We start from the raw sequence: 229,402 nt of genomic DNA on the forward strand, positions 1-229,402 counted from the left end.
AAACCAAATGTGATTCCACTTGTTAACCTGGCAAGGGAACATATTATCAATCTTCTTGGGACATTTTGACCACCAATACAAATGAATAATAAATGACAATGCATTTTCATTACAACTGGTCAGAGGCTCTGCATCACTCTCAATGACGTACAACAAAACATAACTATGCAATTTACATGGCAGAATATCCAAATTACACCCATTGGTTATTCCAAACAAACCATTGAAAAATTTCTTCAACAGGTCTCTCAGTGCTCACTTTTAAAATATTCATAAATATCTGTGGTAAATTTCTCTTCGTCAAAACAGGTTCAGCAATTTCAAAGGTATCTGCCAACACACAACACAAATGTTCCTTACGACTAATTCTATGAGCATCTGCTGTAAATAGGTAGCTTGCACCTGCCTTTTTATACTGTCCTTGCCTTTGCAACCAGTCTAATTACATGCAGGTCATCCACTGTCACAATTCTGGAGCTTGCTGTTATACTAATGGTGGATATAGGTGTCACTAGGTCACCACAAAACCAACAATGCTGTTTTCTGCCATTGGGGGCACCCCATATTGCTATGTGGTGTAGCTCAGCACTGTGTTTTCACAGCTCAATACATGAAGGGAAACTGCCTCCTGTGACAACATACCGCCAGCTCAGGTGCCAAAATTATACTTCGGCACCCTGTATTCTACTGATGCTGTCATCAGTTGAAAGCACTGCTAGTCCACACTGGCCCTCAGCAAGAGCTCTACAAGCTGGAGCTACAAGCCAGATTGACAGTTCTGGCCTTCGAAAAGGAGCCACTGGGCGAGGCCGCTTGGTGGCTGCCATTGTCTGACATGCCAGGCAGCATCCGAGGGTCCTGAGGTCAACTCTTGGTACCTGCCTATTTCTGCCAGCCACCACAGGCTGCAGGTGTCATACACCAAATCCTGTCTTATCATAGCAGAGTAGACACACTATGTGGTCAGCAAGGATGTGAAGAAGCCAACTGCTGCCTCAGCACTCCACTGTATGGATGTCACACAGTTCCTGTTGGAGACTGGTCACACCATGGTGGTGAGTACTGTACTGATGGTTGGAGTCAAAGTACAAACTGTTCTTGCATTCCTAACTCCATATTCATCACAGCACTTGAGGATCCACCCCACAGGTTGCACTATATGCAACAGTGCCTAGCACGTATCATTGGGGTCACAAGTGCCAATACCATTGAGGGACATTGTGGAGCAAAATTCTCCAGCATCATCTCAGTGTTGTGAGTGAAGATTAACTGTTTTCCATACGATAGGGTTGGGCACACACAGTTTAACTGCCCAGAGCTTACACCACAGGATGGAGGTTTATGCCCGGTTAAGTGTACTCAGAGCTAACCAAGAGTGGCACTAAATAGTAAGTGTTTCAGATGTGATCAGTGGCAGGAAACATGACTTGTATTGGTAATTGGTTCCTTCATTGTTAAATTTTCTCTTTTCCCTAAACATAGGCTTTGCAGCATATGAATTGGAGGTTAAGAAGGGTAACACCATACAGGTGATTCAGACCTTATTGAATCAGAAGATGCAAATGCAGGCAGACCCTACAGAGCAAAACAAGCGATTGGATGGATTAAAGGAAGATAGGAGGGAAAAATCCTTATATAGTATGTTCATACCTCTCCAAGACTCTAGAAAAAACAATACTGGTCTCTCCTTTTTCAGGTAATGCAGGAAGGGGCATGATGGCATACATAAACAATCTGTTAACAGCCAAAGAGCTAGGGTATTGGTCAGAAGAGCGAATATTATACACAGACAAGTTACATTTAGTGGGAGACAATAAAGTGTATCACAAATTTAGGAATGTGCAGACATTTGATACAGTGCTACAGGAGGAAAAATAGTTCTACATATTACATAGAGCAATTGAACAATGTGCTGCAAAAATAAGTTCACTGATAACTTTGCAGACAGAATTAGGAAGCTAAACATCAGCACATATCAGTTTATGGACAACAATAATATCAACAGGGTCTTCTTACAAGAGGCAGCACAGAAGGCACCAGCTGCATTTTTAAGAGAGCTGCCACCTGATGTTTCAAGAATGATACAGACAGAGTTCCCTAAGAAGTTAGTGAAAGCCATAGGCACTGTGATACCATTAGAGACAGATGCTGTAACATGATTTCAGGATAGGAAAGGACCTCTCACTGTACTGATATTTGGAACAATTGGTCAATAAATGAAGTACAAATCACCCTTGCACTTCTAACTCTGTGTCTGCCACAGTAATGGAGTAACTATCCCATACGCAGCGCTAGAGGCAACAGTGGGCACCATGCATCACCCTTGGCATTAGATTCATTTCTAATTTTTCACTGCTGTCAACAATGATCAAAACCTACTTGAGGAAAAGACCCACACTTCAACTCAAGTAGAAAACAAATCAGTTGCTACAATAAACACTTTATTTATATACAGTGGCACACAAAATATGTTTATACAAATCTGTTTACAAATGACAATATGAAAATTGTGTAGTGTTTTCACCCCAGAAGTTTTTCAAGTATCTTCTCTGGTGGAATGGACATTAAAGCATCTGGATTTTGGTACTCATTAGCTGGATTATGAACAGCTTCATATAATTGGCGATAAATAGCAGCTATTACTTCATATGCTCGTCTTTGTACAGCTGTTCGATGACTGCTGCTAAGAAGCATGTTGACCTGTGGTAAAACAAACACATCTGGCAGGTTGACAAAGTTCTCCAGCTTGCTCTGCAAGGAAAAAAAAGAAAGGTTTTACATGAAATGTGGAATAATAATTTTAAAAATTACATCAATATATAACTATACTAAGAGAGTGTAAATCTGACATAATTAACACTTTTTTTAAAATATAAAAAGGATGAATGGTGGTGCACACTATATTTGTCAAGTAAGTACTGAAATGAGTAAAAAAATAAATAAGGATAAATGTACAGTGAGTTATATTCTTCAACACAGAAACCTTCTGCATCAACACACTGTTGCAAGCACTTTTTCCTGTCTTCATATACCCCCTGGAATGCAAAGGCTATTGAAGCAGCATGTAAAAGTCACTTATCACCTGAACTGACCTGAAACAGTGTCCTCATAGGTATCTTTTGATCCGAGGGAACAAGATGAAGCTGTGGGAAGCTAAATATGGACAGTAGGATTGTTGATTCCGGATCATAAAAATACATAAGCTCTGGATTGTAAAAGTATCCAGGTGTCTCGGAGTGAACCTAAGCAATGTTGTTTGGACATGGAGGAGATACAGAGAGACTGATTGTAAAAACATAAGCTCTAGATAGCAAAACAACAATCTACCTATACTCAAGAGAGATTGGAAGGCAATGGCATGTGCAAAACAATATTACGTCAACCTTATTCAACAGGTTTATGCTCTCTCACACCTGAAGCTGTTTGCAGTTGAAAAACATTTTGAGTCCAATGAAGAAGTTATGGTAGTTAAACAAGGGCTGTTACCAGACATTCCAGAACTGCACTTCAGAGATGGAATTTACTCACTAGAAAATGGTGGACAAAGGGCACTGAACAGAATTGTGGCTAAATCAATGAATAGCTGCATTCTCTCTCTCTCTCTCTCTCTCTCTCTCTCTCTCTCTCTCTCTCTCTCTCTGTGTGTGTGTGTGTGTGTGTGTGTGTGTGTGTGTGTGTGTGTGTGTGTGTGTGTGTGTGTGTGTGTGTGTGTGTTTATTTTCGGGCAAGTTACATATAGCTGAACGCAAATGTAATAGCTGTCAGAGACTGGTTGAAAGTTTTGATGTTCAGCTGATTTGAGGTTTGGTTTAAATGTTTTGTGGAGGGTTTCAAGGGACAAGTGAGTAGAAAGTTTTTGGGTGGTATTATTGTGATAATAATCCTCTGTTGGAGTTTTACTCCATTATTTTATCTGTTACTATAAACAGTGAGTTGTTTGTCATATGTACTTCATCATTCAAGCAGGTATTTTTTTCTGCTTTGATTTTTTGTAGTGGTAATTTTCTTGTATAGTTAGAAGGTGTTTTTTTTATTGTTGATTCTAATTATTTACATGTCGTCTTCTCTAGGGGATGGGTTGTGATTGTGTTCTGCAAATGTGGAGTGGTTTGTCCCATACTTGCTGGCTCTCATAGTCATATACCAGAAAGGAGTTGTATATTAATTACAGTGTAATACTTGTGATGGCAGATACACAGGACAAACAGGCAAAATGTTTCATGTCAGATACAAAGAACATATAAGAGCCTGAAAGTATGGACCAAACCAATCTACGAGGGCCGTTCAGAAAGTAACCTCCGGTTGATTTAAAAAAATACACCAAGTTAAATAAAAAGATTTTAATATATACATCTTACAACTACATCTTTGCACTATTTTTCTACATAGTCTCCGTAGCGATTGAGGCACTTATCGTATCTCTTCACAAGCTTTGAAATTCCTTCTGCATAAAAATCACCCGCTTGTGCCTGGAGCCAGCCTGTGACCGCATCTTTGAGCTCTTCGTCGTCATCAAACCGCTGTGACCCGAGCCATTTCTTCAAATGCATGAAGAGGTGATAATCACTTGGCGCCAGGTCTGGGCTGTAAGGTGGATGGTTGATAACGTCCCACTTGAAGGACTCAAGAAGGGCCGTTGTTCTGCGAGCAGAGTGAGGACGGGCGTTATCGTGCAAAAAAACGATACCGGAAGTCAGCATACCACGGCGTTTGTTCTGTATAGCCCGTCGTAACTTTTTTATTGTTTCACAGTACACGTCTTGATTAATGGTCGTACCACGTTCCATGAATTCAACCAACAACACCCCTTTGGCATCCCAAAACACCGTTGCCATCAGTTTTCTGGCAGAAAAATCTTGCGAGGCTTTTCTTGGTTTGGTAGGCGAATTTGAATGTGCCCACATCTTTGATTGTTCTTTTGTCTCAGGGTTCACGTACTTAATCCAGGTTTCGTCACTGGTCACGATTCTGTTTAACAATGGTTCTCCTTCGTCCTCATAACGTGACAGAAAGTGTAATGCAGAGGCCATTCTTTGAGTTTTGTGGTGGTTGGTAAGAATTTTGGGCACCCATCGTGCACAGAACTTACGGTAACCCAATTTTGCTGTCACTATCTAGAGTCTTAGAAATCTGTGGAAAACCAGTAGACAACTCCGACATTGAGAAACGTCGATTTTCACGAACTTTTGCATCAACTGTCTGAACGAGTTCGTCAGTCACCAATGATGGTCTACCACTCCTCTCTTCATCATGAACGTTTTCTCGTCCACTTTTAAATAAACGTACCCATTCACGGACAACTCCTTCACTTATAACTCTTGGTCCGTACACGGCACAAAGCTCACGATGAATAGCTGCTGCAGAATATCCTTTGGCTGTAAAAAACCTTATGACAGCACGCACTTCACATTTGGCGGGGTTTTCTATTGCAGCACACATTTCAAACTGCCACAAAAACTAAACTAGCGCAGGTACGACGTTCACTCGACCACGGCTTGATGCCGACTGACCTGTTGAGTGCGTGAACGCACAGATGGCGTCGCTACTCCCCCCACAACCCGCACTGTGACCAATCGGAGGTTACTTTCTGAACCGCCCTCGTACATTTGCAGAACACCTAAGATAACACAATCATAAAGTAACCTCAGGAATATTCTTCAAAAGTTTGCCATTAAATGATGATGTGCAAATTCCAAAATACTTCCTCAGCAACTGTCCGACATCTTCATGTGGTTAACCTAGCTGGTGGCTAGGTGTGACTCACAGTATCTGGACTTCAACAACCCTGTGTATAGAACACATGTGCAAAGAAAGTGCAGGTGTGAAAATCATGCATGTGCAACGATTTGCAGATATGAAACTTCCTGACAGATTAAAACTGTGTGCCCGACCGAGACTCGAACTCGGGACCTTTGCCTTTCGCAGGCAAGTGCTCTACCATCTGAGCTACCGAAGCACGACTCACGTCCGGTACTCACAGCTTTACTTCTGCCAGTACCTCGTCTCCTACCTTCCAAACTTTACAGAAGCTCTCCTGCGATCCCTGCAGAACTAGCACTCCTGAAAGAAAGGATATTGCGGAGACATGGCTTAGCCACAGCCTGGGGGATGTTTCCAGAATGAAATTTTCACTCTGCAGTGGAGTGTGCGCTTTGAGGACCGGGCGTGAGTCATGCTTCGGTAGCTCAGATGGTAGAGCACTTGCCCGCGAAAGGCAAAGGTCCCGAGTGAGTCTCGGTTGGGCACACAGTTTTAATCTGCCAGGAAGTTTCATATCAGCGCACACTCCGCTGCAGAGTGAAAATTTCATTCTGGATTTGCAGATAGATGGCGCTATACTCAAATGCCCGCTGCTGACAATCGCAGAGAGGCCCTCATGCACGTACGCTGTATGCTATGTTTACCAACTGTGTGGCCAGACATCACTCACTACAAAGCTATACTACACCAATATTATGACGGGTCTGTAATCGAAAAAAATCTTGGTCATCTTGTCATGATTTAATAGCAGCCAACTTAGGGTTCCAGGCTATGCTCAGCTAAAATCCCACATCGCTGTTGATGAGATTATCAGCTGTACAGATATGTATTGCTTCCTTAATGACACAATCCCAGAAAGACTATGCTGGGGATAAAACTTCTGTCTTTTCAAAAATCATGCAACGTCCTGTATTCAGACAGTGTTCTGCAATTGCTGACTTTTCTGGTTGACGTAGGCATGAAAGACGCTGATGTTCATTGCAGCATTCTTGTATTGTGCGACATGTCTGGCCCATATATGCCACCCCACACCGACAAGGAATCTTTTACACTCCACGTTTCCTCACCCAAGATCATCCTTAACCAAACCCAACAGGTTCCTCAGATTTGCAGTTGGTCAAAAAACACAGTTAATGTCACATCTTCTGAGAACTCCAATGATTCTTGACATGGCACCAAAATATGGCAAAAAGACCAAAGTGGTGAGTGTCTTCGTATCTTCATTCTGCTCCATGGATTGAATGCCCCTGGGCCTAAATGAATTACATAACTGTCTCTCAAAAAGATCTTTTTGTCAGAACAGTGTGTTCAAATGTTGGATGTCATTTGGCAGGCTTTCTGGAATACATACCACATGCACTCCATGAACTAACGTACGTAATGCACTCCTGCATTGTGCAGGATGATGGTAGCTTGTGGCCTGCAAATATAGATCTGTATGCATTGGCTTGCAGTAGACACTGTGTCCCAAGGTTCCATCTGCTTTCCTTTGTACCAAAACATTAAGAAAAGTTAAAGTATCATCTTTTTCCACTCCCACTGTGAAGTTTATATTTGGATGTAGCGAATTTAAATTCTGAAGAAACGTAGGCATCAAGTCCATGTGGTCACACCACAAATGTATCATCTACAAACCACAGAAAACAAGAAGGTTTGAGAGTGGCTGACTGTAGAGCTTTTTCTTCAAAGTCCTCCATAAAATAATTGGCCACCACAGGAGAGAGGGCTTTCCATTCTGACACCATCCACTTGTTCAAAATATTGGTCATGAAATAAAAAGTATGTTGAAGTAAGCACGTGTTTAAATAATGCCACTATGTGCTCCTCAAACTTGTTGCTAATGAGTTCTAAAGACTCCTGCAAGGGCACCTTTGTAAATAAGGACAACATCAAAACTTACTAAGAGATGCAACAATTGCTGTCTAAGAGTTTTCAGATGACCTATGAAATCTTCAGAGTTTCGAATATGATGTTGCACTTGCCTACGAGACGTCCCTATAGTGATGTCAAATATTCGCCAACAAAATAAGTAGGTACTCCTATTAACACAAAGCATTGGTGACTTGCATTAGAATCAAGCTCTTCCTGATGAGTTGCAAAGACTCTCTCTGTATCCTATCGGTTGGATCTCTTTTTAATTTACTGTATACAGGATCGTCGAGCAGTTTGTATATCTTGCTATCATATTCTGTGCGTGAGAGAAGCACAGTAGCATTTCCTTTGTCAGCAGGTAAGATGATGAAGCTTCCTACTGTAAACTGTATTGCTGGTGTGCATTGTGATTTTACATTGGTGGGCAATTGACATCTGGCACTGTCCTGTTAATTTTCGCCTGCCCCTGTTCATTCTTATCTTTCTGCATACCATTAGTGCTTCTGTATTGATGTGTCTACTGTTGATGACTGATAGATTATGGTGAATCCTTCTGGAAGTACTGATTTTTCTATCACATTTTTCCAGCAACATAAATTTAAAGCATTGAGCTTCCCCTCCCTCTTTTTTCTTGCAATACTAATGCCATGACTCTGCTTTTAGATATGCATCATCTTTTATTGCATGTTATTATTCCATTGCCTAAGTTACGGGTATTAGGTCACTCTTATCTTTATGTTTGTTACTTTACCAGAAATTTTAGGATTAGACATTAGTTTATGTAAATCTAGGGTATAGGATTTGTACATAAGCAGTGCACTATGAAGATGTGAATGTAAGTGAACGATGAAGAGACTTTGTAGGGTGACTAGTGCATTGTGAATAGTTGTGTCCTTTTATAGGATATATGTTTTCTTTTAGCAAGCACTACAATATTTAGCAAACAGTAATTTTATTAATGGAAATATGGTGTAGATTTTGTTTATGATTAACGAAGTGCCAGTGTGTTTAAGGCTATTTTTACCAGTATCTCTGAGAGCATTTACAATTAGCAGATATTTCCAGTGAAAACACCCACTAGTTTAATCTTTAATAACTGAAGTGTTACTATTAAGTTTTTCAGGAAGTTTTATGTGAAGCATACAATGTAAAAATTAATAAATGAAGAGCACCAGTTTGCCTTTGTTTGTAGAACAAAACCAAAATGGTGCTCTTCATTTACTATAATGCTGTTCTACCAAGAACCGACAGAAGATTCTGTTAACATGTAAAAATTATTTCATTTTTGAACTGCCCCAACAATAAGAGTGTTATTGTAACAAACCCTTTTGACAAATCTGAAGTATCAATAAAAATTTACCCTCTAGAGCTGTAGGTATCCTTCCTGGGCAAGTCTATCCACGAAATTGTGAGGAACCACAGATCCCTGTGGCAAAGGAGGCAAGGATGTACAAGACTACTAGCAAGTCTGAGCATATTTTAGGATTTTTACACAAAAATTTAATTTGAATGTGTCAGCTGTGTCTTCCAAACACTCTCCCAGCTCCACTTCTTGCTCCTGTACAGTGCCTGAGGCATTGGCATTATACAACCCTTTCATTCTTTGCTGACAAAACCAGCTACACATACCACCCACGTTATCAACAGGATACGTGGGAAACAACTCGTGTGTGGTTACTGGCTGTGAGGGTAGGGCACAGCTTAGGTGCTCTCTTGTGTTTGATCCTTTTTACAGTGCAGACAACTTTATGCTGTCTGCCTCTTGTCTCTCCTAGTATTTAGTCATCTACAGAGTGGATGGCTTATGTCACCCATCTCTGACTCTGTTCTTCAGAAACGGTCACCAGCTAACTTGAACATGGACCACCTCTTCTCACACTTATTATTCCCTCTATTTTACTTGACCACCCAGATTGGCTGTCATCCTCTACTCCCACCACATGTGAGCCCATCTGTAACTCGTACTTTCAGAATATAACCAAAATTCAGTTAATTTCATTCTTTCATTTCGAAACCACTTCCTTCTGATGTCCATCTTCGACCATTTGGACCAGGCTACCACTTCTGCACCCATACAGTTAACATGAAGTCTCATAACCAGAAATTATTTTTTCTAAAAAGGAACTGCCCATGTTTTACATTTCAATTAAGTAATGGCAGGCATCCGTGCATCACTGTTTCTGTTCAGGAGTCAAGGTGCTTGGGACAACTTTGCACACACTTTTCTTTTCTTCAAAGCATTCTGATGAATGCCTGAACCCTTGATTGAGAAATGTTCACTTTGTTGCTCCATTCCGTTTTGTGACAGCAAGTGACACGTTACAGCCACACATCGACTGCTTAACACCCCCCGCTCCCAACTGACTGGATGTATGCACAGCAGTTGTTTTACATTAGTTGTTAGTTAAAGCTATTGTGGTAGTTCTGCGCTGATGTCGCGCTGATGTCACTTGTGCACCAGGAATGAAATACGTCCCAGAAATCTCTGGACAGGCAGAGTACGTGGCTGTAGTTCTGGTACACATTGAAATCCTCGCACCTCACCATCACAGCACAGTGCTAGATGGAAAAACGGGTAGCTCATTGATAAAATGGAGTCTCAGGCAGTTATCCATTAATATTAATACAAATAATTATTATTTTACTTAAAATTCATTTAGAATTCTCACGAGTTTTATGTGAGTCTGTACTTTTCTTTCATAACTATGACAACTTTAATCTTAATGTAATTTATCTATAATAGACTCACATGTAGTATTCATATTGGCTTTATTCATTTGGGATCACTCTGAAAACAGTTACTCACAAGCACAGCACCTAGTGTGTCTGCATATCATTTTGACAAGTTCTAAACACGTTGTATAAGTTCATCAAACACTAAGAATGCAGGTATTCATAACATGATGCCAACAACAATCTGATCTAGACAACACCAGGTTTTGGTTGTGTAACAATTTCATGTTGGCCATTAAGTAAATAGTCAGTGTTCACGTCATGTTGTGTCATGTCTGTAATATTCCAAGTGTGTGTCCTTGACAAGCAATTTTGTAACTGTTGGTGCACTTGTCTGGAAGAAATGAAGGTCTTTTGTGAATCCAGTATCTGTCTTCACAACATTTCCAGTGCTGGTGAGTGAAACATATTTCCATTGTCTATTAATTTCTTTTTTAGTAGATGGCACAGGTCTTCTTGCATCACTACCTACTACTGAGACCCGAGTTTCTCCTGGCGTATACAACTTTCAAATAACTTCTGGGAATTCAGCCAGGTAACACTTTCAGCGACTGCCGATATTTAGGCTGGAGAACACCCCGCCATTTTCAAGGCAAACTGCAATGGACAGGCGGTGTACATGCAAATTTAAAACCTCGGTTCTCTGAGTGAAGCAGGAAAGATAACACACACACTGAACACTAGTGCCACCACAGATGACCAAAGTCAGAGCTATCAATAGTGAGACTATGAATTCGCAGGTGAGGTAGCATTGACTCTGTCCCTCTGTTTTTTGACAAGGGAGAGAGCCGGATTCCTAACAGAATTTAAACAGAAACCTCCATCCCTGCTAACGAGGTTGCTTGCTAATTTAATCTCAACTGCCTCCCTAATAACACTGTAGCAATAGCTGGACATTCATGCCAATATCTCAGTGTTATATAATAACATGGGGTGACTAGTATCCAAGCAATGTTTGGCAATAGCAGATCTACTTGGCTGCTGTAATCGTGTGTGCCATTTATGCTCAGTACATCGGTCCTCCACGGTCCTGATAGTTCTACCAATATATGCCAGGCCGCAGCTACAAGGAATATGATATACACCCGCTTACGCAGTCCAAGATCATCCTTAACAGAACTCAAAAGTGCTCTAATTTTAGATGGAGGTCGGAAAACACATTTCACATTGTATTTCGGTAAAATACGACCGATCTTGTTGGACGTGTTTCCTACGTAAGGCAAAACGGCAGTCGATTTAGGTGTTGGCTAAGAATTATCATCAATCACCCGATGTACAGTTGATCGATAGTGCAATGCACATTCAATCTGCCTATCACTATAACCATTTTGACGAAATGTAACTTCAAGATGGGACAGCTCAGCTGGCAAATTCTCAACGTCAGAAACGACATGTGCCCTGTGTACCAAGGTACGAAGTACCCCTTCACGCTGAGCCGGATGGTGACAACAATTAGCCTGTAAGTACAGGTCGGTGTGAGTACGTTTCCTGTAGACTGCATGTCCCAATGATCCATCATCCTTCCTCCTAACCGACACGTCAAGAAAGGGAAGGCAACCATCCTCTTCCACCTCCATCGTAAAACGAATGTTCGGGTGGATCGAGTTCAGATGTTCTAGAAAGACATTCAAGTTCTCCCTACCATGAGGCCAAACAACGAAGGTGTCGTCAACGTATCAAAAGAAACAAGCGGGTTTCAAAGGTGCTGACTCCAATGCACACTCTTCGAAGTCTTCCATAAACAAATTTGTGATCACAGGAGATAATGAACTACCCATCGCAACTCATCTGTCTGCTCGTAATACTGGTCATTAAATAAAAAGTAAGTGGATGTCAACACATGCCGAAAGCGATTAGTTAATTCAGCACCAAATCTGGCCTCAATTAACCGCAACGAATCAGACAGAGGAACATGAGTGAAGAGAGAGACCACATCAAAACTCACTAAAATATCTGAGTCATTCAACCGCAGTCCCCCCAAACGACGTAAAAAAATCAGCTGAGTTCCTGATATGATGTTCACACCGACCTACTTGTGGACTCCTGAAGTAAAGTGGTTTGTCGCAGGACACTATCAAGAGTCTGAACACCTATAGTGCTATTCCCCCTAGGTTATACTGCCTTCCGAAGGTTCACAAGGGAGGGGTTCCTTTCCGTCCTATAGTGAGTATCATCGGCGCTCTGACGTATCATGTAGCCAAGCATCTTGCTTCTCTGTTGAGTCCACAAGTAGGTTGGTGTGAACATCATATCAGAAACTCAGCTGATTTTTTACATCATTTGGGGGGGACTGTGGTTGAATGACTAATATTTTAGTGAGTTTCGAAGTGGTCTCTCTATTCACTAGTGTTCCTCTGTCTGATTCGTTGTGGTTAATTGAGGCCAGGTTTGGTGCTGAATTAACTAATCTCTTTCAGCATGTGTTGACATCCACTTACTTTTTATTTAATGACCACTATTACGAGCAGACAGATGGAGTTGCGATGGGTAGTTCGTTGCCTCCTGTGATCGCAAATTTGTTTATGGAAGACTTCGAGGAGCGTGCATTGGAGTCGGCACCTTTGAAACCCGCTTGTTTCTTTAGCTACGTTGACAATACCTTCGTTGTTTGGTAGGGAGAATTTGAATGTCTTTCTAGAACATCTGAACTCGATCACCCGAACATTCGTTTCACGATGGAGGTGGAAGAGGATGGTTGCCTTCCCTTTCTTGACGTGTTGGTTAGGAGGAAAGATGATGGATCATTGGGACATGCAGTCTACAGGAAACGTACTCACACCGACCTGTACTTACAGGCTAATAGTTGTCACCATCCAGCTCAGCGTGAAGGGGTACTTTGTACCTTGGTACACAGGGCACATGTCATTTCTGACGCTGAGACTTTGCCAGCTGAGCTGTCCCATCTTGAAGTTTAAAATTATAGGCCAACTTCTCTACTCTCATGCTTTGCAAAAATATTAGAAACTATTATGAAAGATAGGCTAATGAATTATTTAAATAAATACAACTTACTGTCTGTTGACCAGTTTGGATTTAGATCAGGGAAAAGCACAGAATCAGCAACAGCACACCTCATAATACACATTCTAGAAGCATTAGATAAAGGAAACTACACAACGGGTATATTTCTTGATCTAACTAAGGCGTTTGATACAGTAGACCACAACATATTGTTAAATAAGTTCGATGAACTGGGAATAAGGGGACTTGTGAAAAAGTGGTTCCAGTCATATCTAAAAAATAGAAGACAGATAACTGAAATCTCATGTATTTCAAGTTGCTCAAACTATATCGTAAAGTATACTTCAGACCCAAATTATGTAAATATAGGTGTCCCACAGGGTAGTGTCCTTGTCCCAATACTATTCCTCATTTACATAAATGACTTCCCTCAGAGCTTCAAGCATGGACAAACAATATTGTTTGCAGATGACTCAAATGTTCTAATCAGTGACAAATCACCAGATGCACTGAAAGAAAAAGCCGAACAAACACTAAACAGTGTACGTGAGTGGGCATCCACTAAAAAAAAAAAAAAAAATTATATATATATATATATATATATATATATATAAAAAAAAACAAAGATGAGGTGACTTACCGAACAAAAGCGCTGGCAGGTCGATAGACACACAAACAAACACAAACATACACACAAAATTCAAGCTTTCGCAACAAACTGTTGCCTCATCAGGAAAGAGGGAAGGAGAGGGGAAGACGAAAGGAAGTGGGTTTTAAGGGAGAGGGTAAGGAGTCATTCCAATCCCGGGAGCGGAAAGACTTACCTTAGGGGGAAAAAAGGACAGGTATACACTCGCACACACGCACATATCCATCCACACATACAGACACAAGCAGACATTGAAATATGTCTGCTTGTGTCTGTATGTGTGGATGGATATGTGCGTGTGTGCGAGTGTATACCTGTCCTTTTTTCCCCCTAAGGTAAGTCTTTCCGCTCCCGGGATTGGAATGACTCCTTACCCTCTCCCTTAAAACCCACTTCCTTTTGTCTTCCCCTCTCCTTCCCTCTTTCCTGATGAGGCAACAGTTTGTTGCGAAAGCTTGAATTTTGTGTGTATGTTTGTGTTTGTTTGTGTGTCTATCGACCTGCCAGCGCTTTTGTTCGGTAAGTCACCTCATCTTTGTTTTTATATATAATTTTTCCCACGTGGAATGTTTCCTTCCATTATATATATATATATATATATATATATATATATATATATATATATATATATATGCTGTTAACTTCTATGTCTGCAAAAAACCACACTATAACAACCTTAAGTTAAATGATGAAACTACAGAATGTGTGGACTACATAAAATTTCTTGGTATGCATGTTGACTGTCAGTTAAAGTGGGAAGAACATATTAAAATACTTAATAACAAGAGTCGCTACTGCATGCTATGCTCTTAGAATTCTGACTGCAGTGTGTGATACTACATGTGTCAGATATGTATATTTTTCTTATATCCACTCTGTCATTACCTATGGAATAATATTTTGGGGAGCCAACTGTAAAAATATTCAAATAGTTTTCAAATTACAGAAAAGAGCAATTCGTATAATAACCAAGAGCGGTAGTAGGGCTCACTGCCTTGAACATTTCCAAAAGCTGGAAATCCTAACTGTCCCCTGTAAATACTTTTTTCAAAGTATTGTGCATGTAAAAAAAAAATTGACTGCTATGTTAAAAATTCTTTAGTACACAGTTATGAAACTAGAAACCAATACAATCTGCTCTTAGAGAGGAAAAAAAAAAATTTAAAACTCAGTAGAGCTTGTTGTACAATGCCGTTAAATTATATAATAAATTACCACAAAATATAAAATATATTGACACAATTGGAAGGTTCAAAACAAAACTAAAAAATTTTTATTCAATAAAAGTTATTACACAGTAATGGACTATCTGAATTAAAACACATAATGTAATTACGCTTGCATTGTAATACACAAGGAAAAATTATAATATGAAATCCAGAATTGTTCAGTACTATAAGAAAATTACATTAGGATATAAAACTAATGTAAGATACCTTAAAAATGTGTGTAAATATTAATATTATGTGTATAAATTGTAGGTATATTGTATTGTATATGATGTTGCTGACGAAATCCACACAATGTAAATTGTTACGTGGATTAATAAAGAAATCAATCAATCAATCATTTCATCAAAATGGTTATAGTGATAGACAGATTAAACGTGCGTTGCGCTATCAACCGACTGTACATCGGGTGATTGATGATAATTCTGAGACAACACCTAAGTCTACTGCCTTTTTGCCTTATGTAGGAAACACGTCCAACAAGATCGGTCGTATTTTACAGAAATACAATGTGAAATGTGATTTCCGACCTCCATCTAGTATTAGAGCACTTTTGAGTTCCGTTAAGGATGATATTGGACTGCGTAAGCGGGTGTATATTGTATTCTTTGTAGTTGGAGCATACTGAGCATAAACAGCACACGAGATTACAGCAGCCAAGTAGATCTGCTATTGCCGAACATTGCTTGGATACAGGTCACCCCATGTTATATAATAACACCGAGATATTGGCATGAATGTCCAGCTATTGGGACAGTGTTATTAGGTTAGCAGGGATGGAGGTTTCTGTTTAAATTCTGTTTGGAATCCGGCTCTCTCCCTTGTCAAAAAACAGAGGGACAGAGTCAATGCTACCTCACATATGAATTCATAGTCTCACTATTGATAGCTCTTGACTTTGGTCATCTTTGGTGGCACTAGTGTTCAGTGTATGTGTTATCTTTCCTGCTTCAGTCCAAGAACCGAGGTTTTAAATTCGCATGTACGCCGCCTGTCCGTTGCAGTTTGCCTTGAAAATGACGGGGTGTTCTGCCGCCGAAATATCTGTGGTCGCTGAAAGTGTTACCTGGCCGAATTCCCGGAAGTTATTTGAAAAACTGTCTACTACTGTCCAACACTACATTGCCTTCCATCAAAGGTCTTAAATGTGCACAACATAATTAATTATTCAGACTGTATTAATTAAGTTTATGCCTCCGCTTGTCTTATTCATAAACTACTTTATACAGATTCATGCCTCACACATGAAAGTCTGAATTACTAGTTAATTAAAGACTGACACAGCATTTTCACATCAAATTACAGCTATTTGCATTTTCTTTTCGTCATGCGGTGAGAATGAAAGACTAATCAGAAAGCAATATTCTGTGTTCTAGGTCACCAAGACGTGGGTAATTTTTAATATACTTGGTTTCTTCTTTAAGACACGTAAAGCCGGGCTATGCCACTCATTCATTTACTTGTAGCAAAGCAAGCTGGGAACCATTCCCATTTTGTTTTGTTATTTGGTTCCTTACATTTTTTTTAGTGTTAGTGTCATTAGTGTTAGTGAGAGATGTGCCATAAGATAAAGCTGCCATTCTGTAATTCTGAGTATAAGACCAGGCCCAACTTTGCAAAATTATGTTAGTCAGAATAATTTCCTAATTAACTTGAACCCTTTCACGTGACTAGTTTTTTTGGAAGCTCTGTTCAATTAACTAATAGTAATTATTTCCTATTCCAGTCATACTGTTGACTTGTAAACAGAAGTAATTAATATATTACTGATAATGTTAGGAAAATAAACTGCAGAAATCCTTAAAGTATTCTTGTAGCTAATTTCCAAAACATGGTAGGAACATCAGCACTTAATCAGTTTCTGGGTAATTAACACTTTTATTTATGGTATTGTTTATTTAGGTGTTCTTGCATTTCTTCATCAAGAAGGCTTATTTCAGTCGGAACTCTTATTGTAACAAAGTTCAGACCAAAACCAATTTTTCTGCACCATTCAATTAATTTGAGACGTAAAATTCTAATTTTGTAAATGATTGAAATTACATATTTAACAATGTGAAACTTTAGTAGCCATTTTTGCAAAGCTATACAAGCACTGGGACTGAAGCCATTTTCAGTCAGTCTGTTCAGGATTCCGAGCGTGGAAGCCATGTCAGTCAAAATACCCACAATGCACTTGTGCAGTAATGTGTGTGACTTAATATGAAACCATATGCATGCGCAGATTAACTTGAATATGAAAGACAGTCAAAGCCTATATTCCAAGCGTGGAACCCCTGTTAGTCTGAACCGTAATAATGTAATGGTGAGATGATGTGTTGCTGTGAATGAGAAGATGGACAGTGAAGTAGGACAGTTAACAATGATTTCTGATTTAATATAAAAGTGTCACATGATTGTTCATCTGAGTGAGACTGTTGCTAGTTGGTTAGGTTATACTGCAAAATGACTATTGTTGTATAATTAGAAGGTGCCGCATGTGCAAATGAGACTTTAATTATGTAATTTAGACACAATTGGCCAAAACTAAGTCAGGGAAGGGCCTGACATTTATGGGAGTAAAACATGTGAAACCAAATATATATATATAATAGAGGGAAACATTCCACGTGGGAAAAATATATCTAAAAACAAAGATGATGTGACTTACCAAACTAAAGTGCTGGCGTGTTGATAGACACACAAACATACACACAAAATTCAAGCTTTCGCAACCAACGGTTGCTTCATCAGGAAAGAAGGAAGGAGAGGGAAAGACTAAAGGATGTGGGTTTAAAGGGAGAGGGTAAGGAGTCATTCCAATCCCGGGAGCAGAATGACTTACCTTAGGGGGAAAAAAGGACAGATATACACATGCGCACGCGCGCGGCCCCCCCCCCCCCCCCCCCCCCAAGGGAGACAGATTAAAAACTTTGTTAGAAAATTATAGGGGGAACTTGATGTGAGACGTATGCTTGTAATTCCGCAGTAACTTTCGTTGGTCTGTTCACTCACTGAACTTCAATACAAGTGCCTCCACTGCTAGTGCTGCCCATGAGTGGTTATTGCATGTGACGTCTTCATACATGGTGGTCACATGAATGTGACTGGACTGAGTAGTAGTAGTAGTAGTAGTAGTAGTAGTAGTAGTAGTAGTAGTAGAAGAAGAAGAAGAAGAAGAAGAAGCTAATGATGAAATAGATGTAGCAGCTATGGTGGTTTGAGTGTCATCATACTTTAACTTACTTAATAACAGTTAACAATTCATTTACTTTGTCCAGTGAAAGAATGAATTTCTACACAACAGTTTACTGATTGTGGTAATTTAATAGTAACGATGGTGCATTACATGCTTAGGAGGGTCTGCAGCTGTTTCAGTACATGTAATTGTGATAACTGTTCCTGTCAAAGTTACTGTAGTATCACAGCTGCTTTGTCAATCTTAATGTAAACATTCAAGATAGAATATTACTTAACAATTAACAACATGACTACTGTTTTCTATTAATCCACACAGCTTTTACTTATTATGTTCAGAAATTCATTCATTAACATAACACAAATGCAGAAAATTGCCTGAACTTTAAATGACTAAATAAATATAACAATGGAAATTCCAGGTTAGAATAATGAAATATTATGAAAAGGACAGATTGCGAGCAGTCTAGCCTAAGCAGCAAGAGACTATTGTTAAGTGTGAGAGTTGTGTGCACACGTGTGTGTTGTCTAATTACGATGAAGGCCTTTTTGGCCAAAACCTTACTTGTTTGACACTCTTTTTGTTGTGCCTACCTGCAACTCTGCTACATGGTGAGTGGCAGTCTATCCTTTTCATAATATTGACTAAATAAATATGTTGTTTACTCATACCAAAAAATTTTTCAGACTGGATTGTTCCATTCCTGGCACTGATGACAATGGACCCTTGGTTTGTTCCTGAAGAATGGTGTATATCGGTCCAAGATTCAAATTTGCAACAAAACAGCTTGCTTGTTCCGAAGTGAGAGTATCAATCTGAGCATCTGAATGAGCCTGCAAAATAAAAATGAAGGGTTCTACATGGAATCTGCACATCATAAAGTTGAGTTCTTAGATCTAAAATCTATGCTAACAAAACATTTAGAACATAAAAGAAGAATTTATTATTGTCATTTAAAGTACTCATTCCTAATATTTAATATGACTTCTGTGAAATTATTGATGGCCTATTAAATCTTATATCTGACAGCACACATAATGTGTGAACTTGTTTTCCTCTGAATAGTTTTCCGATTGTAAAGTGGACAGGAATCCAGTGTAGTTCAATCATTTGCTTGGAGATTGTATTTGTGAAACTAAAAGGAATTGCCTACATTTAAATACAACTATAAGGTGGAAACCAAAAGTAACCACACTCATAATGCTGCACATCATATATTTGTAGTAACAGGCTGAGCTGCTAGGGAACTGTTGTTGTAGCTGTGCTGCATCAGACTGCTGTGGCAGTTCTTTATGTGTGCCTGTAGTGCATATGTGATTCACACGAACAACATTCATCTTAAGTTTTTTTTTATGTGGCAAGAATGTAGCAGAAACAGTCATTATGACACGACCAGCATAAATTAACATTCTCCTAGTAAATATCAAGTATAAGAATAGTTTTCTCGGTTAAAAAAGGGAGGACCAGCTACTGGAGATGGTTTTCCTTCCAAAAGCTTGAACTGAGGAACACATTGGCAAAGTCTGCAACCTCATCAGTGAAGACTGATGCAGGACAACTGACCAACTCTAAAGCTTATATGGATTGTCCAGGAGCACAATTCAACACATTTTGCATCTGGGGATTTGGGGATCTGAAGAGCAGCAACAATATTTGTATCCAGACTTCTCACTGGTGATTAAAGGGACTAGCACATTCAAGCCTATCATCATGAAATGTAGGACACGCTCAAGGACAATCTTAATTCCTTCAAAGAATCATCACACACAACGAGTGATGGTGTTATTGGTACAATCCAAAAAGTAAACAACAATTAGTCGATGGAAGTCACCTGGCTCACATCCTCCAAAATAAACTTGTCAGGTCATCATCATCATCATCATCATCATCATCATCAGCATCCATATGGTACATGGATGCAGTACATTTACATGTAATGAGTGTCACTGCATAAAACAAAAATAAATCTACTACATATTAATGTTGAGGTTTCTAATCCATTCCATTGCTGTGGCATTGGCATTCATAACAACATTCCAAGTGCCCTTACAGTATTGTAGAACACACTCATCTCTTGTGTGTCTGATAAGATTGTTTCAGTGCACCACAGTCACAACTTAAAGAGACTACACAATACCTCATTTATAGAGTGAGTCAGAGTACTGACCGCATCCAGTGTGAATTATGTTTAATTTTACCCTCAGTTTCCTGTCAGATTAGACACACACAGTATCAGTTATATTTCTTGAACCATTCCTGCTGCTGGTAATATCCAGTGTGTTGACAGTTCTTGTTCCCAAAATCTCTTACTTTGGTGTTACTTGTAGCTAACTGTTCAGCATACAGAAGTGGCAGGTGTCTTGAATGAAGCCTATTTCTTCATAAGATAGTTATGTCATGATGAATAGATAGTTCCTTATTCTCTTGTATATTGCGAAAATCTCTAAGCAGGGTCTTGTTTCTGTGGAACTGTGGTACGTAGATATTGCTTAGCAGCAGAAGCCAGTAGACAGGAGTTTGTCTGATTGTACCAGTAATCATGCACAGTGTGCTGTTGAGCTAGGTATTGATGAGGCTGGTGTGATAACTATTACACCACACTGAAGCACAATATTCTGCAGCTGAAAAACCAGTGCAAGAGGCGATGTATGAAATGTCTCCACACTGAAGGCCCCTAGGTTGCACCACACAGCCTCTGAATGATGTTGTTGTGAGTTTTTATCTCGGGTGATGTGTTTTCCAGATGTTTTTTATAAAGTAGAGTGTGGTCGAGTGTGATGCCAAGATACTTGGGGTACCTGTGATGGAGAATGTTGTCATCAAATTGTACCTTGAGCTCAGTGTTAGCCTGTTTGCTGTTAAGCTGAGATGCACAAACCTCACTCTTATTGGTACTGAGCTCCAGTCTCCATTTTTTGAAATATGAGTTAATGTTCTCACTGACTGACCGAGCTCTATTGATTGATGAGCCAGAGTGAGAGTGTCTGTAGTACAATTCACTGAAGATGTTTTTGGAAGATAAGAAATATAAAGGCTGAGCAGGAGAGGAGCGAGAACTAAGCTCAGTGGCAGGCCATTATTTAGTTTCCTTATTGAGCTATTTTCACCCAAGCAAACCTGAAAGTATCGATTGCTTATCATTTTTTAATAAGAGATGCTGTTATTCGGCATTTAATTATCTTCAGTGATTTGTAAATCATTCCTTCCCTTCAGACGGTGTAATATGCTGCCATAAGGTCGATAAAACCACAGGTGTTTTTAATTTTTCCTGGAAACCATTCTCTATGAAAGCTGTCGTAGCTAGTACCTGGTTGTTGGAGCTTTGGTGAGGCCTAAATGCCATTTGTTATATTAGAATGTGTTCTAAAATACACCAACTAATTCTATTGTCAATAGGTCTCCCCAAGAGCTTATACAAGCAACTAAGCATGGAAATTTGCCAAAAGTTCTGGGGGAGACCAGGTGATTTGTTAGATTTTAAGATTACCATACTTTTTGTATTTTTCAGTTCTTTACAAAATGTTTCTGTCTTCAAAATAACAGAATAAGTGAGTCTGTCAGTGTTTGACATTATTCCCAAGATGGATAAAAAGTCTGGATGTATATTATTAAACCCCAGAGCGTTACAAATTTTAGCCTCTGCTAAGACCATGTCTATTTCATTTAGGATGGATGGGAAAGAGAATTTTCAATCTCTTGCAGACTGAGCTTTTAGATTTGATAGCTCTTTCTCGATCCTGGGGGTGTGCTGTTTATTACTGGACAATCTGGACGTTTTTACTATATAGTTAGGAATATGACCGGTTGAAATACCATAAGAAGCCACCCAATTTCTGGAGCAAGGACCAAGCCTTCCTAACTGAACGTTTCAAATGCAAGTTTTCTACTCTCCCAGACCAGCGCACTTTCCTTTCATTATCAAGATTATGACAAAGTTCATCTGTAGTGGCACTGTCCCCATTTCTGTTAAATTGTTCATATAGGTGTTCACATCTCTTGTCCCACCCAGAGGTGTATTCTCTCCTATATCCATGAGGAATATGTTTCTTAGCAGATACAACAAAAGCTTCAATAAAACAGCTGTAACTCTGAGGATCCAATGGAACAAAGCAAATACATTTTTCCAGGTGGTCCGAGAAACTGTGCCAGTTGGTCTTTATAAAATTCTATTTAGGTTGTGGCACTGACTTAACCAGTGGGATGGAAAAGTCAATACTGAGAATAAAAGGTCTATGTTGGTTATGTGGGAAGTGTGACAAGACTTTTCTTGATATAGGAATTGGTGGGTCTTACAAGATACAAGAAAAGCTCATTGTGGTGTAATGAAGCGAATACGTAGGGCGTATCAGAAAGAATCATCCAATTTAGCACATCTATATTTCTGAAACTAACAAACATATACAATGAATTTAGTTTTTTGATGAAATGGAAACTCACAAATTTTGTTTTCATACCTTTTCATAGGTGTTTAATATGCTGCCCCGCTCCCCCCTTGAGAGACAAGGCATATGTCGATGTCTCAGTTCATTGTTGTTGGTAGTGGAGGCACATAAACAGAGTCTTTTATAAACCACCACAAGAAATAATCACACACAGTCAAGTCTGGTGACCTGTTGGTAAATGAAGTTGTTCAAATCAGTGGGAAAATAAAGTTCTCAAGCATATCAAGACATGTACTTCCTGTAAAAGTGTTCTCGGCAAAGAGAAATGGACCGTACGCCTTTTCCCATGAAACTGCAAAAACAAATTAAATTTTGGAAAGTTCCTCTCATGTTGTACAGCTTCGGGTGGTTGTTTTGTACTCTTCATATTCTCACATTATGATGGTTTACATTTTCACTTAAATGGAATGTTGTCTCGTCACTAAACACCAAGCATGGAAGAAAACTGTCATCCTCCATCTTGCCAGGAATGAAATTACAGAACTCCACATATTGTTGTTTGTCACCTTCACGAAGAACTTGCAGTAGCTGAATTTGGTATGGTTTTGTGTGTAAAGATCAACGCAACACATGCCACATGGACATCGGAGGCATGTTGAGCTGCATGGCGAATGGATTTTTGCAGACTCCTTGTGATACTATGGTGGATGCGTCCGATGTCTGTGTCAGACACTCTGGGACGGCCCAGCGATTTGTCTTTACAACAAATAACCTATTTCTCAGGACTGTTCATGCCATCGTCTAATGCTCTGTCCTGTAGGAGGAGCCACACCATATCTAGTATGAAAGTTATCCGAACAGTTATTGCTGAACCACACTGTGCAAGATGTAGAACACAAAACACTTCTTGTTGTCCTGACTAGAACTAAAGTGGATGCACACTGATGCTACCTAGCGGAAACCAGGTAAAACTAAAGAGTTTGTTCTTTCCAACAGTACACTGTTCATGCACGTCTCAAATAAAATAATAGTTATGTTTTTTTTAAAAAAAATTGGGTGATTCTTTTTGATACACCCTGTATTTTCCAGATGGTCCGAGAAACACTGCCAGTTTGCTTTTCTATAATTCCATCAATAACAGGTCTGTGTTGGCTATGTGGGAAGTGTGAAAGGACATTTCTTGATGTAGGAATTGATTGGTCTTTATGATCATGGGAGACAAAACAGAGGTATGGGCTATAGTGTCTCTGCCATGTAGCTGATCTAAATGTATCCAACTCATTGGCATAAAAAACTAGGTAAAGATTGTTATTTTCACCCAAATAAAAAAGTGCATTACCATAGTCATCGTTCCGTGCATACATCCACTGCTCGTGGTGGTTCTTAAAATTACCAGCATATATTGAGGGATGGACAGTAATTGGTAGAACATTTGGTAGCCACTCTATATTATGTGGTCTGTAGATATTACAGATAGTAAGCTCTTCAAGCTTTATTGAAATGTTATGAATTCTGTCAGCTGTATTTGCTGAGATCAGGTGAGCATAATCAACGTCAGCTCTAATGTAGGTAGCAATACCATAAAAATTGTGGTAAATTGCACCAATAAACTCATAGCCACATCTCTTTCCTCTTTTATGATCGTCTTTGTTTTATGCATGGATTTCCTGGCTTGAAACCACATCAATATCATTACATAAAAGCAATTTTGACAAATAATCACTTAACTCGGCTAATTCCTTCTATATTTTGTTGGCAAACTGACTGAAAATCCCAGTTTTTTAGTCATTTGATCCTGAGAAGGGTCTTTTGCTAGGGTTTGGTTGCCTAAATTAGTATACATGCTCGTAGCCAGTGAGTCGAATAAAAGTATGGCTGCTGTGATTCTCTAGGTCATTTAGCGTAACCTGTGGTGCAGTATTTACTGCAGATGTGAGCTAGATGTACACCCCAGTTTGTTAGTAAAATCAAATGTAAATGCAGTGCTGATTTAGTTATTCTCCCTCTCCCCCTTTTTTTTTTTTTTTTTTTTTTTTTTTTGAAAGGGGGGAGGGGGGGGGGGGAGAGGAGGGCATCACAGGGATTTTACATTCAGAATTCACCCCTCAAAAACGGACAGTAAACAATTTCTATTTGGAGGTAATGAAAAGGCTATGCACAAATTTTGCACAGAAACGTCCTACTTTGTAGAAATCTGCTGAATGGTATCAGCATCATAAAAACACTCCCATGCATATGGATCTTAGTGTTCCATCCATTTTTGGCATCTACGAAGTTGAATACCTTGATTCATGTACCCTATTTGTCCCTCTGACTTCTTCATGTTACCTAGGATGAAAAGGGAATCTAAAGGAAAGTGTTTTGCTGCTACTGCTGCTGCTGATGATGTAAAATGCAACGCCACAAGAGCATTAGCAGGTATGAAAGAAATGAAATTAAAAGATCTTTTAACGCAAGAATGAACATTTGGACAAGTGCATTAGTGATAATGGAGAGAACTTTGAAGAAGATTCAAGTTGTGCTTGGGAAAACATTAAAGTACATGCTTTTTATAAAGAATTTATGGTTATTTCTGGCTCTCCCCCTCATACTTCCCTTGCTCCAACCATTTCAACTCTCTAAATGAGTGCTATTATGTTGATAAAACAAGAAGTGGTTAATTGCACAGCTGACTGCCAGAAGCATCCATCACATCCTAGTGATTTCCAATGCATACTGCAGGTCTTTTTAGTGCAAATTCATCTGAAAGACAGAGCTGCACAATAAATATGGGCACAGTTGAAAACATCAACTATCAAATCAAACTACTACAGCTTGGACAGAGTTATGGATATTACAGAACATGATTTGGAGTGCAAGTATCCAGATAGTTCTTTCTTACCTAAGAATAAGAGATGCAGATGAAAAAGAAAAAAAAAAAAAAGAAAAAAAAACATATGTGTAAACATTACACAACATGTTTATTATATACATATAACAAACAATTATTACAATCACTGATGAAGCTTCATAAATGAAAGGAAGCAAAATGTATATGACATAAAAACAAACTCTTATTTAGTTGCATAGGTGGATCACACAAATGACGATAATTTATAAGCATGTAAGGAATGACAGAAAACACAAAATTGGTGGTATTAGATTTACTTCAGATGGCACTGCATACACTGCCAACAAACATTAGTTCCATAAAACTACTCTATCCTTTCAATCAGGAAAGAAATTGACAGACTTAAATATGCTATCTTAACACTCATTACAAAACTGGAGATAAGAAATCCATTTCTAATTACAAATCTATGTCACTTCTTCCAGACTCTTCATAATTTTAGAGAAATTAGCATTCAACAGAATTACTTATTTACAGAATTACTTATTTCTCTAAGACAGATTTAACTAATTTCCCACACTGTCTTTTGTAATGAATTCTCTACAAAGAAAAAGTGTTTCTATAAGAAGTTCTGGCAATACAGTAATGCTGAATGTGCTGACAGATGGAAGGAAACTGCCCTCATGCGAGACTCTTCACAGGAAAGCTTTGCCAAAAGAGAAATTGCCTGAATGACCTATATTTAGTGCTGATTTAGTTATACAGAAAAGAGATGGATGGTTAATGACCTGATGCTAGAGTGGTTGCAGGTTGTTTGGAACAGAATACCAGGTTATCTGCTTATCTGAAGGAAAATCTTGGTGATAGCATTTTTTTCCCCAAAAAGAAACTATCACCAAGATTTTTCTCACAGCAGAAGTTATTGATCTAATATCAAAGAACAACACAGAAATCCTGTAAAATGACCTCACAGTTTCGATTAATGCAAGAAGTTGTGGAAAGTGAAAGACCTTCAAAGGTTCACCTGCAAAAACTTTATAGTGACTGGCTTCTTCAAAGAGAATACACTTTCACTCCTAGGGGTGACCTAAAATAATCCTCAATACCCATGCTGGGCCACTTAATCCTTACTACCTTCTGGAGAATCTCAAGTGAATTTATAATGGAAGTGATCAAGAAGGTGCTGCATACCAATTGCCACAGATGGCTCAGAAGATGACATAATACGAGATGCTTGCTAGGAAGAAAGAAATTGCAACTGGCTTACAAATGAAGATGATGACGCCCATGGCAGTGATGATTAAAACTTCATAGTTCCACTGACTACTGGTTTAGATATTAAAAAAAGGGAGTACAGATAAAAATCAATCTAAACCTTTTTTCATCTTTTTTCCTCCTTGTACTGTCAAAATATGAACAATCAATAAACAGCATAAGTCTACAAAGGATTCAGTGTTAACTATTTTGAGCATATACACTCCTGGAAATTGAAATAAGAACACCGTGAATTCATTGTCCCAGGAAGGGGAAACTTTATCGACACATTCCTGGGGTCAGATACATCACATGATCACACTGACAGAACCACAGGCACATAGACACAGGCAACAGAGCATGCACAATGTCGGCACTAGTACAGTGTATATCCACCTTTCGCAGCAATGCAGGCTACTATTCTCCCATGGAGACGATCGTAGAGATGCTGGATGTAGTCCTGTGGAACGGCTTGCCATGCCATTTCCACCTGGCGCCTCAGTTGGACCAGCGTTCGTGCTGGGCGTGCAGACCGCGTGAGACGACGCTTCATCCAGTCCCAAACATGCTCAATGGGGGACAGATCCGGAGATCTTGCTGGCCAGGGTAGTTGAATTACACCTTCTAGAGCACGTTGGGTGGCACGGGATACATGCGGACGTGCATTGTCCTGTTGGAACAGCAAGTTCCCTTGCCGGTCTAGGAATGGTAGAACGATGGGTTCGATGACGGTTTGGATGTACCGTGCACTATTCAGTGTCCCCTCGACGATCACCAGTGGTGTACGGCCAGTGTAGGAGATCGCTCCCCACACCATGATGCCGGGTGTTGGCCCTGTGTGCCTCGGTCGTATGCAGTCCTGATTGTGGCGCTCACCTGCACGGCGCCAAACACGCATACGACCATCATTGGCACCAAGGCAGAAGCGACTCTCATCGCTGAAGACGACACGTCTCCATTCGTCCCTCCATTCACGCCTGTCGCGACACCACTGGAGGCGGGCTGCACGATGTTGGGGCGTGAGCGGAAGACGGCCTAACGGTGTGCGGGACCGTAGCCCAGCTTCATGGAGACGGTTGCGAATGGTCCTCGCCGATACCCCAGGAGCAACAGTGTCCCTAATTTGCTGGGAAGTGGTGGTGCGGTCCCCTACGGCACTGCGTAGGATCCTACGGTCTTGGCGTGCATCCGTGCGTCGCTGCGGTCCGGTCCCAGGTCGACGGGCACGTGCACCTTCCGCCGACCACTGGCGACAACATCGATGTACTGTGGAGACCTCACGCCCCACGTGTTGAGCAATTCGGCGGTACGTCCACCCGGCCTCCCGCATGCCCACTATACGCCCTCGCTCAAAGTCCGTCAACTGCACATACGGTTCACGTCCACGCTGTCGCGGCATGCTACCAGTGTTAAAGACTGCGATGGAGCTCCGTATGCCACGGCAAACTGGCTGACACTGACGGCGGCGGTGCACAAATGCTGCGCAGCTAGCGCCATTCGACGGCCAACACCGCGGTTCCTGGTGTGTCCGCTGTGCCGTGCGTGTGATCATTGCTTGTACAGCCCTCTCGCAGTGTCCGGAGCAAGTATGGTGGGTCTGACACACCGGTGTCAATGTGTTCTTTTTTCCATTTCCAGGAGTGTACTTGAGATCAATAAAACAATTTGTAACTTTGATTAGACAGAATATGTTGAAAGTAAAAATTTCAATGAGCCTCTTCACGGAAAGAAGTTATTATAGTTGTGTGAACATGGTATCTAAGATTCCTGAGTTGAAAATTCCTGTCAGCTAAATGGCAAGTAGCAGTGTTCAAATAACTAATGGAATGCAGCTGGTAACAAGACTGACAACTACCGACATTTTGATAGGTGAATATTCTATCACATTCAAGGTACAAAGGAAATGAGAGCGCACTGTGCATGGTAACTTAAACCATCTGTGAACACGACTGCACCAACCATGCGGCCAAAAGATGGTATATGCTGAAAGATAACACACACTACCAAAGGTACATCACACATTATCGCTCACATGTTGAAAAATGAGTGGCTTTCCAGAACACTAAGCAGCTACATATCCATAATTTATTTTAACGTTAGATACATGGAGAAGCTCAAGTTTCACAGAAGTTTTCATTATAAAGATGCATAACAAGTTGTAGTGTATTGTAAATAGGCCTTTATTGTTACAGATGTAGGTAAATGTTTTATTTGAAAAATACCAATGCAAACAAGTCAATGGTAAGCAATTAACAGAAGATACACAGCAGCTCCTTAATAAAACTGGGGAAGCAGCAGACTTTTACATTCTCTCTAATATACTAGATTACATTTAGCTGCTTTCTCACAATAATATTTGTTATATATGGATATTTCACTGTTTCAGCCAAGTAAAAGTTAAGTGTTTATTACTGTTTGTCTTTTGTTAATTAATTCCTTGACTCATTCTAGATTCTTGAATGTGGTTCTTTTTGTTGAAATATATAGAACACAGTGAACGAATGATATTTTAGAAACTTTTTCTCAATGACAGCAGATTAGTATCTATTTTGGCTTTCCAATAATAAAAATTCTACCTGGTTTTCAGAAACTAGCAGTGAATAGTATTAATATTTTCAAGAACTTTCACTATAGTTCTTCTCTGATTTAAAGACTCTTACTTTTTGTTTCGTAAGCTGACAATAGAATTTATAGCTGCTGTGTTGGAGTAAGCACTCCTTTTTCACAGCAAATGGAGTAGTTTGGTCTGTTGTGTGACTGGGGTACTGTTACACTTTGTACTGGTTGCTGATATTACAGTCAAGCACAGGAAGATGGCCAAGTCATGTGATGTCAGCACATGTGATTGCAGTCGGATCACAGATGCCCAATACTTAAGCCACTTCATGCAAAAGGTTGCACAGACATCGGGTTTCTTTACCTGCCACAATGTCAATGGCGAACTGCAAGAATCTCAAGATGGGATAAGGTAGGTAGGTTGGTTGGTGGTTAGTGTTTAACGTCCCGTCGACAATGAGGTCATTAGAGACGGAGTGCAAGCTCGGGTGAGGGAAGGATTGGGAAGGAAATCGGCCGTGCCCTTTCAAAGGAACCATCCCGGCAATTGCCTGAAATGATTTCAAGATGGGGAAAACAGTTGCCATCAGTGTTAACTTCCATATGATGATTAGAGCTACTGTTGACTGCACTGAAGGCTATAATTGTTGGTAGGAGGATCACAGTTGCAGAAAATTATACATATCAGTTTTAATTTGCACAACAATCTTTTGAGTTGCCATATTATCCGGAATCACTTCCTCACTATGAGTAAGGAAGCCACTGTCCCATATTTTTATCACTGCAGAAAGCACTTTGGGACCCATATATTAGTATGGGTGGAATAACAATGCCACTGGACACTTGAAATGTTCTCGGGATTACCTAGACAAATGTTATGGTAGAAGTAATCCTATATCATTAACACTCACCTGTAACTTTTCTAGCTTTTCATCCATGAATTCATACAGAGAGAGTGTAGACTGCATTTGGTATAGACAGTTCAGAAGATAAACTGCCATATCACATGTTGGCAATCTTGCTGCACTTTCATTCACAGCCTGAAGGAGTGGATCCACAACACATGTAACAATCTAAAATACCATAAAGCAACACATTAGTATTGTTAGAAATTCATACATTATTTTAACATCTTTTTGTCTGCCTCTAACATGGTACATACACTGCCAGAACAATTTGCCCAAGTCAGTATTTACATGCAAATGTTTACTTGCATGGAATGCTGATACGTTTGAAATTTTACAAAATTTGCATATTTGTGACATACCACCACAGAATTCCACCTTTAAAATAAAACACATGCAAAATTTACTTCTTTCTATGTTCTCAGCTGATATGTTGAAACACAAGAAGAAAGGAAGCCAAAAAAGAGAAAGAACTCCAGAGGAAGTAGGTGTGGTTAAGATGAGTAGCAGGTCTCCTTGGATTATGCAGTCCAATTTACCCATGGCATTCAAATAAAATGATGCTTGACAAATGTACACAGAAGTAATGGCATACTTCTATATCATACTCTGACATTTTTAACTATACTTTCTAATGAAACTGGCTAGTATATGATGATCACACACTGAAATAACAAACTCTTCCCATATATCAACATTTATGGCTTTCTTGGATGAGGTTCATGTTTTTTAGTTTTTGGCACTTTCATTTAACAACTATCTTATTGCTGTAAGTTGTAACAAAAATTTGGCTGACATCTAATGAATGGAATAGCAGAACTGCTGGACACTGCTAATGATGGCTGTCAGCAACAGTAGCATATCTACTTTGACTGTAGTCACAAGTAAAAAAAAATTATACCAAATGTACATGAGTTAATGTTGGTCATAGCTCTTTGAGGGATATGTTCTACAATCAGTCTACTTTCCTGTCTGTGATGTACTTGGTTTAGTGTAATAATATTATTGGTGCTTTCTAAAACTGAAGCTACATAAATCTCATCATCCAGAAACCACTATTTCACATGACCTCTACATCTAATACAAATTGAAATGTTCAAGTTGGAGCTCACTTTATGATCCAGTACTGTTTTATCATGGGACACTTAAATCTTTCTAATCTGATAAGTTACTTCTACAGCTAAAGTTACCATTCATGATAATCCTCCTGATATGTCCATCACAAACTGCACAAAATTACAATCTCTATGCACAAAGCACTTAAGTGTAACACCACCTTTTGATATCCTTCCTGTCTCATTCAATGTTACAAATTCTCACTAACAATAACACAGCCCAATGATGGAAAAACGTCTTTGCTGAAAATACCTTATTCTTATGTTTTTAGGGTGGGAAATCCACATATGATAGTTTTAAAACTATATCACCCACCATTTCTTCATATTTTACAGTTAAAATAATTTAAAAAGGAAGCGTAATAAATGTAGATGACATTGGTAGCACTGCTGAAAAACATTTGCTGGCATAAAAAGGTCGATTCTATTTTTGTGTTAACAGATGGTGTTTTGTTTACTGTCAACCTAACCTCACTTTCCAGTTTCGTATACATGTGCTCAGTACAATGTCTAATTGTGGTTGTAAAATCTCTGCTGACAGTTGTTATATTTGTGGTGAATTTGTGATTAAAAAACACCAAAGAAACATTACAGATTTTGTGAAAAATGTTTATCTGGCATACTTTGGATCTAAAGTTGGTGAGTGTTGTAGATCTGAGAAAATGGTCCAAAAAGGAGAAAGAAGCCTTTAGTTTTTTTGTTCTTTTTATACGGAGGGAGCCAAGAAATCATTGCGATGATTGCTACTTTTGCAGTGTTGATAATACTGGTCTTAATTCGAAAAACAGGAAGGTAATCAGCTACCGTAACCTTCTGTCTGCCATCCGACCAATAGGGCATGGTGTAGATTTGCCGGTTCCTGAACCACCAGATGATTTAAATTCTATTCCAACAGAAGTATTTTCTGATGTACAATCTGGTTTAGATGAACCAGATGATGAAGAATTCCATCTAATACAGAAAGTCTAGAGCCCAAATTGTTTACTCAGACCGAGCTTAACGATTTGGTTAGGGATCTGGGCTTAACAAAAGAAAAAGCTGATTTGCTTGGCTCTAGATTAAAAGAAAAGAACTTATTGGCAGTTGTAACCAGCGTGTACATGTATAGAAAGAGAGAGCAGCAATTTTCCATGTTTTTTCAACAAGGTGGTGGTTTAGTGAACTGCTTGGACATTCCTGGTCTGATGAATGAGTTTGGTATTGAATACCAAAAGGAAGACTGGAGGTTGTTTATTGAGCCTTCCGAAACTAGTGATGGAAAAACACTACCAAGGCCGCTGGAACACCAACATGATGGGGGACTACTGTTGCTCATTTCACCGAGAAGTTCAGCAAGCAACTACCAAGAAGTTCAGCAAGCGACTCATCGTAGTAAACGACTCGTCGTAGAAAAAGCTACACAAGTAGCTTCGAAGAAAAAAGAGAAAGAAAATACAAATCAATTCCAGCTGACAAGTGGAGCTTCTATTAACACCTATCATTGTTGTAAGTAGCTCACTGTAAATACAAATCATGCTTATGTTGTAACAAAGCGTTTCATTAATTTCCCTGTATACGGTATAGCATAGGATTTTTATACTGTATAATAAAAAGCATATTGCTCAAAAACTATGGGTGGTACAAAAAAACTAAGGCAAGATTTGGATTCAGCTCATAAAAATCTATAAAGATCCGCCTACAAAGTAAAAAAAGTATTTTGAAATTTTTTTGTTTTCATGGGCTTGTGTAATTTTTTCCAGATTAGATCTTAAAATACTTTACAGAGCAGAAGCTCATCAGCCGCCACATACAGCACAAGTATTCAAAATTCTATGACTGAAACAAACACACAGCTTACTTACATGGGTTTACATTAATTATATTACCTGTTTTAACTTCCTCCATGTGTCTCCCACCACCATTTCAATATCAATACCTTTACATTACATTTTAATAACATCGATCTCTCATTTCCTAATGAATGTTTACATCATTGTTTTTAAAAATCTGTTCTTCATCCACAATTTGCAGAATACCAATACCATCAACTTCTATCATTTCTTGTGCGACGGCTGCCTTCAGCAAGGCAGCCATAACTCCCTTAGCATAAAATCATCTGCTCATGCTCCTTCTTTAATACCCATCCATCCCTACAACTTTCTGGAGCCAAGGACAGTCTTATGTACCCTTATGCATAATATTTCTATGTGATCTTCTTCTTCTTCTTCTTCTTCTTCTTCTTCCTTTTGGCCAACTGAAGACCATGTTAATTCAGGACAGATTTATTTATCCTTGTCCAATATTCTTTCATACTCATACGTTGCAATCTTCTTTACTCTTCTGCCCATGACAATTTTGCCCTGATCAAATTCTGACTTGGAAACCTGGAAATGCCTGAACTTTTTTTCTGAAAATGACCCTATTGTATATCTCCAGTTCCTGTATCTGTATTCCCATTTCTTTCAGATCCCTTTGTATCTCTTTGATCGGGCCTACTTTGATTCTCTTGTTCACAAGAAACGGTATTATTTGCTGTACCAGTCTCCACTGGACCATTATAATGATGTGTCCAAAGAACATGCACCTTTTCCTGATTATGTGAAAGATTCTCTCAATCTGGATACACACTTCTTGGTTTGCTCACCTTCTATATTATAAAGTCGAAACCACACTCTAGTGCAAAACAGGATGCAGGGCCATCAAAGAAGTACAACACTTAGAACAGAAAGCATGTTTATTACTGACACCAGTGTATACCCAGAAGAGAACTGACCCACTATCTGTAGAACACAGCTATTTATATGAGCATAGAACGCGCAAAGTGAGTGGTGCCATATGCAAGGAGCTTGGGCCAGCTGTTACTGTCTTGCTGTCCAGCAATACATTGAGGAGCATCCAAACCTCAAAGTCTTGGAGTGTGCACATTGGAGACAAGTGGCGGTTGGCTGCGGGCAACTTGTGGTAGCAGCCCTGCACACAGAGGAGGACAGAGTGATAGGTCACAGTGACTGGAAGGGAGTTGGTTGTGGGGAAGCAGCTCAGCCTAGTATGGAAATGTGCGGAACTGACTGGCAGATGGCAGTTGTTGACCTTGAGAGAGTAGCACCGAAACAGGAACAGTGGGCTGCACAGTATTTTATTGGTTCATGGAAAGTCTGTGCCTTAAGTGCACAGAAATGGCTGTGATTAGTGCTGTGTACCCTGTACACAGGATTGCTCCAGGAAGCTTTCAAGCTTTGCAGTTTGCGATTAGCAATTTTTGGTACTTGTTATTGATTTCATGGTTTACCACAGAAGAATGGATTAGTTGTACGCTTCCTGTATTTTTGAAACTGTACGGCTGATTGGCTCATTATCTACTACAGGCAGAATCAATATCATTAGCACAGTGACCTCACCTTTCTTATTCAGCCTCATTGTTATTTTTTTTGTGAGAAGGCTTAGGGCACAATCATGTCTATACTGATCAAGTTCTTAAGTATGAGTTTGGTATCTTGATACATTTCAGGATTAAGGTTTAGCTCTTTAAGAGCTTGTTCTATTTGTAACATCTATGTTACTCTTATTGTCAGATAACATGGGTAAGCAACAAAGGCTTCCAATTAGTGTAATATTTTGGCTTAAGCCAACATTGCAATGTACATGGTTCATTAGGTCATATTTATTGTGTGTAATTTAAGTTTTAATTGTACATTATCTCACTGAACACGTCTGTATTATTGTTTTGGGAATTAGGTCTGGTTAAAAATGGAAAGTGACGCGGACCTTCATCAAGCGTGACTTCCTTTTAACTGTATGGTATATGTTACATTGTATTTAGGAACTTTCGGGTTATTGAACACGTATCAATAATTATGGATTTCTGTAGTTGTACATATACGTTTGGATGTAGCTGTATTGCATTGATGTACTGGTGGATATTGTGTGGTATGACTCCTGTAGTTGATAGTATAATCGGTATAACGTCAACTTTATCCTGATGCCACATGTCCTTGACTTCCTCAGCCAGTTGGATGTATTTTTCAATTTTTTCTCCAGTTTTCTTCTGTATATTTGTTGTATTGGGTATGGATATTTCGATTAGTTGTGTTAATTTCTTCATTTTATTGGTGAGTATGATGTCAGGTTTGTTATGTGGTATTGTTTTATCTGTTATAATGGTTCTGTTCCAGTATAATTTGTATTCATCATTCTCCAGTACATTTTGTGGTGCATACTTGTACGTGGGAACGTGTTGTTTTATTAGTTTATGTTTTATGGCAAGTTGTTGATGTATTATTTTTGCTACATTGTCATGTCTTCTGGGGTATTCTGTATTTGCTAGTATTGTACATCCACTTGTGATGTGATCTACTGTTTCTATTTGTTGTTTGCAAAGTCTGCATTTATTTGTTGTTTGCAAAGTCTGCATTTATTTGTTGTTTGCAAAGTCTGCATTTATTTGTTGTTTGCAAAGTCTGCATTTATTTGTTGTTTGCAAAGTCTGCATTTATTTGTTGTTTGCAAAGTCTGCATTTATTTGTTGTTTGCAAAGTCTGCATTTATTTGTTGTTTGCAAAGTCTGCATTTATTTGTTGTTTGCAAAGTCTGCATTTATTTGTTGTTTGCAAAGTCTGCATTTATTTGTTGTTTGCAAAGTCTGCATTTATTTGTTGTTTGCAAAGTCTGCATTTATTTGTTGTTTGCAAAGTCTGCATTTATTTGTTGTTTGCAAAGTCTGCATTTATTTGTTGTTTGCAAAGTCTGCATTTATTTGTTGTTTGCAAAGTCTGCATTTATTTGTTGTTTGCAAAGTCTGCATTTATTTGTTGTTTGCAAAGTCTGCATTTATTTGTTGTTTGCAAAGTCTGCATTTATTTGTTGTTTGCAAAGTCTGCATTTATTTGTTGTTTGCAAAGTCTGCATTTATTTGTTGTTTGCAAAGTCTGCATTTATTTGTTGTTTGCAAAGTCTGCATTTATTTGTTGTTTGCAAAGTCTGCATTTATTTGTTGTTTGCAAAGTCTGCATTTATTTGTTGTTTGCAAAGTCTGCATTTATCTGTTGTTTGCAAAGTCTGCATTTATCTGTTGTTTGCAAAGTCTGCATTTATCTGTTGTTTGCAAAGTCTGCATTTATCTGTTGTTTGCAAAGTCTGCATTTATCTGTTGTTTGCAAAGTCTGCATTTATCTGTTGTTTGCAAAGTCTGCATTTATCTGTTGTTTGCAAAGTCTGCATTTATCTGTTGTTTGCAAAGTCTGCATTTATCTGTTGTTTGCAAAGTCTGCATTTATCTGTTGTGGTATTGGGATCTTCAATAATATGCTTGCTGTAATATTATTATTATTATTATTATTATTACTATTGATTTTGCACCAGTGAAATTTTGCTTACATTATTGTGCTCTTTTAAAATAATTATTTTAGAAGAATTTTACTTGATAGTTTAGTGATTGCGTTGGATAGTAGTGTTAAAAATAAATGAAATCACTGCTAAACTCTCATTATGTCTTCACAGCCACTTCCACTCTACAGCCTATGTTGCTACTAATGCCAATTCCACTGAACCTTCGTAGATGTTCATAGTTAGCTTGTATGCTAAAGCAATTTTGTTTATTCATCAGCCCATTGCTTCTTTTTCTGTCAGACTAGTTTCTATCCATTTTCTTAGGTATTTAAAACTCTGCTTGTCTGATCAAGTTAAATGGCAAAGGAGGGAGTCCACCTCCACGTCTAACTCGTTTTGATACTGAAGGCTCTGAAAGTTTTCCACTGAATGTAATCTAGGTTGTCTTGATGCTTAAGGTCCATTTAATCAGTTCATTGGATTTTTATCTGAACTAATCTCCCCAAAAATTTGAAACAGTGTTCATCCATGTACTGAATCACAGATTTTCTGTAAGTCATCAAATGACAGAATGAAATTCTTGGTCCTCTGTTTTTGATAAGTTGATAAATTATTACTAGTTCCAGATTCAAGATTTGCTCTGCACATGATCTGATGTTTCTGAAGTCTCCTTGGTACTCAATAATTTATGGACTTAGTTGCTTTTACACTCCGCTCAGCAGAGCTTTTGCGCATATAGGTCACTGGTATTAACAAATTTCCCCTGTAGTTCCCAGGCTTCAACTTATCTCTTACTGTGCATGGGATATATCTGTGATGAAGTCAGCCCTTCTGGAAGATGCTTTTATTCTCAAATTTTACATTTAATGTGTTTCAGCTCAATAAGCATTTTCTTGTTAGCATACTTCAAGAGTCCTAAAATAATCCCACCTGCTCAAATAGCTTTACTGTCCTTTGAGATATATATGATGCTCCTAACCTTGTCTACAGTTGGGGATTATGAGTTGGGATACGGTTCTTCTGGTTGTAGCTGAATGTCTCATATGGTGCTTCGTAGTTTATGAGCTCTTCAAAGTGCTTGGCAAAGATCTGACTGTTTTCCATGTCACTATACACTAAATTTCCTTCTTTGTTCTCAAAGCTAAGGTTTGGGGGATTATATCTACTTAAGTTAACCTTGAATTTTCTATAAAATCCTAAAGTAAGTTTTTACGGAAGTTTTCTTCAGTTTGAGTTAAGTGTTCCTAGTCATATTTTATTTTGAGATACCTGATAATTTTGGTAGTACTTTTCCTTAGTTTTTGTAAGTTCTTTACGTTCCCTTGTGTTTCTGAGAACACCAATCAAATCACACTTTCAAACACTGACTGCCATATCTCTTTCGAAGACCACCATGTTTGTCGTCTCCTTTTCTCCAGTTTGAACACTGTCAATCAGAACATCTTTTAACTGCATCTCATCCATGATAGTTCTTCTGATTCTGGCTCATCTTAAAATCTGTGCTAATTCTAAGTTTCTCTGTATCAAATGTTATGATATGGGTCATGTCTTTTAGTTTAAGGACCCTGACATTTTGAATTTCCTTCTCTGCATATCTCAATATCGATACATGATCACTCTGGAAGCCTTCTAGTAGAGTTTTCAGAGATACCCACAAGTTTTGTTTTTCTGGAAGATTTGAAATGCTGGCAGTTTCATTATCAGATCAAAACTCTTACAAATTTCTACAAGTCATTCGGCATTCTGATTCCTGTTGTAGGCTGGGTACTTCTGGATGATCTTGATTTTTTTTCTTTCCTCAGTTGAGCATTGTAGTCTCCAAGAAGTATGATAGCATCTATGGTAGGGATCTTGGATAATGTCTGCTCCAGGTCTTCCCAAAATTCTTCTACTTCCTCTGGACCTGTTCTGTTAATCTCATTTGTAGGGGCATGTGAATTGACTACACTGATGCCCTAAATGTAAGTGTGAAGAGGCTACTGTTCTTGGAGATAAAAATCAGTGATGGTTCCCAGGATACTGTTATTGATTAAAACCTGTGCCGAGGTAAGGTACATTCTTCATTACTCCTGTCTGTCTCTCCTTTCAGAATCCGATATCCTTCTGATTCAAATGCTGCTTCATCCATGTATCTGATGGCTTTTAGGAATATGATAATGATTTGGCAATGGTATCTGTAGTGTATTTTAAGTTTCTATCTTTGTGGACAGATTTAATGTTGAAGATAGCAAAGTACGACCTTCCTTAATTTTCAGTCTCTTGCAGTTGGTGAGAGTGTCCCAGGATCCATTGGAGTGGCTCACTGACATCACCTTTGACATTGGCAGATTGGTTACCACCTCTCCAAGATCGAACTTGCCACATGCTGAATCAAATTATCTTTACTGGAGGTCGATTCATAAGCCTCAGCAGGATTACAACTAAGGTAGCCTACTTCAGTCATGCTTCGAGATGTAACCTGGTGCTCTTCTTTGGCTGTGCTATCAATTTTTGTGTTTCTTGAATGAGATTTTCACTCCGCAGCGGAGTGTGTGCTGATATGAAACTTCCTGGCAGATTAAAACTGTGTGCCCGACAGAGACTCGAACTCGGGACCTCTGCCTTTCGCGGGCAAGTACTCTACCAACTGAGCTACCGAAGCACGACTCACGCCCGGTTCTCACAGCTTTACTTCTGCCAGTACCTCGTCTCCTACCTTCCAAACTTTACAGAAGCTCTCCTTGTAGAACTAGCACTCCTGAAAGAAAGGATATTGCGGAGACATGGCTAAGCCACAGCCTGGGGGATGTTTCCCGAATGAGATTTTCACTCTGCAGCGGAGTGTGCGCTGATATGAAACTACCTGGCAGATTAAAACTGTGTGCCCGACCGAGACTCGAACTCGGGACCTTTGCCTTTCGCGGGCAGTGCTCTACCAACTGAGCTACCGAAGCATGACTCACGCCCGGTACTCACAGCCTTTTTTTTTTTTTTTTTGTTTCTTTTTTATTTAACATGCAATCTAGCTGGTTATCACTGGCAGGTATGCAATAGCAGTTAAATAAATTCTAGCTACTGGAAGCTTATCAGTAACAGCCAACAACAAGACATACAGAAGCAGTGTAAAAAGCTGCCCACATTTATAGCACTTCATTGTGGGTTGCAGTACTGTACATTCATGGAGGACATTTGTCTTACCATACAGAAGTAATGGTTCGATTATTTCTCTGCTGTTGATATGATTATTTCTCTGAACAGATCGTGCGAAAACCATATTGCAAAATGAAGTTATGCTTCCATAATGAGAACTGACACACAATCTAGAATTTCAGTGTGAAAAATCTTTATAGTATCTCATGATGTTCTTGGGATTTGTTTTGAATCTTTATATGGCCCATGATGATAAATCAATTAAGAAAAAGTTGCAGACTCCAAATGTTAAAAAGTTCTTGTAGCTAAACCTTCAATATCCAAGTCATCACAGAAAACTCACTGACCTGCCATGGGACAGCAGAAGGAACACCACTGTGTCACAACAGAGACATTGTACATGGCAAACCTGTGGCAAGGACATACACCTTGTATCAGACTTCAGAGGAGCAGCTGGATTGCCACAAAGAAGTATCAGTGACTGTATCCCCCGCCTCACACAGAGAGAGACCATGGCCCTAGATGGCAGGTGTGAGGTGAGGTGACAATACAGATACCCATACCACTGCTACAACTACAAAAACAGCAGAGTGGTATCTGTGGAGAGGTCAGACTAATATGTGGTTCCCAATGAGGGGCAGCAGTCTGAATTACTGATCTGGCTTTGCAACATTACAAATATTGCGTATTAATTATTAATATTTGTTTATTTATTTGAAATAAGCTGCTTTTTGTGGTGACAGTTTATTTTATCAGACTAGTTTTAGATATTCTTCCGCCACTGGCAATGTATGTATTACAGAAGACAAATATTTCTTATAATACTCCCAGTATATAGTGTTTAATAAGTATGTGCTTATTTTACATTATCGTAATGTGATCTGCCTCCTTTGTACCACTTTTTAGCATATGCCAAGAATGATGTTTTGTAAAAATCTATAATAATGTGATTATATGATTTATACATGCATACATATGCAATCAACAATAAGAAATTTTTATGAGATTATATATTTGTCAGTGGCAAAGATAATCTTTTGTATACCATAGACTACATACAATGCTACTTTTAATTTGAATTACATATTTTAACAGAAAAAGAAATGTGTTGTATGCTAAAGAATACTGGTGAAATTCTTACAACCTTTTTTTATAACGATCCTTCCCTTCCAAGTAATGTCAGGATGTTTCATCAAAGATGTGAAAAGTTCTATTTCCTCCAAAATATTTAGTAAGCCACATTTTTCAGCAATGTGTAGAGCTGTCAAGCATTGTGTCACATCACTAACCATGTGATTTTGTTCTTTTAAATGTGAATTAAATCAAGATATTGTGCCAGTGAGATTCAGATGTTCTTTAAATCTTCTTTTGAATTTTTTCCCCAGTCTGTCCTATGTAAATTTTCTCACAGTTATTACACTTTATCTTATACATACCTGAATGGGCAAATTTTACAAGACCATCCTATGCTACAACAAATTTGTGATCACAATTTGTTGTATATTCTGATGCTTATTTTTAGATTGGTTTTTCTGAACTGCAAGTCTGATATTAATCTCCAATGCTAGTAATGCAAACAGCTGAAAGCAAGGGGAAAAATCACAGCTGTTTATTTTTTTCCCAGTGACTATATGGCTTTATGATGATGGCATGTTCTTAGGTACAATATTCTGGAGGTAAAATAGTCCTCTCATTCAAATCTCTGGAACCGAGTGAGGTGGTGCAGTAGTTCACACACTGGACTCTCATTTTGGAGGACGATGGTTCAAAACCGTGTCCTACCAATCTGATTTAGGTTTTCTGTGATTTTCCCAAATCACTCCAGGAAAACATCAGGAAGGTTCCTTTGAATGGGCACAGTTGATTTCCATACCTTTCCTTGAACCAATCCGACCCTGTGCTATGTCTCTAATGACCTAGTTGACGAAGGGCCATTAAGCCTCAATCTTCCTTCCTTCAAATCTCAGGTTGGGGAATACTAAGAAAGACGTCATCAACAGGAAAAACACAACTGCCTCTCTACAGGTTGGAATGCGGAGTGTTAGAATGCTTAATTAGGTATGAAGGTTACAGAATTAAAAATGGGAAATGGATAAGTTGAAGTTATATATAGTGGGAATTGTGAAGTGTGTTGGCAGGAAGAACAGGACTTCTGGTCTGGTCTGTATAGGGTTATTAACACAAAATCAACTAAAGGCAATGCAGAAGTAATAATGAATAAGAAATTTTGAATGCAGGATAGCTTCTACGAACAGCACAGTGAATGCACTACATAGCCAAGACAGACATGAAGCCAATACAATCCACAGTAGTACAAGAATTTATATACCAACTAACCCTGCAGACTGTGAAGAGAGTGAAAGAATATATGATGAGATAGTGGAAATTATTCAGATGGTTACAGGTGATGAAAATTTATTTGTCATGGGTGACAAATTCAGTAGTAAAAACAAAGGAGAGAAGGGAAACAGTAGAATGTGTACTAGGGAAAAGGAATGAAATAGGAAGCCACCCAGTAAAATTTTGCACAGAGCATAAATCAATTGTCACTAACACTTGGTTCAAGAACTGTGAAAGAAAGTTGTATATGAGGAAGGGACTGGAAATGTTAGAAGATTTCAGACTGAGTTTATAATGATAAGACAGAGAAATGAAGGAGATGTGGACAGATAGGAATACTACTGAACCATTGGCTTAATATGTGATGGTTGCAAAATACTGACATGAATCATTCACAGAAGAATGGAAAAACTCTTAGAAGGCATTCTTGGGGAAGATCAGTTTGAGTTCCAGAGGAATATGGGAACACGTGAGGCAATACTGACCTACAACTTATGCTAGAACATATGTGGAAGAAAGGCAATCCTACATTTATAGCATTTGCAGATTTAGAGAAAGCTTTTGACAATGTTGACGGGAGTACACTATTTGATATTTTGAAGGTAGCAAGGATAAAATACAGGGAGTGAAGGTTATTTACAACTTGCACATAAACCAGACTGCAGCTATAAGAGCCTAAGGACAAACCGTGGAGGAAACCAAGGAGAAATATGGAAAGGGAAGGAATAAAAACTTCGAGGTTTGTCAATGACACGTCAGACACACCAGAGTACTACAACAGCAGTTTAACAAGATGGGTAGTCTTGAAGAGAGATTACAAGATGAACATAAAAAAAAGGCAATGGAATGTGGTCTAATTAAATCAGACAGTGCAGAGGAAATTAAATTAGGAAATCAGACATTAAAAATAGTGCATAAATTCTGCTAGTTGGGCATCAAAAGAACTGATGATGGCCAAAGTAGAGAGGATATACAATGTAGACTGGCAATAGCATGAGAATCATTTCTGGAAAAGAGGAATTTGTTAACACTCAATATCAACTTAAGCGTTAGGAAGTCTCATCTGATGGTATGTATCTTCTGGAGTGTAACTTTCAGTGGCACATTGTAATAAAGAAGTACAACATTGCATTGGAGTGAATAATACATTATTATGAATTAAGTTATATTTATTTGTTTCTGTGAGTGAGTGTGTGTGTGTGTGTGTGTGTGTGTGTGTGTGTGTGTGTGTGTGTGTGTGTGTGTGTGTGTGTGTAGTTATGAGGCAAAAATACCTGACGCTAATGGCAGAGCTAGCATAACTATTAGCGTAAGTGACCCAAATGTGAACACACTGTACATTAATGAACTACCAACCATTAATAATATGTTTGCAAATGAATCTATCCCATTATGTAGGCACAAGATTTGGTTTTGGGGACAGCAATAATACAGCTTCTGCTACAATTGAGTGTAGTGATGAAGTGATAATATCAGCCAATGAGGGAAGGAATTCAGATAACCAAAAATTAAGAGGCTCATATTCAAGAGTTACAGCAATTAAATGTTGTTGTTGTTGTTGTTGTCTTCAGTCCTGAGACTGATTTGATGCAGCTCTCCATACTACTCTATCCTGTGCAAGCTTCATCATCGCCCAGTACCTACTGCAAATGAAGTGACCAAACGAACGATTCCTTTGGGAACCATCCGACTAGAAGATTGGGACCATCAGTCCGGATCTGCCAGCTAAATATTGAGGGAATTAGTTGATCCAAATCTGAATATCTTTCAAAGTTTCTATTGGACAATAGCATCGATGTGGTACTCCTTCAGGAAAAACATACCGACTCGCAGGAAGACTTACAAAGAAGAGAATGTATTCAAGGCTTCCAACAAATAGGCGCAACATATCATCACGCCTATGGCACCGCCACATATGCCCGATCCGATATTGAACATGCACACCTGCTGTCCACAAGCACAGAAAACAACATCTATGTTGTTGATATAAAAGTAGGCAACATAAGACTTATAAATGTCCACAAACCACCAAACCAAATCTGGCCAAGTATTATACTACCCGTACATGAACACCCAACGATATATGACGGTGATTTTAATGTTGTTGTTGTTGTTGTTGTTGTTGTTGTTGTTGTGGTCTTCAGTCCTGAGACTGGTTTGATGCAGCTCTCCATGCTATTCTATCCTGTGCAAGCTTCTTCATCTCCCAGTACCTACTGCAACCTACGTCCTTCTGAATCTGCTTAGTGTATTCATCTCTTGGTCTCCCCCTACGATTTTTACCCTCCACGCTGCCCTCCAATACTGAATTGGTGATCCCTTGATGCCTCAGAACATGTCCTACCAACCGATCCCTTCTTCTGGTCAAGTTGTGCCACAAACTCCTCTTCTCCCCAATCCTATTCAGTATCTCCTCATTAGTTATGTGATCTACCCATCTAATCTTCAGCATTCTTCTGTAGCACCACATTTCGAAAGCTTCTATTCTCTTCTTGTCCAAACTATTTACCATCCATGTTTCACTTCCATACATGGCTACACTCCATACAAATACTTTCACAAACGACTTCCTGACACTTAAATCTATACTCGATGTTAACAAATTTCTCTTCTTCAGAAACACTTTCCTTGCCATTGCCAGTCTACATTTTATATCCTCTCTACTTCGACCATCATCAGTTATTTTGCTCCCCAAATAGCAAAACTCCTTTATTATTTTAAGTGTCTCATTTCCTAATCTAATACCCTCAACATCACCCGACTTAATTCGACTACATTCCATTATCCTCGTTTTACCTTTGTTGATGTTCATCTTATATCCTCCCTTCAAGACACCATCCATTCCGTTCAACTGCTCTTCCAAGTCCTTTGCTGTCTCTGACAGAATTACAATGTCATCGGCGAACCTCAAAGTTTTTATTTCTTCTCCATGAATTTTAATACCTACTCCGAATTTTTCTTTTGTTTCCTTTACTGCTTGCTCAATATACAGATTGAATAGCATCGGGGAGAGCCTACAACCCTGTCTCACTCCCTTCCCAACCACTGCTTCCCTTTCATGTCCCTCGACTCTTTTAACTGCCATCTGGTTTCTGTACAAATTGTAAATAGCCTTTCGCTCCCTGTATTTTACCCCTGCCACCTGTACAGAGTTTCAGGGAGAGCATAAGGGAACAATTGACAGGAATGGGGGAAAGAAATACAGTAGAAGAAGAATGGGTAGCTTTGAGGGATGAAGTAGTGAAGGCAGCAGAGGATCAAGTAGGTAAAAAGATGGGGGCTAGTGGAAATCCTTGGGTAACAGAAGAAATATTGAATTTAATTGATGAAAGGAGAAAATATAAAAATGCAGTAAATGAAGCATGCAAAAAGGAATACAAACGTCTCAAAAATGAGATCGACAGGAAGTGCAAAATGGCTAAGCAGGGATGGCTAGAGGGCAAATGTAAGGATGTAGAGGCTTATCTCACTAGGGGTAAGACAGATACTGCCTACAGGAAAATTAAAGAGACCTTTGGAGATAAGAGAACCACTTGTATGAACATCAAGAGCTCTGATGGAAACCCAGTTCTAAGCACAGAAGGGAAAGCAGAAAGGTGGAAGGAGTATATAGAGGGTCTATACAAGGGCGATGTACTTGAGGACAATATTATGGAAATGGAAAAGAATGTAGATGAAGATGAAATGGGAGATACGATACTGCGTGAAGAGTTTGACAGAGCACTGAAAGACCTGAGTCGAAACAAGGCCCCCGGAGTAGACAACATTCCATTGGAACTACTGACGGCCTTGGGAGAGCCAGTCTTGACAAAACTCTACCATCTGGTGAGCAAGATGTATGAAACAGGCGAAATACCCTCAGACTTCAAGAAGAATATAACAATTCCAATCCCAAAGAAAGCAGGTGTTGACAGATGTGAGAATTACCGAACAATCAGCTTAATAAGCCACAGCTGCAAAATACTAACACGAATTCTTTACAGACGAATGGAAAAACTAGTAGAAGCCGACCTCGGGGAAGATCAGTTTGGATTCCGTAGAAATACTGGAACACGTGAGGCAATACTGACCTTACGACTTATCTTAGAAGAAAGATTAAGGAAAGGCAAACCTACATTTCTAGCATTTGTAGACTTAGAGAAAGCTTTTGACAATGTTGACTGGAATACTCTCTTTCAAATTCTAAAGGTGATTTTAATAGCCATCATGAAATGTGGCGATACACCCAAAATAATGAACGTGGAGAAGCGCTGGTGGAATGGGCTGACGAGAACAATCTACATCTTATATTCGATGCCAAGGAGAGGGGCACATTCCACTCGGCCGCCTGGCACAGGGGCTACAATCCGGACCTCTGCTTTGTCACTACCGATAACGAGGGAAAACCAGTGCCTATACATAGAAGGGTTGCCACAGATTTCCCACACAGCCAGCATAGGCCTGTTATTTTAGACATCGGTGTCACTATACCCCTGATACGGTCCTTCCCTCGACCTAGATGGAATTTCCAAAAAGCTGACTAGGAGAAGTATTCAGCGGACCTTGATAAATGCATCCGGTTTATACCGTCACTACCTAAATGCTACGATCGTTTCAGGAAAGCTATAATTACCACAGCTAAAAAACACATCCCTAGGGGGTTTCGAAAAGAATACATCCCAGGATGGGATGCAAAATGTCATCAGCTATATGAGGATTTTACTAGTAGTGGTGACCACGAAATAGCTGATGACCTCCTCCACAATCTAGATTCTGCAAGAAGACAACGATGGACTGAAGCAACTGAAAGAATGAATTTCACTCAATCAAGAGGAAGGCATGGAGTTTGTTACGTAAACTCGGAGGTACGACAAGACCAGCCCAGAAAAATCCAACCATAACACCAGAGAAAATTGCAAATAACATTGTCGAAATGTCAAGAGCTCCGAGAGACAAACCACATACCAGGATGATTAAGCGCGAACTCAGAACACTAAAAAAGAATACTCCAAATATATCAGAGCTTTCCAGACCATTCACTGAGGATGATGTCATTACTGCCCTCAAGAATATGAAACCGGGCAAGCCCCAGGTTTTGACAACATACATCCAGAATTTCTAACCTACGCTGGAAAGAACGTAGTCAAATGGCTGGCAAATTTCTTTTCGAACATTATGACTACAAACCATCTCCCTAGAGAATTCAAAAAGGCAAGAATAATAGCTTTGCTGAAACCAAGGAAACCAGCAGACCAACCGCTAAGCTACAGACCAATAGCACTTCTTAGCTGTACATACAAACTTCTCCAACGACTTGTCCATAATCGAATTAGCGGCATTATTACGGAAAACTTACCTATAGAACAGGCAGGCTTCAGACCTGGCCGTAGTTGCTGTGACCAAGTTCTGGCATTAACATCCTACATAGAGGCTGGCTTTCAACAGAAATTGAAAACAAGTGCTGTATTTCTAGACTTAACATCTGCATATGATACTGTTTGGAGAGATGGAATAATTTACAAACTCTTAAGAGTGATTCCTTGCCAGATTCTAACATCCTTAATACATAATACGCTGAGTAACAGAACCTTCCCGGTCACCCTAAACGGAAAGACAAGCAAAACAAAACTTATTAACAACGGGCTTCTGCAAAGCTCCATATTGGCCCCTCTTCTGTTTAACCTCTATATAGCAGATCTCCCAAACACAAATTCAAGAAAATTTTGATATGCGGATGACATAGCACTGGCTACCAGAGACAAGTATCTCTTCAATACAGAGGAAGTCCTTAATAATGACGTTGAAATACTATACAATTATTTCAAGAAATGGAGACTCAAGCCAAACCCTAACAAAACTGAAGTATCTACATTCCATCTTAATAACAAAATGGCAAATGAAATTATTAACATAAAACTCGGAAACACCAACCTCAAACATAATAAGTTTCCAAAGTACTTAGGTATAACATTGGATCGCACTCTTTCTTACCGAAAACATCTGGAGAACACCACTGCAAAAATTGGAACACGGAATAACATCATCCAAAAACTTAGCGGTACTAGTTGGGGAGCTAACGCAAAAACGTTACGCACCTCATCTATCGCCTTAGTGTTCTCTGTGGCTGAGTACTGCGCTCCAGTCTGGATTAACAGCTGTCACACCAAACTTATTGACAGGCAATTAAATAACACAATGAGGTTGATTTCTAGAACTGTTAAATCAACGCCCACGTACTGGTTACCGGTGCTATGTAATATCCTGCCCCGGACCTGCGTAGAAAAGCGGCCCTACTGCACGAATTCAGGAAGATCGAGACAAAACCAGAACTACCAATTAAAGAAGAATTCTGACAACTGCGACACACTCGATTGAAATCAAGAAAGCAACCCATACGCACAGCTGAGCAGCTTCAAAATAATAACTATGAGCACATGAAACAATGGAGACTAGATTGGAACCAATAGACAAATGACCAACTACAGACCTGGTTTGAGAGCTATAACTGCAACGTCTCTGGAATGGAACTAACACGGAAAACATGGTCCGCATTAAATCGAATATGTACTGGACATGGCAGGTGTGCGGATTCACTACACAAATGGGGAAGAGCGATGTCACCAGAATGCGACTGCGGTGCCCCTAGACAGATGATCCAACACATCCATGGTGAATGCTCCTTGCGAGCATATGCAGGGAACTGGTCCGACTTCCTGGAGGCATCCCCATCGGCGCTAGAATGGATCTCAAACTTCGATATAACCTTTTAACTCACCAACATAAACATAAATTATATTTATGATTGTTATAAGATTTTAATGTCTGACACTTGATTTTTAATGTTGCATGTATAGCCATACGCTAAATAAAATAAACCTACTGCAACCTACATTCTTCTGAATCTGCTTAGTGTATTCATCTCTTGGTCTCCCTCTACGATTTTTACCCTCCACGCTGCCCTCCAATACTAAATTGGTGATCCCTTGATGCCTCAGAACATGTCCTACCAAATGATCCCTTCTTCTACATCTACATACATACTCCACAATCCACCATACGGTGCGTGGCGGAGGGTACCTCGTACCACAACTAGCATCTTCTCTCCCTGTTCCACTCCCAAACAGAACGAGGGAAAAATGACTGCCTATATGCCTCTGTACGAGCCCTAATCTCTCTTATCTTTGTGATCTTTCCGCAAAATATAAGTTGGCGGCAGTAAAATTGTACTGCAGTCAGCCTCAAAATGCTGGTTCTCTAAATTTCCTCAGTAGCGATTCACAAGAAAAATGCCTCCTTTCCTCCAGAGACTCCCACCTGAGTTCCTGAAGTATTTCCGTAACACTCGCATGATGATCAAACCTACCAGTAACAAATCTAGCAGCCCGCCCCTGAATTGCTTCTATGTCCTCCCTCAATCCGACCTGATAGGGATCCCAAACGCTCTAGCAGTACTCAAGAATAGGTCGTATTAATGCTTTATAAGCAGTCTCCTTTACAGATGAACCACATCTTCCCAAAATTCTACCAATGAACCGAAGATGACTATCCGCCTTCCCCACAACTGCCATTACATGCTTGTCCCACTTCATATCGCTCTGCAATGTTACGCCCAAATGTTTAATCGATGTGACTGTGTCAAGCGCTACAATACTAATGGAGTATTCAAACATTACAGGATTCTTTTTCCTATTCATCTGCATTAATTTACATTTATCTATATTTAGAGTTAGCTGCCATTCTTTACACCAATCACAAATCCTGTCCAAGTCATCTTGTATCCTCCTACAGTCACTCAACGACGACACCTTCCCGTACACCACAGCATCATCAGCAAACAGCCGCACATTGCTATCCACCCTATCCAAAAGATCATTTATGTAGATAGAAAACAACAGCGGACCTACCACACTTCCCTGGGGCACTCCAGATGATACCCTCACCTCTGATCAACACTCACCATCGAGGACAATGTACTGGGTTCTATTACTTAAGAAGTCTTCGAGCCACTCACATATTTGGGAACCAATCCCTTATGCTCGTTAGGAGTCTGCAGTGGGGCACCGAGTCAAACGCTTTCCCGAAGTCAAGGAATATAGTGTCCATCTGATACCCTTCATCCACAGTTCGCAATATATCATGTGAAAAAAGAGCGAGTTGCGTTTCGCAGGAGCGATGCTGTCTAAAGCCGTGCTGATGCATGGACAGCAACTTCTCTGTCTCAAGGAAATTCATTATATTCGAACTGAGAATATGTTCCTGCAACAAACCGATGTTAAGGATATTGGTCTGTAATTTTGAGGATACGTCCTCCTCCCCTTCTTATATACAGGCATCACCTATGCTTTTTTCCAGTTGCTTGGGACTTTATGTTGGGCAAGAGATTCGCAATAAATGCAAGCTAAGTAAGGAGCCAATGCAGTAGAGTACTCTCTGTAAAACCAAATTGGAATCCCATCAGGACCTGGCGATTTATTTATTTTCAACCCATTCAGCTACTTCACAACCCCAGGGATGTCTGTCACTATATCCTCCATACGGGAATCTGTACGAGACTCAAATGGCGGTATGTTTGTACGATCCTCCTGCATGAAAGATTTCTCAAATGCTAAATTTAAAATTTCAGCTTTCGTTTTGCTGTCTCCCGCTGCCAGGCCAGACTGATCAGTGAGTGACTGGATGAAAGCCTTCGACCCGCTTACCGATTTTACATAAGACCAGAATTTCCTTGGGTTTTCAGCAAGATCTTTTGCTAAGGTATGATGGTGGTAGTGGTTGTATGCTTCGCGCATCGCTCTTTTTACAGCAGCATGAATCTCTACTAACTATTGCCTGTCCTCATTCTCCCGATCTTTCTTGTACCGTGAGTGCAACTGTCTTTGCTTTCTGAGTATTCTCCGAATTGCGCTGTTAAACCACGGTGGGTCTTTTCTGTCCGTAACCCACTTTTTCGGCACATACTTGTCCAATGCGTGGTTTACAATGTGTTTAAAATTTGCCCATAATTCTTCCACGACCATCGTACCGGAAGTAAATGAAGTCGATTCATTTACTAAATGGGATGCTAACAACTGCTTATCTGCTCTTTCTAGTAAGACTACTCTCCTAGCCTTCTTGACCGACTTTTTAATTTTTGTAACCATAGTCGTAATGACAACATCATGATCACTAATCCCTGTCTCAACACTGCCACCGTCGATGAGGTCTGGTCTGTTCGTGGCTACCATATCTAAAATATTTCCATTACGCATTGACTGTCGATTTAGCTGCTCAAGACAGTTTTCGCATGATGTGTTCAAAAGTAATTCACACGACGGCTTGTCTGTACCACCTGTAATGAATCCATAGACATCCCAGTCTATACTAGGTAGGGTGAAGTCACTTACGACTAATATAGCATGATCCAGGTACTTCTGCGATACAAAGTGTAGACTCCCTTTGAATGATTCTAGAACTGTCATGGTGGAACCTGGTGGCTGGTAATAACACCCAACAATTAATTTTATTTCTCCTCGCCCTGTTAAACGTGTCCAGATAACTTCACAATCACACTCTACTTCGACCTCAGTAGACACAATATTTTTGTCAACTGCAATGAAGACACCACCTCCTATGGTGTCTAATCTGTCTTTCCGATACACGTTCCAACCCTCACTAAATATTTCAGAACTTCCCATCTCAGGGTTCAGCCAGGTCTCAACCCTTACAATAATTTGCGCGCCACACACTTCCTGGAGGGCAGTAAATTCAGGAACACTCTGAAAATTTACTGCTAATATCTGGATAGCTTAAGTGTCTTTACACTGAGCGCGTCCTGATTTCCCTGCCTGCACGTCAACTGGTGAGTGTTCATCAGGACACCTCGCACTACTGCCTAGCCTAAAAAACCCCCGATGTGCATGCCACAAGTACTCTGCTACCCGAGTAGCCACTTCCTTTGTGTAGTGCACCCTTGACCTATCTAGGGATGTCCTACAATTCCCCAACCAATAGCGCAAGTCTAGAAATCTGCAGCCAAGACCGTCACAGAGCCGATGAGGCCTCTGGTTGAGACCCTCCACTCGGCTGCAAACCAAAGGACACCGATCCACTCTGGAAACAATGCTGCAAATAGAGAGCTCTGCTTGCACACCGCGTGCGAGGCCAGCGGTCTTCACCAAATGTGCCAGCCGCCCGTACGAACTGAGGACAGCCTCAGAATCCAAGCGACAGGCATTATTGGTGCCGGCGTGAGCAACTACTTGCTGACAACTGCACCCCGTACGCTCGATAGCCGCAGGCAAGGCCGCCTCCACATCTTGGATGAGGCCCCCCGGCAGACAAACCGAGTGCACATCGGAATTCTTTCCAGCCCTGTACGCTATTTCCCTAAGGGGCTCCATCACCCGCCAAACCTTGGAGCTCCCAATAACCAGCAAGCCTTAGCCCCCATGTGCCTGCTCGAGCCCTGCTGAAGGAGCGGCCACCTGCCCACTGACAGGATGAACGGGTGAGGCCAGCCAGCCAGCCTCCACATTGACCCTCCGCCTCGAGCGACGTGAACGCGTTTCAGTCTGCCACTCACCCTGAGGTGAGGACGGCTCCAATGCGCCGGGTACACTAGAAGGTGCCTCAGTGGCCAAGTCAGCGGACGCAGCAAGCGACACCTGGGTTGTCTCAAGTGACCCGCCAGACCCTCCGCTGTTGCTGCACCTCAAGGCAGCAGCCTGAAGGCGGCTGACCGTGGCCAACAGCACGCTCAGCTGCTCGCCAACCGCGGCCAGTTCCTCCTGCGCTTGCACGCACACACCCTATCCATCCTACTGCTAATATTTAGGCATATAGAGATGCGACAAATAAAAGAGCACTATGCGACTGCACAGTTGCGTCACCAGTGCCAGATTGAGCTGCGATATATGAACAATTACTTACGAACTAAGCAATTAAATGACCACGACTACGCCGCTATACAGATATTACAATGTGATCCTACCCCTGTTTTAGTACAAATGACAACCGCCTATGCGACGTTACACTCTACCATTATTAAAATTTGATACTACCCCTTTCTAATTCGAAAATACGCAAAGATCCAAAGATTTCACAACGCAAGCACACAAACACACAAAGTAATTTGAATTAAACATGCAGAACTAATACAAAAAACTGAATATACGACAAGTTTCTGCTACTGCTGCTCGCACACGTCACTCTGCAAGCACAGATGAAACTGCACTGGCCTCTGCCTGCTGCTAACTGACTCTACGAAATAAACAGAAAGCACTGGCTATCCAAAACAAACAACTGACTAATGACTCCACGAATTTATACTTTAAAGCTATCAATAAGCAAGATCTACCCATCTAATCTTCAGCATTCTCCTGTAGCACCACATTTCGAAAGCTTCTATTCTCTTCTTGACTAAACTATTTATCGTCCATGTTTCTTAAGCAAGATCTACCCATCTAATCTTCAGCATTCTCCTGTAGCACCACATTTCGAAAGCTTCTATTCTCTTCTTGACTAAACTATTTATCGTCCATGTTTCACTTCCATACATGGCTACACTCCATACAAATACTTTCAGAAACGACTTCCTGACCCTTAAATCTATACTTGATGTTAACAAATTTCTCTTCTTCAGAAACGCTTTCCTTGCCATTGCCAGTCTACATTTTATATCCTCTTTACTTCGACCATTGTCAGTTGTTTTCTCCCCAAATAGTAAAACTCCTTTACTACTTTAAGTGTCTCATTTCCTAATCTAATTCCCTCAGCATCACCCGAGTTAACTCGACTACATTCCATTATCCTTGTTTTGCTTTTGTTGATGTTCATCTTATATCCTCCTTTCAAGACACTGTCCATTCCGTTCGACTGCTCTTCCAAGTCCCTTGCTGTCTCTGACAGAATTACAATGTCATCGGCAAACCTCAAAGTTTTTATTTCTTCTCCATGGAGTTTAATACCTACTCCGAACTTTTCTTTTGTTTCCTTTACTGCTTGCTTAATATGCAGATTGAATAACATCGGGGACAGGCTACAACCCTGTCTCACTCCCTTCCCAACCGCTGCTTCCCTTTCATGTCCCTCGACTCTTATAACTGTCATCTGGTTTCTGTACAAATTGTAAATAGCCTTTCGCTCCCTGTATTTTACCCCTGCCACCTTCAGAATTTGAAAGGGAGTATTCCAATCAACATTGTCAAAAGCTTTCTCTAAGTCTACAAATGCTAGAAACGTTGGTTTGCCTTTCCTTAATCTTTCTTCTAAAATAAGTCGTAGGGTCAGTATTGCCTCACGTGTTCTAACATTTCTACACAATCCAAACTGATCCTCCCCAAGGTCGGCTTCTACCAGTTTTTCCATTCGTCTGTAAAGAATTCACGTTGGTATTTTGCAGCCGTGACTTATTAAACTGATAGTTCGGCAATTTTCACATCATTCTGTCAACAACTGCTTTCTTTGGGATTGGAATTATTATATTCTTCTTGAAGACTAGAAATTAAATATGGCATATCAATACAGTACCAGCAAATTGAAATGAATGGGAAGCAACTTAGTAATTTAGATTTAAAGATTCAGTACTGGATAAAACTGTCAAAGATACTTTAACCCTTTGGTGGGCACATTTTCTGTTGCAACTCAGCGAAGATAATTTGTTTGCTATCCTATTAGAATTGTGATCAACTGACTATATTTATTTTTTGATAATTTTATTTTTGTGATTTATGGTGTTACATACCCTGCCCAGTTAGCCGTGCAATCTAACACACTGTTTTCTGGGAGGGAAGGTGTGTTGGTCCCCAGAACGAATCCACCTGGTGGATTAGTGTCGAGGTCCGGTGTGATGGCCAGTCTGTGGATGGTTTTAAGGCGGTTTTCCATCTGCCTCGGCGAATGCAGGCTGGTTCTCCTTATTCCGCCTCAGTTACACTATGATGGCGATTGCTGCGCAAACAATCTCCACGTACGCGTACACCATAGTTACTGTAACACGCAAACACTGGAGTTACACTCGTCTGGTGTGAGACATTCCCGAGGGGTCCACTGGGGGCCAAACCGCACGATAACCCTGGGTTCGATGTGGGGCAGTGGTGGAGCGAGTGGGCTGCTGTAGCCTATTGTGGGGTTGTGAACCACTGAGGGCTACAGTGGGGATGAAGCCGCTCCGTCGTTACTTGGTCCTCAGTTCTATACAGTACAATACAATGGTGGTGCACATGTCACCACAGCACCTTTGTCAGGTATTAAAGCTATGGTGGTAAATGGATTTCCCACTTCCCTCTTGTGAGTTGTTATGTGTTGCCATGATGAAAAGTGTTTTCTGGTTTTACTTTGTTTTCTTTTACTTCATTTAAAAAATATTTGTTACTGGTATTAAAGCTTACTAACCACAATGTGAAAACAATCCTTGAAACTTTATCATGCAATAAAGATATTAGCTGATAAAGATCACAGTAATGTATATTGCAGAAGGAAGGCGGAATCCCACGACAAACAGAAACTGATTGATGTAGCAGTTTTCACACACTTGGTGCAGTGCACTACCACAAGATGTCAGCCATAGACAGAAGTGGTAAGACATATTCCCAAAAGCTTTGGGATACCCCTAAGTTGGTGTAAGTATGCTTCCCAAGGACCACAAATGGCAGATTAATTTTGTAATATCCCAAGCCAATTCCAGAAACTACTTTGGTTGTAACCATAGTTCCCAATAACCATTAAAACACCATTGTTTTGTGGGATATCTACTTCCCACAGTCCTGAAAGCTATATTTCATAACAAACACAAACTACAGTTAGTGCAGCCGACTGCCACTATATACCAGGAGTGTACAGAAGTGGTAACACATATTCCCTTAAACACAGTAAGCAAATACATTTAGTGGGAAGTATATCCCCAACAGCTCGCATAAGGGCTTGTATACTGACTACAGATGCAAATTTTGGAAACAAGGATGTAAGTGCAGCAGTAAAAGACAATCATAGTGTGTGTTGTTGTACAAGGGGCTGTCAAATGAAAATCAGACAGATGTAAAATAGTAAGTAAACTGTTTATTAATTCAAAATTAATCAAAATAGCTGTTCATACATTTATTACACTATGTGTTGAGATAGGCAATGTCTTCATTGCAATGCATCTCTTAATCAGAAAGCAAATCAACGGCCATGAATGCCTTTCTTCAGGGCTCCAAAAATACGGAAATTGCATGGGAAGAGATTGCGACTGTATGAAGGATGTTTAAAGGATTCCCTCTGAAACTTCTGCAGCGTATTTAAAACAAATTTGACAACATGTGGACGAGCACTACATTGGCAGGTTGTTTTGACTGCGCCGCTGGGAAGACCTTACACACCCTCCATACAGTGTCGCTCTCTCCCCATGCAATTTCTGTATTTTTGGAGCCCTGAAGGAGGACAAGCGTAACCATCAATTTGTTTCGGATGAAGAGGTGCACACCTGGTTACAATCATGGTTCTGTAAGCAATTGAAAACATTTTTGCAAGAAGGCACTGACAATCTTGTATCAGTGGGATAAATGTATTAACAGTTATGATGATTACTTTTGAAATAATAAATATTTCAAAATAAAATTCAGTTGTCAGTTGCACAGATATTTTCATTTCACTAAGCCTACAAAATTAGGGTTATGGTAAGTCTTTAGACCTTCGCTATGCATTTATGTAAAGTATTTTGTAGATGGTAAAATTAACTTCTACATTTACAGGAAACCCACCACAAGAGATAACATCATTCATGTCTCTTCTTGTCATCCCTTTATGCACAAACTGGGATTCTTACATACTACGATTGAGCCTAATATTGAGGTGTTCCTCACCCTTTTTACTATTGATACTCTAAAGTATACAGTGATCAAAATTGGATATCAAGCAAGCTTTGTACAAAAGTCTTATAAAAATAAAACCAACAAGAGCATATATTCCTCTACACTCAATAAAAATGGCTTTACTATTAAGAGATCTACTACAATTAAGAGATCCACAGCAATCCCATTTCTAGGTGAAACGTCATATTGTTTAACTAATTTGACATCACTGTGTCCTTTACCACCAATAATGTCACCAAGTTGCTCTTTATACATAACGAGAAAACACTAACTGACTAGTTTCTCATATCCATGGTATTTAGTGAGCACTTGTTCAACAAAGATAGTGAGAATTTATTTAAGCCTAATTTTGTAGAACATCTCAAAATTGGGAAACACATTCTTCCTCCTCCATCCTTGCTTAGCATGGAAATTTTGGAAATACTTGTGAAGGGCTACAAAATTAAATGTTTAGAAGAATCTGAAATATATTGACATTCCCATCTAAATTCAAAAGATATGATCAGCTTGCACTGAAAACAGACACTATTTTGATTGTATAGTATCTATTATAAAATACGAAAATTTGCCCATTACTTTTATACATTAGAACTGTGTGTAATGTTTTCTCAGATGTATTATGTATACCTTTCTCATACCTCAATTATACATTTTATATGCTTTTATATGCGTTTCTTGCTGCTGGCACCACAGCTTGACATGTAAATGGCTGTGATTTTTTCTACTGTAAATTTTCAATCAGTTTTTACAGTAATCACATATAATATGTACATTTTTGGACACATCATGGCATACACTTGTGTGAAGAAGGTACTGATATTTGCTAAACAAATACCAAGTAAGTTTTTGTAATGCACTTCTTACATTTTACATAAATTTATAAATTCTCTAAAAATTTATATCTCTAATTTTGTAGGCTTCTGAAGATCACAAATTAATTTGCCAAAACCAGTAAAGTGAAATAAAAATATATGTGCAACTGATGACTGAATTTTATTCTGAAATATATACTACAGCTACTGACAAAATAATAAGTAGAATGAGATTTTCACTCTGCAGCAGAGTGTGCGCTGATATGAAACTTTCCTGGCAGATTAAGACTGTGTGCCGGACCGAGACTTGGCAAGTTCTCATTCTGGAAACATCCCCCAGGCTGTGGCTAAGCCAAGTCTCCACAATATCCTTTCTTTCAGGAGTGCTAGTTCTGCAAGGTTCGCAGGAGAGCTTCTGTTAAGTTTGGAAGGTAGTAGACGAGGTACTGGCAGAAGTAAAGCTGTGAGGATAGGGCGTGAGTCGTGCTTGGGTAGCTCAGTTGGTAGAGCACTTGCCCACAAAAGGCAAAGGTCCCGAGTTCGAGTCTCAGTCCGGCACACAGTTTTAATCTGCCAGGAAAGTTTCAAAATAATAAGTAGTTTACTTACTTTATTTCATTGGTCTCATTTTCATTTGACTGCCCCTTATATGGACATTGTTACTAAAATCTTATGAGATGACTTTAAAGAATTCAGCCACATAAACATTTTCAGCTAGTTGATTTCGTGAAAAAGTTCAGAGTTGCTATTCATACATTCAGAATATCACTGAAAAATTATACCGTGCATATAACACATGAGCAGCAGTGAACTTGAGTAAAACATGTTGCCAATCAATATGCAGCATATGAAGAATTTTAGAATGTATTCTATCACACATACTGATCCCTGGAAAATTAAGAATAGCAATGAAAATGACACTGAGTTCCCAAAAATAAATTTGGTAGAAATGATGTCACAGTGAAATCATAGGGCACCAAATCCAATAACATACTCACAATGGTGACAAAAATTGTATACACTAATAGTTAATCAAAAGAGATGGATTAGATTTACTTGTGCAGACCTTGCATGGACCATCAACAGACACTGGCTTAATACATATGACTCCTACCGAAGTTACAAAATTCATCAGATCATTAAAAAGTAGTAATTCTACTGGCTACGATGGTGTTTCTAGTGAAATGTTAAAATCCTGTGCTGATTTCATAGAGCTACCCTCAAGCCATCTTTGTAATTAATCAATGGCTCAGGGCATATTTCTTGCTAGACTTAAATATGATGTAGTAACACCTGTCTATAAAACTGGACAAAAGCAGACCACCTTGTAGACTGATTCCAATCCATCCAGTCTTTTCAAAAGTTTCAGACAAAGTAGACTGACAAAATACAGATTCATTTTACTGAAAAGAATTTGTCAACTGCTTCTCAGTGTGGCTTTCATAAAAGATTCTCCAGTGAGACAGCTTTATGAGACAATACAAATGATGTCCTGGGAGAGCTGAATTAGAAGGAATTATCCTATTTGTATACCAACTGACTTTACCACTGATTGTGTAGTCTCCAAATTTCTACTTCATAAACTAAAACAAACACATCCCTCTTCCACAGATGGAGTTGTCCTAAAATCCATAAACCTATATTCTGGGTGACACACTGTAGCTGGTTATTGTGATTCCATGGAAAGAATCTTGTCCTTGTTGAACAACACCTTCAATCCACGGCCCCCAGCCTATCTTTCCACATAAAGTGCATAAATTCCTTTCTCCATCGCTTCTCAATCATCCCTACCCCATTATGGAGGCCACTATTGCCGCCACCACCTTATTATACACCAAGCTCCCATGCTCGTCACTGTCAAACACTACCCTTTCTCAACAACCTACCATCACCAAACCCACCTCCTCATTCGTTATACTGCTAACCCACTATATCCTACCATACATACTACTTCTTTGACAGCAAGATACACAAATCAATTTGAGGTATGGCCATGGTCACCTATCTGGCCCTTTTACTATTCAACACTAACTTTCCCAATGCCTGACTAACTCCAAACCTACAAACTCCTTTCTGGTCATTATGCCCAACTTATCCTCACTAGTGGTGTAAAATGACTGGGCACTTAAGTTGCGACAAATGCCCAGGATACATGCCTCGGCAAATTCCCAAAATTAATAACTGACCAGGCATCTATGAATTTCAAAGATTAACTGATAAGCCATGCTTATAAAAAATAAATTAAGCGGATATTTTGTATTGGAAAATATGTTTTGCAACACTGCTTTTCTGGTGGTTGGGTAACAGATTTGAAAAAGATGCTTGAGGTTTAGGGGAGACTTACTAAGGGAAATAAACTGGTCTGTAAATGTAGCTTTTTACATCTTTAATGATGTCAATTCTCGGGGTAGTACATACTAAAAAAAAGAAAACAACATCCAAGTTTAAAAGTTATTTTTGAAATATATTTTATATGAAATAGCTAGTGTGTAGGTAGTATTTTTATTTATACTGTACTATTGCAAAAAATTAGAGTAAAAAGGTTTATCCATAAAGATTTTAATTAGGGATGGGTCGTGTTCTGATTCTGATTCCACAATTTCAAGAACCACCAATTCTCTAGGAATCGACTAGTATCTGAATCTAATAATTCCAGCATCTTGGGCACTGATTCTTTGTTATTAAATCTTTTTTATGTCATTTTATTTTCACAGCAGTGCATATGAAAGCAGGTAAAGAATGCAGCGGGATAGGAAACTATCGTCTGTCTCAAAAGTTGCTACATCTGACAATGAAGCACTTTTTCACTGAAAACAGTTTAACATTTAACAATACATTTATCAAAAAGAAACACATGCAAGATGTTTAATACATTCAGTAATAATTTTGTAATCAACAATCATTGTTCAATATTATTCAGAGATCTGACACAAATTATAAAGTGTGTTACATTACAAAGCGATGACCTAAGGACAAGGTTTTTTATATTCGCTCCCCACTAAACAGCTGTTCTACGTCGTGTGCGTGTGTGTGTGTGTGTGTGTGTGTGTGTGTGTGTGTGTGTGTGTGTGGGCGCACGTGTGCACGTGCACGTCGGTGGCCGTTCATGCGGACAGACAGCTTGTTGGTTGTCATGCCTACATAGAATGCAGCACAGTGGTTGCAGCTTGGCTCGTAAATCACATGACTGTTTCACAAGTAGCCCTGCCTTTGATGGGATAGGTGATGTTAGTGACCGGACTGGAGTAGGTGGTGGTAGGAGGATGTATGGGACAGGTCTTGCATCTATTTCTATTACAGGGGTATGAGCCATGAAGTAAGGGATTGGGAGCAGGGGTTGTGTAAGGATGGACGAGCATTTTGTGTAGGTTTGGTGGATGGTGGAATACCACGGTAGGAGAGGTAAGAAGGATAGTGGGTAGCACATTTCTCATTTCAGGGCATGACGAGAGGTAATCGAAACCCTGGCGGAGAATGTAATTCAGTTGCTCCAGTCTTGTATGGTACTGAGATACGAGGGGAATGTTCCTCTGTGGCCGGACTGAGGGACTTTGGGAGGTGGTGGGAGACTGGGAAGATAAGGCACGGGAGATTTGTTTTTGTACAAGGATGGCAGGATAATTGCAACAACCACGGGTGGCTAGGCTGTACGGAAGGGACTTCTTGGTATGAAACGGGTGGCAGCTGTCAAAGTGGAGGTATTACTGGTGGTTAGTAGGTTTGATATGGATGGAGGTACTGATGTAGCCATCTCTGAGGTGGACAACTGAGTCACATTCTCTGCCAGGATTTTGACTACCACTCATCGTGCCCTGAAATCAGAAGTATCCTCCATACTATTCTCCCGACCCCTCCCTCAGTTGTATTCTGCTGCCACCCAATCATGCAGTATCCTCGTCCATATCTATTCCATCCATTTTCCAACCACCTGCCTCATGGCTCATTCCCCTACAAGAGACCTAGATGCAAGACCTGTTCCATATGTCCTCCCACTACTATCTACTCCAGAGTTCTGTCAGACATTTCTTATTTTGAGCAGGGTCACCTCTATAAGGAGCCATGCGATCTACTAACTTAGTTGCAACCACGGTGTCACATTGTACCTGGGCACAAAAACCAAACTGCCAAACTGTGCCCCAGACAGTTGAACCACCCAGTTGCTGAACATGCTGTGTGACAATGTGGACAATGTGCTTCTGGCAACTCTGCCTATTGCATATCTTTTGCTTCCGAACAGCCCCCCCCCCCCCCCCCTCATACTTCACGAGTCCCTGCTGTACTCCACCTCCTTATCCCCTTCCCCTTACCTGCTCCCACTCCAGTACTACATAAGCCTTCATCCCACCAATACATCTACATGCTCCTTTTTCCCCTCTCAACTTCTCTCCTATCCCTGTCCCCCTCCACCCTCCAGCACAATCTTCTGATGCTGCACCTAGCAGCCCTATCTTGCTCCTACAATGTCCCTGCAGGCTCCTACAGGCAGCACTTGCATCTTACTCCTGTTATCCCTGCCCCTCCTCATCTTGTGCCTCTTCCTTACCCCACTATCCACCTCAGCTAGAGTGCTGGTCACTTCAGATGTTGTTGCAGTCGGGGCTTAGTGTCCAGTGACAGCGGCCATGTGTGTGAAGTGTGCCTGTGTCTGAGTTTTCTACTTCTGAAGAAAGATTTTGTTCAAAAGCTGAAATATTTCTAGCATTCTTTTTCACTGTACCTATCTTCATCTCAACAACCAATTTTGGTGACCAGCAAACTATCCTTTCTGTATTGTTGTTATTCCATACTGGACTTTCTACTGCTTAAACTCTGCTGTGACTTATGTTACTTTCTATGCAGGGAAGACCACTAAGAAGTTGCCCACCCGAATTAAGGGCCACTGTCTAACTATAGGCAAGAGAAATAATGACCAGAATGGCATAACTTGCAGCTGAACACAACATGGTGAACTTCGATGGCTGCTCCATAATACCTGCCATCTCTGTACTATCTCCTTATACCAACTTATCTGTATTATATGTAAATTTAAGTGAATCACTGCTATCAGCTGCAGGGGAAATTATGTGGAATCAGCGGCAACAAGGGAAAATGTCTACCGGATTGGGATTCGAACCCGGAATCTTCTACTTACTAGGCAGGTGTGTTAACCACTGCACTATCCAGGACACAGCAACTGCGTGGACTATCACAGCATGCCTCACAACCAATCCACATTCCCACTGAGTACCACTTATCTGTAGACCCTGCAAATTAATTTACCTTTCACTACTATGAGAGTCCCTCAGGAGGTCAGATGTATTTGTGCATCTGCACTGAAGAGAACGTTGATCCATTGCCCAGCTAGGCATATCAGCTATATGAAAGTGTGGTGTCTGTTCTTTTGGACATGTCCTAAAGTACAGATACCACACATTCATATAACTGATATGCCTAGTTGGGCTATGGATCCACTGTCTTCAGTACAGATGCACAAATACGTCCAACCTCCTGTGGGAATTTAAGAATAGAGAACAGCGAGTTACTGGACAGGGGTTGTGGAATGTAGCGCTCAGTGGGAATGTGGATCGGCTTTGAGGCGTGTCAAGATAGCATGTGCAGTTGCGATAATGCCGTATCCCATCTGGCACGGTGGCTAACACACCTGCCTAGTAAGCAGGAGATCCCAGGATCGAATCCTGGTCCGGTACAGATTTTCGCTCAGCACTGCTAATTCCGCGTAATGTCCCACTGCAGCTAACAGCAGTGGTCCCTTTCAATTTACATACAATTTTTCACAGCTATAGATACTGAGTGGTGTCTGTTCTTCTGGACAGTTCCGAAAGAACAGACAACACACATCCTTAAACCACATCCTTTGATCCCCAATTCACCTGACTCCAGTTTTAACTAGTGCCATCCATATCAACCCATGTTTTGCTTCCTACTTCTCTCCATCTATATACACACTCAGTATTCTTCCTATGATCTGCCTTTTCTTCTGTTATGTGCCCCCTCCTCATGCCAGTCACTTTCTCAGCTTAGTCCTCCACTTCCTGTGTCACAAGCAACTTCCAATGCCTGCACTAGAGTAGGCTAGTCAGTGCCACATTCATAGCCCACTCCCTTGGTACCCCAACCTTTCAGCTGTTAGACCCCTCCAACTTGTTCCTTTCGTCCACTCCATATGACACATTCCTGCAGCCTACTCAGGCTGCTGTGCTGGGACAATGTAGCCATCTGAGAACATGTAGCAATGTACACTCCTGGAAAATGAAAAATGAACACCATGAATTTGTCATCCCAACAGGGAGAAATTTTAGTGACACATTCTTGATGATGTATAGAACAACCACACAGACAGAGCCATATGCACGTAAGTACAGTCAACAGAGTGTGTACAATGTCACTGCTAGTACTATGTACACCTTCCTTCTGCAGCAGTGCAGGCTGCAATTCTCCCATCGAGACGATCGTGGAGCTGCTGAATGTAGTCTTGTGGAATGGCCTGCCATGCAATTTCCACTTGGTGCCTCAGTTGGGCCAGAGTTTGTGCCGGACGTGCAGACTGCTCAAGATGATATTTCATCCGGTCCCAAATATGCTTAATGGGGGACGGACCCAGGGATCGTGCCGGCCAGGGTACTTGACATACACTTTCAAGAGCATGCTAGTTGGCACAGGATACACATGAACTGAATTCTCCTATTGTAAAAGTACATCACCTTGCTGGTCCATGAACAGTGTACATGATGGGTTGGATGATGGTTTTAATGTACTGTGCACTTTTCAATGTTCCCTCGACAATCACCAGAGGAGTACGGGCAGCGTAGCATATTGCTCTCCACATCATTATGTCGGATCCTGGCCCTTTGTGCCTCTGTTGTATACACTCCTGGCACTGGCACTCACCTGCACAACACTACACATGCATACAATCATCATTGGTCCCAAGGCAGAAGTGACTCCTCACTGAAGACGAGACGTCTCCATTCATCCTTCCATTATGCCTATCGTGACACCACTGGAGACAGGATGAACAATGTTGCAGCGTGAGGAGAAGACACCCTAACAGTACATGGGACCGTAGCCCTGCTTCATGAAGACGGTTTTGAATGGTTCTCGCTGATACACCTGGAGCAACAATATCCCTAAGTTTTGTGAAGTTATGGTGCTGTCCAGTATGGTACTTTGTAGGATGTGATGGTCTTGGCATGCAGCTGTATGTTGCTGCCATCTGGAGCCAGGTTGAGAAGCATGTGCACCTTCTGCTGACTACTGGCGACAATGTTGATGTACGGTGGAGAACTCGTGCCCCATGTGTTTCGCAATTCTGTAGTATGTCCACCCAGCCTTCCGCAGGCCCACTACACGCTCTCGCTCAAACTCCATCAACTACACACACGGTTCATGTACATGATGTCGCAGCATGCAACAATGCTGCAGACACAGACAGAGCTCTGTATACCAGAGCAAACTGGCTGCCACTGGCTTTGGCAGAGAACAGCTGCGGCGCAGTTAGCAACATTCCATGACCTATAATGTGGTTCCTGGTGTGTCTGCAGTGCTGCGTATTTGATCATCCCATGCACTGCTCTCTCGTAGTGTCCAGTGCAAGTACGGCAGGTATTATTCATTTGCATCAATGGATTTGTTTTCCATTTTCCAGGAGTGTATGTGAATATGAATGTTTTTGTTAGTTACACTATGTGATCAAAAGTATCCAGACACCTGGCTGAAAATGACTTACAAGTTTGTGGTGACCTCCATCGGCAATGCTAGAATTCAATAGGGTGTTGGTCCACCCTTAGACTTGACGACAGCTTCCACTCTCGCAGGCATACATTCAATCAGGTGCTGGAAGGTTTCTTGGGGAATGGCAGCCCATTCTTCACAGAGTGCTGCACTGAAGACAGGTATCGATGTCAGTTGGTGAGGCCTGGCACAAAGTCAGTATTTCAAAACATCCCAAAGGTGTTCTATAGGATTCAGGTCAGCACTCTGCGCAGGCCAGGCCATTACAGGGATATTATTGTCGTGTAACCACTCTACCACAGGCCGTACATTATGAACAGGTGCTCGATCATGTTGAAAGATGAAGTTGACATCCTAGAACTGGTCTTCAACAGTGGGAAGCAAGAAAGTGCTTAAAACATCAATGTAGGCCTTTGCTATGATAGGGCCATGCAAAACAACAAGGGATGCAAGCCCCCTTTGTGAAAAATATGACCACACCATAACACCACCACCTCCGAATTTTACTTTTGGCACTACACATGCTTGCAGATGACGTTCAGCGGGCATTCGCCACACCCAAACCCTGTCACCACATTGTCATATCGTGTACCATGATTCGTCACTCCACACAACGTTTTTCCACTGTTCAATCTTCCAATGTTTACACTCCTTACGCCAAGCTAGGCATCATTTGGCATTTACTGGCGTGATGTGTGGCTTATGAGCAACCACTCAAGCATGAAATCCAAGTTTTTTCACCTCCTGCCTAACCATCATAGTACTTGCAGTGGATCATGATGCTGTTCGGAATTCTTGTGTGATGGTCTGGATAAATGTCTGCCTATTACACATTATGACCCTCGTAAACTGGGGCAGTCTGTCAGTCAACATTTGAGGTTGGCCTGTATGCTTTTGTGCTGAATGTGTCCCATCAATATTTCCACTGCACTATCGCATCAGAAACAGTGAACCTAGGGATGTTTAGGAGTGTGGAAATCTCATGTACAGACGTATGACACAAGTGATACCCTATCACCTGACCACATTCGAAGTCAGCGAGTACCGTGGAGTGGCCCATTCTGCTCTCTTACTACGTCTAATGTCTACTGAGGTCACTGATATGGATTACCTGGCAGTAGGTGGCAGCACAATGCACCTAATATGAAAAACTTATGATTTTAGCGGTGTCCGGATACGTTTGATCACATAGTGTATTTGCTTCTAAGTACATTAACCCAAAACTTAAAAATAATTTAATTGTTGCTGATTGTGTGGAGGACTGTCCAAAAGTTGACCAGTATCAAACAAACTACTTTCAAATGTAACCTATCATTTGCTCAATGCATCCTGCATATGGTAACAATCTACTCCAATTAAAGTTGTCACTGTTATTCCATTGTCAATATTAACTAATAAACATATAACAGAAATCTTGAAGGAAAGAAAAAGACTTGTCAAAAATAATGTGATGTCATAAATGGAGAATGCAAATGCACATCTGGTAATTCTACTCTCAATTAATCAGAATCAGTTGAGAAACAAATGAAAACCCCGTTGTTCTGTATAATACAGTCATAATCATTCTAGCACTATTCATTGTCATTTTAAAGGAAATTAATAACACAAAGAATTGATATGGCACAGTATCACAGACACATTTCACATACTTTGGCCATGTCTTGTTGACGTTCTTCAGTCTCTGTAACACTTGCCACAGAGAGGACTTCCTTCAGTAAACCAAGTATCTGCTTTACTCCAGGGCTAGGTGTTAAATCAGATGGTGGGCTCTCCACACCCTCCCTCACATGGCTCTGAATGTTATTCTGTAATGTTCTCAGAAACACCTGCTGGCTCTGCTCCTGCAGCTCTTTCAACGTTCCCTCAAGTGTACACTTTTGGACAACCTGAAACAAAAAATAATATAGGTATTTTAATCTCTGGATGAGTTTCCCTAACAGTAGTTTGTACTAAAATAAAACTCAGTTTCAGAGCCACCTGACAATAACAGTTTTCAGAGTGAAGTTCAAACCAAGTTGTTCATAAGAGATCAATACTATTGCTTTTTAAATGCCAGATATTTAATTGCAAGCCATTCCACTTCAAAGAAAGCATCAATTCCTTCATAAATGTTTTTCACAAAACTGTCCCCAATATGGTGGATCTGTCACTAAACTAAAGGCCCAAAATTTGATTGCAAGGCACAAGCCATTACCGTTACTAGTAGTGCTTTTACTAAAAAGCAAAAGGAGATGGACACTATCTGTGAACTTTTGTTGGTGCTAACATGGGTTGAGGTGGATGGGGTGTATGTGTCTGTGTTAGGAGGGGGTTTGTGCTGGGAAAATGAAACTCTGGGGTTACACTGCTGGGACAAAACATCTGCTCAAGCAGTACAGTCATTATACCACAGTATCCTTGAAAACTCAAGTCACACACAGAGGTATTAACTGTTTGAAGTAACTGAAATTGCCTTATTGTCATGTTCAATAGTAGTTCTGATTGCTACAAATTATGTATTGATTCCCAAAACATATATATTTGCTCGATCTCTAAGAGTGACAATAGTCAGAGGACAAAACACCAATAGCTTGGATTCTTCATATTTCTAATAAGTTAAAAGTAGGGAATAAAGTATTTGAGAAAAAATTATTACTGGTAGTCACAGATTCTGACTTTTGTCACTGCACTGTCAGTGTTGTTGTTGTTGTTGTTATCAAAAGCTGCATTAATTTTGTGTATATATTTACTTCACAGCTCCATACTTTAGAATAAATAACACTGGTAAAATGAGAGATCAGCCATACACAAAATAACTTCAAATTAACAAGCAGTTACAACAGTACAACTACAATTAGTGCTATTCCCAAATGGAAGCTGATGAGTTGAATACGGTCAACTAATAAGGACATGTTAATTTATTATGCCTGTGCCGGAATGTTTGGGACAGAGGACATCACAATTAAAATTTATCAGTGTGCTTTTTGGAACAGCCAACTGGAAGAGTAGATAGGGATGGTAACACAGTAAATAATATTTTCACTCATCTACCCACTACCTTCCACTGTTCAACATCACCTTTTATGTGCAGCATTCAGAGTCTATCAGACACTCTTGGCTGTATCATTACACAGGAATGTACAATTTTCACCAACCAAACCATAAGTGTCAACTGCTAAGTTACGAAGTTACTTTACACCTTTTTTACTCTCCATTACAGGTCAGTTTATTTGAATGTCTAACTTCTCTGAGGCTACTGAAGTGCTAAGTGAATTGTGGGGATGAACTTTGATAGATAGCGAGATGCTAAATGAAATACATCTGGTTATCAAGAGAGTGATGCATGATGCCTTCAATGACTGCCATAGCAGAATACTGTCAAATGATATTTCACAAAACCCAAAGAAATGCTGGTTGTATGTAAAGGCTGTTAGTGGCACCCAAGTTAGTGTCCAATCCATAGTGAATAAGACAGGAACTGAAATCAAGGGTAGCAAAGCAAAAGCCGAAATGCTTAACTCTCTTTTTAAATGTTCCTTTACAATGGAAAATCCAGGAGAATTGCACCAGTTTAAACCTCGTACCACTGAAAAGATGAATGAAATAAGTACTAGTGTCGGTGGTGTTGAGAAACAGCTGAAATTGTTAAAACTGAACAAAGCTCCAGGGTCCAACAGAATACCCGTCAGATTCTACACTGAATTTGCAGCTCAGTTAGCCCCTCTTCCAACTACACTCAATCAAAGATCCCTCGAACCAAAAACCCTGCCAGTTCTTGGAAAAAAGCACAGGTCACACCTGTCTACAAGGAGGATAGTATAAGGGATCCACAAAACTACCATCCAATATCTTTGACACTGATTTGTTGTGGAATCTTAGAACATATTCTGAGATCAAAAATAATGAGGTATCTTGAACAGAATGACTCCTCAATGTCAGCATGGTTTCCAAAACATCGATCATGTGAAACCCAGCTTGCACTTTTCTCACATGAGATACTGAAAGCTTTGAAACAAGGCAGGCAGGTAGATGCTGTATTTCCTGATTTATAGAAAGCATTTGACTCAGTACCACATCTACACTTATTGTCAAAAGTACAATCATATGGGGTATCAAGTGAAATTTGTGACTGGATTGAGGACATTTTGGTAGAGATGATGCAACATGTTGTCTTGGATGGAGAGTCACTATCAGATATAGAGTAACTTCAGGTGTGCCCCAGGGAAGTTTGTTGGGACTCTTGCTGTTCATTTGTGTATTAATGACCTTGTAGACAATATTAATACTAACCTCAGACTTTTTGCAGATGATACAGTTATCTATAATGAAGCACTATCTGAAAGAAGCTGCAAAAATATTCAGTCATATCTTGATAAGATTTCAAAGTGGTGCAAAATTGGAAACTTGCTTTAAATGTTAAGAAATGTAAAATTGTGTACTTAAAAAAAAAAGTAATATCCTACAACCATAATAACAATGAGTCACTGTTAGAACTGGCCACTTCATACAAACATCTGGGTGTAACTTTTTGTAGGGATAAGAAATGGAATGATCACACAAGCTTAGTCATGGAGAAAGCAGGTGGAAGACTTCAGTTTATTGGTACAATATTGGAAAGTGCAAACAGTCTACAAAGGAGATAGTTTACAAATCACTCCTGTGACGGGTTCTAGAATATTGCTCAAGTGTATGGGACTCTTACCACATAGGACTAACAGGAGATATTGATTGTGTACAGAGAAGTGTGACACGAATGGCCACAGGTTTGTTTGATACATGGGAGAACGTCACAGAGATAATTAAGGAACTGACCTGGCAGACTCTTGATGATAGACGTAAACTATCCCGAGAAAGTCTATTAACAAAGTTTCGAGAACCAGTTTTAAATGATGACTCTAGGAATATACTACAATCCCCTATGTATCTGTCACATAGGGATCACGAAGATAAGATTCAAACAATTATTGTACCCAAGAGGCATTCAACTTTCTGTGCTCCATACATGAATGGAAAGGGAAGAAACCCGAAAAACTGGTATAGTGGGACATACCATCTGCCATGCACCTCATAGCATATTGCAGAGTATAGATGTAGATGTAGAATCTCTGACCACATTTTTAATTGGCATGCACTATAACCTCATTAATTCTCCAAGAGCTTGGTAAGTAAAAATGATGATTAGAAGCTTTCAAGAAAGCTAAGTTCTTGACATTTTATTTTGGGAAAATGATTCTGCTATTGAAGTAACTATGAGCCAGAAAGTGTTTCAACTAATGAATATAGTAACAATTTCCACTTTAATTTTCAGCTTTGTTACAAATCTAGACATAGAATACACAAAATAAACACATTAGAATTGTCCAATTTGTTTCATGAGTTTTCATTAAATGACTAGCTGCAGCAAGCAACAAGTATTGCGGCAACATGTATAACTGAAGTGTTACACCAATTAATACAGGTGACTGGCAAGAACACACTGAACAACCTCAGCATCCAGTATTTCAGTCTGTCTCTGGAACCACTTGTTTAGTAAAAGGAAGAAACATTTAGGATTTCTTCTTGAACTGCTTTACTGATAGTGTTATTTGAAGCATAAAGTCTGAGAGAAACCGATATGCTCATAAAAAATTGCGGAAATGTAATGCAGCATCAACTAGAAAGAACTATGTAGCAGAAATGGTCTCATGTACAAGTACATTATTTTTTAACAGTTCTGCTCATGTGTGTTGTGGTATTGCCAAAACTTACTGACTATTGGTAAAATGACCCATTTTTATAAACAAGATTTCCAAGCCGATTTTTGAGTCATGATAGATTTGCAAGTATTATGTTATGCTGAGTGCAAGTGACAATTCGATATATATATACAAAAAGGGAAAGGAAAATCACAATCCTATTCACACGCAAGGTGTATGCAGTGCTGGACTTAGCGACCACATTGAGTGTGATGAAAATGACCAGGGAAGGCAATGCCCAACAGACTGCAGTAATAAATAAAGAACAAAAAACAGACATCATCAAGCAATTACGCAGTCTGAAAGAGCAGGTAGATGCACTATAGAAAGAGAGAACAATGATGGTGTGGGATAAGGAGGCTACACCCAAGCAAGACATTAAGAACAGAGATAACATTATTCAAAAGAAGCAACAAGAATCAGTTGATTGTCACCACCTATGTTTTGGCGAATGGGCCACAAGATGTGAGTCCCCGTGTACTTATCTAAATGGCATGTGGCCAACAATAGGTGTGGTGGCTCAAAGGAGCAAATGGGAGTAACACAAAGAGAGAATCGAGGATGCTACAGCTGCCACCCAAGTGAGAAACCAATCCAATTTGTTAACATGGTCATGGAGGTTGTACATGAGAGACAGTAGGACAGGTTGTTGCTTTCTGGTCGACACTGGGTGAGATGTTAGCACTGTCCCACTAGCCACTCATGAAATGAGCAAAACACCAACCAGTCTTGCCCATCTCAAGGTGGCCAACAGTTCATCCATAGCAACTTATAGAGAGTGCAAGAAAGAAGTGGATTTCGGGTTTAGTAGAAAGTGCCAGTGGAAGTTTGTGCTAGTGGATGTGGTGGAACCCATATTAGGTGCAGATTCCGACAGTCACCAGCAGCTCAAGACGGACCTCAGTGGAGGGCACATTATGATGGATAGAGGGGTCAAGACAGGTTCATTAGGACAGAGCACTGTGAGCACCATGAGACGAAGCTGCAGTGTGGATAAACAGGCGGAGGACCACAGTAGCTAGAGTCGAAGTAAGAGTGCGGGGGAAAAAACAGTCTACCACATTAGGACTGTACTGGGAACTGGTTTCACAGTGGCCACAAAGGTTAGCACATGACCATTTTGCCACAGCAAAGAGGAGATTTCAGAATAAGATGCAACCAGGGATTGCACACAGGTTAGACAGCCAGTGGGTGTCATCACTGCATCTTGTCACACAAAAAGATGCATCTGGAGGATCTGCGTGGATTACAACAATTTGAATGCATATGCAATTCCAGACAGGTATCTAGTGTTGAATGTTAGAGATTTCCCCAGTGTGCTAGCAGAAGCCATGATTTTTAGTGTCCTAGATTGCTAAAAGTTTTGCAATGAAATACCAGTGGCAGAAGAAGATGTGCCGAAGACCACTTTAACAATTCCATTTGGGTCATCTGAACAGTTACAAATGCTGTTATGCTGAAAACAGCAGCACAAACATGACAGCATTTCGTACGTCATGTCTTCTAAAGGCTAGCTTCTTGTTTTGTATACCTCAAAGATATAATGGTATTCTTCACTAACCTGATGGTACTTGAGGAACATCTCAAGGTGGTATCTGACCAGATAGGCAAATATGGCATAGTAATCAACAAGGCAAAATGTAATTTTTGGCAAAAAAAAGTGATGTTCCCAGGTCACTCAGTGTCACTGGCCAGCATGTGACATCTAATAGGCAATATCAATGTCTTAAAGAACATTTCTCAACCAATGGATTATCATCAATTGAGAGGATTCCTGGGGTCCTCAACTTCTATTGTTGACACCTACTGGGAACAGCCAAGGTGCTAGCACTACTGACGACTGTGCTAGCAGGCAAGACAACTGTTGGTATTGACATCAAAAATGCAATGATCTTGTGACCAGGCAAAGTCCAGCTTGCAAAAAGCAGTTATTTTGGCCAATCCCATTCATGATGCAACGCTCCAACTGGTGGTAGATGCCAACCAACAAGCAACTGCAGCTGCATTCCATCGGCTGGTGCAAAAGGGCAACCATTTGGGTTTTCCTCAAGCAAGGTCACAGAGGCGCAGGTCATACAGAGCATGTATGACCACAAGCTTCTAGCTATTTATGAACTTTCGACCATACGTGAAGCCAAACTGTTCACCATATATTTGGGCTGCAAATTGATTACTTTTGCTTTTAGTAGAAATGAAAACAGCAAAACAGAAAACCTCTATGCAGCCACTGGTTTAGTTGGGCATCCAAACCGTATGCAAGTCAGACATCAGTACTTCCACAGTGGTGATGGTGTATGGAGAGGCTTTATGCCTCCCATCAGTTTTCTTTCACATGGCCCGGACCAGAAGCTGCAAAACTACCACATTTGCTTCAGAAAATGGAATGCTAAATTAAAAACTTATGCGCAAATCTAATATTACAGCACAAGGATAACAAGATTTTCATACACAAGGACTTGTGAACATGCTCACATGTAGTGCTAAGGACCGATGTGGTATGCCTCCCTCTGCAACAGCCATACAAAGAGTTAACGACAGGAAAAACACACTATGTGCATACAATGTAACAGGAAGCATCAGACAATGAAATAGTTCAAAAGAACCATAAAAAACTAGCATCTACCATGTCCAAACAGGTTTCATAAGACAAGGAGCACACAGAGGTGCTTCATCTACAACCGCTCCAGACAAGCCAAGAGGTGACACCTAAGACTCCAGCAATTTACACCAGAGCAGGACAATGAGTGTTTCAAATGCCTGCACACTGCTGAAGCTCTGTTCTACTGCACAGGGTCTGAGCAGAAATTGTCAGCAGAAAAGTAAACTGCAAAGTGATTTTTGTTTGTTTAATTCTATGGGCGTGACAGCTGTTTGAGGAAAAGTTTCAGTACAGACGCACAAGCAATGTCTGAGCTATTACTGGAATTAGAAATCTGCAAGTAGGAGATTAATGTGTGGGTGTTGTGGTGGTACAGAGAGCAGGAAGTTGGTAACTGATGGAAAATGTGTCCCGATGGCCAAGGCGGTTAAGGAAGCAGAGCATCTGGTTTCGAGTCTCAGTCCAGCACAAATTTTTTGTCTTGTTGTTGCATTGCCGCAATGCCCTGTGCAGCTTGAAGACATTATTTTCTTCCTATCTCTTTCCTCTTCCATTTCCTTTCCATTGCTTTCAGCCCAATTATTCACATATATGTCCCAGATGCTTAATCTTGAGTGGTCTCTATTCTGTCGGCCAATTATTTTTTTTTATCAATATACCGTAATTATTTTTTTGTTCAGCTTTGACAGTTGTAAATTACTGAAGAGAGAATAAAGTTATTGTAGTGCAGTAGTGTGACTGATTAATTTCGTGCATGTAGTGTCATGCAAGATAGCTACAAGTGTGTTGATATTCTTGTCTCTTACAATCAGCTTGTTTTTATGAAGCTAAGTACAAGGGCATGGGTGCAGTGTATTTTTCAGTCACTCTGGAATTCTCCAACTCCAGAAGCTCAATACTGACTTTTAGCACTCGAGAATCCAATTTAAAAATCTCTTCTCAAAATTTCTTTTACTCCATTCTTTGTGAGGCCTTTGACACTGATCTCATCTCTTGTAGCAAGGCATTATCTATTTTCCTCATTTGTTATTGTAAAAATAGCATGGTCTTCTACAATAATGCTAGTTGCGCCATCTCAACATTCAACTCCTCAACAATGGCTCAGTGCCATTATGAGAATGACTGCTGCACCACTGCAGATCATCTTTGTCTCCCTTGTCCTTACTACAACAGGAGCCCTCTTATTCTGGAGTCTGAGTGACTTATCCTTTCTTTTTAAACTTCCACACCTACTTTTGTCTCCTACCTCAGAAGGAACCAATAATTTCGAAAGGCAGGACCGTGTCATCATTTTTACTTTTAAATGCCCCTACAGGCAGTACTAAAGCAAGTACTGATCAGAAATTTTCTCTCATAATTTACTAGTTTTCTTGACATAATGTCACATTTTTTGTGTTAAACATGGTGCCCAGACAAAAGCACATACTCCCACAATACATGCAAAACTTCAGATTTTCATCAGTCCAATGGGTAATTTCCATCTTAATCAGCTAAGCTCTATTCAAAATAAAATTTTTAAATGGCTATATCTTTAGTTAGTTGCACGAAAACTGAACTATTTTCTTACCTGCTCAATTATATGGTGGTAGAAACAGATTAAGCAATAGACAGCATACAAAACAGTTGCCTTTGAGTCCGTTGCTAAAATCTGTTCTATACGAACTCTAAGAGGGTAGCATACACCTTCTGTTATATTTGAAAGTGCCAGCTGTACATGTTCCATCACATCTGAAATGGAAACAAAAGCAATACACTAATGAACAGTGTTCATTAAATGAAACTAAAAATTTTAAAATAAAGTCCTACTGCTAATTCATACACAATTTAAAAAAGTTACGAATGAACCTAGGAAGAAACTCTGAGAAAATTCAGATCATATGTATAACGGAAAGCAGAAAGGTGGAAGGAGTATATAGAGGGTCTATACAAGGGCGATGTACTCGAGGACAATATTATGGAAATCGAAGAGGATGTAGATGAAGATGAAAGGGGAGATACAATACTGCGTGAAGAGTTTGACAGAGCACTGAAAGACCTGAGTCAAAACAAGGCCCCAGGAGTACACAACATTCCATTGGAACTACTGACGGCCTTGGGCGAGCCATTCCTGACAAAATTCTACCATCTGGTGAGCAAGATGTATGAGACAGGTGAAATACCCTCAGACTTCAAGAAGAATATAATTCCAATCCCAAAGAAAGCAGGTGTTGACACATGTAAAAATTACCAAACTATCAGTTTAATAAGTCACAGCTGCAAAATACTAATGCGACTTCTTTACAGACGAATGGAAAAGCTGGTAGAAGCCAACCTCGGCGAAGATCAGTTTGGATTCCGCAGAAATGTTGGAACACGTGAGGCAATACTGACCCTACGACTTATCTTAGAAAATAGATTAAGGAAAGGCAAACCTACATTTCTAGCATTTGTAGACTTAGAGAAAGCTTTTGACAATGTTGACTGGCATACTCTCTTTCAAATTCTAAAGGTGGCACGGGTAAAATACAGGGAGCGAAAGGCTATTTACAATTCGTACAGAAACCAGATGGCAGTTATAAGAGTCGAGGGACATAAAAGGCAAGCAGTGGTTGGGAAGGGAGTGAGACAGGGTTGTAGGCTCTCCCCGATGTTATTCAATCTGTATATTGAGCAAGCAGTAAAGGAAACAAAAGAAAAATTCGGAGTAGGTATTAAAGTCCATGGAGAAGAAATAAAAACTTTGAGGTTCGCCGATGACATTGTAATTCTGTCAGACAGCAAAGGACTTGGAAGAGCAGTTGAACGGAATGGACAGTGTCTTGAAAGGACAATATAAGATGAAATCAACAAAAGCAAAACAAGGATAATGGAATGTAGTCGAATTAAGTCGGGTGATGGTGAGGGAATCAGATTAGGAAATGAGACACTTAAAGTAGTAAAGGAGTTTTGCTATTTGGGGAGCAAAATAACTGATGATGGTCGAAGTAGAGAGGATATAAAATGTAGACTGGCAATGGCAAGGAAAAAGTTTCTGAAGAAGAGAAATTTGTTAACATCGATTATTGATTTAAGTGTCAGGAAGACGTTTCTGAAAGTATTTGTATTGAGTGTAGCCATGTATGGAAGTGAAACATCGACGATAAATAGTTTGGACAAGAAGAGAATAGAAGCTTTCGAAATGTGGTGCTACAGAAGAATGCTGAAGATTAGATGGGTAGATCACATAACTAATGAGGAAGTATTGAATAAAATTGGGGAAAAGAGAAATTTGTGGCACAACTTGACCAGAAGAAGGGATCGGTTGGTAGGGCATATTCCAAGGCATCAAGGGATCACCAATTTAGCATTGGAGGGCAGTGTGGAGGGTAAAAATCATAGAGACCAAGAGATGAATACACTAAGCAGATTCAGAAGGATGTAGGTTGCAGTAAGTACTGGGATATGATGAAGCTTGCACAGGATAGAGTAGCATCGAGAGCTGCATCAAACCAGTCTCAGGACCGAAGACAACAACAACAACAAAAACATGTATAATATTTTAAAATATTTCATGTGTTGATACCCATTCGTGAAAACAATATCAAAATCCATATAGTAGTTCCTGAGATTAACCTTCACATACAGACTTTAATAATCATAATTCAACCAATTAGCATGAAATATTTTTGCTTTACATAAACAAACCTTTCTTGTGAGGGAATCTATTTATTAGTAAAAACCAAATCAAAATCCTAAGAGTGGTTCCTTAGATTGACCTTCATAACAAAAGCTCAATGATGATAAATGTAAATGTCATTTGACTAGGGCCTCCCGTCGGGTAGACAATTCGCCGGGTGCAAGTCTTTAGATTTGAAGTCACTTTGGCGACTTGCGTGTCGATGGGGATGAAACGATGATGATTAGGACAACACAACACCCAGTCCCTCAGCAGAGAAAATCTCTGACCCAACCGGAAAACAAATCCAGGCCCTTAGGATTACCATTCTGTTGCGCTGACCACTCAGCTACCGGGGGCGAACTTCAATGATGATGATAAAGTAATTAATATTAATGAACTAAGAACGGGTACTGTTCCAAACAATATACAAGAAATTTGAGGTTAAGGTCTTGATGAATACAAAGTAAAAGTTAAATGCAATGTCAGATATACAGAAGAACACCACAAACAAGATAAACTGTGCATCAAACGTATGTTCAACACTTTGCTCACTACTGTCCAAAGATGGGCAGCACAAGGTGCAGTAAGTAGCCGAACCATGATATATTTCTGAAGAAACCATGAACTGTTGTATAGTTATCCATAGTACATGGTAATACATTTCAAATTATAAATCAAAGCTAAGATTACAATAGTAGAACCTATTCATACCTATCTTGTCACAACCTCTAAGCAGGGATAGCATATTCTCCTTCTCTGATGGTATCATTTGATGCAGCCATGCAAGCATGTCACCTACATATCGGCGTGGATCATGTGCATGCATTTCTATTGGTTTTGGAGTTCCTCCTGGACCTCCTTGCGTAAGAGCATCAAGAAAGGCGCGGACTAACACTGATCGACGAGCTGTGCAGTACTCATCAATAATATATCTGCAAATTCCAAATTCAATTTACAGAACTTCTGAGTAAAACAATCTTTTTCATTCAGCATATATTTAATGAACTCTGCAGGTTTATATACAGAACACTGGTACAAAATTACAAACGAAAGAATTACATAACAGCCTACATCGTCACAATACTATCGACATCAAATAAAACAATGGAAAATCCAGGATGGAATGTAAAAATATTATGAAAAGGAAAGTTGCTACTCAAGAGGGAGGGAGGGGAGCGAGGGGAGGGGGGTCAGGGGGGAGGGGGGGTGAGGGAGGGGAGGGAAAAGGACTCTCACAATGTGTCTAGGTGTGTGTGTGTGTGTGTGTGTGTGTGTGTGTGTGTGTGTGTGTGTGTGTGTGTGGGGGGGGGGGGGGGGGGCACTGTATGGTGAGTAGCAACTTTCCTTTTCACAATACTGCAATATTACAAGACAATTTTAATAGAAATTGCTGTAGGTTTCAAATTTCTAATTCCTGTCATTATGAGATACATAAATAATGAAAGGAAAGAAGTTTCAAAGAACATTTTCTTATTCAATAATACTACAATATTAACTGTTGCCTCAATCATTTCCCAACAATAGTAGTATTCAGTATACAAATGAATGACACTGGAGTTAGAAACCACATTAAACTGAAGAGATGTACAGATAAAGCGTGTCTGTTAGTGTGAGCAATGGAAATGATAACAGTGGCAGTAAAGATCAAATAGCTCTGAATGATTAGCAATGGTGATTGCTGTTTTAACAGTATATCAAATTACTATGATGCAAATCCTATATATGAAGACCTATGAAGACACTGCTGTTCAACATATTCACCTTTTCTCACACTGTCACAGCTTTTCATGCCAGTGAAGGTGTGTATGCTACCTCTTAACCCTTATTTTCAATGGCATTCTTCAGGCAATACTGAACTCTTTCCTTCTCATGTAATACTTCTTTTCATCTACTACATTAGTCTGTAAGCTGTAGTTACCAAAGCCTATCACTTAATTAAAAATGGAAGTAATTTTTTAAGCTCAAAACTATAATAATGGAGTAACAGTTTTAATTTAGACTAAAACACTTACTTGAATAAAACAGGTCTGTCTTGCAAACGTGTCATGGCCTGCATTAGCAAAAGACTGATTTCTGGAGACTCGATACTTCGACAATTGTTTTGTGCCCACCGATACAGCCTCTCTAATGCTGCTTCCTATAAGCATAATAAGAATCTGTTTCAATTCCAGCACAGACAGCGTATATTCATTCATTACTATAAACATCTGAATGGAACTTCCAATCTCAAAACACATTATTTCATATAATACTTGCGAATGTAAGAAGATATTTGATCATGACAAGAAACTGATTTTGTCTGACGATGATTAAGAGAGTGGAATCATACTTTAATCCCCAAAAGTGGATGAATATCACCAATAAAATGACTATCTTATAACACTAACATTGTTCCAATATAGTAATTCAAAACTGGAGCAACTATTTTCTTAAAGTATTTAAAAATTCATAATGTATGCAGTAGCTAATTTTTAGTACAGCACTTATCAATGAGAAAGAGCTGAATTGTTGTCCATTTCATATTGAAAGAGGTAATTGTGAAACACAGTTGCTAGGCTGAACACACACACAATTATGGATCCCCAAATTCCAAAATATTAGCACTTGTACAAGAATCTGGGTAAGTGCAAGTAGAGCTCGAGCACTGGGGTTTCCATACAAATTTAACTATGTGTAAAGATTGCTCATCCACCCCAGCAATTAAGAATATCAATGATTTTTGCCTGTTATCAGTGCCAACATAGGCAAGATGGGTCTTAAGGGCAGAAAAGAATTGTGTTATATAGTCACAAATTAACTATTTTCGGATTTTTTCCTTTTCTCATACTGTGAAACCATGCTTCTTGCTAAATATCATGATTCTAGGTCAATAGGAAGTAGCCTATAGATTTTCATGAGCGAGTTTGCAAGTATCAAAATACAAGACATAAATGACCATATCTTCTGAGTGCACTGACTTAGAAGCTTCAATTTTTTTACACCACCAAGGGACTGTAGACTGTAATGTATGGAAAAGTTCAATTTGATATAGCTACCTGTTCCTGCAAAAAAGGGTTTTTAATAGTTGAACAGACACACAGACAGACAACAAAGTGATCCTGTAAAGGTTCCATTTTTACTGACTGAGGTATGGAGCTCTATAAAAAAGTAGAGAGGAAAGAAAGCAGTCTCATTTTTACACTGTAGCCAGACTGCTGTAAACACCCACAGATAACAGCCAAATTTTTTAGATTGTTACTACAGCCTTCCAAACTGTTATTTAAGTTTAAATGCCTTGTACCCATATCAGATATGTTCGAATCATCATTACCAGCCAGCTGACAATAACTGCTTGATAATCACCTTTTCCAGGCTTCTCCATACATTACGCACTGCAACAAAATTTATCTGTATTGATTCTGCATGTTTTCTAATGTCATTTACTCTTTTTTCCATTAGGCCATCACTTTGGTCTTTCCTTATCTCTTGGAATCCAAAGAAGAACTTCATTGGTCCATCAACCACCCCTTCACATGGCAACAGGTCTTGCCCACCTTCTGTTTGGTTTCATTACAGTCATAAATATGTCTTCCACTCCAGTTTGTTCACTATTTATTTGTTTGCCTATTGTTTCTAGCAATTTCCAAAAAGGATTTCACCAATGGTTGATCAATCCATATAATATTTGGTGGTTTTTGTATTAAAAGCCTATGCTGTGCAGATACAACTAAAAGCTGGTAGTACATTTCTTATATCAGATACAACAGAAGCTTGGATTTGGAAAACAAGCAATGTATATATCTTACCAAATGCACTCATGATTAATTTCACTCTTTAATTATTTATTTTGTTAAAATATTTTGATTATATGTTGTTTTAAGCCTAACACTGGTTTTTAGACCTGCTTATAAACTTGTTCTATTAAATACTTCAGTTCGTTGTTGAAGGATTTCACACTAAAATTTGGTTTATATTACCTGTTGGTTCGCATTTCATACTTTGGGGCTTAATTTCTCCTATCACAGTTCTCAACTTCACATGCCAACTGTCCAGTGTTGCCAATGCGCCATCACAAACTGTCAGTCACCCGCAGTGTTCAAATAGTGCAGCGCACAAGCATAATTTTTTCTGGCATTGATGGCAGGTCATTGAACTATTACTGGCTGCAGCAAGTAAAAGTACAATTCTGCCCACTCCCTGTTTTTGGAATCATAGCCATATAAAACGATGTTTCCACCCTATGTCTGCTGCACCCACTTTTCACTTCATATGACTAAAAAAGCAAAATTTATGATGACACCATCAATACAGACAGCAGTTTGCAGCTGAGCACAGCATAACAGAGCAAGTAGGAATTGTGATGTCCATGATAGTGCAGCAGACACGGGATGAAAACACTGTCTTATATACCAATGGACTGAGCACTGGTAACATCACACCACTACCAGGGCTATATAAAGATGAGCATTGTTACCAGAATGCACAGTAGTACCACATGCCAATGTGCTGTCACCACCGACAGTCTCTCCTCACCACACCACATGGAAGCTTATAGACACATCGCGCACACATAATGTTGAGTGTGCAATCAACCATTTTAATATCACAGTATATTATTAGTATCAACTTATTTATTAGTTTATAAACAAATAAATTTGTCTTTAAAAACGTAACGCTTTATAAGACATGCAGTGTAAAGATGCTCAAATTATTCTTGGGACCGAGTGCAGGCTGAAACCTGAACTGGAAAGCTCTGACATATTTTGAGTCATTGAACGTATATTGGAATGACAGATTAGAGGCTATAGGATGGGGAGTGTTCATGGCAGGTGACAAAAATATTATCTCTAGTGAAGTCAAAGTTGCATGTGACAGAGGTGTGGGTGAAACCAAGTTAATTGTTGGATGCTTTATCAGCCACTTGATTCTGCTGTGACAATTCTAAAGTTATTAAAAGAAAGTCTATGGTCAATGGCGCGTAAATACCCAGATCATGCAATACTAGTTGGAAGCTACTTTAACCAACTGACAGGGATGCCTATGGATTCATTGCAGGGGGTACAGAGAGACAGTTGTCTGAAATACTTTGAAAATGTTTTCTGAAAACATGTCTTGAGTAGCTAGCTCAGCATTACACACAACACAGAAATATCTTAGACCTTGTAGCGACAAACAGGCCAGACCTTATCTACAAATAGGTCAGACCTTATCGACAATGTCGATATAGAAATGGGAATTAGCGAACATGATGTCATTACAGCAACTTTGATTACGAAAGTTAATAAACAAGTCAAGAAGGCTAGGAGTGTGTTTCTACTAGATAGAGCAGATAAGCAGTTATTACCATCTCACTTGGACAGTGAATTCGCATAACTTACTTCCAGTAAGATGGATGTAGAGGAATTATTGGCAAAGTTTACGCAGATTCTAACTCATGGTCTGGAGACTTGTGTGCCTAGTGGATAAAGGATGGAAAAGATCCTAGTGGTTTCATAAAACAATTTGGAGGATGCTGAGGAAGCAGAGGCTGTTGCACTTTCGGTTCAAAAGGGAACACGCAAATGATGACAAGCGAAGGTTAGTAGAGATTCGTACGTCTGTGAAAAGATCTGTGCATGAAGCATATAACAACTACCACCGTCACACCTTAGTAAAAGATCTGGCAGAGAACCCAAGGAAATTCTGGTCTTACGTAAAATCGCTAAGTGGGTCCAAGGCTTCCATTCAGTCCCTTGTTGACCAGTTTAGTGTGGCAGGTGAACACAGCAGAATGGAAGCCAGAGATTTTAAATTTAACATTCAAGAACTCGTTCATACTGGAAAAATCATACAAACATACAGTCATCTGATCATCAGGCAGAATCCAGAATGGACAACATAGTAATAAGCATCCCTGGCATAGAGAAACAACTGAAAGATTTGAAAGTAAATAAATCACCAGGTCTGGATGGATTTCCAGTTTGAATTTACAAAGAGTGCTCTATGTCATTGGCCCCTTACCTACCTTGCACTTATTGCTAATCTCTTGCCCAGCACAAAGACCCAAGTGACTGGATAAAGGTGCAGTTGACCCCAAGATGTAAGAAGGGTAAAAGAAAGGACCTGCAAAATTACAGACCAATATCCCAACCTTCTGTTTGCTGCAGAATCCTTGAACATATTCTCAGTTCGAATATAATAAACTTTCTTGAGACTGAGAAGCTTATGTGCACAAGTCAGCATGGTTTTAGAAGGCACCGCTCATGCAAAACTCAGCTTGCCCTTTCGTCACATGATATACTGAGAAATATGAAGGGCAACACGCAGATTCCATATTTCTAGGTTTCTGGAGAGCATTTGACATGGTGCCTCATTGTAGGCTTTTAATGAATGTTCGAGCATACGGAATAAAATCAGATATGCGAGTGGCTCAAAGACTTCTTAAGTAATAGAATCCAGCAAGTTGTGCTTGACAGCGAGTGTACATCAGGGACAGGGCTATCGTCAGGACTGCCCCAGGAAAGAGTGATAGGACCACTGTTGTTCTCTACATACATAATGATTTAGCAGAGAGTGGGTAGCAAGCTCCAGTCATTTGCTGATGATGCCATGGTGTACAGTAAGGTGTCAAAGTTGAGTGATTGTAGGAAGTAGGAAGATACAAGATGACTGGAACAAAATTTCCAGTTGGTGTCATGAAAGGCTGCTAGCCCTAAATGTGGAAAAATGTATAAGTTGATGCAGGTTCAATGTTCAGATACAGTATTACTAGTGTCCTGCTTTAAGTGAAGTCATTTAAATGTCTGGGTGAAAAGTTGCAAAGGGATATGAGGTGGAACAAGCATGTGAGAACTGTGGAAGGGAAGGCGAATGGTTGACTTTGGTTTATTGGGAGAATTTTAGGAACGGGTGGTTCACCCGCAAAGGAGATCGCATACAGGACGTTGGTGCGACCTGTTCTTGAGTACTGCAAGTGTGAGATCCTCACAGATTTGTTACAGGTAGGTTTGAACAATGAGCAAGTTATAGACATGCTTCAGGAGCTCAAATGGTAATCCCTGGAGGGAAGGTGATGTTCTTTTAGAGAAACACTGTTGAGAAAATTTAGAGAACTGGCAACAGAAGCTGGTTGCCGAACAATTCTACTGCTGCCAACATACATTGCGTATAAGGACCATGAAGATAAGAGAAATGTGGGCTCGTACAGAGGTATATAGGCAGCCATTTTTCGCTTACTCTTTTTGCAAGTGGAACAGGAAAGGAAATGACTAGTTGTGGTACAGAGTACCCTCCACAATGCACTGTATGGTGGATTTCGGAATATCAATGTAGATGTAGAATACCTTCAGATAAGCACAATGGACTATGTCCATTCATATCAGCTGTTGATAGTAAGAAAAAGAATCCTCAACTACTTTTTGAAAATGTTTTATTTTAAGTAACTCGGCGTATGTGAAGAGAGACGATCCTTTACATCTGTATACTTCTGTCTTAGTTCTTCTACATCTTTTTCCTAAGTTCTAATTGTTGACACAAATAAGCACTATTGCATTTGCAGCAATGTTTGTATTCATAATTAATGATTTCTCTATCACTGTTATGCACAGTACTACCATGTGAATCAACTCAGGAGGATGGGAATATGGAGCTGGAACAGTCGCAGGCTTCAGTTTGTGTTTCAGAAAAAGATTAAACTTTTCAGATTCCTTTCATAATCCGAATTAGCAAAATGTATTGGTCACACACACAAGCATTAGCAATCAAAAATTAATCAGAGCATTTAACAACATTTATTTGCTCTTGTTTCGTATCATTATTCCAGGGAATCATACGAAACATAATTTCCATCTTTTTTCCTTGTCTGCAGTGATAACTACACAGTGAACCGTTATTTTTAACCAAAAACAATTTAGAACATACTCTCAGAGCCCCTCAATACTTTGATAACATAGTATAACTCTGCTCTTAATCATTTATCACCAACGAGAACTTATGCAAACAACCTTGTATTTACTCCAAACACAATTGGTTATGGCAGTGGTGGGCTACAGAGTGGTGGCAGCATTGGCTGTGGTCTCACCGACAGAGCTTGCTACTGCACACATGCCTTGTGATTCCTACAGTCTATTCAAGTAGCTGTGAGGATCAGGGCAGCAATCGCATGGCTGTCAGTTACCATTTAATAATGGCAAGGACCACAATGATGAAAGCTCATGGACGTACAACCACTTGACGACATCTTTATCTTTGCCTCTCTTCCTACTCACATCCTCAGACCAGAAGGGTTCCTCTCAATCTATCATCCAAGTGACCTGCTCCAACTTTCAACCTCCTCTACTTAGTCCCTATTCCCTTCCTGTAGAAGGAAAGTATAGTTTTGAAACCTAGAAGGACTATTTTCTCTTTCAAGTGCTTCTATCACAATACTGGGACAGGGCCTTCTGAAGTTAGATACTGGCTACTTTGTAATATCAGGTGCAATTTATTAGCATTTGATAAAATGTAATCAGCTCTAGTTTTAGTTCCATTTGTTCCCTGCCAAGTCAATTTTTGACTGTTGTGTTCTGAAAGAAGGCAGGAGGTAAATATTTTATTCTCAGCATTATCTACTAATGAATGTCTTCTTATTTCTGCAGTCATCCACAAAATTTCCCCCACTTAAGTATAGTGTTATTTTTGTCCCCTACTTCTGTTTTAACACTCCCCATTCCCATTTTGTAGAGGAACTCTCTCAGGTTTTCTCAATGAGAGTGATCAATAGTGTGCCTTCATTCTGCCAAGTTGATGTTTCCATTTTATGCCAGATGGGTATTGCATTCCATGTGAATGTGTCATGTCATCAGAAGAGTCGAGAGAGCCAGGGAACATCAGCAACATACCTCAATAAAACAACCAAGCAAATCAGCTGTCACCGAGCACTGTCTTGAATATAATCATGAAATGAATTATGATGAGACCAATGTCACTGGGCACACGCAAAGTTTCTGGGACAGCATAATTAATAAGTGTATCGAAATAAAGATATCAGAAAACCTAATAAACAGGGTTGGTTTCAGTTTTAATAATACTTGGGGTCAGGCACTCAATTTATCAAAAACCTGTTTGACATCACATCCACCAGTGTTGAAAAACATGGAGAGAATTTGCGTTTCACGGAATATTAGTGTGAGCTCTGAAAACCAAAAGAATGTCAAAGGGTGAACTGGGCATCGGAAATCAAACTCGGCTGTAAACAGTGGAGTGAGACAAACAATAATTCACAATCCAAGTTGGAATCCAGGCAGTACATTTAATAGCAAAACTTTCAGGGACCTGAAGAAGATGGTTTGGTTGGTTGTTGAAATATTTTGCATGAACAGGAAACAACAGCTTGGCAGAACACTTGGAAGCATGTTATTAATTTACTGTAATTTCTTAGTTTCTGTTGGTTTTTGTAGAGGTCCTCTACCTCCTAATGAGAACATTTCCAATTAAAAGAAATCTTCCCATTCTGTCTGAAATTTCGTGAGATCTAGGCATTTATGTATTTTTTTCTAATGTGATTACATTAAATACAAATTGAGGAACTAAATTATTGATGCCTATTTAGGACCACTCCTAAAATTAAGAATGGCATTTTACAAACTGGACATACAGAAACTTTCCAAGTAAATGAAAAACTATTGTTCACATTGGTTAAAATATATGTCAGCATATATTTAAACAAACTTTCACTTTAATAATGATATAATTATTACCACTACTTTATAAAAAGTTATTTAATTACCTCTTTATTTGGAGATATTTATTTATGGCTCTCAAAATAGCTGAGAAGTTGTTACAATGGACAGTAACAGCTCTTTCATGCCAAAAGTTTACCAACTACTTACCTACGCCAGAGCATGAAATCACATCTGTCATTGTACGAACTGAAAATGTATTGTTCTAAGGCTGCACTAGGATATTGTCTTGGAATGGTAAGCAGTAAGGTTGCATTCTGTACATAATATACAAAGTAATTCCAGGAAATTATGAAGTTTGAGAGCCACAGCCGGACCTGCTATAATGATTTGGGAAGGCATTAATATGATTTCAGGTTACTTCTGAGAGAGCATTTTGACATTTTTTGGTATTTACATGTCTATGAGCCACATTATGTATTCCCTAGCTGTGTTTGCTGACTTTGTGAATCTGCACAAATCTTACTAAGAATGTTATTAGGAGCCACTAGTGTTCTCTGATGTTTGTCAGTAAGTGCAGAGTGTAGTAATCTTGATCATTTATATAATTTACTTGGATACATTAAAAAAAATCTTCTCACCAAGTGGTGGCAGAACAGATACTTAAAAGAAGATTCTAATTAAAACCTTCTTTTATGTGTCTGTTCTGCTGCCACTCTGTGAGTAGATTTTTATGTATCCATTTAAATTATTTTATAAAAAATTGATCAGTTATTCCTGATATGCAACTGGACAATATTATCCTGTGACCGGGTCATTCTTGCTGCACGTGTGACCTTTTTTGCCAGTGTTGTTACTGTATATAAAAATGTTTGAAAAGGATGGAACAGCACCTGATATAAAGCCATTTGTTCCATAATCTGAAGTGCTGCAGTCTGGTGGCCACTCTGCATCAGAGTACGGCAACTGCCATGAATAGACTGCACGCGCTCCAAAGCACTAAAAAATTCTTCAGTAATTGCACCATCTCTCAGTACAGTTTGCTCTGAAGATGACAGTTGGAAACTTCTCAGAAATGCATCTGCCATTTTCTGCTGAAGAGTCAACTTCTGGCTGAAAGCAGAATGACACCGACATTTCAAGGTACTAAAATAAACACAAGTCATAATTAAAATAATGATGATGATGATAACAAGAACAATGACACCTGGTGAATGAGTTTGGAACATCCACTAATAAATAACTGACATTACAATAATGTACTTTTTTACTCTACATCATGATAATGGAAAGTCTTTGACACAGTATGAATTCAGCTCAATATCAAAATACATAAGGGGCATGTGGAAAAATATAACCAAACTTTTAAGTGTCACAGAAATTTAATTTTCCTACTGACAACATTACATTTTTTTAACATCAATATGGCAGATGTCTGTTTAAGCTTTGTAGAGTGGAAGGAGGTTATTAAGTAGTACTGGAAGTTTGAAACTGATGATGCAATTCAGAGAGAGAGGAGAAGTTGATAAGGGGCTGATCCAACCATCCAGTCATCATGTTCTTTAGATCCCACTTAGGGGTACCTTCCGGAATGTAGAACAAGTCAAGATTAGCGATTGCTAAGTTAATAAGTGTGTGTCTAGGAGACTAAAACAAGGTGGATCAAACAGTGTGTGATGTGCAGTAAGGCCCACCAAGGTGACCCAACATGTTTACAAATGATTAATTCTCAAATATAATACTGAAATGGTTTCAGCTTTTCATCACAAAAATGTTCACGGCAAGGGTCACATGAAAGTGATGTAAGCTTTAACAGTACATGACGCATTCTAAATAGAAGCAGATCACATTATTTCATTTCAAGACTAGTGCAACAGCTAAGTGAAGATGAACCAGATTCCAGGGTATAATTTTGTGGATGGGTTCAGGGATGGTTACAAGTGAACTACGTATTATGGGTAGTAGGGGGCGGTTGGTCAGATGAAATACTATCAACAAGCCAAGACCACAGTTGAAAATGCTGTGAATTTGTCTCGAGCAGAGATTTAGTGCGGCTTAGCTCCTAGATGACTTGTTGGGGTTTTCCTTTAAGAAGGTGCTGTAACTGGAAGAAGGTACCTAACAATGCTTGCAGATTACATTTTCTCCTTTATTTGTTTAATGACATATGATATGTGTGTCTTTTAATCATACTGGGACACACTAATTGATCAGCAGATACAGTTATGCACACATCCATAAGTCACAACCAGCCAATGTTCACAGCGAGCCCTATGGTGCGGGTACTGATGTCATCCTAGCCCTACGTGATTTTCTGCTAGGCTGCGATTTGGATTTTGTTGTTACATACTGTAAAGTTTGGCTAGCACACAGACTTGCCTGTCTACCTAATTCGGTATTGTCTTCACGCACCACTCAATCAACTGTTGTGTTTTCAGTGAATGAACCCAAGTCAAGTGAGAACATAGAGAGTGTGGTTTGTATTTGAGAGCTTCCCAGCTGCATCTACAGTGTTCTGCACTATTGTGTGAGTTAGCCAAAAAACTTCCAGAGTACTGTGTTGACTAAAAGATATCCTCCACCAGAAAGCTTTTGTTTTGTGTGTTTTGAGAAGAGTCAGGAACTGTTACTTTCTGTGATTCATTTGTATGTATATTGTGTTTAATAGAATCTGTGTTGTTGTTGTTGTTGTTGTTGTCATCATCGTCTTAGACACTGAAGCAGAGTGAGTATCTGAGTCAAAATTTGCCAACCCTGTCTGTAGGATACAGGAGATAAATTGAGTTTCCTGCATGCTCCCTAGACCTTACACTACTCAATTTATTCCTAATGGGGCACAGTTAAAAGAGGAGGAATACTGTCAAATGTTGTAGCCTCTACACACTTTTGAATGAGATTCAAGCAACATGTACAGATGTTCCATTGGACACTTTAGTGTGAATTAAGGTATCTGTTGTGACTCATACTCAGAAATGTATCAGTGCTGAAGGTCAATGGTTATGAATATTTCTATTAGCCACGATACGGAACATTTAGTTTAACTAGAAAGTACACTTGTAGGTACAAAAATAAATTTTCTGTTACCATTCACATGTATGCAAATATTTTTGATGGACCCTATATATAGTTATCACCCCGGATATCTACATATATATAGTGTCTTCTTCCACTCTAGAGAAAAGGAAATGCTTATAAACCTAACAGTTGTAACACACTGTGAGTGCTTCTCTACCAATCATTTCATCTTGAAGGTGATAGCTACACTGACCACCTCTCACTTACTTGTTATCTACAACTAAAAATATTTCAAACAATGGAAAATTCAGAATGGAATAATGAAAATATTACAAAAAGGATATATTGCTACTCACCATATAGTAAAGAAGTTGAGTCGCAGATAGGCACAACAAAAAGACTGCTAAACAAGTAAGCTTTCAGCTAAAAGGCCTCCTTCTGTCTGGCTCTGGCAGCCAGATACAGTGGTTGTGTGTGTGTGTGTTTTTTTATCAAATACAGAAGAAGGTCTTTTGGCTGAAAACTTACTTGTTTAGCAGTCTTTTTGTTGTGCTTGTCTATGACTCGGCATCTCCACTATATGGTGAGTAGCAATGTAACCTTTTCATAGTATTACAAATATTTCAGTATTCTCTTAATATATCATCAGAAAATAATCAGAGCTGTGAGCTTCATCTCTGTGTACTCACAACCACACATATTCACTGATGCAAAAGGTTTACTTGTTATCAAAGATTAGTGAATAACAGTTGCACAATAAAGAAATTTTAACATTTGTCTACATATTTTGGGAATCATGCTCTCATCATCTGGTCATCCATTTTTTTTTACTGTGTACCTCTGTGACACTTCACACTATGTATATTCATCCCTGCTGGTGCATGACTACTGCACAAAAAACAAAATCATTGCGCTGCCTCATCCTTCGTACTCTCCAGACCTGGCGCCTGCAGACTTTCTTTTATTTCCAAAGTTGAAAACCTTGTTGAAAGGACGAAGATTTGCAATATGAGATAAAAGAAAATTCGTAGATGGCGCTTCACACAATCCAGCAAAAAGAGTACCAAGACTGTTTCTAGAAGTGGAAATGGTGTTGGGCACAGTGTATCAATTGTGTAGGAGAGTATTTCAAAGGAGATCGTGCACAATAAGTAAAAGGTAAGGGGAGAAAAATTTTGTGGCCATAGTTCCAGAATGTTATGAACAGACCTTGTACCTGATCCAACGGTACATTCAGACCCTGTGATCTGACACCAGATTATCCAGGACCAGATGAGGATACTGCTACTGCAGGAAGTGGGTGCCAGAGAGTGCACGAAATTACTGAATAAGAACAGCAGTGTACTTCTGAGAAACTGGCTGGTGTGCCACGTTTATTTAGAAAAAACTACCAGGATGACGTACAAAGTGTAGCACTAGGGAGGCACCAGGGTCATTCAATGTAAACGAGGAATCATTATAAAAAAAAATAATTTTTTTGTGGGAATTTTTTCCCCTGTTACTTATGTAGGTGGGGCATTGAATTTTGTTGGCAAGATTGATTTTTCCCTCCAAAACCTATTGTTTACTTGTGGGAGCCATTGTTTTGAAGATTAGATTGTTGAGTTTGTTCAAGCAGAAGATTTGATCGATTTCAAGGTAAGAAAAAAATCATGAAATTTATGATAATTCTTTATGGTTTGTACATCACTTTAAAGTGTGTAACTTCGTCTTCTTTTTGGTATATTTCTAGAAGAAAACAATTTAAGCATAATAAATACAAAAACATTTATATAACCTAACCCAAAATGTATAACAAGAGTTATCAAATGCCAATTTTTTAAAGATTTTCAAAAAATACATTAAAGTACAGAAGCTTATATGCCATGCTGTCCTTCACATAAGTGTACCTCAATTTGGTATCTCAAATAAATTTCCTCCTGGAAGCCTTCTCCTGGTAACGTGAGTTACCTTTATGTATGTAATGTGAGTTACCATAATTTTTGTAGGATTAGTTATAATTTTGAGCAGTCACATTGGTTCTGAATTACATACAACACAACTAACAATATATTGCAACAAATATCTCCATATGCCACATAAAATCCCATAGGGAATAGCTATTTCTATTTTACAACAATTCGCAATTTTTGCAGAATGACTAAGTGCAGCTGAAAAGATGAGACGAAGATGGCAGAAAATGAAAGATGAAGGCAGGTACAAAGAGTATAAAATATCAAACACAAGGAAACTACACAAAAATTCAGGAAAAAGAAGCAGGAACAGGAAAACTGTTTTAGTAAAAGAGAACAAGAAAAGATTGCTGCAGACAGGAAACGGAATGTTAAAGAAAGCATTGCCAAGTACAGGAAGTGGCTAAAGGAAGCTCTTTCAGCTACACCAAGTAGTTCTGCTTCTCCACCATATAAAAACAGGTCTTCATTGGGAGAAGCTGTATCAAAAGTGAAACACATACTTCCAGCATCACCCATAAAACAAAAATGTGCTATTAGAAGGTTGTATCATACATATGTTGAACCTTTAGTAGTAGAAAGAGTCTCTAAACAAAAAGTAAGTGATGAAATAATAAGCACAGTGACCAAATTCTATGAAAGGGATGACATTAGCGGACAGGCCCCTGGACGCAAAGACATTGTGACTGTAAAAGATGAGAAAGGTAAGGTAAGTTGCAAGTACGACACTTTATGTTTTCTTTGAAAGAAGCCCATGTCATGTTTTGTGAAGAAAATGGCAAAGTGACCGGTAAAAGCAAATTTGCAGAATTAAGACCCAAACATGTCACACTTGCCAATAAACTTCCACACAACATGTGTGTCTGCAGATATCACAAGAATTTCATCTGTGCTGTTAACTCTCTTCATAGCACAGTACCTCAAACAACTAAGTACACCAGTAACTGGACAGAATTTTTTCTATGTGCAGAGCCTACAGCCAATTGTTGGTTGGGAAAGTGCATGAAATGTAAAGATTTATTGACAGTTAAACTTCTTGATTTATGTACTGGTGTACAAGAGTAGGGCGTGAAATGGTATGTGTGGCAGGAGAGTAATGGCAGAATTTTGAAAGCAGAGGAAGAAGGTACATTATAGAATCTTATTGATCATATTCTTACCATGGGACCGAAATTTTTAGAGCACTGCTACTTTAAGAGAGAACAATCAAAGAACTATCAGAGTGATAAGGAATCACTGTCTTCTGTGATGCTAACTGCCATGATGCAAATTGATTTTTCTGAAAATTTTACATGTGTAAGTCAAGAAGAAATCACATTGGCAGCAGAATCAAATTAGTATTTTTACTGCCATTATTTGGCATTCAGGTACTTCTCACCCCTATGTGTTGGTATCTGATAATCTGGACCACACACAAATAACACTATCGTTCTCTATGTTGATAGACTTCTTGAAGAACTACCAAAAAATATTAGAGAGTTTACAATCTGGTCAGATGGTCCTGCTTCCCAGTTTAAAAACAGATATATTGCACAGGCTATAAAAGTTCTAAGTAAGAGTCATGCCAAAAGAATTACATGGAAGTACTTTGCAGCTTCTTATGGGAAGGCGCCAGTGGATGGAATTGGTGGGGCTGTCAAACGCAAAGTTTGGTCTCTTGTGAAAAGCCAGAAATGTGTAGTAAACAATGCAATAGATTTTGTAAAAGCATTGTTGAATTCTTCTTCTAACACGAGAGTAATTCTTATGGGTGAAGAAGACTTTAGCTAAAGAAGCAAAAAACTGCATCTCTCGGCCTTAATCAAGAACTGCAAGCCTTTCTTGAACATTTCTAAAATTAATCACTTGGAACTCTATAATAATGAAGTTGTGGGACACACCACTTCATCAGCTGCAGAGGAAAACACTAAAAGAACAGAAAAATCACTAGATATACAAGTAGATGACTGGGTGGTGGTAAAATATGACAATTCACATTTTCCTGGTAATGTTACTAAAATTGAAAACGGTGAGTTTAAAGTTGATGTTATGATGGAAGATGGCAAGTTTTGGAAGTGGCCTGAAATTGAAGATGAGATACTACACTAAAGACAAGCTTGTCAGAAAAGTTAACCCTCCATGTGTTGTAAATTCCCATGGTTATTTCAAGTTTGACTGTGATCTGTGACAATGTTTTAATATTTATTCTATTGGAGATTAAATGTTTGGAACTTTGTTAAAGTACTTATTAGATCTGATGTTCACATAAAACAGAGCAGATTGTTTTTATTTTCTTTATCATATGCAAAAGCCATTTCTTGGAAATGTAACGTCAGTTACCAACAATAATTATAAGATTTGGTTTTATAAATATAGTAACGTAACAATTATTGTGATAAAGGTTTATAGAGCATTCTGTATAAACTCTGTTTTGAGGCATATAAAATGTTCAATAGAAACATTTCCTTCTGTTAGTTGTCCAAAACTTATAATATAAACATCAATATGTAACGTGAGTTACTATGGAAGGACCCACCAACAGACTGAGATGCATATTGCCGAGAGAGGGGTGGGAAGACAAGTCTGTACCAGGCCACTCTCATTAGTATATCTCGCGGGCCCTCACGTGACTATTTGCAGCCCTCTGATTTGTTACTGGAGGGTAATTTGGAAGTGTACCTCCATCAGCAATGACTAAACAAGACTTCACTCCATCAACATTACTGACTATAAGAATGGTGTGCATGTGAATAAAGCATGGGTTGGCAGATGTATCTGGTACCATACCAGTCCGAGACTGGTCATGACTCTTCAGTAAAATGCAGTTACTCTGTACAGAGTATAAAAACAGAAAAACAAAAATTGAAATATTGTATGAAAAATTAAGCTGCTTCCATTCAGCCTATTAGCTAACCATGTATATTTCCATCCCTTTCCATAGGAGCAGTTTACTTCCTTTCGAGACTGCAAATAAAATGGTTGAACTATTCAAATGATTGGAATGATTAAATATATGGAAAGTGCTCCCTTGGTGTTTACTAAAAAACATTATAATTTCTGAAGTTAGAAAACAAGGGGCAAGTGTACAAAGTTAGTAATTCTATCTTCTTTACAAGTAATATTACAATAAATTTTGATATCTGAACTGGGCAATTTTAGTTAACAACAATGGTAATATGTGGTCAATTGAAGTGGTGTGCTGATGGATGGTGTGGTGGCATGGAGACGATGCCTGGTGCGGCAACATATTTCAAAATGTCTTTAGTTATGAGAGTCACCTAATGACTGCTGCTTGGGTACAGCTGGTTTTGGTGATTTGAATCGCTTAACAATATCCCGTGTTATATGTGATCCATATGGACAGTCCACAGAATACAAGAGTTGATGGGACAGATATGAAACTGGGTATAATCACTCCATGCATGTATTCTTGTGTATTCCAATTGGCGATGTGCACAGAGGCATGATTAAGAGTAATTTGGCCTTGCTCTGGAACTAATAATTTATCAATTGATTGCAGAAGGCAAGCTTTTGTTTATTAGGCAGCGTAGGCAAGCTGTCGATTATGGCAGCACAAAAGGCATTTCAGGCAAATACAGAAGAAAAGATTTAAAATTTTTATTACGTATGTAAGTAAAATGAACCTAATAGTGGGTGTGGAAGAATTGTCGAATAGAAGTCTGCTGTCAATTAAAGTAACTTGATAATTTTGAGAGAAATGTACGATTATAGCAGAAAGCGTAACCACAGTAGGTTATGGTACCAAGTACAGTATACTATTCCGAATCGGTACGAACCAGTGTTCTCAAGTGGCCCACAGAAGCAGCCGGTGCGCACACTTGTCACTATAAGAAAACAATATTATAATTTGAGCCCTGTGCCTACTAAACACTTTGACAGGCCTTCTCCTCATCCTACCTTTTAAAATGACATTTGCCACCTCGTACTCTTGATGAGAGGCAAGGATAGCTGGCGAGGCCTGCTCCACTAATGTTTCCCCACAGTGGAGCTGCATTTTCAAAAATAATTATAACAGTCTAGATCGCAAGGCACATTTGCTAAAAGGTGACCAGTTTCAATCATCACATGATTGTCTTCAGACCTAGAGCTGTAATGTAATAAAATTAGCTATAACCTTACAAAACATAGATATACCCATTTTAATGAACAATGGTTGTTTAGGAAGCAGGGACTGCTGAATGACGATAGTCAACTGCTGGAGAGAGCAGTGTAGCTATTTCTTAAATGCTGGAGGCTCCACCTACAGCTGACAGCATGATGTGTTAGCCAATCAGGTATGATTCGAATTATGTACAAAAAGATGTACTTATTAATAAATAAAACATCAAAATTATGTAAAATAATTTTATATTAAAGAAGAAACAGTTTGTTAACACAGCTATTGTCAAATAAATATACTAAAAGCTTCAAAAACGAAACAAACAAATATCACATTTGTTGTCTATAGGTTGCCCTCGAGAGGTACGCTGGAAAATAATTACGATGTTGTTGGTTTGTATGGAGATGATGGACGCCATACCAAAGATGTAGCATCAGGGAAATTTCTAAAGAGATGGCTGTGAATATCGATAGGTGACGTCCAGTAGATGACTTTCCATAGATATACGCAGCAGTTAGTTACTATGGAGACGGAGGATGCTGATAGGCGGTTTCCACTAGAGCAGCCATAAACATTGATAAATGAAGTAGATAATGCTCCAAAGATGCTGGCCCAGGATATAAATAAGCAGTAGCCATTAATGTGCGAATCAATCTATATTAATACCTGTACATTGTAATATTGTAGCAAATAGTAACAAGAGTGGTATGAGAGGCTACCAACACTACAGGAAAAATATATGCCTATATTTCTAAAATAACCTGGTGAAATTGAGTGATGTCGAAAATAAATAAATTACAATGATTTCTGGAAGAACAAATATAAATGAAAAATGCGTTGCCATGACTGACCTAATATGCCAATTATTTTTAATTGTAATAACGATGTACTAAGATGTAAGAAAGTAATTTTGGTTTCTTCTAACATATTACAAAGTTTCTGTTTAGGTAGATTATGTAGAATTTTCAAATTGCTAGAAATGCAACCTTCAGAGTGATATTGTTCATCAAGACACTGTCCAAACAAGGATTTGATAAGTGCAGTACCAGTAGTATGCTATCTAAAATATATTAAAATGTTACAACCAGTTTTTCCAATATATTGCTTATTGCAGTCATTGCACTGTATTTTACAGATGTCAGAATTTTGATATTTATTTGATTCGCCCCAATAAAGTCCCATGTAAGTCATTTTAGTATATTTCCTATTGGAACTTGTAACAATGCTATTTGTTTGTTGTAATTTTTGACATAAAAAGCTGACTTGACTAGCACTACGGTTATTGACAACAGAAATTGTTTTGAAGTATCAGTTTCTTTTTGGACTGCATCAGGTTGAAGAGAGAATTTTAATAACCTATGTATCATTGTTTTGAAGGATGCTTTTTATTTTCAGTAATATGACATGAAGTAGCATTAATTAGTATATCTGTTGATGCTGGTTTTCTGCAAATAGCAAAACAGTGTTTTCTGTTTTGATTTGAAATTGTAAGCACTAGAAAATAGATATTCTTTTTATTTTCATGCTCTACTGTGAAAAAGTTTTGGAATTCACAGTGATCTTTGGTGTGGTATCCATGATCTCCATAGAAATCAACAACATTGTTATTTTCCAGCGTGCCCCTAGAGGGCAGCCTATAGACAGCAAATGTGGTTAGTTTGTTTCCTTTTTAAAGTTTTTGGTATATTTCCTTACAATAGCTATGTTAACGAACTGTTTCTGCTTTAATGTAAAATTATTTTACATAATTTTGGTGTTTTATTTACTAATAAGTACATTTTTTGCACATAATTCTCTTGAATTATACCTGATTGGCTAACACCCACATCATGCTGTAAGCTGTAGGTGGAGCCTACAGTATTTAAGAAATAGCTGTACGGCTCTCTCCAGCAGTTTACTATCGTCATTCAGTGGTTCCTGCTTCATACACAACTGCTGTCCATCAGATGGGTATATCTACATTTTGTAATTTTATAGCTAATTTTAAATTCTTATAATGTATCCATCTAATTTATATCCTGTATTATATTACAGCCGTAGGTCTGATGATGATCATGTGGTTTGAAACAGGTCACCCTTCAATAAACATGCCTTGTGACCTATACTGTTATTATTACTTTCAAATATTATATTTGGATCACTGATATCTCCAGTTTCAAAAATCACCTGCATTTTGAAACTTCCTGGCAGATTAAAACTGTGTGCTGGACCAAGACTCGAACTCGGGACCTTTGCCTTTCGCAGGCAAGTGCTCTACCGACTGAGCTACCCAAGCACGACTCACACCCCGTCCTCACAGATTTACTTCAGCCAGTACCTCGTCTCCTACCTTCCAAACTTTACAGAAGCTCTCCTGTGAACCCTACAGGCAAAGGTCCCGAGTTCGAGTCTCGGTCCGGCACACAGTTTTAATCTGCCAGGATGTTTCATATCAGCGCACTCCGCTGCAGAGTGAAAATTTCATTCTGGAAACATCCCCTAGGCTGTGGCTAAGCTATGTCTCCGCAATATTCTTTCTTTCAGGAGTGCTAGTTCTGCAGGGTTTCCAAGAGAGCTTCTGTAAAGTTTGGAAGGTAGGAGACAAGGTACTGGCAGAAGTAAAGCTGTGAGGAGAGGGGCGCGAGTCGTGCTTGGGTAGCTCAGTTGGTAGAGCACTTGCCCGCGAAAGGTAAAGGTCCCGAGTTCGAGTCTCAGTCCAACACACAGTTTTAATCTGCCAGGAAGTTTCATATCAGCGCACACTCCCCTGCAGAGTGAAAATTTCATTCTGGCACCTGCATTTTGTGTGTTGTTTTGCAGAAAATTCCACTGTTGCTAATTCTGTGAGCAGCTGTTAAAAAAATTTTTTTTAAAGAAAGAAACAAGCCGGAGGCATAATTACAGAAACCAGTATCCATATGTTAGAAGTATTGACCCTGGCTCTTAAAGACACTTGTCCCACTGTTACACTAGGCAGTAAATGGCTGTCTCAAAAAACTCCCGAGGTTGTGATGTTAACCAGTTCTCCACATATAGGTGGACATCGTCATCTGATGTGAATTGTTTGCCCCCCTTAGAGCCTTTTTAAGGGGACCAAAGATGGCGTAATCACAGGGAGAGAGGTCCGGACTATATGGAGGGTGGCCAAGAATGTCCCATTTGAATTTCTGCAGGAGTGCTGCGACTATGCTAGCTGTATGAGGCTTTGAATTGTTGTAGAGCAGAATGACTCCACGGGTGAGATTGCCTGATCGTTTTGATTTGATTGCTTGGCGAAGGGTGGTCAAGGTTTGTGAGTAATGCTGGGCATTCACTGTTGTCCCGTGCTGCAGGAAGTTGTGATGAAGCAAGCTGGGATATTTTTACTTCCCCTCTTGTTTTACCATCTGCCTCCTTAAATTAATTATTTTAATTTGAACTAATTACCACTAACATACACGAGTGTGATCTGCCTTTTCGTATAAGAGAAAGGTAGGCCCTCAGTTTTGAATAATTGAGCACCAGATCTAGTTCTGTGCTTAGTTTTATGTATGTAATTGATTTTCTAATTTACTTTGACTATTCCTAGTTAGTGTCTTTCATTATACGGTGAAATCAGTAATTGTTTTGTAACTTAAATTCTACTGTTGATATATAAACAAATATAAATTCTGTAATAACTGTAAACATTTGGAAGACGAAGTGCTAGTATTCTTAAAGAATCTATTTGGTTCTAGTTGGAAACATGTTAGCAAAACCTTAATTCCAAAGTAATTAACAGTTTTGTCAAAAGTATTGTTTGCATAACTATATTTGTTAATTTCATGATTTAAACAAATAATTTGGGCTAACTCTTGTAGTAGAAGAAAGTGTTAAAAAGAATAAATTTTTCGTTGTATTCAGTTAATTTAATGAGTTACGTTTTAATTGCCATTTCTGTAAATTTAACTTCGAACAATGTGTAGTTTCAGTACCTATTATTGTGATGATATATAAGGGCCTGATTTTTGATCAAGAGACAGTCAGTCCACGGCTGAGTTTCAGACGAGGAGCCTGTGTTGGTTAAAACAACAATGCATCAGCTTAACAGTGAAATAAGTGTTACAACAATAGGCCATGTGTTAAAGCAATGACAGTGTCTGTTCCATACGTACCTGATTATTCCGAAAGAACTGTGAATTATGTGGTTATGCTTTTACTGCTCGTAGATGTTCAACAGTAAACTATTGTAGCAGTATGTGGGCATTTGCCTGCAAACTATTAATGAGGTTTATGGGAAGTTAGAACAATACTGCACTGGCCACATATAACTGTTTATTACTGGGGGGTTGTGAAAAGTGAAAGTAAAAGACAGTGAAACGCAACTGTGCATCTATCGGCTACATTATTTAAAGTAGCCTATGTTCTACTTCCACAACCCACATTTCAACCAGTGTAGCAATGCAGTACATCGACACTGGGGACAACATAATGAAATAAAGAAAGCAGGCAGAACCGCTGCAAAGTGAAACAGAAGGGGGCCATCTTGGTCAAAGAAGGATGTCAGAATAACCTTTCCTTCACTCATGTGGATGGCCTTGGCTTTATTTGATGTGGTGATCCTGGATGCTTCCACTGGAGACTTTGTCGTTTTGATTCTGGTAATGACGCCATGACACATCCCAAGCCCACCACTTGTGCCAGGAATGCATTCCTTTCCCGAGTATAGTGCTGCAGATGAGCAAGACAGTGGGCCATTAAACAAGCTTCCTGGTGTGGTTGAAGACTATGGAGCACCCATTGGGCACACACTTTGCACATGTGCAGTTGTTCCTTCACGATGGTGTGAACACTTCTGATGCTCAATCTAACCACGGCGGCTATGGCTTTCACTGTCACTCGGTGGTCCTGGGTAACGAGTGCATCCACCAGCTGGGTGGTGTCATCGGTAAGGCAGTGTGGTGTTCCAGACAGTGCATCATCGGCTAATGACACCCGTCCTTCCCTGAAGCGCTTGTGTCACGCCTTGACCCTAGCAAGGGACAGGCAGTGTTTGTCGTACACTTGTGACATTTGTTGATGAATGTCCGTTCCTCCACCTACTTTCGCTGTCAGAAAATGAACAACACCTCTTTGCTCTTCTTTTTATGCCTCCACATCACAGTTTGCAATGCAGCTTGGATGATTGATGCATGTTGTTGCTAGCTGCTCTATATAGTCAAGTAATGTGCAAGTGTGCCCTCTATGGACAGGCTGTCAACTTCCATGCTCTGGTCGGAACCACACCTCATTCCACACGCCACGATATTACTCTCCTGTCACAGGTTTGTGCACTCCAGCCCATTTCTTTTTGAATGCCCCTTATAGTACAACATAGTGTCAACAATATTTGGTTGAATGATTAGGTTTTCCAAAATGTTTGCAGATAATGCCATTTACAAAAACAGAGTGTGGTTCATTGCTTTGTGATGGAGCAGAAACAAACTGTCCTGCCTCCTCGCATCGCTTAGCTAACCTTAGAGCTTTGTGCAGTGAAGTATGTGAGGCCACCCTCTACATATCTATGGGTTTAGTCTGTGTATGAAGACGCTGACTCAATTGTCAGCTGATCCCAAGTAGCCCCCTATCTCAGTACATGCGTGTGATAAGACGTGGCAAAATCTTCATTCGGCTTTTGCTATAGTGTAGATAAACAGTCTCTATAGTAACCGACTTCTCTTCTGAGTGAAGAGTGCTCTGCTAAACTGAGCATGAAGGCTTCAAATGTTTCTGCATCTCTTAATGCATCAGTAGATTCGACATAGGAGCATGTGTCACTCGAAAACTTTAACCTCGTTATGTTTCGCAGAAACCCATCTGCCAAAGAGCAATTACGCCCTATGTCAAAGAGCAATTATGCTTTATGTCTTTAACGCTGTATGAAAATAGTGACAATGTCATTCAGTTTTCCTGAAAAAGTAGGGATAAAAGTCACAGCAGGAAAGCTCCTTACAATGGTTGGTACAGATATTGCAGAAGTAGCTGAAGAGGCCCCTGGGGAACTTTTAGTCTGGCTAGCTTTATGTCTGGTTTTGTGCCTTTGTTCCAATCTGTAACGCAATTCTTGTAACCCCAGTTTCTGGAGGGCAAGTTTGTTACTTTGTTCATTTAAAGTATCAACAGGGTATGTGTTGAAACTTTTAGCAGAAGCTTCTGGCTTCTTTTGCAGCTAAGGACGTAAGTCAGGCATAGTTACAAAATATGGGATTAACTGTTACTTACAGACCACAAAACTTCAGCAAAGATCATGGTACTCAAACAAAAGCCACACCCTAACCACAATGATGTCCAACAATGGCTTGCAGTGAAGCAGTGGAAAGTGCAAATACTTATGGTCAGCAAGATTTACTTTAATTTTTGACGAAGAGAACAGCAACGGTGTTTATGCTTGACGCACTGCATCAGCATTGGTAGTTGACGATGGTGCACTAACAGCAGGTTCAACAGCCAGGACTCTCATAGATTTGGTCGTAATACAGTGTCTGGTGTTGACCCACGGCAATGGTTCCAACTGTCTTTGATTTCAGGCATGGTAGCTGCGGCACTGGCTTGGGTGGAAATGGCATATACAGCATGGCACTGTCTGGCTGACAAAAGAATCTGCTGGTGTGATAAAAGGGCTATCTGCGGCCAAAGGATGTTGTAACCTGCACACATCTTCATGCAGCACAGCATATATAGGTGCATCTAACTGCCACACAAAAGAGGAAAACATCTTCAGCATAGTGTGGCCCAGCTTTCCACACTGTCTACAGCAAGTAGGTGATGCTACGGGCTCAACGATGTGAAATCAGCTCTCTCCGAGGGAGTTTCTAGTGCGGCAATCAACTGCAATGGAAAATACATTTTATACCAGATCGAACAGTGCATTTGGATCCCACAGTCTGATACCAGATTGTCCAGCACTGGGCAAGGGCAATGATACTGCAGGAAGTGGGCATCTTCTATGAGTGTATAAAATTACTAAATACGAATGATAGGATACTTTTCAGATATTGGCTGTGTGCTACATTTATTCAGAAAAATCTTCCACTAGGGGTACGAAGTGAGACACCAGGGAGGCTGCCAAGAGACTGTGAAGGGATGGGAAGGAATATCTGAGTAGGTCGAGGACTAAGTGCTAAGAGGGGCCAAGATCTGTCCCTGCTAACTCTCATCAGGCCACCCTGCGGCCACCCGTTACCATTTACAACTCTCTGATTTATTATTTGAGGGTACTCTGGAAGTGTACTGAAATCAGCAATGCCTCACCAATGCATTACCAAATCAGCATAACTGATTGTGAGAACGGTGAGCATGTGAACCAGGTGTGGGTTGGCAGTGTTATTCAGCAATGCACAAGCCAAATTCTTGTCATGACTCTTTAGTGTACTGCAAATACTCTGTACCAAGAACAAAAATTGAAAATCTAAATATTCTATTGAAAAATTAATCTCGTCTCATTCAGAATGCTGGTCCACCACATACAGAAAGTTGAGGCTAGGGGGGTTACGGGAACGAAGGATATGTTGTAAAAAGACTTCCCATCTGCCCAACATTACTGGAACAAAACCTCAAGAAAAACACGTTAAAGAGATCTTAATCTAAATAGCTACATTTATATCTTTGGAGTATCATTACTTTTACAGTGAATAATTTGAGGTGAATACAGAACATGCTTACCTATCTGACTGCAGTTTTGTAGTCTGGTCAATTAGCTGTTGGGTTCTTGTTTTGGTGGCTTTTAGACGGTCTGTCATGTTCTGAACGGCATCATTCATAGCCGAAACATCATTATGGATTGCATCTAATGCTTCTTTCACTTCCCTAAATGATGAAAGGAAGTCCTGTAAAAAAAAAAAAAAAAAAAAGGAACCCACATTCAGAAGCAAGTCAACAACTCGCGCTATTATTGAGAATTCTTTAACAAGTATGACACATATTCAACCTTCAGCTCTAAATATAGAAAACAGATGGAACTGCTTTTTGGTGTAAAGTGTTCATGAGACCTTTTTATGCAATGGTGGCAATCCAAACTGAAAACTTCACCCTTTCAAGCGACAAAAAATTACAACAGATGAAATACGCAAAACAATTACTAACACCCTACTTTACTCCAGTCTCTCTAATACTAATCACCAAGTGCCAGTATTTTATTTTCATCTTTCTATCTGTTTATTTAGGGTTAAAGAGTATAAAGGTCCTAAGAAACACTAAAACTGGGCAAATGTAGCATAGATCATGTAGTTAGTACCCTGTCAAATACTTAATATTCATGATAAATATTGTTGTTGTTGTGGTCTTCAGTCCTGAGACTGGTTTGATGCAGCTCTCCATGCTACTCTATCCTGTGCAAGCTTCTTCATCTCCCAGTACCTACTGCAACCTACATCCTTCTGAATCTGCTTAGTGTATTCATCTCTTGGTCTTCCTCTACGATTTTTACCCTCCACGCTGCCCTCCAATGCTAAATTTGTGATCCCTTGGTGCCTCAAAAGATGTCCTACCAACCGATCCCTTCTTCTAGTCAAGTTGCGCCACAAACTTCTCTTCTCCCCAATCCTATTCAATACCTCCTCATTAGTTACGTGATCTACCCACCTTATCTTCAGCATTCTTCTGTAGCACCACATTTTGAAAGCTTCTATTCTCTTCTTGTCCAAACTATTTATCGTCCATGTTTCACCTCCATACATGGCTACTCTCCATACAAATACTTTCAGAAACGACTTCCTGACACTTAAATCTATACTCGATGTTAACAAATTTCTCTTCTTCAGAAACACTTTCCTTGCCATTGCCAGTCTACATTTTATATCCTCTACTTCGACCATCATCAGTTATTTTACTCCCTAAATAGCAAAACTCCTTTACTACTTTAAGTGTCTCATTTCCTAATCTAATTCCCTCAGCATCACCCGATTTAATTTGACAACATTCCATTAGCCTCGTTTTGCTTTTGTTGATGTTCATCTTATATCCTCCTTTCAAGACACTGTCCATTCCGTTCAACTGCTCTTCCAAGTCCTTTGCTGTCTCTGACAGAATTACAATGTCATCGGCAAACCTCAAAGTTTTTACTTCTTCTCCATGAATTTTAATACCTACTCCGAATTTTTCTTTTGTTTCCTTTACTGCTTGCTCAATATACAGATTGAATAACATCGGGGAGAGGCTACAACCCTGTCTCACTCCTTTCCCAACCACTGCTTCCCTTTCATGCCCCTCGACTCTTATAACTGCCATCTGGTTTCTGTACAAATTGTAAATAGCCTTTCGCTCCCTGTATTTTACCCCTGCCACCTTTAGAATGTGAAAGAGAGTATTCCAGTCAACATTGTCAAAAGCTTTCTCTAAGTCTACAAATGCTAGAAACGTAGGTTTACCTTTCCTTAATCTTTCTTCTAAGATAAGTCGTAAGGTTAGTATTGCCTCACGTGTTCCAACATTTCTACGGAATCCAAACTGATCTTCCCCGAGGTCCGCTTCTACCAGTTTTTCCATTCGTCTGTAAAGAATTCGCGTTAGTATTTTGCAGCTGTGACTTATTAAACTGATAGTTCGGTAATTTTCACATCTGTCAACACCTACTTTTTTGGGATTGGAATTATTATATTTTTCTTGAAGTCTGAGGGTATTTCACCTGTATCATACATCTTGCTCACCAGATGGTAGAGTTTTGTCAGGACTGGCTCTCCCAAGGCCGTCAGTAGTTCTAATCGAATGTTGTCTACTCCGGGGGCCTTGTTTCAACTCAGGTCTTTCAGTGCTCTGTCAAACTCTTCACGCAGTATCGTATCTCCCATTTCATCTTCATCTACATCCTCTTCCATTTCCACAATATTGTCCTCAAGTACATCGCCCTTATATAAACCCTCTATATACTCCTTCCACCTTTCTGCCTTCCCTTCTTTGCTTAGAACTGGGTTGCCGTCTGAGCTCTTGATATTCATACAAGTGGTTCTCTTCTCTCCAAAGGTCTCTCTAATTTTCCTGTAGGCAGTATCTATCTTACCCCTAGTGAGACAAGCCTCTACATCCTTACATTTGTCCTCTAGCCATCCCTGCTTAGCCATTTTGCACTTCCTGTCGATCTCATTTTTGAGACGTTTGTATTCCTTTTTGCCTGCTTCATTTACTGCATTTTTATATTTTCTCCTTTCATCAATTAAATTCAATATTTCTTCTGTTACCCAAGGATTTCTATTAGCCCTCGTCTTTTTACCTACTTGATCGTCTGCTGCTTTCACTACTTCATCTCTCAGAGCTACCCATTCTTCTTCTACTGTATTTCTTTCCCCCATTCCTGTCAATTGTTCCCTTATGCTCTCCCTGAAACTCTCTACAACCTCTGGTTCTTTCAGTTTATTCAGGTCCCATCTCCTTAAATTCCCACCTTTTTGCAGTTTCTTCAGTTTCAATCTGCAGTTCATAACCAAGAGATTGTGGTCAGAATCCATATCTGCCCCCGGAAATGTCTTACAATTTAAAACCTGGTTCCTAAATCTCTGTCTTACCATTATGTAATCTATCTGATACCTTTTAGTATCTCCAGGATTCTTCCAGGTATACAACCTTCTTTTATGATTCTTGAACCAAGTGTTAGCAATGTTTAAGTTATGCTCTGTGCAAAATTCTATCAGGCGGCTTCCTCTTTCATTTCTTCCCCCCCAATCCATATTCACCTACTATGTTTCCTTCTCTCCCTTTTCCTACTGACGAATTCCAGTCACCCATGACTATTAAATTTTCGTCTCCCTTCACTACCTCAATAATTTCTTTTATCTCGTCATACATTTCATCAATTTCTTCATCATCTGCAGAGCTAGTTGGCATATAAACTTGTACTACTGTAGTAGGAGTGGGCTTTGTGTCTATCTTCGTCACAATAATGCGTTCACTACGCTGTTTGTAGTAGCTAACCCTCACTTCTATTTTTTTATTCATTATTAAACCTACTCCTGCATTACATCTATTTGATTTTGTATTTATAACCCTGTAATCACCTGACCAAAAGTCTTGTTCCTCCTGCCACCGAACTTCACTAATTCCCACTATATCTAACTTCAACCTATCCATTTCCCTTTTTAAATTTTCTAACCTACCTGCCCGATTAAGGGATCTGACATTCCACGCTCCGATCCGTAGAACGCCAGTTTTCTTTCTCCTGATGACAACGTCCTCTTGAGTAGTCCCCGCCCGGAGATCCGAATGGGGGACTATTTTACCTCCGGAATATTTTACCCAAGAGGACGCCATCATCATTTAATCATACAGTAAAGCTGCATGTCCTCGGGAAAAATTATGGCTGTAGTTTCCCCTTGCATTCAGCCGTTCGCAGTACCAGTACAGCAAGGCTGTTTTGGGTAATGTTACAAGGCCAGATCAGTCAATCATCCAGACTGTTGCCCCTGCAACTACTGAAAAGGCTGCTGCCCCTCTTCAGAAACCACATGTTTGTCTGGCCTCTCAACAGATACCCCTCCGTTGTGGTTGCACCTATGGTACGGCCATCTGTATCGCTGAGGCACGCAAGCCTCCCCACCAGCGGCAAGGTCCATGGTTCATGGGGGTGGATGATAAATATTATGATTTGGAAAATATCAACAGGACAAACATCAAACACTTTTACACAATTTAAAAATATATAAAAAATAATATTTATATAGCTATGTGCTGGCCATTTAGAGTTTTTAATGACTCATTATCTGTACTCATGAATTTCTCTATGATATAGAAGGAGTTCTTAAGGAGAAATATCTTTCTTCTACAGTTGAAAACATTTTTGCAATCTGTGAGATATTTTATATCCATGGGTAGATTGCTAAAGAGTTTTATAATTGCATCTTTCACCAATTTATGTTAGAGTCACTAAAAGGGTAATGCAGATTATTTTTCCTTCTAGTGTTGTACTTGTGAATGTCTATTATTCTCAAACTTAAATGGATTCTTGATAACAAATTTCATAAGAGAATAAATGTAGTCTACGCCCACGGTTAATATTCACAGCTTATTAATGAGGTACCTGTAAGCTGTACACATGTGAACTCCGCCCATGATTATAATTACTTTCTTTTGTGTGGTGAATACTGTTTCCTCATGTGAGGAGTAACCCCAGAATATTATTCCATAAGACTTCAATGTGCAAGATCTATTTATTGTATGACATGCCAGCAGCATATATGCACAAATTGTCATTACAATGCAAAGGAATATATACACAAATATATTTAAAATAATGAACTAGTAAATAGAATATTTCTTATACATGCAAATGGTCAATGTGATATGATTACAGGTACGTGACACGTATCATGCGAGACAAGAAGCTATTGGTTACACATTGATGTACAGGTCTTGGAGCCACTTCATAACTTGAGGTATGGATTCTATGAAGCCCTCTTCTGATCCACTGAATTTCGTAGTAGAGTACACTCTTGTGATGTGGTCCAGAGTTTGTTCAGGTGCTCCACAGTGACAGCTTGGGTTATCTACGAATCCCCATTTATAGAAAGTGGCCTTGCATCTAGTGTGGCCACTTCGGATACAGTTGAGCTTAACCCAGTCTTTCCTCGCAAAGTCGAACCCTTTTAGTGCTTTTGAGGGGTGAACTATAAAGTGATAATTACTGACTGAGTTCGTCCACTCCTTTTTCCAAGCATCTGTAAGGTTGAAGCTATCCTTTCCTCTTATGTAGTGGTTATTTCACATTGGGTTTCGGGTCTTCAATCAGTGATTTGGTAAATTTCTAATGACGTCTTGAATAGGTAGGTATTTTGTGTCATCTACTTGTGTTAATTTTTTCCCATTCTTTAACAGATATTTTTTGCCATTTAGTTTTGGCAGTGCTATGTTGAAGATGGCGGAGAGCCATGGTACTGGGGTAGATTTTAATGTCCCAGTGATAATAGGCATGGTATTGTGGAGCTGCATATCTACCATGTTGGTATGGTGACTTTTCTTCCAGACAGGAGCACAGTATTCTGCAGTGGTGTAGACTATTCATGTCGCTGCTGTTTGCACAGTTGATGCATCTGGACCCCCTGAACTACCCGCCAATTTCCTAGTAATATTCTGTGCTTTGAGCTTCTGACCAACATTTTTATGGTGTCCTTTGTAGGTCAGGATCCTGTCCAGTGTTACGACCAAATATTTAGAACGGAAGTTGTGTTTCGCCCTCTGTTGGTCATATAACATGGTCAGACTTTCTTTGGCGGCTTTATTGTCGAGGTGAAAAGCGCAGACTTCTGTCTTAGAAGGGTTTGGATGCAGATGCCACCTTACGTAGTATTTGCTAAGAACTTCAAGGTCACCTGTTAAAGTCTTTGCCCCTTGTTCAACACATTTTCTTTGCAGTGCTATGGTCAGGTTGTCAGTGTATCTGAATTTTATGCTCACTGTGTTAGGCATATTGTTGATATAAAGATTGAATAGTAGTGGTGCTAGAACTAAGCCTTGAGGTAGTCCATTCTTGATTTTTTAAAAAGTTAATTACGACCATTCCACTCATCACTTTAAAGTGGCGACTGGTGAGCGTGTTCTTCAGGAGAGTCGTGAGCCGAAGGCATGGGATCGATTTCTTCAGTTTCAGCATGAGCCCATCCAGCCAAACAGTATCATAGGCAGCTGTTAAGCCTATGAATGCCACTGATGGTTTCAGTCCTCTTTGGAAGCCAGCTTCTATGTATGATGTCAAAGCCAGTACTTGCTCGCAGCAGCTACGGTTATTGTGGAAGCCTACCTGGAATGGTGCTATCACTTCATCTACAGCAATATAGATACGGTTGTGTATGAGTCATTCCAGCAATTTGTAGCTTATGCTCAGTAATGCTACTGGGTGATAGCTTGCTGGATCTTTGGGTGATTTACCTGGTTTGAGTACTGCTATAGTGTGAGTTACTTTAAACTGCTGTGGGATCATCCCGGTGTTGAGAAAGTTGTTGTGAAAATCTCTTAGCTAAGTGGTGCCGTTCTTCCCTAGGTGTTTGATGAATTCTGGGAAGATCTTGTCCATGCCAGCGGTTCTCCTATTTTTGAGGCTCCTAATGGCTTTATTTCTAACTCTGTGAAAGTGTTTGAGTAACAGGGGTGAGGTTACAGATTTCTAGCCATTTCGTTTAACCCTTTCTTTACTTCAGCTGTAGCTGTTCAGTCGAGAGGAACATTTTCAGCTCATTGTTTAATGTGCTGTGCTATCTGTGAGGCCCTTAAGGTTGATTCATTGATGATTTTAGTAGAAGCAGAGCCCAATTTCCATAGTAGTGACCATGCCTTTCTGCTGGGTGAGTAAAATTCAGCTCTGATTTTAATGTTTTCTATATTTGTTTCCATTTTTGGTTTAATGATTTTAGTATTTGTTTTCCCTTTTTGTTATCACTCCTCTCGCTGTGCTCTTGGTATAGCTTTTCAGTGACTTCATCCCAGCAAGGTATATATTCCTTATGATAGCCTCGGGGTATGTTTCTCTTAGCAGCAGTGATAATCATCCTGATAAATCATTTAAAGTTTTCTACTTCAGGTTTGATGCATTGAATATTGTCTTCAATTTCTTTGGTATATAATGGCCAATTTGCTTTGTTAAAATTCCATCGTGGATTCCTGATGGTGTTTACTAGGGGGAATTCTATCCCCATGTCACTAGTGTAAGCCTGTGCTGACTGTTTGGGAAGTTCTTTAGTACTTTCTATGTATCGGGTACAGGGATGTTATTAGTGTCCTTGCTAACCATACACAAGTCTGGGTTGATGTTTGTATTCCATCTGGCAGATTGGAAAGTTTTCAGGTCCTTGGAATCATATCTCACATATAGATCATCTTTTTCTATCCACTGGGCTAGTTTTTCACCATTTTCATCAGTGTTGCTGTAGCCCCAATTTGTGTGATGGCTGTTAAAGTCCCCTATACATATGCAAGGGTGAGGGAAGGTGGAAAGTACAGAATTTACTCAGGTTGTTTGGGTGGTTTGTAAGTAGCCGTGATAGTTATACCATAACTTCGATGGCTATTGTTTCAATGTCATGATGCTGTTCTGTAATTTTTCTATGGTGACAGGGTGTTCCTATTATATATAGCTGACCCATGGTTAGCATATGGTATGTGTGCTACCAGCTTATATCCTGTAATATAAATTCTTGCCTCAGGAGCTTCTGGTGGTTGGCGAGTTTTTTGAAGAGCTATTATGTCGATGGTATTATCAGTTGCCAATCTGCTTAGGTATCTGCATTTGTCTCTGGAGATTCCTTCTACATTGACTTGTAAGATATTTAATTTGGAACTAAAGTGCCTTGTCAGTTGGCATTTAAAAATGCAATTTTTGTCTTGCTTTTGCAGCTGCCGGTGGGGACCGTGGGAGATCGCTGATCCAGTATGGTCGTTGTTTGGGTAGACTTTTCGCTGTCCTTTTCTTGAAGGAAGTTGCCCAGGGTACACCATTTTGAATATGCTAACTTCTATATCCCAATGCAGTTTTCATCAAAATGCACACCCAATAACTTACAATTTGCTGCCCTATTAATTACTTCTTGTTGGTACTAAGTTAATAGGTGGTGGTATACCTTTTTTTGTTTAAAACTGGACGAACTGCGTTTCTTCAAACTTTAAAACTGGCTTATTTGTGTAAAACCATTCAGTACCTTTCACAGATACATCATTTACAATTTTCTCTGTTGAAGCTTCTTTGCTCCCCTTTACAACAAGGATTGTATAACTTTAAAAATAAATAAATAAAAAAAACGAATTAATTCTACCTATTGATTCAAATAAAATGGCAGATCATTAACAAAAAGCAAGGACACTAGTAGCCCTATGACAAACTGTGGGACTCCCACTGTATTTTTCCCGATGCAGATGATGTGGTGTCCCTCTCTGCATTATTTGAACAGCCTAGAGTAGGTTCCTGCATTCTGTTTCTTAAATAAGAACTAAACAAGGCATTTGCTAAAGTACGTATTCCATAAAAGTTAAACTTCTGTAATACAATATTATTGTTCAGTAAATATATAAATAGCTGATTCAGTAGAATAACCATTTTGAAAGCCAAACTGTGTTTGTCTATGTATGCCATAACTAGACAGGTGGGTGACAACCCTGGAGTAATTAACTTCTCAAAAATTTGAGGAAATGATGTCCTCTGAATTACTTCTTCACTGTACATTTTCTTTCTTCTCTGACTATATGCACACATTTTTCACCTATTTTTAAAAAATAATTATTAAAAATATTTATTACACATCAACTGTCTTATATAATGTTTCCATTCTCTTTAATAGAAATAATGTCAACTTCTATGACTGCTTTGCCTGTCATTTAACAATATTCCACACTGATTTTATTTTGTTGTCTGATTTCTCAAATTCATTTAAGATGTGCATATTCCTGAAATTATTTGTAACTTTTCCTAATGCATTAAAGTTCTGTTTACAATAAGAAAGTGTTTCTGGGTCATTACTTCTGTCTGTTTTCCACAAGTCATTTTCTCATTGTGATGCTATAGATCAGTCAGTTATCACAGCCAGCCACGTTTGTTGGCGCCGCCAACACACAACCAAATTATAACATTATAATATGAAAGTATACCTCAAGGAATCCTATCATATTCCAGTTAACTTGTAATACAAGCAATATATATGAAAACGAATAACCGACTTTATAATCTATAATAATCAAATCAATAATTGCAAATCTCATCCCACTCATGTCAAAAACAAAAGTAATCAATTCATACCTTCTGCCAAAATAAGTAATTGATTCAGTGATTCTCAGTGGCCACTGTATCTGATCACTCGATTGGCTATGGCCAATGGAAACAAATCGCCAACAGCAGCACACTGCGGAAGAGCCACTGACACCTTAAGTGCACTTTAACCCTTTCAGGCTTAAATCTGCTGCACCCTTCTGGCACTATTAGATGGGGGCCTTGCATGATATATATTTCAATGCATATTATGTATTAGCAAATGGTTTTATCTAAAAACTACAATATTCTGCACTGATCTTCATTAAAATAGTTGCATTTCTCCAAGTTTTGTACAATACCCCCAGCTGAACCTCAAACAGCAGGAATGAACTGGATATATGGAGCTGTAGCTTAATCAGTGATGTGTTGACATTTGCATATTATTCTCAGTTACATATACAACTGTATTTATTTCGACAATTTCAGTATAGTTATTGCTCTGATCGCAACCAAATAATTCTCTACAATCACTTTCCCACAAATGGTGTCTTTCTTATTGTCCTGCACAAGAAGTCTTTTGAGAGACTAAAATGGTATTAGGAGATGACTAAATATTATCGAAATTATAATTTGAGTACAATGTAATGTTTATAATGCTCTTTCTATACCATGATGCTTCATTCCCATTGAATGTAAGATCACTAATATACACACTATTCATATAACTTTTTTTGACTGATTTGCTCTCCATCTTTGTGACAATAGTAGCATCTTGAGTTTGTGGCAGGGTGTGCTGTAAGTTATTCTAAGCATCTCCAATATGGCGCCTATGACATCACTACATACACACGGCAACGAACACGAAAATACATATAAGTATGACAATAACATCTCCCTCCAAAAATACAATCAAACTAACGGGGCAACCACGGAAAATTGGGGGTTTTAGGGTGAGGACAGGCTAAATATAACAGAAAAAAAACCACACCACAATCCCAAAACACAAAATGATGAACAAAAAGAAAAAAAAAATTACAATAGTCCACTACACCAATATAATCTGCAGGAATTTGACACTTCCCTTGACCTATATAGGTCAACCACAGGTGACAATACCAAAACACCAATACCTACAATTAAAACTATGAAAATTGGAATCTGACATTTCCCTTGACCAATTCAGATGAACCACAGATTACGATACCAAAATACCAACACCAACAACCACGAAAACGAGAATCACTCATTTCTGATGACCTATGTAGGTCAACCACAACTATTGATAGCAAAACACCAACACCTAGAACTACGAAAAAGAAAACCACAACCTCAAATATCTGCAAATCAAACACCCCTATACAAATTAAAACACATTCAGTACACCATAAATACACAAAACATCACAATTCAAGAAGAATAAAATAATAATAATTCACTGCCAACAAATTCTGGCGCTGCAAACTAGGTCGGCCAGCCCAATCTCCCCCCCCCCCCCCCCCCCAACAACAGCACCTTTATGTTGACCCTGTGAATTCCTAAGGGACTGAACTGCCAAGGTCACCAGCCCTTGGCTTACAAACTACTTAAAGTAACTTATGCTAAGAACAAAACACACATCCACGCCAGGAGGAGGACTCAAACCTCTGGCAGGAGGGGCCATGCAATCCGTGATATGGCATCTCTCAATTATGGGAGAAATTAGGTCCTGATTCCCATTACATCATCATACATAGGATGACTAAGAATTTCCATTTGTTGTGATGAATGGCAGCTTTCTTTTAATGTAGCAACATTAATGTTGATGAACATGAGGAGGAAAAACAATTCTGTAATGTTCGAATACAGTATTAGCAGTTTGCTACTTGACACAGTCATGTTGTTTAAATATCTGGGCCTTATACTGCAAAGCAATATGAAATGGAACGAGCACCTACAAGTAGCAGTACGGAAGGCGACTTGTCAGCTTCAATTTATTGGCAAAAGATTAGGAAAGTGAGGCTCACCTACCAGCGAGACCACATATAGAACACTGGTGCAACCTATTCTCGAGTACTGCTCAAATGTTTGGCATCCCCACCATGGGAACCCAAGGAAGGTCATTGGAGGTTGTTTTCACAAAACACTATTGACAAAATTTTGAGAAATGGCATTTGCAGCTGACGGCAGGACGATTCTACCGCTGTCAACAAACATTTCACGTAAGGACCACAAAGATACTAAGTGAGATAGTGCAGTGTTTAGCACACTGAACTCACATTTGGGAGGGCGACGATTCAAACCGTGTCTAGCCATCCTGATTTACATTTTACGTGATTTCTCTAAAGCGCTTCACACAAATGCTGGGACGGATTCTTTAAAAGGGCAAGGCCTACTTCCTTCTCCATCCTCCCCTAATCTGATGTTCTCACTGTTTGGTCCCTTCCCCCCAAATCAATGACAACCAACCAACCACAAAAATAAGAGACATTAGACCTTGTATGCAGGCATACAGACAGTAGTTTTTCCCTCAGTCCATTCGTGAATGGAAAAGGAAAGGAAATGAGTAGTGGTACGAGAAACCCTCTGCCATGCACCATAGAGTGGCTTGTGGAATATGTATGTTGGTAGAGATACATACTCTCTACAAATTCATATTTTCCGAAATGTACATACTAAATAATTAACAAACCAAAGAATTTACAAAATCTGCTGGAACTTTCTGTTGACATGAAAATAAAATCAAGTGTCAAATTGACAAAAGGGCTAGAACGTGTGTGTCCTCAAGTCTTGGCTGTAGTAAGACACTGATCTGTGGCCTAGTGTGACGTCTAGGTCAGATTGGGTAGTGATTATTTGATTGCAACAACAATTGCCTCTATAATTTTACTTTCGTTTAACAAAGCCAGTTTCGACATTTGTCCTACAAAGAAATGTCAAAATACCTGAATCAGTTTTTACATCACATGTTGCTGGCGTGGGTTAACTGATTCGCTAAATAATTCTCAGCAATATCAACACTCCATTATGTTCGATAGTGAAATAATTTCCATACGCGATAATCAAATAAAATTAAGTACTTACTTCGTTTATGGCCAAGCTCCTCTTTTCTATTTTACTTCTTAAATTACGCCTAGCTTTAAGAGTATTCTCAGTGAAGAACGATGACAGTTCTTTCAATGCTTCGAGTGTATCTTTGTCATTTTCCAAGCGAGTATCTAAAATTTTAGATAAACGTCTTGCTAATAAATTATTTACAGCCTTGTCCGATTCATTATGACTATCACCCGCACTGCCGGTTGTTGGTTCTTTAATAACAGAAACCATATTCATAAGTCAGTACTTCTCCCGGCTACAGCTTCCGCCTTCCACGCATCAAAACATCAGACAGTATTTTGTCGTCCACTAGTTCCACTTCTACAGCAAAGGAGCGCTGCGACTGGAAACAATTGTGAGTTGGTGACACTTGAGTGTGAGCGCGAGCGGTGTGCGATTATAAACGAGTGATTGGATGAGAGTAGGGGAAAATGTTAAATCGTGTTTATATATTGGATAATGGAGCATGTAGCGCGAAAGTAGAATTCTCGGATAGCGAGAAACCAAGGTACTAGGTTGTTCAGTGTTTGTATATTCTCAATTGTGATGTAGACATGTGCGTAGCGTTTTTGCACTGCAGAGTTTGTCATGTGAGAGTGGTGTCTGAATTCATGTGATTTAGTACTAGTTTTCGGTTCATAATTTTTGTCAACGTCGATTTAATTACGCAGATCCGTTATGAAGAATTAATAACGGTGAAACTTCTAAATTTCAGCAAAATTATATCTGGATTGAATGTAAATTACCGCTGAAAATTGTTTCTCCGTGTTACAACAAAAACAACAACAATTGCAATGAACTACTACTTTACTTTCATTCCCATTCCCCGTCATGCACTGTTGAAAATTTGTCCGCAGAATTGTCGCAGCGTTGTATATTAGGGTCATTCCACGTCAAATCAACAAATGAAACCATCGTTTTCAACCTTACCCTCTTGGATTTAAATGAAATTAAGAATGCCTATAGTACTCATAAATAGTATCACAAATTAATTTTTTCACCTTTTTCTGATAAAAATTTATCGAGTAATGGACTTTCAAAAATTGAAAAAATGACAAATTTTCGACTCGCGAAACAATGTTTTTTTTCTTTATAACTCGTGTTCTAATTAAGCTAGAACAATAAAATTTACTTAATTAGAAAGCTCTTTTAGTTTAATATATATATTGTTTATAAAAACAACATTGTTGAATTTATCGAATTTTGAAAAAATGTATTTTTAAAATTCTCAAAAAAATATATGTGAAAGATACTTTACATCTATATATTCTGAAAGTTTCAACTTTGGATGAGCATGGGATCACTATCAAAAGCAATTTTACGTTTACCACGATTCTCCAAAATCACAGTCAGATAGGCCTAGGTGAATTTCTATTATTTTGCGACACATAAAAATATTACAGTGTCAGATTTTGTTACATGGCCCACAAATTGTACTTTTGAAACGAATAACTGGTTATTAAACTTTGGTGCTAACTACTTATTGATAGTTGTAAAACCACGGGGGAAAAAAAGGAAACTATTTCTCATTTTAAAGAGAACATGTAAAATGATTCTTTGGTTTTACTATCTGCAATCTATTCAGTATTTTATCTCTGGTTAATATTGTATGTAATTTTCACCTATTGTTGAAAGTGACCCACACATTCTTTTGTTGTGAGGCAGCTGTAGTGAAATTATGTGGTTAACTCTGAAATGTGTTTTGAATCTAGCGTAAAGGTACTTCTGTACAAACCTCATAAGAGACTAAGTTTGTGTGCCTACAACCAGTTAATGTTTGCATACTATTAATATAATGAAAATTTTTTTTTTCAGGAAGTGCAGGAATAGAGAAGTAATATTGTGGAGTATTGAATATAGAAAGCTGGGGCATTCAACTTCAAAAACATTTTTTTTAATTAGTTTGTTCACTTGAGAAATATAAAGTGCCCAAAATTTCAGCTTTGTGCTGTAATACATTTAATGAAAAGGGTCACGAAAACCACAAGAAAAACTTATGACCTCCTGGCAGATTATAACTGTGTGCCCGACCGAGACTCGAACTCGGGACCTTTGCCTTTCGCGGGCAAGTGCTCTACCAACTGAGCTACCGAAGCACGACTCACGCCCGGTACTCACAGCTTTACTTCTGCCAGTACCTCGTCTCCTACCTTCCAAACTTTACAGAAGCTCTCCTGCGAAACTAGCAGAACTAGCACTCCTGAAAGAAAGGATATTGCGGAGACATGGCTTAGCCACAGCCTGGGGGATGTTTCCAGAATGAGATTTTCACTCTGCAGCGGAGTGTGCGCTGATATGAAACTTCCTGGCAGATTAAAACTGTGTGCCCGACCGAGACTCGAACTCGGGACCTTTGCCTTTCGCGGGCATGTGCTCTACCAACTGAGCTACCGAAGCACGACTCACGCCCGGTACTCACAGCTTTACTTCTGCCAGTACCTCGTCTCCTACCTTCTGTAAAGTTTGGAAGGTAGGAGACGAGGTACTGGCAGAAGTAAAGCTGTGAGTACCGGGCGTGAGTCGTGCTTCGGTAGCTCAGTTGGTAGAGCACTTGCCCGCGAAAGGCAAAGGTCCCGAGTTCGAGTCTCGGTCGGGCACACAGTTATAATCTGCCAGGAAGTTTCATATCAGCGCACACTCCGCTGCAGAGTGAAAATCTCATTCTGGAACTTATGACCTGTTTCACAATGTATGATAGCAAGAAAACCTTCCTTAACTTTAAATCAAAAAGTGTGTGACAACTTCCTTAAAAGAATTGCACATGTAGAAATTTGTGATACGTCTAGCACAGAAAATGATGATGATCTACTGTATTCTGTGGTGAAACAAGAAAGTGAAAAGGTTTTATGTGATAGTGACATACAAGACATTGCAGCAAGTGGGGCCTTAGTAAGGTTGAATGCTTCTTTGCAGTCCGTTGGTGGATCACCAATTAAGAAGAAATGACTCTGAAGCAAAATATCCGAAGGAGAAACTAATTAAATTAACTTCAACAATTCAAACAAAGCTATTATTGCTTCCTTCCGGAAAAGAAGAAGTAGTACATGATCATGCAGAATCTGAGATGATCAGTCAGCTAAAAGATAAATTTCGTACATGTACATCTCGAAGTAAACAGATGGAAATTCTTACCATTTTACCTAAAAGCTGGAGTGTTAAGAAGCTTCAAGATGAATTTAATGTAACAAATTACATGGGTCAAAGAGTAAAAGATTTGGTGAAGGCCAAGGGAATTTTGTCTTCACCAAACCCAAAGCCTGGCAAGACTCTTCATCAAACAACTGCTAATTTTGTTAGAAACTTTCATTGTTCTGATGAGATAAGCAGGGCAATGCCTGGGAAAAAAGATTTTGTGCTTGTGAGAGATAACGGAGAAAAACTGCAAGTACAAAAATGGCTAGTTTTAAGTAATTTGAAAGAAATTTATGTGAACTTTAAAGACAACCACCCAGAGCTCCACATTGTATTTTCGAAGTTTGCAGACCTACAGCCCAAAAATAGTGTTTTAGCTGGAAGTAGTGGTACACACACACACAGAGAGAGAGAGAGAGAGAGAGAGAGAGAGAGAGAGAGAGAGAGAGAGAGAGAGAGTGTGTGTGTGTGTGTGTGTGTGTGTGTGTGTGTGTGTGTGTGTGTGTGTGTGTACTGCCCATCAAAACTTCAAATTCATGCTGACTGAATTAACATTCCTCAACTGAAAAAGTATGAAGATAATCCAATAAAAACTTACAAAGACTGCATTGCAAGAGTTGTATGTAATCCGTCATTACCTGCTTGTAATTTTGGTGGATGTAAATTCTGACCCGGCCCAGAAACATTTAAGACATATTACAAGATTTGTTGAATACTAATGATATTGATAATATAACTTATCAGCAATGGGTTTCCATTGATCACACATCTCTAGAAACAATCATAAAATCATCTGACAACTTTATTGATTGGTTTTTTGATAAATTAAAATCGCTTACACGACATTCATTTGTTGCTAGTCAACAATCAACCTTCCAAAAGAGACTGAGAAATGAACTTAAAGAAGGCGAGGTCTTAGTGATCTGTAACTTTTCTGAGAATTACTCTTTTGTCATCCAGGATGAAGTTCAAGGCTATTACCGGACAAACATGCAAGCAATGATGCATCCCATTGTTTCTTATTACAAGGATGGGAACAAACTCGAGCACACATGTCTTGTAATCATATCAGAATGTCTAACACGTGACACTGTTGCTGTGCATTTGTCCCTATCGTACTTGATGGACTTCCTGACTGTTAAATTCGGTAGAAAACCAAGAAAAATATATTATTTCTCTGATGGAGCAGCAGCTCATTATAAAAATAGGAAGAAAATTATCAACCTGTGCCATCATGAAGAAGATTTCCAAACTGAAGCTGAATGGCATATTTCAGCCACCTCGCATGGGAAGGGAACTAGTGATGGTGTTGGTGGAACAGTTAAACGACTTGCAGCTCGAGCAAGTCTGCAAAGGCCATACAGTGATCAAATAATGACACCATAACAACTTTATATGTTTGCCAAGAATAACATAGAAGCAATGAACTTCAAGTATGCTACAAAAGAAGATTACAAAAATGAAGAAATGAAACTTATGGAGAGATTTGAGAAATGCTGCAAAATTGTAGGGACACAGAAACTTCACACTTTTATTCCTTTTAGCAAGGACAAAATAATAACAAAAGTGTATTCAGACTCTGGTGATAGTAAAATTGAACTGGTGATAGTTTCTGACAGTGATACAATACAGTTCAAAGGCATAAGAGGATATGTTGCTTGTGATTATAATGGACACTGATGGTTAACCTGTGTACTTGAAAAAAATCAGGAGAAGGATGAAATCACACTTAGTTTCTTACATCCACATGGAAATGTAAAAGTTGTGGACAGTCAGAGTCATCCAGACATTCTTTCCATAAGCAGTAAGGAAGTAGTGGCAGTCGTGAGCCCTCAAACTGCTACAGGGTGAACATATAGGACTAAGTTATCCAGTGCAGAAATGTTTATGTGCAACAGACTGATTAGCTCGAAGTATGAAGAAGTGCACTAATAGGATGCCTATTTGTAAATAATAGTAATTACTAACTGAATTTAGGTCTGATCTCAGGCACTCATCTTCCTGTGTCTTTTCTTATTTTTTATTTATTTTTTTTTAAACTTTTCATTTTGTATTTATTAATTACAGAAGCATAAAACATCTTCTTTTGTCAATTATAAGTTATTTTTAATTTCCATATTTTACAACAACATACAGCTGGTGAGAAGTAGGCCTAATATCTAAAATAAATTAGTTTTTACAAATTTTTAAAGCACCACCCTTAACGTAAAATTGCTTTTGATAGTGATCCCATGCTCATCCCAAGTTGAAACTTTCAGAATATGTAGATGTATGAACCATGGACCTTGCCGTTGGTGGGGAGGCTTGCGTGCCTCAGCGATACAGATAGCCGTACTGTAGGTGCAACCACAACGGAGGGGTATCTGTTGAGAGGCCAGACAAACGTGTGGTTCCTGAAGAGGGGCAGCAGCCTTTTCAGTAGTTGCAAGGGCAACAGTCTGGATGATTGACTGATCTGGCCTTGTAACAATAACCAAAACGGCCTTGCTGTGCTGGTACTGCTTACGGCTGAAAGCAAGGGGAAACTACAGCTGTAATTTTTCCCGAGGGCATGCAGCTTTACTGTATGATTAAAAGATGATGGCGTCCTCTTGGGTAAAATATTCCGGAGGTAAAATAGTCCCCCATTCGGATCTCCGGGCGGGGACTACTCAAGAGGATGTCGTTATCAGGAGAAAGAAAACTGGCGTTCTACGGATCGGAGCGTGGAATGTCAGATCCCTTAATCGGGCAGGTAGGTTAGAAAATTTAAAAAGGGAAATGGATAGGTTGAAGTTAGATATAGTGGGGTTTAGTGAAGTTCAGTGGCAGGAGGAACAAGACTTCTGGTCAGGTGACTACAGGGTTATAAACACAAAATCAAATAGGGGTAATGCAGGAGTAGGTTTAATAATGAATAGGAAAATAGGAATGCGGGTAAGCTACTACAAACAGCATAGTGAACACATTATTGTGGCCAAGATAGATACGAAGCCCACACCTACTACAGTAGTACAAGTTTATATGCCAACTAGCTCTGCAGATGATGAAGAAATTGAAGAAATGTATGATGAAATAAAAGAAATTATTCAGATTGTGAAGGGAGACGAAAATTTAATAGTCATGGGTGACTGGAATTCGAGTGTAGGAAAAGGGAGAGAAGGAAACATAGTAGGTGAATATGGATTGGGGCTAAGAAATGAAAGAGGAAGCCGCCTGGTAGAATTTTGCACAGAGCACAACATAATCATAGCTAACACTTGGTTTAAGAATCATGAAAGAAGGTTGTATACATGGAAGAACCCTGGAGATACTAAAAGGTATCAGATAGATTATATAATGGTAAGACAGAGATTTAGGAACCAGGTTTTAAATTGTAAGACATTTCCAGGGGCAGATGTGGACTCTGACCACAATCTATTGGTTATGACCTGTAGATTAAAACTGAAGAAACTGCAAAAAGGTGGGAATTTAAGGAGATGGGACCTGGATAAACTGAAAGAACCAGAGGTTGTAGAGAGTTTCAGGGAGAGCATAAGGGAACAATTGACAGGAATGGGGGAAAGAAATACAGTAGAAGAAGAATGGGTAGCTTTGAGGGATCAAGTAGCGAAGGCAGCAGAGGATCAAGTAGGTAAAAAGACGAGGGCTAGTAGAAATCCTTGGGTAACAGAAGAAATATTGAATTTAATTGATGAAAGGAGAAAATATAAAAATGCAGTAAATGAAGCAGGCAAAAAGGAATACAAACGTCTCAAAAATGAGATCGACAGGAAGTGCAAAATGGCTAAGCAGGGATGGCTACAGGACAAATGTAAGAATGTAGAGGCCTATCTCACTAGGGGTAAGATAGATACTGCCTACAGGAAAATTAAAGAGACCTTTGGAGATAAGAGAACGACTTGTATGAATATCAAGAGCTCAGATGGAAATCCAGTTCTAAGCAAAGAAGGGAAAGCAGAAAGGTGGAAGGAGTATATAGAGGGTCTATACAAGGGCGATGTACTTGAGGACAATATTGTGGAAATGGAAGAGGATGTAGATGAAGATGAAATGGGAGATACGATACTGCGTGAAGAGTTTGACAGAGCACTGAAAGACCTGAGTCGAAACAAGGCCCCCGGAGTAGACAACATTCCATTGGAACTACTGACGGCCCTGGGAGAGCCAGTCCTCACAAAACTCTACCATCTGGTGAGCAAGATGTATGAAACGGGCGAAATACCCTCAGACTTCAAGAAGAATATAATAATTCCAATCCCAAAGAAAGCAAGTGTTGACAGATGTGAAAATTACCGAACTGTCAGTTTAATAAGTCACAGCTGTAAAATACCAACACGAATTCTTTACAGACGAATGGAAAAACTAGTAGAAGCCGACCTCGGGGAAGATCAGTTTGGATTCCGTAGAAACACTGGAACACGTGAGGCAATACTGACCTTACGACTTATCTTAGAAGAAAGATTAAGGAAAGGCAAACCTACGTTTCTTGCATTTGTAGACTTAGAGAAAGCTTTTGACAATGTTGACTGGAATACTCTCTTTCAAATTCTAAAGGTGGCAGGGGTAAAATACAGGGAGGGAAAGGCTATTTACAATTTGTACAGAAACCAGATGGCAGTTATAAGAGCCGAGGGGTATGAAAGGGAAGCAGTGGTTGGGACGGGAGTGAGACAGGGTTGTAGCCTCTCCCCGATGTTGTTCAATCTGTATATTGAGCAAGCAGTAAAGGAAACAAAAGAAAAATTCGGAGTAGGTATTAAAATTCATGGAGAAGAAATAAAAACTTTGAGGTTCGCCAATGACATTGTAATTCTGTCAGAGACAGCAAAGGACTTGGAAGAGCAGTTGAATGGAATGGACAGTGTCTTGAAAGGAGGATATAAGATGAACATCAACAAAAGCAAAACAAGGATAATGGAATGTAGTCTAATTAAGTCGGGTGATGCTGAGGGAATTAGATTAGAAAATGAGACACTTAAAGTAGTAAAGGAGTTTTGCTATTTGGGGAGCAAAATAACTGATGATGGACGAAGTAGAGAGGATATAAAATGTAGACTGGCAATGGCAAGGAAAGCGTTTCTGAAGAAGAGAAATTTGTTAACATCGAGTATAGATTTAAGTGTCAGGAAGTCATTTCTGAAAGTATTTGTATGGAGTGTAGCCATGTATGGAAGTGAAACATGGACGATAAATAGTTTGGACAAGAAGAGAATAGAAGCTTTCGAAATGTGGTGCTACAGAAGAATGCTGAAGATTAGATGGGTAGATCACGTAACTAATGAGGAAGTATTGAATAGGATTGGGGAGAAGAGAAGTTTGTGGCACAACTTGACCAGACGAAGGGATCGGTTGGTAGGACATGTTCTAAGGCATCAAGGGATCCCCAATTTAGTATTGGAGGGCAGCGAGGAGGGTAAAAATCGTAGAGGGAGACCAAGAGATGAATACACTAAGCAGATTCAGAAGGATGTAGGTTGCAGTAGGTACTGGGAGATGAAAAAGATTGCACAGGATAGAGTAGCATGGAGAGCTGCATCAAACCAGTCTCAGGACTGAAGACCACAACAACAACAAAGTGTATCTTTCATATAGATTTTTTTGAGATTTTAAAAATACAGTTTTTCAAAATTCGGTAAATTCAACAATTTTTTTTAACAATTTGTGTACATATATTAAACTAATGATGTTTGGTATCATACAAAAGCTCTTCAAAAGAGCTTTCCAATTAACTAAATTTTATTATTCTAGCTTAATTAGAACACGAGTTGTAAAGGAAACAACATTGTTCCGCGAGTCAAAAATTTGTCGTCTTTTCAATTTTTGAAGGTCCATTACTTGGTAACTTTTCGTCAGAAAAATGTGAAAAAATTAATTTGTGTCATGATTTAAGAGTAATATATGCATACTTAATTTCAAAAAATCTGAGAGGGTCAGGTTGTAGCACTTGTTGATTTGACATGGAATTGCCCATTAGTTTAATGGGAATGGTCAAACCTCTGTCATACCCCATATTCAACTACTTCTTCATATTAGCCCACACACTACAGTCTACAACCACCTAATACACGTTAACTAATCTTTAAATTTTTCTGTGGCTTTCCAGCGAGTTCCATGTCAGTTTCGTTATGATGGCAGTGATACTATTACATTGCTCAAAATTTTCTCGGACAAAACTTAGAGCCCTTCTTTATAAACTTTTCAGATCTGAAACAGGGTGCTAAAATAGGATTTGAACCTACATCCTCCAAACTTCAGCACGCTATTACCATGATGATAATGTTTGGAGAACTGTTATGGTACAGAAATGCTTAACTCCAGTTTCAAATGTTCCTTTACAAAGGGAAACCCTGGAGAACTGTTCCAGTTTAAACCTTGTACCACTGAAAAGATGAATGACAAGTATTTGTGTCAGTGGTGTTGAGAAACAGCTGAAATTGTTAAAACTGAATAAGGCTCCAAGAACCAATGGAGTCCCTGTCTGATTCTATACTGAAGTCGCGGCTGAGTTAGCCCTACTTCTAACTATTATCTATCATACATCCCTCGAACAAAAAACCATGCCCAGTTTTTAAAAAGAAGCACACGTAACACCTGGCTACAAGAAGGTTAGTAGAAGTGATCCACAAAACTACCATCCAGTATCCTTGACATTGATTACTGTGAAATCTTTATTCTGAGTTCAAACATAATGAGGTATCTTGAACAGAATGACCTAAATGTCAACCAACATGGATTCCAAAGACACCGATCATATGAAACCCAACTTGCATATTTCTCATGTGACATACTTAAAGCTTTGGATTAAGACTTTGAGGTAGATGCAGTATTTCTTGATTTCTGAAAAGCATTTGACTAAGTACCATACCTATGCTTATTGTCAAAAGTACAATCATAAGGGGTATCAAGTGAAATTTGTGACTGGGTTGATGACTTTTAGGTACGGAGGACACAGCATGTTATCTTGGATGGAGAGTTTTAGCCACGTACTACTTATTACAATCTTCAGAAAGACTCATGAAGTCGTTAGGCTATAATTTGTTTTTTAATTGCAACGAAAAGCTCATATTAACATTGAATCAATAACAACAGAACTATTATATATAATCAAAGAATAAACAATCTGTCCCTTGTGCGCACCGCCACGGAATAATGCTATTCTTCACTGTGCATGTACGGATGTTCTGCTGGCGACTCCCACACAGCCCCCCTCCGATAGAGCGGAGCTCCGGGAATGTAGGGGTATTTATATTTCACCCGATGCCCAGCTCTTGTGTGTACTGAAGGCATTGGTTGAACTTCTTCAGCTTCTGTTGCTGGTAGTGACGGTACTCCTGTTGTGGTGGTGAGGTGGTGTCATCCTGGTCCAGTGGTGTGGAAGGTGGCGCTTGGTGCCTGACCTCTGTGCCCTCTTCAGTCGGTAACATACATGCAGGTTTGAGCCATTCCAATGATACCACTTGACTCTTTCCATTTAGATCTATCTGCATGGTATCTTCATCCTGTGAGAGCACTCTGTAAGGTCCAGAATCTACATCTACATTTATACTCCGCAAGCCACCCAACGGTGGGTGGCGGAGGGCACTTTACGTGCCACTGTCATTACCGCCCTTTTCTGTTCCAGTCGCGTAAGGTTTGCAGGAAGAACGACTGTCTGAAAGCCTCCGTGCGTGCTTGAATCTCTCTAATTTTACATTCGTGATCTCCTCGGGAGGTATAAGTAGGGGGAAGCAATATATTCAATACCTCATCCAGAAACGCACCCTCTCGAAACCTGGCGAGCGAGCTACACCGCGATGCAGAGCGCCTCTCTTGCAGAGTCTGCCACTTGAGTTTGCTGGAACATCTCCGTAACGCTATCACGCTTACCAAATAACCCTGTGACGATACACGCCGCTCTTCTTTGGATCTTCTCTATCTCTTCCGTCGACCCGAACTGGTACGGATCCCACACTGATGAGCAATATTAAAGCATAGGCCGAACGAGTGTTTTGTAAGCCACCTCCTTTGTTGATGGACTACATTTTCTAAGGACTCTCCCAATGAATCTCAACCTGGTACCCGCCTTACCAACAATTAATTTTATATGATCATTCCACTTCAAATCGTTCCGCACGCATACTCCCAGATATTTTACAGAAGTAACTGCTACCAGTGTTTGTTCCGCTATCATATAATCATACAATGAAGGATCCTTCTTTCTATGTATTCGCAATACATTACATTTGTCTATGTTAAGGGTCAGTTGCCACTCCCTGCACCAAGTGCCTATCCGCTGCAGATCTTCCTGCATTTCGCTACAATTTTCTAATGCTGCAACTTCTCTGTATACTACAGCATCATCCGCGAAAAGCCGCATGGAACTTCCGACACTATCTACTAGGTCATTTATATATATTGTGAAAAGCGATGGTCCCATAACACTCCCCTGTGGCACGCCAGAGGTTACTTTGTCTGTAGACGTCTCTCCATTGATAACAACATGCTGTGTTCTGTTTGCTAAAAACTCTTCAATCCAGCCACACAGCTGGTCTGATATTCCGTAGGCTCTTACTTTGTTTATCAGACGACAGTGCGGAACTGTATCTAACGCCTTCCGGAAGTCAAGGAAAATAGCATCTACCTGGGAGCCTGTATCTAATATTTTCTGGGTCTCATGAACAAATAAAGTGAGTTGGGTCTCACACGATCGCTGTTTCCGGAATCCATGTTGATTCCTACAGAGTAGATTCTGGGTTTCCAAAAACGACATGATACTCGAGCAAAAAACATGTTCTAAAATTCTACAACAGATCGACGTCAGAGATATAGGTCATAGTTTTGCGCATCTGCTCGACGACCCTTCTTGAAGACTGGGACTACCTGTGCTCTTTTCCAATCATTTGGAACCTTCCGCTCCTCTAGAGACTTGCTGTACACGGCTGTTAGAAGGGGGGCAAGTTCTTTCGCGTACTCTGTGTAGAACCAAATTGGTATCCCGTCAGGTCCAGTGGACTTTCCTCTGTTGAGTGATTCCAGTTGCTTTTCTATTCCTTGTACACTTATTTTGATGTCAGCCATTTTTTCGTTTGTGCGAGGATTTAGAGAAGGAATTGCAGTGCGGTCTTCCTCTGTGAAACAGCTTTGGAAAAATGTGTTTACTATTTCAGCTTTACACGTGTCATCCTCTGTTTCAATGCCATCATCATCCCGGAGTGTCTGGATATGCTGTTTTGAGCCACTTACTGATTTAACGTAAGACCAGAACTTCCTAGGATTTTCTGTCAAGTCGGTACATAGAATTTTACTTTCGAATTCACTGAACGCTTCACGCATAGCCCTCCTTACGCTAACTTTGACATCGTTTAGCTTCTGTTTGTCAGAGGTTTTGGCTGTGTTTAAACTTGCAGTGAAGCTCTCTTTGCTTTCGCAGTAGTTTCCTAACTTTGTTGTTGAACCACGGTGGGTTTTTCCCGTCCCTCACAGTTTTACTCGGCACGTACCTGTCTAAAACACATTTTACGATTGCCTTGAACTTTTTCCATAAACACTCAACATTGTCAGTGTCAGAACAGAAATTTTCGTTTTGATCTGTTAGGTAGTCTGAAATCTGCCTTCTATTACTCTTGCTAAACAGATAAACCTTCCTCCCTTTTTTTTTATATTCCTATTAACTTCCATATTCAGAGATGCTGCAATGGCCTTATGATCACTGATTCCCTGTTCTGCACTTACAGAGTCGAAAAGTTCGGGTCTGTTTGTTATCAGTAGGTCCAAGAGGTTATCTCCACGAGTCGGTTCTCTGTTTAATTGCTCGAGGTAATTTTCGGATAGTGCACTCAGTATAATGTCACTCGATGCTCTGTCCCTACCACCCGTCCTAAACATCTGAGTGTCCCAGTCTATATCTGGTAAATTGAAATCTCCACCTAAGACTATAACATACTGAGAAAATTTACGTGAAATGTATGCCAGATTTTCTCTCAGTTGTTCTGCCACTAATGCTGCTGAGTTGGGAGGTCAGTAAAAGGAGCCAATTATTAACCTATCTCGGTTGTTGGGTGTAACCTCCACCCATAATAATTCACAGGAACTATCCACTTCTACTGCACTACAGGATAAAGTACTACTAACAGCGACAAACATGCCACCACGGGTCGCATGCAATCTATCCTTTCTAAACACCACCTGTGCCTTTGTAAAAATTTCGGCAGAATTTATCTTTGGCTTCTCTGCTGAAATATCTGATAACGGAATCGCCTCTGCCCATCTGGTGAAGCGGTCCACCGCAGTGAGGAGATAACGGTATCCTTCTGAATATGGAGGCTGCAGCGGTGACTTGACAGCGTCCGTCCATAGCATCACATGTGCACATGAGCGTAGATCTTTGTGCACGAACGTATTTACCGCTCGATGTCTCGAGACAGGAGATGGGCAAAGTCTGGCCATATGCTTGCGTACCATTTGCAATGTAAATGGCAATTCGGTCTGTCGTGCCCCTTCTTTATCGGTGAAGAATTCTGCAGGCAGCCATAAAGATTCACCATAAACCAATTCTGCGGTGGATGTCCCTAAATCCGTTTTCAATGCTGTGTGTAGGCCCAACAAAACTAGTGGTAACACTGACGACCAAGATTGTGCATGGCACATTAATGCAGCTTTTAATGTTCTATGCCATTGTTCCACCATCCCATTGCTTGCTGGGTGGTACACTGCAGTGCGATGATGTTGGAACCTGCAGAGGTTGGCCAATTCTGAGAACAACGTCGATTCAAACTGACACCCCTGGTCTGTGGTGACATGTAAAGGGCAGCCAAAACGTGCGATCCAAGATGAAAGCAATACGCGTGCCACCGTTTCTGCTGAAATATCCGATAACGGAATCGCCTCTGCCCATCTGGTGAAGCGGTCCACCGCAGTGAAGAGATAACGGTATCCTTCTGACAGCAAAAGTGGACCCACGATGTCCAGGTGCACATGTGTGAAGCATTGTGTGGTAAGTGGGAAGTTTCCTGCCGCTTTGTGCACATGTCGTACCACCTTGGCCCTCTGACAGTCCAGGCACGTTTTTGCCCAATTACGGCAGTCTCTATTTATACCGGGCCACACGAATCTGTGTCATTAGTTTGATGCTGATGTTTATTCCCGGGTGAGCCAGTTGATGGATGGTATCAAATAATTGTTGTTGCAGTCTCTCAGGTACGAACGGTCTCTGTTTTTCTTGCGATACGTCACACCAAACTGTGAAGTGTTCACCCGTAGGTTGTATTTGTTGCAAGCGTAGCCCGGACGTACTATCACGAGAGAATTTAGCAAGTTGCTGGTCTGTTTCCTGTGCTGCAGCTATTTCCTTGTATTCAATAGTCTGAGAGATTGTTTCCAACCTAGACGGGAAATCTGCCATAACATTCTCAACTCCTTTTATGTGCTGCAGGTCTGTCGTAAACTGTGCGATAAACTCGAGTTGTCTAAATTGTCGTGGTGAGCAACCATCCTTGTTCTTACTGAAGGTGAAGGTAATTGGCTAGTGGTCTGTGAAAACAGTGAATGGTTTGCCTTCTACTTGTGGTCGGAAATGTCTGATGGCTTCATAAATTGCCAGTAGCTCCCTATCATAGGCACTCCATTTTACTTTTGATGATGTAAGCTTGCGGGAGGAGAAACCTAGGAGCTGCCAATTGTTTCCCACCTTCTGGTATAGAGCTGCACCTATTGCCTGCTGGCTCACATCCACAACAATTGCCAGTCGAGCTTGAGGAACCGGATGTGCCAACATTATTGCCTGATGTAGACAGGTTTTGATCTTGTCGAATGCTATATGTATCTCTGATGTCTACTGTAAAGGTCGTTTGCCTACTGCATCATTGCCGACTAGTGCTGACATCAAAGGTGCTTGAATGGCCACCGCATTAGGCAGATGTTGTCTGTAGAAGTTAACTGCTCCAAGAAACCGGCATAGTTGGCGATAGTCGATGGGGCGAGTCATCTCTTCGATAAGGTCGAGTTTGCCTTGCAGTGGGCTGATACCGGCTGCTGTCACTGAGTAGCCCAAGAATGGCACCTGACGTCGTCGAAGTAAACACTTTGATTCATTGACCGAAATGCCATATGCCTCAATACATTAGTAAACAGTCCTTAGATGTAGTTCGTGCAATTCCTCAGACAACGAAAAAACCAAGATGTCATCAAGGTACGTGAAGCAATATCGTAAATCTTTGAGGACTTCGTCAGTGAAACGCTGCCAAGTTTGTGCCTCATTTTTTTAACCCGAACGGCATGCGAAGGTATTTGAATAAACCGAATGGTGTTGTGACAGCCATCTTCAGTATATCAGCAGGTGCAACCGGTATCTGGTGATACGCTTTTTTGCAAATCAGTGACACTAAAAATGGTCGCGCCTGCAATTGTGTGCGTAAAATCCCTGGTATTTGGTATCTGATAACGATTGGGGATGGTACGAGTATTTAGTGCCCTGTAATCTCCGCATAGTCTCCAAGACCCATCGTTCTTCTTTACGAGGTGAAGTGGCGATGACCACGGACTGTCGGATCTACTGACAATTCCCGAGCGTAATAATTCTTCGAACTCTGCCTTCGCTGTAGCGAAACGATCCGGAGCTAACCGGCGTGGGCGTTGAGACACTTCTTGACTGGGTGTAGTCCTGATGTGATGTACCATATTGTGCTTTATTGTCTGCCCACCAGACATGGATTCACAGTTTGCTACTTGTCTGCAGTCAGATGTGGACATATGGATTCATCCTAGGATGCATCTAATGCACTGTGTCCCCCATCGAATGCTCACTGAGCTAATAGATACCTCAAGTGCACAATGAAACAAGAAATCTGCACCCAATATTGCGTCTGACACATCGGCAGTTACGAAAGTCCATGGTAAACATTCATGGAACCCGAGGTCTACCTGTATCTGACGTTTTCCATAAGCTGCTATCGACGTCTGGTTTGCTGCTGTGAGTTTCGACTGAGATGGAGGGAGCTTCACATCACAGTTTCTAACAAGAAATGCACTAACGTCCAAACCTGAGTCGAGTAGATAAGCATGGCTGGACTTAACGTCTGTAACAAACAGCCGATGGGACAGTGAAGGTAAAGAAGAAAGGTTACTCACCCGTAGCTGCCCCTTGTCGATCTCAACTCTTAACAGTAGGCACTGGTGCTCGAACTCGCGACCGGCGGCACCTAACGCTGGCCGCTGTCACCATTTGGGTGATTGCAGGGTGATGTGCAGCATGTCGCTTTGCTTCCGAATCGTCGATGGTACCAGCAGATACGCTCCTTAGACACAGTGTCGTCATCCTTGCTCTTCTTGTTTGTGCCTGTCTTGCCTCCGTGCAACGTCGATATCTGCTGCTTCAATCCCTCAACTTGTTTTTGTAGGTCATCCAGTTGTTGAGAAATGTCCGGCTGTTGGCGTCATCGTATTGCCACCGTTTCCTGTGAGTCTGTACTGTTGTCCGAACATCACTGTCGACGTATGCACTGCATCTAACGAGGTGTAGACCTTGTCGGCTAATGAGATCAACGACGAGATATCTTGTGCGTCAGAGCGCCACAGCTGTTCTAACTGCCTCTGGCAACTGCACATGCCATACATGTTTCAGTGTCGTATCTGACAACTCGGTGTCTTTGACTAAACTTCGCAGGTGCCGCCAAAATTCCGAAGGTGACTTATCTCCTCTCTCTTCACCGTGCAATACTTGCTGGATACATTGTTCCACCGACCGACGTAGTCGCTCAATGAGTAACTGCTTAAAACGCATATACTTTTGCATGGCAGGCGGCTGAAGTATTATATCTGCACTGATTGTTGCTGTTTTATTGTCAAGCGCACTAACGGCGATCATAAATTTTGTCTCTTCATTTACAATGCCATGATGGTGGAAAGTCAGATCAAGCATTGCAAGCCACAGTTCAGGTTTATCAGGTATGAACTGCGGTGGGTGTAATTTTATCTTGCTACTGTTCTCTGTTGAAAGGCCATTACTTGATGGTGCAGAAAAATTCAACACAGCGTTTTCTTGTCTTGAATCTCGCGTCGTAATTCCTTAATGTTCTTTAGCAAAACTTCGTGCCGATCCTTAACACTCTGTGCCACGCGGACTTGCCGATCTCCTGGTAGACAAAATTGAACTGGGCTACATTTGTTCGTCTACAACGAAATTCTTTATACGGGGGTCACCACTTTAGCCACATACTACTTATTACAATCTTCAGAAAGACTCACGAAGTAGTTAGGCTATAATATTTTATTTTTTTATTGCATCAAAAAGCTCATATTAACATTGAATCAATAACAGAACTATTATATATAATCAAAGAATAAACAATCTGTCCCTTGTGCGCACCGCCACAGAATAATGCTATCCTTCACTGTGCGTCTACGGATGTTCTGCTGGCGACTCCCACAGAGCCATTATCAGATGTAGAAAAAGCTACGGGTGTGCTTCAGGAAGTGTGTTGGGACTCTTGCTTGTTATGTATTATATTAATGACCTCACAGGCAATATTAATAGTAAAATGAGGCTTCTTGCAGGTGATGCAGTTATCTATAACGAAGTACTATCTGAAAAAAGCTGCATAAATATTCAACAATGAAAATAATCAACTAATTATAATATAATATAAATGGACAGAAAAAAATCTACTCCCCAAGTGGCAGTAGGGGAACAGACACACTGAAGGATTTAACTTTCACAAGCATTTTGAGCCAGTGGCTCCTCCTTCTGGCAGAAGAGTTGAAGGTGAAGGAAGACGGGTGAAGGGAAAGGACTAAAGAAGTTTAGGGAACAAGTTACAGTTTAGAAAAGTCATTCAGAATCCTGGGAGACTTATGGGAGAGGATGAGAAGGAGAGACTTGCAGTTGGAACCTTATTTTTGTTCTGTAGCAGTTTGCTTAGTTGCATACATAACCTAGAAAGAAACACTTTGAATTAAATGGTGAAAGTGACACTTGTGACTCTCAGGATGGAGATAGTTAAGCTATGGCTCAACTATCTCTATGACAAAATTACATTCAAGGGTACATTTTGTGGGCCTAAACACGTTTGTAAAATCCTGTAGCAACATAGGGACTGTGTGTCGCCTCTGACTGACAAAATGAACATCGCTGCTCTGTGCAGTAGATTGAACAATAATATCTGTGACACTTTAGGTGACGAACCTCTGGCCAGTGTAGACCACGATGTAATTCTGTCCAGCAAAATTAATTTAGGACTTGTCTGCCACACCATGTGTACCGTTGTTACTTAGGCTCTCCCACTGGTACTGCACTTCCTGTATTGGTGCCCCCATTTACAGCACTGTGCTGTGATATTGTGCAAATCTGTCATGCTGGTTGGGTATTCAACAATGCTGCCATTGTTCACTGCATCATCTCTCCGCATCAGCAATGCCACCAAGGATATTTAGCCACGATGTGATACACCCATACTGTGTGACAATGTACAATGTAATGTTTGATCTGGACTAGAGGAACTTCAGGCAGTGTTTTAGATAAAAAAACTGACAAGGGGAACAACAAACAATGGCGCACTGTTTAGGGTATCCTGCAGCTGTTATCTCACATGTTCCTAGATTTTCCTCTATTATGGCTCCTGTGCCTGTCCGCAGACTTCTGGAACTTTCCACAACTTTTCAAGTGATATTCTCCAGCCACATTGCTGTACGGATGCTCCTAATGGTGCATTTCCAGCGCATTGACAATGGACTGTCAAATAATACTGCCGCTGTCTGCTCCAATGTATGGACTCTAAATTATGATGGCCAGTCCCGCCACATTGTCTGAATTTTATGTGACAACTATTTCTGCACTGTTCATTCTGCTCAAAAGTGGTCTCGGTGCATTGAACAGTGATGTCACGCTCATTCCAGTCGCACCTCTTGCGGTGCATACCGCGCATAACCTAACCAGCGTCACACACCTTGGGTCTTGGGTGCATTTAATGTACAGTGCGAACATGCCTTGCAGGCTTGAACTTTTGCATCATTAGATGTCACGGCTGCGTCAGTCAATGGCGTGCTTGGGTTGGTCTTGCATGTACAACCCACGGTGAGTCTCCATACCACCCAGCCTCGTTTTAAACTGACGTCATGCCATACCAACCTTCCGGCAGTATGGTTGACTAAGTGAGTGTTTGATGTCCGCCAGTGGGATTGTCAATGACGACGCAAGATTTATGATCTTACTCAGCCAACTTGGGGATGACACAGACATAATCAGTGACCTATTTCTGGCAGCACCCACTCACAACAAATATGGGACAACTAAGGCTCTGCTGCTCCAGTGCCTCTCGTACTCCCCAGAATAGCAGCTATACATAGTTATGCAGAAAGAAACTCTTGGAGACAACCCACAATCCTCACTCTGGCAATGCTTGTAGGTGCAGATTGACCCAATACTGATGCCTGGCATGGTCTGGACACTGTGGCTATTGAAACTTCCCGCAAACCTCCAGACTGCAATGCTGTTGCATGAGGATGACCCCCTTGATGCCACACTTCACCTCGTGAATCGAGTTCCTTCCCTGGAGCAGCCTTGTACTCTCATCAACAGCTACTTTGAAGTCAGCAAGGCCATTGCCCCGCTTGGCTACAATGCGACCGAGGCTGATTGACTACTGCCGAGCCGGCCCGAGCTCCCCTACTTGCCGCAGGCTGCCATCACTGCCTCTGTTCCATACAGCTACAACATGTGTGAGGTCAGCCAACTCTGGTCAGTCCAGCCTGGACCCCCTCCCACTGCCACACTGTTCGCTGCTGATGGACATTAATTGCTGAATGACACAGCAAATATGCTCTGAATGACAGCGAATATGCTCTGAATGGCACAGCGAATATGCTCTAAATGGCACAACGAATATGCTCACATCCACCCCCTCCCTAAGGCACTGCACTGTTTACTAACAGATGCCACTTCAGAGAACAATGCTGCCCACCACTGCCCCTTCGATGTCTAAGTGATACTGTTGGTTCCATGCAGATTTGTTCAGGAGGGTAGCAGTTGCAGAGTTGTTTTTTTTGTGGTTTTAGGGCGCAAAACTTCTATGGTCATTAGCGCCCAGCCCGTGACGTAGGAAACAGGAAAAAAACGAAATTTAAAATCAGCAGCAAGGGGAACAAAGTCATAAAATTTGAGAAACTAAAGGCAGAAGGAATGCTTAAAAATCCACTATAGAAAGGGGTTGGTTGTCCACAAAAAAAAAAATCAAATGACTGACGTCATTTCACTGTCACTAATAAACTGTAGAACGCGGTCAGCTGAGCACGTGTCATCTGCTAAAATCAACGATAGATCAGGCGATAGCTGTAGACGGGAGCGTAACGGATTAAAATAGGGGCATTCAATTAAAAGGTGTCTGACCGTCCACAGCTGAGAGCAGTGGGGACAGAGTGGGGGAGGATCACCGCTTAAAACATGTCGATGGCTAAAAAGACAGTGCCCTATCCGGAGTCTAGCTAAAATTACCTCCTCCCGACGACGCGTTCGGGAGGAAGAGGTCCAAGCGCAAGGAAGGGCTTTCACTTCCCGCAATTTATTGTGGGGAAGTGTTGACCAATGCGCATGCCATAAATGAGCAACTTGGCGACATAAACCGCTCCGTAGATCGGTAAACGGAAGAGACTGAATAGCTGGCCGAGGAAGAGAGACTGCAGCCTTGGCCGCTATATCGGCCGCCTCATTCCCACAGATACCAGCGTGTCCCGGGAGCCAGAGGAACGCCACTGAGACGCCCCCCAGGTGGAGCAAGCGCAGACAGTCCTGAATCCGGTGGACCAGAGGGTGCACAGGGTAAAGAGCTTGGAGACTTAGGAGAGAGCTGAGAGAATCTGAGCAGATTACGTACTGTATCCGCTGATGGCGGCGGATGTAGTGGACAGCCTGGAGAACAGCGTAAAGCTCCGCAGTATAAACCGAACACTGGTCGGGAAGCCGAAAGTGATTTGGGGTGTCGCCAACAATATAGGCACTCCCTACACCTAACGATGTTTTCGAGCCGTCGGTGTAAATAAATGTGGCTTCTGTCATTTGTGCACATAGAGCAGCAAATGCCCGACGGTAGACAAGTGTAGGGGTACCATCCTTGGGAAATTGACATAGGTCTCTGAGCAAGTCGATCCGGGGACGGAGCCAAGGCGGCGCTGTACCCCAAGTTGTCAAGAAGGTTTATGGAAAGCGGAAGGAGAGAGAATGGAGCAGTTGACGGAAGCGGACTCCCAGGGGTAGTAGGGAGGAGGAGCGGCCTGCATACCCGACATCAAAGGAGGCGTCGAAAAAAAGGTCATGGGCTGGATTAGCAGGCATGGAAGACAGATGGCTAGCATAACGACTCAGAAGGACTGCCTGCCGATGGGACAGCGGAGGTTCAGCAGTCTCAGCATAAAGGCTTTCCACAGGGCTGGTGTAAAAAGCTCCAGACACTATACGTAATCCACGGTGGTGGATAGAGTCGAGACGCCGAAGAATAGACGGCCGAGCAGAGGAGTAGACGATGCTTCCATAATCCAATTTCGAGCGCACTAAGGCGCGATAGAGGCGGAGAAGGACCACTCGGTCCGCTCCCCAGGAGGTACCATTCAGGACACGAAGGGTGTTAAGGGAACGCAGACAGCGAGCCGAAAGATAGGAAACGTGGGAGGACCAGCACAGTTTTCTGTCAAACATAAGACCCAAGAATTTAGCAACGTCGGATAACGGAAGGTTGACAGGACCTAGATGTAAGGAGGGCGGAAGAAACTCCTTACGTCGCCAAAATTTAACACAAACGGTCTTACTGGGTGAGAAACGGAAGCCGGTTTCGATGCTCCACGAGTGGAGGCGATCGAGACATCCTTGAAGACGTCTTTCAAGCAGGCTGGTCCGTTGAGAGCTGTAGTAGATCGCAAAATCGTCCACAAAGAGGGAGCCCGAGACATCAGGAAGGAGACAATCCATAATTGGATTAATGGCGATGGCAAACAGTACAACACTCAGCACGGAGCCCTGGGATACCCCGTTTTCTTGGGAGAAAGTATGGGAGAGAGTAGTGTTCACCCGCACCCTAAATGTGCGCTCTGCCATAAATTCGTGAAGAAAAAGGGGCAGCCGGCCTCGAAAGCCCCAAGAGAACAGTGTGCGGAGGATGCCTGTCCTCCAACAGGTATCGTATGCTCTCTCCAGATCAAAAAATATTGCTACCGTTTGGCGTTTCCGGAGAAAATTGTTCATGATATAAGTGGAGAGAGCAACAAGATGGTCAATGGCAGAACGATGCTTTCGGAATCCGCATTGGGCTGGTGTTAAAAGACTGCGGGATTCCAGCCACCAAGCTAAACGGTAATTCACCATACGCTCCAAAACCTTACAGACACTACTCGTGAGAGAAATGGGGCGATAGCTAGAGGGGAGATGTTTGTCCTTTCCAGGTTTCGGAACGGGAACGACAATAGCTTCCCGCCATCGCCTGGGAAAGGTACTGTCGGTCCAAATTCGATTGTAAAGGCGAAGGAGGTAACGCAGGCTATGGGTTGATAAATGCAGCAACATTTGGACATGGATACCATCCGGTCCTGGGGCGGAGAAGCAAGAAGAAGAGAGGGCATGTTGGAGTTCCCGCATGGAGAAAACAGTATTGTAGCTTTCGCGATTTTGAGAGGAGAAAGCAAGATGTCGCACTTCCGCTGCACGTTTCTTCGGGAGAAACGCTGGCGGGTGATTTGAAGAGCTCGAAATCTCAGCAAAGTGCTGACCCAATGAGTTAGAAATTGCGACGGGGTCCACTAAGGGATCATGCGCGACAGTGAGCCCAGAGACCGGGGAGAAACTAGGCGCGCCTGAGAACCGTCGAAGCCGACTCCAAACTTCCGAGGAGGGAGTGAAGGTGTTAAATGAGCTAATAAAGAATTTCCAGCTTGCCTTCTTGCTATCGCGGATGACGCGACGGCATCGCGCACGGAGCTGCTTATATCGGATACAGTTTGCCAAAGTTGGATGGTGACGGAAAATGCGAAGAGCACGTCGCCGCTCACGTATTGCGTCACGGCATGCCTCGTTCCACCAAGGAACTGGGGGGCGCCGGGGCAATTCGGAGGTGCGTGGTATTGAACGTTCCGCAGCTGTGAGAATAACGTCGGTAATATGTGTGACCTCATCGTCGACGCTGGGAAAGCGACGGTCATCGAATGTCGCTAGAGACGAAAAAAGTGTCCAATCGGCCTGGGCAAACTTCCAGCGTCGCGAGCGCATATATGGCAGTTGAGGCTGCAGTCTAAGAACACATGGAAAGTGGTCACTCGAGTGTGTATCATCAAGGGCGAACCATTCGAAGCGCCGAGCTAGCGGAACAGTACCGACCGCAAGGTCCAAATGAGATAAATTTGTCGTGGAGGCAGACAAAAATGTGGGGACCCCAGTGTTGAGGCAGACTAGATCCGCTTATGGAAGACGTCTAGCAATAGTGAGCCACGTGGACAAGGATGTGGAGATCCCCAAAGTGGGTGGTGGGCATTGAAGTCCCCAACCAGCAAATAGGGGGGTGGAAGCTGACCAAGAAGATGAAGGAGATCAGGTCGTGCCATTGGTGTGGACGATGGAATGTATACCGTACAAAGAGAGAACGTATATCCAGAAAGGGAAAGACGGACGGCGACAGCTTGGAAGGAACTGTTTAAGGGGATTTGGTGATAATGGAGAGTATCGTGGAGCAGAATCATGAGTCCTCCATGGGCTGGAGTGCCTTCAACAGAGGGGAGGTCATATCGGACGGACTGAAAATGAGGGAGAACAAAGCGGTCATGGGAACGCAGCTTTGTTTCCTGAAGACAGAAGATGACCGGCGAGTAGGATCGTAAGAGGATCGACAATTCATCCCGATTGGCTCGAATGCCGCGGATATTCCAGTGGATAATGGACATAGGGTGAACAGAAAATGGAGGAACGTGACCAAGGGTGCTGTCAACTCAACGACTGCTCAGAGCTTGCGACCGACAGCATGGAATGGCATTCAGTCGAAGGCAGAAGATCCTGATCCATAGGTTGGTCAGGAGCAGCTCCAGCCACCAACGATCGGCCAGTTGACCGGCCACCAGCAGTGCGCCTCGGCGACACAGAAGACGGCCGAGGGCGATTTCCGCCAGGTGGTGCTGTAGATGGGACACGCCTTGGCGGAGAAGGAGAGGAACTGTGTTTCTTCGTAGCCTTCTTGGAAGTATGATATTTAGATGAAGGAGGAACCGATGGTTGTGAATTTGCGGTACGTAAAAACTCTTCACGAGAATGCTCTTTTTTCGAAGACTTGGCGTCTGACTTTTGGGCTCGAGATTTAACAGAACCCGACGAAGGATGAGCCATTGAGTGGGCAGGCGAAAGTGGTGAGGTTGAACGGGCGATCTTTGCGCTGGCCGATCTGACGACCGTGGTACTAAAGGTGAGGTCGCAAGTCTGCGTGGCCGCCTCCTTTGTTGGCCGAGGAGAAGCAAGGACAGCGCTGTATTTTCCTTTCTGAGGCACAGTGGGCTGTCGACTGGCGAGTAACTTTCGAGCAGCAAAGGTCGACACCTTTTCCTTCACTCTTATTTCCTGGATGAGGTTTTCGTCCTTAAAAACGGGGCAATCTCGAGAGGAAGCAGCGTGGTCACCCATACAGTTGATGCAGCGAGGGGATGGAGGTGGACAAGCACCCTCATGGGCATCCTTGCCACACGTAACACATTTGGCCGGATTGGAACAGGACTGGCTGGTGTGATTGAACCGCTGACATCGATAGCAACGCGTGGGGTTTGGGACATAAGGGCGAACGGAAATTATCTCATAGCCTGCTTTGATTTTTGATGGGAGTTGAACTTTGTCAAATGTCAAGAAGACAGTGCGGGTTGGAATGATGTTCGAGTCAACCCTTTTCATAACCCGATGAACAGCCGTGACGCCCTGGTCAGACAGGTAGTGCTGAATTTCTTCGTCAGACAATCCATCGAGGGAGCGTGTATAAACGACTCCACGCGAGGAATTTAAGGTACGGTGCGGTTCCACCCGGACAGGGAAGGTGTGGAGCAGAGAAGTACGCAGCAATTTTTGAGCCTGGAGGGCACTGTGTGTTTCCAACAACAGGGTGCCATTCCGTAATCTGGAACAAGACTTTACAGGACCCGCAATTGCGTCGACACCTTTCTGAATAATGAAAGGGTTGACCGTGGAAAAGTCGTGACCTTCGTCAGACTGAGAAACAACAAGAAACTGTGGCAACGATGGAAGAACCGTCTGTGGCTGAGACTCAGTGAACTTACGTTTGTGAGCAGACATAGTGGAAGGTGAGGAAACCATTGCGGAAGAATCCCCCATGATTACCGGCGTCTCCGATGGCGCGCTCCTTCCTTGTGGGGGCCCTCACCGAGGGCACACCCGCCTTAGGTGATTGTTCACACCTCAGGTCACACCTCCCGACAAACGGACGGAGGGACCAATCGGCACTTTCGGAAGGTATCAGCTCGGGTAATCACCCCTCCCTGGGCCTGGCCGTTACCAGGGGGTACGTACGTGTCCTACCTGTCTACCCGGGGCGGGGAATTACGCGTTACCCCGTCACCGGCTACGCATGGAAGTGCGTGGGTCGGCCTTCAGACACGCACAGGGAGGAAGAAAGAAACAGGGAAAGGAAAGAAGAGAGGTCTCAAACGCCGCAGCGGAGAAAAGGGTAAAGAGAAGAGGTAAAGAGAAGAGGTAAGGAAAAGAGAAGGACGAAGAAAGATGAAGACATACAAGCAAGGAAGGCGAAGAGTGCGGTACATTTACAAGCGTCCGTCTCCGGACGTAGGCACAAACCATACTCCCAGAGGGGGAGAAAGGGAAGGAAAGAGCCAGAGGTGAGGGGGGGGGGTCGAAGATGGGGGATGGGGAAGGATACGGAAAGGGGGGGTATGCAGCCCGGAAAAGAAGGAAGGCCACATTAGCTCGGGGTCCCGTGCTCGCTACACACGTATCCACAAAAGAGTTGTGGATCTCCTGGGGGGCAGTTGCAGAGTGCCTTGTGCTTACCCAAACAACCATAGCTCCCTGTTGTAGTAACACCTGGCAGCTGTACAACCACAAGATGCCTTAGTCAGCCTGCGCAGTTCTGCCACCTAAGGCCCCTCCCCCCTGCGGCCTGCCCCCCTTCTCCGGCACCTTGTGCTTATTTGTTTACAACCATCTGATGCGAACCTATTTCCTTACCATCATTGCTCCAATTATTTGCCACAATCAACACTGTCATTGCAGTTGCTGGCACTGCCTCAATCACTTTGGATTTATAAGCAGAGTCGTGCACTGGACCTCTCCTAGTCACCAAAACGGTTGAGCTGGTCCTGGGAGCTTACTTTCTGTGTCACGATCATACGCTTTGTGACCTCATCTGTGGTTTGTTATTACACTGTGATGGTCAGCAACCAATAATTGGAGTTATCAGTGAAGCTCTTCCTGAACATTCCAGTCCACCTCTTCATCAAATTGAGATACACCACTGGACTTCCTCATCAAGTGCTCAATGCTCTTCAGCAAACTTTGCTCTCTAGTGTCCAACTTTTTTTTGCGACTCACTGCAAATGACATCATGAGATGCAAAAATGTGGATCTCTGGCAGTGTATTGCCGACAATGCAGCATTGCCCTGCTCTGCCCATTGACCCTGCTCTACAATGCGGCATTTTTCGGCTACAGGTGTGCACCATACTATGAGGCCACATGCAGTTTGTGCTCTTCACAATGGTACTGTTCATCTTATAAACACTACACTCCTCCTACCTGTCCATCTTAGACCTTGAAGCCTCCGTGCCCACAAATATAGAGGGGTGAAGGCAGCCATGAGCAAACCAATGGAGGCAGGCATTGTCTGCCAGTCAGACAGTCCCTGGACATCCCCTAGAAAGCTCGTTTTAAAGAAAGACAAATCGTGGTGCCTGTGTGGCAACTACTGAAGGCCCAATGTTCGAAGTATTATAGACAGTTATCCAGTCTGTAATGTACAAGACTTCATTCAAATGTTAACCAGCGCCAAAATATTCAGCGTTATTGTCTGTAAAACAGTGTACCTCCAGATTCCCATGGCGGAAGAAGACATACTGAAGACAGTGATCACTACACCTTTTGGACTCTTGAGTTTTTGTATATGCCTTATGGATTTAAAAATGTTGCGCAAAAGTGGCAATGTTTTATTGACAAAGTTTTGTTCAGAGTACCATTCTTTCATGCCTACACAGATGACATCCTTATATTCTCACTGTCAGTGGAAGAGCAAGAGGCTCACGTACAAGGTGTACAACTTTGCTTCCGCCATTTGCTGATAGGTGGCGAAAGAAGCAAATTGTAGGCATCAGGCAGTTAGCTTGGACCTTGGTCAACATAATCTCATTCAAATATTAGTCAATTTGTGTTTGCATCATAAAGTTGTTCTTGTTTGAAAATGTCAGTTTACGAGCCTAATTCTTGTCATTTGTGGGAGGTGTTACTGTTTTGTTTCATTATGAAGAAAACCGTGGCCGAGTTTCATCAAATGCTCTCAAGTATATATGGTAAGGACACTATTAGTGAAAGTCCGTGTCGTGAGTGGTTTCAACGCTTCAAGAACGGTGATTTTAACATTGTAGACCGGCATAGTGGTGGAAAAGAGAATGTTTTCCAAGATGCAGAATTGGAGACATTGCTTAGTGAAGTCTCGCGTCAAACTTAAGAAGAATTGGCACGTTTAGTGGGAGTGACACAGCAAGCCATACTTCAAAACATATCAAGGCTATGGGCATGATTCAGAAAAAAGGAATTTGGGTCTCGCGTGAGCTGAAACCAAGAGACGTTGAACGGCATTTGTGTGTTTGTGAACAGTTGCTTCAGAGGCAAAAACGGAAGGGATTTCTGCATCACATTGTGACCAGGGATGAAAAATGGGTTCATTATGAGAACCCTAAATGCAAAGTCATGGGGATATCCCGGCCATGCTTCCACGTCGACGGCCAAACTGAATATTTACAGCTCAGATCATGCTCTGCATTTGGTGGGACCAGCTCGGCGTGTGTACTATGATGTGTTAAAACCAAGTGAAACAATCACAGGTGCTTGTTATTGAATACAATTTATGTGTTTGGGCAGACCATTAAAAGACAAATGGCCAAAATACAGCGAGAGGCAGGATAAAGTGATTTTGCAGCACGACAACACTCAACCCCATGTTGCAGAAGAGGTCAAAACGTACATGGAAACATTAAAATGGGAAGTCCTACCCCATCCACCATGTTCTCCAGACATTGCTCCCTTTGACTATCACCTGTTTAGATCAATGGCACATGGCCTGGCTGACAAACACTTCCAATCTCATGAAGAAGTCACAAATTGGATCAATTTGTGGATGGCTTCAAAAGATGAACAATTTTTTGTGGGATTCGTACACTGCCCAAAACATGGGAGAAAGTAGTGGCCAGTGATGGAAAATACTTTGAATGATACATGTGTAACCAATTTGATTCACTAAAGTCTCAAACTTTGGGTGCAAAAATGGTGGAAGCAAAGTTGTACACCTTGTACCACAAGTCCTTGACAGACTAGCTGCCCAAGGGGTCGTCATTAATGAAGACAAATGTCGGTTATGGCAAGCCACATGACATTAGTCAGCCAGCATGTAGATGCCTCAGGCATTTGCCCAACACCAGAGAAGACCGATCAGATAAGACTCTTGCCACCTCCTTCCACCTACCAAGAGTTACCCAAATTTTTAGGTGTCACATTTCTACAGGAGACACATCCTACATGCAGCTGAGACTCTCCTTTCTCTGACCAAAGTCCGTGCGGGAAGAATATTCTGTGAAAACGCCACCTCGAGTGGACACATCTTATGCAATCCACCTTTGATAAAATCAAGGATGACTTACTGCAAGTGACTGCACTGGCTCATCTGGCTCCCAATGCCAGCCTTACTATAACAGTGGACACCCGTGACTTCGCTATTGGTGCCACGTTACAACAATAGATAGCCAGTGTTCCCCAGCCCTCGAAGTTTTTCTCTTGTAAACTTTAAGACACGTAGTTAAGTGCTCACTCTTTGACTGTGAGCTACTCGCCATCTATTACTTTCAAGAAGAGGTAGAGGGCAGACCTCTTACTGTTTACCCAGACCACCATCCCCTGGCTGATGCATTACACAACCCATCTGAGCCTATGTCAAAGCTGCTGAAAACATTGTCGGAACTATTTGTCATGCATCACCTCTTCTTTCGCCTGGCTTTGTTATGACCAGAGCGCTGAGGTGCAAGACTTGGATCAAGATTTCCAAAACCTCCCTCATGACCCCGACACAGGCCTCAAACTTGAGCAACATATCTTCCCTGGCTTCACCAAACTAATTTGGCGATGATCAGGTCCAACCAGTCGTCCTAGAACCTTTTTGTGAACACATCTTCAATCTCAGCCACAATCTTGCACATTTAGTGTCAAAATGTTTCATCTGGGTACACATCCAGAAAGACTGTGCCACATGGGCGAGAATGTACATCCCATGCTAATATAGTAAAACAGGCTGCCACGCTCAGTCCCCCCACCCTCCTACCCTTTGGCAAATTCCTGATCCCCAAGGGCACATTCCAGCATGCGCACATGGACATAATAAGGCCACTTCCAGTCTCAGACGGACAGTGTTACATTCCATCACTGACTGATAGAGTTACGTGGTGGTTGAGGCCACACATACCGCTTATATATCCACTGAGACTGTTGTCAAAGTTTTCATCAACACATGGATCACACCTTTTGGCTGCCCTGTGTTCCTCACTACCAACCAGGGCAGGCAGTTTGAGTCCTCTCTCTTCAATGAACTGTGTCATCTTTGTGGCTGTCGCTGTTTCCATACTACTGCGTATCATCTGCAGTTGAACAGTCTTGTTGAAAGATGGCACCACACAATAAAAACGGTGCTCATGTGCCATCCTGAGTCATGGACTGAAGCCCTTCCCTGGGTATTGCATGGTATCCGCATTGTCCATAAGGAAGACCGTGATGCATCTTTAACCGAGATCCTGTACAGTGGCACATCATCTCTTCCAACCGATTTTGTCGTATAGGCTATCTCCCACACCATCACGACTGCCCCTGCCCCACCCACCCCTAATCACACCATGCAATGTCATGGGTCTTTGTCCACAAGGACCTTCCACCAGCTCGCATGTGATGCTATACATTGACACTGTGAGGCCAGTGCTGTACCTGCCCTCACAAAGTAATTACTCGCTGCACAAACACATTTGACACCATGATCAGAGACAAACAATTTACAGTATCTGTTAGTAGACTGAAGTCAGCTTGGACCATTGCAGAATGGAATCCGCAGCCACCATCTAGCCCTACATCTGACCAATCATCTTCTAATCCTTTCACACTGCAGCTCCACCTCTCTGACTTTCTCACTGAGAATATGTCTGTGGCACTTGTTGATGAAAACCTGGACATCTTCGCCCAACACAAAGGTGAGATCCAGACCCAGTACAATATTGCATTGTTACTACCACACCTCGCCTATACAAGCCAATGTGGACACAGTGGAATTGATGTCCCAACTCAATACCATGGACTCCCACATCATAACTGCCCCGGTTTACTGCGCTTTCGACCTAGCTACAGCAGGCAATAGAACTACAACATTGACCACTCCGCCCTCAATGCCCACAACTGAGGTTGCTGCCAACGACAGCACACTGGTACCGGCTACTTCCTGCTATGGATGTGCCCTCCAGCCTCCTGCTCACCTCAGACTACAAGATCTCTGGCATCACTCTGATCGTCACTCCACCACATAACAACACTGGCACACCACCTCCTTGCATTACTTTCCCTTCTCCTGTGCTCCGTACAGTGGCAGTGGGGGGGGGGGGGGTAGAGGGGGGTGCCCCGTGGTGATGAAGAGACTTTACATTGCCTCTGATTGACAAAATAAACATTGCTGCTCTGTTCAGTACAGTGAACAATAATACCTGTGACAGTTTATTAGGTGTTTAACCTCTGAGCAGTATAGACCATGATGTAATTCTGTCCAGCAAAATAATACAACGATTTGTCTGCCACACTCCGTGTACCTTTATTACGTATGCGCTCCCACTGCTACCACATTTCCTACAATCATTTAGGCAATTATAAATAATTTAATTGCATAATTTGTTATTAGCTAAGGTTTATCCACTAGTTTTCGTGCATGTGAATGTTTGCAAAGGCTTACAAGTTAGATGATATTTTTGTCCTGAATTGAAATACTTTCACTTATAAATTTCTGAGCTCATATGTAACTGATAGGGCACTGACATTCACATGTCCCTGTGGAAAGTATTGAGGTCTCTTCAAATAACCAAAAAGATTCTGAGGAAATTGATGCCAATGGGTGGGTGGGTGGGCCTAAGCCCTTTGTTGCTGTTAAGTTGTACATTGATGAGCCCTCAGGATGTGAAACATTTTTTCGCCAGAAATTGAGACCTTACCCGAAAGCCTTACCTCAGTTGATGAAAGGCTTTGTGGAAAGATCTAAATTGTCAGTTTGACTTCTATTCCAGAAAGGCTACAAATTGAGCAGGGGAAAAAAAGAGAAACAGGAAAAGTCAATGAAAAAACTTCTGTCTACACATGAACAGAAAAAAGTCAAAATGAAGTGTGCCCCACACAAAACCAAAATGAAAACTTCATCTGATATATAAGCTAACAATTATTTCACAAAATGCTCGAACTCTTCAGTGGCACAGAGTAATCAAAGGGGCAGTGAAGAGTGCTTGTGGACAGGAAGCCAAGCATCAGTGATTGGTTTTTGGTAAGTTTAGAGGGCAGTAAAGTAATAAGCAGTTTGTTGGAAATGTTATTAGTATAGGCCAGAAAAGGAGTGAAAGTTTAAGTTTGTAAGAAGAACTGCAGACTGTTTAAGTAGCCTCCAATTGAAGACTCCACTGTTGTTGACAAAGATAAAACAGAAATGATTCTCTAGCCTCGTAATATCAATATCAAAAATGACCGTGTGACTACTTTCACTTTTATAACTACTTCTGAAGTACTTCCTGTTTCTTATTTTTTTTTTAAATATTATAATGTTTAAATGTGAGAGTGTAAGTCCTAAACAAATAATGGTTTACATGTGTTATTTCCCGCTCAGGTATCCGCACTACCTGGATCAAGTATCTCCACTATGGAGAACCTTGTGCTATTGTGCAAAGCATTTTTGTCAACAATTTCTTTGTGGCTACATATTTTCGTATTCATATTTTTAAACACATAATGTAATGGGAAAAAGCAAGGTTTATCATGACAGTTTTGGTTTTGTTTTCAGCATATAGCAAAAACATTAAAATAATTAAAAGTGAAAATATGGCTTAACTACTCCTTCTCTCCTGTAGTTTCGCATAAATTGGAGTATTGTCAAACTTGGAGTAAAGTACACTAAATTATTATTAATATTTGATAAGGGTAGACACTGAAGTAATTAATTGTTATTGTTATCATCTAAATACGAAGCTGCACATTGTCTTTTAATGTCATCGAATGTGTAACAAATTTTGATCTTGATATCTTGAGATGTTGAGAGTTCTGCTGGACATCAGCATAACTCATTGTCGCCGGCCGGTGGGGCCGAGCGGTTCTAGGCGCTTCAGCCTGGAACCGCGCGACCACTACGGTCGCAGGTTCGAATCTTGCCTCGGGCATGGGTGTGTGTGATGTCCTTAGGTTAGTTGGGTTTAAGTAGTTCTAAGTTCTAGGGGACTGATGACCTCAGATGTTAAGTCCCATAGTGCTTAGAGCCATTTGAACCGTAACTCATTGTCTTCATCATTTTAATCTTATTAGGTGGGTTAATTGTTAATGCACTGCATACAGTTTAGTTTCTGCCATCAAATGTTGCCTGTGAACCCTTAAATAGTCAATTTCACAACCTTAAAGGTCCTACGTGATGACAACTGTGAATTAATGACTGAATGGATCCTTAATGCTTTTTTTCAACTTTTGAGTGTTGTGAATACTACATTATATCTTGGTAACCAACACTACACTGCTCCGACATATCAAGGAAGCCCTCAACATGGCCCTGAGTAACAACCTGTGGCCGATAGCTTTGAGAAACATATTTTCAAAACAACCATGTATAAACAAATGAAACCTCCATTGTAATAGCGAGTTTTGGGCAGGAATAAACAAAAACTTGCAATTCACCATATTCTGCATACTCAGAAGTCATCAAAATAATGCTTAGGAGGATTGCCACATCCACAGTACAGTCCCCCCCCCCCCCGCCCCCTCACCTCTATGGCTTATACACACAACCAGTGCAAGTGATAATTCAAATACGAACCAATCATGTAATCAAAGGACTAGCGCACAAACAAAGGTACTAAATGACATATTGAAAACAAAATGGGCAGATACACTTGCCACTGAAAAACACTAATAGAAATATTGCAGATGCCTTCTACATAACAAATGATGTTATACTTCAAACAATATGCCAATGAATTGCTTGGTGCACAGAAAAATCTATCAGAAAATATACTAGTTTTCATTTAATGTTAAAGGAGGTAACATTACCATTTTTTACAGATTATATAAGGCACATTTTTTCTTCTAAAAAATGCCTCCAAAATTCAGGTGTCTCATACTCAAAATTAATACAAAAATGTACAGTTTATGATGTAAAATTTCTACCAGTCTTAAAAATGGTCACATATTCAATGCTGCAGAAAAACCCTTCTCCGTCTGGCAACATTGGATTCAACTGGCAGCAGCAGTGCACCGATGCGATGAACATGAATTGCAGGGATCCACAAGCTTGCTAACGCTGCCTTCCTACTGCCCTGTCATCACAAACTCTGAACATTTTCTCGCCTATGATGTGTCATTGTAGTCTACAGTGCTAATGAACTTGAACTGAAAGTGATTAATGTTACCGGTAACAATACAATACTTTTGTTAGTAGCTAGTTTCGTAATGGAAAAAAATAACTTATTCATATGATATGGGCTATGCATAATAGCGTATGCAGAACTCTATGGAAGCAGAGCAGTTGAGCGGTATTTCGGCCCTCCGCTAACAGAATAAAAAAGGAAGACTAAATGTGCAAATAGAAGGCCGAATGCAAAATGGCCGAAAGTAGGTAACAACATACTGAAATGGAGTCAAGGACACCATTAAAGTGGCACTGGAATTAATACACAAATAATTCAAATACATACATTTAAGCTAGCTAGTGGTCAGTGGAACTTAACAGACTTTAAGGGTGGAGTTGGTTGGTGCTACACGTTTATGAAGCATCATGGACTTGGTAGCATGCGAACCAAAACACCTCACAAAATGCCATAAGAGTATGAAGAGAAGATATCTATCCCTCACTTTATCAGTCAACATCGAACGAAAACCGGTGTGAAACCAAGCCAAATAGCCAATGTGAATGAAACTCCTCTGACATTTGATGTACTGAGTAACAGAAATGTCGCCGTGAACAGTGCTAAAACTGTAACTATAAAAACAAATGGACGTGAAAAAATGCACTATGCTGTTGTTCTTTCATGTTGTACTGATGGTGTTAAACTTAATCCAATGATCATTTTCAAATGTAAAACCTTCTGGAATACCATCAGGTGGTGGTGTTCACGTACATGACAAATAGTTGGATAGATGAGGCCGGTATAAAATTGTGGAGTAACAGTGTGTGGGAGGGAAGGAAAAGTGCTCTATTGAATGAAGAAAAGTTCTCTTCTTGTGCCAGATAATTTTAGTAGTCATTTGAAAAATTCTGAGAAAGAGAAACTGAGTCAGGGAAATAGATAGCATGCTGTTATTTTGGGAGGACTTGCTTCACGAGTGCAACCTCGTGATGTGTTGATAAATAACCCATTTAACATGTACATGAGAGAGGAATATGACAAATGGGCAATGGATGAAATCCAACATCAATCCACACAAAGGGAGCTTTAAAATGACCTGCAATCAAACAAGTATGTCAGTGGATAAGAGAGTCATGATCTAGAGTGAGAGAAAACTTTATTGTTAAATCTTTCAAGAAGTGCAGCATAAGTAATGTTCTTGACAGCAGTGAAGACCGTCTTATATGTGAAGAGGACAGCAATGATGACAATGTGGAAGTAGTAGGAAGTTCAGATGACGATATTCAGGAATTTTAAGGGCAGTCCAGTATTTTAAGCAAAGAATTTCCTTGTAGTCTGGCTTTGAAATCTAATAATAAAAATTTTATTAAAAAATGCTTAAAAATTAATGTGTGTCTTAAATTCCATAGCGTCTTACAGTCCTTAAAACATGGTATGCATGAAATTGTATAATTTTGCATGGCGCACCATAAAATCCAGTAGAATTGAGGACTTTCACAATTTGATGAGTTCAATACAGTAATTTTATTTTGGAGTTTTATGTTAGAACTACAGTAATATTTGCGTGTTTGGTTTATCTGTCTGGATAACATTTATGGCTTTCGTGTGGGTGTAATTACTTGTCCCCACATTTTCAGCTGCATTGAAGAGAAATTATTGTACTTCAGTGGCTACTGCTTTTAGATTATTCAGATCTCTTTCATTGTGTTTTGAATAAATAACACTGCTGATTCAGTTTTTTTTTTGTGTTTGCTTCATTTTAGAAATGATCTATGATTCGATGTTAAACTTCTCTTCTTCAGAATTGCTTTTCTTGGCGTTGCTAGTCTACATTTTATATTCTCTCTACTTTGGCCATCATCACTTATTTTACTGCCCAAACAGTAAAATTCATCTAGTATGCTTAGTGTTTCAGTTTCTAATCTGATCCCCTGCATTTCTTTATGTTCATCTTATAAACTCTTTTGAAGACAGTGTCCGTTAAATTCAGCCGCTCTTCCAACTTCTTTCCTGTCTCTGGCAGAATTAAAATGTCACTGGCAAACCTCAAAGTTTTTATTTCTTCTCCTTGAACTTTAATTTCTTCTTCATATTTTCCTCTGGTTTCCTTTAGTGTACATTTCCATCTGCATCTATACTCTGCAAACCACCGTGAGGTGCATGGCAGAGGGTTCATCCCATTATACCAATTAGTATGTTTTTTTCCTGTTTCATTCATGTATGGAGTGCGGGAAGAATGATTGTTTGAACGCCTTTGTGTGTGTGCAGTAATCATTCTAATCTTATCTTTACAATCCCTATGTGAGCGATACATAGGGGGTTGTAGTATATTCCTAGAGCAATAATTTGAAACTAGTTCTAGAAACTTTGTTATCAGACTTTCTCGAGATAGTTTATGCCTGTCTTTAAGAGTGTTCCAGTTCAGTTACTTCAGTATCTCTTGCCACTTTCCTACGGATAAAACAAACCTGTGACCATTCATGCTGCCCTTCTCTGTATTGGTTCACTAACCCCTTTAGTCCTGTCTGGTATGAGTCCCACACACTTGAGCAATATTCTAGAACTGGTCACATGAATGATTTGTAAGCAATCTACCTTGTAGACTGTTTTCACTTCCCCAGTATTTTACTAATAAAGTGAAGTCTACCACTAGCTTTACCCATGACTGAACCTGTGTGATCATTCCATTTCATATCCCAACAAAGTGTTACACTTGGGTATTTGTATGAGTTGGCCGATTCCAACAGTGACTCATTGATAGTATTGTTGTGGGATACAATTTTTTTTTTTTTTCATTTTGTTAAGTGCAAAATTTTACATTCCTGAACATTTAGAGCAAGTTGCCAATCCCTGCACCACTTTTAAATCATATGAAGATCTGACTGAACATATATGCAGCTTCTTTCAAATAGTGCTTCATTATAGATAACTGCATCATCTGTAAAAAGCTTCATTTTATTGTTAATACTGTCTGCAAGGTCATTAATATAATACATGAACAGCAAGGGTCTCATCACACTTCCTGGGGCACACCCGAAGTTACTTCTACCTTTGACGATGACTCTCCATTCAAGATAACATGCTGCGTCCTTCCACGCAAAAAGTCCTCAATCGAGCCACAAATTCCGCTTGATACTCCATATGATTGCACCTTTGACGATAAGCGTGGATTTGGTACGGAGTCAAATGCTTTTCGAAAATCGGGAAATACTGCATCTTCCTAATTGTCTTGATCCAAAGCTTTCATTATGTCATGTGAAAAAAATACAAGTTGAGTTTCACATGATCAATGTTTTCGGAATCCATGCTGGTTGACATTGAGGAGGTCTCATTATTTTTGAGCTCAGAACATGTGCTAAGATTTCACAACAAACCGATGTCAAGGATGCTGGACTGTAATTTTGTGGATCATTTCTACTACCCTTCTTGCAGACAGGTTTGAACTGTTCCTTTTTCCAAGAATAGGCATGGTTTTTTGTTAGTGATAGATTATAGTTAGAAAAGGGACAAACTCGGTCGCAAATTCCAGTACAGAATCTGACAGGGATTCCATCAGGACTAGGAGCTTTTTTCAGTTTTATAGACTTCAGCTGCTTCTCAACACCATTGACACTAATATATATTTCATTCATCTTTTCAGTGGTGTGAGGATTAAATGGGGTCAATTCTCTTGGTTTTTCCATCGTAAGGAACATTTGAAAATTGAGATAAGCTTTTCAGCTTTTGCTTTGCTACCCTCAATTTCAGTTCCTGTCTCTTTCACTAGGGACTGGACACTAATTTTGGTGCCATTAACGGCCTTTACATACGGCCAGAATTTCTTTGGGTTCTGTGATAGATTACTTGACAATATTCTGCTACTTCAGTCATTGAAGGCATAACACATTGCTCTCTTGACAGCCAAATGTGTTTCATTCAGCATCTCTCTATCTACAGCCCTACTCATTGTTTTAAAATTATTGTGCAGTAATCTCTGTTTTTTTAAGAAGTTTCTTTACAGTGACTATATACCATGGTGGTTCCCTACCATTATGAACTGTTCTACTGGGTACATATTTACCCAATGCGTTGTCAGCTAATATTGTAAGTTTTTTGAGCCAGAGTTCCTGTACATGCTTTTGCACTGTGCTGAAAGTTTCAAGTTCCTCATTGACATATGGCACTACTGATTTTTTATATAGTTTATTGCATGTATATATCTTTCTGCTTGTTTTAGTTGTCTTTTGTACTTTGGTTATCATTGTTGCCACAACTGTGTCATGGTCACAGTTTCAATTTGGACATCTTCATAGAGGTCAGGCATATTTGTTGCCATTAGAGCTGATATATTTCCAACATAAGTGGGATTCCTAACTATCTGTTCTAGATTTTTTTTCAGAGAAGGCATTTAATAAAGTTTCACAGCATTTCTTGTGATGCTCACCACTAGAAAAACTAATTTTCCATCTTGATTGTTGGATGATTAAAGTTTTCACTGATGATTACAGTATGATGGGGGAACTTGTGTACAAGTTTTCTCTAAGTTTTCGGTTACATCAGGAGATGTATCTGGTGACCAATAGAAGGATTCAACTATCGTTTTATATCCACCCTGATACCAAGTCTTCTCCAAACAAAGTCTTGTCCAAACAATCTTGCATGCGAACTCAATTTCTGTCTCAGTGTGTTTGAGTTTCCTGTCTACTGCAACAAGTACACCACCTCCATTTCCCATTTGCTTGCTCAATCTGCAGGTTGAATAACATCAGGGATAGGCTAAGGTCCTGTCACCCTCCCTCCTCAACCAGGGCTTTCTTCTTGCGCCCTTTGATTCATATAACCACAGTCTGATTTCCTTACAAGTTGTTTATAACCTTTTGCTCCCTCTAATACTTAGAGAAAGTAAACAAAAATTTACTTTAATTTTCATCTTCTGTTTATGCTTGATAAGCTTCTTCATGCACATTTCAATTCAGTTTGCATTTACCCCACAGATAAAGACATACAGTTATACATTAAACTGAAACAATAACCATATGAAAAGGATTGATCACTACTCATCACATAGTGTAGGCATTGAATTGCAGTCAGGCATACCACCTTTGTACATTGAGTAATAATCTGTCCTTTCTGTATAAAGATAGGTTGTTACTCAGTGCATGGAGGAGGTTGTTATTCCATCCTAGACTTTCCATTGTTTGATTTAACCTAAAACAATGTATATTCCTGGGGTCGACAGAAGCGTCCAATCCCACGCGTCAGCTTTGACCCGTGACTTAAGGGTGTTGTCGTGTGTGACGTCACGACGGCGCGGAGTTTGGTTTGAGTGTGGCTGTCTCCAGATCTGTTTTATCTTATTTTATTTACTTTTCTGATCTGTTCGTTCTATCTCGTGAGATTTTTTTTAAAATTTAAAAACACTTATTACTTATTTTAATTATCTGTTTCCTAGAATTTCTGTTTTAGTTTATTATATTTATCTTTCTGATCTGTTCGTTCTATCCCGTGAGATTTTTTTTTTTTAAAAGACGAAAAACACTAATCAGCTACTGAAGCATCTTTTATCTTCTATGGGTTGCAGGGGTTACGACCCCTGGGGAGGTGGGTGGGTATTCATGCATGGCTGTCTTCACTTACACGTTGTAGCTACGCAAGGCGTCTAAATTTGTTTATATTTATATAATGAAGGAAACATTCCACGTGGGAAAAATTATATATAAAAACAAAGATGAGGTGACTTACCGAACGAAAGCGCTGGCAGGTCGATAGACACACAAACAAACACAAACATACACACAAAATTCAAGCTTTCGCAACAAACTGTTGCCTCATCAGGAAAGAGGGAAGGAGAGGGGAAGACGAAAGGAAGTGGGTTTTAAGGGAGAGGGTAAGGAGTCATTCCAATCCCGGGAGCGGAAAGACTTACCTTAGGGGGAAAAAAGGACAGGTATACACTCGCACACACGCACATATCCATCCACACATACAGACACAAGCAGACATATTTAAAGGTCTTCCCCTCTCCTTCCCTCTTTCCTGATGAGGCAACAGTTTGTTGCGAAAGCTTCAATTTTGTGTGTATGTTTGTGTTTGTTTGTGTGTCTATCGACCTGCCAGCGCTTTCGTTCGGTAAGTCACCTCATCTTTGTTTATATTTAGTTTGCCCCCCACCCAAAACACCCCATTTCCCGCGCTTGTCCCGTTAGTGTCATTAGGCTTCTTGTGGGAAGTGTGTGTGTTTGTTTTTGTTTCCGCCATATTTGTGACGTCATGGGTCAAAGCTGACGGGTGGGATCGGACGCTTCCGTATTTCCTATTCCTGAACGATGCGCTGCACTGTTGCTTACCAAAACAGCAAGCAAAATATTGTATTGGTGTCCATGACATGTGATTCCATAATCATGTACAGTAATTCTGCATTAATTATTATACATAAGTTATGGAGGAACCGATAAAATATAATCATTTAAAGAGGATGGTTTTACTTCTGCCAGCTTGATGATAATACAGCTCTATTTGTATGCTGCGTTTTATTCTTAAGAAAATTTATAATGCTGGAAGCTAGTTAAAAAAAAAGTTAAGAAGAAAGATTCCAATAGCATTTAGAGGAGGTGCTAAACAACTGATAGGGACATTAGAAATGATATAGATTGCTGCACTTAAAAAATATATTTTCCCGGTAGGAAGATCAAAGGTACTGTAATGCATTGGCCAGTAAAATACAGCACATCAGACTTTGTATGGATTTTTATGCCTGTGCAAAAAGTGGCACCTTTGGGCTCTATCTTATCCTTCATTGCATGTCAGACTTCACCTACCTTTGATGATCATCATAGTGAAGAGGATGTAACAATAGAACAAGAACACAAAGCTCTTCCAGGGCTACCATACAAAGGATCACTTACAATATCTAGATCCAGTGTGTTGTAGTCAGTTGCAATGTGGACTTCTGAAACAGTGGGTCATTGCTTGTGCAGGAGAGGGAGCAATGTCATGAGCTCTGGTGAATGCAGTGTGGGGTAATAGTTAGTGTTGGTTGCTGGCGCACTGTGGGTTGCTGGTTCAAACCAGACTATCGGCAGTTATGTATTTCATATTTATTATTTCTGGAAGGTTCTTGAAATATCTTACATTTGTAATGTTCATATATCTGCAACATTCAATGGTTGTATAAATCTCAAATAACTCTGGGCCTAATTCAGTAAGAATGGCAGCAATCTGCTCCACCCATGGGTTAGGATTGATATTGGTCTTACTCCATTACTAGAGTGTGCTGTACACAATTGTCAGCCACCCTCATTGCTTGTGGAGAATGTAGTGAAAATCAATTTCACAGCTGCACAGGCAGTGACTTGCTATGGTGGTGGGTCTAGATTAGTCAGAAACATAAACAGATCCACATCTTGAGAATTTGTTGATGAGGACAAGTAGCAGCTCACCAGCCTTAGCGTAGCAGCTCCCCAGCCTTAGCACAGAGGTTTCATATGGAGGTGGCCCTGTTTACAAAGGTTGAGGGAGGTGGTGTTATTTTGCTAGGTACCAGTCTGCATGATCATTTGGGATGTGGTGGCCAAGAAAAAATGTATTTGAAAATCTTGTGACCCAGTTTCCTGTCCTGTATGTGCTATCACCTTGCAGTTGCAGTACAGAATCATATGGCATTGGGAGGAACAATGGCTGGTTGGAAGTGGACAGACATTAAGCTGTGGCTGGCTGAACCAAGTTGGCCATGGCATACCTCATCACTGCTCCTCAGACAAGATGGTCCTACTTCCTCAGTTATGAATAGTGCCTAAAATTATGATGCATGGCTTCATGCTCCAGTGATAGGACTCACCAGTATCTTCCACTTGTGGTGTACAGATTTAAATATGCCAATTTTAACAGTTGTGTGTCATTTGTTGATACAAGTGCAAAGATGAAAAGAAGTATGTTGTATAACTTAATATTTTGTGAAATGTCCACCCTTACTGCTAAACTACTAGGGCTCATTCTGGATTTTTTTTCATATATAAATGACCAGACTGTCACATTGCTTTCAGTTTGTTGTTCCATGAGGGCAGCCTTTCAATTTTTTTTACAAGAACGATGAAAGAAAAACATTTCATTGGTATTTATTTTTTCTCAAAATATTCATCTTTGAAATTCCACACTTTTGGTATGTTTCAACACATTCTGAATATAAGAGCAAATAAGTCATTTAGTGGGTACACAAGCAGGGGGAGACTAATTTGATGTCTTTCGCAGTCATATAATCACTTGTTTGATGTGCTATGTGTCAGCTGATATTACTATACTGAAAAACTATTTGATACATGTATTTTTGATGGGTTTTCCTGATTTTTGAACATCGAAACATTTGGTTGCTGCGTACTTTCAGGATTGTATAATTATATCCTAATTTTGTCTCCTGGTGTAATATTGTATATGGATTTTGCATTTTGTTCCTTTAATTTTTTTAACTTTTACTTAACTAACATGAGCTTGTTTTGAGCTTAGATCAAATTATGTGGAGTCCTTTGGGAACAGAAATAATCCATAGCTAAATGTTCAGGGAATAAAGAAGGTACTGCAGTCTTCAATGTGCCTGAGGAAGCATTGATTGGGTTTTATTTTTTTTATTTCTCAAGAACAACCGATTTTTGTCGACTTTTATGAAAATTCACCACTTGCAGAACACGGGCACAACAATTTTCGAAAACTAATTGTAAATTATCTTTCCCGAAGGTGACTGAGAATCAAAAATGGATCAAAGTTGTTTGAGGCATTGATGTTGACAGAGTTCTTTATGAAATTGTAAAAAAATCATCTGATGAAATTCTTCATGTGAAGTTTTCACTTTTCCACAGCCTGTTTCTTTAGATGCTCACTATAAGCAAACTATTTGGCCAATATTTTTAGATACTATTACTTTAATAATACAAATGACAAAAGTGCAAAACAGCAGTAATATCACATCTCAATAGCACCACATAGAGGTTGTATGTACAAAACTTTAAAAGACGTCCCTTGTATCTGGGTTTCTGGTTTGTTTTAAAAACAATGATTATAGTTGTAGTTTATACATTTTGAATGATATTGTGAATGTATAGAGAAATGTGAATGATAATGAGAGTGAGTAAGTGAGAGTTTTGTTTGAATAAGATATTTTACATGTGTAAGGGTTTTCATGTTTAACCAATTTTTCTCAAACAGTTTAGCAGAAGATGGACACACACACACACACACACACACACACACACACACACACACACACACAGAGAGAGAGAGAGAGAGAGAGAGAGAGAGAGAGAGAGAGAGAGAGAGAGAGAGAAGGGGGCAGTGGGGGTGGGGTATAATTAAAACTTTAAATTTTGTGCGCCATTGTCACTATTATTTTATGAATTTTTGAAAATTTACTATCTGCAGAATTGTTCCAAACTGTATAATGAAGGCTAAAAGTGAACGAAGGAGGCCTTTTATTGGTGCCCAAGTTGAAGAATGCAGAGATGCTTCTGGACTTTTTTATATTTTGCCTTTCCAAAAGGTATGTGAGTATTTGCGTGTACATGTGATATTCCATAGTCTACATTTAATTTTAGCTTGTAGATTTCATTGGCTATTTATCTTTTAGGGATATTTAATCAACTGGGATGTACAAAAGAATGTGTGGGATTACATTTTCAGTAATGAGTGCTGCCCAGTGAATTTTAGTGAAACACCTTTGGTAGTTACAGAACCATACCTGAACTTTAGCTCCATCCAGGAAGCAATGACTGAAATATTCTTTGAAGAATATGAGTGCCAGGCTCTCTTGAGAATTAATGGTATGTAAAAGTGTAAGAACTGTTTAGTTAGTAGGTTACATGTTGATGGTAACTGTTGGTTTGTAATAAGATAAGGTGTTTGTGACATTGCTGCTGCTGTTCTGATTTGAAATTTCTTATTATTTTGTGGTTTGCTGCGTGTGATGTAGGAGTGTTGAGAGTTTTGTTATTAGCATGTATGCACAAAGTGTGCAACATAAAAATTATTGCATTTGGTTGGTTGGAGTGAGGGAGTGGAGAGGGTTGTGTGCAGAGCGAGGGAACACTGAGGTTGGTTATAGATTTTGAATATATTTATCATCAATGGTGATCAGTTATCATGTGCTAATGTGCTACAGCACATTGTAAATGTTACTAAAATTATGGATAAAACACATTAAAATTATTCCATTTCTCTTCAAATGTGTGCTTGCATGCAAATAAAACAGACAAAAACATATTTTTGCAGCACCCTCTCTCTTATATTAAGCAACCAGCATCAAAATGGTCAGCTCCACTACAATTAACTTTGAGAAGCTACACAACTGTCTGTTTTCGACTGCGCATGCTCTGAGGTAACAGTAACCCTTCAGGCACTGTGAATGCTATGTTACTTACAGCACCAGATTACTAATTTTCTTTGAAAGTGTATGTATCGTATTGTGCAAGTGTATAGTATGAGAGATTCTTAAGGAGCAATTGACAACTATGCCATCACAGGATCATTGGTGTCGCCACAGGATTTTTTGCACCATCACAGTATCTTTGGGGTCCACTGTGAAACATGGTACAGTGCAGACTATACTGTAGTGGAAAAGTATGGAAACGTGAGATTTGCAACATGCACAGTGCACATTGACAGTGGTCGTGGGCAAAGTGGTTTTGACATTGTGCTGTATGCATTGGACATACAGTATTCAATATGATTTCAGTTTGTATTTGAAGTCTATTTTATTATCCATTAAATTCTTTAGATCACTTGGTAGGTGGACAACATTTTTATGTCTGAATACCTGACCCTTTTTGGCCACTCTAAGGCTGATTGATGAATAGTGGAAGTCATTTCTTCTACTAGTATTATCTTAATGAATGTTGTTGTTATTTTCAATTAAATTAATTAATTGACAACAATTAATTAATTATTGACAATTAATTATTGTTGTCAATTAATTATTGACAACAAACTTTGTAAGATATTAAATTTACTGTTAGGCTGTTGTCAGTATGCCCAACTATTTAAAGAGCTGTCTGCAAGAGGTTCTAGAATGGACACCACATATCACCCTTATTGCATGTTTGTGTGCAATGAACACTTCTTTCCTCAATGTCAATTTACCCCATACATGAAGTTATGAGATGTTAGTGAGCAAAAACAGGAAAAGTGAGTTAACTTTTTGACATCTTACATTATCTGTAGTGCAGTAATTGTAGAGCTTAGGCATTGAATAAGGTATGTAACATATGACTTCCAGTTTAGGATCTCATCAGTATAAACAACTAAGAATTTAGAAGAATAATTCCCAATTATGCAGGGCTTGTGTTATGTAAGAGTCCAGCTTGAATTTGATACCTTGTAACAGATTTAGTGCAAATCCTTAGCTGCTGCTGTTTCTAAATACATACTCTTTTTGAAGTTTTGTGTTAATAAAAGGTAGTTGATGAGTTTTAAACTGTTCCAAGAATGAACAGCTGGCCATAAGGGGCTACATTTAAAAAAAAAAAAAATGTTGTTGAGTCATGTAGAGCCATTCACCAGAGATCATAATTGTAAGTGCTTTTATCTAGTTCTTCATAGCTGATGTTCACTTTTTATCCTTTTCCTTTCTTAATCTCTCCCTTTGTCAGTAGCTGACAAAATTCGATACTGCCACTCCTTTTACTTTTGTTTATTCATAGACTTTGTCTCTTCAGAATTGAATATCCTTCCACTTTACAGTAAAAGCAAGCAGTCAGCTACATATAGTTAGTTTTCAACACTACTAGACATGGATCTGTTTGCAGTTTGCTATGCCCTTGGCTTCTCTAGCCTAATAACTGGCCTATCTAGTCAGTTGTGAGGAGATCCTTTGCTTAACATGAAATGTGAACCAACAATAGTGGAATGTTTTAATTCTGGCTCATTCTACTTGGTCTCCAAATAAATGTGGTTGGAGTGAATGCTTTGTTTTAATATTTTGTTTTATGTTACTGGTCCTATTCTTTACATAAGTAGCTTGTGCATCAAATATTGGACAAATTAATTTATACACAAGGTAGATGCACAAATAGAGCTAAAGGTGAGTTATTGACACATGCAATGAATTACTCATATAATTATATTTTTATGAATCCATGTTTATGTTACAGTGCCTACTATGGATTTTGCTTGTAACTTCAAAGACATTTTAATCAAAACATCTGACATATGCGCACATTTTTACTTGTTAGTATTAATACCCATGCCCTGTAATATTATATGTCATGTCAAGTAAAGTAACATGATACATGGTGTCATATCCTGTAACATGACACACACCATAATGTTAACCAGTGTATCATTTGTCTTATGGTGCAATATAACAAAATGTGTCATTAAAGTTTAGGATGCATACATCCCCTTTCTGAGGTACACTTCCTGTTACAGATGCACCCCCACATTTGGATTCTTCCTATCGTAGGTGCCTCCCACTCTTTAGAAGCACATAAGTTTATGTCCATTTGTTCTTACATCCCTACCATACCATGTAATGGGGTGGGTTTGGGAAAGAAATGGTCATATAGGGGAAAAATCAACCCTCCCCACTCAGGAATAAAAAAAAAAGTTTCAGCATTCGTCCCCCCCCCCCCCCCCCCCCCCCCAAGAACAATTTCACCACCATAAAAACTTTTAGCTACTATGTGTATGCTCTTCAGCCATATGGCATTATATTTTGTCTACTATAGCTTGTGAAGCTTCTGGAATTTGGGTACAGGATCAGGGACTTTAGTCTGTCAGGGCGTATACGACCCGGGACAACCAGGAGATCCAGGAAAAACCTGGGAATTTTTTCATCCGGGAGAAAACCGGGAATTTTTTAGAATTCCGGGAATTTTTCGTTGTAATTTTGACTGGTAAGAATCGATACTCTAACAAAGGTTATTACTGTAACGCGCTATTGCAGAATAATACTGCAACAATAAAACGTGAACGAGAAAAAAAAACGAAAATAAAACATTAATTGCAAAGGAAATGTGCCATATACAACAAAACACAGTGCTCATATAAGCGTTTGCCAACAGCAAATTGTGTGCTTTAGGAAGACTATGCAATGTTTCATAACAACAAATTGCCTCCGATGAACGTGACGTCACAACTGTGTACATTAGATTCGTTTTAGCAGTTACGAGCGGGCTCATGCGCATGCGCAGTTGAGTGGCGTATGAGTAGTACCTTCTCCCGCTTCTGGCTACAGAAATGTGGCTGTTGGCTGTGTAAACAGTCGCAGCAAGCTGCTAGATGCAACCGGGAAAAATTTTACTGCCGCGCCCAAGCTGCCAGATTCACGCATGCACAGCAGGCCCGAATCTATGAGGAAGGGGGAGGGGTCCCAAATTCATATTATTGAGGAGGAAAAACCTTGTTCACAAAGCGCTTAGCACCCAGCGCACGTTGGTCTATCGATTACTCATATGATTTTGAAACGCATCCCTGTTAGTTTTCGGACACACTCTGTAAGTTGATTTCTGAGTGAGTCATAAGTTGATTTTTGAATGCGTGCATAGGGTACGTGATGTCTCTGTCAGGGGAACCCTCGTTGCATCTAGAAATAAACTTTCCTGCAGGCAAAAGGAGACCGGGCTATAAGAGCTGTGCGGAGTAAAGCCGAACGAGTGAACGCAATCGCTGTATGTTATGTTCTTGATTGGGTTTGCGAATGATCAGCGTTGTTGTACGTACTATGGAATTCCATAGATTCAGACCTCCATAGATTCAGACTTCCAGAGTGGAAATAAACGACTAACAGGAACAACAGGTAAGAAAGATTACGTGTTATCTTCTCGGTGTATTCAGGAAAATTAAACTGTCAGGAAATTTTTGCCCAGATCGCTACACTAGCACTTGTACAGTCCCCGTCTAGCAACCGCTGAAGTTCTATTTTGGAAGTAGCGCGGAAAATGGTTTGTACGAACATAACACCTAACCGGAGAATAATCAGAGATAACTAAACCGGTGATTCTGGCAGGGTTAGTGAAGTTAACCGGTGAATAAGTTTTGACAAAGGCTGGCATAGTTCCAGAATTAGTCATGACAAGATTGATTGTTAGAACGAGGAAGGAAAAGAAACGGGAACATCAAACAAATTAGGGAAGAATATGACGATTCCAGATTTATATAAAAATCTCGTGCTACTGCTTTTCGATCTCATGCTCGAGAAACAGGAGCTTATGAATGAAATGTGGAACTATTTTCTAACATAAAGCTTTTTGCTTGATGTAGGCCTAATAGGCATTTTATATTGGTCTTCGTGAATTATATTCTGTCGTGTTATAAAATTACAAGCGTTAGAAAGGCCTATTTTATTTTATCTAGCAGACAGTGACAAAATAGCCGTAATCAGATCGAGAAACCACACCAGTCTTGGGTACTATTTGTATTAATAGCTTACGCAGTATTAGACAACAATATTTCGATTTTTCATGCAGCAAAACGTTTCACGAACTTTGAGGTAATAAATTCTTTCGCAGAAAGGAAAGCGCGCCATGTAAAGCTGTAGCAGATTAGAGAAAAAAATAATGCTAGGAACTAAGGATTGAAGAACTGTTTACTGTCTTGTTTGTCTCTTGTCTTTACTGGTTTTATGTATCCCGTATTTAACTGTATGTCACCCAAAACAGAAAGTTATTAGCTAATAGGCAATACAGAGTGCAAATTTTCTGAAGAGTTCTCGTTCTCACGATTACAAATAATCCCATCCAGTATTAATTGCGAGATATTTTTTTAGGAGGGTCAGGCTGTCAAACCGTCCGACTGGGAGCAGGAGAGGCACCACAGGGCATTTGAACTTCCACTGTCCTGAATATAGTTTGATGGCATCCAGTACAAAATATACACTTTACAATTCCACGGAGCGAAATACAGTGACGTGCGATAGAAGAATGCTGTGTGGAGAAGGGTGGCACTGCACTCTGGCACACTTAATACCAAATAACATTTCTTACATTTCCTCGAACATCTGTGTTTTATGTATCAGACTCTTCAAATAGATGTGTGTACAAAATGAACATTTTTGAAAATTCAATTTTTTAAAATTTTTGACTTCATATCTCAAACGCTCGAGGGAAGGGGCTGGGAGGAGGGGCGCCATTATCGTAGTATTGCCCCGGTTCGGAATTATCGTAGATCCGGGACTGATGCGCAGAGCAGTCTGAGTTGTAGTGGGGAAGTGTGTAGTCTCCACGTGACCCGTGTTTACACTTTAGTAAGTTTGCTGTTTCCTCTTAGTTTACTGCTCACATCAAATGAAAACTAAACGGATTTCTGTGGCTGGGAGCTATCAAGTGAATTAAGACATCCACATAATCACGGAAGGCAAATATTCGTTATTAGTTTCAGATTTTATTTTATTCCCACTTTTCTGACAGTCGTGCATAAATCGCCTTGTAGAACAATGAAGTTATTTTTGTCGGTTTGCTAAAGAAATTTGGTTTTTATTAATATTTTACGCTGAGGCAGTCAATGTGTTTGAAACAAAGTGTTTAGTTCCACACTCTTGGCTGATTTAAACAGCTCGCTGCATTTCAAGTGCACGTTTTCATCTTCTAGCACGTATGGCATTATGCCATAATATAGAATCAAAAATGAGTTAGTACAGTACTGGTACTCTAAGAAAATTAACATCCCGGAACCCACACCGAAAATTCAGGTCGAGGCCTACTTCATTGGAAATCTGGACCTACGAATGCGCTCTTTAAGTATGCACTTTAAATGTGCCATTTTAGTACTATTCACGAAATTCCGATGCTCTTGGAGTATACTCTTACGTCTTTTTTTATGACATAATGTAAGATCTTTTAATGTTTTACACGTACGAACATACGGGCTTCCTGCGTCACAGTAGCTGCCAAAGCGCGGCGGCGCCAGTCATCTGGCGGTCTCTGACGACTACTGAAACCTATTTCAACAGGTCACGGGAAAATTTTGCGAATAGTGGTTTGAAAAAGTTATTTTCAAAGTAAATTTCCTTATACGCAAGTTGAACCATGTGCGACAATGTACGATGAACTTAAATCACAGAGCATTTGATGACGAGCCATTTAGAAATATTTTTTGCCCAGACATTCATGTCGTCATCGTGAGCAAATTGATGTAGTGCTACGGGAAGCTCTCTCTCTTCTGCGGTAGAGAATTTGTGGAAAACTTTCAGGGCAAGTCATTGGGCTCGGCTAAAAATTTTAGTGGCACATTTGTGTGATATTTCTTAAAGAGCAACACGCGCAAAAAGATCAACATTACATGTGAAAGCTTAGCTTCTTATGCAGCTTATTAACCTTAGAGACCAATATTGTGTGTGAAAGCTTTGCAACACAACGTATATTAATTAAAAACATTACCTTTCCAGTTTGTGTATCCGCGCTACTTAACCTTTCCAGTTTGTGTATCCGCGCTACTTAACAGTGATGTTACTATTAACTGACACCACTTGTCCTGTGGTCTGAATATCCGCTGTCATCGGGTGGCGGGATCACGTGATGTGAGCTATGACTGGCTTACAAAAACGCATCGCAATCTCGATTACAATGGTTCGGAAAGTAACATGCGGTGTTTGGTGGAATTCGAAATACTTTCGTAATACAGAAATATGCAGCGTACATGTTGCTGCACATCAAAAATCTTTCCAAAAGGGGTTTTCTTCCCTGAGTTTCGTTTTATAAAGTGCCGGGAAATTCTACGCCCGTGTATAAAAACATAACCATTCAAAGGATTGATAAATTTTACAGTTCCTAGGGAAAATATACTGTTACTTAATAACACAGAAAAACTGTGTTTTCAATCCGGGAGAAAGTGTTTTTTTTTTCCTTGTCCTCGTATACACCCTGTCTGTGCATTGCAAGATGCAGGTGTGCCAACACTTGGCAGCTAATAGGACGCACTGTACTAGGGAAGTAGTGTTGACTCATGAAAAGGTGTGAAAATGTTTAGATGTTTTTATTTAAGTGTCTTTGAAGGTGCTAGATAAATCGAAAAGCTAGTTCACATCTTTTACATCCCTAACTCCGTCCAGGACATATTCACCTTTTCTTGCACTGTGATAGGAGCTTTCATTGTAGTTCCCAGTTTTTACTCTGCCATAATTTTGACATTAGACTGCCATAGCTTGGTAACAGATGTAGATTTTTGGTGGCCCGGGTGATGGCTGATCTGATGTAGGTCTTTTTACTGTTTTTTGAACTGTGTTGCTTGGGTTAGGCATTGTTAGTCTGGCTCCTCTACAGTTACCCGACTGGTATGATTGAACCTGTCCAGTATAGCCTATTGAGTACTCGGAGCACATGAGCAAGCCTCATCATCACGTCCAGATCGCATAACTGCAAGAGGCCTTTTTTAAAATTTTTTAGTTTGTTTTTCATAATTTTTATTTTTATTATTTTGCTCTTTTATTTCATTTTTTAATTTTTTATTGTTTTTTAATTTTTGTTTTAATTTAATTTGTTTTAATTTAATTTGTTTTATAGTTACACACATTTTTATTCATATATGCATATGAAAAATAACCATAAATTCTTAATGCCATGTGCAAAATAACAGTAAACATGAATATGGTATTTGATCAAATATTAAATATAATGTGAAGATTATGGTAAACATATGTCAACTGTTTCTCTATCACCTGGATAAACTTATGGTACGAGCGTATTACTTAGAGAACTTCCTTAAAAACTTGCTATACTGCAAGCTGAATGATTCCCACAACAAGTAATAAACTACTGAAAAGCATACATTTAATTATTATCTCTTGTCTTAAAAGTCTTGCCATTGATTATTTAAATTATGCACTAATAAAAATTGAAAATTAAGAAACTGCCACTAGAAAATGTCTTGTGCATAATTTCGGTACAAACATTTTGTTGCAAAAACAAGTCAGAATTAAGTATGAATATGGTTGGCTGAAATAAAGAGAGAAACTACAAAACAATGTGTGCGCAACAAAATATGACTCAACTTCTCAGTGCTGTACAAAAATTGAACTAAAGCTTGATTTGCCTGAAAATAGGATGTCTACAAGATAGCAAGTAGTTTTTGAAGAAAATACAGAAAACGTTCTCTACTGGTTAGAATTAAGGTGACCTTTTTTCTGACAATTATTTTTGTAGCAAATTTCAGGTTAGTTTTTCTGCATGGGCATTGATAAAGTTGTAAATGCTTGATCAAACAGTACATCATTTTGTACAGGGCTGGATGTAAGTCTTGTTTAGTACATGCATTGTTTTGCTTGTCCAAAGATTTTTCAATGATTCTAAGCCACTGGGAAATACAATCTTAAACGTGTAAACAATGAAGTGATACCCATAATAACTAGTTTTTAATTATATCCAAATGCAGCACTTACAGTGAATCACATTTGTACAAAGCACAATTTTGTGTGCAAACGTGTGATTTTTCACACACAAAACCCAAATGATGAAAGATTTTTGTAAATGTTTCTTATGATTACTGTGAGAATATATTTTTTTTATCACCTGTAGGACTTTAAATCCTCTCAGCAAGTGCAATTCATGAAAAGCTGAATTTTATGTCCTACTTATGATAGCTAAATCATGGATCGTAGCAATGAATAAAGCTCTCAAAAAACAACATTATGACAATTAATTCCATGTATTTATCTACCTTCTTACAGAATTTGAACTGATTTGCAGAACTTTGAAACATAAAAGCAGTGCACTTAAAACAACTAAAAAAAAAATCCCACATAAATCCAAACGAAGCTAGGTATTTGAAAGCAAGTTTTGCAGTTTTACTGTAAGAATGCATGTTTTTATTGATTTGATTCACTTTAAACCATTTCTGTGCATTCAGTTAATGTTTCATGTAAAAATGAATTTTATGTACTACATTTAGCTCGACTTTAAGGCATTGTATCTTGACAACGGATAAAGGTTATGGGATTAAAAAAATTCATTTTGACTTTATCCATTTAACTACCTCCACAATACGTTTTAACCAATTCATACAAGCATAAATTACAGATATTGATTGAAGCAGAAAGAAATGGATTAAAATTTGTGCTGTGGCTGGGACTTCAACTCGGGTCTTCTTGCTTGGCAGAAATGCTAACCATTACACCACCACAGCACGAAGATTAATATTGCTGCACGAACTACCCAAGTTAAGAGCCCTCCCCAACACAAACTTCAATCCATTTCTTTTGCTTCAATCAATATCGCAGATAAAGAAGAGACTTAAATGTCTCAGGGAAAAATATAATTATAAATTACAGAAATGACATGCTTCAAAAACCTCCCAGGAAAATGTGTTTTTGTATATAAAATCTAAATGAAGCAAGGTTTTTTCAAATGATTGAAACTTATCTTAGACAAAGCTAGATATCTGAAAGCAAGTTTTCAGTTTTATCATAAGAATGTATTTTTCATTTATTTGATTTACTTGAACCATTACTGCGTATTCAGTTCTCATAAGAATGAATTTTACGTGCAACATTTAGCTTTAGTTTGAACCATTGTAGCTTGACAACAAATGAAGATCATTGGACGAAAAAAATTTGGTTCAGCTTAACATTCATCTACTTTATGCAAAGTTTGAACTGATTCATACAAGTGTAATTTGCTTCAAAAACTTCCCAAAAAAAAAAAAAAAAAAAGAAAATATATATCTCCTTTTTTGCACGTAAACTCTAAACAAATCAAGATTTTTCAAATGGTTAAAACTTGCTGTAGACCAAGGTCTGATACATCAGTAGACCAAATTTGAACCGTTGGTCTCACTCCATTCCATGCTTATTTAAGGATAACTGTTTTTGCACATAAAATCCAAACAAGGGGATCTGTTTTTGCATATAAAATCAAACAGTGCACATACAAATGGTCCAACTGGCTGAGCATTAATTTTAGCCTAGTTAAAATCTTTTGCAAAAGGAGATAACCAGCTTGCACATTTTGGCATTGCGGCAACTCGGGTTCTACAGTTAAACCTTACTTAATATACTGTAACATAGGTACAGTAAGACAGATGCTCAAATGACTATAGAAATGGCCACTGGTCTGGGGTAAACCAGGAACTTTTTATCCCGTTTTTCTAGTTCAAATAGAGACTGAACACCAAGACCCCCCCCCCCCCCCCCCTTCCGCCCAGAACCAAAACCGCCGCGATTCAGCACGCGGCCTTTCCATATATATTTGTTACAGCGCTTCTGCGCTGTAATGATACAGTCAAGTACTCGTCAATAGATAAACAGCAATCATGAAATATATATGACACTAAAGATTATTACTCTAGTAGTTAATTTTATTTGTTTGGGAAGTTTGTTATACAGCTTAACTCCCATGTGGAAATGAGAGTTAAGCTGTTTTACATTGTAAATTCCAAATACAAGTTTTTGGTATGTTTGATACTAAGCCCATTGAATCAACACCATAGATTGTTTAGCAATCAGGTGATCTTACCATCATCGTCAGGTCCAGTTTTGGTTTATACAGCTTTGCGTTCAAGTTTCATGTTAGACTACAACTGATTTGTCAATCTCTTCTTAAGATTCCCAACATGCATTTCCTTGTGAGGAAGAGAGGGTGGGATTGCTTGTCATTCAGAGCTCCAGTGTTGTGATTGTGTCCCTCAGGGAAATTGTGAGCAGGTTGGGAAAGGAGTCCAGTGGCCACTCTGCTTGCAGGTGCGACTCATTCAGTGTGTGGAGGAGGCTGTATTGAATCATATTACTTTTTCATTCTTTTCTTTTCTTATGGATAAGCTATATGTAAAACGAATGAGTTATAGACCCCCCACCAAAGCTAAATTAATGAGTTGTTTTGTGGCCAGGATAATGTTTTGATACATTGTTAAATATCTGTATGAAACAAAGGGAGAAATATGCTCTTCAATTTATTAATTCATGTATCTTCACCCTTGTTTCGTTGAGTGGTAGCGTACGGACGTATGCTTGGATCCGTGATACCAGCATTGCTAAAAATGTGTATTTTAACCATTCATTCAAAGTATTGTAAAATGTTTAGAAGGTCAACTCCTATCTGTTCATCATTTCACTCGCTGCTGAGATCCTGCATCGAGGAGTTGGTTGCAGACAAGAATAGTTTATGCGTTATCCGGAAGACCATTCCGCATCGACATTTTCACAGCCAAGACTAAACACAGTGGAATTGGTGAAGGTAATGAATCAGACTTGAGACACCTATTGAACTTGGTTTAATTATACAAACAATACTGTGCTTTGTGTGACAGATTGACAGTTCCATTGGTTGTGGTGATTATTTGGTACTGCACTCTACTGGAAGCGGCAGTACGTAATACAAATTACGTTTATTGACCTTGAATGTAATGGTATTAAAAGTCTCTTGATATTGGTATCAGTTAAAGTTCAGCCAAGATTGTGCACAGATTCATAAATTACCTACAAAATTTTTCCAGTTATTCAAGCATTATGAATCCATTTGCATTTCCACATACCTATTCAGTGACGGCGCCAAGCAAAATATGAACAGATCTTTCAATTGTTGAAATAAAATGTTTGAGATAAATGATTCATATAGTTGTTGCAAGGTACAAATGTATGTTGTATTTGTTACATAACCACCAGATTGGGAATGATAAAAACATTGAAGGAGTGAATTAAAATTAAATTCTGCGTACAAACAAGACGAGCTGGGAATGCCGATTTCAGCAGTAAAGGTAGAAAGCTGCTATGCTGTATGCTTATACGGCCGTGCTTGGCACCGTCTCTCTGGCAGTAGATAATCTCTTTTCCTTCCAGTTAATATCCTTTACGGAAAGTGCATTTCTACAGAAAAGATGAAAATGTGTACTAAGTTAGCATTAAAGTGCAAGTCATTCATATTCTGTAAGACTGTGTCAGATAATAATAAGGTTCATTTGTGAATACACAGCTAAACCTACTTTAATTGAAAAGTACCAATACAGACGAAATTTAATTTTTGAAAAACATTATTCATAATTTTGTTAAAAACTGTTCACAAAATGGCCATGGTTGAAAATTCATTAAAAAATGCAATATGCCAAGATTTCGGAAATCTGAGCTTGGCGGCAGTTGAAGATAATGCGCCAACTTGTGAACTGGCCAATGGCAACCTAAACGACACGGTTGGTGTTTCACTATCAATAAATGATGACAGTGGTAATATAACTAATCATGATGTCACTTTTATGATACTCGATGAGACAGTTTCTCAGTTCTCACCAGGAAACATTTTTCCAAATAGTGAAACTGAAGGGCGCAACATAGAAAATTCCTTTAATTATTTGCTCACAACATTAAGAATACAAGAACAGGGAACAGTTCGTAAAAACAATGTAAATACTAGTGAGCTACACAACTTGAAACAACTGGTGCAATAAATGACACAACTACTTAAGGGTATGACACAGCAGTTCTCAAAACAACAGGAAAATATCAGATGGGTGTACACAGCAAAATCAGGCATTTAACGATTTCAAGTATGGTGAGCAAAACTATACACACTGAATTATCTGATGTACTATCCGGGAAGTTGACAGAGCCATGTAAACAACTAAAACAAGAAATAATTAGCAATATATCCCACAATATAAATACGTTAATGGAAAGAGTATCATTCTTGGACGATAAACAAGAGCAGCTTGCAGATGAGTTACAAAACCTCAGGAGATGCAATCCCAAGTGGATGCGTTGATAAAAAGTGTGACAGACGCAGTCAGTGCGCTGCAAGATGTGTGGAAAAACTTGCCTACAGAATTACAAAAGTTATGTCTAAGAGTGGTCCAGTTAAGTTCAGAGTCAAAATTTACCAAAAAACAGAGAGATAAGAGATGTGCAGATGTAAAGGAAATAACAAAACAGCTGGAGCCGGGATGCTGGATAGGGGCAGCACCCTTGCTGAAGGCGTGGTGTTGGAGTGCAGGATTTGTGCAGACACAGTGGAGCAAGCTCTAAAAGAGAAAGAAAGTCAATTTCCAGCTAAAATAGACTCAGGTTTAAAGGAAGAAGAGAAGAGGAGAGGTTACGAGGCAGTATTGCTAAAACTACTGACATTGAGAGGTTTGGTGCAGACAAGACTAATTTACGCTGTATCCGCATCTACACAGTCACAATCAAGACTAAACACAGTGGAATTAATGTGAAGGTAATGAATCAGACTTGATAGACACCTATTGAACTTGTTTAATTATACTAAAAATATTGTGCATCTTGTAACAGATTGACTATTTCAATGGTTGCGGTGGTGCAGCAGTATGTAATGCATATTATGTTTATTGACCTTGAATGTAATGACATTAAAGGTCTGTTGATATTGGTATCAGTTAAAGTTCAGCCAAGATTGTGCACAGATTCATAAATTACCTTTGAAATTTTTCCAGTTATTCAAGCAATTATTAATCCATTTACATTTCCACACATATCTATTCAAGGCATTGCCGGTAGCGATTGAGTGCACTGGGTGCACTTGGCTACAGCTCGTGGCTCGTTTAGGCGTGAATGACACCTGCTGCATGAAGACATTTAGTGTTGCTTACTGGGTGGAAACAGAGCTATCGTTTTGTAGCATATTTCCCAGAACCGTTCTTGGTCCTTTGGTATGGAGCTGAGTAGAAGGCTTAAACCAGAGGCTCTGAAGACTCTGTGATGATTTTGAATGCAGATTTCTTGACTTCCAATATTGGATGTAGAAATGTAGGACCTCCCCTTATTGGTCAGGCATATACTACATGTAGTAGTTACTAGAGTAGTGGAGTTGGTGTGGCATTCATGTGTGACCTTCTTAGAATAGAAAAATCCCTCCTCAGGCCTGATTAGATGTGTTCCAATTCCAGAAGAGTAACATTCATCATAGCAGATCAGAGAAATAAAATGTTAATATAGCATTAGTTAAATGCAGAAGCATCTTTGAAGAGGCCCCAATGATAACAGTGCCCACAGAATACTAGTGTAATACTAGGAACCGAAAGCTGGATGAAACCAGATGTAACAGCAATGAAAGTCTAAACTCCAACTGGAATGTGTATCACAAAAGAGAGTGAACGTTAGTGGTGGTGTTGTGTTTATAGCCATAAAAAATACAATAATATCTAATAAGACGGGTATAGATTCAGGATGCAAAATAATTTGGGTGAAGCCATGTTAAAGGTTGATCAAACATAGTAGCTCAGTGTGTTTGATCAGAGGGATAGCTACCCTCTGAAATAAAAAACTGAGTCAATGGCTCAACACTGAACTTATACGAGTGTCATGGGACATCTGCCTCGAACTAATGCAATGAACAGTGTCAAACAAAATGAGATAAAAAAACATGATCAACATATGCTTTTATAAACCCCTGCCTCAGCAGGTGCAGAAGTGAAACATTTGAGGAAAAACTTGAAGAATGCTTTGCAAAAATTTCATAATCATGTTATAGTTTTAGTTGGAGATATCAATTTACCAGCTATAGGCTGGAAAACTCAAGTGATTCGAGTGGGAAATATGGACAGGAAGTCATGTGAAATATAAAAATGTCTTATCCAGAAATTACCTTGAGCAGTTATCAGAGGACCGACTTGTGAAGTTAGCGTCTTAGACCTACTGGTGACAAATGGACTTGAACTTTCCAACTCATTTAGCATAGAACAGGGTATCGGTGACCATAAAGCTGTTACAGCATCAGTGAATATGGCAGTAACTAGGAATAGGAAGAAAGTTAGGAAGATCTTTCTGTTTAGCAAGAGTTACAAGAAATAGATTTCAGATTACTTGACCTGCCAACATGAAAACTTCATCTCCAGGACTGAAAATGTTGATTATCAGTGGACAAAATTCAAGAACATTCTACTATATGCTTTAGATAGGCATGTGCCAAGCAAAGTTATGAGGGATAGAAAAGACGTCTCATGGCTAAACTGTTAGAAAGCTGTTACGAAGTCAAAGAGAGCTTCACTGCAAATTTAAACATAGGAAAAGCCTCAGAGACGATCAGAAACAAAACAAAAAATCAAAATTAGTGTAAGGAGAGCCATGCATGCAGTGTTCAAGGAATTCGAAAGTAAGGTTCTATATACTGAGTTGACACAAAATCCTAGAAAGATTTGGTCTTACGTTAATTCAGTAAATGGATTGAAGTCATCTGTCCAGATGCTCTGTGACTATAATGGTATGACAAAGAAAAGGGAAAAATACTAAACATCTTTCTCTAAAACAGTTTTGCAGAGGACAATCACACTGTAGTTTCTCCTTTAAATCATTGCATGCGTGACAGATTGACAGACACTGAAATAAGTGACCATGGAACAGGAAAGCAAAGGAAATACCTCAACAGAGAAAAGGCCGCTGGACCTGATGGGATGCCAGTTTGACTCTACAGAAGGTATGTGAAACAACTTGCCCATCTCCTAGCAGCAATGTACCATAGGTCTCTTGAGGAGCAAAACATTCCTATTGATTGGAAAAAAAACCACAGGTCATTTCCATTTTCAAGCAAGGTCATTGGGTAGACACACAGAACTACAGATTATGGCATTGCTGGAGACAAGAAATCTCCTCTGTTGGAATCAACATGGGTTCTGAAAACAATGATTGTGTGAAACCCATCTCGCTCTGTTTGTCCACGAGACTAAAACAAAGTAGGAACAGGTACACATGTAGATTCTGTGTTCCTTGACTTCCAGAAGGCATTTGATGCTGCTTTGCACTGCCAGCTAATGAACAAAATACAAACATGTGGAATGTCAGACCAACTGTGTGACTTGATTGAACAGTTTGTAGCATACGGAACACAACATGCCATTCTCAACGGAGAGAGGTCTTCAGTCATGAAATTAACCTTGGGCATGTGCTGAGGGATCTCTGTAGGAGCATTGTTTTTCACAGTATATGTAAACAACCTAGTGAATAACACTGGACGTTCCTTAAGGCGTTTTACAGGTAATACTGTTTTATACAAAGAATTCGCGGCTGTGGAGGATTGTAGCAAAAGGCAGGAAGACTTATGGAGGATTGATGCTTGGTGCAGGAAGCGGCAATTGAATCTCAAAATTAACAAACATAATTTACTATGTATACATATATAGAAAGACCCATTACTGTTTGATTACATGATTGCAGAACAGACTTTTAGCAGTTACTTCCATGAAATATTTGTGTGTGTGTGTGTGTGTGTGTGTGTGTGTGTGTGTGGAGTTATTTGAAGTGGAAGAACCACAAAATTAATCCTGAATAAAGCAGATGCCAGACTGAAATTCATTGGGAAACGTAATCCATTGACAATGGAAGTATGTTACAAAACACTCATTTGACCATACTTGAATATTGTTAGTCTGGGATCATTATGAGGTAGAATGTATAGAGGAAATAGATAAGTTGCAAAGAATAACATTTCATTTCATTGCAGGTTCATATAACAAGTGCAGAAGCCTTTAGATATGCTTTCCCATATCTGGTGGCAGATGCTGCAAGTGAGGCATTCTGCCTCATGGTGCGGTTTACTGTTAAAGATCTGAGAGTGTGTGTTCTTAGAGAAAGAGTCTGCCAATATATTGCTTACTCATACTTACATCTCACGAAAAGGCATAGGATATAAAATTGGAGAAATCTGATCCCGCACGGAGGCTTACCAGCAGTTGTTCTTCCCATGAACAATTTGTGACTGGCGCAGGAAAATGGAGAAGTGACATGGATATGCAGAGTACCCTCAGCCACACAACATGAGGTGGCTTGTGGAATACAGATGTAGAGTTAGGTTCATATTCGTTTATTAATTTAGTTATTCATTCATTTGACATGGTTTGAATGTGTTCATGTCTTTTTCTTCCACACTCATCTGTTTTCCGAAATATGCTTTTGATGCCCAATTCATTTCAAATTTTACTATTCTTATTCTGATCTATTGATTTGTAATCAGGCATCAGTTTTAAGAGTGTCATGTCTGCTACTTCTGTCTGCCTCTGTTGACTGTGAGGTTAAGAGTCCCAAGTCTCTAACCCATACATATCTTGTGTATGTTATCCCTTAGCTAAAAATCGTATAAAATGCAGTATAATAATATTCCACCACAGCTGTTTTTTTTTTGTATGTCTCTTTTAATTAATGCTACTGGTTTCAAGCATTGCTCATTTTCATGCTCAAAACCAGTAGCAATAAAAAAGAGATATATTAAAGAGTAGCTCAGGAGTAATATTACAATACATTTTATAGAACTATTGTCCTTGTGTAATTCATTCAATTAAAAGAATTTTTTTTCATTAATGTAGATACATGTTTAAAGATGGTTAACTTAGATCTTATAAAGTGGCTGTTTTGTGATTGACTTTTTTATTTTTCCAATTTTAACATTCAACATCAGAAAAAAAGAATAAGAATGTAGGTGGGATATTTTTGTAATCTAAGTTTATCAGTAACTGTTTAGAAGGTGTCAAAGTAAGGTCATGGTAATACACAATATCTCCTAAATTAGTAGGCAGATTAAAATTAGATATCTATCCTTGAAGTCTGTAGCTGACTGATGTCTGGTGTATTGGTGTAAGAAACACATAACAGAAAACAGTATTTAAACTGGCTCTCGAGCTCTTACTCTTTCTGTAGCAAAAGTAGACACAATTGCACAGATGCCCAAACATACACACCGAGCGAGGTGGCGCAGTGGTTAGACACTGGACTCGCATTCAGGAGGGCGACGGTTCAATCCCGCGTCCGGCCATCCTGATTTAGGTTTTCCGTGATTTCCCTAAATCGCTCCAGGCAAATGCCGGGATGGTTCCTTTCAAAGGGCACGGCCGACTTCCTTCCCCGTCCTTCCCTAATCCGATGAGACCGATGACCTCGCTGTCTGGTCTCCTTCCCCCAAAACCAACCAACCAACCCAAACATACACACCAGCAGCCATGGTGAGGCTGACTGTAGATTAATAGTTATTGAGAGCTGTTGCCTTGGTAGGGGGAGATGGGGGCTAGGGAAGGATGCGTGAAGTGAGGAGGAGGTAGCAGGATTGCGTGGGGCAGGTGTTTCGACAGATGTCTCATTAGTTGCACAAGAAGATGAAAGTAGTTCAGAGTATAGAAAATATAGGACAAAGAGAGAATGGGGGGGGGGGGGGAGGAGGAAAAGAAAGGAGAGACAGGGACAGTTTCCTGCAGCCTCACATTACCTTCTCCCTTCTCTGCACAACACTCCTCCCCTGTCCACATTGTGTACTGCTTTCTCCTACCACTCTTTTTCCTTCTTTCCACCCTCCAACCCAACCATGCAGTCTCTCTCTCTCTCTCTCTCTCTCTCTCTCTCTCTGTCTCTCTCTCTCTCTCTGTGTGTGTGTGTGTGTGTGTGTGTGTGTGTGTGTGTGTGTGTGTGTGTGTTTGCTAGAGAAAGAGTGAGAGTTTGAAAGCTAGTGTAAATACTGTTTTATGTTTTGTGTTTCTATGTGCCACACATCAAGGCAGCTACAAGTCAGTGTTTACCTTTCCTTTAGTTTACATATTATTCCTTTTAGGAATTTTCATTTTTGTTATGTGTGCAATCTAATTGCTTAAGTAACTTTTTTGTATGCCTTTTCAGAAATTCCTAACAGAATATAAACAGTGCTTTGTGAGGAATGTTTCCAGTTTAGTTTTAAATATTGGGTACATAACAATTTTAGTACATAAATTGTCCCCCAAAAATGATCCCGTATTGGAGCAATGACTGGAATTGGACATAGTATGCCTGCAGTGCTATTGTTTTGCTTGTTGTAGACTCTAATATTCTTAGAGCATATCAAACATACTATGGTTTCTTGGACTAGTTATTTACACATGTGACCCAGTTTAAGTCCTGCTGAACCCACAGAATCAAAATTTTCATATACTTACGTTTTCTAGAGGTTCATTTTTTAATCTTGTTTCAATAGAAATTTGGTTAGACAGTGGAAGTAAATGAAAAATAACACATACAGTTTTCCCAGTATTTTGGATGAGTTTGTGTTTGTTGGGCTGGATCCAGTGACCAATATGTTGTTGTCGTACGCAAATGAGATAGTTCTTTGGGTGCCTGTTTCAAGAAAGGTGTGCACATAAATCAAGAAGAGTAGTGGTTGTAGGTTTGAGCCCTGGGGTACACCATGTATTACTGCTAATTCACTCTGAAAGAAAAGTGTTGTTTCTTGTTTTATCCAGAGTGTCAAACTCCTACTGAATTGATCCCTTGCGCCTGCTGTTTTTTTAGTTATGAACACAACTAGTAGTGTGCTACAGCTCGTATCTGTCTTTCTGGTTTTTCAAGCAGTATTTTAAATTCCAGGACATTGGTGGTCTAGGAAAATACCTACAGCTGTTTTATGCTGATTGAGGGCTTTTAAGGTTCCCTCTGTGAACCTAAAAATTGCTGTGTGTATAGATTGAGACTTTTTAAAGCCATGTTGTTGTATGGTAAGAGGTGAATTCTTGTTTATGGAGTTTATGAGCCGTCCATAAAGAAGTTTTACTAGAGTTTCTTAAAACAAACTCCCCATGACACAGATTGGTAGTTTGATATTATATCAGAACAACTTTTTTTTCTATCAGTGATGAAACTTTTAGCTGTTTTCACAGTGGCTGGAAAGAGGGATTGAAAATTTTTGACTATGGTGAACGCATACAATTTGAAATGCTGGTAGCTGCTTTCTACAAAATATGACCCCTATTTAAGCGGAGTATGAAAGTAAGCATAATAAGCACCCATTACCATTTTCCCATTACTACAGGGTTCCAGATAGACAGCAAATCACAGTTTTTGCTTTATTTTGTTTTCCAATAGTCTATATATCATTCTGATTTTAACAGCTTGATGGGCATAAGCTTGAGACTTTAGCTTCTCTACTGTTGCTATTTGGTTGATCATTGTTAGAAATAAATGAGATCTCTGTTTTGTACGTTGGTGAATTTTTATGTATGTATTGGGGGGGGGGGATGTTATTTTCCACTGTGCCCATTTGTGCAGTTGATTTGTGGCAGTGTTAATTTTTCCTTGCTTTTTATAAACATCTGTGTTTAAGATCACAGATCATTAACATATGAAATGAAGTGGAGGTGCATCATCACTGACCCTTGAGGTACACACCATTTAATTAGGTAACACCTTGATAAAGATTTAGTTTTAAGTTTCCTACTTAGTGATTAGGTTATTTAATGCATACAACTTGTTTATGATTACTTGGATAAGAACTGATTCATGTATTACAGCTGGTGACCTGAGCAGTTATCACTACAGCAAAGAAAACCCTGCTGCTCTTTGCTGCCTGCTTGTAGATTCTGGTTATAGTTTTACCCATGTTGTACCTTACATAAAGGGTAAAAAACTGAAGCAGGGTATAAGAAGAATTGATGTGGGTGGAAAAGTATTGACAAATCATTTGAAGGAAATAATTTCTTACAGGTAAGTAAATACAGAATGTGGTTTTTATTTCCATGCAAGGCCTTATTTCTGACTTGTTATTATCCCTTTGCTTATTATTTCAACAGACAGCTTCATGTTATGGATGAGACTTATGTTGTGAATCAAGTTAAAGAGGATTCATGTTTTGTCTCACAAAATTTTTATAAAGATATGGAAATAGCAAGCAAAAGAGGTCCAGAGAACACAATAATTCGTGACTATGTGCTTCCTGATTACACAACTTTACGAAGAGGTTACTTGAAGCCCCCAAGTGAAAATCTCGATGACGGAGAGCAGGTATGCAGAAACATTTTGATGGTATTTGTTTTACAAGATGGGAAATTACTTAGAATTCTATTTCTAATTACCTTTATGTTTGTATATAGGATGTTCATTTTAACTGAAGACATTGAAATATCTTGAAAACTAAACATTGGATGAAAAAAAAATTATAATTCCAATTTGTTTGTCTCGAAGGGGGGCCATCCAATGATACCACATTCGACCCCCACTCCAACCTGTGCATTTTTTATTACACATTATGATTCTACACAAAATGTGTGTACGTTTTGTCTGAAGCATTTTCTTCGTTCCACCACGGATGGCGCTGTTATCAAAGGAATAGAAATTGGTACACAATTGTAATTTATGACATGCTTCTCAATGGCCTTTGAATATCCAAGGACACATGGAACCCACCTCCATGCTGTGAGGGTGGGACAGGTCAGTATTTCATAACTTGTAATTGGAAACCCCATTCACAACATTATTTTCCTCCAACATATTGAGCAGGAGATGACTCAACGTGCTACTGTGGTTATGGCTTGAGACAAACACTACTCTTCTTTTCCATTTAGAGTAAGTGCTCAAACGTAGTACCACCAACTTCAATACACTTAGTGTTCTCCCCTCCTGTCCCTATCCTTGCTGCTCCTTCCCCACTGCCCCCTTCTACCTCTCTCTCGGTTTTCTTATATCGACTTGGTTATCCACCTGATTTCCTGTATTCTTTGCAGTTTTGCTTCCCTTGCCTTTTCTCTTTCATCATTTTTGTCCTCTTTGGGATTTGACATCTGCTTCTAAATATTCTGTCTGTAGTGTGAGCCATTTGGTGAAGAACTCCCTCCCTGATATCTTCAGTGTGGATTCCTCTCCTCCCTTCCTTCCCCACTTTCTTCCCTGCCATAGCCCTCTTCTACCCCACTAGGTCACTAGCACATGCAGCCAGTTCGTGTTGTGGGGCTGCTATGTACCCATTTGGATTACCCCCTGACAACACAAGGATCGCACTTCTGATACCGGAACTGTTGTCTCCCCATGTGTTCCTAGAAGTGGTTACTTGTCATTCTGGAGCATTGAATTCCCAGCAACAGCTGCTGTGCCACATGGCCTTTGGTGTGGCCGGGTGGCACCCATGGAGTGAGCCCCTGATTGGAGTGAGTGGTATCAGGGTGGATGCTTTGCACATGAAGCGTGTCTAGCTCAAAAAATCTGGCCATTGTCCTACGGCCATCTCTTCGGGTGGTAACAGATCATTGAACTCTGCTTCTTATGACCTACAGCCTTCCCTTCCTTGGTTACACCCTGGAAGGAGGTCCAGGTTCACCAGGTTGGAGTTAAGCACTTCCCTGCCATCTGGTCTGTACTAGGACAGATTGGGACACATTCACCTCCACGAAGTCGCTATTTTTTGTGGAAAATATGAAAGACAAGTTCAGTGGAGTGGAGTTGCTCAGTAAGATGCAATCGGATTTCCTGCTGATCAAAGCTGCTTCTGCGGCCCAGTCTGCAGCTCTTTACGCTTATGATCATCTTGGTTATGCCCCAGTGTCTATTGCACCTCACCAATCTCTGAATCTGGTCCAGGGAGTCATTTTTTACTGGGACTTCATCGCTCAAACTGATGAGGAACTTCCCACTGGGTGTTCATTTTGTTCGACGTGTGCAGAAAACTCGTAAGGAAAACCATGCCAATACCAGTGCCTTTATTCTGGCTTTTGAGGGAGATACCCTCCCAGAGAAGGCAAAGGTTATGTATTATTGGTGTGACTTGAAGCCGTACATCCCACCATCCATGAGGTGCTTTCACTGCCAGCATTTCGGGCAAATGTCTTCCCGATGTATGGCGGACCCTCCGTGTGATGACTGTGGTCACCCATTGCATGAGGGGAGCCTCTGTGTTCCACTACTAATGTGTGTAAATCGTCACAATCACCAGATTACAAGAAAGAAAAGAAGACTCAAGAATATAAGTCCTTGGATCATCTATTTTTCACTGACAGACTCCATGTCATGATTTGTACTTTTGACTCTGTTACATCCTTTCCCCTCCTCCCTCTTCCTTACCCCAGTTCCATCCCTCTCCCCTCCCTCCCTCTCCTGCGGTTCCCACAATCTCCCCTCCGATTGTCGATCTCCCTCTCTGGTTGAAGAAGTGCCCCCATTCTTCTGCACCTGATGATGATGGGGCTCCCTCCCGACCCCCCCCCCCCCCCTCCCCAGTGTCTCTCAGGCCAGAGGCCTGCTACCAGAACTCAGCCTTGGAGCCATGGGACACACAGTCTGTGCACCCCGAGGTTGCCCACTTTCTTTCGGTTCCAGATCTTGCAGATGCTTGCTCTCCCTCTGTGCCCTGCCCTCCTGAACCTTTGAAAGAGAGAAAGCAGAAACAAAAGTCCCAGGATAGGGCTGCCCAGTGTCCCCAGATGCGCCATCTCCCGTGTCACAACCGGAGTGTGACATCTTATTTGTGGATGTTACCCCATTGTCGTTGGTGATGGACGGTGTTCTGGTGGCAAGATTGGCTCCAGCCTGTTCGCCTCCCATCTGGATACCCGCTCCATGATTATTCAATGAAACTGTAATGGGTACTACTGTCACCTCCCAGAGTTGCAATCCGTTATTGCCTTTTACTTGGTAGCTTGTGTTGTTTCCCAGGAACTCGTTTTACTCTTTGACCCTTTATGGGTTCTGTGCTTTCTGTCAGAACCATTCAGCTCTTTGAGGGCTTCCAGTGGCATCTGCACATTGGCCTGTACAGATGTTGTGAGCACGTCTCCCATTTTACACTGCTGGCCACCGTAAATGCAACACCAAGAAAGACAAGAGGTAGCACAACAAAATTTATTTTGTAGATAACATGTTGACCAAGTATCAAATGATTACGTTTACAGACGTCTGTGACATGTGGTTCCTGCCAGAATCAGTAGCCAGAGTAGCCGCCATTGTTGGAGATCACCGCTGCCACACGTCTCGGCATTGAGTCAAAGAGACGTTGGATGTGTTCCTGGGGTACAGCAGCCCAAGCAGCTTCCACACGTTGCCAAAGATCATCTGGTGTGGCAGCTGGGGATGTAATATGGGTCACTCGTTGAGCAACCATGGACCACATGTTTTCTATCGGCGAAAGATCCGGAGAGCGAGCCGGCCAGGGAAGCAATTCAATCTGGTTATTGACGAAGAACCTTTGGACAATGCGTGCCACGTGTGGTCGCGCATTATCCTGTTGAAATATGGCTGTGGCCGAGCCCTGAAGGTAAGGAAGGACAACTGGCTCCAGCACCTCGGATATCTAGCGCCGGCTATTTACCGCCCCATACCATAATACCCGGTGCAAGACCAGTGTGGCGGTGCATAATGCAGCTGTCCAGCATCCTCTCTCCACGGTGTCTCCACACTCGAATCCGACCATCGTGGTGCTGCAGACAGAAGCGTGCCTAGTCAGTGAAGACAACGTCATTCCATTCTGCCGTCCACATCCGTCTGTCATCACACCATTGGCGACGGAGACGTCTATGGTTCTGCGTCAATGGTAGACGAAGCAATGGACGTCTTGCGGACAGACCACTCTGCTGTAAACGGCCTCGAATGGTACGCGCAGACACTGGATGATGCGTTACAGACGCAATGTGCTGTGCTATGGTTCGGGATGTCACCAGGCGATCCGTCACTGCCATGCGCACAATTTGCCTATCAGCACGTGCAGTGGTGCACCGAGATGAATGCGATCGACCACGTCGATCCGTCGTACCCTCCTGCATCCAACGGTCACATATCCGCATTACAGTTGTTTGGTTTCGTCCAACACGACTAGCGATTTCTCTGTATGATAATCCACAATCTCGGTAAGCCACTATCCTTCCTCTGTCGAACTCCGATACTTGATCAAAAGATGTTCGCTTTTGTCTACGAGGCATAACTGATCGTCTTGTGAAACAACCACAAGGTAAACACACGTGCCCAACGTTCACTCGTCGAAATCGCCAAGCCTTAAATGGCTCTATGAGGTGGCGCCACAGGCGTGCGTGATGTGCGTCTGCGCTGAAATTCTAATCAGTTGCATATCTCATCGCTGCAAACTCGTGGTGTAAATTTCACTTGATTCGGATGCTTCCTTCAGGGTGTTGCATTTACGGTGGGAAGCAGTGTACATCACATTGGAAGCATTTGCTCTTCAGATCCACATGGAATCTGCCGTCATGGTTTGCAGTCTCTCTTTTTCTCCTGACAGGCCACCTACATCTACTGCCTTAACTGCCCTCCTTCAGCAGCATCCCCCTCCCTTCCTACTCCTTAGGGATTTTAATGCCCATCGGCATTTGTGGGGCGGTGTTTGTTCATCTACTGGAGGCTCCTCATTGATAATTTTTTGTGGGCCATGACCTGTGCCTTCTTGATAATGATTCCCATACTCTTTTTAGTGCTGCATATGGACTTTCTCTGCCATTGATCTTTTGCTATCTTCCCCTCGCTTTCTTCCTTCCTTACACTGGTCGCCACATGATGACCTCTGTGATAGTGACCACTTCTGGTTGATTCTCTCGTTCCCTTCCTGCCTCCCAATGACCAGGTTTTCCCACTGGGCTTTCCATCATGCTTCCAGGTCATGTTTTCACCTTCTTTGTCAGATTGTATTGATGAGGTCATCTGTGATCTGTCCAATAAGATAATCTGCATGGCTAGAATTTCCATTCCCTGCTTGACAGGCCCTGTTCACTGTTGGCCAGTTCCATGGTGGAGCATGATCGTTATCATGCTTTGCAACATCTTAAGAGGCACCTGTTCTTCACCGGTCTTAGTACCTGTAGATGTCTTCGTGCCAAAGCCCATTACTTAATCGAACAGAGCAGATGTGTCTTTTGGGAATGCTTTGTCTCCTCTCCAGTTCTTTTGTCCCTTTGTCATGGGTATTGGCTACACTCTGTATCCTCCAAGGTTATCAGTGGCAGTCTTCCAGTCCTGGCCTTGCCCTTTCAATTGGCCTTTGCACAGATCCATCAGTTCTCATGGAACACCTCGTGACCCATTTAGCAGCGGCATTGGTGACAGCCTCCTGCACAGCTGTCTTCCTCCACTGGAAATAGCAGACTGAAGCTTTCCACTTATGTTTTACCCCATGTCAGGCAGAATCTACACTGAACCTTTTACTGAATGGGAGCTTCTTCTGGTCCTCTCTTCTCACGATTCAGCACCTGTCCTAGACTTCATCCATAACCAATGGTTTAAACACCTCAAACCTCCACAATGGCAATATCTCCTGCAAGGTTTTAACCGTATTTAGCCCCAAGGCATTTTCGACCCTCAATGGAGAGACACTATTGTGGTTCCTGTCCTTAAGCCTGGCAAGGAACTGTCGTCCCGTGATAATTACTGGCCCTTCAGCCTGACAGATGTCCCATGCAAGTTACTAGGACGAATGGTGGCTTGTCGGCTCTATTGGGTCCTTGAATCTTGAGACCTTTAATCTCCTTATCAGTGTGGCTTTTGGGAGGAATAGTCTCTGATTGATCATCTGCTTCAGTTGGGAACCACAGTTCAGCAGGCCTTTTCCCAGCACTGCCATCTTGTCACAGTTTTCTTCGATCTTCATAAGGTACAACACAGCTTGGCACCATCACATCCTCCTTACGCTCCATGAGTGGGGTCTTTGGGGCTCCCTCCCAATTTTTATTCACAGGTTCCAGTCACAAGAGTTGCCCAGAGTGTGGGTTGGCACTGATCTCAGCTCCCCATGGATCCAGGAGAATGGCGTTCCACAGGGCTCTGTATTAAGTGTCCTTTTTTTTTTCTAATCACTGTTAATGGTCTTGTGGGCTTTGCCAGACTGTTGGTCACCCCTTGCTCTTTATATGGATGATTTCTGTATGTTCACTAGCTCCCACATGGTGGCCTCTGTGGAATGACAGCTCCAGGGTGCCATCCTGTGCATTTCCACATGGACACTCTTGCACGATTTTCAGTTCTCTCCCTTTAAGTCAAGGGTGGTGCATTTCTGTTACCTTACGGCGGTCCATCCTGATCTGAAGCTCTACCTTGATGCTCAACACCTGACCGTGGTCCCTCAGTTCTGTTTCTTGGGTCTTCTTTTTGACAACATTCTTACTTGGTTGTCCCTTATCCGCCATCTGAAGTTTGGCTGTCTTCATAAACTCAATGTTGTCCACTTTCTTGCCCACACCTCTGCAGGTGCAGACCCTTCTCCGCCTTTACCAGGCATTAGTTCTGTCCCATCTGGACGATGGTTGTCAAGCTTATGAATCAGCTGCCCCTTCCATGCTGCTCCTCTTGGACATGGTTCACATCGTGGTATCCATTTAGCCAATGGTACCTTTCACACTAGCCATGTTGATAGTCTTCTTGTTGACGCTGGGATCCGTCCCCTGTAGATTTGGCAGTCCAGCTCCTATTTTCTTATGCCATTAATACCCTGCTCTTCCCCTGCTCACCCTTCCTGTTCTACTTCTTTCGCGGCTTTGGGCCATCTCTGACCATTGGGTGGGTCTACCAGTTGGGTTCTGTCTCACTTCGCTCCACCATGGCTTCCATCTCTGCTCCTTGTTCTCTTTCCCACATTCTCTCCTGACCATCCTGCTTTTGTTAGTTCCTTGACCATGGGTTTGGATGGGTCTCTTCTGGGGACAATTACTCCAATGGTGTTCCGTTGTTTGTTCCGAACACTCCCACAGGAGTTCGAGGATGCCATTGTTTTTTACACTGATGGCTCTGAATCCACTGATCATATGGGATATGCCTTCATGTCTTCTGTTGGCATGTAATACCACCTCTTGCCTGCCAAGTGTGGAGCGTTTACTGCAGGAATGATGGCCGCCTATTGGGCTCTCCATTTTATTAAATGGTTTTCCCTCACCTAAATTTTGTTATGTACAGACTCAATGAATGGCCTTCAGTCTATCGCTCGGAGTTTTTGCCGCTACCCGTTGGTCTCTGCTATCCACAACCCTCTCACTGAGCTTGGTGATGATGCTGTTTGGATGATTTCCTTTAGGTTCCTGGCCATGTATGTATTCCTGATAATGAACTTGCTGATCATTTGGCTGGGGTGGGCAACCACCTACCCCCGTCCTCCCAAGACCTTTTCGTGGAGCTTGACATCAAATCACTTTTTGCTCAATCATGGGCTGACTCTTGGGAAGCTACCCCATTCAACAAATTTTGCACAATGAAGGATACTACCATGATGTGTTGTTCTTCCCTCTGCCTCTCCCACTAGGAATGTACCATCCTCTGCTGTCTTCAAATTTGCCATACTAGGTTGACTCATGGTTTTTAACTCTGCATTGAGGCCACCCCTACCTCCCCACCCCTCTCTGTAGTTGTGGGGCTCCGCTCATGGTGATCCATATTTTTCTAGATGGCCCCCGCCTTTTGGCCCTACACACTAAATTTTGCCTCCCACATTCCTTGGCCTGGGTGCTGGAGGACGACCCTTGCTTGGTTACGTCTGTCCTCAATTTATTTCGTGAAAGTGGTTTGTACTTACAGGTATAAGTCCTTGAATTTTCCTCTGGCATTTGAGTCCCTCAGTTATTGTAGACATTGGTTATGCAGGCCTTGACCTTGCCTTCACACCTGCCAGGTTCTTCCCGCCTTTTCCCTCCGACGAGAGGACCCTCCAATGTGTGGTACTTGTGGTGTCCAGGTCACTGTGCACCACATTTTATTGGATTGTGTTTTATTTTCTGACCAGTGGGCTGTGGCTCACTTGCCAGTGGATCTGCCATCGCTTTTAGGAAACACTCGAATGAATGTGGTTAAAGTTTTCAAGTTCTGTGACTTGTCAAATGTTTTTGCAAATATTTTATGGAGAGGGTCTTAATTTGCTCACTGGGTGAGACGCTCGCCCAGCCAATGACAATTTCTTGTGACATTCTTGATGCTCTGTTTTCGTTTTCCTTGCGTTTTACTTTCTTCTGCGGCATTTTCCTTCTTTTCCTGTTTTCTTTGCGTGTTTGCTTAGGTTTTGCTAAGTCTGTCCACATTCATTTCTTTTAATGTGTGTCAGGGCGCTGATGACCTCGAATTTGAGCACCCGTAAACCCTAACACACACACACACACACACACACACACACACACACACACACACTTTTTCCCTACATTTTGTCTGATGTGTTGTGCTGTTTTGCTTCCTCTTTTCTTGTGTCTTCTTTAACTGGTGTTGTCCCATTTGTATTGCGATAATGGTATTGTGTGGATGTCGGGACGGATCAGCGTTTCTGGACCACTTCTTCTCTTCCTGTTCCCATCCATCCCCTCTTGTTCTCTTCCTGCTGCCCTGACGTCCCTTTTTTCCCTCTTTGTTTCCCCTTGACTCTACTGTGCGGTTTGTGTTGTTCCTCCCTTGATTTCTGCCATCCTAGATCCTGGAACTGATGACATCACTGTTTGGTCCCCTCTTCCAAATCAACCTACCAGCCACCCACCCACTGACCCACTCACCCAGCCAGCCAGCCAGCCAACTTAATGATTCACTTTTCAATTGACCATACACAAGACAGAAGCATATCTATGGGAATGTCAGCACAGGCATTCCTTATAGGGTTGACCATGTCTTCATGGCCTATTCACCCTTACTGGTACACCTTACCTTTTAAATATCCCAACAGGAAGAAATCCGGCATCATCAAATCTGGCAACCTAGTGAGCCAATTAATAGGGCCACCTCTGCTGATCCACAGACCAATGTAAACACGGTCTAATACCTCTCCTGCTTCAATTGCATAATATGTTGGACAGCCGTCTTGCAGAAACCACATACATTGTCAAATGTCCGGGGCAACATCATGCAGTAGTACTGGTACTTCCGATTCAAAAATATTTGATATTTGTATCCATTCAACATGCCATCGATAAAATATGGACCATTGAGTTTGTTCCCCATGATGCCACACAAGGCGTTAACCAACCAAGGATGTTGATGGTCAACTTGCCGTAACCAGTGGGGATTATCTACACTCCAGTAATGTGTGTTATTCCAGTTAATGCTACCAGTCTTTGTGAATATAGATGCATCAGAAAATAGTACCTCAGTGAAGAATGGGGAGTCATTTCCATTTGTTGATGTGCTCATTCACACAACATTACCGGATTATGGAGATCGGCACAACGCAGTTCTTGATGCAGTGACACGTGGTATGGATAATATTTATGATGATTCAGTATTGTGGCAATACTACCTAGGACATACTGGAATCATGGTGTACTTGCTGGGTGCTTATCTGTGGGTTGTGGTGCACTGCCACTAGTACAACTATTTCATTATCTTCTCCTGTAACACATTTAATTCATTTCCTTCTGCTGGTCTGTACGCTGCCATCAAACATAAAGACGTTCACAACCTTGTAGAAGAACGAACGAGAGCGAGCTTTCTCTGGAAAATGCTTGACATACAAGGCGACAGCAGCCACAACATTTCCCCTACATTCTCTGTAAATCAGGATCATTTCAATTTTTTCTTCTGTGGTTGCAATATCCATTGTCCAATTGCAAGTCTGCTACCCAAATGACAGGTAGGTGTGCTGGTAATAAACATTGCACAAGAATTGAAATGTTTAGAGCCGCTATCTGTTCTATGTCTGCACAATACGTGAGTTCCAGTTGCAGTGTACTGCCTGCTATGACAAGTTGTAGTTTGCTACATGGCCATAGTGGCATGTCAAATAGTCCCCTGTTTGATATGTTGGAGGAATACAACACTGCAAATGGGATTTCCAAGTAGAAGTTGCGAAATACTGGCCTGTTGTAATCTCGCAACATGGAAGTGTGGTACCACATGCAATTGGATATTCAAGACCATTGAGCAGCATGTCATAAATTTCTATTCTTCTAATTACAGTACAATCTGTGACAAAACAAAGAAAGTGCTTTAGAGAAAATGTATGTAGATATTGGCATAGAATCATAATCTGCAATAAAAGATGAGAGTTCCCTTTCAAGATTTCAGGCCCCCCCCCCCCCCCCCACCACCCATGTGTGGGATGGGGTAATGGGTTTAATGGTTTTATTGGATGTCTCCCTCCAATACATACGGATTGCATTTCGAACTTTTTTGGTGTGTTGGATAGTTTTCGAGCCATTTCAATGTCTTCAGTTAAAATGAATGCCCTGTATAAACAGATTAAAAAGTATTAATATTGTATTGAGGCTTCACTGACCTTCCTCCGTAGTCAGTTACAGTGACCAGATGATAGGTACTCTATATGAAATTCAGTGAACAGAAAATTAACTATGGAGGAGCCAGGTGGAAGATTTAAATTTATTGTAGGGATGTGGGGAAAGGAGACAGTATACACAGTTTTTGTGCCACTTGATGTAGAGCATGTTTACAGTAATTGAGAGACCAAAGATATTCATAGATGTCCTTGTGCTCTAATTAGATTATTTGGTCAGAAGTGCGTATTGTGAAAAGGCATGGGAAATGAGGATTTTGAACTATATTAAAGGAAATAAATCTTTTTATAAAATCATATTTAGTAACTTCGAGGAATCTCGCCATCCTCACACAGGATGAGGCATCTAATATTAATATGGACACGGATGGAATATCCAGTCTCATGAAACACAGTGCCAGCAGCACATGGGATGTGCTAGTTATATGGGCTAGTTATGTGATTTGCAGTGCTAGTTATGTGATTTCCAACTGTAGCACTCTCCAGTGGCAGCTGTCAGCTGTATCTGGCTCCCAAGCCACACAATTTATTAACGAAAATGGATGCGTGTAAAATTCCTACATTGGCTAAAATGCTCCATATGCTAGACATATCCTGTTTTTAATTTATGTAAATAAAATTTTCAATATACATTAACATATTATAAGACAAAAGGAAAGTCCCATATCCAGTCAACAAAGAAATTAGCTTACGAAACTTCACAAAAGCAGACAAATTCACTCCTGAGAGAGATTGCACTTATATTTATTACATAACATTGAATGCTACAGAAAGTATTTCTATTAATTTAATAAGAAGGTCCCACATCCTTTTAGAAAATGTGAAGGTTGGAAAATAGGTTTCGATACAGCAAGACACAAAAACACTAAAATTTGTTCCGTAACTTGGCACCTTGAGCAACGGTGCTTTGCTGAACTTTTATGACAAATAGCCAGTGTTTTAGTTACTATCTTCTGAAGGTTTTAATTGCTGGTAATGTAATTAACTCACAGTTAAAATAACAAATTCTCCCAAGAACAATGCATTTGATGAATGTTCAATGTGCCATTGCCTTAAACTGGCACACTTTCATAACATGCAAATTGTAACAAAAAATAACAAAATACATGATTCATTAACCACCAGTATGATGTTTCCCATAACTTTACTACAAAAATTGTACAAATTGTGATGCATTTTTTCTAGAGATCCTAAGTGTGCTAATGGTTAGAAATAACGTATATTCATAGGGTGTATGTTATATTATAAAACCCGCCAGATGTAAGACACGGCCTTGAGGTCTTAATCTGGTCAAGTTAAATAAGTCATAAATAAGTTAACAAACAAATAAATAAATAAATAAATAAATAAATAAATAAATACAACTGAAAACTACACATACAATATGGAGTCTCTCAAGTTCTGCTTGTGACAGAGAGAGCGTTGATTTGTTTTGATTAATGCAAGGAGATGAAAACAACAGTGGTCTTACCCTACTGTTGTCCACACCAAAACTAATTTTATTGTGTTATTTTGCTTCCTGTGATTCTAGTAAAGATGATCAGTACCCTTAAAAAATAGTATAGTTCCTTATTAGGTACGATTTCTTCAGGCTTTAATGATCAGTTTTTTTCAATAGGTAGTGGAGAGCTCCTCCATGTCCACACTAGCGTAGTGACCATCACAAAAATTCCTATTGTGACCTCATCAATATGGTTAGCATTCCAATTGAGTAGTCACAGGATGTGGGTTTGTGATGATATCCATATGCCTGGACATGATCACCCACTCCCATTGAGGAGATAGTTCACAGAAAGTAATTAAAAGGTAGTGGTTTTAAGGGCAGAGGAGAAAAAAAAAAGGTGCCACAGCAAGCCCTGTGGGGACAAAAATCTTTGTTAATCTGGTCGGTTGGTGGGGGTACTGGGGGATTTGTGCCAGTAATGACAGCTCATGCTTGGGTGTTACGAAATGTTAGTGGAAAAGTATTACTGTTGCAGCTGGCCTCCAATGAAATCTACTGGGCCAGCTGCAGCATCAGCGTACCTGTAACATACCAATCATCATCTGAGTGGTAAGTAAAATTGGCCACTCATTGTGTGGAGTTTGTTTGCATCTTGTGTGTTTGGCTTCCCTACTTAACCTGAGTGGTTTGTTTTGGGAGTACAGCGACAAGTGCCAGTCACATTTGCTGTAATACGTGGATACACTGATATAGCATTGTTTGTGTGCTCAAATTAAACCTTTCATAGGTGGTTAATTTTCTCTGAGGAAAAGTGTTTTTGCGTGGTTATGCTTCCACCTGTAATTTCCCAGATTCAGGATATCAAGGCGGAATTCATTATGTAAACCCATGCTGCATTTGTAGCTTGGAACACTGCTTATGGTATATAATACCTTGGTCTGTATGACCTGCAGGTGTCACAGACGTGTTGGACTTGCGTAACTCCAGACTGGAGCTATGTATGTCATCACAGGCCTAATAAGTGTAATGTATAAGGACCTCAATACCCCCATATTCAGTGTACGGTGCCTGAGTACAGTTGTTTGAGCCTTGTGTGTGCCTTGTTGATGATGTGTTGTGTGTCGTCCCCTCATGTGAGTTTCCAGTCCATCCAAACACTGTAGTATCTGACTTTTTCATGGCATGTGTGTGGAGTTATTTGTCTACATTATTGCTGTTTGTGCAGTTGTTTCAATCTACGTGTAAACAGAATTGCCTCATTTTTGTTGACATTTACCTCAATGTACCATTTCTCCATCCAAGGCTCGATGGTTCTGTGTGCTGTCTATAGTCATAAGTTAATATTTGATGGTTTCCTGTCTTGTACTAGGATGGTAGTATCATCTGTGTAGATGGCAACTATCATGTTACATGTTGTTGGAATATCCCTACAATACTGCTTTGGGATACTCTGGCTTGAATAATGTGTCTTGTTGATTGTTAGTGCCAGAAGACGAGGAGGGGGGAGTTTTGTTAGTGAAATAATATAGGTGTATGAGAGATGAGTCAGTCAGGAAAACCAACATCATTGAAGACTTTTCCAGTGTCCAGGACCACAGCCCCTTTTGCTTTGCTTGTGTTGCAACAATTTGTTGTATATTCTACTACAAGGAATTGCTGTTGCATTGTATAGAGGTAATTCCTGAAGGTGAATTGCTTTGGCATCAGAATGTCATTGTTGATGCAGTGCCTAGTGAGTTGTTCTAGAATCACCATCTCAACAATCATATTAAGCGTGTTCAGCAGGCTTATGGGTCGGTAATTTTGTGGAAGGGACTGGTTTTCCACTGGCTTCCTGAACATCAGGACCTCAGCTGCTTTCCAAAAGGCAGAGGATTGTTGGTTTCATAGGATGGCGTTCACGATATGTGTTAAGTATCCTATGGCTATATCTGTGAACCACTTGAGGACATAGTTTTGAATGCCTTCATGAGAGCAGGAGCTTCCCTATCTGAGGAGTGATTTCATGTGCACTAACACATCTGATTTGTCTGGGTTACAAGTCGTGTAACCTCCTGGTCTGTTTCTAGTGTGAATATTGGCTGTGAGGCACCAGATTCAGTTGGAGAAATGAATGTTGCTAATTTCCTGGCCGTAGTTCCGCTTACTCCTCTGTGGAGTAAGTCAGCCTGTTTGGTCCTTGGAGAGTGGGTGTATAATGTCGCTCCCTGGTGAAGGGTCAAGCTAGCTCCTACACTCCTGGTCTTGGGGCTGTTGTTATGGTGTGAAAAGTGGAATGGCGTCAGCTATTATGCTCTGAACTGCTGTGTTAAGTGCTCCAACAGCTTCATCAATTTGTGTCATTTCAGTAATTTTGTGCGTTTCTGGGATATGAGTATCAAGCATTTCCCAGTTCGCTCGCTTTTAGTTTAGTGTCTGGCATGGTTCTGTGTTCTGCAGTGTCTCTTTCGTGTGTAGTATTACTGTCGTGTGGTTGAAGGCCAAATTGTTTTCAACTGCAGCATTGAGTGTTTGTGTGATACCTTTGATGGGGTCTATGTTTATCATGTGTGGCCTCTGTTGCCTGTGGTTGGGCACGTGTGTGGGTAAATTCGGCCCAAGTATGATGTAGTTCCAGTTTGTAGAATCTTCATACAGTTTTTTGCCATTGGAGATACATATTTGTGAGTTCTAGTCAGGGTGTTTTGAGTTAAGATCTCCAGCAGTAATGACTTGTGGTGCTACAATGAGTATGGTGCTGATATCTTTCATTATGATGTTATTTAACAGATTGTACAGCAACATCAGTGTTGTCTAGGCTCCGCTAAACTTAACCCTGAGGGCAGTGGCCTCTAACCTTTAGACTTCAGGGAGCTCGATGTGTGTGTGTTTATTTTCTTTGTGTATTGTGATTGCTGTCCCACCTCCTGCTCTGTCACCTGGTTGGTCAGTATGATAGATGCAATAGCCGTAGATGGAAGTTGTTTGTGGGGGGTTGAGCAGTGTCTTGTCCACAAGAGTGATCCGGATACCCTTCTGCTCCATGAATGTCACTAGTTCAGTCCTTCTTGATAGATCCCATTTTTGTTCCAGAAAAGGATCTGTGGCTGTGTTGTACTGTTTGCGTGGGCGGGGAGTGTATTGTCCACTTACAAGTGGTACAAATGTTCTGAGGTAGTCCCTTGCAGCAGCCCACTCCTGGCCATGAGTAGCTGCATGTCGAAGGCAATGATCTTGCTAAGAAGTGTTTCCAACTTGAGGATGGGCAGTAGTGTTGCCACTAATACTCTGAAGAAGTAATGATTTGCTGGTGTCTGCTTGTTAGTTGCTGGGTGTGTGCTGTTCGGTTGTTTTTTCTTGTGTAGATCCACTCTGTGGGCAGCCTTGTGTGTTTGGTGTGCAATTTGTATCTGTTGACATCTGTGAGGCAGCTATTGTGAGGGGCGTGTGTAGTAGTTTCACTGTCTGAGCTGTGCGCCTGTATTTGGCTGTTCTGTTTTTGTTTGATTGTTGTGTTGTGGGAGTGTTCCACTTTTTATCTGAAGTGTTTCTCCTCCTCCTTTTATGGGGTTTTGCTTTCCCTTGTGTCAGGACATCTGTTGCGTTTGTCTGGCATTGCAGTTCTTGGGTTTAGGTATTTTTGTTGTGTTTTGAGTTGTGTCATAGAATTGAAGCTATGATCAGATATGTACTTTCAGTATTTTATGCCTAAGTGCTCCCTTGTAGGACCCAAATAATCTGTGCCAGAGCTTCACAGTGGAAGGCAGCGTACTTTTAGGGACCTCTTCCTCTATACCTATTGTGTGTAGGTGTTTCTTAAAGTTCCCATGGCCAGTCATTAGTTCTGCCATGAGTGTGATCTATCTCCTGCTCAAGTTCAAGGTTACAAAGGTCTTGAAACATGGCCTTTAGTATCATTAGCTTGCCATGTTTCTGTTCCTGGATCAAAGTCCGGTATTCTGTGTGCTGCATTCTGCTAGGTGCTGATAATGGTGTCCCACATGAAAGTGCCTTACCTCCATCTCCACAGTGACCACTGATGCTGTTCGTGCCCTTTATATACCCTACCCAGCCCGGGCTTCAGCTGCCAGGGGCTGCAGTGGTGTTTGTGAGTTGCATTTGTGTTTGCATTTGCACGTGTGTGTGTGTGGGGGGGGGGGGGGGGGGGAGAGGGGGGGGGGCAGTCATTGTGGATTTCCAGTTGGCCGTCTCATCAGACTGTGGAGTATCCAGATTTGTGTGACATTTGGATGTGACAGTGGCCCGTATGTTTGACAGCACAGGAACATGAGGGCTGGAATATTTGTCGTCAAGGTTCTGGTTGACCAAGACAGACCAGTTGTCATACTGTGGACAAAACACATCATAATTTCTTCACACATGATCATGCCATTCGAAATCAAGTAATGGACTCCCTGCAATGTTCTGTTTCATTCCATACCATCTGTCTGAGGCTAGCAGCAGATGGACCAGGGACTAGGCTGCTCTTAATACAACACAAATAGTTGCCTTTCGGGTGGTTACATAAACAGAAAGCGTGAACCCCTGATGAATGGCATTCCATTATGTCCAGTGACGAATCGTGGTCCTGCACTACTCTGGAAGACAGTCATTGATGAGTATAGTGGTGAGCTGATGGGAGATCTCATTCTTCCAGTGTCTTGGAGAGGCACATTGGTGTTACCCCTGGTGTAATTGGTGTAAGGAGCAGCAGGTCACAGCTGGTAGTGATTGACGGAATTCCAACGGCACATTAGATTGTCACAGCAGCCTACGTCCACATGTGTTACCTCCATGTGTCAATATTGTGGTGCCAGTTTTCAACAGGACAGTGTTTGTTCACACAGTGCACATTTCTCCTTGAACCTTCTGTGTGACGTTGAAGAACTCTCATGACCAGAAATCCAACTCTATCCTTGTGGTAAATCGAAGATATCAAGAGCCAGTTTACAGAAGTTGTGGATCATCTTGTCCCAGTAGATGATGTAATGGCTGTATGACATCCTTCCCAGTCAAATCAATGCATACATTCAAGCTAGAGGGAGTGCAACATCATGTAGATAAGTGTGCATGTACTACCAAGTTGTTCATAAATTTTACTCTTTTGTAGTCACTAAAATAACATCATGTACCTTTTCAGTCCATGTAGTTTCATTTCTTTACCTCCTCCCCTTCTGGGTGTTTCACTATTTTGTCAGATAGTGTATCTACATAAATAAAAGTCAATTGTAGCATGCATACAAGACCATCACTTGAGAACAGCTCAACCAGTTTGGCTGATTTTGTGTGTGTGTGTGTGTGTGTGTGTGTGTGTGTGTGTGTGTGTGTGTGTGGACAGTTCTGCTGTCGCATGTTTTCGTAACAACAAATTCTGCATTGAATATTGATATTTTGCGAAAGAGAGTACAAATGAAAACAATATTTCAGTGTGTTGTCAGTGGTGGTCATACCTCTGGTGTGTTGCAATGATTGAATTGATCTCAGTTGGTGGTAATTTGGTGTCTTGAAAACATTTAACTGATTTCAGTTTGTGGTTTATTTATTTGGGAAAAATGCCACCAGGTAGGCATCGAAATGTTGGTCAGCTTACGCCCAGTGCAGGCCAACTACATGATCATCGATTCAATGAGACTGACGAAGAGCATAGACAGCATTTGGAGGCAAATCGAATAAGAAATGTTTATGGCTAACTTTGTAAACCTACCTGTTTATAGATTAAAACCATGCAAAGTGCCACCATTAAAGCTACTATCCTCACAGATCCAGCTGCTGGGTGGGCTCTCTGATACCCCATGTAGTAATGATTCCAACCGATTTACCCATTCATTATGACTTCTATTCCCAAGCATGGATCCGTTTGAAATACCAAAAAATTAGGTCAGAGAAAGGGGGGAGGAGCAGATGGACAGTAAAGGGGGTAGGAAATGGGTATAAAGAATGGGAAGGAGGTTATGGATAGAATGAGTGTGTGATAAGAAATGTACAGGGAACAGAGATAGGGGGAAGGAACAGCAAATGGAGATGAACAGAGGGGCAAGGGGGGAGGGGGGTAGAAGGGAATTAGGACGGTTATCCAATTTCCATGCATTTTTTATCGATTGGGAAGCATTGCTGTGTTCACTAGTTTTGCATAAAAGTTTTTGTTGTCTTCAGAACAGAGAAAAATTCATCTACTTCAGATGTAATTGTTATCATAAGAATCACATTCGGAAGTTTAATTTTGTCATTAAAAGTGACCCCCAATTATTTTTCACCAAGAATTGCAGAAATAAAACAGAGACTTAAGAGTTTGAAATTACTTGCGTGTGTTTGAGATTCTATTTTCAGTTCACTGCATTCCAGGAATGGATACATTTCACAAAACATTGCAGTGTCATATCTGGGAATTGGCTTGGATACTGACAAACTTTGAAGAACTGAATAAATTAGTTGTAACAAGGCACCCTGTAGAGTCACTGTTCACCAGCCTGATAGAGAATTGTGCTACATTCTTCTTTTGCAGCCACCAATTTTGGAATTTCATTTCTCTGTCTTTGTCTTTCGGCAGGATACAGCGCCACTCAGCACTTGGAAATTCCAAAGTCCATGATTCTTCAAGCTATGGGGAAAATAAAGCAATTTCTCTAAGTAGTTTCACTGAATTTCCACAATATTTTTTTTGTTTCTTTTTCTTGATTTGCAAGACATTGCACATTTCAGAACGTGTGACCAAAGTCGGAACTGCAAACTGATTATCCTGTGTTACATATGCAAAAAGAGAACTTGTTGCAGTGTTGGTAACTTAATTGCAACGAGTAAGAGAGAACTGTATCTCATCTTTGCTGTCCACACTTCCAGCTTCAAAGCGTAAGGTACCTAGGGGTCATATAGAGCACTGTAAATATGGATTAATGTAGGAGTCGTGTGTAAAATTGTCAAAATAACCATGGAGGAAGAGGAAATCTCTAATGAGGTTCAACAGCTGGAAAGTGGGTGGGGGGTGGGGGGGAGTCTTCATAGTTACACATCAGAGCATTGCTCCAGTGCAGTGAATAGGAGATCATCCTGCACCCTCTTGGTCTCTTCGCTGTTGTCGATGATGTCGGTGATTGCTTTACAGACTCATTGGGGACACAACAGGATTATTCTCATGGCGCATGCCAGGTGAACCATGAAGGTAAGACCAGAACACTATTCCCAAATAGGGGAGAGGATATCCAAGTACTAAATAGTGATCTGTCAGAGGCAAGTTGTAGTATGCAGAAATATTAATTCTTTGTGTTGTAATAAACAGACCAGATTAAAACTATTACATTATAGTTAACATTTGTCAACTCCTTACACAGCTCTCTGGTGTCTTCAGAGAGAGAGAGAGAGAGAGAGAGAGAGAGAGAGAGAGAGAGAGAGAGAAGAGTTCATGAATTGTGGCCTTGGTGTTCTAATCAGAGAAGCATTTGATTCAAACAGTAAATCATTTATCATTAAAGCCCAGAGAGGTATCAACAGCTACACCGGCAGACTAAAAGCCACCTTACAGCCTGTGACAGAAGGCATTTCTGGTACCACTTTCACTTCACCCTAATCCCACCTACACTCATAAATGTTACTTGGAAGAATGAACATAGGCAAGCCTCTATATTATCTCAAATTTCTGCAATTTTCTCATTGTTGTTTGCATAGGAATGACATTGGGTTCTTTAGCAGAAAATGTAGATTGAAAAAACAATTATACTGGTAAAAGTTTAATACAGTCTTTTTGTTTGGTACAGTGATTGCACTGAATGTTCTTACATAAATCCAGATAATAGTGTGAAGTATGTCCTGGTATTACTACTAAGAAGAAGTCCTACTTGAACTTTAATTGCTGTCTGATAACGAGTAGAGGCCTGAGTCTGTTTCACTTGCACTTGCAACACTATCTCAATTAAACTGACTTCAGATGTAGACTGAAATCTGACAATGCTGGAGCCCGAACACTTTTTGCGGCAGCTTCATATGGCGTGGTACATGACGCTGGCACCCCTGATCCAAGGGCATGTCTTTCAGGCAGCCGACAGTTGGAAGAAGTGCTCAGTCATGGCTGCCTCTCACAGTAATCTGCATAACTGCCATTGCCAACTCTGCATAGTGGAATGGTACCTCCTGCATGTTATTGATCGCTGATGATACCACACTCATTTTGATCCCTTTGTGATTCATATCTGGGAGTGAAGTAATATATTACCCACCACTTTTTGGCATATACTCTCTTGGAATTTAACAGTGGCAACATGGTCATAATAGCATATGAGTGGAACACTTCTGAGGTGGCAGGCAAATCATGCCCTTGTGATTGAGTGCTCACTGCCTAGTGTTGACAGTGGCATGACATGAGGCTTTCTTGTCTGTATTAACATCTGTGTTTGTGCCACTGCTTTACTCCAGCCGGTATAGAAGGTCCCTGTATGACCGGAAGTGTCCTGTCAAGTAACAATGATGGTGAACTGGCGAGAGGATGAAGGCTAGTGGCTCTGGTATGTGTAGCTCCTCCAATGTGAAATCAAATGATAGAAGAGGCAGAAACTCTGGTTCTGACTTTGGGTAAGCTTACTCTTTGTGTACTTTCAGGTTTATGCAGCCTAGAAAAATATAGGATATTTCTCAGATATTCAGCTGAGTGACATTATCCAAAAGGCACAATATTTCAGCAAGCCAACTTTTTGTCATCTTCAGGCGATCCTGATGACTGATGGTTTTCTGCTGGGTGCTGCTTCTATATCCCCTTCCCCCTGCCCACAGCTCCCAGCTGGCTGGCTCTGGGTACAATCCTGGTATGGTGATGGGGAAGTGTGACACTGGGGCTCAGTCCAGTGTCGCAGCCAGTGCTGGATGCAGACCTCTGCCATTGTGGTTAAGTTGGATCCTCGTCTTCCTCATTTGCTGTGATGGAAGCAGATTTCCTTATAGATTGTCCCTGTGCTTTGACCATCCTCAACACTGAGTCCCAGGACATACTTAACTGAAAGCAGCTGTCTTTATTTATTAATTCAGCATTTAGTCAAATCTATACATCCTCTTTTAGAATAAACCCAAGAAGGTCTTGGTTTGTTGCAACACTTGGTCCCATCGTAATCCGTAACATGCACATGGGAGTGCAGTCCTCTGCCAGATCAGACTTTGTCAGCTGTCCGTTGTCTGTGTGATGTTAATGCTCAGTGCATCTCTTCTGTATCATCTGAATAGTCTGGCCTACTTACATTTTCCTTCTGGTTTATGGAGTCCTAGATCACCCTCAATTGATCGCAAAAAGGCTTTAAACTTGACTGGTGGGCATAACACATACTTAATGTTATGTTTCTGGAGTATTCTTCGAACTTTTGCTGATGTGTTCCTGACACATTTTCCTCTTCTTCCCTCGCTTCCCGAGCACAGGGTCCCAGGTTCGATTCCCGGTGGTGTCAGGGATATTCACCCGCCTTGAGATGACTGGGTGTTTGTGTTGTCCTCATCATTTCATCATCATTCATGAAAGTGGCGAGATTGGGCTGAGCAAAGGTTGGGAATTTGTACGGGCACTGATAACCGCGCAGTTGAGTGCCCTGCAAACCAAACATCATCATATCATCATCATCATCATCATCATCATCATCTTCATCCTCAGCAGGCTTCCTTGGTCTTAAGGACCATTCTGTCTAGCAGTTGCTGTAACAATTCATATGAAAAAAGGCCTGTAGGAACTGCAATTCAGCTTCTAGAGTAGTGGCTAGCATTGCTGACTCTGGATTACATGGCCCCAGGTTCGATTCCCGGCCGCATTGGGGATTTTCTCCACCTGGGAACTGGGTGTTTGTGGTGTCATCATCATTCATGAAATTGGTGAGACTGGACTCTGTAAAGACTGGGAATTTGTACGGGTGCTGATAACCATGCAGTTGAGTGTCCCACAAACCAAGCATCATCATCATCATCATCATTATCATCATCATCAGCTGCTAGACTGTTGGGGTCCAAGATTTTGCATGCTCTTTGCACTGTTGTACTTACAGCACCTTGTCATTGTGAAGGGGCTTGACAGTTGGAGGTGTGTAAGTACAAATCTGTATGTGTCAGGTTATGGTAGATGCTGTGTTGTAGTGTACCATCTGGTCTGGTCATGAGCACATGCATAATTGAAGTTGATTATTTTTTTGTATCGCCGTCATGAATTTTGTCGGTACTGGGAAAGGAGTATGATACCTACAGGAGAACTGAAGATGAATCTACCAACCAAGTGAAGAGGAAGACCATAGAGCTTCTCCAACACACACACATTGCCAGGTAAGACAATGATGAAGAGACTTCATCCACAAGCAGCTGTACCACATACATTTTATGGTCTATCCGAAGTGCCATTCTGCCCCGTTGCCAGCAACATTGGTACACCACTCTGTGCAGAAAATGCCAGTACCAAATATGAAATTCCATCCATTTCATCCAGTACCTCCAAACTTCCAGCTGGGCCAAGAAGTCCTCTTGTTGAGCTTTTATGTGGTCTCCTCTTTACAAAATCACCCGTAAGAGACTCCTTAGGAGAATAATTTGGGTCAGCACTAACAAAATTGTTTGAAGTTGTGCTCTTGTCAAAATACTTTCTGTTCAACAGAAATTACTGCAAACTGACAATATAGTAGCGACAGGTTGCTCTCTCTCTCACCATTAGTGGCCAACATGTTTGTAGAGGAATTTGAAAAAGAAACCCCCGATTTGGCAATCTACAAGCCTTCGTTCCTTTTTCAGTACATATATGATACATTCGTGATGTGCCTGCTTGGACATCATCACCTGAAAAACTTCCCGTAACACCTGAATTTACTGCACCAGAACATCAAAGTCACGATGGAGACAGAAGAAAGTAATAAACTTCTATTTTATGGATATATTTGTGAGGTAAAAACCAGATGACACTCTAGATCACAGCGTCTATCATATATCGACACTAACAGATTTGTACTTGAATGCCTCAAGCGTCATGCCCCTTGACAGTGAGAAGGTGTTCTAAGTGCACTAGTGCACACAGCATGTGAAATCTCAGACCATAAGAGTATAGCAGTCAAGTTGCAGCACCTATGGGCTGTATGAATGGTTACAGCAACTGCCAGATACAGTGGGCTTTTAAGACCAAAGAAGCAGAGATCACAGCCCACTGAGGACAAAGAGAAACCTGTTGTGATGGATTATCCCATACATTAGAAACACATCAGCAAAAATAGCAAAAATACCCTGGAAATATAATATTGAATGCGTGTTCTGCTCACCAGCCATGATGAAAGCCTTGTTGGGATCAGTCAAGGAGACGTAGGACTGAGAAAACTGGGAGGCTACTGCATCCCATGCCTGTGTGGTAAAATGTATATAGGCTGTAGGCTATCTGGATGGTAAAGGAGAGATGCACTGACCAAGTCCACTGTGGCAGAGCACCGCATCTCTCACAGATATGCCATGAATTGCTATGGCACCAAGTTGTTGCAACAATCCAACACCTGTGATTGTATTCTAAAAGCGACTGTAGAGATCCAAGCCCGGGCAATGCATGGTGGCAATCTATATGGAAATCCACTTCCGTCATTGCAGCGGAAGAAGACATGGCCACATTGTCACTGCACCGCAGAGATCTACAACTGGCGATGACTACGGCATGGCTGATGATCTCGAATTGAGCCCTGATGTTGCATTTCCCTCACCATCACACCAGGTCTGCATAGCTGGAGGCTGTTAGCAGGTAGGGGGTATATAAAGGCAATGTCCAACAGAAAACAGTCAGTCATCAGGAATGTCTAATCGTGATAAGAAGTTAGCTTGCTGAAATATCACGCCGTCTGGATGAAGCCATGTGACTGAAAACCTGAGAAGTAAAAGATTACTCTCGTTGAGGCATGTTATTGTGCAGAAGCTGATGAGGCCTAGTGGCTTGGCTGGAGACTGGTTGTCAGAGGTTCACCTCCATTGGCTTCCAATGTTTGTTTTGAAGGCTCACATGAAATGTTGAGACATAGCTGAAGATTATTATGGAGAACTGCTTGGCATGGGTAACAGAAATTGTCCTTTGAATGTAGCTGCTGCAGGGGTGAAGATGCTTGGCATGCCACAGTTGCTTCATCTAATTGGTCTCCACGTAGTGGCTCCTGCAAGCTGTGATGATGCTCAGTATCCATCCTAGCCCCTGTTTATGTGGTCCATTTGCATAGGCCCATTCACTAGCACCATACCAGGTGTTTTGCTATCTTCTTTATGTGGAGGCGTTGGTGTGAGGATATTTTTGATTTGATTTTTGAAGGTGTTAACACGTTCTGATTCCCTATTTGAGGTAGTGAATAGTGAGGAATGGCGGTGCACAGATACGTTTATCCCATTTCTGATGTAAAAGAATTACAATGGGTCTGTGTAAAGTTGACACCATTCTATACCTGGGCTTTATGGAGTCCTTATCAGGGGAAATAAATTTCTTAATAAGTTTGAGTGTTGCTTGTGTTGTTGAAGATATGTTGTGAACTATATGTAAGCTCTTGGAGAATACATCAACATTCACCAGCCACATTTTGCTGGGAAATGGCTTGTATAATCAATTACCAATGGGTGCTGGGGTGTCTGCAGCATGGAGCCAAAGTTTAGCAAGCTGCATACTGGCAAGTTCGTATTACTTGCTAGATGTTTTCTTTGTCAGTAGTCATGATGAAGGGCCAGCTCTTTCACGCGGGTTATCCTCTAGTAGTCTTGATGCAGTAACTTGAAGATGCGTTTGTGTAGAACTGGGAAAATGGTCTACAACATTATCAGATGTATATTGTCCTAAGAACACCTCAATCACAGTTTCACTGTTGGGATGGTAAAATAAATACTTTAAGCTCTCAGGTTTTCAAATCAAATCAAATAAAATCACATCCGATGCAGTCCCCAACAATCAGTCTTTCCTTCTGATCCCGTATGGTAAGTCTCCCTTGACACGCAGTTTTGGGTGACTTTCCTGGAATTGACCCCTTTTCCTAGACATCTCCAGTCCTTTTCCTTCATCCCTCTTCCTTCCTCTTCAACCCTTCTGCCTGTAGAAGAAGCCACTGGCTCCAAAAGCTTGTCAATTACAACCATCTTTTATGTGTGTGTTGTTATGCCGCTTGGTGAGTAGATTTTTTATCTATCCAAGTAAATAAAATAAGTACTGAGTGTTTCGAAAGTCTGAAGGCACCCCTTGTTGGTCACTAGAGATGATTGCTCTGAGAACTGCATCCGCTGCGTTTGACTCAGCCATATCCTTTGCTGTGAATGGGAATCCATTCAGGGTTTGAAAATTATCCTTATTGGTGTAAAAACACTGTGCTCCGACTGTGGAACCTCTATTTGTGGGCCTTAGGCAGGTAGGACGTGGTATCCACATGTGCATGCTATTATGATGGATGGTTGCAGAGGTGACGGTGATAACTGCATAGACGAAGAGCCCAGTGTTGGAGGTGGATGTGAAATATCTTAAGAGAGGCCCCCCCCCCCCGGTTTTTGTTTGTCTGTAATTTAGTTGTGAAAAAGTTGTGTTTTTTTTTATTTGTAAGCATCAGGCCTCCCTTAACCAACAGTATTTTTATGTAACAAGATAGCAAGTATTTCATGTTCTGATAAATCAGTTACTGATGTATTTACCTGAATCCTAAATACCCATGCTAGCTGCTGATTTAAGGGATCATGTTAAATGGTGAAAGGCTTGTTGACAATGGGATGTCCATTGACTTTGGATGTCAGTTTTTGAAGGTTGTTTTGAGAATTAGCCAAGTGGACACTTGTTGTTCATATTGACAGCTGTCCTGCTGCAGATAAAATTGTTACGCAAATGACTGGCGGTGCCTTATGTTACACTAAAATGATTTCCATCAGGCAGGACTTTTATTTATTGGCATGAAATACTGTACAAAAATTCCAGTACCACAGTTCTTGTGATACATTTTGAATAATGTATATTTTACTAACAATGAAACAGTTCCATGTTTATTATTGTCACAAAAATGCGAAGGGTGTATTCTTACAGAAGGTACACCTGGTAAAAGAAAGATCAGTGCATTCAGGCACATCACAGTAATTACTAGTTTTATTAGACATAATAGGGGTGGAGTAAGAAATGGTCACAGCCGGTGTTCTGCACATTGTGCTGCATACTGGACGTTCTTGATCAAATTCGTAAAACATGATGACAGACGCTGACAGTGCACAAATGATTGAAGTTTAACAATAATGTTGCACTGATAAAACTTGATATGACAAAAGAGTTATTGGTAACTCTTGAAAAATTCTTTACATTGTCTAAAAATTTCTGTATTGTGGGTCTAACTCTCACCATTAGTTCTGGGTGGAATTTGAATTATATTAACAGTCTTTTCGGCCTCCTCCTGAAGACAGCAGTGTCATTATATCCAGCCCAGGAATCCAACAAAAGCAGTGAATTATTTTCTACAGCTGGTAAGAAGTCGTTTCAGATGTAGTATTGAAAAATATTCTGACATTTTTTCAGATTTTGCTACATCAGTTACAAGATGTTTGCAACTAAACAGTCTTCTCTCTCTCTCTCTCTCTCTCTCTCTCTCTCTCTCTCTCTCTCTCTCTCTCCCTCCCTGCCTCCCTCCCTCCCTCCCTCCCTCCCTCCCTCCCTCTTCTCCTCTTTATTGCTTAATTTGTCTTGAGGTCCCAAAAGACAGATATAAAACTTCGGAAACAGTAATCCATAGATACTTATCACTTCCATTCTCAAATATGAATATATCACAGTATTGCTCAACCACACAATCAACTCTGTTTTTTATTCACTCAAAATGGTAAAGTGCAGCTTGCATGTTGTTCTTGCACAAGATCTGCAAAACCTGAATGATTGTCTTTACACGCAGGATTTCAGGGGATAATGAGGGGCTGTGTATTTGTCTGTAGTATTATCTATTATCATAATCTTGTTTACACATTTACTTGAAGTAAACTTCGTAATTTTGCGACTTTCCTTTCTGTATAATTTTCTGAATTTGTTTAACCATGTTGAAGAAGTCTGGAAATCAATAGCATTCATCTCACTTGCAATTCAGAGGGCCATTTCTCAAGATCTCCCTTGGCAACAATTCATTGACTCTCATGAGCAGTTCTAAACTTTTTGAATAGTTTTTCTTTTGTATTTTTGTGAGTTTCATTTTGGTGAGTGTTTTGTACTGCGTGTAAATCTATCTTCCATTTAAAAATTCACATTCAGATTCTACGAAGCAAAACCAGCTTTGCAGTCAGCTTAACTTTGTGTTTTCCCTCTCCTTGTTTAACCAAAACATTTAAGCCTTTTTACTTTGGGCTAGGAAGGTACTATTTTTTGCTGCAGACTTTAGTTAGCACAACAATCATTGTTTGAATCCCAATTCACGGAATCATCAGAGTTGTTTACTTTTATTCTAATATTTTCACAATTTCAAATGAAGTGTCATCATAATTTGAATGAATGCTCAAGAAATGAACTAATAAATAACATGTATGCATGTCTTTAGGAGAAGTATGTGATTCGATGGTGTACCACATTCTTAGCTTTGTGAAGTTGAAAACGTTAATTGGATACCAAATTATTGTGAAACTCTGGAACCTGCACAAAGACAGATGCTGTTAGCAAGCATATACAAAGGAAACACGAAGAAAATTAATTTAGTTTTACTTTCATTGGTAACATTTAGCGATACTGCAAAGGCAGCTGTCAGTTATTGTGGATATTAAATGAGCTGCAAATTAGAACAAATTGTAACTGTGAACAACTGTCAGTGAAATTATCAATGGAAACTGAAATTTACTTTGCAAATTATGATCGTGTTGTGCTTTGTTATCTATTTTACTTATGTACTGTCATCAAGGATATGTGCTGCCATGTTATGCATGCGCTGTCTGCTGCAGCTATGGTAGGAGGGTACACTACTCCAACGGCCTGGTGAGATACAAATTTGGCACTTTTCAACATAAAAAAAAAAGACTTGCAGCATGTCTGAGCAGCTAAAATTTTGAAATTGTGATTCTTTTGGTGCATTCTTACTGAATAAAAAATTTCAGGGCAAGTTTTGACATGTTGGATTGGAACTTTCGCTTATTAGACTGTTGTACTTTGAGGTTAATAGGTTTAGATAACAATATTATGAAAAGGATAGTCGCTACTCACCATATAACGGAGATGCTGAGTCACAGATAGGCACACAAAAAGACTGTCAAAAAGTGAGCTTTCAGCCAACAAGGACTTTGTCACACACACACACACACACACACACACACACACACACAAAAGACCACAGCCACAGTTCCTGTCCCCTGAGGCCAGACGTGATGTGTGTGTGTGTGTGTGTGTGTGTGTGTGTGTGTGTGTGTGTGTGTGTGTGTGTGTGTGTGTACTTGACGAAATCCGTGTTGGCCGAAAGTTCACTTTCTGACAATTTTGTTGTGCCTAACTGACTCAGAATCTCTGCTATATGGCGAGTAGCAACTATCCATTTCATACTATTGTTACATTCCATCCTGGAGTTTCCATTGTTTGATATGTTTAGATAACTTGGTTATAGCCTCATCATGCTATCGAGTGGAATTTAAACCCTCTCAGCTTAGATAGTGGCTGAAGTATTTAACCTGTGGTTGAAAAAATGCACATCTGCACAGGCTGCACTTTAATCTACATTACACAGGTTGCATTTTAGTCCACATTACTCAGGTTGCATTTTAGTCCATTGGACTGTAATGTTTCAGAGAGTAGACATGAATTCTGTAAATGTTGTTCCGTGGTGGCTATTCCCTCTGGTCAAGAAGTAGGGTGTGTTTTAAGAATAAACGAGCATTTTTGGGAAGTCGATAAACAGAGAAAAGTAAATAGTTTAGGATATTATTTTTTTACATCTCATACCAAAATACTAATTACATAAATGAGGTAATTTTACATTTACACTGTTTTTGTGGGCATGATTCTCATTGTATGTTTGCCTTCTTTAAGCTTTTCCTTTATATATATATATCTAAAAACAAAGATGATGTGACTTACCAAATGAAAGTGCTGGCAGGTCGACAGACACACAAACAAACACAAACATACACACAAAATTCAAGCTTTCGCAACAAACGGTTGCTTCATCAGGAAAGAGGGAAGGAGAGGGAAAGACGAAAGGATGTGGGTTTTAAGGGAGAGGGTAAGGAGTCATTCCAATCCCGGGAGCGGAAAGACTTACCTTAGGGGGAAAAAAGGACGGGTATACACTCGCGCGCACACACACACATATCCATCCACACATATACAGACACAAGCAGACATATTAAATATGTCTGCTTGTGTCTGTATATGTGTGGATGGATATGTGTGTGTGTGGCAAGTCACATCATCTTTGTTTTTAGATATATTTTTCCTACGTGGAATGTTTACCTCTATTATATACACATTCAGAGTGATTTTTTTCTGTTTCTTTTTTATCTTTACATTAGTTACAAAGAAGGCTACTTTATTCTTCATTTAGTGGAGAAGTACAAATCTACTACAATATAACACTTTAGTATCATAATTTTTCTATAAATGTTTGATAATCAAAAGTGCAAAGTAACAATAAACATTACTGAAATACAACACAAAATATTGGCTACACCAATACTAAACAGTAGATCTATTCATCACATTGAATAATGTCTTTCTAAAACTCTTCTGCTCCTTCTGGCATCTCTATTAAAATGCCTTGTGTGTTTTGAACCATTGTTTTTCTTCTCCTTGCTGACGATATTATTCTTTCCTCAGGTGGCTGCTTTCCTCATGTCCAGGTTCCCAAGTTCTGGATTTCTGTACTTCAACCTCTACAGGACTTCCATTATAAGTTTCTTAAACTGATGACAATACATTTTTCTTTGACTTTTCATAAGCAATCATTTGTTGAACAGTTACTTTGAAAGGCATCTTAGATCTTAGAACTTTTAGTGCATCCGATGGGTGATTCTTTACTTCCAAATCTTTATTTAGTATCTTGGTGATGTCATAGTATTCAGTGGGTGAAAGAATGTCTTCTTTTTTTGGCAGCATTTTTCCAGTTTGATTGTGTTCAGCTTGAATGGTAAATATCATCTTTTGGACTTTATCCTTGAATTGTGGCACTCTTTACACCTGCGTGTTTTTATATCCTTCTTCACAGCTTTTGTAACTTCCTTATCTTCAGTAGTTGTGAAGTCTCCCCTTTAATTTTCAGCTGATAACTTTCCTGTTACATGAAATTTATAGGCCAAATTTGAGGGTCTGTCTTTGAACATCCCTGGCTTTGTTTGAAATATTGAGACATATGCTGTACGTAAGTGAAAATGTATTCTTACTTTTTACTTTTTTCTTGATGTTCCTGTGTTTTGATGATGGGATTATCATGTATATTTAGTAATAATTTGTCATGATCATTTTTGTTTAAACTATTTACTGACAATGACAGTTTTGAGTTACCTATAACCACAGCAAATATCAAAGTTTTTGACAAAGCTGTTTCAACAGGTCATGCATGACAACAAGCTTGATTTTAAAAAATCATTCCTCTAATGTTAATTTCCAGTTATACACATATGAGCAGTTAATGATTTGGTTTGTGGATCACTACCATAGGATTCACCAACTGGCTACTGTAAACAGACTTAAGAATGTTCTGCTCTTCACGTCTTTTGGGTTGGAAAGTAAAGCACTTTGAATATTTCTCGGAGGATCAAGTCTCCACTTCCATGCACCAAAATGGGTGTAACTGCTGTATTAGGTAAAGGTACTATCACATAATCAGGTCTCATTGGTGTCTTCGTGTGTAGAATATTGTTAAACATAATTGTATGCTCGTAAATGAGGAAGTACTCAACAGCTGCTGATTTTTCAAAATCTCCGTGTTTAATGTGGCATTGGTGTTACATGCAACATCCTGACAATGTATGTACGCAGAATGAGATTTTCACTCTGCAGCGGAGTGTGTGCTGATATGAAACTTCCTGGCAGATTAAAACTGTATGCCCGACCGAGACTCGAACTCGGGACCTTTGCCTTTCGCGGGCAAGTGCTCTACCATCTGAGCTACCGAAGTATGACTCGCGCCCAGTCCTCACAGCCTTACTTCTGCCAGTATCTTGTCTCCTACCTTCCAAACTTTACAGAAGCTCTCCTGCGAATGTATGTATGGTCTATCCAATACAATAGATGTCACACTAATGAAGAATGATTTAAATTCCAGGAGTTGTAAGACAGAGGCTGTATTTCTTCAGGTGTAGCATACTCTTTACCTTCTTTCACTGGTTCCTGTTAGTCAAATATGGAGATCTACAGTTCAACTTGAGGTCTGATAAAATTCCACTAATGTTATCTCTGTGTTTCCCACTATGCCCTGCTGCTGTTAATGGTTCATATTATGAAAAATAAGGATTGAACAGGATGAATCAAAAGGGGGAATGGAGATAAGGCGGATGTGGGTAGCCAGTCACATTGCTCATTCATAAATCAAAGTAGTTGGTATTTCATTTCATTCGCAGCCAATCTGAACTATAGGTCTACCCCGTAACTACCAACTCAGAAATTGTAATGTTTCCGAAAAAACAGACAGATATTTGCAACAACTGAGATTACAAACTCTCTCTCTCTCTCTCTCTCTCTCTCTCTCTCTCTCTCTCTCTCTCTCTCTCTCCCCCCCCCCTCTCTCCCTCTCTCCCTCCCCCCCCCCCCCCCCCCCCCTTCGGAACTCACGGACTTCAAACGTGGTCAGGTGATTGGGTGTCACTTGTGTCATACGTCTGTATGTGTGATTTCCACACACCTAAACATCCCTAGGTCCACTGATAGTGAAGTGGAAACGTGAAGGGATACGTGCAGCACAAAAGCATGCAGACCGACCTCGTCTGTTGATTGACAGAGACCGCCGACAGTTGAAGAGGGTCCTTATGTGTAATGGCAGACGTCTATCTAGACCATCACACAGGAATTCCAGATTGCATCAGGATCCACTGCAAGTACTATGGCAATTAATTGGGAGGTGAGAAAACTTTGATTTCATGGTCAAGCGGCTGCTCATAAGCCAGACATCACGTCAGTAAATGCCAAAGGACACCTTACTTAGTGTAAAGAGTGTAAACATTGGATGATTGAACAGTGGAAAAATGTTATTTGGCGTGACGAATGACGGTACACAACGTGGCGAACCGATGGCAGGGTGTGGTTATGGCAAATGCCCGGTAAATGTCAGCTGCCAGCACGTGTAGTGGTGTGTAGTGCCAACAGTAAAATTCGGTAGTGGTGGTGTTATGATGTGGTTGTGATTTTCATGGAGGGGGCTTGCATTCCTTGTTGTTTTGCATGGCACTATCACAGCAAAGGTCTACATTGATGTTTTAAACACGTTCTTGCTTCCCACTGTTGGAGAGCAATTCGGGGATGGTGACTGCATCTTTCAACATGATCAAGTGCCTGTACATAATGCACGGCCTGTGACAGAGTGGTTACATGACAATAACATCCCTGTAATGGACTGGCCTGCACAGAGTCCTGACCTGAATACTATAGAACACCCTTGGGATGTTTTGGAACACCGACTTCATGCCAGGCCTCACTGACTGACATCGATACCTCTCCTCAGTGCAGCACTCCATGAAGAATGGGCTGCCATTCCCCAAGAAACCTTCCAGCACCTGACTGCACGTATGCCTGTGAGAGCAGGAGCTGTCATCAAGACTAAGGGTGGGCCAACACCATATTGAATTCCAGCATTACCAATGGAGGGCGCCATGAACTTGTCATTTTCAGCCAGGTGTCCGGATACTTTTGATTACATACTGTATCAAAATAAGAGCTTCCTGTAACACTGTTCTCAGCAAAGAGAAATGGACCATACACCTTTTCTTGTGAAACTGCTCAAAACACATTAAATTTTGGAGTCTCCCTCTCATGTTGTACAACTTCATGTAGTTGTTCCGTAATCCATATTCTCCATTGTGATGGTTCACCTTTCCATTTAAATGGTATTTTGCCTTGTCACTAAACACTAAGCATGGTAGAAAACTGTCATCCTCCATCTTGCCAAGAACAAAATTATAGAGCTCTACACATTGTTGTTTGTCGACTTCACGAAGAGCTTGCAGTAGCTGAATTTTGTGTGGTTTTGTTTGTAAATGTTGGCGCAACACACGCCAGATGAACACTGGAGGCATATTGAGCTGTTGAGCTGCAGGGCGAATGGATCTGTGTAGACTCCTTGTGAAATTATGCCAGATGCATTCGACATCTGTATCACACACTCAGGATGACCCAGGGATTTGCCTTTACACAAACAACCTGTTTATCAGAATTGTTCATGCCATTGTCTAATGCTCTGTGCTGTAGGAGTATCCACACCATGCCTAGTAAGAAAGTCATGCTGAACAGTTTATACTGACCTGGACTGCACGAAACGTAAAACACAAAATGCTCTGTTTTGCCCTGATATTATTTTTATTAGAACTGAAGTGGGCACACATTGCTGCTACGTAGCAGGAACCATATAAAACTCGAGAGTTTGCTCTTTCCAACAGAATGTTGTTCATGCACCCCATCTGAAATAACATAATAGTTATGATTTTTTTTTTATTGGATAATTCTTTTTGATACACCCTGTAGTACAAACGCCTGCTTGTAGAGGCCACCTGGGTCGGCCCCTTGGCATGCTCTGGTGAGCTGCCACAGAAACAGTATTATTAAAGTGATTGCAAACGAGCACCCGACCTATTCTGTAACCTGTGTTCTTGTTGTCCAAGAAATGCATTCAGTGTGTGTTCAGTGCTATGCATAACCTGTACTTCATTGTATCTTACATGTTTCTGTGTTCCATGAATCACATTTTTTCTTGCTATAGTAAGCCTGTCGATGAATGGGAGCTAGGTTTTCTCCAGGTGTTTGTCAGTGCTAAGTCACCCTATGAACATCGACACGGAAGAAATACTCCAATGTATCATTACCCAACAGCAAGGTTTTGCGAAACAACAGCAGGCTCTCACCACCGTCCTAAATCAAGTAACATCTGTGTTGTGTTCATGGCAGGTTACTCTCCTATCAGGGCAGCTGTGCCCTTTCCACCATATGATGGATCAGCTGTAGATTGGGACTCCTACGAGACACGGTTACATCAAAATTTCTGGGTTTTTCACATGGACAATGCAAATCTGTGTTGGGCTTTCTTTCTTTCGTGGCCTTCATCATGCATTTTTCAGTTATTGTGCCAACTTGCACCTTTGCAAGAACCAGCCAGCTTATAATTCGATGAAATGTGCAAGCTGCTCTCAACGTATTACTTTGCCACAACACATGTCATTGCAACATGTGCTACCATTGTCAGAAATGCCCAAAAAAATCTTACAAAGCTCAGGCTACAGAATTACATGGGTTGACGTGTTGTCATAAATTTGTCACAAGTTCCCACCATGAGTTGTACGCTGATGACATGGAGCGTGATATTGTTTTTCGTCTGGCCCCAGACAGGGAAGTCAGTGGAAAAGCACTCAATGTGAGAATCTAATACCTACAGATGTGCTCAATATAGCACAGTCCTTTGAAGTGTCATGGGACTCATGTGATCAGATTGCTGTGTGAGGGGAGATATTAAAAGTTGCTCAGTCAGTCCCTGTTAGGCACGTGGCATGTGTTCAGGATGACAGGGAAGTTGGAGCAGTACAACTTTCGACTCAGTGTCACATGGGGCCCTGTCGATTATTATGGCCACAGCAGTAACAGGATGCATCACAGCAGTGGCAGCATGCCCCTCTTTCATCTTACCCTTACTGATTTGTCCAACACGAGCCTGCTGTGTGCCCTAAGCAATGGGCAGTTTGCAACAGGTGTCAAAAGAAAGGCCACATTGCATTGGTGTGTAACTCCTCGTCAAATGTGGCTCACACAGTAGTACTGTTGGACATAAACAGTATCTCTGCAATGACTATTTCCCAAAAAAAATTGTTTATTGACTGGTGTGTGTTTAATAAACTGCTAAAAATGCAAGTGGATACAGGAGCTGCCGTGACTTAAGTAAACGCACAAATATACATGCACTTGATCTCCAGTCCTTTCACACAGTTTTCATGGAAGTTGGTTAGCTACAATAAGCTGCAGATTTCAATCCTAGGTTGGTTCTCCACTCCTGTCTCCTAAAATATGTTGTTCACCCTCTCACCTTCTGTCCACAGCTTGTGGTCGTGCGGTAGCGTTCTCGCTTCCCGCGCCCAGGTTCCCGGGTTCGATTCCCGTCGGGGTCAGGGATTTTCTCTACCTCGTGATGACTGGGTGTTGTGCGATGTCCTTAGGTTAGTTAGGTTTAAGTAGTTCTAAGTTCTAGGGGACTGATGACTGTAGATGTGAAGTCCCATAGTGCTCAGAGCTATTTGAACCATTTGAGCCTCTCACCTTCCTTGTTATGGGTCATTCCCATACTGCAAACCTATTTGGGTTAGATGTGTTTAAAGCTTCCGGTTTCTCCATTGCCAATGAGGTAAATTTTGTATCAGATGAAGTTCCGTATCAGCAACTGGAATCCCTCTGCTCTGAGCTTCCATCTTTGTTTTCCCCTAGCTTTGGTTGAGCTATTACGTTTCAGGCTGACCTTACCATGAGAGTCCACCTGCCCTAGTTGTTTTGTGGCATGACGAGGTCAAATTGGACTGTTTGCCATCTCTTGATGTCATTCAACCTGTTTCTTCCGGTGACTGGGCTGCACCCCTGGTCATCGTTGCAAAGCCAGTGGTTAAGCTTCACATCTGCGGCGACTTCAGTTTCACGATTAATGCACAGTCTGATAATTTGCTCACAAAATTGACAGGCAGCCACTACTTTTCCAAGGTTGATTTGATGGAAGCATACTTCCAGCTCCTCTTGGATGAGGCCACTAGGCACCTAATGTTTGTCAATACACCTTTTGGCCTTTTCCAGTATCAATGCTTGCCTTTGGGCCTTGCTAGTGCGCCCACAATTTTTCAGTGTTTTTTAGGACAGCTGACAGCCTCTGTACCCAGCTGCATCAATTGCCTCGATGATACTGTTGTTTTGAGTTTTTCCACCAAAGACCAGCTTAGCAATCTCTGATGGTTATTTTTTATTTTGCAGTCTGTGGGTCTCAAGTGCTATCTTGCCAAGTCTCCACTTTTTCAGCTGTCAACTTGGTTTCTAGGTTTTGAGGTTTCTCACACAGGGATCAAGCCACTGTGTGACCATGTTGACGCAAGTGAAACTTTGTTCCTCCGTTAAGGATCTGCAGGCATTTGTAGATAAAGTTGTGTACTACCATAAGTTTTTACTGGACACATCCATTGTTGCTCTGCCCCTGCATGTGCATTTGTGTAAAAATGTGCCTTTTGTTTGGTCCCCAGCTTATGACCAAGCATTCACTTTGCCTCAATCTGCCATGTGCCTGGCCACTTTTCAGCCAGGTCAGCATCTCATGTTGGCTACAGAGCCGTCTTAGATTGGTCTTGGCATGGTGTTGGGGCGCAAATACGTGGACAGCTCTGAACAACCCATTGCTTACACTCCTAAGACTTAACTCCTGCTCAGGAGCAGTATTATCAGATTGAAAACGAGGCTTAGTGACTGTGTTCGCCCTCAAAAAATTTCATGTCTTCTTGTATGGTTCTAAGACCCATTCAGTCACGGATCACAAGCTGGTCTTTGCTCTTTTTAACCCTTCAATATCTGTGCTGGACAAGGCAGCACATCGTTTGCAGCAGTGGGCTCTCTTCCTCTCTCGTTATCATCATCAAACCCATTACCAGTTGACGGCGCAAGATACCAATGCCAATGCCTTATCTCATCTTCCGATCGGGCCGGACCTGGCATTTGATCAGGATAAGTTGCTTTGTTTCTATTTAGATATTGAGAACCATAATGCAGTCAGTGGTTTTCCCACCACTAGTGCCGTGATAGCATTGACTGTCACTGCAGATCGTGTACTTAGTTGGATCTCTTTTGTGCAGCACGGTTAGCTGGAAAAACCCTGGGGCCACGCCTCGGAACCCTTTTTTCCCCCCTCCAGAGTACCAGCACTTATTTTGTACGAGTGCATTTTTTCTATAATGTGCATATGTAGTTTTCCCACTCCTGTAAAAGAGGAGTGATGTACCTTCATTGATGACACATGCAATTTCAGAGATTGTGCATCTGTGTAGTTCATAGCTTCACTTATGCTGTGGTCGCACTGGCTCTGATATCGGTAGATACCACCGACGACCGACATTGGCCATAGACGACTGATGTTTTCAAATCAATGTGACACTATGTGTGCGGTCACACTATGACTGATCTTATCTCCTGAACGTACACACTATGGACAACAATTGGTGAAATTCAAATCAGTTTGTTTTCTTTGGTCAAATTGACCAATGTTTTTGCACGCAAAATATGAATCATAAGAAACTGATAAGTTAGTCTAAGAAAGAGTGACTTTGTGGCATCTGAGAATGAAAATATCATAATCGGGATATAGTAAGGAATCTGTGAACTCAAATCACAGGTTTATTTGAAACCTCAAATAGGCAAAATCTTTATTGGATATTTTAGGCATAGGCATAGGCAATTAATTTGTTCAAGTGAAAAGGCTGGTGTATCTTATATGCTTATAGCTACTGCAATGGATCTTTTTTGCGGTAGTTTATCATTGGTTGTCTACAAATTATTATTACTGCTTACTGGCATTTTATGTCAGTAGGGTAGTGATTCTGTTGATATGAAGTGGTTTGCAGATGATGTTTATGATATGTATTTCCACTTTAAATGCTTTAAGTTTTTGGGCTGTCTTATGCTACATTATATGCTTGTTTATCACTCATGTGCTAAATGATAGTCATTGAAGGTTAGTTCATATACGTCTGCACAACTTTGAATAAATGCAGTGAAATGGAAGAGTTTATAACCTCCTTTTCAAGGTCACCACAAATTATCTTGAGTATTTCTCCTGTCTTCTTATATATTCATAAAACTTGCCTGGTTATTATGATAACTGATGACAGACTGTATAGTACTTGCCATGTTCTTTACAAGACAGGAAAGCTCATTCAAATGAATTCAGTTTCTCTTTAATAGCAGAAGCCACTATGCAGCACTCACATCCAAGCACAGAAGCAGCGTGAAATCCCCCCTCCCCCAAGAGTTTAAAATCTAACGTCCTTCATACATAGAATATATTCAGACCTAATCTAACCTCATTGATCCTGTCAAAAACTGCCAAAGGAGAAATGATGCACTATGACCATGCTGTTGGCTGATCTTATCAGTCAACCTCTGGCGACTGAGTGTGAAACTGTTGTCGGTGCCACTGTGAATGCAGCCTTATTGAGACCACCAAGGTCAGCCCCCTGCTCTCCTCTGGTGAGCTGCCAAAGAAAAAGTATTATTTAAGTGAATGAACACAAACAAGTGTTCAGCCAATTCTGTAACCTGTATCACTGTAGTCCAGTCAGTGTGATCAGTGTATGGTCAGTGCTATGCACAACTTGTACTTCATTGTGTCTTACATGTTTCTCTGTAAACTACTACATTCCATAAGTCACATTTTTTTCTTGCTATAGTAAACTTGGTGACGAGTGAGGGTGAGGTTTTTGTCCACGTGTTAGTCCAATTAACGTATTCATTGCTGTGCACAACCTGCACTCGATTGTATCTTAAGTGTTTTTCTATAAATTACTATGTTTCATAAATTGTGTTTGTTCTTGCTTTAGCAGTATGTTGTTCTGGGCACACCCACTTATATGGTGTTTTCTCGGCGCAAGGTCAGTTAAATGTAGAGAGGATTTATTGCAACACTGAAGTGAGAAATGTAGTAGCCTGTGACAAGAAGTCAGGATCCTTTATTAGAATGAGAAGATACATTTGGAATATTTTTCTTCATTGAAACTGCCTTGAATGTTAACCAAGAAAGCGCACATTTTCTATATGTAGCGGCAGTTAGTTAATTCATCTTAATGTTGCTACGGTAGAACTCATGGTTACATACATTATACTGGCTCATATTTTTTCAACTTTTATCCCTTTATGACCTGAAGATTTTTTAAAAAGGGATTTCATTTCCCAATGCTTTTCCATATTTGTTTAGCTTTAAATGTTACTAGAAAAATAAGAAAAAAATTCTGGAGTTCAAAATTTTGGGGGGAGGGGGGGGGGGGGGGGCGGCGGCGTACTGTCACGATCCACGATCGTGAGGGTCAGGTAAATACTAATACAAAATGCTTTAGAGAACGCAACATTTATTGTGCTTGTAAAACTATACAAAAATGTACAAAACTCTTGTTGTAGCTGTTTTAAATGAATGTTTGTCTTCTTTGTTTCTATTTGGGAGGAACATGAAAGTCCTTAAAACATGTCTTGTCCTTCAACAGGCACAAGTATACATTACACTTTTCGCACTGCTTTTTGCTGCGACTTTTGCATGACTCGTATCTGCAAGTGCGTGGTGCTGGAATATCATCAGAAATTGGAAAATGTTCATATCCATCATAGCGCTTGTCACTGCATCGAAGCTTTGCAGGTTGATTAAAGAATTTAGACCTTTTGGCCGCAGGAAGTGCATCTCCTTCTTGTTCAGTCTCACTGTCACTTAATACCCTTCTATCCCCAGGTGGAACTGCGAGCAGTCCTTCTGCTACCTAGAAACATATAATAATATCAAATAACATAATTTCAAATATCTATATCAAATAACACAATATCAAATAACATTAATGTAAACATAAAATAATGTAGTATTGCAAATTATCCATTACCTCTAATTTGAAGTGTAGCAAATCTTTCTGTTCTTTTCTTGGAATATTATTCCCTTTGATGCTTCTCATGTATTGGTTCCATGCATTTACCACAACAAGGTCCACAATGTGCAAAATTACTTTCCATGTCCATTTCATTCTTCTGAACCAGGTTCTGTAGCATTCCATCTGCTGGTCACAAACGTCAACTCCACCCATGTTTTGATTATATTTGTGCACCACAGAAGGACAATCGACTTCAATGTGTTTGTAATTAATTTTGGACCAACGTTGCACAGGCTCAGTCGGTGTGGAGCCACAGCAGTTTGAAGCCATGATTACTTTGCTGCTGTCTTTCCACTCTACAACTACTAAATCACAGTTTTCAGCAACATGTTCTATACTCTGTCCATGAACCATCTTGCTTGCATCAGTGAGAGGCAAGCCCTTTAGTCTGTTGGCCATTATTGTTCCACTTCCATAGAGCTTCATTTCAGTCAGTTTCTCCAGTAAAGGCAATGATGTAAAATATCTATTAGAGTAGATGAAGCTTTCTTGAGGTAAAGTTTGTGCCAATCTTAATATCACAGAAGGGTCTAATCCAAACTCCTTAGTCTGTAGAGGAGTTGAATCACCTTGATATATTTCAAAGTCTAATACAAGACCTGCTGATGTAGTAAGTACAAAGTTCTTTAATCCAACTGGTCGAGGTTTGTTTTTTACAAACTGCCTCAGTGGGCAGCGACCCGTAAATGGTATCATTTGTTCGTCATCTGAATAAGTAACATGATCCCGTGGAAGACTCAGGCACACATTTCTTACTGCATCAAGAACTGGCTGTACTTTCCACACTTTATTACTATTATCTGGGGCAGAGGAAGCATCAACCACGTGAAAAGCATTTCTGAGTGCCACAAACCCGTCTCTTTACCTGATGCTCGAAATTGGAGTATAGCCATACTCAGTGCTCCAGTATAATCTGAATTGAGGAAGTTTGATGCAACCCACAATCAGGTTGACAGCTATAAATTTCTTAAGTTCTGTTGCATCTGTTTTAATGCTTTTTCCATGCTTCCGCAGAGTATACAGATTTGTATGTTCTTCAGCAATCTTAAAGAATTAATCTGTAAAATATGTGGTAAAACACTGGAGAGGAGTACGCAATGGATCTGTAAACTGAAAAGAAAATTGATTTGAAAGCAGAACAAACAGCTTACAATGGACCCAATTTTCATTTACAGAACAAAATATATTACAGTAATTCAGAGAGAAGGCATATATTTTACCTGCAGTCTAGAAAAGTCCAGTGGTCTTGGGTGATGCTTAGCTTTAAATAATTTCTTCTTCCACAGATATTTTCCGCCTGATAGGTTTTTCTTCTTTATAACTTGTGGAGTACTGAGAGTGTCTGCTTCCAGTTGATTATTATTTCTTGACGATTCTGATGGAGTTTGAACTGGTATTTCATCTGTAGCAGAATCAGAACTCGATGCACCAATATTTTCTGATACAAACAAATCTTTAGAATCGTCTTCATCACTTACTTCTAAGTCTGATGCATCCAGCAACTTCAAAATATCTTCCTCAGTAAGTCTCTTCATTATCTAAAAATGTTCCAATACATTACATCATATACATTGCATTAATCAGCATGCAAGAATGCGACAAAAAGTAGTTGAGTAAAACTAACCTCAATAAGTGAAAACTGCAGCAACGCCTAACCCTCACGATTGTGATGGTGGAGACACTTTCGAGCACCACAGCCACAATAATCATGCAAAATGCATGTTTCGATAATACACAAATTCTTTGAGATGTCTAGAAACAGACTGAATCCAAACAATTCCTCAGAATCACACGCAAACACAACTGCTGCAGGCAAGACAAACCCGCTACACGTCACGCAACGACACTAGAAGACAAAGAAGCCCGCCAAAACAGCAGAGTGGACGGAGCTGCGATCTAGTGGCATTCGGCAGTACTACATGAACCAAAGTAGCCCTCACGATCGTTCGTTTCAGGCTGCAATTACATTCTAGCTCCAGGGAACAAAAAGTATGAAGTCGTACCAGACCCTCCTGATCGTGGGGGTAGGGGTGTAAAGGGTTATTTGTTTCTTTGCACTACCCCTTGTTTGGTTGTGCTGCATGAAAAAATTGTTGTGTCATTATCTATATTAGGGGAAAAACTAAAAATATCACTTTTTAATGTCAGAAGTAATTTATTAATCAAGAACTTTATTAAGTTACTTTAAACTTAATTATTAATATGCTGCATTAGCTGTAATAATAAAATCTATGACACTACTAGATGCAAAATTTGAGAGATAAATATGAAGAAATCACGTTTTTTGGTAAAATGCTTATTTGTCAGTAAAGTTTTTTTTTATGTTCTGGAAACACATGGTGACACTTCAGTACTACCTCAAGCATATACTGCTTCTTTTCCTAGTTTTTTTTTTTTTTAAATAACTTATTGTGGTCCTCCATTAGCTTGGTACCTCTCTAGCTAGATCATTTACAACTTATGGTTTATTAATTTATTAACTAGGTGTAGATTATTGATGAAGTATTCATTTTCTACATGTGCATCTATATTTCTCAAGCCTCCTTAAGGTGTGTGGTCTCGTAATGTGATATATGACTGTGAGAGCTGTGTGCTAACCACATGCACCTCCATATTTGCATCCAGTGACACCTGTGGGTGGAAGATAACATTGCAGCTGGTCGGTACTGTTGGGCCTTCATGGCATGTTCAGCCAGAGTTTAGTTTCCTTATCGTGTGTGCAGAGGGAATTGCTGGTACCACTATCACTTTCTCCCTTCCTTTTGCATTCACAAATGGTGTGAAGGAAGAATGACTGTCAATAAGCTTCCATATGAGCTCTAATTTCTCAGATTTTCTCATTGTGGTAATTTCTCAAGAGATGTGGGAGGAAGTAATGTATCTGACTATTCTTCGAATGTACATCCTTATAATTTCAAAAGTAACTCTCTCATGACAAACAACATTACCTTTGTAACAAATGCCACTGGAGTTTTTTTTAAGGCTCTCTGTAATGTTCTCACACCTATTAAACGATGCCATGATGAAGTGTATCACTTGTCATTGGATTTTCTCTACCTCTCCTGTTAATCCTACTTGTTAAGGGTCTCAGACAAATGAACAGTACTCAAGAATTGGTTGATAGATTGTTTTGTAAGCTATTTAATTTTAGATGAATTACATTGCCTAAGATTCTTCCAATGAGTCTCAGCCTGGCATTTAATTTTCGTACAATTTTGCATGTGGCTACTGTCATAAGGAGTATGCCACTCAAGTCAATTCTGGCAAAATTTAGTCTTGTTTTGTTGAAAACAAAAAGTTCAAACCTTTTATCAAAAATTTCTAGGATGTAATCAGTTCTTACTTGAATTCTTTTAATATTTTTGTGTGATATTCTTGCCTCACTATTGAATGCATTGTCTGTTTTCAGTTTTGATTCGGATGACAAATTAGAATGAGCTGATGCCAGGACAGTAGGTTCAGGTGACAGATAACATACATGATTTTTTTAGTCAATTTGAAGCCAGACAAGAAACAGCATAATCAACAGTCTGATATACAGTATATGAAATTTTGAAAAAATGGTGAAATCCAGATAGTTTGCTTTGGCTGGAAGATCGGCACAAAGCCTTACAGCTTTATCCATTCACTTTTTACATGGTGGATTGTGTCTGGAGTATGGAAAGATGCTCCACAAGGTGGTGCTTTTCCAAGAAAGATCACAGTTAATTTTAACAATTCACCATGTTTTTTTTTCATTGTTTCCAGTGGTGTTACAACTTTTCTAATTTTGGAATGCAGTTTCTCACTTTCTACTCTGGAATTCACGCTTTTACCAACAAATCATCATTTCTGTGACAGCTAACTTAATGTCTTAACACACTGTTAAAATTTACATGCCCAGAAATTGTAAAAGAAATCTGTTAACATTTTTTTGTGTCAGATGGCAGATTGCTTCTAGTTATTTCAAGGGCATTGTATTTGGTATGGCTACTACCTTTCCTCAAGAGCAAAAGATGACAGATGATCTGGGTTGGATTCTGAAAAAGAGTGCCTTGTGTCACATTAGCACACTCTGTCTGTGACCCATCACGTACTTGACCGATGTGACCTATGATATGAAAACACATCCACTTCAGAAGAGTAAAGTAAATAGCCCACTTGTAATAGGTAATGAATTTGTCTGGCAGAATTAATATTTTATGAATTTGATGATTTTTATTTTTCTGGTTTTCCCAATTTTGAAGACGCATTGGCACCCCTACCTTGTATCCTACTCAGCCTAAATTCCACACAAACTGATTTTATCATGAAATGGAATCAAAGTGAGGGGAGGAAGGGGAGAGAGTCAAATTATTTTTCTTAAGGTACCATGTAAGAGCTATCCTGATGTACATGATAAGAAAATGCTATGTTGATAAAACAACATTTTTGTCTTATGTATCTGTTGTACATATTTCTTTATATAAAATGTTGGCTAAAATTTATTTGCCATGTGGTGTGCCACAAGAGCTGACAGAATATCTATGCACCTTGTGACATTGCCACATGATGGTGGTCCAGGCAAGAAAGTGTATGTGGAGGCAAAGGAGGTGAAATTAGACTTGAGACAAGGAGATGTGTCACTAATACTTAAAGAAATTTTTGGCTGACATATTTATAGTGATATACCCTTACAGAAGTTGGTGCATGTGTGTCAGACATTTTCACTTGTTTGGGGTGATGTAGTAAGATGGACTGAAAAGATAGATAAGCTTATTAGGCAACAGAATTGTTGCCACATTGTTTATTATTAATTAAAAATAGATGAGCACACTCATTTTCCTGTTGAAATCAATTGTAAAAATAGATCAACTTAAATTTGTTATTTGCATTCCGCATTTAATGCTGTAATTTATCTGCTATTGAAATTAATATTGGTATTAATGAAAATGTTTTTCTGGATATTCACAATTATTCATTTATTTCCAACAGCAATGTCTCCGTTTAACCAATGAACGATTTGCTGTGCCTGAGCTTCTATTCCACCCATCTGATGTTGGTATAACCCAGATGGGTATTCCAGAAGCTATTGTGCATAGTATATCTTCTTGCCCACCAGAAACACATCCCCATCTTTACAACAACATTCTGCTGACCGGTGGATGTACACTGTTCCCAGGATTTCGGGAACGTGTGGAGCAGGAAGTTCGTTGTCTAGCTCCTATTGACTACGATGTCAAAGTCACACTTCCTTCAGAGTAAGTTGAAAAATTTGAAATTCCACTTTTTCTTCAGTTTGTTTTGAAGCTGCATTTCCAGCAAAAATCATTTACTGTTTTGTTTATTTATTTTACATATGTTAAGTCTAAAAAAACTTTTATCGCTGCTTATTTTTTTATGAAGACCTTGATTGTATTGAAAGCAATGTGTGTGTATGGGGGGGGGGGGGGGGGGAGCTGGCATTGTGATGACATTCCAGGCTTTCAGTCAGTAAGATGATGATGTAAACCACAGCATAACCAGTTACATGAGACTTTTTGTAATTTTATTGAATCATCTTGCAAAGCTTAAGTGTCCTGACACTATTAATTTTATTGTCCTGGCAGATGTGTAAATGGGCAGTAATAAAAAAAACTTATACCAAGAAATTATTTCTCCATTTCTGTCTCCCTTGTAACATTGTCAGACTATATTCAAAACTCATGTGGAAACCAGAACAGCGATCTTTACAACTGCACTGCAGAGACCTTGCATTTATGAGATAACAGCAATACACTAATACGAAACTAAAAGAACTACTAGATTTAAGATTTGGCATTTCTTCATCTGATGTGGAATGTGTCTGCTAACATTGCTCACTGCTATCAGGATGGCAGTTTACTTATGTAATGATAGATCCTGCTGTTCTCCTCATATAACAGTAAAAACTTTTTGTTGTCTTTTTGATCTCAAAAATAATTGTTCTTTCATATGTTTCTCTTCAACAAGTTTTCTTGTTATATGGTTCATTCCTTCCAGCTGCCTTGAGTAAGGGTGAATGTGTGTAGGCTCCGATCTATGCTTGTAATTGGCAGAACTGTGTTCCAGAGCTTGTTTTATATTCAGCAGCGCAATAACTAGGGTAATATTTGCCATAGTGACATGGAACAGCAGCAGTGGTCAGAATATAATGTGTAGTACACAGTCTCACTTTCACAATGAGACTGTATACTACTTACAATAACCATGATCTTGATGTGACTTTCACTACACATGAGATTTGGAGTCTTCCTCCCAGGGTTTGTACATTGTAACTTCACAAGCAGCACATCTAATCAAATAAATTCCACTGATCATCACAAGTTTCAAAGTAGTGAGTGGAGTTGCACAACCATTGAAGTTCTGGACTTTCTCTCAGGTTGAGTGGGGTCCAAATTCCTGCCTGGTAATTCTGATTTATTTTTTTTCCATCTTTTTCACTAACACGTTTAAGATGAATGTTGAGACAGTCCTTTGGAAGATGTGATTTCTGATCTCTTTCCCCTTGCTTTGCCAACTGAGCTAGCCTAATCTTCCTTCTTTCTAGATCCAACCAAAATAGTAGTTGTAGTAGTAGAAATTTGTTTAGATGCTGCCTGACCTACATTTACCTTTTTTTATGTCTGATTATATGATGTCCATATAGACATGGTACACTTTTTCACTTCACTTGTTTGCCATTGATTTCACACTCTTACACACGTGATCCGTTATGTTCAAAACTGTTAAACATTTTCTGAACCATTGCCCGAATGAAAGTGAACCACTGACTTTGTTCGCCTTGAGTTAATGAGTTTCCCATTCACTTTACTAGCAGCTTGTAGTGAAACACAAACAATATTTGAGAAACAAATGTTTTAGATATCTGGAAGGGATATGTAATATAAAAAAATGTTCAGATTTATTTATTTATATATTCATTTCTCTCTTTGTTTCATTAATGGTGAATGTTTCGTATATTTTCAGGCAATGACTGTATGCTGATAATAATTTCTGAAGCATTACTAAAGTTACCTTTTATTTTCTTTTGTAGTCCTGTCACGTATGCATGGTATGGTGGCACACTGCTGACAAAGGATCCAGAATTTAATACTACACTTGTAATGAGAGATGAATATGAGGAAGAAGGGATGAATGTTTGTATTGATAAATTTGATGTTTGATGTGAATATAAAAAGTGGTGTGTCCAGTGAACTACTGAGTAAGATTATAAATCTGTACAATGATGAATAAAGGTTTTATATATTTTTTATTTTGATGTGAAATTTGTATGCTTTATCTTCTTGAATAACAAACAGTGATGTAGATTTGACAAAATAATGAATATTTAGTTTTTTGAAACATTGTTCTTTAAATATATTTTTCATTTATACTACAGCTAAAGATGCAGTCCAAAAATAACTCATTGAACTCTTCAAAAACTATTCTGCTGCTTTTACTGAAATTTTCTGTAATGTTCTTGATCATTTCAGGACGATTTGTTAATTAGATTATTCATTCACATTTCATCGTGCATAGCCCATCATGAAAGAGTGTTTTCAAGGATGAGAATGCATCAGATTATACAGTAACTGGCAGGAGCAGCCACTGAAGGCTACTTCTGTAAAGTACACTAATAATTAATTACATTTGGTGCTAATCTTCTCAACTTAATAATTGTGGGAATTAGTATTAGTGTGATCTTGTTGTGGTCTTCAGTCTGATGATGACTAATGCTGCACTTCATGCTAATCTATTCTGTACAAGTCTCATCATCTTTGTGTAACTGCTGCAAACTGTGTAGCCTTGAACATGTTTACTGTAGTCAAGCTTTGATCTCTCTCTACAATTTATAGCTCCTGCACTTTCCTCCATTACTGGGCAGGGCTGCCACATGTAATTAAAATGCTAATTTTTTTTTTTACTTAAGACCACTATGACTATTTTTAATAGAAAGTACTGAACATGCGACTGTTTTGGAGTACAAGGCGACTGTTTATTTTCCAGGTGACTATTTGTTATTTTTAGTCAAGGCTAGTGTTTGTGTATAGTTTGTTTCTCACTAGACCTGACTTCATGTTATGATGTCATCTTGTAATATCTTTGGCTGTGGTAACTTATATGAAATGATCTTTGGTACTAGAGATCGCTGTTAATACGCCACATTATATTACATTAATACTTGTTCCTTATTTTTAAATGCTGGTAGGCTATCTGTCAGACTTTTAATGCTGTTTCATAAATAACCAAAGACTATTGTGGCAGCAAAATTCACCCAGTTCATTTTTGTGGCAGTATAATTCTCCCCTTTCTGTGCCAAAGTCAGATTTAACCCAGAACAGTGAAACTCATCATTTCTATTAGCATTTTAGCAATTTCCTCAGCTAATTCTTGTTTGTTGGGTGCAATTACTATGCTTGTATTTTCAGCAAAAGAAGTAGCTTTGCATCTTCATGAATATAGAATGGCAAGTTGGTAATATATCTTAAGAACAATAAGGGACCCACGACTGAACCTTGTTTGTCACTGTTCTTGATATCATCCCCAGTTTGAAGCCTATCTGCACTGTTAATTTCAACCTTCTGCATTCTTCCAGTTAATTATGTATTGAATGATTTGTGAACTGCTCTACTCACATACCGAAGCTTATCTAGAAGAATTTCGTGTTTCACACATTCAAAACCCTCGAGATATCACAAAAATCTCAATGAATGATGATCAGTTATTCAGAGAATTTAATATTTTATCAGTGAAAAAAACCTAGCATTTTCTGTTGAAAAGCCTTTCTGAAAATCAAATTGACATTTTGTTGGTGCTTTATTTTATAGATATATGAAGCAACTCTTAAATACACCACTCTTTCAAGAATTTTGAATAAAGCTGTCAGAAGTGTATTGGTGCTGATGTTTGGTTTCTAGGGAGCTCAACTGCGCGGTCATCGGCACTGACACAAAGACCCAATTTTTACACAATCCAATTTAGCCACTGCACGGATGATGATGATGACGATGATGATGATGATGATGATGACACAAACACCCAGTCCCCGGGCAGAGAAAATCCCCAACCCGGCCACACATCGAACTCGGGACCCCATGATCCTGAGATAGCAACGCTAGCCACTAGACCACGAGCTGCGGACAGAGGTGTATTGGGCAGTAGTTGTTAGCATCAAACCTATCCCCCTTTTTATGCAATAATTTAACAATAGCATATTTCAGTCTATCTGGAAAAATGGCCTATAACAGTGAGCTACTACATACATGGCTGAGAATCTTACTTATCTCTTGGGAACAAGCTTTTAGTACTCTGCTGTAAATGCCATCAATTCCTTGAAAGCTTTTACTTTTGAGTGAATTTATCATTTTCCTAATTTCAATAGGAGAGTTGGGTTGAATTTTAGTTTTATCGAATTGCTTAGGTATTGCCTTCTCCATATACTTCCTTGCATTTACTAATACTGTATTTACTCGAATCTAAGCTGCACTTTTTTTCCGGTTTTTGTAATCCAAAAAACCGCCTGCGGCTTAGAATTGAGTGCAAAGTAAGTGGAAGTTCTGAAAAATGTTGGTAAGGCCGCCACAACTAACTTCTGCCGTCGAATATAGGTAGTGCTAGACAGGCATGTTTTACAGGCACAAAGATAAATACTGGC

At 40.2% G+C, this 229,402-nt stretch overlaps 2 protein-coding genes and 1 non-coding gene across 4 annotated transcripts; 1 reads left to right on the plus strand and 2 right to left on the minus strand.

Annotated features, from left to right (window-relative positions):
- Positions 1-2,424: 2,424 nt before the first annotated feature.
- LOC124794953 (conserved oligomeric Golgi complex subunit 6) lies at positions 2,425-116,180 on the minus strand. Its single transcript, XM_047258668.1, has 10 exons — positions 115,871-116,180; positions 103,819-103,982; positions 88,008-88,227; positions 79,510-79,634; positions 78,209-78,429; positions 75,428-75,588; positions 67,197-67,433; positions 30,316-30,477; positions 19,054-19,215; positions 2,425-2,751 (listed from the first exon to the last, which is right to left on the minus strand). The coding sequence occupies exons 1-10, from the start codon at positions 116,117-116,119 to the stop codon at positions 2,521-2,523; spliced, it is 1,932 nt and encodes a 643-aa protein (XP_047114624.1). The 5' UTR covers positions 116,120-116,180; the 3' UTR covers positions 2,425-2,520.
- Trnas-cga lies at positions 39,589-39,662 on the minus strand. Its single transcript has one exon. It is a non-coding gene; the product is annotated as a tRNA-Ser (tRNA).
- Positions 116,181-116,256: 76 nt separating the features above from the next.
- Positions 116,257-227,020, plus strand: LOC124795061 (actin-related protein 6). 2 transcript variants are annotated; one of them, XM_047258862.1, is made up of 7 exons: positions 116,257-116,390; positions 159,211-159,328; positions 159,416-159,608; positions 179,944-180,136; positions 180,223-180,433; positions 224,743-225,008; positions 226,802-227,020. In XM_047258862.1, the coding sequence occupies exons 1-7, from the start codon at positions 116,314-116,316 to the stop codon at positions 226,929-226,931; spliced, it is 1,188 nt and encodes a 395-aa protein (XP_047114818.1). In that variant the 5' UTR covers positions 116,257-116,313; the 3' UTR covers positions 226,932-227,020. The 2 variants fall into 2 exon arrangements, with proteins under 2 accessions (XP_047114818.1, XP_047114819.1); XM_047258863.1 differs by having other exon boundaries at positions 116,259-116,390; positions 159,469-159,608.
- The last annotated feature ends 2,382 nt before the right edge of the window (positions 227,021-229,402 follow it).

Source organism: Schistocerca piceifrons, chromosome 4 (genome assembly GCF_021461385.2).
Source record: "Schistocerca piceifrons isolate TAMUIC-IGC-003096 chromosome 4, iqSchPice1.1, whole genome shotgun sequence".
Classification (NCBI taxonomy): domain Eukaryota; kingdom Metazoa; phylum Arthropoda; class Insecta; order Orthoptera; family Acrididae; genus Schistocerca; species Schistocerca piceifrons.

Excerpts from the sequence above, each read along its gene's own strand:
- LOC124795061 (XM_047258862.1), top strand. The coding sequence starts at position 116,314 with ATGTTAAATCGTGTTTATATATTGGATAATGGAGCATGTAGCGCGAAA. Across the intron at positions 180,137-180,222 it reads AAGGAAATAATTTCTTACAG|ACAGCTTCATGTTATGGATG; the intron begins GTAAGTAAATAC and ends TTATTTCAACAG. Across the intron at positions 225,009-226,801 it reads AAAGTCACACTTCCTTCAGA|TCCTGTCACGTATGCATGGT; the intron begins GTAAGTTGAAAA and ends TTTCTTTTGTAG.
- LOC124794953 (XM_047258668.1), bottom strand. The coding sequence starts at position 116,119 with ATGAATATGGTTTCTGTTATTAAAGAACCAACAACCGGCAGTGCGGGT. Across the intron at positions 88,228-103,818 it reads ACAAAACTGCAGTCAGATAG|CCAGAAGTTGACTCTTCAGC; the intron begins GTAAGCATGTTC and ends TTCTGCTTTCAG. Across the intron at positions 30,478-67,196 it reads GTCAACAAGACATGGCCAAA|ATTGTTACATGTGTTGTGGA; the intron begins GTATGTGAAATG and ends ATGGTATTTTAG.